Source organism: Carcharhinus amblyrhynchos, chromosome 26, assembly GCF_965287045.1.
Source record: "Carcharhinus amblyrhynchos chromosome 26, sCarAmb.v2.hapA, whole genome shotgun sequence".
NCBI lineage: Eukaryota > Metazoa > Chordata > Chondrichthyes > Carcharhiniformes > Carcharhinidae > Carcharhinus > Carcharhinus amblyrhynchos.
The window spans coordinates 42,099,071-42,364,386 of NC_137349.1; the positions used below are offsets into that span (position 1 = coordinate 42,099,071).

At 43.7% G+C, this 265,316-nt stretch overlaps 3 protein-coding genes across 7 annotated transcripts in view; 1 reads left to right on the forward strand and 2 right to left on the reverse strand.

Moving 5' to 3' along the window:
• The window catches only part of LOC145358868 (scaffold attachment factor B1-like), a 77,460-nt gene extending 33,859 nt beyond the window's left edge, over positions 1-43,601 (reverse strand). For 2 of the 4 annotated variants that reach the window (XM_080213219.1, XM_080213218.1), the window contains exons 1-13: positions 43,396-43,601; positions 42,009-42,096; positions 41,599-41,660; positions 28,331-28,453; positions 27,449-27,505; positions 24,149-24,176; positions 21,524-21,971; positions 20,982-21,028; positions 13,029-13,129; positions 10,592-10,741; positions 9,388-9,506; positions 6,960-7,084; positions 661-704 (exon numbers count right to left, since the gene is read on the reverse strand). In XM_080213219.1, the coding sequence (XP_080069345.1) occupies positions 661-704; positions 6,960-7,084; positions 9,388-9,506; positions 10,592-10,741; positions 13,029-13,129; positions 20,982-21,028; positions 21,524-21,971; positions 24,149-24,176; positions 27,449-27,505; positions 28,331-28,453; positions 41,599-41,660; positions 42,009-42,096; positions 43,396-43,548 (1,545 nt within the window). In that variant the 5' untranslated portion in view covers positions 43,549-43,601. The remainder of the gene's footprint in view (positions 1-660; positions 705-6,959; positions 7,085-9,387; positions 9,507-10,591; positions 10,742-13,028; positions 13,130-20,981; positions 21,029-21,523; positions 21,972-24,148; positions 24,177-27,448; positions 27,506-28,330; positions 28,454-41,598; positions 41,661-42,008; positions 42,097-43,395) is intronic. The other 2 variants (XM_080213220.1, XM_080213221.1) reach the window with 2 other exon arrangements.
• Positions 43,602-56,039: 12,438 nt separating this feature from the next.
• Positions 56,040-173,016, forward strand: LOC145358877 (DNA-binding protein RFX2-like). Of its 2 annotated transcripts, none has more exons than XM_080213238.1 (17): positions 56,040-56,134; positions 85,736-85,860; positions 98,533-98,621; positions 121,884-122,160; positions 127,017-127,091; positions 130,598-130,785; positions 131,329-131,448; positions 132,278-132,402; positions 132,913-133,031; positions 141,038-141,150; positions 152,678-152,829; positions 153,603-153,700; positions 155,647-155,796; positions 162,342-162,550; positions 165,273-165,426; positions 166,738-166,780; positions 168,185-173,016. In XM_080213238.1, exons 2-17 carry the CDS (start codon positions 85,744-85,746, stop codon positions 168,328-168,330), a joined length of 2,175 nt encoding a protein of 724 aa, XP_080069364.1. In that variant the 5' UTR covers positions 56,040-56,134; positions 85,736-85,743; the 3' UTR covers positions 168,331-173,016. The 2 variants fall into 2 exon arrangements, with proteins under 2 accessions (XP_080069364.1, XP_080069365.1); XM_080213239.1 differs by having other exon boundaries at positions 130,598-130,779.
• A 6,918-nt stretch (positions 173,017-179,934) lies between these two features.
• On the reverse strand, positions 179,935-232,570 carry LOC145358690 (low-density lipoprotein receptor-like). The gene is made up of 13 exons (XM_080212913.1): positions 232,438-232,570; positions 229,772-230,146; positions 218,989-219,108; positions 212,735-212,860; positions 210,868-211,042; positions 207,422-207,640; positions 205,332-205,450; positions 201,559-201,698; positions 200,069-200,210; positions 193,407-193,541; positions 186,611-186,751; positions 185,246-185,399; positions 179,935-183,464 (listed from the first exon to the last, which is right to left on the reverse strand). Exons 1-13 carry the CDS (start codon positions 232,568-232,570, stop codon positions 183,452-183,454), a joined length of 1,992 nt encoding a protein of 663 aa, XP_080069039.1. The 3' UTR covers positions 179,935-183,451.
• Positions 232,571-265,316: the final 32,746 nt, after the last annotated feature.

Consider the following 265,316-nt stretch of genomic DNA (forward strand, 5'->3'; position numbering starts at 1 on the left):
ATTTAGGACTGAGCTGAGGAGGAACTTCTTCACCCAAAGGGCTGCGAATCTGTGGAATTCCCTGCTCAGTGAAGCAACTGAAGCTACCTCACTGAATGTTTTTATGGCAAAGATAGATTTTTGAACATTAAAGATATTAAGAATTATGACGAGCGGGCAGGTAGGTGTAGCTGAGTCCACAAAAGATCTGCCATAATATTACTGAATGGTGCAGGAGGCTCGATGGGTCAAATGGCCTACTCTTGCTCCTGGTTCGTATACAAGATGTAAGGGATATTAGTTTTGAGTCTTCATAACAGAACTTTTTTTTTGAAAAGTCAATCAAAATCAAACCATAGTGATTTTTTTTTAAATACTGACTTTTGGGCAAAGAATCAAAAACAGAGTGAGCCACACAGGGCTTGACCTGGGAAACCCTGGTTCCAAAGACGACACTTTAATTGGTCAGTTCAAAACAAGGTGTTTTAATTGCTGACACTACTCAAAGCATCAACGTGATGGTTCTCAACACTTCAAATCAGGAACTCCAGTGACAGGGAAGTACATTTCTCACTCCTTTCAGCAGCTGCACACTACAATCCAGACCAGTAACAAAGGCCCTTTGCATTCAGCTGCTGTAACTGTAAAACCAGAGTGCTTTCACACAGCTCAGAAACTTACCCTCCTCCTTTCTCCACTTCTCCTCCTCATTGAGCCTCGACTTCCTAGAAAAAAATCAGAAGGGAAAGCAGTCATTTAAAATTCATTAAAAGCACAGCTTTTCATGCCACACAAATCTTGACCCATTATATCTGTTGGACCTAGGTGATGGGCTGCAAATTAAACAGCCTCAAAATAATTTGACTTTTGTTAGAAATGCAAGTTAGTCAGCCTGGAGGGTGGAATACAGTGATGTTCCCCAGAGCTCAGAATTCAGATTTTTTTTTTTACGTACACATTAATGGCTTGGACTTGGATAAACAGAACATAACTCAAGTTTACACATGATAGAATATGTAGAAATATAGCAAACAATGAAGACTTGAACGGACATCGAGGCACTGGCAATCTAGTAAAATGGGCAGAAATAGGTGGTGAAATTTAACAAGAGAAGCATGAAGTTTAGTAGGAAGAATGGACAGGCTATACAAAACAAATGGTAAATTTTAAAAGGGGATGCAGGAAGACAGACGTGGGGGTTCACAAGCACTAATCTTTGAAGGTTGACTTTGAGGCTCAAAAAATATGGGATTCTTGGCTTTCTTTACTAAGAATATTAAACAAAGTAAAGATGTTATGCTTCTTTAATAATATCCCCCAAACCTGAAACCTCTTTCATTCAATTAGAAGCACAATGGCAATAGACACACAGTAAAACCTTTTCTGACAATATCTCATTGTTAGTTCGGGACCAAAGCAAAGGTATCATAATGTGTCTTCTATATATATTATGCGAAGGTATTGTTTATTAACCACATATACAATCATAATGGAATTTTAACAAATATTGTAATTTTGAAATGTAGTTTTGAAGGTATTTGGTCAAAAACAATTGCCCCATAGCGTAATGGGAAAAAGTGAAATCAGACAGACCACATTCGCTGGTAACAACAGGACACAGGATTATTAGAGTAAAGTCCTTGCAGCTGGAGAATTGCTGAGATTATCAATGAACAGAAGTGTTCAAGTGCTAATTGCAATGAATGGAAGTATTCAGCTTTTGCTGAAAAAGGTATGGCCAGCCAGACAGGGAAAGTGACTACTTACCAATTCTCATGGTCTGACACCAGCCTGATGTACGCAAGCAAGTTGTTGTTAAGTGATAGATCCAATTAGCCAATAAATTCCTAATTATGCCAGGAGCAGAATGCCAAAGTAAATGTGTATTAATGTAATTGGACCATCCAGTCAGTATGACAGATTGGGCAGCGAATATACAAACCTTCAAAAATGGTATATTCTTTGTGCTCATACAATGTAACTTTAGAGAGAAGTTTGAATCCTTCCTGCATCTCTTCCCAATACATATTGGTCAAATAAAAACACATCTTTCAATCAGGACAGTGAGTTTGACAGTCTTGCAATACATAGCCTCAAAAGGAAATCCCTGTCAACACTTATCAATTAGGTACACAACAATGGGCTGATGGCTGGGATCCTATGAATAGGAGATCACTCACACCCTTGAGCCTGCCCTGCCATTCACTGTGATTAGGACTGATCTGTATGTTAACTTAATTTACCTAGCTTAAATCTGAAAACTTTAAATTCCTTGACCAAAATCTAACAATGTGTGTTTAAATTTCCAATTGACCTAGTTATTCCGGATGTTGGTGAGATCACATTTTGAATATTGTGTTCAGTCCTGGTCACCTCATTGTAAGAAGGATGTGGAAGCATTGGAGAGAGTGCAGAGGAGATTTACCAGGATGCTGCCTGGTTTGGAGGGTAGGTCTTATGAGGAAAGGTTGAGGGAGCTGGGGCTTTTCTCTTTGGAGCGGAAGAGAAAGAGAGGCAACTTAATAGAGGTTTATAAAATAATGAGAGGGACTGATAGAGTGGACATGCAGAGACTATTTCCTCTGGTGGATGTAGTTGTTACTAGGGGCAAAGCTATAAGGTTCATGGTAGGAGATATAGGAGGGATGTCCGAGGTAGATTCCTCACAGAGTGGTTGGAGTGTGGAATGCACTGCCTGCTGTAATAGTGGAGTCGGACACTTCAGGAACTTTCAAGTGGTTATTGGATAGGCACATGGAGCACTCCAGCATTACAGGGGGTGGGATAGCTTGATCTTGGGATTGGACAGAGTTTGGCACAACACTGAGGGCCGAAGGGCCTATACTGTGCTGTAATGTTCTATGTTATTGCAGCTGTATGAAAAATGGTTTCTAACATCATCGTGAAATAGCCCCAGCTCAAATTTCAAGATTAAGCTAAAATGATTGGGATTTTCCACCAGAGAAATTAGTTTCTCTGAATTGTCCAATCAAACAATTTTATCTTAAAACCTCAACAAGACCACCCCTTGATTTTCTATATTCAAAAGAAATATAACCCTGCTCGTAATTCAACCCTTTTAGCTCAAACATTGGTCAAACATGTTATTTCAACTTATACCATAACAAAAGTTCAGCTACAAGATCAGATTTTATCTTTACCAACAATGGAGAAAACCCATTTGGCCTTCCTGCAGGAACTGGATGATTATATTTAGGGCACCCATTACTTTGGCTGCAGGAACAACACAGAATTTGTTCTCTGCTGAATTTCTCCCTAATTACAAATAGTAATTGGGGAGAAAAAAATTGGGGCAGTGCGGTAGCACAATGGTCAGCACTGGTGCTTCACAGCGCCAGGCACCCAAGTTCAATTCGCAGCTGGGGTCACTATATGTGTGGAGTTTGCATGTTCTCCCTATGTCTGTGTGGGTTTCCTTCAGGTGCTCCAGCTTCCTCCCACAACCTGAAAAATTTGGTCAGGTGGATTCGCCATGCTAAATTCCCCCTCAGTGTACTTGAACAGGCACTGGAGTCTGGCAATGAGGGGATTTTCACAGCAACTTCATTGCAGTGTTAAGGTAAATCTACTTGTGACTAATAAAGTTTACTTTACTGGATGGCTACCTACTTTTCCCCACTATTGGAAAATGTACACCCATGTGCACTTCGCCACTGGTATTAGTTTACAGACTTAGGCAGGCTACTCAATTAGCTAACCCACTTTATTTCAGCTTCTCACTTTATCCAAATTGCTGCTCTCAACTTAACTAATAAAGCAGATATCAATGGGATCAACTAACACAACATAGTAGAATCACCTAAAAGGTACAACTCAGGAAACTGGTAGAATCCCCTCTTGTTTGAATGCATGCAACTCCAAGAACATGCAGAAGCTCAAGATCAGGTTGATTGGCCATGCTAAAATTGCCCCTTCGTGTCCTGAGATGTGTAGGTTAGAGGGATTAGTGGATAAACATATGGGGATATGGGGGTAGGGCCTGTTTGGAATTGTGGTCAGTGCAGACTCGATGGGCCAAATGGCCTCTTTCTGCACTGTAGGGTTTCTATGATACTTCTATGACCAAAACAGTGATCTTGAACAATACTTCATCCTCTTACGCTGTGCTAACACTGGCATACTATTGCTGCAGTGCGATCAGATGACAGCATGTACTGCAGCAACTTGCCAAACCCCTTACACAACACGCTTGAAACCAGCAAACCCCAGCAATTTAGGCAAGCAGCAATTGCTTAAGAAACTCACTACCTCCACTTCACACACAATTGTCATGTGGCATGTTAGTGATACTCCTTCTTCATAGCTGGGTCAAACGCTTGGAATTCTGTTATTTCACGTTAACTGGGTTTAATTGTATATTACTGACATACAAATCAGGAGTCGGCACTCCACCTCTTGAGCCTGCTTCATCATTCAATAAGAATCAATTTTACATTCTCACCTATCCCAGGTAACTTCTCACTCCTTGCATATCAAGGATCCATCGACCTCTGCATTAAATTATTCAAAGATTCTGCTTCTTCCGTCTTTTGAGGAAGCATTCCAAAGACTCATGATCATCTGAGAGAAAATATTTCTTCTCATCCCCACCTTTAATGGCTGACACCTTATTTTTATATAGTGACCCCTTGTTCTAGAATCTCCCACAGCAGGAAAATATTCTTTTCACATCGTGGCCGGAATTTTACTGGCACGCAGAATGGCATTCTCCATTGGCCTCGGGCAGGATCTTACCAGCTTTGGGTGGGTGAGTCAGTAAAATTCCAGCACCTGTCTCAATCAGGTTACCTTTTACTTTTCTAAATTCCAGATATAGATGGTGGGCACTAACCGCTGCTCCTATAAAAAGGCAAGGCTTGGGTAAGGGAATGCATTTTGTAATATGCTTCTCTACAAATAAATGCTTGTAAAAATATGTCAAGATTGGCTTAATTTCTATCATTCACCACCCAGCTTTCTGGAATGTAACACTCCTGAGCTAACAGCACTGCAAGAGCATTCTCCAAAAACAATTCATGAAGCTTCACCACCACCTTCTCAAGGACACCTACAGATCGCCAATAAATATTTCCCTTCCTGCCACAGTCACATCCTGAAAATGAAAAAAGGCTAGGTACAGAGAAAACTCAAATGGGTTACTCTAATTGTACCACTGTGGTACTTCCATTCCCTGTCCTGACCCTCTCTTTCATGTTATGTGAAGTTACAGACTTGTTAAACTTTGGCCTCGTTTGCAGTCTGGATTTCTATGCATTTATTACGAAGGATAAAAATAATTGCATTGAGGCACCAAACCACAGCAAAGACATGCTAGTCTGATACCTTGAAAACCTCAGACAAAAGATGAAATTACAATTACTGCATTCATTAAACTGGCTAATATTCGCTTGAATTTAGACTGTCAAGGGGTGATCCAACCAAGATACTTAGTACTGAAGGATTCAATAGACAGGTAAAGAACAATTTTCTTTAACGGGTAAATCCAGAATATGAGGGCATAATTCTAAAATTAGAGCTCAATCACTTAGGTCATTCTCACATCAGAACAGACTATTTCACATGAAGTGTAGCACATATCTGAAAATGTCCTACCCTGATTAAAAAAACTGTAGTTGCTGCGGCTCAGTGGAAATTGAAGTCAAAGATAGCTAAGGGTTTGATTTGCTAAGAGGATCAGGGTCCTTGTGCATGAGTCGCAAAAACCCAGCTTGCAGGTGCAGCAGGTGGTCAGGAAGGTGAATGGGATGCTGGCCTTCATAGCGAGGGGGATTGAATATAAAAGTAGGGAGGTCTTGCTGCAGCTGTATAGGGCACTGGTGAGGCCGCAGCTGGAGTACTGTGTGCAGTTTTGGGCGCCGCACCTGCGCAAAGATATTTTGGCCTTGGAGGGAGTGCAGAGGAGGTTTACTAGGCTGATACCGGAGTTGAGGGGGTTGAACTATGAGGAGAGGCTGAATAAACTAGGCTTGTACTCATTGGAGTTTAGAAGAATGAGGGGAGATCTCATTGAGACGTATAAGATGATGAATGGGATGGATAGGATAGAGGTGGAGAGACTCTTCCCACTGAAAAAAGACAGTAGGACTAGGGGGCACAGCCTCAAGATAAAGGGGGGGCGTTTTAAAACGGAGTTGAGGAGGAACTTCTTCAAAGGGTGGTGAATCTCTGGAATTCTCTACCCATTGAAGTGGTGGAGGCTGCCTCGCTAAATATTTTCAAGAAGCGGGTTGATGGGTTTTTGATAAGAGAGGGGATTAAGGGTTATGGGGAGAGGGCCGGAAAGTGGAACTGAGCCACGACAGATCAGCCATGATCTTATTGAATGGCGGGGCAGGCTCGAAGGGCCAGATGGCCTACTCCTGCTCCTATTTCTTATGTTCTTATGTTATGTACCAAAGTAAAGAAATGGAGTTAAGCTGAAGTTCAGCCATCAACGGGTGGCACGGTAACACAGTGGTTAGCGCTGCTGCTTCACAACTCCAGGGATCTGAGTTTGATTCCCGGCTTGAGTCACTGTCTATGGGGTTTGCACATTCTCCCTGCACTGTGTGGGCTTCCTCCGGGTGCTCCAGTTACCTCCCACAGTCCAATGATGTGCGGGTTAGGTTGAGTGCCCATGCTAAATCGCCCCTTCGTGTGCCGGGATGCATAGGTTAGAGGGATTAGCAGGTAAATATGTAGGGATATGGTGGGAACACGGTCGGTGCAGAACTCGATGGGCCAATGGCCTCTTTCTGCACTGTGCGGTTTCTATGATTCTAACAACTGGGTGGTGGTCGTTGAATGACAAGAGGGGCCAAGTGGCCTACTCTGGTTTTTGCATTTCATTAATGACTTTCATAGGCAGTAGAGAGCTTAATCAATGAGTTTCAACTTCAATTAGAGTAAGCAGTAATGTGCCAACCCAATGCACTGCCAATCTAACTCGCCACGTGCTTATTTTCCTCAGCCTCCCGTACTTGAGTGTGATCTGTATCTGCCATCATCCTTTTCTCTCCTTCTGTCTTTCCTCTCGTCCTCCTCCAGTTTTTTGGAGCCTCCTCGGTTGTCATTTCTATCATCCCTTTTTCCATTGACAGAAGACCTGAAATGGAACGGAATTGTTTAAACAAGTCTCATTGACAGATATTTCAGATACTTTCTCTTAGTCAATGCATCATGTAAAGACTGAGGGTAAAATATTTCAGATGCAATATTGAGCTTATTTATTATTGAGTGGCAGAATAGCATTGACTGAAAGTTTTAGAGTAAAATGTGCAAGATACTTAACAGGAACTTTATCAAACAAAATTTAACAAACTAAATAAGGAGCCAGTAGGACAAGTGAGTACAAAGTTGGGTTTTAAAGGCATCTTAAAGAAGGAAAGAGAAGAGGGAGGCGGAGAAGATTAGGGAGAGAACTCCAGTTTACTATTCAGATAACTAAAAGTACAATTGCCAACCATGAAGTGATAAAGATCAATGTTTCACTAAATGCCAGAAATGGAGGTACGCACAACTATCAACAGTTAATAGAAGGCTACAGGCAGGGAGATGCAAGACCATGGAACAGTTTGAAAACTAAGATGAAATTTTAACATAGAGGCCAGAGGGACCCATTATAGGTCAGCAAGGTAGTGATGAATGCACAGGAGATCACAATAAAACTTCCCTATCTGTTACATATTTGTTCTGAAGAGTCCCTGGATAGCAACAAGGCTCAGAATCACACGTTAACTCCTTTTCTCACTCGCCATAGTTAAAACTGTTATTAATGATACTTTACACCTGCTAGGATCGGCTGGCTCAAAATTGGGCTTTAAACCTCGGATCTCACCTGTCTGTAAGCAGAGTCACTCACTGGATAAGTTAGCTGTCACTTCTGAGAGATCCTGTATTGTGGGTTTTCTGGGCTGAGGCAGAGAAGTATAATTCCTGGCATGCCCAGAAGTTCAACAGTGCAAGTGTGGAGAGTGGCAGGCCACATATCTTCCACTGCAGCTTTTCCTCACAGCTGCGTGGGATTAGTTTGAAGTGTTTTGGTTGCTGGAAACTTCCAGCTGAGAACCTGTTTCAAATCATATTTAGTTCCGATGGCAGTCAGAGGCGATCCGCCTCTAGGCCCTACCTCAGAACAGAAGTTGCAGGGCTCGACCTTCCTGACAGTAGTGTACGAGTGCGAAGAATGGCATGAAAACGGTGGTCATGGGCTGGAGTACATGAGCCCACATGACACAGAATCAGGAGCAAAAGAGAAGGAAGGTCAGCTCCATGTAGCTGAAGTCCGCTCCATGCTGCTGAGAGCACTAAGGCTCTCAGGCTGCAGGTGACACACTTGCTTGTTGCAACAGGGGAGGTTAGAAAACTCAGCGGCAGATCTGTGAAACTGGCTACTGGGGCAAAGGAAAGGCCAGAAACAGTGGCATCATGCTCAAGTAGCCAGAGAGCAAGAATAGTGCTGGTTAACATATGCTGGGTGCAACCTTGGGAATCTAGTGGTCACAGTGTTGGAAAAGTAACTGAGAAACTGGGAGATGAGCAGATGTAGGGCAGCCCAAGTTTGAGCAACTGTTGAGGAAAATCATTAGCCGTGTTGTTGAAAGGGAGCTGAAATCCCTTGTCTGGAGGAACGGAGTTTAAAAAATTTCACGGCTCAGTGATTGCTGATGTCAGGGTAGGTTCTTGAGAAATTCACGGGATGTGTTTTTGGTTGTGTCTGCCATTTAATGTGCAGTTGGTGTGTTCGACCACAGCATGCCTATTAATTATAGGCATGGCATGTTTGAGTATTAAACAGATAGCATTATCTGCACTTTGCTGGCTTGTGTAGTGTAAAACCTTCTACCTTTGGTTAAAACTGAAATCTTGGGGCTTTATTCTCTAAGTAGCTGGGATTTCAAATTTTGTCCACTTGACAACAAAAGTTATTGGTCCCTAGGTGGATTCAAAGAATCATAGCATCTTACAGCGCTGGAAGAGGCCATTTGACCCATCAAGTCTGCACCAACAACAATCTCACTCAGGCTCTGTCCCTAGAACCCCACGCATTACCCTGAAACTAAGGGGCAATTTAGCACGGTCAGTTCACCTAACCCGCACATCTTCGGACTGTGAAAGGAAACCGGAGCGGCCGGAGGAAAACCACGGAGAATGGGGAGAATGTGCAGACTCCACACAGACAATCACCCAAGCTGGGAATCGAACCCAGGTACCTGGCGCAGAGAGGCTACAGTTGTAACCAGTGTCACCATGCCGCCAAAGCAAAGGATTTGAAGGAAAATTATTGCTTATTTGACATGCAATGGTCCTAGTGAATGCACAAATGATTAAAAAAATGCGAGGAACAACCATCTAAAGCTCAAATCTGCTTGGTCAAATCAGAGACTAGCCTTCAGTAGAAGCACTTACTTGTCTCTAGATTGATCTCCATCAGTCACACTTCTTCGGCTGGAACTCTGTTTGGAGACCTTCTTCGCATTCCCTGCTTTCTGCTCTGTGCGCTTCTTACAGCCAGGTTCACTTTTGGCCTGAACACACAAACAGCACACTGCATTTTTATGGAACAGCAGTTGTAGCTGGTTGTTCATCACGCATCACAGCCATGAATTCCATCTCCATGCGGAACCAACACCTCTCCAAATAAAATTATAAATCCAACATATTAATTGGCTCCCATATGTATACACAACTTTGCTTCCATCTACCTCCCTCTGCCCATGTTACTCAGCATTTGGCTGTTCCTGTGATGCCTGTGACATTCACTACATTCATTCAGGAAAATATCAGGTAATCTGTGCAAGAATACAACAGGTGACTGGGAATGCCATTCATTTTTGGAAAAACTGTGAGAAAACAAAGTTTGGAATGCCTGCTTTCACCACTTAAGAAATTTTGTTGAACCCCTAAGTTCTTATGCATTTCAATACATTTAAGGCTGTTGATGCTTTTAAAATGTTTATTCCTATGGTTTATTACGTTTGCAGAAAAAACACTGTCTTTTTTTAAAATCACATGAATCTAAATTTAAAAAAACTTAGTCTCCACACATTTCTTCAAAATGAAGAAAAAAAATTGTCCACCTTGCACCATCTTAACTCTTCAAACAATGGACATTCTCAGACAAACTTAAAGCTGAATTTCTTGATTATTCCATCCCAATTAGCTGAACACGTAGATGTTTCCTTACTTAAACAGAGAAGCTCCACTCGGTGATCTGATGTATGAGAATTTACTTTTGTTTCACAAAGATCGTAAGTGCGAGGAGGCCATTCAGTGCCTCCAGCCAGCTCTGCCATTCAATAAGATCATGGCTGATTTGATTGTGGCCTAAACTCCACTTGATTAAAAATCTGTCTAACCCAGTCTTAAATACATTTCTTTCACCCTCCAGCTTAATATCAAGACGTACATTTTGCCTGGTGTTTATCACCTGATTTTGAGTCAATTTGAACTGGTATGTGAAGAATGCTGGAGTAAATTAGATGTTGAGGCATCAAATGATGGCAAGAAACCAACAGCAAACAACATCATCTACAGATGCACACAGCATTCAGCAAATTAAAAACCTTGGCATGCTTGCTCACAGTTCCTATTAGTACTTCTATGCGCTCACCATTTCTACAGTGATGGTTTGTCCATTTAGTTCAGACTGATTCAGGGAGTTGATGCTTTCTGCTGCCTCCTCAGATGTCAACATGGTTATGAATCCATAGCAGCGTGCACCAGGATTACGAGCATCGGTTACCACTTTGGCACAAATAACCTGTAAGAATTATCAAGGGCAGGACAGACTGGTTATGGAAATATTGTTACATTGTCATTTTTGGCTGGTTAAACATTTACTTGCAAGTCAATATTTTATAGAAGGTAGATAGTCAAGTTCTTAAAACAGCTGGACACATCCAACATTAATAGGTACAGGTGTAATCTCACTTTAAAGAGCAGAGATTGAAGTTTGACAAATTTATATTACAGCCTGTCAAAGTTTGCTTTCATTTTTAAATTGCTAATGGCTAGTTTCCATGTTGAGATGTTTATGACAATATGCTCATGCACAGTAAACATATCCTTTCCAATCTTGTTGTCCTCAACAGCAACATTCCTCTCTATTCACCAACTTTAACACGACTAATTAGATGCATTTTATTATATCTCTAAGAAACAATTCAGAGTAGTCATACACAAGCAATCCCATCAGTCTTTTACCAATAATATTCATTCAGCTTTCTTCAGGTTGCTTGCCATCTTCATCCCTCTTTTTGTACAATCAGTAACTAAATCTGACCTCTTCTGTCCTTTCAATGCAGCAATGGAAAAAAAATGATTCCCATTCCTGGTCTTAGAAGCACTGGTTTCAATTGGAGCTCCTAAATTTGCCTCCCCCGTAATCTTTTCTCAGCCAAAGCCCAAATCCATCCAACAGTTGAAGTCTGGTTCAAAATCCTCGAGCTCTTCGCATACTCCTGATTGCAAACCTAAAAAGAATCTTCTTTCGCCTTCAATATATTTCCATCAGAACCGTGTCAGCTTTATCAGTGTTATCACATTCTCCATCCAAGCTTTGGTTTCACCTCTCCACATTCTCAATGATAAAGAGCCAGGAATAATTGCATAGTCTCCTATACTATGTCATTTTCTCAACTCTTCCAAATTATGAGATGCCTGCCCTTCAATTATCTTCTTACAATTTTAAAGCTATGCTGTCTAATAAAGCCAGAAGCTTGATCTCACCTGCTTGCTATGTTTTTGATTTCACTCCAATACTTGTGTTGCAAAGGTGCCCCATATAATGGGCCTTCCCCCCCCTTCAACAATATTTAATGAATAAATTTCAAGGGATGATATTTAGTGTTTTGGTCTCACTAAGCTTCAAAACATGTCACAGATCTACAATGTTCATAAATAAGCTGTTAACTTTTTAAACTCCACTGTGGTTCACACAACAGTGGTCATGAAACAATCACTGCTTTGCATTACTCCTTGGCAGTTAACATGTTGCAATCACCAGCCTACACAGGATTCAAATCTTGGAATGGATTGGAACACTGATATTACAAAGAACATTAAAGGAGTCAAGGTAGATTCAACAACAATTCAAAAACTGTGCTGATTCAACTCGAGTCACATTATAAAATAACAGACTTTACATTTAAGCTATTAGTGGACATATATTGTGTAGCCACAATGACACCCTCTTCTTTTGGATCTCATGTGGGCATTTCAGCTCCGATGAAGTGTTAAAATGATATTGGATGATATTATGCATTTGCCTGATACAATTGATAGTACTCATGCTTCAGGTGGGTTTGGGTTTAATCCTTACTGAAGGGCCCGAGCACATGATAGGCTGACAATTTGGTGCTGCACCAAAAGTACTGCGCAACTGCAAGCACACGGCAAATACTTGTTCGGGAGGGGGAGAGAGAGAGAGAGAGAGAGAGAGAGAGAGAGAGAGAGAAAGAGAAAAGCAGAGAGAAATGTCCCACGGGCAAGGAGTTCTGGGTCCTGGTCAACATTCCTCCCTCAACTAATACCACCAGCTGACCAATTTATTATGCATCTGTTTATGTCACTTGCTATTTGGTTCCTACATGCTGATGTAATATTAATAATGGCAATTTAAAAAGTGTATCTATTGGTTGTAAACCATCTTGAACTATCTTAAAAATGTGGTATAATAGGCACAGCCTCAAGATAAAGGGGGGGTCGTTTTAGAACGGAGTTGAGGAGGAACTTCTTCACTCAAAGGGTGGTGAATCTCTGGAATTCTCTACCCGTTGAAGTGGTGGAGGCTGCCTCGCTAAATATTTTCAAGAAGCGGGTTGATGGGTTTTTGATAAGAGAGGGGATTAAGGGTTATGGGGAGAGGGCCGGAAGGTGGAACTGAGCCACGACAGATCAGCCATGATCTTATTGAATGGCGGGGCAGGCTCCAAGGGCCAGATGGCCTACTCCTGCTCCTATTTCTTATGTTCTTATTATGTTCTTATAACTACAAGCTCCGATATATTACCTCCCCCAACAATAACAACATGAAAACTCATTCTCACCTTGCCAAATTTACTGAAGAGGTTCTTCAAGTCAATTGCTCTGGTAGCTGAGGACAGGCCACTCACCCAAAGATTCTTGCCTGGAGTGTCCAAAGTTCTTCCTAAATCACAGGAAAATTCTCATTTGTAATTATCTTCCAATCGATGCATGGAGAAAACTGCACAACTTGTCGCCTGCTCCCTCCAACTACAACAATTTCCATACCGTAAGTGACAACAGAGGGAGAGAAACTGCTACAATTTTAAACATCCACACAAATATACGGAAACCTGGGGGTTGCATTCTGTGCTCTACTTGCTTCCAGCATGCAGTACCTCTGTCCAGTGTTTCAAATGTTGTGAGATTCAGCAGTGTGGGGAGAATGGAAGCACAAACCCAGACTTAAAAGAAATTTGTCCATGAAATTCTCAGCGTAATCTTTGTAGTTCAGGATGGAATCACTTCTAAAACTGCGCTGGGGTTAAGCAGTGAGCAGACTTTTAAGAAATTGAAAAAAAGACTGTGGTGAGAAATGTGTATAGGTTTCCACACAGCAGTGGTGAAGTTGCAGAATAATTAATGCAGTGATTAGACAAGCATGTCGTCACAGTAGAGCAGTTTTAATGGGGGGATTTCAATTTACATAAAAGCAGCAGAAATGGTCTGAAAGATAGAAAATTTCTCCAGAATGTTCAGGTTCATCTTCTGCAACATTTTATTCTAGAACAAATCAAGGGTCAGGACATAGCAGCTTTACTATTGAGCAGTCAGATTTAGTTAACAGTCTAATAGTGCTTAAATATTCAACTTATTCTTGACTGCTGTTAGATAAATGTGGGAGAAATACCATGCAGGTACGAAAATACTAGATTTGGCTAAAGCAGATTCCAATAGATTGGAAACAGAAACTGTTCACAGTGAACTGGACAAATCTGTCTATGAAAGAAACAATGAATGAGAGGTGTTCAAAGGACGACAATGTAATACAGAATCAATTTGGAACCGGAGCTACACATGCCAAAACAAAATGACCTGAGATTAGTAAGACTAAAGCCATAGTTAGATCACACCTGGCAAACTGTCTTCTATGACCAAGCTAGTTCTATATCCATCCAGCACAGAGTTATGGTGGAAGAGTTTTTCAGAATGGAGATCTATAGTTAGTAGTGTTCCATACAGATTGGTGCTGGGACCTCTGTTGTTTGTGGCATATATGAATGATCTGGAAGAAAATGTGGGTGGTCTGATTGGTAAGTTTGCAGATGATACAAAGACTGGTGGAGTTGCTGATACTGCTGGGGATTGTCAGAAGATAGATCAGAATATTTGGGCACAGAAGTGACAGATGGAGTTTAATCCAGACAAATACAAGCTGATGTATTTCCCTGTGTCTGGGGAGAGATACAAAAGTGTCCAGAGGGGCAATTTTTTCACACATAGGGTGGTGTCTGGAACAAGCTGCCAGAGGTAGAAGAGGAGGCGGGTACAATTTTATCTTTTAAGAAGTATTTAGATAGTTACATGGGTGCAATGGATATAGAGGGATATGGGCAATTAGCTAAGGGGTTTTAAAATGTGGGATTAGCTTAGGGGTTTTAAAGCAAAAAGGGCAGAATGGACAAGTTGGGCTGAAGGGCCTGTATCCATGCTGTAAACCTCTATGACTCTATTTTGGACAATCAAATTTAGGTGTCGTGGTAGAATCTTTAGGAACATTAACATACAGAGGGATCTGGGTGTGCAAGTCCACAGTTCCCTAAAAGTGGCCAGGGTGATTAAGAAGGCATATAGTATCAGTCTAGGCAGAGTACAAGAGTCGGGAAATCATGTTGCGACTATGCGAAACCTTGGTTAGGTCGCATTTGGAGTACTGCGCGTAGTTCTGGTTGTTACACAACAAATGGACATGGATGCTTTGGAAAGAGTACAAAGATGGTTCACCAAGATGCTCAAGGGTGTTGACTATGAGCAGAGGTTGAATAAACCAGGATTATTTTCACTGGAAAGATGGGGGCAGAGAGGAGACCTGATAGAGGTCTACAAAATTAGGACAGGCATAGACAGGGTGATTAGTCAAAGTATTTTTCCCAGGGTAGAAGTGTCAATTACAAGTGGGCACAGGTTCAAGACGAGAGGGGGAAATTTAAAGAGGTGTGCAGGGAAAGTATTTTCACACATATAGTGGTGGGTGCTATCAGAAGCAGGCACATTAGCAATATTTAAGAGACATCTGGATGGGTACATGAATAGGAAGGAAAAAGGGGGATACGGACCAAGTAAGGGCAGAAGGTGTTTTTTAAAGTTTAGCTAGGGCATCACGATCGGCGCGGGCTTGGAGGGCTGAAGGGCCTCTTCACGTGCTGTCCTTTTCTTTGTTCTCAGTTCAGGCATACCTTGGGAAGAATATACTGGCCTCAGATGAAGTGCAATCCATATTAACAAGAATAACTGGTTTCCAAGGACTAAATTGTGAGGAACATTATACAAAGGTTTGCAATCCCTCGAACTGAGAAGGTTAATGGATAATTTGATCTCAATTTCGAAAATATTCTGGGAATTGAAGGTAAATAGGTATGATTTTCCCTGATTGAGAAATCTAGGACTGGGGGGAAAGGATTGACTCAGGTCTCTCAGGAGTGAAACTAGGTAATGTTTCTACAAGCAAATAGTAGTAAACATTCAGAATCTGCACTGGGCAGCTAAATCTGGACCAATTGTTAAATTCTGAATCATGGAATAGTTACAGTAGAGGAGGCCATTCTGCCATCAGGCCGGCACCAGCTTTCTGCAAAAGTAATTTAGCTAGTCCCACTGAATCCTATAACTTTTTTACGTTAAATATATAGATCCAATTCCCTTTTGAAAGCCATGTTTGAAACTGCTTACATCACACCCTCAGGCAGTACATTATTCTACTCATTTGCTGCGTAAAGCTTTTTCCTCATGTTGCCTTTGGTTCTTTTGCTAATCAGCTGAAATCTGTATCCTCTGGTGTTTCAACCCTCTGCCAGGAAGAACCAATTTTCTCTATCCACTCTGGCTGGACAAGTTTGGATTTCAAACACCTCTATTCAATCTTTCATGCTTCCTTTCTCTAAGGGGAATAATATCAGCTTCTCCCATATATCCACATAACTGTAGACTCTCATTCCTAATATCATTCTCAAGTCTTCTCTGAATTCCCTACAAAGTACGTCCGCCCTGAAGTTTGGTGCTCAGATTTGGACATGGCCATTGAAACTGAACAAGAGTTTTATAAAGATTCATTATAACTTCCTTGCTTTCACATGCAATGTCTCTGGTTATAAAATCCAATTTTAGAGAAGGAGGTAGAGGGGGGGAGGGGTAGGCATTATTAGTCAAGGATTGTATCACGGTGTCAGAGAGGAAGTTTGATGAGGACTTGTCTGTTGAGGTAGTATGGGTGGAGATTAGAAATAGGAGAGGAGAGGTCACCCTGTTGGGAGTCTTTTATAGACCTCCTAAAAGTTCTAGAGAGGTTGAGGAAAGGATTGCGGAGACGATCCTGGATAGGAGTGAAAGTAATAGGGTAATTGTTATGGGGGACTTTAACTTTACTAATATTGATTGGAATAGCTATAGCTCTAGCTCATTAGAGGGGTCAGTTTTTGTACAAAGCGTGCAGGAAGGTTTTTTGACTCAGTATGTTGATAGGCCAACTAGAGGTGAGGCTATATTGGATTTGGTGCTGGGAAATGAGCCAGACCAGGTGCTAGACTTGGAAGTTGGTGTGCATTTTGGTGATAGTAACCACAATTCGGTTACGTTCACCTTAGTGATGGAAAGGGATAGGCATGAACCTCGGGTCAGTAGTTTTAGCTGAGGGAAGGGTAATTATGAGGCTATTAGGAGAGAATTAGGAAGCATAGGTTGGACTAGGAGACTACAGGGTCTCGGAACGTCCGAAATGTGGAGTTTTTTCAAGGAGCAGCTACTGCGAGTCCTTGATATGTATGTCCCTGTCAGGCAAGGAGGAATTGGTCGAGCTAGGGAACCGTGGTGCACTAGGAAAGTTGATTCGCTGGTTAAAAAGAAAAAGGAGGCTTATGTCCGGATGAGACTTGAGGGCTCAGGTAGTGCACTAGAAAGCTTTAGATTGGCTAGGAGGGAGTTAAAGAGTGAGTTAAGAAGGGCTAAAAGAGGGCATGAGAAGACTTTGGCTGATAGGATTCAGGAGAATCCTAAGGCGTTCTATAGATATGTTAAGAACAGAAGGTTGGTTAGGGCAAGATTAGGGCCAGTTAGAGACAGCAGTGGGAATTTATGTGTGGAACCGGAAGAGATTGGAGAGGCATTGAACCAATATTTCTCTTCGGTGTTCACGCAGGGGGACATAAATGTAGCTGTGGAGAACACTGGGTTACAGAGTTGTAAACTGGATAGTATTGTAGTTGATAAGGAGGATGTGCTAGATATTCTTGAGGGTTTGAAAATAGATAAGTCCCCTGGGCCGGACGGGATTTACCCTAGGATTCTCTGGGAGGCAAGGGAGGCGATTGCAGAGCCTCTGGCTCTGATCTTCAGGTCGTCGTTGGTCACTGGTATAGTGCCAGAAGATTGGACGATAGCGAATGTTGTCCCATTGTTTAAGAAGGGGAACAGAGACTTCCCCGGGAATTATAGACCGGTGAGTCTTACTTCTGTTGTGGGCAAGGTTTTAGAAAAAATTATTAGGGATAGGAATTATAGTTATTTGGAGAGTAATGAATTGATTGGAGATAGTCAGCATGGTTTTGTGGAGGGTAGGTCGTGCCTTACTAACCTTATTGAGTTTTTTGAGAAAGTGACCAAAGAGGTGGATGGGGGTAAGGCAGTTGACATGGTATATATGGACTTTAGTAAGGCGTTTGATAAGGTTCACCATGGAAGGCTTCTGCAGAAAATGCAGATGTATGGGATTGAGGGTGATTTAGGAAATTGGATCAGGAATTGGCTGGCGGATAGGAGACAGAGGGTGGTGGTTGATGGTAAATATTCATCATGGAGTTCAGTTACGAGTGGTGTGCCTCAGGGATCTGTTTTGGGGCCACTGCTGTTTGTAATTTTTATAAATGATCTGGCTGAGGGTATAGTTGGGTGGATTAGTAAATTTGCTGATGACACCAAAGTCGGAGGTGTGGTGAGGAAGGGTGTCTTAGTTTACAGGGAGACTTGGACAAGTTGCAGAGCTGGGCCGAGAGGTGGCGGATGGAGTTTAATGCGGAAAAGTGTGAGGTAATTCACTTTGGCAGGAATAACGGATGTGTACAGTATAGGGCTAACGGTAGGACTCTGAATAGTGTGGATGAACAGAGGGATCTAGCTGTATGTGTACATAGATCCCTGAAAGTTGGGAATCAAGTAGATAGGGTTGTTAGGAAGGCATACGGTGTCTTGGTGTTTATTGGTAGGGGGATTGAATTTAGGAGCCGCAGCGTCATGTTGCAACTGTACAAAACTCTGGTGCGTCCGCACTTGGAGTATTGCGTGCAGTTCTGGTCCCCACATTATAGGAAGGATGTGGAGGCTTTGGAGAGGGTGCAGAGGAGGTTTACCAGGATGTTGCCTGGTATGGAGGGGAGGTCCTATGAGGAGAGACTGAGGGATTTGAGGTTGTTTTCGTTAGAAAGAAGGCGGCTACGAGGGGACCTTATTGAAACATATAAGATGATTAGAGGTTTAGATAGGGTGGACAGTGATAGCCTTTTTCCTCGGATGGAGAAAGCTAGCACGAGGGGGCATAGCTTTAAATTAAGGGGTGGTAGTTATAGGATGGATGTCAGGGGTAGGTTCTTTACCCAGAGGGTGGTGAGGGATTGGAATGCCCTGCCTGCTGCAGTTGTAAATGCGCCTAGTTTGGGGGCGTTTAAGAGATCCGTGGATAGGTTTATGGATGGAAAGGGTTTGGTTTAGGTTAGAGGGTCATTGCTTTTTAACTGGTCGACGCAACATCGTGGGCCGAAGGGCCTGTTCTGCGCTGTAACGTTCTATGTTCTAATTTGCCATACATCTTTTTAATCACAACAAAAGCTGCCCTATCACCTTCAACAATGTGTGTTCAGGTACGTTCTCCCCACCCCATTCACCCCAGTTTCTTTATTCCTACATTCTCTTTAGAGTAGTTTCTTGCCTCTGCTCAGTCTTCCAACCGAAAAGTATCACTTCAAATTTTTTGGATTTAATTTCATCTGCCACATGACTGCCCACTCCACCAGCCTCTGTGTGCTAGAAGTGAGCACATAGCCATGGCAAGTGAGCGTGCAGAAAAAGACCATTCAGCTCATTAAATATTCACCGAATCTCTGACAGTATCTAACCCATGCCCTTTCCCCCTACTCCTGTAACCCCACACATTTACCATGGCCAATCCACCTAACCTGCACAATTCTGGATTTTTGGAGGAAACTGGAGCATTTGAAGGAAACCCAAACAGACACAGGGAAAATATGCAGACTCCACACAGACAGTTACCCAAGGCTGGAATCAAACCTGGGATCCAGGCAGTGTGAGGCAGCAATGCTAACTACTGTGTCACACCTTATCTCAGTAAGGATATTATTGCCAGGGGGAGTACACAAAGGTTTAGCAAACTTATTCTGGGGGTGGCGAGGCTGTTTCATGAAAAGAGATTGGGCAAACTGTGCTTGTATTCTCTAGAATTTCAAAGGATGAGAGGTGATCTCACTGAAACATGCAAAATACTTAAAGGAATATACAACAGGATAGATGCAGGCAAGATGTTTCCCTTGGTTGCAGAGTCTCAAACCAGGGGGCACAAATTCAAAGTAAGGAGATGCCACATAGGACTGAGATGAGAATTTTTTTTTTTACACAGAGCCGTTAAGTCTTTGGCATTCTCTACCCCAGGGGGCTGTGGAAGCTCAGCCATTGAGTATGTTTAGGAAAAAAAACATAGAAAAAACTATAGCACAAACAGGCCCTTCAGCCCAAAAGTTTAAGGTAGAGATTAATAGCTTTCTGATTTACAGTAATGTAAAGGGTTTGAGGATAAGGTATTTAAGTGTCCAATGATTGCACTGAATGGTCGACTCTTATTTCTTTAGAACATAGAGCATAAGAAAAACTACAGTACAAACAGGCCCTTCGGCCCACAGGTTGCGCGAATGATATCCCTACCTACTAGGCTTACCTATAACCCTCAATCCTATTAAATCCCATGTATTCATCCAGAAGTCTCTTAAAAGACCCTACTGAATTTGCCTCCACCACCATTGATGGCAGCCGATTCCACTCACCCACCACCCTCTGAGTGAAAAACTTAGGCCTGATAGCTCCTCTGTATCTACTCCCCAGTATCTTAAACCGGTATCCTCTCGTAGCAACCATTCCAGCCCTGGGAAAAAGCCTCTGAGAATCCACCCAATCTATACCTCTCAACACGTTATACACCTCTATCAGGTCACCTCTCATCCTTTGTCTAAGGAGAAAAGACCGAGCTCCCTCAACCTATTCTCATAAAGCATGCCACCCAATCCAGGCAACATCCTTGTAAATCTCCTCTGCACCCTTTCAATAGCTTCCACATCTCTCCTGTAATGAGGCGACCAGAACTGAGCACAGTACTCCAAGAGAGATGACTAGGGTCTTATAAAGCTGCAACATTTGTTCCTAATGCTAAGAAAATGTCACTTTATACATCAAATTGTTAATCACAATTACACTCCAAATTACAAAAAAAAGGAAAAAGCTGATGAGGTTCGAGCGATACTCTCTTGGACTCTGTTGAATCGTGTTGCCTCCTGCCTGTAACATCTTCATTGTGGTTAAACTAATCTTTTGAGGTTAGGGTTAGCAACTAACTAATTGCAAAAATTTTGAGTTGTCATTGTTACTATTTCTTCTGTATTCTGACGTACTTTTTTTCTTTTCTGGCTGCTGAATAGTTTATGAATTATGAAGCATGGGTTGAGGGTGGACAAGCTAACATGGATTGTGTGTAGTCTACACCTTACCTTTCTCTTGACTTGTTGCAGTCTTCGAATCTTTTGCATCCTCTAAGCTAAAGACAAGAATGTGGATTTTGTTAGACATTTAAATACTAATTAAACAGTTTCAAGACAGACATCAAGCACCAACATTTCTATCCAGCTAAGTTCTCCAATACCTACCCATTATTACAGCTACCATCAGCTGTACAACACTGTAAATGAAACAGTTACAAATATGTTGTTTGCGGAAGGGAATATCAGTGATGCTTTAGACCCAACTACAATCTGATCTGTTTAAGAAATGCCTCAATTATATTTTGATATCAGTGAAGCGTGTGTACAAGAGCAAAATCTCCATTTGTTAAGCAGTCTTGCAGGTTGGAGGAGAGTGCAAAGAATAAACAAAAGCAGCCTCTAATGGTAGAGGGAAAAGATAGGAGCTTTTAGAAAAAAAATGAAATCAGGTTTAAAATTACCACCACTGCGCAGGACAGTTCATGAGACAAGTTTACTGGAATCATCTTAGCATGAATGAAAATCTTGTCTAAAACTAAGAAACAACAAACCTCTTCTGATCACTGCCCTCTACAATCGAAGGTTCTTTCTTAGCTGCTTTGTCAGAACCTTCATCTTCTGCTTTCATTGAACTGTCTTTACATTCCTCAGCTCCAGACTCTGGTTCTGTCTCAATCTTTTCTACTTCATACTCCTGCTGGCAAATTTCCATCTTGTTCATTTTTTCAGTTGTATCCATCTTCTCAGTGTCCACCTTTTCCTTGGTAGGCTGCTTACAGTCAGTCTCCATCTTGGGTCCGTCCACATGCATTGAGTTATCCACGTCCAACGTATTGTCCTCCACTTGAACCTTGGTTAGAGTGCTATTTTCCTCTTCTTTCTGGTAGGCATCCATATCAATCATATATTGCATCAATAGCTGTGGATCTTCAGGGGGCTTCTCCTCTGTAGGAACTGAACTACAAGTTTCCCCCGAATTCTCAGCTACATTCTCCTTTTCTATGGGATTAATGGAATAGAATAGCACAAGGTTTAATTACAACATATATAGCAAGTATACATGTGGAGCTAATATGTTGCCCTACCCTTGAATCCATTGGGAGATTGGAAAACTGAGGGAACATAAAAGATAGAGAAGGTTCTAATGTAATAGTTATTACTTTCTTAGTTATTCACCCATGTCACAAAGCGACAAGATAATTGCTCCAGATGTTAACAGGAGCACTTCAAATGGTCAGAACTAAAAACATTTATTCAATTCCTGTAAACTAAATGGAATGCCTGGATTGAGGACCCAGAGATTCAACATTTTAACTCCTCAAATACCCTACAACTAACACAACATACAGGACGGCACTACACAAATGTGGTCGACCAGTCCCAACTCTTCAGTTCTTCGATGTAAATTCATGTTTGTGCACACGCAGACACAAAACTCAAACATTTCTTTATAATTTCAAACCACTTCATTTCCACAACAAACTCCTTGCCGATAGATTAATTAATTTTTGTACTGTTTTACAAAATTTAAGACAGTATTACCCATTCTGTAAGGTTTCTGTAGTTTGGTATACTTACACATGCTACCAACTCTGTAATTGAAAGCACAATTGGTAAAGTGTTGAAATAACTTTGAAACTTAGGTACAGTCTGGCTAAACCATGCAGTTTGATCATTCCCCCCCCCCGCCCTTATCTTGCCACACAGAGTCATGTCAGAGTCACTGGTCACAAGATTTCTTAACCAGCTAATTTTTGGTTTAGTTTTTTTGATCACCCGGCTCCCAGTTTTGATCACTTCTGAGTAACATAAGACAATGGAAGCTTTGATGTCGGAAGAAGCCAAAATTTGGCTCTGCAGGAGCACTCTTTTTCCCCCAAGTCAGGAAGTTCTGAATTGAATCCCCATGCCAGAGCTTGAGCACATAAACCACACTGAAATTCCAGTTTTGTACAGAGGGACAGATGCATTGTCAGAGGTGACATTAAACCGTGTTTCCTTCTGTCATCTCAGATGGATCAGGTATCGTGGGTCACTATTCATCAAACATCATTAAAACAAATTATCTAATGACTTCTTTCATACTTCTTTGTGCGGAAATTGACTGCTGCATTTTCTACAAAACAATAGCAACCATTGTCAACAGTCCATCACTGGGGCTCTGAGATGTCGTGGGACAACCTGAGTTTGTGAAAAGTGCTATGTAAATAAAATCTCCCTTTCAGCCCTAAAAAACTGTGTTGAACTAATAATGAACATCTCTGCTCATCTTTTATCAAGTACATTTTCATACAGCGCAACCAGCAATGAATATCTAAAAGTGAAGGTTCTTCTTGAAACGTTAGTGATTAAAATAGCCTGTTTAACTCGAATACCAAGCCATAGTAAAGAGCAATAAGTCATCCTTGCAGTCTCAAAACGTCAATTCAACATTGCCAATATTGTCACGTAAGGACACTCAAATACGTCCCTTCAATTTTCTCTCCTGGCTATTTTTACAGAGTCTTTTGCTTCTTCCTTGTCACTAATTAACTGAATGGAGCAGACCAAGGTTAAAGTTAAATCAAAGTTCTCTCTACTCTCCCCTGCACAGAATTTGCTCGAATGAGCATCAAAACAGCCGAAACAATTTACTCAAGGCAGCCAGATAGCAACTCTGACTGTGTAAATAATGGGGCAATGACACAAAATCCAAGTCTGGCTGTATTTACAAGGAATATGCAACAACGCACCAAACACTTTCCTTCTGGGCTAGATAGTGAAAGGCAATTCTGCAGTGAGAATCAAATTGAAGTAACACACACACACATTAAATTGGACTTATCTATATTTTCTGCTTTCTTAAGTAATAACTGCAGTTTCACGCTCACTGACAATTAAAATCTCACTTTTTGAATTGATAAAACCAATACTTCGCCAACTGTTGCTGAAGGCTGAAAAACTTGCATTAAATGGCCTGAAAGCATCAGCGAGATCAACTATGCAATAAGGCGGCTGCATAATTTTCCAAATAAATAGATCACCTCAGTTTTCCATTCTTCCTGCAGCTGTTTTTCTTCAAGTGACCAGTACTACAAAATTCTCTTACACTCGCTACTGACTATGCTTTGAGAGAAAAAAGGGCAAATGGGAGAGATGCAGTGTTTAGTAAGAAAGTTCAAGATCTTCAACAATACCTGATTTTTCTAGTATTACTTTACTTTCCTAAAAAGAGAGAAATATAAATGTATTAGAAATAGTAGCATTATATGCAGCATCCATTCACTATATGACACATACAAATTCTCAAATATAAGTAGGCCAATTGGCCTCTCGAGCCTCCTCTATCATTCCATAAGATAATGGCTGATTTGATTGTGTGCTCACCTCCACATTCTGTTTACCACCCACCCCAACCCCTCCAGTAACCTTTGGCTCCCTAGTTAAGAATCTTCCTTCAGCCTTAAAAATATTCACTGAACTCGTCTCCACCGCTCTCTGGGGAAGAGAGTTCCAAAAACAACAAAAACATTTTTCCAATAAGCCATCCTGGATGCAACCATGCATGGAAGCATAAACAGTGGTGCCCAAGCCATCAATTAACCCATGAACAAATGTGGGACAGCATATTTTCAAATCTTTAAAAAAAAGCTTGCAGATGTGGCCTTGCTTTTTTCTTATTTTTCTTATGGGATTTAGAGGCTTGCCACTAAGTAGCTGGTTTCCCACCTAGCAGCAAAGCTGAAACATACATGACATATGTTACACTTCAACTTCCAAAATCCAGTTTTCATCGAAAGTAAAAAGGATTTGGCGCAGCAATGCAACGTCAGGCACGCAAAACATGATGACAATGACTGCCCGATGAGATAAAATACAGGCATACATTCAAACTGACGCTTTGGAAGACCTCTACAGGACCTTAGCTTGGAATATTATTTTAACTGTTCTTAAGGGTAAAGATATTAGAACTTCAACAATTCAAAGCTGGTCTTTACTCCAAAGGAATGGAGTAGGAAAATAGGGCAGCCTTGCTAAAACAAGGCATGAGTTAGACCACAGCTGGAATACTGTGAACAGTTTTGGTCCCCTTACCCAAAGAAAGATATACTGACAATGTCGATAAATTTCACCAGGTGGTTCCTAGGTATGGAGGCATTACATGAGGAAAGGTCAAATGGGTTGGGTCTGTACTCATTGGAGTTTAGAAGAATGAGAGGTGACCTTATCTAGACATATAGGCTTCGAAGGGGGCTTGACAGCATAGATGCTGACAAGTTGTTTCCACTTGTGGGAGAGTCCAGGACCACAGAGCATAACCTCAGAGAGACTGTCCATTTAAGACAGAGATGAAGAGGAATTTCTTCTCTCAGAAGGTGGTGAATCTGTGGAATTCTTTACCACAGGGTAGAGGCTGGGATGTTAAATATGTTCAAGGCTGTGATGGACAAACTTTCAATCAATAAGGCAATCAAGGGTTATGGTGATAAGACAGAAAAGTGGAGTTGAGGGTGATCAAATCAGATCAGGCATGATCTCACTGAATGGCATTGAAGATTTGATGGGTTGAAGGGTCTACTTCTGCTCCTATGTCTTATGGGCTTATTCAGCGATGATAATGCTTTGAATGTCATGGGGAGGCAGTTAAATTCTCTCTTCAGAGAAATCATTATAGAGTCATAGAAACAGAAGTGATCACAGAATCCCTACTGTGTAGGAGGAGGCCATTTGGCCCACTGAATCAGCACTGACCACAATTGCACCCAGGGTCTATCCCCATAACCCCACTTACTTACCCTAATTCCCCCACACTATGGGGCCAATACACTGCACCAGCACGTCTTTGAGACGCGAAAGGAAACCAGAGCACCCAGAGGAGACCCATGCAGACGTGGGGAGAATGTGCAAACTCCACACAGTCACTTATTGGACAGATGGATATTGCTTGTCATGAATTTCACGTGCTGTACTGCGATATTACTTGCCACTGATAAGTATAAGCTTGCATGTTACCAAGATCTTGCTGCACACAGACAGACACTGCTTCAGTACAAGGAGTCACAAATGTTACTCAACACTATGCAATCATCAACAAACATTCCCACTTCAGACTTGCTTATGAAAGGAGGTCATTTATACACAGCTGAATACGGTTGAGGCAAAGACACCACCCTGAGGAACTCCTGCAGAAATGTTCTGGGGCTGAAATGTTTGACTTCCAAACCACAACGAGCGGTACAGTGGTTAGCACTGCTGTCTCACAGCGCCAGGGATCTGGGTTCGATTCCCAGCTTGGGTGGGTGACTGTGTGGAGTCTGCACGTTCTACCTGTGTTTGCGTGGATTTCTTTCGAGTGCCCCCCACAGTGCAAAAATGCGTGGTTCAGGCTGATTGGCCATGCTAAATTGACTCTAGTTTCAGGGATATTAGCAGGGTAAATATGTGGGGCTAGGGGAATAGGATGGGACTGTTGTCGGAGCAGGCTTGATGGGCCAAATGCCCTCTTTCTGTACTGTAGGGACTCTATGATTCTATATGAACCATTTTCCTCGGTGTTAGGTATGGCTTCAACCAGTAAAAGCTTTATCCCGATTCCCACAGACCTGCAATTTTGCTAAAGTTTAACGACAACAAATATAGTCAAATGTTGCCTTGATTTTGCAGGCTGCTGCTCTCACTTCCTGAGTCAGCTTACAATTGGGCCAAGGCTGCAATCCGGGCTGGAGCCAAGTGGCCCTGGTGGATCCCAGCCCCATTAGCTGATGGTACAAAGATCATAGATGAAGGGGGGAATACAAGGAAAATCATTTATACACAGCGAGTGGTAATGACCTGGAACTCAGTGCCCACGAGGGTTGCGGAAGTAGAAACAATTAATGAATTAAAAAGTACATTTAATAGGTACTTGCATGAAATAAACTTGCAAAGTACTGGAATTGAGCAGGTAAGTAGCATTGACTGGATTGGTCAATGGAGAGGCAGCAAGAGTTTGATGGGTTGAATGGTTGCTTCTGTGCTATAAATGACTGATCATTGATGAACAGACTATTTCCAAATACTATCTGATAGCACCATCAGAGACATCTTTCATCACTCTGATGATGACAACTGATTAGCAGTAATTGGTTAGATTAGATTTGTCCTGCTTTCTGTGTACAGTGCATACCTGGGCAATTTTCCACAGTCAGGTAGTTGTCAGTACTGTAGCTGGGTGACAATTAAGAGTTTCAAGACTGTGACAGATAGATTTGTTAGGTAAGGGTATCTGGGGATAGGGAGAAAAGGCAGTTAAACGGAACAGTGGCACGAGTAGCTGTAAAAGTGAATAGAAACAGGCACAAGGGACTTGTGTTCCTTTGCTTGTAAAACTAGTTTTAATATGAACGATGTTGTTCCAAACAATGTAACTAAAACAATTAATTCAATCTAAATCATCTTTCATCCAATCATTCCTCAAAGATTTTATGTAAAATTGTTTGAATGAAGTTCTGTCTTACTTGAGTAACCTGCATTGGCTCCTCCTCCACTGAGTTTTCTGTAGTCCTTTTCAGTTCCTCAACCAGAAAACATTCACATTAGCCTAAACAACAATGCCACACAGTCTGCAAGATCAACTGCAGTTCAAATCACACTTTACAACTCAAGTCACTGCTTTCCCTCTCCCTTCCTTTATCCAAAGGTAGACTTAATGCCTGGTCTTGACTGAAAATATTAAGAATCTGAACATCCCACAGTGGGTGGAGGGTTCAAAGTATATAAAGGACAATCAGATCATAACCAACCTGCCTGCCACCAGTTTTACTGGAGGCAAGTGACCAAACCATCAGTAGGTGGCAGATCATTCACTAAAATAGTCTAAAATGGAGGCATAATTTATTTTTTTTTAGGAACTCCAAGCTAGGTTTCATGGGCCTCAGGAACACACCCCCTCCCCCCAGAAAAAGGACATGAAGGGAAGGCAGCAGTGAGAGTTTCATTCAATAAATGCCTTCATATCAATGCTTGTAGGCCAGAAGAAACAGAAGGCTTCCCACAACCTTCAAGCAACCTTGTTTACCACCCTGAACACCCCACCTCATTCAAACCCTCCCTTTTCCCATATGTTCATCCACTCCTCTACCTCCAAAATGATATCCGATAGCTCCTGATCATAATACTGGGCTTGCCTCAAATCCACTCCCTCCATTGCTTTCCAGCCCAACACCTTGTCAATCTGACAAGCTAGCTCACTGTTGAGTGGGATATACTGTTTATAATACTTAGAAAAGGTCATGCTCAATTGGATTGTTTATCAGCAAATCCTTCCCCTCCTACACTTTGGAGGTACTATAGGTGTTATTGGTTTCACTAGAAATTGTAGCCATTCATAAATAGCTTACTTTTTTAACTGAAGTCAAGTTTGGAATTGGCTTGAGACCCTTATCCACGTCATTATCTGCAGTTTCAGAAATCCCCATTTCTTCTGAATCCTGTACCTGGTCAGCAAATGCTTCAATATCCTCCTATGGTGAAGGGAAAATAATTAAGCCTAGAACTATGCACCAATGGCCATGTTGCAACCACAAAATCCAGCAGCATTTGGTTGTGGGGTGCAGATTTTTACAAATTGTCTACAATTTGTTAGTGCTTTAGTCACTTGAGTATGTGTAAAGGCTACAAGGGAACAAATAAAGAGACGGCCGCACTATCTGCTCTCAAGTCACCACAATATGAAGTTCAGGGCAATGCAGCTGCTTCCTGAAAACACATTGTGTGCGTCCCTTTCTCAGATACTAATAAATAAAGAGACTTCCACTAACATAACTGGGCTCGTAACCATAACTAACTTGTCTCCACCCACCCCATCACAGCTTTCCATGGTTCATCAGCTTGTAGCCATATGTAGATGCATTAACAATGTCTGAGGTGTTCAGAATGTTGAATCCGTGAGATGATCTGTGACTGCCACTAACCTGATCACCTAATTGTCGGAGACTGAACAAGGCTGCTTATAAACCTGATGTCACATTTGACCCCTATCACAAACCCACACCATCAAGACGACTGCCTATTGATTCATAATATTTAGGAGGGCTGTCAAAGTGGAAAAGGAGGCAGAGTAGCATTGTTGATAATAGATGAGCTCAGTACATTTGGGGGAACCTTAGGTTAGAAGATCAAGATGCAGAAGCAGCTTGGAAGCATACAAACAGCAAACATAGGACATCAAACTGTGGCAGCAATGTAAGGCACAGTATAAATCAGTAAATTAGGACTGCTCCCAACAAGGGTAATACAGCAATCATGAATGGCTTCAATTTACATTCAGATTGAGTAAATGTAATTGTCACTTGGAGGATGAATTCTTGAAATGTAAACAAGGCAGTTTCTTAAAACAGCATGCTTTATGAAAACAGAAAATTATTTTGGATCTGTATCGTGTAATGAAAAAGGCCAAATTAATTATCTTGTTGTAAAGGAGTCTCTAAAAAAAGTGACGTAATATAATTGAATTTTATGTTATAGTTTGAAAGTGATGTCGTTCAATCCAAAATTAGGGTCTTTAAATCTCAAGAAGGAAAACTATAGATATGAGGGACATGTTGGCTGTGGTAGATTGGGAAACTACGTTAAAAGATGTGATTTTAGACAGACAACAGCTAGCATTTGAAGAATTAATACATGGTTTACAACAAGTTTGCATTCCTTTGAAGTACAGAAAGCCAGCAGGAAAGTTGATCAAACCATGGCTAACAAGAGAAGTTAAAGATTCTATTACATCAAAGGAAGAGGCCTATAAAATTGTCAAAAAGCTAAGGTGAGGATTGGGAATTTGAGGACAAAGAAAGTGATAAAGAAAGAGAAAATAGAATATGAAAGAAAATTAGCAAATCTAAAAAGATGGTAAAAGCTTTGAGAGATATGTATAAAGGAAAACATAAAGATGAATGTCAGAATTAATGACAGGAAGCTAGGAAAAAGGCAGATGCAAAAACCTCCCATGAATCCAGGAGAACCAAAGGACTAGCAAGAATTGAAGAACTGAGAGTAATTAATATTAATAAAGTGGTAGTGCTGAAGAAATTAATGGGACTGAAAGTTGATAAATCTCAAGCATCACTGTCCTGGACTCTCAAGCCCTCGCCTTTAATGTATATCAAAACTAACAATTGTCCTCATACTGAGCTCTGGGAAATATTGTACACCTCCTCTGGTCTGTAAAACAAACCACTCAGCTGTTGCATCCATTACTGCTACGGCCCCTTTTAACCTATGGGCTTGGAATATGCTAGAAGCCTGATACGATGTAGTTTATCAATTGCCTTTTGAAAATTCATACACACAAGAAACATACTACCCTTGTTCAAATATGCCTTGCCCTCGACAAATCGATACTGCCACTCTTTATTGTTCATCTTGTCCAAGTGGCTGTCAATTTTCTCTTGGATTATTGCTTCCCCACCTTCCACATTAAAGTAGCTGGCCTGTAATTGAAAATTTTACCTCTCATCTCTTTTTTTGAGCAAGTGAAATAGCTGTTTCTATGGAAGGAGAGAGGTATATGATATTCCCCAACCTTCACTACATACGTCATTACTGATCTGGAAAAAGGAGTCCAATGCAAGGTTTCCAAATTTGCTGATGAAATGAAGCTTGTAGTGAGGATGCAGCAATTCTCCAATTTGAGGTGCTAGAAATTTCTTCTGAGCGTGGTGAATTTCTGGAATTCTCTATCCCAAGGGTAGTGGAGGCTAGATCATTAGAAATACTTAAAGCAGAGATGGATAAATATTTGATAGATTGAGGAGAGATCTATGGGGAAATGGCACAGAAAAGGACTCTAGGCCGATAAAGATCAGCCATGATCTTGGGGTCCGGGTCCATAGGACTCTTAAATTGGCCTTACAGGTGGAGGATGTGGTCAAGAAGGCGTATGGTGTACTAGCCTTCATTAATCGAGGGATTGCGGTTAGGAGTTGGGAGATAATGCTGCAACTTTATAAGACTTTTGTCAGACCCCACTTGGAGTACTGTGCGCAGTTCTGGTCGCCTCACTACAAGGAGGATGTGGAAGCTATTGAAAGGGTGCAGAGGAGGTTTACAAGGATGTTGCCTGGATTGGGTGGCATGCCTTGTGAAGATAGGTTGAGGGAGCTCTGTCTTTTCTCCCTGGAGAGACAAAGGATGAGAGGTGACCCGATAGAGGTTTATAAGATGTTGAGAGGTATAGATAGGGTGGATTCTCACAGGGTATTTCCCAGGGGTGATATGGTCACTACGAGAGGACACAGGTTTAAGGTGCTGGGGAGCAGGTACAGAGGAGATGTTAGGGGTAAGTTTTTCACTCAGAGGGTGGTGGGCGAGTGGAATTGACTGCCGTCGGTGGTGGTGGAGGCGAACTTGTTGGGGTCTTTTAAGGGACTTCTGGATGAGTACATGGGATTTAATGGGATTGAGGGTTATAGATAGGCCTGGTAGGTATGGATATAACCAGCACAACTTGTGGGCCGAAGGGCCTGTTTGTGCTGTAGTGTTCTACGTTCTATGATCCTATTGAATGGCAGGGCAGGTTTGAAGAGCCTACTCCTGCTTCTGTTTCTAACATTCACACTGGGATCACTGGACATAATTGCTAAATTTGATAAAGAAAGAAAACCTGGAAGCTTCTCAGGCAGTGAGGAAGACTGGAATAGATGAGATATGAAGTCCAGTACCAATTGGAGGGCATGGAGGCAGCAATGCTATGATGCATTATTATACTCCTTTTCACAGACTGCAGGACAGTGGGCATTATTGAATGTAATGAAGGTTTCCAAAGGCTTTGCTGCTATTCAGCAGAACAGTCTAGTGTTGCTAGAAATACAAGAAATTTAAATTTAGTAGCTTTTGAGTACAAGGATTGTGGATGGTGCTGCCAAGACCAGCCTTTACTGCACATCCCTAACTACCCTAAAAGAGGTGGTGTGCCACCTCCTTGAATCACTGTAGCCGATGTGATGTGCGTACAGATCCACAGTTCTGTTAAGAGGGAGCGCTGGGATTTTGACCTAATAACAGTGAAGGTACAACAATATGTCAGGATGATGCACAGCTTTGTGGCGCCAAACCACAGAGTTCCCAGCCTCTGACCCACTGTTGTAGCCACAGTATTTATATAGCTAGTCCAGTTAAATTGCTGGTCCATGGTAGATGCCAAATTATTGATGGTGGGTGTAATGCTCTGTGAATGTCACAGAGAGGTGGTTAAATTCTCTAGGAGATGGTCATTGCCTCGCACTTGAGTGAATATTACTTGCCACTTACAGTCTACGTGTTCTAGGTCCTGCTGCATGCGGGCACAGCCTGTTGCAGCCAGGAAAGGAACTGAGCACAACTGTCAGCAAATATCCCCACGTCTGACCATATCTTGGGAGAGGTCATTAATGAAGCAGTCGCTTGAGAAATTCTTGAATTGATGTCCTTCAAGAACCACAACCATCTTCCTAGTTATAACTTTGATCAACGGAGAGCTCAACATTCTCATTGACTTCATTTTTCCTGGGGCTCCTTGGTGCTATACTGGCTCAAATATTGATGTCAAGGCCAGTCACTCACCTCCAGTTCAGCACTTTTGTCTGTTCAGCTCTGGCAGAATCCAAACAGAGTGTTGAAGTTTATTGCCAAGTGCCAGTTGGAAGGTATCACTGACAGTGCTACCATCACTTCGTTGAAGATTGAGAATAGGCTGATGGAGCAATAATTAGATTTGCCCTGTTTTTGTGGAAGGGCACGTCTGCGCAACTTCCCACATTGTCAAGATGATGCTAGTGTGGTAGCTGTACTTTTTTTATATTTTGCTTTTATGTGGGGTGCCCATTGGCTTGGCCAGCATGTATTGCACACCCCTAACTGCCCTTGATGTGGTGGTGGCAGTTACACCCAGTGCTGTTCGGGAGGGAGTTCCAGGATTTTGACCCAGTGACAGTGAAGGAACAGGTATATACTCTCAAATCAGGATGGTGAGTGACCTGGAGGTGCTGATGCTCCTAGATATCTGTTGTCTTTGTCCTCCTAGATGGTAATGGTTTTGGGTTTGGAAGATGCTGTCTAAGGTACCTTGAAGAGTTCCTGCTGTGTATCGTGTGGATGGTACACACTGCTGCCACTGTGCATCGTTGCTGGAGAGATTGAATGTTCATGGAAAGGATAGCAATCAAACCGGATGCTTTGTCTTGGACAGTGTCAAGCTTCCTGAGTGTTGTTGGAACTGAATCAACCAGGCAAGAGAAGAGTATTCCATCACATTGCTGACTTGTGTCTTGTAGATGGTGGAGGGGCTTTGGGGAGTCAGGTGAGTTGCTTGCTGCAAGATTTCAGTCTCTGACTTATTCTTCTGGTCACAGCAATTATATGGTTAGTTCAGTTCAGTTTCTGGTCAGTGATAGAACATAGAACATTACAGCGCAGTACCGCCCCTTCAGCCCTTGATGTTGCACCGACCTGTGAAACCAATCTAAAGCCCATCTAACCTACACTATTCCAATATCATCCATACGTTTATCCATTGACCATTTAAATGCCCTTAACGTTGGCAAGTCCACCGCTGTTACAGGCAGGGCATTCCACGTCCTTACCATTCTCTGAGTAAAGAACCTACCTCTAACATCTTGTCCTATATCTATCACCCCTCAATTTAAAGCTATGTCCTCCTCAATGCTAGCCATCTCCATCTGAGGAAAAAGGCTCTCGCTGTCCACCCTATATAATCCTCTGATCATCTTGTATGCCTCTAAGTCACCTCTTAACCTTTTAACGAAAACAGCCTGAAGTCCCTTAGCCTTTCCTCAGATCTTCCCACCATACCAGCAACATTCTGCAAATCTCCTCTACATCTTTTCCAATGCTTCCACATCCTTCCTATAATATGGCGACCAGAACTGTATGCAACATTCCAAGTGTGGCTGCACCAGAGTTTTGTACAGCTGCAACATGACCTCATGGCTCCGAAACTCAATCCTTCTACCAATAAAAGCTAACACACCGTACACCTGCTTAACAACCCTATCTACTGGGTGCCAACTTTCAGAGATCAATGCACATGGACACCGAGATCTCTCTGCTCATCCACATTACCAAGTAACTTACATTAGCCCAGTACTCTTCCTGTCACTCCTTCCAAAGTGAATCACTTCACACTTTTCCACATTAAACTCCATTTGCCACCTCTCAGCCCAGCTCTGCAGCTTATCTATGTGCCTCTGTAACCTGCAACATCCTTCTACACTGTCCACAACTCCACCGAATTTAGCGTCATCCTTAAATTTACTAATCCATCCTTCTATGCCCTCATCCACATCATTTATAAACATGATAAACAGCAGTGGCCCCAAAACAGATTCTTGCGGTACACCACTAGTAAATGAAGTCCAGGATGAGCATTTCCCATCAACCACCACCCTCTGTCTTCTTTCAGCTAGCCAATTTCTGATCCAAACTGCTAAATCACCCTCAGTCCCATGCCTCAGTATCTTCTGCAACAGCTTACTGTGGAGAACCTTATCAAATGCTTTACTGAAATCCATATACACATCAACTGCTTTGGTCACCTCCTCAAAGAACTACGACCTACTCTTCACAAAACCGTGTTGAATAACCCTAATCAAATTATTCCTTTCTAGATGGTTATAAGTTCTTTCCAAAACTTTGCCCATAACAGAAGGCTCACTGGTCTATAATTACCAGGGTTGTCTCTACTCTCTTTGAACAAGGAACATTTGCTATCCTCCAGACTTCTGACACTATTCCTGCAGACAATGATAACCTAAAGGTCAGAGCCAAAGGCTCTGCAACCTCCTCCATAGCCTCCCAGAGAATCCTAGGATAAATCCTATCCAGCCCAGGGAACTTACCTATTTTCACACTTTCCAGAATTGCTAATACCTCTCGCTTATGAACCTCGATCCCGTCTAGTCTAATAGCCCATATCTCAGTATTCTATTCGACAACATTGTCTTTTTCCTGTGTGAATACTGATGAAAAATATTCATTTAGCGCCTTTCCTCTCTCTTCGGACTCCACGCACAACTTCCCACTACTGTCCTTGACTGGCCCTAATCTTACTCTAGTCATTCTTTTATTCCTGACATGCCTATAGATAATTTTCGGGTTTTCCTTGATCCTACCTGCCAAACACTTCTCATGTCCCCACCTGGCTCTTCTTAGTTCTCTCTTTAGGTCCTTCCTGGTTAACTTGTAACTCTCAAGTGCCCTAACTGGGCCTTCACATCTCATCTTCACATAAGTCTCCTTCTTCCTCTTCACAAGCTATTCAATTTCTTTAGTAAACCATGATCCCCTTGCTCAACCACTTCCTCCCTGCCTGACAGGTACACACTCATCAAGGACATCAGTAGCCATTCCTTGAACAAGCTCCACATTTCAATTGTGCCCATCCCTGCAGTTTCCTATGCATCCTAAATCTCCCTTAATCGCATCATAATTTCCTTTCCCCCAGCTATAACTCTTGCCCTGCAGTATACACCTGTCCCTTTCCATCGCTAATGTAAACATAACCAAATTGTGGTCACTATCACCGAAGTGTTTCCTTACCTCCAAATCTAACACCTGGCCTGGTTCATTACTCAGTACCAAATCCAATGTCGCCTCACCTTTTGTTGGCTTATCTACATACTGTGACAGGAAACATCCTGCACACATTGGACAAAAACTGACCCACCTGAAGTACTCAAACTATAGCTTTTCCAGTCAATATTTGTAAAGTATCCCCCATAATAACTACCCTGTTACTTTCGCTCCTATCCAGAATCATCTTTACAAGCCTTTCCTCTACATCTCTGGAACTTTTCAGAGGCCTATCGAAAACTCCCAGAGTGGCCTCTCCTTTCCTGTTTCTAACCTCAGCCCATACTACCTCAGTAGACGAGTCCTCAAACGTCTTTTGTGCCACTGTAATACTGTCCTTGACTAACAATGCCACACCTCCCCCTCTTTTATCACCTTCCCTGATCTTACTGAAACATCTAAACCCTGGAACCTGCAACAACCATTCCTATCCCTACTCTATCCATGTCTCCGAAATGGCCACAACATCAAAGTCCCAGGTACCAACCCACCTTATTCCGAATGCTCCTGGCGTTGAAGTAGACACACTTTGAACCACCTTCCTGCCTGCCAGTACACTCCTGCAACCCTGAAACCTCATTCATGACCTCACTGCTCTCAACCTCCTGTACGCTGGAGCTACAATTCAGGTTCCCAACCCCTGCTGAATTAGTTTAAACCCTCCCAAACAGTATTAGCAAATCCCCCCCCCGTTTAGGTGTAGACTCTCTCGTTTGTAGACGTCCCACCTACTCCAGAATGACCTCCAATTATTCAGGTAACTGAATCTCTCCCTCATGCACCATCCCTATAGCCATGTGTTGAACTGCTCTCTCTCCCTATTCCTCTCCTCACTAGCACGTAGAATAACTCCGTTTGTTCCAGCTCTAAGCTTCCACTCTAACTCCCTGAATTTCTGCCTGACATCCCCATCCCTTTTCCTACCTATGCCTTTGGTGCCGGTCCCCTTCTCCCTTAAGGATCCCGAAAACACGATCCTAGACATCCGAGATAATCCCCAGGATGTTGATAATAGGGAATTCAGCAATGGTAACCTTAAGGGGCAATAATTAGCTTCTCTCTTGTTGGAGGTAATCATTGCTCATTACTTGTGTGGCACAAATAATACTTCAATGTTATTGGAACAACTTGGTTAGGGGAATAGCTAGCTCTGCACCAAAGTCTTTAGTACCACATCTGTGTTTTGTCAGAGCATATAACCTCACAGCTGAAGGCACTGGGTGCTATCACATGGAATTAATCAAAATGTCTGAAGGCTGGCAGTTGTGATGCTGGGAACCTCAGGAGCAGCTACAGAGGAATCATCCGCTTGGAGCTTTTGGCTGAAGAGCTGAAAATGCTTCAGCTTTATCTTTTGCACTTAAGCACTGGGTTTTTCCATCATTAAGGATAGGGACATTTATGGAGTCTGCTCCTCTTGTTGAGTTGACTGTTGTCATCAGTCACAACTGGATGTGGCAGGATTGGAGAGCTTTGATCTAATCCACTGGTGGCATGTGTAGCAGCTTCGGCAGGTTGGCATTTCATTTTTCCGTTTGACAGGCACTGCTCCTGGCATGCTTTCCTGTATTTCTCATCAGGGAATGTCTTTCATGACTTCTATTGTAAGATCGGCTTCTTGCATAATTCCTGAAATTCGACCAGTCCTCTCACTTATGGTCATGACTGAGCGTGGACATGCCTGGCCATGAGGTCAGATTGTGGTTAAATAGAATTCAACTGCCACTAATGGCCAACAGCACATCATGAATGTTCAATTGAGGTGCTAGATGTGTTTTGAATATATTTCTTTAGTATAGGAGTAACATCATGCATGATTGAGGGTATTCTTAGTGTGAAGACTCTACAAGCACTGAGGTGGACACTCCCAATGTGACAGGTAGATTGGGGAAGGCAATTTCGATTTCCCTACCTAGCTTTCATTTCCAGAGTCAGAAAAGTGAAAGAAAAACTGAGCTACCCCCCACTTATCTGTGATAGGTTTTTCCCTTCTGATTAAATTGCCACTTACTGCTGGCCCAGCCTGGTTGACACATCCTTGAGGACTCAGCCAGTTCAGGTATTGGTGGAGCTCTCAAACCACTCTTGCTGATGGACAGTGCAGCCCCCATCAGAGCACATTCTGTCCTCTTGCTATAGCTGGTTTTCTCCCAAGTGGTATTCAATATGAAATAGCAGTATTTCATCAGTTGAGGGAAGTGGTAAGCAGTAGGAGGCTTTCCTAACAAATTTTGACCTAATGCCTCAAAACATCATGGGATCCACAGTCAATGTTGAGATCTCCCGAAATACTAACTCCCACTACATAACCTTACACCGCCACCTCTGATGCATCTGTTCTGTTGTGGATCAGATCAGATTAGATTTCTGATCAGAACTTTCCACACACCTGATGAAGGAATAGCGTTTCTGAAAGCTTGTGGGTTTACTGTCAAATAAACTGGTTGGACTTCAACCTGGTGTTGTGAGACATCTTACTTAGACATGTCTGTGATATCACAGACATGTTCTGTAACAGAGCATGTTTTAAAAAATGCATTGATGAGGTGTAGGTACGCCCAACCATAGTGCCTCAAAAAAAATCAAATAAGCATAACAAAAACATTAAAGCTTGAATGTCTGTTTTGGAAATATGATGTAAAACATTGTAACATACTGCTACTAATTTTCAGTTGTGAAGCTATACACAGCTCCAGAAAGAGATAAATCTGTTTTCTTGAAAGCCACTGACACGGATTATGTAGTAAAATGTACATTCTGCCCTGAGTTAAGGTTAAGTGTGGGAGTTCAGGAAAATGGAGGAGGTGGTTTTGTTGTGTATTGTTTTCTTTACAGTATCCACGGTTCTGTGGGGGCTGGTGCAGGCAAAGGCAGGTGAGCTGTGGCACCTCAGGAATGGTGAACATGTCTGTGATATCACAGATAAGTGGGGGGTAGCTCAGTTTTTCTTTCACTTTTCTGACTCTGGAAATGAAAGCTAGGTAGGGAAATCGAAATTGCAGAAAGTAAAATTAGTGCTATAAGTAAAATCAAATTGAAATTCTAAATTAAGTAAATACCAATCAAGCGTTTTAAATTTTATCAGTGGTCAGGGACAGGTGGATATGACTGTGAGTGAGGCAGGTAGAGAGATCCAAGATATAACAGCAATTTAGGAGCCTCAGTTTCAGTGCAACAGGCCTGAGATTCTTGCTCCATGTGGACGAAAACAGACTGCAGGGAGGATGAGCAAACTAACCACAGCACCGTGGTTCAGGAAGCTGTTCAAGTGAGGGAGAAATGACAAATATAGTTGGAGCCAGGGATAGCATTGTCAGAGCAAAAGACACTTTTCTGTAGCCAGGACTGAGAGACTTGAAGGCTGTATTTCCTGCCCAGTGCCAGCGTTCAGGACATCTGCTCTGAACAGGAGGGGAACTTGCGGTGGAAGGGGAAGAATCCCATAGTCAAGGTCCATGCAGGTACGAACAGCACAGGCAGAATGAGGTTCTATGTTTCAGGATTTAGGTTCTAAACTGAGGAACGAAACTCCAAGGTTATAATCTCTGGGTTATTACCTGAGCTGGGTGAAGTGTACGTAAAATTAGAGAGATGAATACATGGCTCAAAGAGAGAGAAGTGGCTTTCAGCTTGTGGGACACAGGCATCAGTACTGGGTAAAGAGGGATTGTACCATTGGGATGGCCTACATCTGAATTGTGCTGGAGCCAGTGTTCTTGTGGGCTGTATACTCAGGGAAGTAGAGGGGGCTATAAATTAAATAATGGGAGTGAGGGTTCAGTTGCATGGAAAATTAGGATTGCAAAGTTAAAGATGTTAGGTTTGCAGCTTAGTCATGAGTCTGAGTGTCAACAGAACACAAAAGATTGCAACAGATCATATGAAAGTCATATTGCACCAAAAACTCATACAAAAAAAAGAAATTGGGGTGACATGGGGGCATAGTGGTTAGCACTGCTGCCTCACAGCACCAGGAACCCAGGTTCAATTCCTGGCTTGGGTCACTGTCTGTGTGGAGTTTGCATGTTCTCCCCATGTCTTTGTGGGTTTCCTCTGGGTGCTCCGTTTTCCTCCCACAGTCTGAAAGACAATGCTGGTTAGATGTACTGACCCCAACAGGTACTGGGGTGTGGCAACTAGGGGAATTTCATACTAACTTCATTGCAGTGTTAATGTAAGCCTTACTCTTAACTTATAAATAAGCTTTAAATTGGATGATAAAATAAACCTAAAGACTTTGCATCTGAATGCACACAGAAAACATTTGGAATAAAATTAATGTGTTAACAGCACAAATAGAAACAAATGGGCATGATTGAACGGTGAGTTCTGACATGTGGTTGCAGGGAAATCTGATTTGGGAATTGAACGTTCAAGGGCACTCTATTTCGGAAAAACGGGTAGGAAGGAAAAGGAGGTGGCGTAGCTTCGTTAGTTAAGAAAGAGATGTAGTGAGAAATGATATAAGCACTGGAGTCCAAGGCGTAGAACCAGTCTGGGTAGAAGTAAGGAATAGCAAGGTAAAGAAGTCTCTGGTGGGAGTAATCCACAGGTCTCCAAACAGTATGAAAGGTATGGCTATAATCATGGGTGATTTTAACACCCACATCAACTGGAGTAATCAAATTGGCAAGGGTAGCCTCGAGGGAGAGTTCACTGAATGTATAAGATCTTTTTTGGAGCAACATGTGGAACCAACCAGGGAGCATGCTATTCTAGATTTGCTATTATATAATGATGTAGGACAAATAATTAAGGATAACCTCATCATTAAGGATCTTCTAAGGAAGAGTGATCAGAATGTGCTGGAATTTCAAATTCAGTTTGAGGGCGAGAAACTGGAGTCCCACACTAGCATTCTGGAGTTAAACAAAGGAAATTACAGAGACATAAGGGCAGATTTTGCCCTAGTGGACTGGGCAGGAAGACTACAAGGTAGGACAGTTGATGAACAGTGGCGGATATTCAAGTCCTACTAAAATATATTCCATAGAGGAGAAAAGTTGGATTCAGGGATAGCAGGTACCATAGCCAAGTCTGCAACTGACATTAAAATGAGAAAATGAAATGAGAAATTTACAAATGGATATGGATAGGTTAAGCAAATAGGACAAAATCTGGCAGTTGGAGTTTAACATGGAATAAGTGTGAGATTATCCACTTTGGTCAGAAAAAACACAAAGGCAAATATCATCCAAATGGAGAGAAACTTCGGAGTGCTTGGGCGCAGAGGGATCTTAGTGTTCTTGTGCATGAATCATAGAAAACTAGAGTGCAGCTGCAACAGGTATACAAGGTGTGTATAAGATAAGGGGGATTGACAAAACAGATATGGAGAAGATGTTTCCTCTTGGAAGGCAATCTAGAACAAGAAGTCATAGATTTAGGGGTAGCAGATTTAAAACAGAAATGAGACACTACTTCTCTGAAAAGGGTTGTGAGCCTGTGGAACTCACTACCCCAGGCTATGGTGGATGTCGCGACATTGAGCAAGTTTAAGGAAGAGGTAGGCAGATTTTTAATTAGTAATAAGTTTGAAGCGCTATGGTGAACAGACAGGAAATTGAAGCTGAGCCTAAGATGAGATCAGCCATGATCATATTCAATGGTAGAGCAGGTTCGAGGGGCTAACTTGTCTACTCCTGCTCTGAGTTCTTACGTGGCCAATTTTTAAAGTTGGTCTTTTCTGCTCAAGTAGAGGTCAGAACTGTGACAAAGGCAGGAGAAATTTTAATTAAACATTTGAAGATGTGTTCAAAAAGATAGCTGTGGAAATAGAATGTGTAACATGCAGTTAGTTAGCTGTGAATATTGCTATGAAACTCCCTTGCACATCAAAAATCTATCTCATCCAGTCTTGATAATATTCAAATGACCCATCTTTCACTGGTCTCAGGTCGAGAATTCATGAAAGACCCTGGAGAAAAAGTCCCTCCTCATCCCAGTCATAAATGAGTGACCCTTATTTTGAACAGTCCTCAGAAGCAGAAATATCCTCTCGGGTGTTACTCTGGCAAGTCCTCTCAAAATTGTGCACTTCACTTACCTGCTTTCCACCAAAATCGTCTTCTGGACAGTCTTCAGTCTCGCACTCCTCAATTCTGCATCCTGAAGAACAAACATGTCAAACACATGGAAATGGCATTTTAATTTTCCAGGAGCAATCATGTCTTGTGGACAGATTGATGAAGTGCATTAAGGCTGCTGACAGTTGGGCATAAATGCAACCCATACTGATTCTAGCTAACCTCTTCACCCAACTGCAAGGGTACCAAGGCTGGCCAAAGGAGGGAGTGGAACTGTCAAACTCTTCTCAATTTACAGGGAACATCAACTGATATCAACAGGGTCATTAAAAACACCCCACTTCCTAATTGCAGTCCAATAAGCTGGCATAAAAACATACTCAAGTACAAATTTTAATATCTGCATCTTGGAAGTGTATTTTTGTCCCACCTTTTGCCATTTTCTTGGATGCTCTGCTGATTGGGGTCTCTGGGGTGACTGGAATTTCATCAGGATTTCCTCCTTCCTCTTGTATGACCTGAAGACAGGATTCAAATCATTAGCACAGGGCAAAAATCAAAATTTTTTTATATGCTGCCATCACTCCTTCACCCCCCCCCCTCCCCTCACCTGCTACCTGCCCCCTCCCCTATACCCCCAGCACCACCCTCACCAACCCTTCTTCCCTTCCCACCACCCTTTCCCTGCCCCTCCTTCTACCCTGCTCACTCCCCTCCTTCACCTGTCCTTCTCCCTAACACCCTTGTCCCCCTTCTTGAGTACCCACTTCCCCCCTGCCAGGGTACCTCCTCCCACCTCAGCTCCTCCCTGCACCCAACACCCAAGCACCCCCTTCGAAACTGCCTCACCGGCCAAACCTCCCACCTCCTCCAAAAACCCATCACTCCCACAACATACCCCCATCCTGCCCACCCCCCCATCCTTCCGCCAATCCCATCAACACCCCCACCACGATCCCCTTCAAATGTCCCACACACCTGCTCCCCTCTACCACACCATTCCCTCCAAACCATCCCACCACCCCCCAGCTAAACATCCCCCCCCAACTCCCTCGCCATGTCCCACCCCCCACCCCTACCTCACCCTATCACCACCCCTATTCTCTCAATCCCACCACCATCCTAACTCCCCAACTCCCAATCCCCTCACCACCCGTATCTATCCCATCACCCACACATCCCCAGCCCCCACGACCTCTACCCCCCTCTAACTCCCCCCACCACACATACCTCCAACCAACCTCCCCACCACCCCATACCCAACCCACTCACTACCCCAATACCCCCCCACCCCATACCCAACCCACTCACTACCCCAATACCCCCCCACCCCATACCCAACCCACTCACTACCCCAATACCCCCCCACCCCATACCCAACCCACTCACTACCCCAATACCCCCCCACCCCATACCCAACCCACTCACTACCCCAATACCCCCCCACCCCATACCCAACCCACTCACTACCCCAATACCCCCCCCACCCCATACCCAACCCACTCACTACCCCAATACCCCCCCCACCCCCACTAACCCCTGTACCCCCAACACCTTCACTAACCCCAACACCCTCACCCCCCAATCTCCCCACACAATCTCCCCTCACCCTCACCCCTGGCACCCCCCACTTCACACCCCCCCCCTTCACCCCCGCCCCTCGCACACCCCCCACACTCCCAGCACCACTCCCCCTCATCCCCACTCCTAGCACCTTACGCTAATCCCCACCCTGACCCCTGTCACTCCTCACCCCGGCCCCCACCCCTGGCACCACTACCCCTGACCTCCCCCTCACCCCCAATCCCCTTCCTCACCTGCCGGAGCCGCTCTATTAGGGCGCTTTTGTTGCCATTCGTGTCCAGATTTCTCTTTTTCAGCTCCGCCTTCAAATCCACCACCCTAAGCTCGGTGACCTTGCGCAAACCAGCCTCAACAATAGACACCCCATCTCCGCTCTCATCCGCCATTGCAGCCGACCCACTGACAAACAGCGGCTTCAAAATGGCGCCCGGCTCCTGTCCTCCCGGCCGCTACTGCGCAGGCGCTTCGGCCGGTTCAGCGCCGCTACTGCGCAGGCGCTTCGGCCGATTCCAGCACCGCCACCGCGCAGGCGCCCCGCCCGGCTCCGCACTACCACTGCGCAGGCGCTTCGGCCGGTTCAGCGACCCCCACCGCGCAGGCGCCCCGACCGGCTCCGCACCACCATTGCGCAGGCGTCAAGCTGCCGGCACTGGGTGGCTCTGAGGCATTGTCCTCTTGCCTTGTGCACTCTGATCAATGGCAGCTCCTTGACTCATATCACACTCCAAGGATTTCCTTCATCCTCTTTACTTTCCTCTCCTGTTTTTAATCTTTCCCAGTAAGAAGTCTGACAACACCAGGTTTAAGTCCAACCAATTTATTTGATAGTAAACTTAAACCTGGTGTTGTGAGACTTCTTACTGCGTTTACCCCAGTCCATCACCAGCATCTCCACATCATGACATTTAATCTTTCCTCCATAAAGTCTCATATAAGTTTCTTTCCTCTTAAAAGTGCCCCTGTCCAGAGGCCCTTTCCCTAATTATGTTCAGCCAATCTCTGTAGCTCACTCACTCTCCACAGCATTCTGATACCAGATGATTAAAGATCATTAAACATCTTTGTGATTGTGGAAGGAAACTGGAGGAAATCCACACAGACACAAGGAGAATGCGTGTAAAAAATATTTTGCCTTTAAAACTTCTCCCTTTTACTTTAAACCTATTTCCCATTGTAATTAATATTTCTACTCTGGGAAAAAGACTCTAACTGTCCATTTTACCCAAGCCTCATAAATTTTTAAATAAGCTCAGTCTCCAACGTTCAAGTGAAGACAAACCAAGTTTGTCCAATCTCTCCTCATAGCTAATACCGTCCAGACCAAGCAACATCCTAAAGTTAAAGTTTATTTATTATGTCACAAGTAGGTTTACATTAACACTGCAATGAAGTTACTATAAAATCCCCTAGTTGCCACACTCCAGCATTTGTTTCGGGACATTGAGGGAGAATTTAGCATGGCCAGTGCACCTAACCAGCACGTCTTTCAGTCTATGGAAGGAAACCAGACCACCCGGAGGAAACACATGAGACACAGAGAGAACGTGCAAATTCCGTACAGACAGTGACCCAAGTGGGATATCGAACCCAGATCCTTGGTGCAATGAGGCAGCACTGCTAACCACCGTGGCACCATGCTGCCCTTGTGCCACCATGCTGCCCTCCTAATAAACCTTCTCTGTACCCTCTCCAAAGCCTCTTTCTGGTAGTGTGGTGACCAGAATAAGAACATAAGAACATAAGAAATAGGAGCAGGAGTAGGCCATCTAGCCCTTCGAGCCTGCCCCGCCATTCAATAAGATCATGGCTGATCTGTCGTGCCTCAGTTCCACATTCCTGCCCTCTCCCCATAACCCTTAATCCCCTCGCTTATCAAAAACCCATCAACCCGCATCTTAAAAATATTTAGCGAGGCAGCCTCCACCACTTCAACGGGCAGAGAATTCCAGAGATTCACCACCCTTTGAGTGAAGAAGTTCTTCCTCAACTCCGTTCTAAACCGCACCCCCCTTTATCTTGAGGCTGTGCCCCCTAGTCCTACTTGTCCTTTCTGAGCGGGAAGAGTCTCTCCACCTCTATCCTATCCATCCCATTCATCATCTTATACGTCTCAATGAGATCTCCCCTCATTCTTCTAACGAGTACAAGCCTAGTTTATTCAGCCTCTCCTCATAGCTCAACCCCCTCAACTCCGGTATCAGCCTAGTAAACCTCCTCTGCACTCCCTCCAAGGCCAAAATATCCTTGCGCAAGTGCGGCGACCAAAACTGCACACAGTACTCCAGCTGCGGCCTCACCAATGCCCTATACAGCTCAGCAAGACCTCCCTACTTTTATATTCAATCCCCCTCGCTATGAAGGCCAGCATCCCATTAGCCTTCCTGACCACCTGCTGGTACGCAATAGTACGCAATATTCCAAATGTGGCTGAACTAACTTGGATGACTTGCCAATTTTTATACTCGATGCCCCAACCAATGAAGGCAAGCCTGTTATATGTCTCCTTGACCACCTTATCCACTTGTGTTGTCATTTTCAGGGAACTGTGCACCTGTACAGCTAGATCGCTCTAACACTTCAAAAAGTTCTGCCAATTACTGTATCCTTCTTTCCTGCATTAGACCTTCCAAAATGCATCACCTCGCATTTGTCCAGATTGAATTCCTTCTGCCCAAGTCTCCAGTCCATGTTTCCTCTAGCAATCTTCCTCACTATCTGCAAATCCCCCAGCTATTCTGTCATCCATAAAGATTCTAATCAGACCACCGAAACCCATATCAGACTCTTATTTATCAATTACAGCTCAGCCTTCAACACCATTTTTCCCTCGAAACTCATCTCCAAGCTCCGTGGTCTGGGCCTCGGCACCTCCCTCTGCGACTGGATCTGAACTTCCTAACTCACAGACCACAATCAGTAAGGATCGGCAACAACACCTCCTCCACAATCATCCTCAACACCGGCGCCCCACAAGATTGTGTTCTCAGTCCTCTACTATACTCCTTATACATCTCTGACTGCGTGGCCAAATTCCTTCCAATTTGACTTTCAAGTTTGCTGATGACACCACTATAGTGAGTCGGATCTCAAACAATGACAAGGCAGAGTGCAGGAATGAGATAGAGAATCTGGTGAACTGGTGTGGAAACAATAATCTCTTCTTCAATGTCAACAAAATGAAGGAGATTGTCATCGACTTCAGGAAGCGTAAAGGAGAAAATGCCCCTGTCTACATCAGATTAGAAAGGGTTGAGAGCTTCAAGTTTTTAGGTGTCCGGATCACCAGCAACCTGTCCTGGTCCCCCCCCATGCCAACACTATAGTTCAGAAAACCCACCAATGTCTCTACTTTCTCAGAAGACAAAGGAAATTTGTCATGTTGGCTACGACTCTCATCAACTTTGACAGATGCACCATAGAAAGCATTCTTTCTGATTGTATCACAGCTTGGTATGGGTTCCTGCTCTGCCCAAGAATGCAAGGAACAACAAAAGGTCGTGAATGTAGCCCAATCCAACACACAAACCACCCTCCCATCCACTGATTCTGTCTACACTTCCCACTGCCTCAGCAAAGCAGCCAGCATAATTAAGGACACCACACACACTCCGGACATTCTCTCTTCCATCTTCTTCCGTCGGAAAAAAGGTACAAAAGTCTGAGGTCACGTTCCATTGACACAAAACAGTTTCTTCCCAGCTGCCATCAAACTTTTGAATGGACCTACCTCGCATTAAATTGATCTTTCTCTATACCCTAGCTATGACTGTAACACTACATTCTGCACTCACTTGTTTCCTTCTTTATGAACGGTCTGCTTTGTATAGCAGGCAAGAAACAATACTTTTCACAGTTGCTAATACATGTGACAATAATAAATCAAATCAAAATCAAAATACATTCTCCTCCACATCATTTATACATAAATTACCAACAATAGGGATCCCAGCACTGATCCTTGTGGAACACCACTTGTCACTGATCTCCAATCAGAAAAACACCTTTCCACTGCAACTCTCTGTCTTCTATGGTCAAGATGTGGAGATTCCGGCATCGGACTGGGGTAAACGCGGTAAGAAGTCTCACAACATCAGGTTAAAGTCCAACAGGTTTATTTGGTAGCAAACGCCACTAGCTTTCGGAGCACTGCTCCTTCATCAGGCGAGAGAACTTTGTCAACTTTGTCACCTGACAAAGGAGCAGCGCTCCGAAAGCTAGTTGGACTTTAACCTGATGTTGTGAGACTTCTTACTGTGTTCTATGGCCAAGCTATAGAATCTATCTTACCAGCTCACCACGGATTCCACGTGACTTTACCTTTTGTATCAGCTGCCATGAGGGACCTTGTGAAAGACAACATCCACCATCCGGTCTTCATCAATCATCTTTGGCACCTCCTCAAAAAACTCAATGAAGTTTGTGAGGCATGGCCTCCCCCACAGCCTATTGCTGATAAGTCCATATTTTTCCAAATGTGCATCAATCCTGTTCTTTGGGTTTTCGAGTGCATTAATCACAAAAAGCTCGCAGACAGGTCCAACAAATAGTTAAGGAGTCAAATGGCACTTTGGCCTTTATTGCAAAGGGGTTGGAGTTTAAAAATAGGGAGGTTTTGTCGCAATTGTACAGGGTGTTAGTGAGGCCTCACCTGGAATACTATGTACAGTTTTTGTCCCCTTACCTTAGAAAGGGTACAGTAACATTGGAGACAGTCCAAAGGAGATTCCCCAGGCTAATTCCTGGGATGAAAGGGTGATCCTATCAAAAGAGACTAAATAGTCTGGGTCAGTATTCCTTGAGGTTTAGAAGAATGAGGGGTGACCTTATTCAAACATATAAGATCCTGAGCAGATTTGACAGGATAGATGGTGAGATGTTTTCACCAGTGGGAAAATCTCAAACAAGGGGACATAGCTACAAGATAAAGGGCCGTTCGTTTAAAACTGAGGTGCATGGAAATTTCTTCTCCCAGAGGATGGAGAGTCACTGGAATTCTCTGTCCCAAATGGTGATGAAGGCTGAATAATTAGAAGTATTTAAAGTGGACATGGATAAATATTTGATAGATCAAGGAAGAGAGCTATGGGGAACTTTGATTTGATTTATTATTGTCACATGCATTAGCATACAGTGAAAAGTATTTTTTCTTGCACACTGTACAGACAAAGCATACCGATCATAGAGAAGGAAACAAGACAGTGCAGAATGTAGTGTTACAATCAGAGCTAGGGTGTAGAGAAAGATCAACTTAATGCAAGGTAAGTCTACTCAAAAGTCTGACAGCAGCAGGGAGGAAGCTGTTCTTGAGTCAGTTGGTACATGACCTCAGACTTTTGTATCTTTTCCCCGACAGAAGAAGATAGAAGAGAGAATGTCCGGGATGTGTGGGCTGCTTTGCTGAGGCAGAGGGAAGTGTAGACAGAGTCAATGGATGGGAGGCTGGTTTGTGTGATGGATTGGGCTACATTCATGGCCTTTTATCGTTCCTTGCAGTCTTGGGCAGGGCAGGAGCCCATACCAAGCTGTGATACAAACAGAATGAATGCTTTCTATGGTGCATCTGTAAAAGTTGGTGAAAGTTGTAGCTGACATGCCAAATTTCCTTAGTCTCCTGAGAAAGTAGAGGCATTGGTGGGCTTTCTTAACTTTAGTGTCGGCATGGGGGGACCAGGACAGGTTGTTGGTGAACTGGACACCTAAAAACTTGAAGCTCTCGTCCCTTTCTATTCATCCACATTGATGTAGACAGGGGCACGTTCTCCTTTATGCTTCCTGAAGTCGATGACAATCTCCTTCGTTTTGTTGACATTGAGGGAAATTGCACAGAAAAGGAGTTGAGGCCAACATAGATCAACTATGATCGTATTGAATAGCTGGGCAGGCTTGAAGCGCCGGGTGGCCGATTCCTGCTTCTTTCTCTTGTGTTCTTGTGTTCTAAGAATCTTCTCCAATAATTTCCCTACCACTGACATAAGGCTCACTGACCTGTAATTTCCCAAATTATCCCCATTACCCTTCTTAGAAACAAAGGAACAACACTGGCCATTCTCCAGTCCTCTGGCACGTCTTCTATGACTAAAGAGGATATAAAGATTTCAATTATGGCTCAGCAATTTCCTCCCTTGCCTCCCTCAGTATTGTGGGATAGGTCCCAATAGGTCCTGGAGACTTGTCTACCTTAATGGTTTTCAAAGCACCCAATAACCTCTCCCTTTTTTATATTGACATGCCCTACAGTATCAACATACCCCTCTCTAGGCTCAACATCCACCATGTCCTTCTCCTTCGTGAATACCTACGCAATATATTCATTAAGGACCTCAGCCACTTCCTCCGTCTCCACACATAAATTCCCTCCGCTGTCCTTGAGTGACCTACCCTTTCCCTAGCTACCCTCCTGCTCCTTATATACTTATAAAACACTTTGGGCTTTTCTTTAATCCTAATTGCCAAGGAAATTTCATTGCCCTTTTAGCCCTCCTAACTCCTTGTTTCAGTTCCCTCCTATTCTCTTTATATTCTTCGAGGGCTCTGTCTGTCTTCAGTTGTCAGTGGGAAGCTTTCAAAAGTGTGTTAACCAGGGTTCAAGGTAAGCACATTCGTTTTTAAGTGAAGGACAAGGTTGGTAGAAATAGAGAATCTTGGATGACTTGGACATTGAGGCGGTGGTCAAGGAAAAGAAGGAGGCATATAACATGCATTGACAGCTGGGATCAAGTGGATTCTTTGAAGAGTATGGAGGAGTAGAGTTAAGAGAGAAATCAGGAGGGCAAAAAGGGGGCATGAGATTGTTTGAGCAGATAAAGCAAAGGAGATTCCAAAGAGATTCAACAAGTATATAAAGGGCAAAAGAGTATCAAGGGAGACAGTAGGACCTCTTAAGGATCAACAAGGACGTCTGTGTGTGTGTGTGTGTGTGTGTGTGTGTGTGTGTGTGTGTGTATCATGATGTAGGACTTGAACAGCAGGTTAGGTGTAAAGATTCGCATTCTAATCAGTAATCTCTGAACTGTCTGTGCTTTATATGCTCTGTCCGAGGCCAGAACTCTCCATTCACCTGACGAAGAGGGAGTCCCCTCGAAAGCTTGCGAGTTTACTATCAAATAAATCGGTTGGACTAAAACCTGGTGTTGTCAGACTTTTTACTGTGTGTGGATCCACAAGAGATGGCTGAGATCCTAAATAAATATTTCTCATCAGTATTTACTGTTGAAAAGACTATGGATGTTAGGGAACTTGGGAAAATAAATACTGATGTCTTGAGGAGTGTACATATTACAGAGAAGGAGGTGCTGGAAGTCTTAAAGTGCATCAAGGTAGATAAATCCCCAGGACCTGATGAAGTGTATCAGGGAGGCTGAAGTATATGTGGGAAGTATATGTGGGAGGCTAGGAAAATGCGGGTCCCCTAGCCAAGATATCTGAATCATCGACAGCCACACAGGTGAGGTGCTGAAGATTGAACATAGAACATAGAACATAGAACATTACAGCGCGGAACAGGCCCTTCGGCCCACAATGTTGCGCCGACCAGTCTTATTTTTAAAAAAAAACATTGACTCACTAATCTAAACCAATCCCTTTTCGTCCATAAACCTATCCATCTGAAGGATGGCAAATGTTATACCTTTCTTTAACAAGGGCTGCAGGAAACACAGGCTGGTGAGCCTAACGTCTGTAGTGGGTAAGCTGTTAGAAGATATTCTGACAGACAGGGTCTACAGGCATTTAGAGGCAAAGGCTGATTAGGGAAAGTTAGCATGGCTTCGTGAGTGGAAAATCATGTCTCATGAATTTGATTGAGTTTTTTGTAGGGGTAGCAAGAAGGTAGATGAGGGCAGTGCAGTTGATGTTGTCTACATGGGCTTTAGAACATAGAACATAGAACACTACAGCACAAACAGGCCCTTCGGCCCACGAGTTGCGCCGATCACATCAACACCTATCTATAACCCCCAATCCCATAAAACCCCATATACTCATCCAGAAGTCTTTTAAAAGACCCCAGCGAGTTCACCTCCACCACAACTGACGGCAGCCGATTCCATTCACTCACCACCCTCGGAGTGAAAAACTTACCCCTAACATCACTTCTGTACTTTCCTCCCCGCACCTTAAACCTGTGTCCTCTCGTAGCGACCATTTCAACCCGGGGAAATAGCCTCTGAGAATCCACCCTATCTATTCCTCTCAACATTTTGTAAACCTCTATCAGATCGCCTCTCAACCTACGTCTCTCCAGGGAAAAGAGACCCAGCTCCCTCAACCTAACTTCATAAGGCATGCCTCCCAGTCCAGGCAACATCCTTGTAAATCTCCTCTGTACCCTCTCAATCGCTTCTACGTCTTTCCTATAGTGAGGAGACCAGAACTGCGCACAGTACTCCAAATGAGGCCTGACAAGGGTCTTATAAAGTTGCAGCATTACCTCCCGACTCCTAAACTCAATCCCTCGATTTATGAAGGCCAGTACACCATACGCCTTCTTGACCACCTCTTCCACCTGCGAGGCCAATTTAAGAGTCCTGTGGACCCGGACCCCAAGATCCTTCTGCTCCTCAACACTACCAAGACTCCTGCCCTTGATAGTGTACTCGTTCATCCCGTTGGTTCTGCCAAAATGGATGACTACGCATTTATCCGCGTTGAAGTCCATCTGCCACTTCTCCGCCCAGTCCTGCATCCTACTTATGTCCTGCTGCAACTTTTGCCATCCTTCCAGACCATCCACAACACCACCGACCTTCGTGTCATCAGCGAACTTACTTACCCATCCTTCCACTTCCTTATCCAGGTCATTTATGAAAATGACAAACAGCAAGGGTCCCAGAACAGATCCCTGGGGCACTCCACTGGTGACTGACCTCCATTCAGAAAAAGACCCATCCACAACCACTCTCTGCCTTCTGCAGGCAAGCCAGTTCTTGATCCACAAGGCCAAAGGCCCTCGGATCCCATGCCCTCTCACCTTCTCAAGAAGTCTTGCATGGGAGACCTTATCAAACGCCTTGCTGAAGTCCATGTACACCACGTCCACGGCACTTCCTTCGTCAATGTGTTCAGTCACATTATCGAAGAATTTTAGCAAAGCTTTTGACAAGGTACTGCATGGTAGATTGTTGCATAGGGCTAAAACATACGGAATCCAGTGTGAGGTGGCCAATTGGATGCAAAATTGATAACAGAAGATGGTTGTAGAGGATTATTTTTCCACCTGGAGGTCTGTGACCAGCAGTGTGCCTCAGGGATTGCTGGTCAGTCCACTGTTATTTATCATTTATATTAATGATTTGGATGAGAATTTAAGAGGCATGGTTAGTACGTTTGCAGGTGACCCCAAGATTGGTGGCATTTGGTAGATCGAACCAGGATAGGACTTACTTAGTTAATGGTCGGGCGTTGGGAAGAGTTACAGAACAAAGAGATCTAGGGGTACATGTTCATAACTCATTGAAAGCGGAGTCACAGGTGGACAGAGTGGTGAAGAAGGCAGTAATCATGCTTGGCTTCATTGGTCAGAACATTGAATACAGGAGTTCAGATATCTTGTTGAAGTTGTACAAGACATTAGTAAGGCCACACTTGGAATACTGTGTTCAGTTCTGGTTACCCTATTATAGAAAGGATATTATTAAACTAGAAAGAGTGGAGAAGAGATTTAATAGGATGTTACCAGGACTTGATGGTTTGAATTATAAGGAGAGGCTGGAGAGACTGGGACTATTTTCCCTGGGGCATAGGGATGATCTTATAGAGGTCGATAAAATAATGAGAGGCATAGATCAGCTAGATAGTCAACATCCTTTCCCAAAAGTAGGGGAGTCTGAAATTAGGGGGCGTAAGTTTAAGATGAGAGGAGAGAGATACGAAAGGGGTCCAGAGGGGCAACTTTCACTCACAGGGTGGTGAGTGGAACGAGGTATAGTAGAGGCCTTTCAAAAAGCATTTAGACAGTTACATGGCTAAGATGGGTATAGAGGAATCTGGGCCAAATGCGGGCAACTGGGGCTAGCTTAATAGTAAAAAAAACTGGGCACACAGAGAAGTTGGGCCAAAGGACCTGTTCCCATGCTATAAACCTCTATTACTCAGTTTTCTAAACTGGAAGTCTCCTTTTCCTTTTTGATTAAGCTCACAATTCCCCTCGTCTTCCAAAGTTCCTGAATCTTGCCATTCCTGTCCTTCATTTTCACAGGATTAGGGTCCTGAACTCGAATCAACGGACCTTTAAAACATTCCTACATGACAAATGTGGATTTATCCTCAAACAATTGCTCCAAATCTACATTCCCCAACTCTTGTCTAATTTTGTTGTAGTTAGCCTTCCCAAAGTTTAGTTCTTTCACCCAAGGACTACGTTTATCCTTACCCATAAGTAAATTAAAACTTACAGAATTATGATCACTGTTCCCCAAATGCTCCCCCGCTGAAACTTCAATTATCTGGTTGCGCTGATTCCCCAATTTCAGGTCTAGTACGGCTCCTTTCCTGGCTGGATTATTTACATATTGTTTCAAGAAACCCAGCTAACAAATTCTCCCCCATCGAATTCCCTGGAACTAAGGGAGTCCCAGTCAATATAGGGGAAGTTAAAATCACACACCATAACAACCCTGTTGCTTTTACATTTTCCCATAATCTGTCAACATATCTGTCCCTCTATATCCTGCTGGCTATCGGGAGGCCAATAGTACAACCGCATTAACATGATTGCTCCTTTCCTATTCCTGAACTCTACCTTTCTGGCCTAAATGACAATATTGATCTGCTTTATTACAATCTCGTGTATTAATATACAGTGAAAAGTATTCTTTCTGCTCCTTCCTGCTGCTGTCAGGCTTTTGAATGGACTTTCCTTGCATTAAGTTGATCTTTCACTACACCCTAGCTATGACTGTAACACTACAATCTGCATTCTCTCCTTTCCTTCTCTATGAACGGTATGCTTTGCCTGTATAGTGCGCGAGAAACAATACTTTTCACTGAATATTAATACATGTGACAATAATAAATCAAATCCAATCCAATCTAATCTGACCTAATTCTTGCCCCTTAGATCCTCCAGGAGGAAACTGTTGCACCTGTAGGAAGCCCATGCAGACACGAGAAGATTGTGCAGGCTCCACACAGACAGTCACCCTAGGCTGGATTTGAACCTGCATTCCTGCCATGTGTGGCAGCTATGCTAACCACTATGCCACCCACTTTGTTGAATGCCTTTTTCAAATAAACCTATTTTGGTACTTTATTAAATGCCTTTTGAAGAACTAAGTATCCATCTGCTGTACTACCTTCCTCAAATCCTCTGTTCCATTATCAAAGGTCTCTATCAGCTTACTCAGATATCACTTTTTTTTACAAGTTCAGGCAGCCTGTCTCTTCTAAACCCATGCTTTTCTAGGTCATTAATTATTCCTTGGACAATTATACCTTGTAGTTTTCTCATTACAAACAAACTGGTCTCCAGTTACCAGGTTTGTTTTTGAGAAAAGTTGTAACATTTGCCCTTGGGACCACTTCCATATCCTGGTAGGATTGAAAGATTATGGTCAATCTATCTCCACTTTTGCTTTCCTTAGCAACCTCAGAGAACAACCACAGCCTTGCCAACTTAACCTTGTAACTAATACTGGAGCCAAGCATCTTCTGATTATTTAATAAGTTTCACAACACCAGGTTAAAGTCCAACAGTCTTTACTGTAAAGAATTGATTACCTGTAAAGATTCACATTCCAACCATTATCTTGTGACTACGTCTTTGCCTTTATATGCCGTGTTCGTGAAACCTACCTCTCCACTCACCTGATGAAGGAGTAAAGCTCCAAAAGTTCGTGATTCCAAATAAATGTGCTGGACTTTAACCTAGTGTTGGGAGACTTCTTACAGTGCCCACCCTGGTCTAACACCAGCATCTCCACATCATGGCTTCTAATTACGAAGCTCAAGTTCCCAGATGCTTCAGTTACCACTCTCAATATGTCCTGCCATCTTCAAAGAGTGATGCACATGCCTCCAACCCTGCACTGTCTTCAGAATTCTCTCATTAAGTCCATTTTGTCTCCCCAGTAACTTATGTCAAAAAGAATCACCTCGCACTTTTTTGTTAAATTCCATCTGCCTATTCTGCTAGTCTATCTGTGATCTGTGCAGGCCATTAATGGCAACTTCACCATTTGCTACTCCTCCAAGTTTGATACCATCAGCAAATTGTGAATTTTTCTTTTGTCTTCCAAGATCCAAGGAAGGGACATACAGCGTTCCTAGCGCTGCCCCTTGGTGAACACAGTGGCTCCAGTCCAAATTAACCATCCACCACACTGCTTTCTGTCATTCAGTCGATTTCTGTATTTCCACCTCCAGGATGCTGACCCTCTTGTTCTGTACGTGGGGGTTTTGTTAACCAGTCTGCTGTGTGGTAACTAGTCAAAGGCTTTGATGAAACCCATTGAGACATCATGCAGCAGAGCCACACACTCAATCAAATGGACAACCAGCCTTGCCAGTGTGATCAGAGGGAACCACCTCACCACACCAGAATTGATGATGGGAGAAGTTTGTAGTGAAGTGAACACCATTCCCCACAAATAGACAGTGTGAGATGTTTCAATGGGAACTGCTCCACCCACCCGGAAATCCTCACACAGGCATGTTGAGTGACACTGATTTCAGCCTATAGGAATGCGTTGCTAGGACGATGACGTGAGCAAGCAGCCAATCAGCATCCAGAGCCAGTTCACGGAAGCGGGCTGACGTTGAGTGATTGGCATCTCAATTCACCAATGGTAACCCACGTCGTGTGGCTGACGTAGGACGTATAGCCAATGGTCGGACACGCCGCAACGCGGGGGCGGGTTTAGCGGGCCGTTGATGACGCGGGCAGAGATCGGTAGCAACTGTTGCCTTGAGAATAAACGCCATAGTCACGGTAGCCGTGGAGACTGTTACCCACCAACAGCTCGGGCCCGCAGCAAGGTGAGCACCGCTTCCCGGGGAGCCTGAGGCCTGCGCCGCCTCCCGGGCCAGGGCCGCCTCCTTAGCCTCCTGTCTCCCGGAGCCATGTGCGGCCCCACGCTCTGTTTACCGCCTCCACCGCAAAATGGCGGGTTCAGCCGGAGCGGCCCTTGGGCCCCGGGCAGGGAGGGAGCCGGGGAGGGAGGAGGAGGAGGAGGAGGGCCCCGGGCTGGGCGGTGGGGCACCGCCGTGCGGGTAGGAACTCTGGGTCTGGGCACTGAGGTCCCGGGGTCTCATCGGGCGCTCTGCTTGGTATACCCGGAGCGGGAGGCCGGCTCGCCCTGTAACCCCCACTCCCGGGGATGGGTATGGAGGGAGGCCGCAACCCGGTGCTGTCAGTTAGAGCGGGTTAATGCGGGCCGGGGGGAGTGTTGTCCCTTTGACTGGAGGCAGGCTGAGTTGAGGGGAAGAGCGGCAGGGCTGGTGGATGGTTTGGTTGAGGGGCAAGCTGGTGGATGGTTGGACTTGGGGGCAGAGTGGCAGGGCTGGTGGATGGTTGGGTTGAGGGGCAAGCTGGTGGATGGTTGGACTTGGGGGCAGAGTGGCAGGGCTGGTGGATGGTTGGGTTGAGCACCAGGCTGGCATGGCCTGGAGCTGTGATGATGGAGTGACATTTTGAGTGGTTGATGCTCTGTCCAGACTGAGTGATGGGTTTAGGTCTTCATGCCAGCCCCTTTATCTCTACTGGCTGACTTGTGGATAGTTGCTTCATGTTTTCAATTATAACGTGAGAAAGGGGTCTTAACAAGTCCTGAATTAATCTTAGCGACTGGTTGTATTTGTCCAGAGGTTTCTGTAGGACCTGTTTCCCTTTTGTCTCTTGCTTTGCTTGTGTTTTTTAGAGTTGCTATGTTTTCTTTGGTTTATGCAAAGTCCAACAGGTGCTGTAAAAGTCTTTTTTTTAATAAAACTAGTGAATCTACCAGGGTATTGTCAAGTTAACTCTGTATTGTGAGAATATTATTATCTTACACAATACTGTGTCAGACGCAATCAACTGCCATGTTTTAGAGAGTGCGGAAAAAGGTGGGATGTGGTGAAGGAAGGTTTGGGTAGATGAGGGAGCGGGGGGTGGACAGGGAGTGTTTGTTTTGTCAGGACTACATTTGGAGGATCTGGGGAGTCAGGGTGTCAGTAATAATTATTCAGGCTTTGGAAGCAACTTAGCTCTTTCTAACTTTTCTGGGTAGCTATTCTGTGAAGAGTCAAAATCATCTAAAGTCTCTAATTTAAGTCAAAGTTTTGGATGGTTCTCGTTGCAGGGTAATACACAGAAAATCCCTTGTTTCTGGATCTCTGTCGGGTTCCCCAGTTTAATTTCTAAGGTATAATGTGGAAAAATATGAAGTTTGCTTTGGGAGGGAGAATAGAGCAGCAGAACATTATTGAAGTTGAGAGAGCTCAAAGAACTCTGGCATCAAACAATCTGGGTGTCCTGGCATATGAATCACAAAAGGTTAGAATGTAGGTGCAGCAAATGATTAGGAAAGTAAATTGAATGTTGTGGTTTGTTGCAAGGGAATGGAGTATAAGAGCAGGGATGTTTTGTTACTGTCGTATAAGCCCTGTTAGTGAGACACTAAAGAGTACTGTGTATGGTTTTGTTCTCATTTAAGAAAGGATATAAATGCATTATTTCAGAAAAGGTTGACTGGACTGATTCTTGGTTGGGTGGGAGTGTTTTCTCTTATGAGGGAGGATCGAACAGGTTGGGGCCTCATCCATTGCAGTTTGGAAGATTACGTGACCTGCTTGAAACACACAAAATCCTAAGGGGATTTGACAGGATGGATGACGAGAGGATGTTTCTCCCTGTGGGAAGTATTAGAACTGGGGGATGCAGCTTAAAAATAAATGGTATCCCATTTAAGACATGGATGAGAAGATTTTTTTCTCAGGGGCTTGTGCCTATCGAACTCTCCCCCGGTGATTGGTGGCGGCAGGGTGTTTGAATATTTTTAAGGCTGAGGTAGATAGATTCTTAACTGACAAGGGTGTCAAACATTATCAGGTGTAGTTGGGAATGTGAAGTTGAGACCACAATCAGATCAGTCATGATCTTATTGAATGGTGGAGTAGACTAGAGGGGTTGAATGGCCTCCCTGCTCCTAATTTGTATGTTTGTAGGACAGACAGGAGTATGGGGTTGGGATTGTTTGACAGCAAAGCCACTGAATTTTGCGCAATTATGGGAACTTAGTGTGCAAAATTCTGAATCTAGTAAATGCTTCTTGTCGGTTTCAAAACAGTTGCCTTGGTTGAAAAGATGACGGTCTCAGTTTCTGCACTCGTGTTGGTGATGGGTTTCTATGATGCAAAGCAAAATTCCATCCTTCTACAATTGCAAAAATTCAAGCTGATTGCAAGGTTAAGTAGTGTAGACTGGCATTGTCTTTTTTGCCAGATGTTTGATGAATTTGCCTGCAATTTTATTGCCAAACAACATATCTCAGCCATTCGTTGTTTAATTAAGTTGGCCTTGGGATTCATTGCTACCAGATTTGTAATTGTGCTGAGATTTTTCAGAGCTTCTATGAATTACTTCATCAGGGTCTGTTAAAGTCAAGCAGTTTGATGGGCTGGTAGCAAACACAATCTTACAGTTGTCGCTGCTTCTGGTTTGTGATTTGTACTGGCCCTGCGGTGTCCAAATATTTCAGTGTCTTTACCCAAGGAGCAGAAAAGATTAGAACAAGAGATGCTTACTATTTAACACGTTTGAGTATCTTTTTGAAATGTACTGGGTGAAGCTACAGGCTGCAGCCGGAGAGCATCTTTGCTGGGAACCTGACTTGAGAATTGCAGTCACAGGAACAATTCTTCTTTGTCTAAAGTCAAAAGGTGGGACAATATAGTTGGGCAATGTACAAATCTGCGAATGAAACATCAAAGCCTAAGTTCTTGTGCCTAACCATGTCAGAGAATGTATAGATTTAATTGCAAGAAAGAAATGAAGGCAAAGTTTGTGTGTGCCTGTTGCTGTACAGCCCAGATCATTTTTGATGGCAGTCTAAAGCTCTTGAACCCACGTAATGTGGAAACATACTGGTACATTGAGTGGCCAATCACTCCCAGGGTCTGAGTACTGACTGTTGAATGCTGATGACTGGGTTCACACAGAGCCCTGGCATATGTGAACAGTCGGGTTTTTTTGAATCTTTTGATTTAATCATTTCGAGCTGAAACTATTAATATGCATCCTAAACTTGCATTCATATTCTATTAATGTACCATAGTTGTTGCCTCCCAGGATAGAAAGACATTTCCACTTGCCACCCATGTTATGAATTCAGAATACCAGATATAATTATACTCAACTCCCAGGGCTCAAAAGTAGGCAACTATTTGAAACTTCAGCCAAACTTTTATATCTCTAATTCAGGTTTGAGATTGACTTGCTGTTTACAGACTTTCCTTTTAATGTAACTTCACATGGGTTTTATTCTTGGATGTCTCGTCTTGCCAGCTTTTAAAATTGAGAACCCAGGATTGTGAGGTTTGATTGTTGGCAGCAAGTGTGTATCTTAATCTTGTCCTTTTTATATTTGTATGTATTTTGAAATTATGTAAAAATATTAATGGTTTTCTAGATTAAGTATTTGTTTTTATTGGTATCATTGGTTGGGAGTACTATAGTAATTTTAAAAAAATCGTTAATGGGATATGGGTGTCGCCAGCTGATTCAGCATTTATTGCCCATTCCCAATTGTCTTAGAACAAGGAGCCCATGCACCCCAGACATTCTCTTTTCCAACTTCTTCCGTTAGGCAAAAAGATACAAAAGTCTGCAGTCAGGTACCAACCGACTCAATAGCTTCTTCCCTGCTGCCATCAGACATTTGAATGGACTTGCCTTGTATTAAGTTGATCTTTCCATAGACCCTAGCTATGATTGTAATACTACCTTCTGCACTCTCTCCTTTCCTTCTCTGTATGGCATGCTTTGTCTGTGTAGCACATAAGAAACAATACTTTTCACTGTATATTAATATACGTGACAATAAATCAAATTAAATCAAACTGTCTTGCTTGGCCATTTTAAAGGGCATTGCGACCCTCTGCTGTGGGCCTAGAGTCACGTGTAGGCTGGGCCGTGTATCAGAGCCCTTTTCTGTACAGAACTTTCCACACACCTGATGAATGAACAGCGTTTCCGAAAGCTTCTGGGTTTACTATCAAATAAACTGGTTGGACTTTAACCTTATGTTGTGAGACTTCTTACTGTGTTTATCCCAGTCCACTGCTGGCATCTCCACATCGTGGTTCAAAAAGGCAGCTCACTACTGCCTTGAGGCAAATTAGGCATTGGATGATAAATGCTGTTACCCCTACATTCTGTGAAAGAAAAAAAATCATTATTTCAGTCTTGCACCTTGACTCCTATTGTTCAATGTTATAACACTGTCACTCAGAACTCTGTATTGACCCCAGATTATGCACATTGTCTTTTCAGTTGAATGTACATTACTATTGCATGGCCTTTCTCCCAAAATCTATTATTGTATATTTCTCCACTTTAAATTGTGCGTTTTATCTGTTTGTCCATTTCTGCTATCTGGACTTTGACAAGAGCCAAATCATTGGCAGCTGGTTTGCTTTTGACTGAGAAGTCTGAGCCCAATTCCAAAATGGAAATCACAATTGAGGCCGACAATTGTGCAACAGACCACATTTGGGCACTTCATGTCACTATATTATAACAGGGATTTAGAGGCACTGGAGAGAGTATGTAAAGATTTGAGGATGATGCAGATATGCGATAAAAATCAGGAAAGGATTAATAGGCTTTGAAATGAAGATGGAGAGGTGACCGAATGGGAGTTTTGAAAATTCTGGAAGGTATTGATGGATAGAGGGAGGATGTTTCCTCTTGTGGGGCAGAACATAGAGGCCATCAGTGTAAGATAGTCACCAAGAAATCCATTAGAAAATTTAAGAAACTTCTTAACCCAAAGTGTGGTGATATTGTGAAACTCATTATCAAGGAAAGATTGAAGTATATAGTATTGATGTATTTCAGGGGAATCGCCATGCATGTGAAAGAGAAGAGTGGTTATAATGGTATATTAAAATTTGGAGAGATGTAGTTTAGCATGTAGCACTGGCAAGGACCACATCATGAGGACTGGTTAGGCCAAGTAACCTGTGTGTTGGATCCGAGCTTTTCTTTTTACTTTGCTGTCTTCCTCATTGTCAAACCTACTTTTATGTCTTCAGCAATCTTGCGATTATGTTTCTCATCCATTTACCAAGAACAAAAGTGCACCTAGCACTAACCCTTGGGATTCATCACTTGCAACCTCCCTCTAATCTAAGTGACTGTTTACTTTAGCAGCATGGCTGACTGATAGAAAGCGACATTTAGTCTTAAAGCTTCCTAACACATCTCCCATATAACACCTTGAATCCCTTCTGAAAATTGTTGTATGCTGTATACACTTTATTCCACTGTTGGCAGAATAAAGGGAACTTTTATCTAACTTCCAAAATCCTTCCTTTTATTGCGGATACCATTGTGATATACCCAGACGATACAGCAGTACTGAACACAATCTAGTTCGAATGTTTATTCCTCTGCACAACATTACCCTTGCAACTTTTCATTTATCCTCTTTTGTTGCTGCAATGAAATTATTATTTTTAGTGGAGTGTTTTTACCAGAGGAAGGGTTGGGATCACCGTGCATACTGGATTGAGTTGCAAATACTGGCTCATTTGTTGTTTACGTTTGCACTATTTAAAAAAAAAACTTTTCACCCAAGGGTGTTGGGAGTCTGGAATGCTCAAAGGGTGAGCCATAGAATCCCTGCAGTCCATCAAGTCAGCACCAACATTCTGAAAGCTCACCTTACCCAGCCCCTACCTAATGCCTGTAACACTGCGCATTTAGCACGGCTAATCCACCCTCATCTTGGGACTGAGGGAGGAAAACGGAACACCCAAAGGAAACCCACGCAGACATGGGGTGAATGTGCAGTCTCTGCGCACACACACTGACTCAAGGCTGTAATCGAATCCAGGTCCCTTGTGCTGTGAGGCAGCAATGCTAACCACTGTGCTGCTGTAATTGTAGAAAATGGTATAATCAATACTGTGTGCATTGCCCCTTCCTTTCATTGTTTGAAGCAAGCATTCACAGCCTTGGCTAAGTTCAAACCTAGCATCTTGAGCTAGTTTCGCATCTTATTTTATCCATGTATGTACTGATTTGTGTAACCAGTCAATCTAGGGTTGAGTGTTGACTGTGTACGACTCTCGCAGGTAGTCTTGCTGTGAGTAGTGTTGACAATTCCTACAGTCTTGCATATAAGTGAGCTGCTGTCTCCTACAGTCTAATATTTTGCCTTGTAATGTACTAGTAATATTTTTCAGCAAATGCCCAATTGACTTGTTTCACATTCGAACAGATTTTGTAACAGACTAATTTTTCTTTGGGCTGGGTAAGTGGTATGTTTCAGTATATAGCTGTACCTTTTAAATATTTTTACTGTGCATAACGATTACTTTTTATTAAAATCATATAATGTTAGTAGGCAAATGATTTTCAGATCCTCTGCAATGCAAGCAAGTAAAAACTTCATTCCTATATTAAATTCAGGAGACATGCCAGTTGCTGTTTATTCCTTTACCTTTCTGTTTCTTTGAGATGTGACTGATAGCATCGTGTTTCTAGAATCTTCAAAACTCTTAAATTCAATGTCTGACAATCTCAAGATTAAACTTTCCTTGTAATGCTTGCGTTTTACAGGGACTACAATATAACTACCTCACTCTGGAAAGCAACTTTGGATGTCTCCTTAGCTGAAAAACATAACAGCTTATATGACTGGTTCCACATCACAATACTTCATTGCAGTGTTAATATAAGCCTCCTTGTGACACCAGTAAATAAACGTAATTCTCTGCCAATGGAAACACAGATCCTTGCACGATGTAAATGCTAGTTAATTTTGAATTCTGGGCACTGCATTTTAGGCATGATGTCAAGGGCTTGCAGAGATTTGCTGAGGTGGAAAGAATTCTTTGCTCTCAGTTGTTTAAACTTTAGAATTCTCTTCCCCTGACAACAATGGAGGCTGGCTATTGAATCTTTCTCAGGTGGTGTTAGATTTTTGATTGACAATGGAGTCAAAGGATATAAGGAGTAGGCAGGAAAGTAAGAGCTGAGGCCACACTGGATCAACCATGCTATTATCAAATGTTGGAGCAAATTAATGGCTGAATGGCTCGCTCGTTATTTGTATGCTTGTAGCAGGAATGATTAAACGGCAAGATGTGACAGATATGTTACAAATCATGAAAGGTTTTGGTAGCGTAAATAAGGAGAAACTTTCTTGTGGCAAAGTAGTTGAGAATCAGAGGGGACAGATTTAAGGTGATTGGCAAAAGAACAAGTGGTGACATGAAGCCATTTTCTTATTTTTGTGAGTGGTCATCTAGAATTTACTTCCTAAAAGGTTGGTGAAATTGAGCCTTGGAGTGAGGATAGAGGAGATTTTAGCAGTGTCATTGAGGAGCAGGCATGATTCTGTCAGTGGCATTTTGCATATTCATCAGATGTACAGTCTGAAACTCAGCTCTGCAAAATGTTTCATCGTTTGCTCATCAATGTGAAATTGGTTTTGAGGCAATTGAAGAAATAGTCATGTTGGTGAAGAGTTGTCAAGGTGACGACAGTTGAGTGGATCAGGGAACCAAATCTTGGAGCAAATGGATTTGAGTCTTGTGCGTATTTGGGGCAATCTTCAGTTCTACTCTCATCACAATGGTCTTGATGCTATATATTGAATTATTTAAAGTTTTGGTGGAGATGATGGAAGGACTGAGGGAATGCACTAATTCAAAGGAGATGATTTGGCTTTTTCTTGTTTAGAATCATTGCCACTCAAGTGCAAGGTAATGTTACCCAGTACACATCAACTGAAATCTGGCTGTTGTCCAGATCCTGCTTTAGGCTGACATGGGTTGTTTCTTTACTGAAAGAGTGTAAACTAGTTGATTTTAAGCAGTGGAAAGATCAGAGGAGAGAAGTGGATTTAGAGGTGAGGTTTAGGGAAGAAATTTTAGATAGCCGAAGGACCAGTTGAAGGAATCCTTTTCATTGAGGCAGGTTGAGGGTTCAAAGATCTCGACCAATTGTGTTTCCTCAAAAATCAACAGTGAAAATGCATTTCAGAAGGTAAGTTATTGACCCGCTGTCCTGAAGGTGTGAAATGTGCAATGCATATGGAAACAGTTTGTCCAAACTGTGTTGCACTTGATGAACCACCTTTTGGTGTGTGGTGAATATCAGAGTCGTTGTCTTCGTGTAGAAAACATGGTAGCTCGGTTTTGGTGCAGCAAAGTCTCGGACAGTAATTGATGTTTGAGATAAATATTGACCAGAATAACTCTCTTCTCTTCTTTGAACTATTGTCAGGTTCTTTTACCCGCAAGGAAAGATGTGACCTTGGTTTAATATCTTATTTGAAATACAGGACAGTGGAAGCCTTGTCAGTACTGCAGTAAAGTGTCAGCCTTGATTTTATTCATATGCTCAAGTCCTGGAGTGGACTTGAACACAGAACCTTCTGATTCAGGCAAGAATGCTACCAACTGAGCCACGGCTGACATTAGAATGGAATGTTATTATCCCCTACCGTGAGCTTTTTCCAGCTCTGCTTCCACTGATTGTTTTTCAGTTCATTGCATGGAGCAACAAAGAGCGGTCTCCCCTTTGAGGAATGTCTAGCTGTTCCCTGAAAGCTGTGAATACCGGAGACTATGGTCATTTTAATCAGTACCCTTGTGTTGCTTCACCAAAAAGGCTAATGTGTAAATGTGATGAATTTTATTTTTACTTGTACTGATGTAGTCATCTCTCTTTACACCCTTCATTTGATTAATGTGGTATAAAAGGTTGCTGTACTTCAGTGTACAGGTTGCATGTTCTGACTTGTTTCTAAGAGTTGCTGCCCGGTTCAATTCTAAGAATTTAACATGCAGCTAAACATGATTAGCTTTTGTGATGCAAAGGTGAAAGGAGATTTCTGCTCCTTTGCAGCTCTGCATGGGGCCTACAACCTGCCCCATAACATTCCACCCATTCAGTGTTGGATTTTGAACAAGTAAGGTGATTACGGCATTCTCTTTCTTTGCTCCTCTCTGTTTAGCAGAGTCCTATTCTTTGTTTACTTAATCTGACTGAACCTCATTCGTGAGTTGGACAAGTTGACCACTTAATCTTTCAGTTATTGACAGTTTGGACAATATTATTATTTAAAATTGATTCACTAATTCAAACAGTTTCTTGCCCCACCCCAGTGTTCAGTGAGCACATGTGGGATGTTTACTAGGCCTGTCTTTTGTCTGAAGGTTGATACCACATGCCAAGGTGCAGAAATTTAAAATAAACTATTCTTGTTGAAATGACCAGGTGACTTCAAGTTTGATTCTATGATGTGATGCGTTGAGCAGTCTGAATTGCTATTTAAGGTCAGTTTTAATTTGAGTCAAGTCAACTTTTCATTGAGTGTGGGCAACAAACCTACCCCTCTTAGTATCCTGTATTTCATTTATCCTTGTCTAGACAAATTATGGTAGCTTTAGTTATTCCCTTCATGCATTGCTGCTTGTAGTGGAAGTACGGAAAGAGACTTCCCAATGAGATCTGTTCTGAAACATACTTTTATGTTGATGTCTACCTTGTGAACTGTTTGTCTTTGAGTTTACCCACAGATCTAGATTGCCAGTTTAATGTTCAAGGTAAGCTCCATGTGTTTAAAGTTGAACCTTTAAATAGGAGCTTTTCGGGATCATTCCAGCTTTTTACTTGGCAGTGTTGGTGGGCTGCTTTTATTAATTAGCTCCTGATTATGCATGGAATGAAAATGTAAAATAGACAATCCAATGGCAACGTTCATAATTCAAATCTTCTTTCCATGCAAGTTCAATAATTGGGGTCTTTTCAAAGAGTTTGCTATTTATTGTTGCTCTATATTCTCTTTTCCACTACTCCAGCTGTCAAAGGGGCTTTCAACCATAGGGTCCATACAATTCTGTTCCCAGACAATGTTTGCAGACATGTCTGTGTGTGAACACACACTTTCTGACAGGGATCATGGGATGGTGACCAGAAAGCAACTGATCTCTCTAACAGTGTAGCTAGCATCACTTATATTAACAAATGATCAATTAGGTTTTAAGAAGAAATTCATAATCATTTCAAGCTCATCATTTAAATTTCAGCATTTTTATAAAGCTCAGGAGTAACCCCAGTTTTGATTAGACCATTGAGAACTTGATAAGTTAGACAGATGTACCAAGGAGAGTTACAGAACAAAGAGATCTGTGGGTACAGGTTCATAGCTCCTTGAAAGTGGAGTCACAGGTGGACAGAGTGGGAAGAAGGCATTCGGCATGCTTGGTTTCATTAGTCAGAACATTGAATACAGGAGTTGGGATGTCTTGTTGAAGTTGTACAAGACATTGATAAGGCCACACTTGGAATATTGTGTACAGTTCTGGTCACCCTATTATAGGAAGGATATTATTAAACTAGAAAGAGTGCAGCAAAGGTTTACTAGCATGCTACTGGGACTTGATGGTTTGAGTTATGAGGAGAGGCTGGATAGACTGGGACTTTTTTTTTTGAAGCGTACAAGGCTGAGGGGTGATCTTATAGAAGCCTACAAAATAATGAGGGGCATAAATCAGCTAGAAAGTCAATATTTTTTCCCAAAGATAGGGAGTCTAAAACTAGAGGACATAGGTTTAAAGTGAGAGGGGGAGAGATACACAAGTGTCCAGAAGGGCAATTGTTTCACACAGTGGTGAGAGTGCCTGGAACAAGATGCCAGAGGTGGTAGTAGAGGCAGGTATAATTTAATCTTTTAAAAAGCATTTACGGTTATACGGGTAAGATGATTATAGAGGGCTATGGGCCAAATGTGGGCAACTGGGACTAGTTTAGGGGTTTTAAAAAGGGCAGCATGGACAAGTTGGGCTGAAGGGCCTGTTTAGAACATAGAAAAACTACAGCACAAACAGGCCCTTTGGCCCACGAGTTGCGCCAATCATATCCCTACCTACTAGGCTTACCTATAACCCTCAATAAGTCCCATTTACTCTTCCAGAAGTCTCTTAAAAGACCTTATTGAATTTGTCTCCACCACCACCGATGGCAGCCGATTCCACTCACCCACCACCCTCTGAGTGAAAGCTGTTTCCATGCTGTAAACTTCTATCTCTCTAAGTAAGAAGGCTAATGGAATGTTATCCTTCATTGTGAGAAGAATTGAACATAAAAACAAGGATGATATGCTTAAATTATACAGGGCTTTAATGAGACCACATCTTGGATACACAATGTGCAGATTTGATCTCATTTAAGGGAGGATGTACATATGTTGGAGGTGGTTCAGAGGACATTAACTAGACTGATACCTGTGATAAGCAGGTGGCCTTGTGAAGATAGGTTACATTAAGAAGTCTCACAACAGCAGGTTGAAGTCCAACAGGTTTATTTAGAATCACAAGCTTTTGGAACACTGCTCCTTCATCAAGTGAGCACTCTGAAATCTCGTGATTCTGGATAAACTGGTTGGACTTTAACGTGGTGTTGTGAGACTTCTTACTGTACCCACTCCTGTCCAATGCTGGCATCTCCACATTGAAGATAGGTTAGAAAGATTGAGCTTGTTCCCATTGTAGTTTAGAAGACTGAGGGGGTGACTTGATTGAGGTATATATGATATTGATGGGGTCGATGTGGAAACGGTATTTCCTCTTAAGGGACACTGTTACAAAATTAGGAGTTGTTCCTTCCGGACAGATTAGTTTTTTTTTGAGGGTTGTGTGACTTTGGAACTCTGTCTCCAGAAGGCTGTGGAGTGGGGGGGAATCATTGAATATTTTTAAGGCCGAGGTTGATGGATCCTTGCAAGCAAGGAAATCAAAAGTTACTGGACATAGATGGGAATGTCAAAGTCAGCACAAACAGATCAGCCATTATTAAATGGCAGAGCAGGGCCGAGTGGCTGACTTCTACTCCTAATTCAAATGTTTATACGTTCACTGAGTAACAGAACACTAGCCTAAGATGTACGTTTGTTGTAGCTGCCACTATCCTCTGATGCTGCCACTATCATCTAATTCTACCTCTATTGTAACAGGTGTTGGAGTGTAATTTTAAACAGGTTGAATCTCATTAAAATAGCAGAGAGGGAACCAAATACAGGTCGAGTGTCCATTATCCAAAATCTTTGGGGCTGATCACATTTCAGATAATTTTGGATACAGCATAGAGAACAGGGCCTACTTGCATTACAAATAAGCTTGGGACAATCTAAAGTAAATAAAATGGCTAGGAAAGTAAGATGTATTAATGAATAATACAGTGTACCTAGAGCAAGTTCTCACTTGTGGTCTGATCCACAATTTTGTTTCTTGGAGAGGGTTCGTATGTTGATTATATTGACAAAAACCTAGACTTCTCGTGCTAAAAGTTAGATGTGGCTGGCAAGGTTTGCGTCAGCCTGGGTCAGGGACTTGCTGCACTAAAGGTTGATGGGTTTTAAAAAGACAGTGCAATTTTTGAATGTCTTTGGGTTTCTGATTTATGGATGAAGGATATGTGACGTTTATTAACATATTGGGCAGTTGTGGTTATTTTTAAAAATTTCTCTATTTATATAATATCAACCCAAATACTACTTTATCCAGTGGTATTCATTTAATGTCTTCAACATGAATGCTTTGTGCTACTTTGAAATTATTTTATGCCAGACTTTGCCAGAATTTCCAAGCTTCAAGCGATATGTAGATCTGCAAGGTAGTTGACAAAATGCAAACAGAGCATTGTTCTAATAAAGTGGATTTGAAAATCATCAACTTCTTTCTCATCTCATCTTCCCCCGCCCCAAACTACCACAACATCACTGTGACAGGAATGAAACACTGGTTGCTAGGTTATACGATATATTCCTACTTCAAACAAATATGTTGGTAAAGTACAAGATCGAAACAAGCCTCAACAAACAAATGGATTAGTTTGGAAATAAGAAGTCTCACTGGAAGTACAGACTGCCTTTCGTAGGCTTTCTATCTAGTATTTTATTTAATTGCAATAAGTATTACCAAAACACGTATTGTCAAATATATTGGGAGTCTTATCATCCTTACGACCAGGTTCAGTATGAGACCTGGACATTTATAAGGATGAACTATTTTAAAAGTGCTGAGCTTAATTTTTGTAGGCAGATTGGAAGCTTCTCACTTTTCTTTAAAGTGAGCGAGTAAAGAATGAAGAAATCCTCGTGTATATTAGACATAATTGGTGAAATATTAGTGGGTATTTAGTTAATGAGGAGTAGAGGAAGGATTTAGGGTATAGCATTGTTTGGCTTTCAGAGTATTCATCAAGTTGCCTGGCAACTAGCTCCTGGAAACACGAGTGGACGAGGTCTCCCATGGCAACTGCCGTGATTTAGCAAACAATGTGAGCTAGCACAAACACAGTCAACCACTTGGCTTGATTTTAATTGAACATCTGTATGTGTTTTTCTGTGATTAAATGGTGTTTGTTACACATGCCCATGATAGATGTGCGAAGGTAACCCCCCATTAGAATCCGTAGTAAGGTACGGATAAGTATTCAACCAAATAAAGGTGCCTAGAGTGGTAAATAAACACCAGATTTTCAGAATGTGCAAGGCTGGTACTTGTTGCTTTGGTGTACTGGAACTGGATCGAAATATTAAACGTCTGCAACAACCATACTTCATCCCTGACCGCCAAGAACACTTGCACACTTTCTCATGTCATGCACTTTAGACGTGAGGGGCAGCACGGGTGGCACAGTGGTTGGTACTGCTGTCTCAGTGCCAGGGACCTGGGTTCGATTCCTGGCTTGGGTCACTGTCTGTGTGGAGTCTGCATGTTCTCCCTGTGTCCAAAAGATGTGCAGGTTCAATGCGTTGACCATGCTAAATTCTGTCTCAGCGTTCCCTGAACAAGCAGCAGAGTCTGGTAATGAGATTTGCACAGTAACTTCATTGCAACGTTAGCGTAAGCCTACTTATGACATTAATAAATAAACTTAAAACACTTTATTGACTGCCAGCTCTGGGTGTGAGACTGCTGGATGTAGAGACACACATTTTAGTATTTGAAGGGCCAGGTTCAGATTGAACTGTGTGAGGTGAGGGGCTATGATTGATCTCAGTTTCTCAGTATAGCAGGGGCTGTGAATGGTCAGATCTGTCAATGTTATTGCTCCTAATACCTTACGCTGTTGATGTTAACAGAGGATAGAGTGAGGCTGAGCTTTGATGTCCTTCACCGTTGAATATTCAAACTTGATGAAGGCCTGGATCTTCTATCAGTCGTGATGTGGAGATGCCAGCGTTGGACTGGGGTAAACACAGTAAGAAGTCTCTCAACACCAGGTTAAAGTCCAACAAGTTTACCACTCAACCTTCCACTCATCTGACGAAGGAACAGCGTTCTGAAAGCTTGTGGGTTTACTATCAAACTTGTTGGACTTTAACCTGGTGTTCTTAGACTTCTTACTCTTCTATCAGTGACATGTAGAATTGACTTTGAGATGCTACATAACAGACTTGTGAGCAAAGGCAGAATATGTGAAATGAAAGGGAGAGTAGCAGCATGGATGCAAAATTGGCAGCGTGACGGGAAGTAGTGTTTTTTTAATATACGTGAGGGAGGCCTGTAATAGAGTTCCCCAAAGGTTAAGTGTTAGAACCCTTGTCACTACACAATGTAAGAGCTCATGATGCAAGAACATAAGAAATAGGAGCAGGAGTAGGCCATCTAGCCCTTTGAGCCTGCCCCGCCATTCGATAAGATCATGGCTGATCTGTCGTGGCTCAGTTCCACTTTCCCGCCCTCTCCCCATAACCCTTAATTCCCTCGCTTATCAAAAACCCATCAACCCGCGTCTTAAAAATATTTAGCGAGGCAGCCTCCACCACTTCAACGGGCAGAGAATTCCAGAGATTCACCACCCTTTGAGTGAAGAAGTTCCTCCTCAACTCTGTTCTAAACCCCCCCCCCCCCCTTAACCTGAGGCTGTGCCCCCTAGTCCTACTGTCCTTTCTGAGCGGGAAGAGTCTCTCCACCTCTATCCTATCCATCCCATTCATCATCTTGTACGTCTCAATGAGATCTCCCCTCATTCTTCTAAACTCTAATGAGTACAAGCCTAGTTTATTCAGCCTCTCCTCATAGTTCAACCCCCTCAACTCCGGAATCAGCCTAGTAAACCTCCTCTGCACTCCCTCCAAGGCCAAAATATCCTTGCGTAAGTGCGGCGACCAAAACCGCACACAGTACTCCAGCTGCGGCCTCACCAGTGCCCTGTACAGCCGCAGCAAGAGCTCCCTACTTTTATATTCAATCCCCCTCGCTATGAAGGCCAGCATCCTATTAGCCTTCCTGACCACCTGCTGCACCTGCAGGCTGGGTTTTTGCGACTCATGCACAAGGACCCCGAGGTCCCTCTGCACCGTCGCCTGCTGCAGTTTTTCGCCACGTAAGTAATAGTCCTTCCTACCATTATTCCTACCAAAGTGGACCACCTCGCACTTGCCAACATTAAATTCCATTTGTCAGTTCCTGGCCCATTCACCCAGCCTATCTAGATCCTTCTGCAGACTCTCCACACCCTCCGCGCAATTTGCTGTTCCACCAATCTTGGTGTCATCAGCAAATTTCGACACCATACACTCAGTTCCCTCCTCCAGATCATCTATATAAATGGTAAATAGCTGAGGCCCCAGCACCGACCCCTGGGGCACTCCACTAGTCACCAACCGCCAATCTAAATAGCACCCATTGACCCCCACTCTCTGCCTCCTATTTGACAACCAATCCTCTATCCACGCCAACTCCATGCCCCCTTACCTTCTGCAATAATCTCTTGTGAGGTACCTTGTCAAACGCCTTCTGAAAATCAAGAAAGACCACATCCACCGGCTCTCCTCTATCCACCGCCCTAGACACATCCTCATAGAACTCCAATAAATTTGTCAGACACGACTTCCCCTTAACGAAACCGTGCTGCGTCTGCTCTATCAAGCAGTTCCCTTCAAGATGCCTCACTATTTCCTCCTTGATGACGGATTCTAACATTTTACCTACAACAGACGTTAAACTAACCGGCCTATAATTCCCTGCCTTTTGCCTGCCACCCTTCTTAAACAACGGCGTAACATTCGCCGTTTTCCAATCTTCCGGCACTTCCCCGGAATCCAGCAACGTTTGGAAAATAACCACCAAGGCATCCACTATCACCTCCGCCATTTCTTTCAGAACCCTTGGATGCATTCCATCCGGTCCTGGGGACTTGTCCACAATCAGTCCCTCCAGTCTGTCGAGCACTGCCTCTCTAGTAACAATAATGTCATTGAGACCCTCCTGTCCTACCATCTTTCCATCGCTAACACCCGGCAAATTATTCACGTCCTCCTCCGTGAAGACCAAAACAAAGAAGTTATTCAAGCCCTCAGCCATTTCCCCATCCCCTACCACTAAGTCCCCCCTCTCATCCTCTAAGGGTCCAACGTTCACCCTAGCCAGCCACTTTTTATATATTTATAAAAACTCTTGCTATCCTTTTTTATATTAAGCGCTAGCCCAGCTTCATAGTTTATTCTACCCTTCTTTATCAACTTCTTTGTCAATCTTTGTTGACTTTTAAACCTCTCCCAATCCTCTTCTCGCCCACTACTCTTAGCTACTCTAAACGCCTCCGCTTTTAATTTAACACTTTCCTTCACCTCCTTCGTTATCCACGGCTTATTACCTCTCCTCCTACAGTCCTTTTTAACCATCGGAATAAATTTCTGCTGAGCACCAAGAAAGATCTCCTTAAAGATCCTCCACTGCTCCTCAGCAGACCTACCTTCCAACGCGCTCCCCCAGTCAACATGATGTAGGGGAAGTATATTAGCAGGCATAAAGGATTGGTTAGCTAACTGGAAACAGAATATGCAGAAATGGGTCATTTTTGGGTTGGCATGATGTAACAAATAGACGCTATAGAAATCAGTTCAGGGGTCTTAACTAGCAGTGCTAGCATATAGAGGAATGATACAGCAGCTTGCCTTTATCTTCAGCAAGTTTATTCTACATAAAGCTCAGTAGAGAAACTCCTTATGGTTCCCTCACGTCAACTGTTCCAGCTGTGTCCATTATTCTCTTATGGAAGTTGAGCAAATAATCATAGAACATAGAACATAGAACACTACAGCACAAACAGGCCCTTCGGCCCACAAGTTGCGCCGACCACATCACCTACCAACCTACAGACCTATCTATAACCCTCAATCTCATTAAACCCCATATACTCATCCAGAAGTCTTTTAAAAGACCCCAGCGAGTTCGCCTCCACCACCACTGACGGCAGCCGATTCCATTCACTCACCACCCTCTGAGTGAAAAACTTACCCCTAACATCACTTCTGAACCTCCCTCCCCGCACCTTAAATCTGTGTCCTCTCGTAGCGACCATTTCAAACCGGGGAAATAGCCTCTGAGAGTCCACCCTATCTATCCCTCTCAACATTTTGTAAACTTCTATCAGGTCGCCTCTCAACCTTCGTCTCTCCAGGGAAAAGAGTCCCAGCTCCCTCAACCTAACTTCATAAGGCATGCCTCCCAGTCCAGGCAACATCCTTGTAAATCTCCTCTGCACCCTTTCAATAGCTTCTACATCTTTCCTATAGTGAGGCGACCAGAACTGCGCACAATACTCCAAATGAGGCCTGACAAGGGTCTTATAAAGTTCCAGCATTACCTCCCGACTCCTAAACTCAATCCCTCGATTAATGAAGGCCAGTACACCATACGCCTTCTTGACCACCTCCTCCACCTGCGAGGCCGATTTAAGAGTCCTGTGGACCCGGACCCCAAGATCCTTCTGCTCCTCAACACTACTCAGACTTCTGCCCTTAATAGTGTACTCGTTCATCCCGTTGGTTCTGCCAAAATGGACGACAACACATTTATCCGCGTTGAAGTCCATCTGCCACTTCTCCGCCCAGTCCTGCATCCTATCTATGTCCTGCTGCAACTTTTGCCATCCTTCCAGATCATCCACAACACCACCGACCTTCGTGTCATCAGCGAACTTACTTACCCATCCCTCCACTTCCTCATCCAGGTCATTTATGAAAATGACAAACAACAAGGGTCCCAGAACAGATCCTTGAGGCACTCCGCTGGTGACTGACCTCCATTCAGAAAAAGCCCCATCCACAACCACTCTCTGCCTTCTGCAGGCAAGCCAGTTCTGGATCCACAAGGCCAAAGGCCCTTGGATCCCATGCCCTCTCACCTTCTCAAGAAGTCTTGCATGGGGGACCTTATCAAACGCCTTGCTGAAGTCCATGTACACTACGTCCACGGCACTTCCTTCGTCAATGTGTTCAGTCACATTATCGAAGAACTCAACTAGGCTTGTAAGGCACGACCTGCCCTTGACAAATCCATGCTGACTATTCCTGATCATGTCAAACCTCTCCAAATGTTCGTAAATCTTGTCCCTCAGAAGCCTCTCCATCAGCTTACCAACCACTGAGGTCAGACTCACCGGTCGGTAATTTCCCGGGCTATCTCTGTTCCCTTTCTTAAAAATAGGAACTACATCCGCAATCCTCCAATCCTCTGGAACCTCTCCCGTCTCCATTGACGACGCAAAGATCATCGCCAGGGGTTCTGCAATCTCTTCCCTCGCCTCCCACAGTATCCTGGGGTACATCCCATCTGGTCCCGGCGACTTATCTACCTTGATAGAATTCAAAAGTTCCAACACATCCTCCTCCTTAATATTCACGTACTCAATCCTTTCCATCTGCTGCAAATCCATAACAAAATCTCCCAGATCGGCTTCCACCGTGAATACTGAGGCGAAGTACTCGTTAAGCACCTCCGCCATTTCTTCTGGTTCCACACAAACCTTTCCCCCCTCACCTTTTATCGGTCCTATCCCTTCTCTTCTCATCCTTTTACCTTTCACATATTTATAGAAGGCCTTGGGATTCTCCTTAATCTTACCCGCCAAGGTCTTCTCATGACCCCTTCTGGCTCTCCTAATTTCCCTTTTAAGTTCCCTCCTACAGTCCTTATACTCCTCAAGATCTTTAACATCTCCTAATTCCCTGAACCTCTTGTACACCTTCCTTTTCTTCCTGACTAGGTTCAACACATCCTTTGTGCACCACGGTTCCCTCGACCCACCAAAACCCCCTCGTCTCATCGGAACGTTGTCATTCAGAGCTCCAGACACACATTCCTTGAATATCTGCCACCTTCCTTCGGTACTTTTCCCTAAGAACGCCTCCTTCCAGTTTATTTGTCCAAGTAACTTCCTGACTTCTTCGTATCTCCCCTTACCCCAGACAAACACCTTCCTAGCCTGCCTGATCCTATCTCGTTCCAACGCAGTTGTGAAGGAGATAGAATTATGGTCACCATATCCAAGATGCTCTCCTACCGAAAGATCCGTCACCTGCCCTGGTTCATTCGCCAGTACCAGGTCAAGTACAGCCTCTCCCCTCGTAGGCTTGTCCACATACTGCGTCAGGAAACCCTCCTGAACACACCTAACAAACTCCTCCCCATCTATACCCCTTACCCTAGGGATATTCCAGTCGATGTTTGGGAAATTGAAGTCTCCCATCACGACAACTCTGTTATTAAAACATCTCTCCAGAATCTGTTTCCCTATTTGCACTTCAACTTCCCTGTCACTATTGGGCGGCCTATAGATTACACCCAGCAAAGTTTTTGACCCTTTGCTGTTCCTAACTTCCACCCACAGAGATTCTGTAGACAATCCCTCCACGACATCCTCTTTCTCTGTAGCCATGACACTATCCCTGATCAACAGTGCCACGCCACCACCCCTTCTGCCACCCTCCCTGTCCTTCCTGAAGCACCTGAAGCCTGGCACCTGAAGTACCCAGTCCTGTCCCTGAGACATCCAAGTCTCCGTAATGGCCACCACATCACAATCCCAAACAGCTATCCACGCCCTAAGCTCATCTACCTTATTCACTATACTCCTTGCATTAAAATATATACACTTCAGCCCCTCAGTCTGGGCATTTCCCATCTCCACCACCTGTCTAACCTCCCTCGCATACTGCCTGCGGTCCTCCCCTACCTGGGAGCGAACCTCCTCCGTCCCAGTTTCCCCAACACAGTTCCCTCCCCCCATCCTTTCTAGTTTAAAGTCCCCCCGGTAGCCTTAGCCAGTCTTCCCGCCAAGATACTAGTCCCCCTGGTATTTAAGTGCCACCCGTCCCTACTATAGAGGTCCCACCTACCCCTAAAGAGGTCCCAGTGATCTAGGAACCGAAATCCCTGCCCTCTACACCAGTCCCTCAGCCACGCATTCACCCTCCACCTCATTTCATTTCTTCCCTCATTCTCCCTTGGCACAGGCAGCAATCCTGAGATTACTACCTTCACTTTTCTCTTCCTCAGCTGCCTACCCAGTTCCCTATAGTCCTTTTTCACAAGTGCCTCCCTCTTCTTACCTACATCAGTAGTACCTATATGTACTACTACCTCCGGTTCCTCACCCTCCCCTTTCAGGATGTCTGGGACCCGCCCAGAGACATCCTGGATCCCAGCCCCAGGGAGACAAACCACCATCCGCGACTCCCTTCTACGTCCACAAAAACGCCTGTCTGCGCCCCTCACTGTGGAGTCCCCTATTAATACTACCTTTCTGCTTCCTGCCTTTTAACAACAGAATTAGATTAATGTAATTGCCAAAGCGCACGCTTGCTGGGGCATTGACAAGATTCGTGATCTATAGAAAAAACTTGGAATGAAGGGACTTAACCGTATGGTTGCTAAATTTGCTCATGACACAAAGGTGGCTAGAACAATGTGCTGTAAAGAGGAAATGAGTCTACAGAAGAACATAGATTATGAACGGACAAAACATTTGATAAATGGAGTATAACGTGAAAAGATGTGAATTTTTCCATTTTGGCAGGAAGACTAGGAAAGCCTATCTAAATTGTGAAAGGTTGCAGAGCTGAGGTACAGAGAGATCTGGTTGACCTTGTGTATATGTCAATGTGTACAGCTTTTGTCTCCTTCATTTAATGAACATTTCTTGGTTCCAGGAAGGAGTTGAGGTAAAGGTTGAACAGGTTGGGCCTCTATCCATTGGAGTTTAGAAGAATTAAGTGGTCTTACTGAAATGTCAAGCTCCCTGAGGATCTTTAGCAAGAGTGGATGCTGAATAGATATTTTTTCTTATGGGAGGGACTAAACTTGGGGAATGTGGTTTAAAAATAAAGTCTCCAATTTATGATTTTGAGAAATTGAGTATTTTGTGAGCTTGTGGAATTCTGTTCCTCACTATGGTGGAGACAAGGCATTGAATATTTTTGAGGCAACATGACATTTTTGATTAACAAGGGAGTTGAAGGTTATGGGAGGGGTGGTAGGCAGGAAGAAAGTGGATTAGCCATGGTCTTATCGAATGTCAGAGCAGCTGCATAGAACTGAATGGCTAGTTCTTGCTCCTAATTTTTGTTTGTATGACCCTTGCTCTTCCTGGTATATCTTTTACATTGTTTAAATGTATATATTAATGATCTAGACCTTAGTGTATAGAGCAATTTTAAAATCTGTGATTGATGCAAAACTTCAAAGTGTTATGAACTCTGAGGGTGATGGTTTTGAACCTGAAAAGGGTGTAGATGGCTGGGTGGAATGGGCAGACAAGTAGCAGATGAAATTTAATGCAGAGAAATGTGCAGTGATTAATTTTGATTGAACTCAGAGACAAGATAGAATGATGGGTATATTGACGTACCAGATTTCAAATTGTGACTTCTTAGATGTCCTCTGGATGTCTGCACTGAGGAGGTATTTGTATAACTTGGAACTGTTTGTGTGTCCTCTGCCAACTCTATTGTAAGGACGATCCTGAAAAACCTCTATAACTGGTCCTGAGACTTGCAGGTCTTGTTTTGAATGTTTTAGATATGCTGCATTGCCCAGCCTTCTGGCACCTTTTTGTCTCTACCTTTCAGTCTGCTCCAACAAAATAGTTAGCCATTGAAAAGGGGGAAAGAGACCCTGGCCAGAACTCTGCCACTTTGCCTGCCATGGAATTGGCGCAGGTGAGGGTGTGACGAACAAAATCTCTGATCTTGGGTGAGAATTTTTGGTCTCACCTGAGTGAGGCCATAAAATCCCACCCACTATTTCTGAATGGAGGAGTGAGAGAGATGTGATTCTGGCAGATTTTAACTGCAGAAGGTCATAGGAGCTTCTACTGTGATCAGCCAGTTCATTGACATATCTTTGCATATTTACACTACAGTCCACATAATTATTACAATGATAGAGATCAGTTTGGGTGCAAAAGTTGAAACTGAGTTAAAATTGACTTCAGAGTAAGGATAATTTTCACCTGAGTTGAATGAGTACAGGGCCAAATTCTCCCTTGAGCTGCTTCAGGTTCACAATCAGCAGCAAGTGTGGAAAAGGAACAGCACGTGGAGGAGCAGTGGGAATGTGAGCTGAGGTGCATGGGACTGAGTACAGCAGTGGTAGTATTTGTGGGGGATCCAGGGAGGGTGACTATGGGGAGGGTCGGGGGACAATCTCTTTTAAAAGATGCTGTTGTGTTCTATTGGCCCAATGAATTGACATCTTTTCAAATGGATTCTTAACCATTTGACAGGTCATTGTACTGTATTTTGTGATCAATGGTTGTCTTGATAACTTATTTTGCAGCTGTGGGCATATTAGGTCTTTCAAAAAATTAGACTTCATGCACCTGAGGAATCTTTTAGCGTATTCTCTTGGCCTTGATGTCTGAGGGGCCTGATGGGGCACCTTAGCACTGAACTGCATCCTGAACCAGCACAGTGCACAAACTTGTGTTTGTGTAATTGTGTAATCAAGATTTCATGTTCGTTAACATTTTGAGAAGCAGCTAATGATCCACTTCAGCCATCAGCTTAAAAAGCTGGCTGTCAGGATGTCTGTGTCTCTGCTTGTTTTCTTTCTTTCACTGGTATTGAAGGTCATTGATACAGACTAGATATTTGGAATACAAAGACTTTAAATCTAGGGGATTCATAAATCATAGAAGAATCATAAATTCCCTACAATGCAGAAGGAGTGCAAAAATTCAGCCCATCAAACCTATACTGACCCAGGCCCTATTCTCACAACCCTACTGTTTACCCAGCTACTGACACTCAACCATCTTTAGAGTGTGGGAGGAAACCGGACCACCCGAAGGAAATCTGCGCAGGTGTGGGGAGAATGTGCAAATTCCATACAGACATCCAAGACTAGAATCGAACTCGGGGCCCTGGCTCTGAGAGGCAGCAGTGCTATCCACTGTGTTGAAGGAGAACTGAAAGTTGATGGAAGTAACTTTTCTTCTTGTAATTGGTTGCAATAAACTTTAGGCAGAACTGTTTTAACGTGAGCTGAATTTATATTTTAGAATTATGTTGTATCCTGAAGAAGATAAAACAAGCTGCTGAATCCAACTTTCCTATTTTTCTCAAAGGAAATTTTTGAATAAGTGATTTTGTTTTAGGACTTGCGTAATTTGTAATTTGTTTTTGACAGGAGATTTGTTTCCAGTTTGAAATCATTAACTGGTTTTATTGAGTGTTCCTGTCACTGTATTAGAATTGCCAACGTTTGAAACAAGTGTTGTTGTACAAAAGTAGATAAGTAGAAGTTCATCTTTTCTTCTCCACTGAGATCTTCCTATTTGGAGCTTTACTGCAGGATACCGTTGTGGTGCGTGATGCTGATCACTGTTTTGCTGTTTAATTGTGTTCTAGCTTTTTTAACATGTATCTAGTTGAAGCTGGAGTAGCACTGATGTGCTACTGGAAACCATCTAGTGCCTGAGAGCACAGATTTCAGCTCCACATCCTTGGTCTTGAGGATCACTTTTTTGAACTGTAATCATGTTTGTAATCTTTATTAATGATCTGGATGAGGGTATAGTTGGGTGGATTAGTAAGTTTGCTGATGACACCAAAGTCGGAGGTGTGGTAGATTGTGAGGAAGGGTGTCGAAGTTTGCAGGGTGACTTGGACAGGTTGCAGAGCTGGGCCGCGAGGTGGCGGATGGAGTTTAATGCGGAGAAGTGTGAGGTAATCCATTTCGGTAGGAATAACAGATGTGTTGAGTATAGGGCTAACGGGAGGACTTTGAATAGAGTGGAGGAGCAGAGGGATCTAGGTGTATGTGTACATAGATCCCTGAAAGTTGGGAATCAAGTAGATAGGGTTGTTAAGAAGGCATACGGTGTCTTGGCGTTTATTGGTAGGGGGATTGAATTTAGGAGTCGCAGCGTCATGTTGCAACTGTACACAACTCTGGTGCGGCCGCACTTGGAGTACTGTGTGCAGTTCTGGTCCCCGCATTACAGGAAGGATGTGGAGGCTTTGGAGAGGGTGCAGAGGAGGTTTACCAGGATGTTGCCTGGTATGCAGGGGAGGTCCTATGAGGAGAGACTGAGGGATTTGGGGTTGTTTTCACTGGAAAGAAGGCGGCTAAGAGGGGATCTTATAGAAACATATAAGATGATTAGAGGTTTAGATAGGGTGGATGGTGATAGCCTGTTTCCTCGGATGGAGAAAGCTAGCACGAGGGGGCATGGCTTTAATTTAAGGGGGGGTAGTTATAGGACGGATGTCAGGGGCAGGTTCTTTACCCAGAGGGTGGTGAGGGACTGGAATGCCCTGCCTGCTGCAGTTGTAAATGCGCCTAGTTTGGGGGCGTTTAAGAGATTGGTGGATAGGTTTATGGACGAAAAGGGATTGGTTTAGATTAGTGGGTCAATGTTTTTTTTAAAAATAAGACTGGTCGGCGCAACATTGTGGGCCGAAGGGCCTGTTCCGCGCTGTAATGTTCTATGTTCTATGTTTTAATTTTAAATTTCCAACTTTTATATAAAGAAAATTATCTTTTCTCAATTCAAAGCCAGCACAGACTTAATGATGCTGGTACTCAGTCCTTTAATACATTTATTTTGCATTTCTTAGCTATGCAAGTAGTTTTGTTTCCATGTTTGGAATATCTAACTCTTCCAGGACACACCATTTTTGGCTTTGAAAGTAGAATATTAATAGATACCAAAATGCACAAGGTGGAGGCTTTTCTGGAGACAACTAGATTCTCCTAGGATATCAATCTCCCCTTAAGTATTCAACCTTTTTTTTCCTATAATTTCACCATTTGCAATAGTTGCAAATTGGATTTATATGTATTTAGTATTTTCATGTACCTTGGATTTTTTTTCCTTCCAACAAATTGAAGAGCTGTTGAGTCCTATTAAGTTATGTCCCATTGCACTAAGCACAAACTCAGCTTTTATTAAGGACTCCTGAATTATAATTTACCTAGAGGACACAACCTACACTCGAAGTTGGAGGTTTGCAAATGGCCAATTGCGTACTCTGAGACTAACTCCATGATCTAGATTCTCCAGCCAGGGGAGAGCTCTCCTCAGCACCCACCTTGTTAGACCCATTAAGAATAATATATGCTTCACCTACATCACCTCTTATTCTTTTGAAGTACAGGGAATGAGGGGCCTAGTCTCCTTGATCTGCCAGGCCAAATATCTCATCCCTCAAACTAGTGTAGTGAACATTTATTGCATTCTCTCTAGGGCAAGTATGTCTTTGGGTAAGGCTTAATCTGGTAATTTGTAAACTTGGTAGAATTAGATAAATGTTCAACTGGTGTTGTTAGTAATGCTTATACTACTTTTTCTGTGGGGGTTGTTGTGTCTTAAGGGAGTGTATATTTCTAGTAAATTATGCATTTATTCTTAAATGCCAGTCGTTGTTGCTCTATCGTTTCGTTCAACATAGTTTCCGAGCTACCTTGCCCCTCGTGGCTACATATTTTGTTTCAATTTAGGTTTAAGACCTTGGTTTTGGACTTCACTAAATGTTCAAACATGACAATTGTTTGATATTCTGATCACTTTGTCCTAATGGCCCCTTTACTGCAAAGTTATTAAGCCTTTCTCATTTCACGATTTCTCATTTAGATCCAAAGTAGTCTGTTTCCTAGTTGGTTCCTTGGCTATTTCATGAACTTATTCTCCACTTTATTACTACAAATGTGGTTTGCTCAGTCTATCTGAAGGTTGAAGTCCTCCATGCTTACTATATTACCCTTTAATTTATGCACCTCTAACTTTCTGATTTATACGCTCCCCTACACTATTACTGTCTAGGGGGTATTTGTAGCCATCTTTCACCACCCCCTGTATTTTTTTTGTTCCTCACTTTTCGTGACTTCACCTAAAACTGGTTTCCTCAGCTTAGATCCTTTTTTCCTACTGTCTTTATCCTGTCCTTTGTTATCGAGGCCAGACGCCACAGCTTTCCTTGGTTCTCTTTTTCTGTTTTGCTGATCTCTTTTATAAGTCCAGGATTCTTAAATTTAGTACCTAATTTTGCTCACCCTCTTATTCCTGTTGCACCAAAGCATTTCTATCAATAATTCGTTTATCTATTTTTATTGCAAATGCTTCTTGTTCAAATGTTATGCCTTTGGGTTTGGCTTTTGAATTTTTTTTTCCTGACATCACCATGGTAAATACTCTTTGCTTTGTTGCCCTTGCACTTGTTGTCCCTTCTTGATAACTCTGCTCTTTGGCATCTCCCTTGTTGGTAAATTTTCCCTCTGCTGAATTCTCTATCTCCTCTTTAACTGGACACAATTTAAGAAACAGCAGCTAAAGGGAAAAGCTCCCTTTTCCCCCAGTGGCCCCGTGCAACCCTTTACCTTAACCTTTCAGTGTATTTATTCCTATGAAAATTGATGTGTGGCTTGGCTAACAACCGAGAGGTTATTAATTTTGAGATTTAGCTTTTTAATTTGGACTTTGTTCCCCAAATTGTCCTTGAAGGTAGTGATGAGCCACTTTATTGAGCTACTGCAGACCATAAGGTGTAGGTGCACTCATAGTTTGGGAAGGAGTTCCAGGATTTTGACCTGGTGATCATGAAGGAACGGTTCCAAGTCAGGATGGTGAGTGAATTGGAGGGGAACCTGGAGCTGGTGGAGTTCCCATGTGTCTGCTGCTCTTGTCCTTCTGGGTAGTTGAGATCATGGGTTTGGAAGGATCTTTGAGTTGTTGCAGTGGTGTTGCTTTGTGTCTTTTGATGGAGGAGGTGAATGTTTAACAAAGTGGTTGGAGTGCTGATGAAATGGGATTTTTTTGCTCTGGATGGTGCTGAGATTTGTGTTGGTAGAACTCCCGTCATCTCAGAAAAAGAGTATTCCATCGCACTCTTGACTTGTGCCGTGTAGATGGTGGACAGACTTTAGGGAGTCAGGTGGTGAGTTACTCGCTGCAGGATTCCCAGCCTCTGATCTGTTCTTGTAGCTGGTATTTATATGCCAGTCCAATTCAATTTCTGATCAATGGTAACCCCAGGATATTGACCATGTCATTGAATGTCATGGGGGAGATGGTTAGATTTTCTCCTATTGGAGATAGTCATTTCTGGTACTTGTGCAGTGCCAATGTTAATTGTCACTTGACAACATTCAGGCTTGAGTTAATCAGATTGTACTGCACTTGGACATTGCTTCATTATCTGAGGAGTCATGGATGGTATGAACATTGTGCAATAATCTGCAAACATCCCCACTTCTGATCTTGTGATGGAGGAAAGGTAATTTAAGCAGCTCAGGTGATTGGACTGAGGACATTACCCTGAGGAACTTCAGCAACCATGTACTGAGACTGAGATGATTGACCTTCAACCATCTTCGTTTGTGCTAGGTATCACTCAAGTCAGTGGAGAGTTTTCCTCCTTCATAAGTCCTTAAGATATAGGAGCAGGGTTAGGCCATTCGGCTCATCGAGTCTGCTCTGCCATTCGGTCTTAGCTAATATGCTCCTCATCCCCGTTTTCCTGCCTTCTCCCTATAACCCTTCAACCCATTACTAATTAAAAATCAGTCTAACTCAAATTTACTCACTGCCCCAGCATCCACCACACTTTGGGATAACAAATTCCACAGATTCACAACCCTTTGGGAGAAATAGTTTCTCCTTAACTAAATTTGCTACCCTTATTCTAAGACTATGACCTCTTGTCCTAGAATGTCCCACAAGAGGAAGCATCTGCTTCATGTCTTCATTATCCATACCTTTTATCATCGATGCCTCAATTTGATCCCCCCCATTCTTCTAAATTCCACAGAGTATAGGCCCAAACTTTTGAAAATCTCTTATGACAAACCCCTCATCTTTAGAGTCAATTTAGCAAACCTCCTCTGAACTGCCTCCAATGCCATTACATCTTTCCTCAAATAAGGGGACTAAAACTGTACACAATATTCCCAGGTGCAGCCTCACCAATGCTTTGTATAGTTGCAACAATACTTCCCTTTTATATTCTATTCCTTTAGCTACAAATACCAACATTCCATTTGCTTTCTTTATTATCTGCTGTACCTACATGCTAGTTTTCTGTGACTCATGAACAAGGGCACCCAGATGCCTCTGTGTCAGAGTACTCTGAAGTCTCTCCCTATTTGGATAAGTTGCCTTCCCATTTTTCTGACCAAATGCATGACCTTTCACTGCTCCATCTGTTCTTTTGGCCCACTCTCCTAACCTAACTATTTGCTGAATTCTTATTTCTTCATTGCAACTTACTATCCCACCTATTTTTGTCATCCACAAAATTGGCTATAGACCCTTCTATCCCTATATCCAAGTTGCTAATATAGATTGTAAATAGCTGGGGCCCAAGGACTGAACCCTGTGACACCCCCACTAGTTACTTTTTGCCATTTGGGGAAGAAAAATTGATCCTGACTCTGTCTTCTGTCCATCTGCCAGTCACCTATCCAAGCTAATAAGTTACCCTTAATCCCACATGACCTAACCTCTTGATTCCCATTGATTCCAGTTCTGCTAAAGTGCCTTGATGCCACCTTTGGTTGAACGCTACCTTGATGTGAGGACAGTTTCACTCTCATCACCCTTTGCGTTTGTCCATGTTTGGACCAAGGCTGTAATCTGGTCAGGAGTTGAATGATCCTGGTGGACTCCAAGCTGAACATCAGTGAACAGGTTAATTGCTGAGTAAGTGCTGTTGATAGCAAATAGGCCTGTGTTTCAGATCCTATGGTAATTACTGGAGTGAGTGGAATGGAATTCTGTGTTTCCTGGCCAATATTTATCCCTCAACCAATGGAACAAAACAGATTTTCTGTTTGTTTCTTTGATTGCTGTGTCCCTTTTTCCTGCAAATTATCTTGAGTTTCTTGATCTTAAACATTCCAACTACACTTGCAAGTGATTTTATGGTATCCTAAGATTGTGAAGAAAAGCTGTTATTTCATTTTCAAGCTTTGTAACTGGCTTGGTTGTTCTGAATTATAAATCATGATGAAAGCATGTTCAATGTTTTGACCACAGTTCTCAGCAGTTTTGTACCACTGCTTTGTGGATGGTCTGTTTACAATATCTGCAACACTTTCCAGACTAACAGCTTGTTTGTCTTTTTGTAGAAACTAGCATGCAGAGTTCAGAGGGTTCTTCCGACTCGGCATCGACTGTGACCCTGCGGACATCCGCTGCCGGTCCACCATCTGTGCAGGCTGCTGTGGTACAGCAAGTGGCAGCTCCACAACAGGTGTGTATCAAGAACAGTGAATAACCAATACCGTATGTGGAAATAGTATGTAGGAAGACAGAACTGTCCAGTTCCAGAAATGCTATTGCTTCTCAACTACCAGTCCATAATTATCTATTTATTTATCCTTTGAATCTTTTCCTCCAATCTGGCTTCCTACACAGTGTTAATTGTGTAAATGCAGCTTGTGTCTGCAGGTGGTGAGGCAAGGGGCAGGGAAATCCATGGGATAATTGTGCACATGCCAGAGGACACTTGCTGTCATTGATGTGGTTGTTGTCGAGTTAGGCATGATACATTTGTAATATTGCACTTTGTAAATCTCAAACTGAATATAGAGCAACTCCTTCAGCAGCTGGCTGGAAGTATTTTGACACTATATAATGGAGTGGTTGCCTATTGGTGAAGATTGGGAACAATTTTTTTCAGAGAAGCTTACAATTCAAGCAGCTTTAGCTGAAGACTGGCTGAAAGCAAATATAAATTGTCAGATTCTCATTACCCATGGATTGTTCTCAGACTGAATCTTAGGACAAGTGGAGACATGAACACAGGTTATGTCCCCACCAAGGAGTGAAAGATGTTTCCCTGGTATTGTCACTTCTGAACAAAAGTACAATTTTGAAGCAAAATATTTTATATTTTGTAATCAGTTGGGTAGAACAAAGAACAGTACAGCACAGGAACAGGCCCTTTGGCCCCCTAAGCCTGCGCCAATCGTGACGTCTGCCTAAAATAAAACTATATACGCTTTCGGAGTCCTCTCATTCCCATTCTATCATGTCCTTTAAATGCCACTACCGTACCTGCTCCCACCACCTCCCCGGGCAGTGAATTCCACACACCTTAAACCTCTGTCCCCTTGTACTTTCCTACTCAAGGAAAGAGTATCTGACTATCCACTCTGTCCATGTCACTCATAATCTTGTATATCTCTACCAGGTCACACTCAATCCCTGTTGTTCCAGTGAGAACAAACCGAGTTTATCTAACCTCTCCTCGTAACTAATACACTACAGATCTGGCAACATCCTAGTAAACCTCTTGCGTACCCTCTCCAAAGCATCCACATCCTTCTGGTAGTGTGGTGACCAGAATTGTACACAATATTCCAAATGAGGCCTAAGGTTCTGTACAGTTGCAGCATGACCTGCCAATTTTTATACTCGTTGCTATGACCGATGAAGGCAAGCATGCTTTCTTGGCTACCTTATCCACCTGCATTGCCACTTTCAATGATCGATAGACATGTACGCCCAGATCTCTCTGCTTGTCAATACTCCTAAGGGTTCTACTATTTACTGTATAATTCCTACATGCATTGCCTCACACTTGTCCAGATTAAACTGCCATTTCTCTGCCCAAGTTTCCAACCAGTCGATGTCTTGCTATATCCTCTGACAGTCCTCTTCACTATCCATGACTTCACCAATTTGTCATCTAAGAACTTACTGAACAGACCAGCTATATTTTCCTTCGAATCGTTTACATATACTACGAACAACAAAGGTCCCAGAACTGATGCCTGTGGAACACCGCTACTACTAAAATCCATGCATACAACATCACCTGCTCTACCTTCATCTACACACTTAGTTACCTCCTCAAAGAATTCAATCAAATTTGTGAGACAGGACTTGCCCCTCACGAAACTGTTCTGACTATCCCGGATTAAATTGCATCTTTCCAAATGGTCATAAATCCTATCTCTCAGGACCCTTTCCATTAACTTACCGACCACTGAAGTAAGACTAACTGGCCTATAATTACCAGGGTCATTCCTATTTCCTTTCTTGAAGAGAGGAACAATATTCACTATTTCTGGTTTAGTTCTTGCATTGAAATTGTAGGATTATGCTACTGCATTGCTTACCAACAGCCTCTGAGCCTTAACTGGAGTTCAGGTCTCAGTAAGAGACCTCCTTTAGGAGCTAATATCTGCTGCCTTGAAAAATTTTTGGGGAAGCTATTATTTCCAGCAGCCTTGATGGCACAAATGGAGATTCTGCAGCGTCACAAAGGATGTTGGACTCTGTGGATTTAGAGATGGACACAGGCATCAGTACAAAGGACGAGTTTTGGACGTGAATGAGAATGAAAACACTTAAGAAATCTGGATACCATAGCAATCTACAGGATTGGGGCAGCAATAGGAAGAAAATGAACCCCTGGAATGCCCGGGGAACAGTCCAAAGTGGAACAGCGGGCTTCTTGAACTGATGCGTGACACAAATTTGGCAGCTGAAGATGCCAGTGATGAGTCTGAAGGAATTGTTGTCGTCACTCCTGCACAGGAAGCCTTAATCTGGTGGTGTGGGAGTCTAATGCGTATTGCAGTGCGTGGTTTTAGATAGTGGTTGTACCCTAATGATGTGCAGAACAGATTGACTAAAATGTTACCTAGATTCAGGCAGTAGTGAGAATTGATAAAAGCAAATTATGGCAGATGCTTGAATCTGAAACCAAAAGAGAAAATGCTGGAAAATCTCAGCAGGTCTGGCAGCATCTGTAAGGAGAGAAAAGAGCTGATGTTTTAAGTCCAGGTGATCCATTGTTAAAGCTTTGACAAAGGGTCATTTGGACTGAAAGTCAGCTCTTTTCTCCCCTTACAGATGCTGCCAGATCTGCTGAGATTTTCCAGCATTTTCTCTTTTTTGGAGTGAGAATTGATGCTGGGTCGAGGAGTATGGAAGTTTTGCTTGTTCTAGTTTGGGGGTGGTAGCATTTGAGGCCATAAATAATTGGGCATTCCTTACAACTTAACTTTAGTAAGCTGCTATTAATACAGATGCAGTGTCTGGTGAGATACCTTTACTATTAACTCAACTTTCCATGAAAAGGCACAAATGAAGCTGAATATGGAGTGTAAGAAAGCAATTGTTTTTGGTTAAACTGCAAATCCGCTGAGTTTCTAATCAGAATATTATTGGATCCCACCAACGAACCTAGCATTTTAAATCTGAGTTAGAGAAGTAATAATGGGAGCAGGTAATATTCAAAGGGAGAAACACATTGTCTTAAAGTTGCAGAAACCATTTGTTCGCCCTTCAAAGATTATAACTTTAATGTAATAGTTGCCATGGATCTAATGCAGAAATATTTGAATTTTGCTTTTATGGACATGGCAACCAGATTTAGTCTTTCAACAGTAATACATGGGAAGGCTCCAATGTTGATTGTTGAAGTCATGAAGATATGGAAAGGGACTGGACTTGGGATATTGACTAAATTTCTAATTGATGATGGCTAAATTTCTCATTGATAATGGAGGATCCAGTGAATGGACTATTATGGGATGTACTGACAAATTTAAATATTGGTTAAATGTTCAAGATGATAGCCAGGAGTTGATGTCCATGGGCTGGTAGTATGGGCTAAAAGAATGGAAAATAAGAAAGCAAAGTGTGTGATCTAGCAGCAAGTCTGAGAGTGACTTATGCATTGGAAAATAATCTCTTACCAAAGAAGGAGTCTCTGACCAGGCAAGAGAAGGTCTTGCAATCGCTGCCTTGAAAGACATTGCACTGGAATTGTTCCTACTTCAATGAGGAATGCAGGAGCACATGCCAGGAGCAGCATACCCACAAACGAAGTGCCAACTCAGTGAAGTTATAAGGCAGGGCCATCTGAGGGCTAAACAAAAGCACCATGCAATAGTCAGAAGAAGGCATTCACAATCAGTGGAATAGATGAAAACTCTGTGAATGATGGCAGACAGTTATGGGACAAGGAGTCTCTTACAAACACCTCCATCCTCAATAGTTGGGAAGCCCAGCGCATCAGTGCAAAGACAAAACTGAATTATTTGCAACTGCTCTCAACCAGAAAATCTATCTCTATCCCCTTCTGAGGTCCTCAGCATTGCTGATCCTGGTCTTCAGCCAATCCAGTTCACTGAGCTATGGAGAAACAGCTGTATGATACAGCCCTGACAACATTCTGGCAGTAGTTGACATGTTGTGCCACTGAGCTGTGCTCCTAGCCAAGCCATTTCACTATAGCTACAACATGGCATCTATCTATCTGACCATTGTGGAAAATTGCCCAGCTATTTCCTGTCCACAAAAAGATCTGACGTATTTCACTGGCCATTTCTTTGTATATCAGTATGAATTCTCTCTCGGATTGGTGTCTTGCTTTGCTCCAACTTCCATGTCTATTAGTGGCAGCATCAACTGAAACTTCCAGTTCTCTGAAACTTCCCACTTGGCCTGCTACAACTTCAGTTTCATGTTCGGGAAACTATCAGTGGCCTCAACGTAGCAGGTATTCGAAATGGAATCTCTTCTACCTCTTTGATGTAACTTCACACTTAGAATCATTCAATAGCTCCACTATTTCTCCTGCTTACTGTGGGTATTTTAACTATTGAAAATAAAACCCTAGATCTACACCACTTGTCTTTCTGTCATCACTTCTTCACCACCTACTCTTTCATGTCAGCATTTTTCATTTTCTGTGCTTGAATCTGTGCTAATGAATGTGTAAACCCAGCACTCTGCACATTACAGCCACTGGCTTCCCTCAATTCTTCCAACATATTTCCTGAAATTTTGTTCTTTTTCTTTCTCTACATAATTGAAGTTTCTAATCACTGAAATGCGTTTAACCTAAATAAATCTTCAAATTACACATTTAGCAATGCTGCAATCACTGCTGTCATTTCATGCTTTCACTAAAACATCAAAGTTCAAATATTTTCTCCGAGCCTGGGCTTGAGTTGCTTTTTTTTGCCTAGGGTGCTTGGGTGCATTGAGATTGTGCTGCCTAAGCATGATCTAATCCCCCAGGTTTTAGCAGCAACACAAGGCAGCTGAATTAAGAACTTTTTCTTGAGCAATGCTGTTTAAATTTAGTCATTCAAAATTATTTGATTTAAACTCAAAGACAATCTTAAACAGTTATACTGAGATAAAAACTCAGATAAACTTATACTGAGATAAAAACTTCCTTGTTTCATTGTTCTGTTTGCATGCCTGTTACATCCTTTATGCGTTTGAAAAAGTAAATGGGGTGGGGGAAATGTTTGGTTTTTGATGTTTGTATGTTTTGTGATCATGACCCTGCCCCCACCATCTTAGTTCCTGTACCCCTTTTTAAAAATTGTTTTCCTATTGCTTCCTTCCCCCCACCCCATTCTTCCACTGCAAATGCAATACTTCACGTCCCCTGCATTAAATTTCATTTGCCATGTGCTTGCCTATTCCACTATGTTTGCTACAATTCAGTTTATCATCTGTAAGTTTGAAACTTTTGGCCCTACATCTAAATCATTTAATATTTCAATCAAAGACAACTCTGACCTGTGGTGAATCCCAATTTGTGCTTCGTCCCAGTCTGAAACACAACTGATCATTACTTTCAGACAATTTAGATCTATGCTTCAACCTCCCTGTTCATCCCAGGGGCTTCTGTTTTCTGCTTCCATCTATTATGTGGTACTTTTTCAAATGCCTTTTGACGGTTTAATTCTCTACCTATACCATACATGGACAATGGAATTCCAGAATTTTGATCCAGTAACAGGGATATTTTTTGCAAAATCAGGATAGTGATTGGTTAGGAGGGGAACTTCGAGGTTCGGTGTTCCCAGGTATTTGCTGCCCTTGTCCTAGATGGCAGTGGTTGTCACTGTTTAAGGAACTTTGAGTTCCTGCAGTGTATCCCATAAGATCCTGCATACTGCTGTCACTGTTCATTGGTGGTGGAGGGAGTGAATTTGTGGAAAGGATGCCAATCAAATGGGTTGCTTTGTCTTGGGTGGTGTTGAGCTTCTTGAATGTTATTGGAACTGTACTCATGCAGGTAAGTGGAGAGTATTCCATCACATCCTGACTTGTGCCTTTATATACATGGTGGACAAGTGTTGGAGTCAGGAGGTCAGTTACTCACGGCAGGATTGCGAGCCTCTGACCTGCTCTTGTAGCTGCAATGTTTATATGATAGTCCAGTTCCGTTTCTGGTTGCTGGTAACCCCCAGGATGTTGGTGGTGGCAGATGCTGAGCCACTGATCTGATTGTATTTGCAGGTGTCACACAATTGCAAAATGCTCTTTTAATTAAGGGAAATACTTTGCCAAGCTTCTCAATAGTTTATGACTCTGCAAGGACTTGGTGGAAGATAATAACGGTGACTGTTCAAATATGGAACATTTTGAATCAAATTTACGTTCTGGTTGAAAACCTCAGCAAAAATGGGGAAAACTATCATAGTGCATAGTCCATGTTTGTTTTGTATGTAATCTCTGGTGTCTTTCATTTTTGTGTGGAGGCGTTTTGTCTATTTGTACTTGCAGCTGATATGCCAGATGACATTTACAAAGATTAACACAGGTTAGTTTATTACTGTTAGCTTTTATTAAGAAGGAACCCGTTGTCAATTACCTAGGAAACTGTCTAATATAGATTAGGAAGGACTGAGTTAAGGGCTGATTTGGAAATTTCACTACTAAAAGGTAAAAGATTGTTTGCAATAATGTGTATTGGGATAAAATTCTCAATGCATTGTGCATGTCTGATGTATTATTATTGTTTATTACTTGCAATAGAGGTTTCTGTTTCTCTTAAGCCATTATTAGATAGCCCTCCATATGATAGTGGCTGAGAATATTTGACAATTTAAAACAGTAGCACTCAAGTTTTAAGTAACAAACATTCTCATGCGAGATTCTGAAAGTTCACAAGCCTGTGAAATTTAAAAAATGAGTTTATAAAAGGAATTTCTTTATCTTGGAGTAAGTCATTGCGTTGCTTCATGCTGTGGTTAGGCGACTTGTTACATTAAAGTCAGTATGTTATGTTCTTTTCATTTGATGTATTGGTAATGTCAATGATACCACAATGATTTGTAGGATTGAATGCGGATAGAAGTTTCCATATTCCAAAAGGTGAAATCATATGCTTTATGTTCTTGTATATCACTTTATCCATTGTGAATCTAAAAAAGGGTGTATTCTACAGAATTAACCAACCTAAAAAATTAATCTCAATCCTGATCATCCAGCAGTAACCTTTAGCACTCTTGGGCTAATGTGTTGTTTCCCTGGAGAGTTTTAACAGTACAATCTTGTATGAAATATTAACAGGGCTATCTCTGGAATTTTTTGTATGGTTTGGGAGTGCTTTCTCACATGAAAAAGAGTAATCAGCATATTTCTGGGACTTGAGATTCTGAATTTGCTGCTGGACTCGGAGAGGGGAGAGGATGTTTACCAAGGAGTGAGGAGGAGAAATATTTGAGATGCAGCATGATTTCATAGATTCTATACAATGTTGAGAGAGGGAAATGTTGATGTTAGCAGGCGTTCTGACTTGAACTGAGTGCAGAATCAACCGAGCCCCCCCCTCAATAAATGTGTGCGCTCAGTGTAGCATGTAGCCCTTGAGGCAGGTTTGGGTCTTGGAGCACTTGGAGAGAGAAACGTAGTTAGTGTTGAGTCCAAATGATTCCCATTCAGACTAGCTCTGAAAAGTCATATTAGTCTTGAAATGTTAACTGTTTCTTGCTCACGGATACCGCCAACATTTTATTCCACATTTCCATGTCTGTGTATTTTGTTTTCCATAGAATCCCTACAGTGCTGAAGGAAGCCATTTGGCCCACTAAGACTGTGCCAAATCTCTGAAAGAGTGGCTTATCCAGACCCACCTGTCCTAACCCTGTAATTCATCATTTACCGTCGCCAATCCACCTAAGCAGCACGTCTTGGAGTGTGGGAGGAAACCCACGCAGACACAAGGAGAACCAAAGTTAAGCTCAGAAAGAGGCTATAACAGCCCATCTTGTCCATGCCAGCCCAAGGACATTTAGGTGTCCTTTCTAATCCCACCTTCCTACACCTGATCCTGTAGATTACAGCACTTAAGGTGCAGATCCAGGTAACTTTTTAAAAAGATTTTGGGGCCTTCACCACCAACTCGGGCAGTGAATTCCAGACAGTACCCTTGACGGAAACAAGTTCTTCCACATGTTCCCTCTACAGCTTCTGACACTTATGTTGAATCTATATTTCTGATTCTAGAATTGTTCTACCAAGGGAAACAATTTTATTTAAGCTAGAATTGAACTCGGGTTGCTGGCGATGTGAAGCACCAGTGCTAACCACTGTGCAATCTTGCTGATCATTTTAGGTTTAATCCTTGCTCTGATTATTTTTATTTTATTTAGTTATGGGATGTGGGTGTCACCGGCTAGGTCAGCATTTATTGCCCATCCTTAGTTGCCATTGAGAAAGTGGTGATGAGCTCCTGCCTTGAATTACTGCAGTCCATGTGATGTAAGTACACTCACTGTGCTATTAGGGAGGGTGTTCCAAGATTTTGACCCAACGACAGTAGAGGAATGGAGATATATTTCCAAGTCAGGATGGTAAGTGGCTTGGAGGGGAATTTGCAGGTGGTGATGTTCCCATGTATCTGCTGCCCTTGTCCCTCTAGCCAGTAGAGGTCATGGGTTTGAAAGGTGCTGTCTAAGGAGCCTTGGTGAGTTTCTAACGTGTACCTAATTAAACCAAAGCAACAGTGTAAGGATATTGTAATTGGCTGCGGAGACCTATTCTTGATTTTGAGCCAGTGTACCTTGTTGGAAACTGCAAATATCTTCAGAAGATTTTTTTCCCCCCTTTTATCTGAATAGCCTGTTGACTGGGTTCACACATGAGAAGCAACCACGTATGTAAGTATTTGGGGACCTATCAATATTTGTGGGATAGTTTCCCAACACGAGTCATGGCTGGGGGAGAGGAATGGGAAAAAATTGATATTTAAATAAATAAACTGGAGGCTATAAGGTCGCAATGGTCTAGAAGGATAAGATGATTTGTGATTGTGCTGGCCTTTCAATATAGGGAATGTCTGTTCAGAACCCTCCCTGTTGGAGTGACATATTCTGAACGCTCAAGAGGCCATAATTAGAGGAATGCAGGCTTTTTAGAAGACTGTAGCACTGGAAGGGGTGAGAGCTAGGGATGGTCCAAGCCATTGAGCGATTTGAAAATAAGGGTGTGAGACTGGGATTCCAGTCGGTGAGTATGGGAGTCATAGGGAGTGCGACTTGGTGCGCGTTCGGACTCTGGCAGCAGACTTTGGATGATCTGGAGTCTACAGAAGGCAGAATGTGGGAGAGCAGCCAAGAGAGCATTGGAATAATCAAGCCTTGAAGAAAGGATTGAGGGTTTTGGCAGCTGATGAGGGCTAAGTTGAGACATTTTACGGAGGCAGAAATATTCAGTCTTGGTGATCATGGACAGTATGATTTTGGAAGCTTATCTCTGGGTCAGATATGACCAAGGTTGTGAACAGATTTGCTTAAATCTCAGACTTGCGGTGGTCAGGACCGAGGGAACAGAATTTGGAGCAGAGACTGAAAATAATGGCTTCAGACTTCTCAATATTTAATTGGAGGCAATTTCTGCTCTCAGCACTCTGATAAACAGCAACGAGTTCAGAGGTGGTGGTGAGGGTGAGCTGGGTCTTGTCAGCATACATCTGAAAACTGACACTGCACCTTTGGAGAATGAGAAATAGGAGTTGGGGTGGGGGGGTGGAATCCTCTGGGCACACCAGAGAACATGGCTCTGGAACGGGAAGAGGAACCATTTACAAATGATTCCCTGGCAAGTTAGGCCAATAAGAATGGAACCACGTGAGAATCATTGCACCCAGCTTCTGTGAAGGTGTAGAGGGGGATGGTGTAGTCAATTTGGACCATAAGCTACGGACACGTCAAGAAGAACCAGCAGGTATACTCAAACGTGGTTGGTTCGTAACTGTTTTCTGATGTAGCCTAGCAAGCCAGTCAAGAGCAGCTAAGAATAAAGAATAAATATCAGCCTTGTCAGCAATGCTTGTAGTCAGGAAATGAGAGAGGAGATTTAAAGACTCTTCTCAGTAGAGGGTGTAGAATATGGAACAACATTCCAGTAACAGTTGTTGTGCTGATTAACCTTTTTGAAATGAAAAGTATATGTGAATGAAATAGAATTTTAGCATGCACATATAGCAAGCAAGTGTCATTTTGGCCTTTATTGAAAGGGGATTGGGGTACAAGAATAAGGAAACCTTGCTCACCATTATAAATTGGTTTGAGTCCACATCTGGAGTATTTGCCAATTTTGTCTCCTTAAAGAAGGATATACTTGCATTGGAGACAGTGCAATTAGCACAGTGGTTAGCACTGCTGCTTCACAGCTCCAGGGATCAGAGTTCGATTCTTGGCTCGTGTCACTGTCTGTGTGGAGTTTGCACATTCTCCCCGTGTCTACATGGGTTTCGTCTGGGTGCTCTGTTTTCCTCCCACGGTCCAAAGATGTGCAGTTAGGTTGATTGGCCATGCTTAAAAAAAAATGCCCCTTAGTGTCCTGAGATGTGTGGGTTAGAGGAATTAGTGGGTATAATATGTCGGAATATGGGGGTAGGGCCTGAGTGGGATTGTGTTCGGTGCAGACTCAATGGGCCGAAGGGCCTCTTTCTGCACTGTCGGATTCTGATATTCTATGATACAATAAATGTTGACCAGATTTGTGCCTGCGGAGTCAGTGGCATAGTAATATTGTCACTGGACTAGTGATGTTGACCCAGGTTTGATTACCACCGTGGCAGATGATGAAATTTGAGTTCAATAAAAATCTGGAATTAAATATATTATGACCATGAAACCATTGTCAATTGTCCATAGAATAGAATCCCAAGTCTCACTGAATCTCAGAACATCTTACCCCAGCCCAATCCCACCCTGTCACCATAACCCAGCGTATTCACTATGACTAATCCACATGACCTGCACATCTTTCGGGCTGTGGAAGGAAACTGGAGGAGACATGGGGAGAATGTGCAAACTCCACACAGACAGTGACCCGAGGCCAGAATTGAACCCAGGTCCTTGGTGCTGTGACACAGCAGTGCTAACCACTGTGCCACTGCATCGCCCCTGTTGAAGCACATGATCAGCCATGACCATATTGAATGGCAGAGCAGGTTCGAGGGGCCGTATAGTCTACTCTGAATTATTATGCTGTTTGGATAAGTGAAAAATGTTGGCATGTTTCTTGGAATGTGCGATTTGTGTGTGACTTGTGGTAGCAGGGAAGAAGCTGTTCTTGAGTTGGTTGATATGAGATTTCAGACTTTTGTCTTTTTCCCAACAGAAGAGAGTATGTGTGGGGTCCTTAATTATGCTGGCTGCTTTTCTGAGGCAGCAGGAAGTGTAAACAGCATCAATGGATGGGAGACTGGTTTGAGTGATGGACTGGGTTTGTTCACAACCCTTTAATTTCTTGCCATCTTGGACAGAGCAGGAGCCATACCCAGCTGCAATACAGCCAGAAAGGATGCTTTCTATGGTGCATCTGTAAAAGTTGGTGAGGGTCGTAGTGGACATGCCAAATTTCTTTTATAACGAATTAGGAAAATTTACAAGTGTTAAATGTATTTGTGAATTTTCCCCAACAGAAGCATTAGTCCATTTTAAAATACATAAATTAAAAGTTCAGCTGAAATCGCAGGAAGAACTTTCAGATTCCTGAAATGTTCCAAGGCATTCTTTTCAGGACTGGGATCTGTATAGGTAGCAGATGGCTTTAATTTGTATGCTTGATTCCTCCTGTGGTAATTTGTTTAACTTGTAACTGAAGGATTGTGGGCACCACAACAGCTCAGTGACTATCACTGCTAGCTGTGCAGATACATGGATTTGGGCCGGTGTCTGTGGGAGTTTGCGCATTCTCCCTGTGGTTGCGTGGGTTTCCTCCAGGTGCTCCGGTTTCCTCCCACACACCAAAGATGTGCTCTTAAGCTGATTGGTGTAACAAATTGTCCCTAAATTATTCTCCCCTGAATCTGGTTTCCAATGGGGGTACCATATGCATATACACAGGTCAAGGTAGGTATAGGAAAATGCTTTAAGTTGGCAGCGCGGGCTCGTTGGGCCGAAGGGCCTGTTTCCCGTGCTGTTTTGTTCTTTGTTCTTTAAATTAGGCATATTCATGGTGGGTTGAGAAATGAGAAGCAAGATGCCCATGAAGACCTCTCTTCGTTTTGAAACAAAACCTAACAACAAGCAGATGTAACACACCCTCCCCCTAGACTGGGAATTATTGGTACAAAATAATTCTTTAAAAAAACTCCTTTAAACATGACCCAACAAATAACATGGAAAATTTGACCTTGCAACCTCCACAAATAATTGAAGGAGACAGTAGTTAACTTTCCTCTTTGCCCACAGTGGCTGGTAGTCCAGGCAACAGGTTCTGCTCAAAGGAGACCAGGTACAGCAACTTCAGGTTCATAGAGTGCAGCAGGTAAGAAAGGGCAATAAACCTGAAGGAGGCAGCTGTGTGACACAATCTAATCCTCTCCCAACCATCACATTATCTTGACTTCTTTCCCATGACTTTTAGTGCAGTCCCAAAGGAATCCAAGTTGCTCAAGGGTGCAAGACTGTCTACATGTTAATGATTTCTGCTCTGTCCAGTACCACGGTTAGGGAAGAGAATGATTTCATGGTTATCTGGTGTTTCCTGGCACTCTACTGTTCTTTAGTTGAGACCTGGAAAACCTTTGGGAATTTGATGAAAAGGATGGGAAAGAGGCTGAAAAGTAGCTTGACTGAAAACCTTTTTGAGTGTTGCAAGATTTCAACCTAGGTTTGGTTAATATTTTCTGTATTTGTTTTAGGTCCAACAGGTGCAGTCGGTCCAACATGTTTATCCATCACAAGTTCAATATGTGGAGGGAGGGGATGCAGTCTATGCCAATGGCACCATGTAAGTGATCAAATTTGATCGACCCTTTTGGGTCCATTCATTCGTTTGACTAGATGACAGGACAGCACTGATATGAGTTTCAAAATGGTTTTCTTTTATTGAACAGAATTTTAACATGACAAGAAGTGAAAAGGAAAAGCGAACTTGGAGACTGGCTCCTCAGCCAGCCTCTGTAGTGAACTTAAGCACACTGAACAGATCTCAAATACACTAAAACCCAAACTATATTTCAACTGTTGTCTCATTATTGGAAATGTTTTTCGCAGTCTGTCTACGACTTAGAAAAACAATCCTTGCAGCCGCTATTATGCTGTTGTTTGCCTGCATTGTGTACCCTTCAGGAATGCAGTCAATTTTTGGCTAACCGTTAGCCTTCTGATTCTACGTGTACACAAGTCAGCAGTCAATTCTTAAGCTTAGCAGAGTTAGTTGCACAGGCAGAAAAATCTTTGCATAGATTGAAGCAAACAGGGCAAAATATACATAGGATCTCTCAACCCTACTGTGTCACCATTAGCGTGTGACTTGGCAGCTGTTTTCATCTCCATTCTCTGCCCCTCTCCACATCCTTTAATACCACTTTTTCAAATAATAGGTTTTTCTGTTTTAACTCCTCAGTTAACTTTGTCCCTGGAGTCACATTCTGTGATACAAAGAACAACCCAGCACGGGAAACAGGCGCTTCGGCCCAACGAGCCCGCGCCGCCGCATCACCCTACACCTATTCTACCCTGCGTGTCTACGAATGGAACCCCTAACTTAGCCAGATTCAGGGGAGAATAGTGTCAATTTGGTAAAACCAATCAGCCTAAGAGCACATCTTTGGGGTGTGGGAGGAAACCGGAGCGCCCGGAGGAAACCCACGCAACCACAGGGAGAATGCACAAACTCCCACAGACACAGGCCCAAATCCAAGTATCTGCACAGCTAGCAGTGCTAGTCACCGAGCTGTTGCGGCGCCCGTCTACCGGTCCAGGATCAAGCACACACCGACACGAAGTACTAGGCCACACCCGGAACCTCCAAGAGCAGTCCATGCACGACCCACCGTGTGCATGCCCCTCGTTTGACACGAGGTGGACCTCCACCTGCGGAATAAAAAGACAAAAACGTTAATCTTACAAGTCTGCTTTTCCGGTGTCTCCCAAGGTTCTAACCTGATTTAATAGCCCCTACCATAACCCTCCATCCTCGTTTCACTCATGTGTCTATCTAACTGAACCTTAAACGAGTCCAATGTTCCTGCCTCCACCACCCTACTCGGTAGCGCGTTCCATACCCCCACAACTCTCTGCGTAAAGAACCTTCCTCTCACTTCCAAATTATACCTCTCCCCCCTCACCCTTAAATCATGACCTCTCGTATTTGTACCCAGTCTAGGGAGCAGTCTCTCACTATTAACTCTATCTATTCCCTTCAGTATCTTATATACCTCTATCATGTCCCCCCTCAATCTCCGTCTTTCCAAGGAGAATAGTCCCAGTTTCTCCAACCTTTCCTCGTAACCCAGCCCCTCCATGCCAGGCAACATCCTAATAAACCTCCTCTGCACCCTTTCCAGAGACTCCACGTCCTTCCGGTAGTAAGGTGACCAGAACTGGACGCAGCACTCCAAATGCGGTCTAACCAACATTCTATACAACTGAAGCATTAGTGATGTGAGCTGTTCCTCCTGAATTAACTTTTGGTGGTGGTGGTGGGGGGGGGAGAATGGCTTAGTGATATTATCGCTACATTGTTAATCCAAACCATCAGCTAGTGTCCTAGGGTCTTGGATTTGAATTCCACCACAGCAGATGGTGGAATTTGAATTAATAATAAAACAAAATCTGGAATTAAGGATCTTCTGATGACCATGAAACCCCAGTCAATTATTGGAAAACCCATTAGGTCCACTAATGTCCTTTAGCAAAGGAAATCTGTCATCCTTGCTGTGTCTGGCCTACATGTGCCTCCAGACCTGTGGCAATGTGGTTGATATTCAACCCTTCAAGGGCAACAAGGAATGGGCAATAAATGCAGGCCAGCCAGCGATGTCCATGTCCCATGAATGAATTAAAAAAAAAAGTTTTGAACCTCTTTAGGTCAAATTCTAAGATGGTGTCTCTTTTGTTCTGTTCTCATGTACTATGGGAAGGAGTTCTTCCCTGTTTCCTTCATTTAAAAGTCCAATCTGATCACCCCATAACCTTTACATCTCCAGGGAGTAGAGTCCAAATTCACCCAAAATAAAAGCGCAGTGCTGCTTATCTCAGCAGGTCAAGTGGTATTTATTTTCAGGTGAGTGACTTTAGTTAAAATTGGAAAAGTTAGAAACGTGACAAGTTTTTAAGTGAGTACACAGCAAGAGAAGGAGGACTGAGAAAATTGAAGGGGAAGGTCTGTGATGGAGTGGAAGACGGAAGATTGAGACAAAATGAATTAGTGACCGGACAAAAGCAAAAGGTGGATTTGGAGGCCGTATGAATGAGAGAGAACTGAACCATCAACTCCTGTCTGGGGGGATTTGAAAAAAATCAGTGTACAGGATATGATCTGAAATTGTTGAACTCATAGAACATAGAAAAATACAGCACAAACAGGCTGTTTGGCCCACAAGTTGCACCGATCATATCGTTACCTACTAGGCTTACTTATAACTCTCAATCCTATTAAATCCCATGTACTAATCCAGAAGTCTCTTAAAAGACCCTATCGAATTTGCCTCCACCATCACCGATAGCAGCCTATTCCACTCACTCACCACCCTCTGAAAAACTTACCCCTGGTGTCTCCTCTGTACCTACTTCTCATCACCTTAAACCTGTGTCTTCTTGTAGCAACCATTTCAGCCCTGGGAAAAAGCCTCTGAGAATCCACCCGATTAATACCTCTCAACATCTTATAAACCTCTTTTAGGTCACCTCTCATCCTTCATCTCTCCAAGGAGACAAGACCAAGCTCCCTCAACCTATCCTCATAAGGCATGCCACCCAATCCAGGCAACATCGTTGTAAATCTCCTCTGCACCCTTTCAGTAGCTTCCACATCTCTCCTGTAATGGGGTGACCAGAACTGAGCAGAGAACTCCGTGGGGTCTGACCAAGGTCTTGTACAGCTGCAGCATTATCTCCTGACTACTAACTCAATCCCTCGATTGAATGCCAGTACACCATATGCCTTCTTAACCACATCCTCTAGCTGCGAGGCTGATTTAAGAGTTCTATGGACATGGACCCCAAGGTCCTTCTGATCCTCTACACTGCTAACCCTTGATATTATACTTCTTCATCCCATTTGACCTGCCAAAATGGACCACCACGTTTATCTGGGTTGAAGTCCATCTGCCACTCAATCCAGATCCTGCCAAGGATTTAATTAGAAATGTGCTGCTGTTCCTCAAACTTGCTTTAAACTTCATTGGAACAGCATATGAGGCTGAGGGCAGAGTTCAGGTGTTAATGTGTCTATGGGTTTTCAAAAGGTATTTGATACAGTGCCTCAATCGATCTGTGAGCAAAATTCTAGCTCATGGGATAAAAAGGAAAGAAGGCACTTGGATAAGAAATTGGCTGAGTGACAGGAAAGAGAAGTGACAGATGGTTGTGACTTGAAGGTTTATAGTGGAGTTTCCCAGGGGTCTTTGCTCTTCCCCATGTGTTAATGACTTAGATGGTGGTGTTTAAGGCATGATTTCAAAATTTGCAGAGGATATGAAGATTGGAAATGTCAACACTCATGAGAATAGCCTTGAACTTCAAAAAGACATAGGACATGTTGGTAGATTAGGCAAACAAATGGCAGATGAAGCGAAATGAGGTGATTCATTTTAGCAGGAAGAATATGGAGAGAGTTTGAAATAAATGGCGGAACGAAGTACAGGAACAGAGGGATCCTGTTGTGTATGTACATCATTGAAGTTGACAGGGCATGTTGAGAGAGCAGTGAACAAAGCATATAGATTTTACTAATAGATGCTTTAAGTACAAGACTAAGGCAGTCATGTTGAACTTATATAAGGCGCTAGTTAGGTCTCATCTCGAGCATCTGCTTCTGGGCACCATACTTGAAGGATGTGAAAGCATTGGAGAGAATATAGAGGAGATTCACAAGTGTGATTCCAGGGATAAAGAGCTGGAACTATGTGGATGGATTGGAGGGGTAGACATAAGTTGAAAGAGGGATGAAGTCCTGCCGCAAAAATTTAGGGCGCTAGATAGTAGATGGAAAGCAGGACCTCAAAGGTTGTAATCTGAATTACTTCTGGTGCCATGTGCAAGTGAGGATAGAGTAGATGAACGTATGGCTGAAAAATTGGTGCAGGAGGGGGAGGGCTTTAGTTTCCTGGATCACCAGCTCTTGTTTCTGGGGATGATAGGACCTGTACAAGTTGGGACAGGTTGCACCTGAACTGGAATGGGAGGTACAGTGGTATGTAAAACACAGACAAATGTACAAGATAAAGTTAAGAATGAAAAAAGAAATATGTTAAGGCACAATATAGCAAGGCTGGATGTCTCCTCAATTGAGATCATATGGGTGAAACCTTACAAAAAAAGGGGCAGTCACATTGCTGGGAGTATACCATAGACCAGTGGTTCCCTACCTTTCCACTAATGTGGCACAGTTGAACACGACAGACAATTCCCTGGCATGCCCACTTTTTTTTTCAACGGAATCAATTGCTCATAAATTTGGGGGCGGCGGGGGGGTGGGGTTAGTGTGCACCACAATGCAGCAATCCACTGCACATGAAGTGCCTCCTCATTCTACAGTTAGTCATCCTGTGTGCTCAGTTTAAATCAGCATTCAGAACTGAACTTCAGTTTGATTTAAAGTGTTCTATTCAGCGCTACAGTAATTCCAATTAAAATGCTATTGGGTATTAGACATAAAGATATTACCAATCAATGCCAGCCAGAAAACGAAAAACATTGTTGCACTGCAATATATCTGTTGCCCACACAACCTTCTTATACTTACCAAGTTAAATGTCAAATCTAAATACCCCAGTTAGTTTATTGCAATGCATTGTACATGCTTGTAATTGCAAAACCTGAATTTAATTTCACAGTCCTTAACAAGACATCATTAATTTGTTCTCCTTTAACAACACATTTGTATTGACATCTTTTTGTCTTACACTGTTACATATGCCTACTATGGGCCAAACGATAGCAATATATTTAATATTAGATAATAACTACATACCTTACAAATTGCTCGAGTGGGGGATGGTGTCAACATCAAGTTTTATTGTCGCTATTAGATTGAAATTTTTTTGTCAATTTATGATGCCTAAATGTAACACTCAATCAAGGTTATACCACACACTATCTTAATCATGACCTTAGTTCTCTGCTCCATGGAGGTAGACTGAGACTGTAATATTCAGCAGATATTTGATATGGAGTGCTGCACGCCTAAAATTAACATGAGAGAACTTGCATCAGGCAGTGCAAGACATAAATAATTAACATCATGCAGAGGGGAAATGAGGCTCCGAGAAGGTCCAAACTTGTCTTATTGTTTAGTTTTTCCTGTGGTATCCTGGAATTAATAATAACAGGTGAAGATTCCCAAGAAGGAGAGGGACAGTCACAGCTTCTTGCTGGGTATTTCCTGCATTTGGTCACCTCGCCCAATGTCATTTTCTGGTAACCAGTGATCCAGCATGTGGCAAGCATCTGACAATGCAAGCACACCTTGGAACCAGCTTCATAGCAACAAACTTAGCCCTCAACTCTCCCTCACCCTCTCCCACCAAGTCTAAACACAGACTCCGCAGCCCTAATGCAAACTGTAGCCGTTGCACCCTTTCGACAGTTAGATATGCCTGTCTATGGCGAGAAATAACTGGTGTCCCCAGTTGAATGGGTCCTGCAGTTGGGGCTTGTCGAATGGGTGGCTTGATGCAAGGGCATGGGAGTGCTGTGGCCATGGCACACTTACACCCTTCTCACTGCAAACCAGTTTGGCCTGGCACAGTGGTTGGAAAGTACTGCTGTAGGCCTGCAAACAGTAATGGAGAGATAGAGATATGTAGACAATTCTTAGAAGTGTAAAAAGAACAGGGTAATAATAAGGGATTTCAACTCTCCAATAAAATTGGGATAGTCAAAGTGTGAAAGGATACAAGGGGGCAGAATTATGACTGTGCATCCAGGAGAGAGTCCCACGGTTGCTGCTGGGCTCGACTTCATTAAATGCTTCTTTTATAGTGCTTCTGGACCCATCTCTGGCGTTTCTACAGTAAAGTGAAGTTGAGATGGCCATTGTCATGTTGTAAAAAGTCTCACAACACCAGGTTAAAGTCCAACAGGTTTATTTGGTAGCACAAGCCACTAGCTTTTGGCATGCTGCTCCATCAGGCCTCCTGTTGGTGCCAGTTGGTGAGATTTTGCAAACCCAGTCAGGTTGTGGGGGTGGCAGATAGTGTGACATGAACCCAGTATCCTGGTTGAGGCTGTCCTCGCGTGTGGAACTTGGCTATTAGTCTCTGCTTGGCTACTCAGTGTTGTCATGTGTCTTGAAGGCGGCCTTGGAGAACACTTACCCAAAGACCTGATGAAGGAACAGCGTGCTGAAAGCTAGTGGCTTGTGCTAACAAATAAACCTGTTGAACTTTAACCTGGTGTTGTGAGATTTCTTACTGTGTTTACCCCAGTCCAACACTGGCATCTCCACATCATTGTCATGTCAGCAGCTCTTAGAAGAAAAAAAAGTCTAAAGATGGTGAGGGAGTCAAAGATTCCAGAGGGAGAAAAGTTCCATTGTGCAGGTTGGTGTTCATCCAGTTTTTAGTACTTATTTTCATCATTCTGGTGAGTTGTTACTGGAATTGTTAATGGCCTGCTCAAATTTTCCCAAATCAGATACCCAAAACTGAACACAGTATTCCCGACCAGGATTCTGTGTGATTGCAATGATGTTTTTCCTGTTATTTGAACCACTGATCCCCGGTTTAATGCCTCACCTGAATGCTGCTTCTCACCAGTATATATCATCTATACTTGTTCAGTGCTGGCATAGGATTTCAACTGAATCGTCTAACTCGAATATTACCAACTGGGCCAAGATAACATGTAATCATCTTGCATCAACTGATAGAGGTATGGAGAGTTAATGATGAATGAAATGTGGTCGAAAGAACCCGACATGGACGAGGTTGGGGTTGAAAATTGACTTGATATTATAATCAGAATCCTAAAATGAATTTTTTCAAGGCAATCAAAGAAGCAGCAACATGGTCCACTTATTAATTCTTCAGATGGCAAAATCAGTCACACCCCAGAACGATGGAACTAAAACATTTGATATAGGAACCAATTCTGGTTTCTGATTGGTCCTTTTATTCATTTTCATTCTAGCGAAAGTAAATGACTTGCGGCCTCTGATTGCCCCACCACCCTGCAGCAACATGTGCTGCTGAATACAAAGGCAGAGATTGTCCCCTCCTGTTCTCAGCAGTCTGAGATTTGTACCTTTCTTTCATTTTAATGTTGTCAAAAATCAAAGCTGAGAATAGAAGTGGAAAATCTGAGTCAAAAGTTATCAGTGATTAAATATGCCTTTTCAGCAGTTTAGGAGAAAAAGAATCGTGGATTGTACATTGCATTTTTCAATAACTCCTGTGTGTATGTAGGTCCTTTTACGCTTCCTTGACTTGTTGTGGGTTACCCATAAAAAATCCAATATCCTCCTGAATTTTCATTTTCACTTGCCCTATGGCCCTAAATAATTATGTCCAGAGCAATGAAGATTACTGTTGCTACAAGTTAATGCCTATATTTTATCGGATCTTTGTTTTGAAGTATTAACATTATACTTGATTTTATTTCAAATTTGGGCCTGATAGTCTAGTTATTCTCTTGGGTTTAAAGCCATCAACAGACCCCATAAATGGACTTTACATACTACAGTCCTTACAGTCAGAACTTGCCATTCCTGTTGAATAGCTGATCATATAGTAGTGAGCCAGGTATTCTGACTGTGCAATCCCTTGTGTGTTACTGGAAGCTGTAATCTTGCAAATGTTTGATCTGTCTTTTGTGTGGATTGGTACTGTGTCCCTAGTGAGATGAAGCCAACATTTAACTACCAATGTTAATTTCATATGTAATAAACAATCATAACTTTCAATTCATAATATTCCTCAATAATGCACACTAATTGACAAACTAAATTCTCTTTAATCCATGAATGTAATCCCTGAGATTAGTCTATTCTAAATTTGAACATGAGAACTGGAATTGTGTCTGATCTGTAACTCCTCTTTTTCCACTGGTTTGTTTTTAACTATAGACTTGTCTTGACACGAGGCAAGAAGCCTGACCTTTAACTTGCTACAATCTGTCAGGGATTGGCTGGTTCAGCTGTTAATCAAACAGTTAACAGCCACCTTGGTGTGGGCTCCCTGGCTCCGGCTGGCTGACATCCATTGGCTCTGTTATGAGTAATTCTGATAAACGGGTTTGCCGACTTTCCATCTGGGCAATATATCACATGACCTTCCATGCTTTGCCTCAAGTAGGCAAGGCACACCTGACTTTATTGGACCTCTGTCTCGGAATTCAGTCTCCAAACAAAGCACCCTTTTTAAATTGGACTGGATTGAAATCTGAGCTGTTGTTCTGCCTTTCCTCGGATGTTCAGTTATGATTGGCTGGTTGCACTTCTTCAATCCCTTTGACATGCATTATCTATACTTCCCTCAATAAAGAGTCTAATCTCTGATGACCAATCTGCTGCTGCTCTGTGCACCTTCTGTGCTCAAACAACAGATGGAGACTTCTGCCTGAAATCACATTCCGAGCAATCCTCAGGTGGGACAAACCCTGCACCCAGAATCAATTGAATTCATAAGACTATCCCATTTCTGTTACCCTGAACTAATTTCTGAATGAAACTTCTTTTCACTGCTTATGAGCCATCACTGAATTCAAGAAAGCAGTTAAATCAATGTGCCCAGTCTGAAGGATTGTTTCCATTGGCAAGACCATACTTTCCACCATGCAAGACACGACCAGTACTTTGTGTAATCTTGAAGCTAGTGACTTACCAGCTTCTTAGTACAGCATTACTTGCCCATTAGTCTGGAGTTAGTGTACGACCATCTGGCACAAGCTACCGCTAAAGGTTGGCTTTTTAAAATAAAATTATCAAGCAGAAACAGGTAACTGGATCAGTTTACTGTTAACTGTTACAAAAGATGCTCTCTTGATTTCCTGGCTCTCTGTAGCGTTTGCATTTACTTTGACAAGTTAAGTCAATTTGAGAAGCTCTCCCATTGCATCACTTAAGTGATTGTAGGGCTTTTACCTCCAATGGTCCACCTCAGTACCATGTGAAGAACTTCCATTATGTTTAAATACTTGTCTTAATTGCAAGTAATTTTTTCCATATCCCTGGAGTGTAGGATGCTTTAGGGGTGATCTTATAGAGGCCTATAAAATAATGAGGGGCATAGATCAGCTAGATAGTCATACCTTTTCTCAGAGGTAGGGGAGTCTAAAACTAGAGGGCGTAGGTTTAAGGAGAGAGATACAAAACTGTCCAGAGGGGCAATTTTTTCACATAGGGTGATGAGGGTGTCTGGAACAAGCTGCCAGAGGTAGTGATAGAGGTGGGTACAATTTTATCTTTTAAAAAGCATTTACAGTTACATGGGTAAGAGAGGGATATGTGCCAGATGTGGGCAATCGGGACCAACTTAATGGTTAAAAACTGAGCGACGTGGATAAGTTGGGCTGAAGTGCCTGTTTCCATGCTGTAAACCTCTCTGATTCTATGTTTTGCACCTCTAAGATTGCCTAATTGTGCAATTGCTTTCATGGCTTAAGTCCACGTTTTCCCAATATTTCTTCACAACTCAGACTGTTGGCAAAAGGTATTAGCCCTGTGGATTTTCTGTACTACCTCCAATGTTTGAATGCCTCTTTTGTGTTTCAGCGGCCAAATAGGACACCATGTCCTGTAGTCTGACTAGAGCACTGCTGTTTGATCTCTACTTTATTTTCTTTTGGCCATATAGTTTAACATTTATTGCCTTGGCTGATGGTCAGTTTCTCGCTCTCTCTCTCTCTCTCTCTCTCCATTAGGTGGACATGTTACCGATCATGTCCAGTAAGGCTCCAGAGTTTCTTTAAGTTGCTTCTTCTGCTTTTTTTGTTGCTGTGCTTAGCGTGTCCTGTATCTGTATTTTTCCTTCCTATCTGCAGTGTTTTACAATCATCTACATAAAGCACCATTTACCATTGTTCTGCTCAGTCAGTTATTTTGTCATTCTGAAATTTAAATGCCTTGCTATTATTCTACTGTCCATCTTGCTTGGTATTGTCTACATGTTTGACCAAATTGGATTGATTACAAGGAACCACAGCAATGATGTTAACTAGGGACAGCCATCCCCCAGCTTTAATCCCTGGCATCATAACTTGCAACTTCTAGGTGTTAGCTGTGGCTCAGTGGTAGTATTTTTCTGAGTCAGAAGGACATGGCTTCAAGCTCCATGCCAAAGAATTGTGCACCTAATACTGACACTGCAGCAATGAGGGTATGTTGCTCTGTTGGAAGTTGTGCTGTTTGGCTGAGGAGTTAAAGCAGGTCCTATCTGCCCTCAGGTGCCTATGAAAGATAGCATATCAATTATTTATTGAGCAACACCACCAAAATACCTTGTCATGGAAACACCTGGTCAGGTACCTTGGGATTTTGGTGTATACATGGGCTGCTTTGTTTCCTTTACGTTGTAACAGCGGCTACACTTTAAAGATACTTTGGCTACAAAACACTTGGACATCCTGAAGTAATGAAAAGCTCTGTATAAACATCTTGTATTTTGTTAGTTATTTTGTTCCTTCCATCTTCACCACCCCTTCCTAACATTCCTTGAATGGAAGAAAACAGGTATATATTAAGTCACTTTATCATCTACTTCCAAGATTTTCCCTGAATCACTATAGCTGTATAGGCACGGTGGCATAGTGAATAGCACACTGTGCCTCACAGCGACAGGCACCTGGGCCCACCTCCTGGCTTGGGTCACTGTCTGAGTGGAGTCTGCACATTCTGTCCATGTCTGTGTGTGTTTCCTCCAACAGTCTAGAAGATGTGCTGGTTAGGTGCATTGACAATGCTAAAATTCTTCCTCGGTGTACCCAAACAGGTGCCTGAGTGTGACTACTAGGAGATTTTCACAGTAACTTCATTGCAGTGTTAATGTAAGCCTACTTGTGACACGAATGAATAAACTTAAGCTTTTGAGTTTAACTGAGTCTTCTGTTTGAAAATGCTTTTTGGATGTAGAAATAGAAGGATTTCCTAAATTCCACTTGTGATATCAGTCCCTCAAAGAAATGACAATTATTTAGGAAAATAAGAACATGAATAGGAGGAGGCGTAGACCATTCAACCCCTCTAGAGAACTTCACGTCAATTGGTCATGGTTGATCTCTACTTTCCTGCCTTCCCCCATAACCTTTTGATTCATTTGTCCATTGAAAACTCTGGTTATCACCTACATAACTCCTGAGTAATGTGTCACTGATTCTGTTACTTCTTATAGTTGCTTCACTCGTGTAATGTAGTCTCTTGTTGCCTTTTGTCTGTTTCATTTGGCTTAATTGAATGTTAGCCCATTTCAAATCTACAGATTGGTTCCTAGTTTCCGATGGCTCCACTATAATGATCATCGCCTGATAATCTTTCCAGTCTCTTGGTTTGCTGCAATAAACTTTGGGCTTCATTTAATTCAGCAATTCATTTTGCCTGGATTATCTGTTTGGGGAGGGAAGGTTTGTGTAGATTGAGGTAGTGTTGTGAAGTTGAGTTTGTGAAGTTGGAATTTAATGTCGGTAAAGATTTTTTTAAATTCTAAAAAAGGCTAGAGGGGTTTGGGTGGCCCCTTTAAAAGCTGGTGTTTTTGTCAATGCTTGGAGGTTTAAAATGCACAGTACATAGGGATTCCGAGCTGAAACATTTTATCAAAGGCCAATAGCAATGCCTGCATCTGTTTCGTGTCAACAATGGCAGAATAGTGACTATTACAGAATTGCCTCCCAGCTGCACCCTCCATCCGAGTGCTTATTGAAAGATGCTAAGGGTGCATGTTAGTTGCCTGTTTACCCATGGGGGAGTAAGAAGGGGTTCAAACACACAGTTGGTACTAGCCCAGAGATTGAAGAAAGTCTGATTTTTTTTTTCTGATATGGTTCCCTATAAGGTCACCTGAGAAGATATGAGTGGCCTCCTGAAAGTGATGTTTTGAAGCCACCTGCCACTTCAGTACTGTTCCCTCATTAAGTACCATCTTGTCAGACTATTGGACCATTACTTTGTCTCCAGGTAATTTAGGAATGTTCTCCTCTGCCAATTTCATCCCATTCTTGTATTGTTGCTGACTAATTACCTGTCTCTTGAGAGAATGCAAATGAGTTATTAGGTCCCTCGTACACATCAATTCTGAACTCTGCTGGTGATAGGTTATGTAGAATTTGTTTTATCCCTAACATTCTATAAATTCAAGACTGTGAAATGAGTTCTCTGATCTAAATCTATCTGAAGTGGCATCCCCACCAAGGTATTATTTGCCAATGTTAAGGATACAGTTTTAGCAGTGGCATCCTTGCATGGAAATGCTTTTTGGTAATGGTCCTGTGCAATCTATCTGTAAATTCTCCCATAGTACTTTAGATCTTGGCTGATTACCTATTTTTGCTTTATAGTGGTGCCCAAGTTCTACTTGAGCACACTAAATACATCACTGATAGAATTTTGCTGTCATTTCTCCCTGCCACACGATCGAACCTATACATCCTTGGATTGTGGGAGGAAACCGGAATACCTATGGGAAGCCCACGCAGACATGGGGAGAATATGCAACTGTCAACCAACGTCAGAATCGAGCCCGAGTCCCTGGCAGTGAGAGTTAGGTTGCGTAAGGACTTGGTGTGTGCCAGTAGTACGCCAGATTACCTGCCAATCTGTTTGCTGACATGAATACCTAGTACTGGATCAGCAGTACAAGTCTAATGTTTCAAATTTCAAGTTTACCTTCGATTTATCTTGAGTTCAGTAACACACATTACGCTCATTAAATGGCTGCTGGAGCCCTCTGCTTTGAGAATGCACAGTGCTACCTGCTGTCTAAGTTAATATTGCAATCTTAAGTGTAATGACCTGATTCCCTTCCGTATTGCATACAGAACTTTCATTCAGGTGAAAACACAATTGACAAACTCTACAATAAAAAGCTGCCTCAATATTTGGTGTGGTCGTAGATGAACAAATTAACAGTCAACCTTATTAACTTCTCTTCAGTTTATTTTGCACGTGTAATATAAACCACATTACTCACAGCAACTTTGTTTTCCTTCTTAGCTCTGTTTAGAGTTTGGTGATTTCCCTTTTTGCTTAACTCGATTGGTTAGTTTTCCTGTATCCATCCTATCTTTGTGTATGGAATGGGCACTTCAGTTCACGAATAAACACGTTTCCCTTAATTTCAGCAAACATCACAACAATTTTGAACCTGTGAGACCCATTTTTCTAAATAAAATCTCAATGTGATAATTGCTTTAGCAGCTTTTTTTAAGCTGTACGTTTTCACTTTAGTTCCTGACCTCTTTCAGATAATGAAAGCGTTTGCTCAGGCTGCAATTCCTCTACAACTTTCCTGTGGAAGCCTATCATAGGTTTTACCTCCTACTTGAATGTGTCTACTTCAAACTGGCATTTGGGCTGTTGGCCAACTCCATTATAACAGATTACTTTCCTTACCTCAACTTTTGTGCTTGGCCCTGGGTTTTATTCCCTCAGGCATGTTCAATTGCATCACTGGTATCCAGATTGTTGGGAGACGATCTGGTATGATGGATACCAGCCTCCATAGGAAGTACCTAAGAAGTTTCAATTTCTGATGGGTAATTTCCCTGCTTCCCCACAGCCCTCCAAAAATGTCTGAGTCAGACTTCAAATAATTCCAATGTACTTACCTGAGTAGTTATCTAGAAAATGTAAAACCTAATCTAACTCCTGGGTAAGTACAGAGCTGGCTGTCCAATCACTCAACGCTAGCCAACGCCTCCCCCTCAACCCCTCCTGCCAACCTACCCATTTACAGATGCCATACAACTACTAGTGCCATGAAAAGGAGGCATTTTTTGTCTTCTCTAATGCCACAGTGCTGCAATGAGGTTCTTTGATAGAGACTTGCTCCATATTTCTGGAGAAGCTGAGGGATTCTACTGGAATAGCAGTCCAAATATAATTTCTGCTTCCTGACTTATATTTTATTAAAAATTTTCAAAACATGTCAACAATGTCAAAACACCCTTTTAAACCTGGATTGAACCCGAATCTGGAGATACAAAGCATTATACTTTCAATAGGATCTTGCCATTTGTGTTTCAGTCCATGACAAGTTAGTTATGTGGTCTATTTACTAATGGATGTGATGCAGATTTTCACTTGAATCCACCTTATACCCCTTCCTTAACTACAGCTCAGTCTTCAACACCATTATTCCTCCAAGACTCATTTCCAAACTTTGTAGCCTAGGGTTCGGCTCCTCCCTCTGCGACTGGTTCCTGAACTTGCTCACCTGCATACTGTAGGCAGTAAGGACAGGCGATACCACTCCTCCATGATCATCCTCAACACCAGTGCCCCACAATGCTGTGTCCATAACCCTTTACTATTCTCCTTATGCTGTGTGGCCAAATTCCATTCAAACTCCATTTTCAGGTTTGCTGATGACACCACCATTGTAGGTCGGATCTCAAACAATGATGAGATAAAGTACAGAAAAGAAAGAGAGAGAATCTGTTGAATTTGTGCGACGTCAACAAAATGAAAGAGATTGTCATTGACTTCAGTCAGCATAGTTGAGTACGTGCCTCTGTCTACATCACTGGGGATAAAGTAGATGTAGTCGAAAGCTTCAAGATTTTAGGTGTCCAGATCACCAACAACCTGTCCTGATCCATCCACGCCAATGCTATAGTTAAGAAAGCCCACCAACACCTCTACTTTCTCAGGAGACTAAGGAAATTTGGCATGTCCACTACAGCTCTCTCCAAACGTTACAGATGCACCATAGAAAGCATTCTTTCTGGTTGTATCACAGCTTGGTATGGCTCCTGCTCTGTCCAAAATTGCAAGAAAGTACAAATGGTCGTGAATGAAGCCCAGTCTATCACTCAAGCCAGCCTCCCATCCAGTGACACTTCCCGCTGCCTCGGAAAAGCAGCCAGCATAATTAAGGACCCCATGCACTTCCACCTTCTTTTATTGGAAAAAAGATACAAAAGTCTGAGGCCACGTACCGACCAATTCGAATAGCTTCTTCCCTGCTGCCATTAGACTTTTGAATGGACCTACCTTGCATTAAATTGATCTTTCTCTACACCCTAGCTATGACTGTAACACTATGTTCTGCACTCTCTCATTTCCTTCTCTATGATCAGTATGTTTTGTATGCATACCAATAAATGTGATAATAAATCAAATCAGAAACAATTAAACTCATTAAATTGCTGTGTGATTTGTAGAGCCTTCATTAAAGTTTTACTCTTCAAGTCCAAGCTGATCTTAAAGGTTTGAGCTTTGCCTATATTTTAAATCACATTATCACTTAGGGCGGCATGGTGGCACAGTGATTAGCACTGTTGCATCATAGTTCCAGGGACCTGGGTTCGATTCCCGGCTTGGGTCACTGTCTATGGAGTTTGCACATTCTCCCTGTGTCTGCATGGGTTTCCTCCCACGGTCCAAAAATGTGGAGGCTAGGTGCATTGGTCATGCTAAATTGCCCCCTAGTCTCTCAGAATGTGTAGGTTAGAGGGGTTAGCAGGATTAATGTGTGGGGTTACGGGGATAAGGCCTAGGTGGGATTGTTGTCAGTGCAGACTCGATGGGCTGAATGGTTGCCTTCTGCACTGTATGGTTTCTATGATCTGGACATTAATAACAGTTAAGGTAGAAGGTAATTTCAGACCATCCTGTTCCAATTAAAGTGTTTCTGCTTTTACAAAGATCAAAGAAAGGAAACAAAAAAGGGAAAGGACAGAGGAGAGGGCCTGGTTAGTGATGCCCACATTCTGTGGAAGAATTTGTAAGAAAGCTCATTCTTGCTGTCAGTTGCACAGCAGTGAGAGCATGATTTCCACTCTGGTACCTGGCTGGTTCCAGTTGGCCATGCTGGAACACAATGCTAAATATTCAGTGTCAACCATTCACGATGCAATTCCTCACCAGAGGATGGTTGGTTTGAAGAAAAGTTGGATATAAATTAACTCCCTTGCTTCAATAAATCAGTACTGATGTAACGGAATGAGTAACTTTTAAAAAACGAAAACATTCTAATAGCCTCAATCAGGGTAAAATGTCAGCAAGTACCTTTGTTCTTGATTTTACAGCAGTGGCACTGTAATAAAGCTGCCAGTGTTCACCGTGATCACTGAATACAATGCTTGTATTACCAGAATAGAGATTTCCTCATGCATTCGCAAGCTCCTGCTATTAAATGGTGCTATATTCTCTGTTCCCACAATTTTTCCAAATGCTTTCCGAAAAGTAACATAATTACACAGCACATAGAACACTACAGCACAGTACAGGCCCTTTGGCCCTGACAGGTGTCAGGTAGAAAATACAGTTGGGAACCAAAAAGAAAACAGAAGGTTCAGAGGGGATTGAAAAGGCTCAAGGATTGAGAAGCAAAGAGGGATTATGAGAAAAGACTGGCAGTCAACAAAGGGGAATCCCAAATTCTTCTATAGGCACATAAATAGTAAAAGGAGGAATAGGAGCGATTGGGGACATAAAAGGGAATTTAGATAGGGAGGCTAAAAGCACAGCTGAGGAACTAAATGAATACTTTGCATCTGTCTTTACCAAGGAGACAGGTACTGCCCAAGCCTTCTTGACAGATGAGAAAACTGCCAAGAAGGGTTCAGAATTGATAAGGAGAAAGTGTTGAATAGACTGTCAGGACTGAAAGTTAACGAGTCACTGGAACTGGGTGAGATGCATCAAGGCTATTGAAGGAAGTGAGGATGGAAAGTGAGGTGTGCTGGCCGTACTCTTCCAGTCTTCTCTAGACTCAGGGAAGATGTCAGAGGAAAGGAGAATTGTAAATATTGCACCCTTGTTCCAAAACAGGGCAGCCAGTTTAACATAAGTGGTGAGCAAGCATCTAGAAACAAATTTCAGGATAGAATTCGTCACATGAAAAAATGTGGGCTGATTACAAAGAGGCAGCATGGATTTCTAAAGGTGAAATTGTGTTTAACTAACTTGCTGGAGTTGTTCAAGGGGATAACAGAACGGGTCAATGCAAGTAATGCTGTTGTGGTGGTGTACGTGGACTTTCAGAAGGTATTTGGTCTAGTCCCTCACAGCAGACTTATGAGAAAAGTTATAGCTCACGATATATAAGGGGTAATAGCAACATGGATACAAAATTGGCTGAATGATAGGAAGCAGAGAGTAACGACCAATGGATATTTTTCAGACGGGAGGACGGTTTGTAATGGAGTTCCCCAGGGATTGGCATTGGGACTCTTGCTTTTCCTGATATATATTAATGACCTAGATCTTGGTGTCAGGGGACAATTTTAAAGCTTGTGGATGACACAAAACTTGGAAGTAAACTAAACTGTGAGGAGGACAGTATAGAACTTCAAAAGGACACAGACAAGGTTATGGACTGGGCAGATAGGTGGCAGATGAAGTTCAATGTGGAGAAGTGTGAGGTGGTGCATTTTGATGGGAAGAACGTGGAGGACACAGTGTAAAATAAAGGGTAAAATTCGTAAAGAGGGTTCAGCAGCAGAGGGACCTGGGTGTATATGTGCAGAGATCATTGAAGGTGGCAGGCCAGGTGGAGAGAGCAGTCAGTAAAGCATATAGTATTCTGGGCTTTATTAACAGAATACAAGAGCAAGGAGGTTGTGCTGAACTTATACAAGATACTAGTTAGACCCCAGCTGGAACGTTCTGTCCAATTCTGGGTGCCACACTATAGAAAGAATGTGAATGCATTAGAGAGTGTAGAAGAGGTTTACAAGAGTGGTTCCAGGAATGAGAAACTTCAGTATGAGGGTAGATTAGAGATGTTGGGACCATTCTCCTTGGAGAGAAAAATGCTATTAGGAGATTTGATAGAGATGTTCAAAATCATGAGGGGGGCTAGAGAAAGTAGATAGGGAGAAACTGTTTCCACTCTTAAAATGATCAAGAATGAGAAGGCTCAGATTTAAGGTGATTTACAAAAGAAGCAAATGTGATGTGAAAAAAAACTTCACAGTGAGTGGCTCAGGTCTGGAATGCACTACCTGGTGGAGGCAGGTTCTATTGAAGTATTCCAAAAAACATGGTTTCTATTCAGATAATCATCTAACAGGCAATCATCTAATGTGCATAGGTATGGGGAAAAGACAGGGGAATGGCACTAAGTCATGATGCTCTTTTGGAGAGCTGGTACAGGCATGATGGGCTGAATGTACACCTCCTGCATTATAAAAATTCTGATTTTTCACATCATTCCCAATACAGGATAATGCCCAAAGGAAGTTTGAACTTACTGGACAATGATCCTGCAGTCCTTAGCTGGGAACATCTGGGGAAGAGGTGCTGCCCTGGAGCTCAGACGTTACAGCCCAAAGCATGTATTTGTTTAACATGCATTGGTAATTGTTCAGTGCCTCATGTCCATTGCACTGTTTAGTCTTATAAACATGTCAGGGGCTTGGCAGGCTTCCTCTCCACCTACGAACAGAGGCTAATAAAGAAATAAAAACATAATCTTGTTGAAGAGAGGGACATGGGCTAGAGTTTTACCACCTTTTCTGCCCCGTTGGTCTTGGGCAAGATTTGTGAAACTTGCCTGAGCGAGGCTGTAAAATCCCATCCATGTTGTTGAAGCTTTTTGTAGTACGCTCATCAGGACAAATACAAGAATGTCACATTTCAAACAGTCTTAACTGGGAGAAAATGGTGTTGATTTGTTGGCAAGATGATCTGATCAATGAGGCTTCGCCATGGAGTAAGTAGTGGGAAATTAAAGCTCCTGGTTAATTCACAAAAGACAGACTAAGACTTGAACATATTCCTTTTGTTTGCAAAGAATGGGTCCTTGTGTATGAATATACGCCATTTCTAACCAGTGACGATCTTAAATTGGTTGTTGGTGCCATTATTAGTATGCTCGGGATTGCTTAGCAACTGCTGCCCAATTGGGAATCACATCTAATAGCAGACAGTTAGTTTTGGTTTTGCAAACACGGACTTGTTGGGTAAATTCTGTACATTGTCTGTACCCAGTCTGTTCATTGAGAACAATCAAAGGAACATGTGGTTTGATTCGGTTAGTCAATATGTTGGCACATCCAATGTACGTGCCTGACTGGCACTGAAATTCATGTGTTTCCCAATTGTGTGTTGGACAGAATATCTTTTTGGATTGATGGCAGCATGTTGTAGGTAGAAAATAAACACTCGCACAGCCACTAACTGCATTGTAGCAGCATTGTAACAGCTTGCTTAACCTGTTCACATTTTTGACATACCTTTAAGTGGAAACACAAAGAACCAGGCTCATTGAAAACTGCAAAAGTAATGGATAGGGGAAGCGATGGACTAGTCTATTAAGTCTACTAGCCTGGACTATTAATCCAGAAATTCAGATAATGTTCTGGGAACCCATGTTTGTGTCCTGCCATGGTATATGGTGGAATTTGAATTCAATAAAAAAAATCTGGAATTAAGAATCTATTGATGATCATGAAACCATTATTTATTGTCAGAAAAACCCATTTTGTTCATTAATGTCCTTTAGGGAAGGAAATCTGCCATCCTTACCTGGTCTGGCCTACATGTGACTCCAGAGCCACAGCAATGTGGTTGACTTTCAACCGCCCTCTGAAATGGCCTAGCAAGTCGCTCAGTTCGAGGGCAACTAGGGATGGGTAATAAATGCTGACGCAGCCAGCAATGCCCACGTCCCACAAATAAAAAAAAAATCAGATCTTTTTTAAGAATAGAGAGCAGAGGAAGAAAGTGCAATCAGGCTGAGAGGGAAATATTGTCAAAGGGAGTAACAGTCAGCCTGTCCATTTACACGATTGTTATCTATGGATCAGCCTGGCGAATTCCTATACGTAAGATAAACCATTGGACAGAAGAGAAAATCTAAACCAAGATCTTATAAACATACCGGTTAGAAGCAGGAGTAGCCCATTCAGCCCCTCGAGCCTGCTCTGACATTCAACAAGAGTTTATCTGATTGTGGCCTCAACTCCTCTTTCCTGTGTATCAGTTACACCCTTCACTCTCTTGTCAACTAAGAACCTATGTAACTTGACCTTAAAAAGATTCAATGATCCAGCCCCCACTTCTCTCTGGAGAAGAGTTCCACAGAGCGGTGACTCTCTGAGAGAAAATGTTTCTCTTCATCTCATAGAAACATAGAACAGTACAGCACAATACAGGCCCTTCGGCCATTGATGTTGTGCTGAGCTATGTCCAAACCCAAGATCAAGCTATCCCACTCTCTCTCATTCTGGTGTGCTCCATGTGCCTATCCAGTAACCACTTGAAAGTTCCTAAAGTGTCCGACTCCACTATCACAGCAGGCAGTGCATTCCACACCCCAACCACTCTGAGTAAAGAATCTAACTCGGACATCCCTCCTATATCTCCCACCACGAACCTTAAAATTAAGCCCCCAGTAACAACTACGTCCACCGGAGGAAATAGTCTCAGCACGTCCACTCTATCTATCCCCCTCATCAGCTTATAAACCTCTATTAAATCGCCTCTCATCCTCCTCCACTCTAAAGAGTAAAACCCCAGCTCCCTCAACCTTTCCTCATAAGACCTACCCTCCAAACCTGCTAAATCTCCTCTGCGCATTCTCTCCAATGCTTCCACATCCTCCTTACAGTGAGGTGACCAGAACTGCATACAATATTCCAAATGTGGTCTCACCAAGGTCCGGGGGACTTATCGACCCTCAGGTTTTTCAGAATTGCTAATACATCTTCCCTCAGAACATCTACCTCATTCATCCTATCACCTTATATCACGCACTCATCTTCAAAAACATGGCCCCTCCTTAGTGAACACTGAAGAAAAGTATTCATTCAATGCCTCGCCTATCTCTTCAGACTCCATGCACAAGTTCCCACTACTATCCTTGACTGGCCCTAACCTCACTCTGGTCATTTTTTTATTTCCCACATATTTCTCACATCTCCCTCTTGAAGAGCTCTTATTTTTACTGGTTGTAGTATCTTCCTAGAAAAAACATCCACTCAGCATCAACTCTGTCAGGATCTTGTATACTTAAATAAGTCCATCTCTCATTCTTCCAAACTCTAATGGATACAGGCCCAGCCTATCTTTTCATTAGCAATCAGTGTTTTAGACATCATCCCATATTTGGTTAGAGACATATCCCTTTCTCTCCTAAGGAATGTGATTATTCCTGCCGTGTCCCAGGATAGGGATCCTCTAAGATATCATCATTCAATATATACAAGGACAGGTGTCTAGATGGATTAAGAACTGGCTTCGTAATAGGAGACAGTGAGTAGTAGTGGAAGGGTCCTTTTCTAGCTGGAGGTCTGTAACTAGTGGTGTGCTGCAGGGCTCAGTACTGGGACCTTTGTTATTTGTAATATACATAAATGGCTTGGAAGAGGGAGTATGTGGTGTGATCAAGTTTGCAGATGATACGAAGATGGCTGGACTTGCCGATAGTGAGGAGCAGTGTCAGGCAATACAGCGGGATATAGATAGGCTGGTGTATTGGGCAGAGAAATGGCAGATGGAATTTAATCCAGATAAATGCGAGGTGATGCATTTCGGAAGAAAGAATGTAGGGGGGAGTTGCATGATAAATGGTAGGCCTATTAAGAGGATAGAAACGCAGAGGGACCTGGGGGTGCAAGTACACAAGTCCTTGAAGGTGGCAGTACAGGTGGAGAAGGTGACGAAGAAGGCCTATGGTATGCATGCCTTTATAGGGAGGGGTGTAGAATATAAAAGCTGGCGTCTAATGTCACCGTTGTTTAGAACGTTGGTTCGCCTGCATTTGGAGTACTGCGTCCAGTTCTGGTCGCCTTACTACCGGAAGGACGTGGAGACCCTGGAGAGAGTGCAGAGGAGGTTTACCAGGATGCTGCCTGGTATGGAAGGACTGAGCTACAAGGAAAGATTGGGCAAATTGGGGCTGTTCTCCTTAGGAAGGCAGAGGATGAGGGGAGATCTAATAGAGGTGTATAAGATTATGAAGGGTATAGATAAAGTGAACAGTGGTAAGCTTTTTCCTAGGTTGGATACAATAATTACGAGGGGCCACGGACTTAGGGTGAGGGGGGCCGAGGTATAATTCGGATGTTAGAGGGAGGTTTTTCACACAGAGAGTGGTGGGGGCCTGGAATGCACTGCCAAATAAGGTTGCGGAGGCAGGCACGCCGGGGTTGTTTAAGGCTTACTTAGACAGGCACATGAGCGGACTAGAGATGGAAGGATACAGGAGACTTTTCTAAATAAAGATCAAGGGCTTTGGGACGTCCCTGGGAATCAATTGATTCCTATGGACCTGCCAAAATATTTCATGGCTCACTTGCTTTATTTCTGCACTTCTGGGGATTCCGTAAATGTCTAAGTTTTGTATGTTTATTGACGTCTTTTCTTTTACTTCACAGGTGATTCGGTCCGCCTTGTTGACCAACAAGGGGCATACACGCGGTGGGTTGTGCGATGGCTGCTCTTGGATATTGCTTCGAGAGTTGCCTAGTGCTTCATGTCGTTAGTGTATGCTTAAACTGGACCATCTAACGGGCAACATGACAATTCTGTGACTATCACTGTTTGCTGTGCAGATACATGGATTTGGGTCAGTGTCTGTGGGAGTTTGCACATTCTCCCCGTGATTGCGTGGGTTTTCTCCAGGTGCTCCGGTTTCCTCCCACATCCCAGAAAATGTGCTCTTAGGCTGATTGGTGCAACAAATTGTCCCTAAGTTAGTCTTCCCTCAATCTTCCCCAATAGGTGTAGACAAAGGTCATGGGTAGAGGAGGGCACTCATAATGTTAAAGTGGCGGCGCGGGCTCATTGGGCCGAAGGGACTGTTTCCCGTGCTGTGTTGTTCTTTGTTCTTTATTCATTGCTTTCCAATAGTGCCACTGATTGAACACACATCCCAGACCCAGTGCTCCTCTCCTGCTGACAGTAGGTTTTCTAAATTCTGCTTTGTTTTCTGTTCTTTTTCAGACGTGCAGCATACTCTTACCCAGAAACACAACTCTATGCACAGAATCCTGGAGCCTCGTACTTTGAGTCGCCGGGAAATGCAGTCCAAGTGACCACAGTAGTATCGTCACCCACTGTGGTGCCATCTCACAGTATGGTGGGAACGGTTGGCATTGCAATGGAAGTAGGAGGTGGTCAGATCATCTCGAGTAGTGGTGGAACTTATCTCATCCACGGAGGGACAATGGACAACTCCAGACATCCACTCTCTCACGCCACACGTCCATCACCCGGAACTGTGAGGAAATTAACATTGTTCAAGTGACCATGAATTGCTTTGTACTCCTCTCCTATTCTCCCGCTTTAGCCAGGAAAGACAGACGTGGGGACCAGGCTGCAGATTCAACTCTTCCACCCGGGTTCTGATTAAACCCAGCCCCCCCGGGTACTGATTAAACCCAGCCCCCCGGGCACTGATTAAACCCAGCCCCCCGGGTACTGATTAAACCCAGCCTCCCGGGTTCTGATTAAACCCAGCCCCCCGGGTTCTGATTAAACCCAGCCCCCCGGGTACTGATTAAACCCAGCCTCCCGGGTTCTGATTAAACCCAGCCCCCCGGGTACTGATTAAACCCAGCCCCCCGGGTTCTGATTAAACCCAGCCCCCCGGGTTCTGATTAAACCCAGCCCCCCGGGTTCTGATTAAACCCAGCCCCCCGGGTTCTGATTAAACCCAGCCCCCCGGGTACTGATTAAACCCAGCCCCCCGGGTACTGATTAAACCCAGCCCCCCGGGTTCTGATTAAACCCAGCCCCCCGGGTTCTGATTAAACCCAGCCCCCCGGGTTCTGATTAAACCCAGCTCCCCGGGTTCTGATTAAACCCAGCCCCCCGGGTTCTGATTAAACCCAGCCCCCCGGGTTCTGATTAAACCCAGCCCCCCGGGTACTGATTAAACCCAGCCCCCCGGGTACGGATTAAACCCAGCCCCCCCGGGTACTGATTAAACCCAGCCCCCCGGGTACTGATTAAACCCAGCCACCCCGGTTTCTGATTAAACCCAGCCACCCCGGTTTCTGATTAAACCCAGCCCCCCGGGTACTGATTAAACCCAGCCCCCCGGGTACTGATTAAACCCAGCCCCCCGGGCACTGATTAAACCCAGCCTCCTGGATACTGATTAAACCCAGCCCCCCCGGATACTGATTAAACCCAGCCCCCCCGGGTACTGATTAAACCCAGTCCCCCGGGTACTGATTAAACCCAGCCACCTGGCAGTACTGTCTAGTTTTCTTTCAGGGTAACTTTACTGCTGATCTGGATCAGATGACTGAAGCTTGATGAATGAATTTGAGTGAATTTTGCTAACCAGTTGTCACAATGATAATCATCAGGTAGTTGGGTTAATGATCCAGAGGGGTGGCATTCTGAATAAATCAATCTATTATAATTACAGACCTTCAAAGTGATTGCATTGTAGGTACAGCACACAATTAGCCCATGCTGATGATATCCCTAGGGTAAGGGGTTTGGATGGAGAGGAGTTTGTTAGGTGTGCTCAGGAGTGTTTCCTGACACAGTACGTGGATAAGCCTATGAGAGGAGAGGCTGTACTCGACAAAGAAAGAACAAAGGAGAACAAAAACAGTCCGGGAAACAGGCCCTTCGGCCCAACGAGCCCGCGCCACCATCTCAACGCCACCAGTCACCCTCTCCACCCACGACCCCTGTCTGATGTTTTATGGCATTCCACATTGAGGGAAACTGATTTAGGGACAATTTATTACTGCCAATCAGCCTAAGAGCACATCTTTGGGATATGGGAGGAAACCGGAGCACCCCAGAGAAAACCCACGCAAGCACGGGGAGAATGCGCAAACTCCCACAGACACCGGCCCAAATCCATGTGTCTGCACAGCAATCAGTGATAGTCACTGAGCTGTCGTCTTGCCCAGTATCTGGTCCAGTTTAGGCACACACTAATGACATGAAGCACTAGGCCAATCTCGAACAACCAAGAGCAGCCCAAGTACGACCCATCGCGTGTATGCCCCTCGTTGGACACAAGGCAGACCGACTTAAAACCTGTGAATGAAAAGGAAAAAAAACATTATTATTGTATCATATCCATTTACCTTACCAGGGACGCCCCAATGCTAATGACCCTTATTTAAAACAATCTCCTGTATCCACCCATCTCCAACCCACTCATGTGCCTGTCTAAGTTACTCTTAAATGACTCTAGCGTGTTTGCCTCCACCACCTTACTTGGCAGAGCATTCCATACCCCCACTACCCTCTGTGTGGAAAAACCTCCCTCTAATATCTGTGTTATACCTCTCCCCCCTCACCTTAAGTCCATGACGCAACTTGTGGGCCGAAGGGTCTGTTTGTGCTGTAGTGTACTATGTTCTATGTTTATGCTTCACTTTAGCCTCTTCCCATCCTTCCTCATCTCAATAAGTCACGACAACCCGCTATTCTCTACCGCTCATTTACTGGTCTAGCTTCCCCTTAAACACTCTGCTTCAACTGCTACCTCTAGTCGTTGAGTTCCACATTCTCACCACTTTCTGGGTAAAGAAGTTTCTTTGAATCTTATTTAATTTCCAATTTCTCACTGATGGCCTCTATCACAGAATCACATGACTCTTTTGGTGCAGAAAGAGGCTATTTGGCCCATCATGTCTGCACTCGCTCTTCGAATGAGCACTTTGATTTAATGTCATTCCCCTACCTTTAGCCCATACCCTTGCACATTATTTCCATTCGATTAATAATTTAATGTCCCCTTGAATGCCTCGATTGAACCTGTTTCCACTACACTTTCAAGCAGTGCATTCCAGACCTGAACCACTGCTGTGTAAAAGGTTTTTCTCATATTTGCTTCTTTTGAAATCACTTTAAATCTGTGCTCTAGCTTGCCTCTCTTACATTGCATTTGATTCAACCTTTGAAGTGTTATTTTGTGTTAATGAAATCCTTTGGTCATTGGTGTCTCCATTTCACCTTAACCTTTCTCATTTTCTTGACTTTCCTTCAGTTTCCTACACTGCACTTGATATTTTTTGTAACTCCTTGAGATTTGTTATTAGCTTCTTTTTAGGTGTTGGCTGTTCAGAGGGTGGCACGGTGGCACAATGGTTAGTACTGCTGCCTCACAGTGCCAGGGACCCAGGGTGATTCTGGCTTCGGGTGATTGTGTGGAGTTTGCACATTCTCCCCATGCCTGCGTGGGTTTCCTCCAGCTGCTCTGGTTTTATCCCACGTTACAAAGATGTGTGGATCAGGTTGATTGGCCATGCTAAATTTCCCCTTAGTATCAGGGCAACTGGAGAGTAAATACAAGGGGTTGGAAAGGATTGTTGTTGATGCAGGCTTGATGGGCCAAATGGCCTCCTTCTGCACTGTAGGGATTCTATGATTTGATATCTAATAAATATCAGAGCAGCGATGAAAGCAATCTAATAAAAATCAGCCAAGAAGGCTATTTCTTGACTAGTCTCAACAACATCCTCAAGGCCTTTGCAAGAAACTTCATTCATAAACAAAATGACTAACAAAAATAATTCATACACAGATTGAAATTAAGAATTAGCCAACTGGAAGGAAACAGAAATAGTAAAGGAAACCAAACCATAAATAGGGAATGGATGGACTGAGGGAGGAGCTGGGATCTCTCCTGTTTCAGGTGTGCCTTACAGATGTGTAATCAATCTCAATGAAAGGTTGATATATTTAGAGATTGTAACAAGTTAGGGAATGGTGTTACCTCAAGGTGTTGTAGAGAATGTACACCACACAAACAGGCCATTCAGTTAATCTGTACCACAATCAAATTCAGAGCAAAATGAAAAGAAAGTATGCTCAGTAGGGCTTGGTAAATGAAGTTCATTGCAGGCAAATTTATTGGAAGTGAAAATCGAGACGTACTTCATGAATTTGCTAAGTGGAAAATTGAGGGAGCTTTGGAGTGTTAACTCATCACTCACCATGTCCGAGAACTTAAAGAGAGCAATAAACAAAGAAACACGGAAGTAAAATATTGTAGATCTGAAATAAAAACACAAACTGGTGAAAATGCTGGGCAGACCTAGCAGTATCTGTGTCGAGAGAACATCATTAATGTTTCATTAATGTTTCAGGTTGGTGATCTTTCTCCAAAAGTCAAAGAAAGCTAGCCATATCCCTTAAACAATTGTGAGTTATTGAACTTGTGATAAAATCTGTATAAATTTGGTCTAATCCTCTACTGTGCAAGTATCACATTTATCATTTCATTTCCTAATTTTAGTTTGGCGTAGTTGGTCACAGTCTGTGTGAATCAGAAGACTGTGTATTAAGACTCGTATGAGAGTGTGAGACCCTGATACTTTAATATCCACCTCTGTAAGCTAACATGGGTTTAAAGATCTCGTGCTGCTACTCAGGATAGGGAGCTATCCTGATGTTGTAGTACTTGTGAACAAATCCTTCTATTTCAAGAGCAGCAAACGGAAAGTCTAAAGTTATGTTCCTTGTTGCAGCTTGGATGTAATGTTGCATTTTTAGAAAGCTGTTTTAGAATCATAGAATCGCTACAGTGCAGAAGGAGGCCATTTGGCCCATCGAATCTGCACTGACCACAATCCCACCCAGTCTCCACTCCCGTAATGCCACATATTTACCCTGCTCATCCCCCTGACACTAGGGTCAATTCCCCATGTTCAATCAACCTAACCTGCATATCTTTGGACTGTGGGAGCAAACTGGAGCATCTGGAGGAAACCCATGCAGACACAGGGAGAATGTACAAATTCCACACACACAGTCATCTGAGGCTGGAATTGAACCTGTGTCTCTGGCACTGTGAGGCAGCAGTGCTAACCAGCGTGCCACCACGCAGGTTACCCACTTCTCACAACTGGGAAACCGAAGGTTACAGCATGGATAAACTTTGAAAAACAAATTAGGAGCTGGAATAATTTTAATAAATGCATATATCAATATTTAGTTGTACATTTTTAATTTTGAAATTTGCAAGTTATGCTAATTCTGGACACTAAATGGTTGTGTCATTTATACATCTTACTCCTTTCACATATTTGTTAGTCACAGTGATAAATAAATTAGCTGCTTTATGGTGCTTTAATCTCATACACTCTAATCTGATAGATTGAAATGGCAATCGAGAACCTCCAGAAATCTGAAGGGATCACGGCCCATAAAAGTACCCTGTTGAACAGCCATGTGAGTATCTACATTTACTAAAGCTTTCCCACCCAGTGAAGCTTCAGAATTTTGAAATTATTAGCACTTTCGATATTGAAATGTTACATCAAGAATGATTGTAAAGAGTTAAGAGAAAAGACTGGAGGTCAATGGGATAACTGATAATAACTGTCTTACCTACTAAATATTGTTCACATGCTCCTTTACTTCATTTAGTGTAACTCTCCAGGAAAGGAGGCTCTGGTTTTCTCATTCACCTGTTAATTATGAAGTAGCCTACACTGAAAATAAAGAGCAGAGTGGTCAGTGTTTGTAATTTGTATAAACAGTATAACTCACACTATGACAGGGCAAGTGTTTCTATACCAGTGCTAGAGGTTCTGCAAATGACATGAACTCCCTGTGCTGGGAATGGTAATGTCGGCCAGGGTTCCGGCAACTTCTGTTTGTGTAGGTAGCCAATAAGGATTAAGTCAGATCCTGCTAGTCTGCTCCTCATTAGCATCCTCTCTGCAGACACTCATTATCTTGAAACAAGTGGAAAACACTGCCATAAAAACATACCCTAGCATGGAAGCAACATCTTCGCAAAAAGAGCTGAAGGATTTGGAGACAGACAAATGGTAATTTAAAATGTATATATTTTTGATCCACTGATAGTATGGTTTGGGTTAAAGTACATTAAACTCTTCAGTTTGATTCACAGCATTGACAGACAGCCTGGCAACCATTAATACTGAAGCAGTCATTTTTTTTTAATCTGCTCATTTATGCAGGGCCTACAGCTGAGAGGTCAGCACTAAATGACGCCAAGCAAGACAGTTCTCAAATATACTTTTGGCTTATGTGGTCAGACAGCCTGTGTTAAGCAGAATCAGGTTATTGGAGCAGCACCTTCAGAGTTTTCTGGATTTTTGCAATGTGGGTGGTTAACATAGTTGACAAGTGTCTCCTCATTTGCTCCTATAAGGCTTCCTTTCTACATTGTTTGTAATCCAAATAGTTCAGGTTCTGAAGGTTTCTACACAATGTGGAAGGCATGGACAGGAATGAACATCCCCCCTGGTGAGGGGCAAATGATTGTCTCCTGTAGATTGGCTGGCCAATATAAAGGGGACGATCTTACGTTTCATCCCGCCGGGCAATGGGCGGGGTGAGCTGGCAAGATCGAGAGCCGAGAAATCAGATTTGTGCCCGATTTCTTCCCTCTCACGATCTTACCAGCACCAGATATCCAGCATGATCAATCTCACACCCATTTCCGGCAAGAGGCTAAATAATTTATTTAAGTTCAATTTGCTTTTAATTTAACTATCGTTTAGGCTCACTCGCCTGTGTAGCCTCGCCGAGTGTTGTCAGACTTTTTACTGTAGCCTCGCCGGGACAGGTTCTCTCTGGTGAGAATCACAGCTGGTCCCCAGCAACGTGGACCAGTCATGATGGCATCGACGATAGAACCAGAGGCCATTGCGCACCCACCCCACCCCCAAAGGTCGAGGGCAAGGGCTGGGTGCTACTAGGGCAGTGCCAGCCTGGCATCCTGGCACTGCTGTCAGGCTGGGGGCTGGGGGAGGTGATGGGGAGGGTGCTGGGCCGAGGTTGGCTGCAGCAGCAGGGACCTGAGAGGTGTCTCAGATATGTCAGGAATCTGCTGTTTGCCATTGAGCATATGCAGTTACAGAGTCCTGTACATGCGCAATAACGTCCTCTGCTGCTACAGCAGACCTGCTGGCAATTGAAGTCCCGCTCCTTTCCCCCACAGGCAAGGAATGGTTTAGCCCTTTTTACCTGCACTCAGTGAATAAGATATTTGATTTGAACTTGCCCAAAAAATGGGACTGAAACTCTCCCGTTTTCACATCCGTCCTGGACTGACAAATATTTTTGATAAGGTCAACTCCAAAGTCTGCTTATTTACTTAATTGCCATTGATCCAGGCCCCCCCACCAAGCTCTGCCCATTGAAGCCATGACTTGACCAAATCATCTTACAAAATGCACATGGGAATCGGATGATCTCTCTGTGCTTTCTATCCCACCTTGCACTGCAATAGTATTGACTCTGAAACCACGGATCCAGATACATCTGCTGCCCTTGTTCTTCCGGTTGGTAAAAAGTTGTGCATTTGGAGGAGGCTGACTATTTGCTGGAGGGCATTTGTATGTAGTTTATTATGCTGCAGGTTTGCACTGGTGGTGGAAGCAGTGAATGTTTAAGATGGTGAATGAAGGGACAGTCAAAGTGGCATGCTTTGTCCTGAATTGCATTGATCTTTCCGAGTGCTGTTGGAGCTGCACTCATCCAGGCAAGTGAAGAATATTTCATCACACTCCTGAGTTGTGCCTTGTAGATGGTGGACAGGCTTTGGGGAGTCAGGAGGTGAGTTACTAACCACAGGATTCCCAGCCTTTGACCTTGTAGCTCTTGTAGCCACAGTATTTATATGGTTAGTCCAGTTCAGTTTCTGGGTAATGGTAACCCCAGAGTGTTTATAGTGGGGGATTCAGTGATAGTAATGCGATTGAATGTTAGGGGGAGATGGTTTGGTTCTCTCTTATTGGAGATAGTTGTTACCTGGCATGAATGTTACTTGCCACTTATCTGCTCAAGCCTGAATATTGTCCAGGTTTTATAAGAACATAACATAAGAAATAGGAGCAGGAGTAGGCCATCTAGCCCTTCGAGCCTGCCCCACCATTCAATAAGATCATGGCTACATATGGACCTGGACTGCTCCAGTATCTGAGGAGTTGTGAATGCTAGTGAACACTGCACATTTACAATCCTCGTGGAGACTACTAATGTAAGAAGAATTAACTTCTCAGACAATCCCAATGGAAGAAACAAATGGTCAAGATTTCACTAAAAAATCCTGATTGTAACAGCCAAACCAAATATCAACAAAAATTTAACATGAATAACGGGCAAATTGTATTCAATAGGAGCTATAAGTTACACTTTAAATAGCCGATACAACAAAATTAAATCCCTCAGATATCTTACTTAGAGATATTTCAGTACTTCCAGCACGTACTTGGCACCCATGCAGCCCAAGTTTGTTTCATAATTCTATCTTTCCCCAGTAGAGTTCACCCACTCTGTCACAGTGGATAGCCTCTGACAACAACCAGGAATTCCAATTAAAATACTCCTCCCAGAAGCCTAGATTTTAGCTTTTAATTCAGTCTCAAAAAATTGCAGGCTTTAAAACCATTTCACCACCTCAATCATGGGCAAACAGTCACACATCTGACCTTATGATGGAGGGGAGGTCATAGATGAAACAGCTGTAGATGATAGGGTCTAAATGCTACCCTGAGGAATTAACCTGCAGCTTTTGACTTTGAGACTTTGAATCAGATTCCTTGTGTGGTGTTTCCTTTGCAATTGTTTGTTATTTAACTTTTCGCCGACTTATCAGAAATTTCAGTTCTCACATATTAATTTAGTGAACTGACGAGTAAACGAAGCAGTTTAACTGTGTTCAGTATGGATGGGTGACACACTGTCTCTATTCAACACAGCTTCAGTGGCTCCTCGATAACTATGAAACTGCTGAGGGAGTTAGCCTCCCCCGGAGTTCCCTCTACAACCATTACCTACGGCACTGTCAAGAACAGAAGCTCGATCCCGTCAATGCAGCTTCTTTTGGCAAACTGATTCGTTCTGTGTTCATGGGGCTGAGGACCAGAAGACTGGGAACAAGGTCAGGGTAAAAAAAAGTTTGCTCGTCAATATAAATGCACATTAGAAATAGTTTTGTTTTAACATGGCCTGCAGTGAAACTTATCCCATGGCAACATTGTTGAGGCCAGAGTTGCTTTAGTGCTCCGGACCTAATAAACAGCAAGCGCCAGACTTGAGTGCAAGTAATATAGATATTTTTGATTTCCATTGACATCTTAGTTTGAACATTAGCCTTGAAGGAGTGTGCTAATACTTCACAGAACTTAAAACTTGAAGTCACTATTTATGCCACGGCACAGCAGGTTGGCTGAAATTTTGGACACAAAAATTAATTGGCTGTGCTTAATTGGGAATATTGCAAACTTATTTGTCAAAAACTTATTTGGTTTAAAACCAGTATTTCTACTGCAATGACATATTCGATGCATATTTACAGAATGAAAATTAATCTTTTGTATATTTTCCACTTATTTGAAATAGTCATTGCAATATTTTAGTTGTTCACAGTGGCATTCACTGTTTATTCCTTCAGCCATCTTTAGGTTTATATAATTTTCCTGTGTTTCAGGGGAAATTCGAAGTATCATTACTATGGGATTCGTCTAAAGCCAGATTCACCGTTGAACCGTTTACAAGAGGATATGCAGTACATGGCAATGCGGCAACAACCAGTGCATCAGAAACAGAGGTATAATCCTCACATCCCACCACCTTACACACACACACACGTACACGTACACATAACACATACAATATACACATGAACACACACAGATATATACACACACACATACCAATATATACACACATTCACAGATATACATACGCACACACACACATACAAATATACACATAAACACATACAGCTGGGTGGCACAAGTGGTTAGCACTGCTCCCTCACAGCTCCAGGGACCTGGATTTGATTCCCGGCTCAGGTCCCTGTCTGTGTGGAGTTTGCACATTCTCCCCGTGCCTGTGTGAGTTTCCTCTGGATAGTCTGGTTTCCTCCCACAGTCCAAAGATTAGGGTTAGGTTGATTGACCATGATAAAATTGCCCCTTAGTTTCCTGAGATGCCTAAGTTAGAGGGATTAGTGAATAAAATATGTAGGGATATGGTGGTGGTAGTGCCTGAGTGGGATTGTGGTCAGTACTGACTTGATGGGTCAAATGGCCTCTTTCTGCACTGCAGGGTTCTATGATTCTATGACTCTGAATATTAGTCAGTACTGATTGACTGAACCCATATCTTATATGTTTGAAATGGTGTTAACCTCTTTCAGTAGTTCAGTTGTAAAGAATCAAATCAATCTTTCTTTTGATGGTCATTTTATAGACTTAAAAATGTCTGAGAAACAGCTTGGCTTGGCAATGTTTATAATTGTAAATGGCTTTTTATGTAATAAATCTTATAGCTTTAATTATTTTCATTTTAATTGGCCATTTCAGCTAAAGTGTACCTTTATCTTGTACCTTCATATAGTTTCCTTTTTGTAAGTTTGCTGCTTTTCTCTTTAGGTTTAAACCTATGCAGAAGTTGGATGGTGTAGGAGACAATATGCCTGGAAATGGACAACACGCAGCTCCAACAACCCCGGAGCAATCTGTAGCTGCACAAAGCCAGCACCACCAGCAATTTCTTGGTCAGTCAATTAATCTTATACTGTTAGTTTCAGAGGGACCTAATCCTCTCCAGGTTATCAGGAACCTCATTTTAACTGTGTCAGGTTTCCAACATCATAGAAACACTACAGAGTGCTCTACCATTATGCGGTTCTGCTTATCCTTGTCACTCCAGTTCTTTCCTCATGTAATTGGCTTTCACCAGCTGTTTTTCCACCTCTCTCTGGCTTACCTTTATTGCTTGACATGCATTAGCATTGGTTTAAATTTTTTGGATATAATCACAGATTCAAACCTAAACTGAAATGTGTCGAAAGGTTTGTGATATGCTCAAGGGTCAATGATATTTTGAGCTAAAAAGCATCACGTAATGTGTATCTTGTAGCAAACTTGACACACTGCTGACCAGTCCGGCTGAGTATGGCACCTGCAGGGCCAGTGCAGATACCACTAGGATTGAAGTGATTGTGCATGTGTAAAACATACTTGTATGTCTCTAAACATTTTAAAATTATTGTTGTTCACAATAGATATGTCTCGTGCACTGCCAGAGTTTATTGATGCAGAGATTGGTAGCTGTCCTTTGCCAGAGGATATCACACTGAATGAAGTGAAGACATTACAGACATTGTACAGAGAGCACTGTGAGGTGAGATGTACTGAGTGATGGGAGGTTGGGGTGAATGGTTCAGGAGAGGTGGCTGCTTCAAATCAAGCCCTACATCACCTTGCCTTTCTTGGATCCGTACTGTGCTTCTTATATTGTGTTCTTGTACTGCCTAATTCCCTGTCTTCTCAGGGATACTGGGTTCTGCTGAATCTTGTATTTATTTATGCCTTATCATGTGGAGAATCCTTTCCTTGGCACAGCTTAGTGAAAAAAATGTATCTCTCCATGTTGCTCAGCTTGAACAAACCCTGTAGTTTGAAGTTCATTACTGGTGGATCCCACTAATGAAGGGATATTTTTATTGTTTGGCAATCACAGGAAGATCGAGCCTTTCTAATATCTCTAATATATCAATTTCTTGCATAAGAACATAAGAAGTAGGAGCAGGAGTAGGCCATCTAGCCCTCCGAGCCTGTCCCACCATTCAATAAGATCATGGCTGATCTGAAGCGGCTCAGTTCCACTTTCCCGCTTTCGCCCCATAATCCTTAATTCCCTCATCTGCCAAAAACCTATCTACCCGTGTCTTATATATTTAGTGAGGTAGCCTCCACCACTTCAACGGGCAGAGAATTCCAGAGATTCACCACCCTTTGAGTGAAGAAGTTCCCCCTCAACTCTGTTCTAAACTGCCCCCCCCTTACCTTGAGGCTGTGCCCTCTAGTCCTGCTGTCCTTTCTGAGTGGGAAGAATCTCTCTACCTCTACCTTATCCATCCCTTTATAAGATCTCTATAAGATCCCTCCTCATCCTTCTAAACTCCAACGAGTACACACCCAGTCTATTTAGTCTCTCTTCATAGTCTAACCCCCTCATCTCCGGTATCAGCCTAGTGAACCTTCTCTGCACTCCCTCCAAGGCCAAAATATCCTTGCGCAAGTGCGGCGACCAAAACCGCACACAGTACTCCAGCTGCGGCCTCACCAGTGCCCTGTACAGTTGCAGCAAGCCCTCCCTGCTTTTATATTCTAACCCCCTCGCTATAAAGGCCAGCATCCCATTCGTCTTCTTGATCACCTGATGCACCTGCAGACTGGGTTTTTGCGACTCATGCACAAGGACCCCCAGGTCCCTCTGCACCGTAACATGCTGCAGCTTTTCACCCTTTAAATAGTAATCCCTCCTACTATTATTCCTTTATGCCCATCTAGTGTTCATATCCCATCTAGTGGCCATATATTATGCCCATCTAGTGTTTCAATTACTTCTCTTTTACTATGATTTTTACAGCATCTGCTTCCTTGGTGAAGGCAGATGCAAAGTATTCATTTAGTAGCTAAGCCATACCCTCTGCTTTCATGAGTAGATTTATTTTTGGTCCCTAATTGGCTTCAAATCTCCTTAATAGCATTTTAGTATGTATATGTCTAAATAAGACAGCTGGATTGCCTTACATGTTAGCTGCCCATTTCTTCTCACACTCTCTCTCGCTCCAATTTCCTTTTACACTTAACTTCTGATTCTCAGCTTGCTTCTCATTTGTATTATGAACTTGACATCTGTCATACATCATCTTTTTTTGTTTCAGTTTACTCTATCTCTGTTTCTGTCATCTGGGAGTTCTGGCTTTATTTTTCCCCTTTATGTGAATGTAATCAACTATACCAGAGCTATCTCCTCTTTAAAGGCAGCCCAGTGTTCTGCTACAAGTTTGCCTGCTAATCTTTGACTCCAAGTTACCCAGGCAAGATTGATTTCTCACTCCACTGAAATTAGCCTTCCTTCAATTTTGTATTTTCACTCTGAATTTTTTTTTAAATAATTAATCCAAACCACTCTTCATTGAAAGTTATCACCAACTGTCACTGATTACAACTACTGTCCATTTGACCCACTTCATTCCCAAAAACTAGACTCAGCAATATGTCCTTCATCATTACAAAAGGAAAATGTTACAAAGACTTGAAATCAGAAATAAAAGCAGAATATGTGGGAAATACTGCACGTGTCAGGCAGTATCTGTGGATAAAGAAACAGTTAACATTTTGATTTGATGTATTATTGTCACACGTATTAACATACAGTGAAAAGTATTGTTTCTTGCGCGCTATACAGACCAAACATACCATTCATAGAGAAGAAAAAGGAGTACAGAATGTAATGTTACTGTCATAGGGTGTTGAGAAAGATCAATTTAATGCAAGGTAAGTCCATTCAAAAGTCTGACAGCAGCAGGGAAGAAGCTGTTCTTGAGTGGGTTGGTACGTGACTTCAGACTTTTGTATCTTTTTCCCGAAGGAAGAAGGTGAAAGAGAGAATGTTCGGGGTGCGTGGGGTCCTTAATTACGCTGGCTGCTTTTCCAAGGCAGCGGGATGTATAGACAGCGTCAATGGATAGGAAGCTGGTTTGCGTGATGGATTGGGTTACATTCACGACCTATTTTACTTTTTTGCGGTCTTGGGCAGAGCAGGAGCCATACCAAGTTGTGATACAACCAGAAAGAATGCTTTCTATGGTTCATCTATCAAAGCTGGTGAAAGTCATGGCTGACATACCAAATTTCCTTAGTCTTCTGAGAAATTAGAGATATTGGTGGGCTTTCTTAACGATAGTGTCGGCATGGGAGGACCAGGACAAGTCGTTGTTGATCTGGCCTTTCTACTTTGTTCTCGTTGATGTAGACAGGGACATATCCTCTACTACACTTCCTGAAGCCGATGACTATCTCCTTCGTTTTGTTGATGTTGAGGGAGAGATTATTGTTGATTTCAGGTCAATGACCTTTTATGAAAACTGTTCTGTGTTCTGAGGAAGAACCATTGACCTGAAACGTTAACTCTACTTTCCTCTCTCTCCATAGATGCTGCCTGACCTGCTGGATATTTCCAGGATTTCTGCTTCTTATGCCTTCTTCCTCTTTAGGCTGAAAAAAATACAAGTTTAGAAAATTCTCCTGAATGCTTTGAAAACTCATCTCCCTCTTTGCCCTTTACACTATTATTATCCAGTCTGTGTTAGGATAATTGAAATCCTCCTTTACTTCTATTTGGTTTTACATCTCAGTGTAATTTTCCTGAAACTCTGTTCCTCAAGATCTTTTCTGCTGGTTGAAGGCCTATAAAATAAATTGAGTATTGGAATGGTTTTCTGTTGTCTCTTAAAGTCATATTTCTGAAGAAGCCAAGTGAGCAATCTGATCAGTCTTTGCACTGTGTGGTACGCAATGTAATATTCTGCACTATCTTCAAAAAACCACAAATTACATATTATGATTATGAGAGACTGCAGAGGGACAGATGTGACATTAGGTAGCAAATGCAATGTAAATCCACGCGCAGTAACCCATTCTGAAAGTAAGATTGGGAAAAGTAAAGTGGTAATGTGTTATTGTGGAAAATGAAAGCTCATGGTGTAGAGGTAAGATATTAGTATAGATAGAATCATAAAATCATACTGTGCAGAAGAGGCTCTTTGGCCCATCGAGTCTGCACTGACACATGAGAAGCACCTGACCTCCCACCTAATCCCATTTACCAGCACATGACCCATAGCCCTGAATGTTATGACGTGCCAAGTGCTCATCCATATACTTTTTATCTGGATGTGAGACACCACCATCCTCGCAGGCAACGCATCCCAGACCGTCACCACCCTCTAGGTAAAAAGGTTTTTCCTCACATCTTTCCTAAGCCTCCTGCCCCTCACCTTGAACCAATGTCCTCTACTGATTTGACCTTCCAACTAAGGGGAATGGCTGGTTCTTACCAACTCTGTCTATGTCCCTCATGAGCTTATACATCTTGATCAGGGCACCCTCAGTCTTCTCTGCTCCAATGAAAAGAATCCAAGGCTATCCAACCTCTCTTTATAATTTAAATGTTCCATCCCAGGCAGCATCCTCGTGAATCGCCTCTGCATTCCCTGTAGTGCAATCTCATCCTTCCTATAATGTGGCGATCAGAACTGCACACAGTACTCCAACTGTGGCCTCACCAAAGTTCTTTGCAACTCCAACATGATTTCCTTGCTTTTGTAAGCTATGCCTCAATTGATAAAGGCAAGTGTCCCATATGCCTTTTGCACCGCCCTACTAATATGTCCTTCCGTTTTCAAAGATCTATAAACAAACATGCCAAGGTCCCTTTGTTCCACAGAACTTCCTAGTGTCATGCTGTTTATTGAATATTTCCTTGTCAAATCATTTCCTTCCAAAGTGTATCACCTCACACTTTCCAGGGTTAAATTCCATCTGCCACTTATCTGTCCATTTGACCATTCCGTCCAAATCTTCTTGTAGTCCAAGGCACTCAACCTCACTGTTAAGCAGCCAGCCAATCTTTGTGTCATCCGCAAACTTATTAATCCTACCCCACATGGTCATCCATGTCATTTACATAAATGACAAATAATAGAGGATACAACACAGACCCCCTGTGGTACGCCACTGGACACTGGCTTCCAGTCACTAAAGCAGCCTTCTGTCTTCACCCTCTGTCTCCCACAACTGAGCCAATTTTGAATCCACTTTATCAAATTACCCTGTACCCCATGTGCATTTACTTTCTTTACAAATCTCCCATGTGGGACCTTCCCAAAGGCTTTGCTGAAATCTGTGTAAACTACATCGACTGCACTACCCTAATCTACACACCTGGTCACCTCCTCAAATAATTCAGTCAAATTTGTTAGGCGTGACCCCCATCTGATGAAGCCTCGCTGATTATTCTTAATCAAGCCTTGCTCTCCAAGGCGAGATAGATTCTCTCCTTCAGATTTTTTCCAAAAGTTTTCCCTAACATTGATGTGAGACTCATTGATCTGTAGTTCCCTGGCTTATCTCTACAAAGTCTGACAACACCAGGTTTTAGTCCAACCGATTTATTTGATAGTAAACTCACAAGCTTTCGAGGGGACTCCCTCTTCGTCAGGTGAACATTCACCTGACGGAGAGGGAGTCCCCTCGAAAGCTAGTGAGTTTACTATCAAATAAATCGGTTGGACTAAAACCTAGTGTTGTCAGACTTTTTACTGTGTTTACCCCAGTCCAACGCCGGCACATCCACATCATTATCTCAACAACCCTTCTTAAATAGCGGAACCTCACTATTTTCCAGTCCTCTGGCACCTCCCTGATGGCATCTCCGCATCATGACTAACATCGACACCGCAGACTGCCAGCTTCAAGTGGAGAGGATCTCCAAGAAGATCATGCATATTGACACAGACATCAAATTTCTACATGGCATTTCCACATCATGACCTCCCCGATGGCAGAGAGGAATTGAGAATTTGAATCAGAGTAATCTCCTCCCTTGCTTTTCACAGCAGCCTGGGACACAATTCCGACCTGAAGATTTGTCCGCATTTAAGCCTGCCAACACCTCCAATACCTCGTCATTCCCTATGTCAATTTGCACAAGAACCTTGCAATCTCTCTCCCTGAGTTCCATTCCTTCATCCTCATTTTCTTGGGTGAAGACGCATGTGAAGTATTCATTCAACACTCTACCCATGTCCACTGGCTCCACCTACAGATTGCCCTCTTGGTCCCTAATGGACCCTATTCTGTCCTTGGTTACCCTCTTCCCATTGATATACTTATAGAATAACTTGGGATTTTCCCTACTTTTACCAGCCAGAGCTTTCTTATATCTGCTCTTTGTTTCCCTAATTGCTTTATTAAGCAAGATTTCTTAGAAGATTGGCTAGCTAACAGTAAACAGAAAGTAGACATAAATGGATAATTTTCTGTTTGGCAAAATATAATGAGTAAAATGCCACAGATAGCAGTACCGAGACCTCAAATGTTTCCAATTTATATCATGATTTGAGTGAAATGACTGAAGCTGTGGTTGCTAAATATACTGATGACACAAAGATAGGAAAGCAAGTTCTAAAGATGACATAAGAAGGTTACACAGGGCTATGGGTAGGTTAAGTAAGTGAGCAAAGATCAGGCAAATGGAGTATAATGTGGGAAAATGTGAAATTGTCAATTTTGGCAGGAAGAATAAAAAAGAAGCTTATTATCTAAATGGTAAGAGATTGCAGAGCTCAAAGATGCAGAGGGATCTGGGTGTTCAAGTGCATGAATCACAAAAGATTAGTATACAAGTACAGCAAGTAATTAGGACAGCGAGTAGGATGTTATTGTTTATTGAGGGGGGAATTGAATGCAATGTAGGGAGGTTATGTTGTAGTTCTATAGGAAATTGGTGGGACTACATCTGGAGTACTGTGTACAGTCATGATCTCCTTATTTGAGGAATCATGTGGATGTGTTGGAAACAGTTCAGAGAAGGTTTACCAGACTGATAACTGGAATGGGCAATTGTGTTATATGGAAAGGTTAGACAAGCGAGGCTTGTATCCACTGGAGTTTAGAAGAGTAAGAGGTGACTTGATTGAAATGTATAAAATCCTGAGGGCTTGAGAGGGTGGATGTGGAGAGGATGTTTCCTCTTGTGGGAGAATCTAAAACCAGGGGGTCACTGTTTAAAAATAAGCAATCAACCATTTAGGACAGAGATGAGAATTTTTTTTCTGAGGGTGGTGAGTCCTTGGAACTGTCTTCCTGACAGGGTGACGGAAGCAGTCTTTGAATATGTTTAAGAGAGGTGCATAGATTATTGCCAGAGAAGCAGGTGAAAGGCTACTGGGGGTTGGTAGGAATGTGGAGGTGAGGTTAAAATCAGCTCAGCTATGATATACTGAGTGGTGGAGCAGGTTCAGGAGGCTGAGTGGCCTACTCCTGCCCTGAACTCCTATGTTTATATATATTGCAACTGAAGGGCAAGGTGTATGGAGATACTCACGCAAGTCATCAAATCTGACAGTACAACCATTTAAAGCCATAAAAAAAGACAAATGAAGTCTCTCAATTTATATTTAGAGGCAGAATATAAAATCAAGGGAGCAGTGTTCAATTTCTACTCAACCACAAACTAAAGTTGCTGCCTCCATTTTACTAAATTAGTAACTGAGTTACTGACCCAATTGCAGCCTTTTGACATCTAATTTATGATCAGTCCTTCCTGGTTTTCATTGATGGCATATCTCCAGCTTTGCCTCCATCTTCAACCTTAGATTTTCACCTTGTACAATGTTAAAGATAAATTCTTCTTCCAGTGACAACTTGGGTAATCTTTTTTGATTTTGATAGAGCAATAAGCTGATGATCATAATGAAAGTATTCATATTAACATTTGTGGCTATTTTGTGTGCAACAAGTTAGTTTGATCATCATCGGTAAACATTAGCTCTTAGCTCAAGAAGGCGTATAGTAGGCTTACCTTCTTCAGTCAGGGCACAGAGTATAAAAATTAGCAAGTCATGTTACAGCTGTATAGAACTTCAGTTAGGCCACATTTGGAATATTAGGTACAGTTCTTGTTGCCACACTACCAGAAGAATATGGAATATTTGGAGAGGATTCAGAAAAGGCTTACCAGGAGATTGCCTGGTTTGGAGGGTATTAGTTATAAGGCGAGATTGGACAAACTTGGTTTGTTTCCACTTGAATGTCAGAGGCTGAGGGGAAACCTGATAGAAATTTACAAAATTGTGAGAGGCATGGATAGAACGGATAGTCGGAATCTTTCCCTGGGTAGGAATGTCAATTATAGGAGATAGGTGAAAGGTGGGAAGTTTAAAGGAGATGTGAGAGGCAAGTTTTTTTACACAGAGGGTGGTAAGTGCCTGGAATGCGCTGCCATGGGAGGCGATAGAAGCAGATACATAGCAATGTTTGAGAGGCATCTTGACAGATGCATGAATAGGCAGGGAATAGAGGGATACAGACCACATAGAGGCAAAAGATCTTTAGGAAGGCATCATGTGTCAGCGTAGGCTTGGTGGACTGAAGGGCCTGTTCCTGTACTGTACTATTCTTTGCTCAGTGCATTGTTAGCAATCTCAATAATTATTGTTAAGCAGCAGTACCTGTTTTCTGAAAATACGTTTCAGTAGCTTGCAATGCCTTTTCTGATATGTAGTTTTAATTACCTATCCCACCCCATCTAACAAACGATGGCTTCTCTTACAGGCAATGTTGGATGTTGTAATAAATCTTCAGTTTCATTACATTGAAAAACTTTGGCAGACTTTTTGGCATTCGACTCCTTCGCCAAGTGATGGTGCTTCTGTCACTTCAGTAAGGTAAGAATATCACAAAACTTTGTGACAATCCATTGACTGTTTGAGTAAACTAAAAGGGCTGGTCCTTTTAACTGTGATTTCTGACATAGATACATCTGTCCAGGAGACTATATTGTCAAATCTTCATTTACTACCTAGAATTAGCCACTCATTCTGGTCACCACATCATCAGAAGGACGTGGAAGCTTTGATGAGAGTGCAAAGAAGGCTCACCAGAATATTGCCTGGTCTCGAGAGTGTTGACGAGAGGTTGAGTAAACTAGGATTGTTTTCACTGGAAAGACAGAGGCCGAAGGGAGATCTGATAGAGGTCTGCAAAATTGTGACAGGCACAGGGTGGATAATCAGGCTTTTTCCTGGGGTGAAAGTGTCCATTACAAGGGGGCACAGGTTCAAGGTGAGAGGGGGAAAGTTTATGGGAGATGTGCGGAGGAAGTTTTCCACACAGAGAGAGGTGGGTACCTGGGACATGTTGCCAGAGGATATGGTGGAAGTAGCAACATGTAAGAGGCATCTGAATGGATACATGAATAGGGAGAAAATAGAGGAATACGGACCAAGTTAGGGCAAAGGTTTTTTTTCAGTTAGGGCGTCATTTTCGGCACAGGCTTAGAGGACCAAAGGGCCTGTTACTGTGCTGTACTTTTCTTGTTCTTCGTAATTTTAATGGTTGAAATGTTATGAAGCAGCTTGATTTGGCATTGCGCTGAGGCAGGAAGGCAAGGGATGGTGCTAATGTGCTGTGTAACTGGGAGGAGGGGTTGCTGCACCAGACTGTTGCTTGCTTTTTTTGGAAGGTGAGGACAATGTCTTGGGGCCATTTCCTTGTTGCCCTGCTTTGTGCACAGATAGTGTTGAATTGTTATGATGTTCAAGAATTTTAAGTATATCACCCCTGCTTGTACTTGCTCAGAGCCCAGTGGTGCTGTAAGGAATGGCAGGACCTTTGAGGGCAGCATAGTGGTACAATGATGGTTAGCTCTTTTGCCTCACAGCGCGAGGGACCTGGGTTTCATTCCGGCCTTGGGTGATTGTGTGAAATGTGCACATTCTCCCCATGTCTGCATGGGTTTCCTCTTGGTGCTCTGGTTTCTTCCCACAGTCTAAAGATGTGCGGGTGGATTAGCCCGGGTAAATGCATGAGGTTAGGAGGACAGGGAGGTTTGAGTTTTGTGTGTGTGTGTGTGTGTGTGTGTGTGTGTGTGTGTGTGTGTGTGTGTGTGTTGGGGGGGGTGAACTGTGATGACGTGGGAACGTTGGGTAAAAGGCTGTTTCTGAGAGTCGGTGCAGACTCGATTGATTGGATGGTTTCCTTCTGTACTGTAGGGATCCTGTGGAACTGCTACTTCTAATGGGAGAGTATTTGCAGAAGGCTGAGACATAAGTGGTTGATTTAAAACTTTCATTTAGGTTTCAGTTGCTGTGCCTGGTTGTCTGTTATGCTGAGACACAGTTCTGGCTGGAATTACACAATGTGTGGCTGCTTAGAATGGAGTCCTATGAGAGATTTAGAATTTTCACCTTTTGAGGAATTAATTGATTCTAAATACTAGGGGTGGAATTTTCCCATCAAGTCTGCGGTGTCATGATCAATGTGGGAATTTGGAGTGAGTCAAAAATTGGAAATCTGCCATCAGGAAAACCGTTCAAATTTTCTGCTTACTGCTTCCACAGCGGGTCGGATTTCCTGTTATCTGTGGTGGCAACGCCATTTGCATTCATTACCATCTTCTGAATGCTCATTAACAACACTCCCATACACCATCAAACTAGTGTGAGAAACATTTGGATATAAGCAGTGTCTGACTGACTGACGGCTCTCTTTTCACTCACAACTTAAAACTGATGCATCATTTGGAGCCTCCCTGCAACAGCACTGCTCTAGGTTCTCAACAAACCCAGTGAGGCCACACTGATGGGGGGGTGCATATCATCTCTCCTCACTGACTTCCTCTGGTATTCAGGAAGGAGTTCCTTGGGAAATCAGACAGGGAAAGCACCCAGACAGAGCAACCAAAGTGGGGAACGGGGGGAAGGAGATCAGAGAGGGTAATGGGCTGGGGGGATGGAGGGGTTGAGGTGAGCGAGGGGAGAAGACATGGGAGATGGTGAGCAAAGGTGGATGGGGGTGATTGGGGGGACGCATGGGAGACAGTGGGCTCTGGGGAGGACAGAACTGATGACAGGCTGAGGCATTTGGGAAGGTGGAGGTAGAGAGGAGAGTGTGGGAAGCTGGAACCCAACATCAACTACAAGGATGCAGACACTGTGGAGAGTCCCACTGGGAGACATGGAAGAGGCAGAGCACTTCTTGGAGTATGAAGAAAAGGAACATAGAACATTACAGCGTAGAACAGGCCCTTCGGTCCACGATGTTGCGCCGACCAGTTAAAAAAAAACAACAACGACCCACTAACCTAAACCAATCCCTTTTCGTCCATAAACCTATCCATAGATCTCTTAAACGCCCCCAAACTAGGCGCATTTACAACTGCAGCAGGCCGGGCATTCCAATCCCTCACCACCCGCTGGGTAAAGAACCTACCCCTGACATCCGTCCTGTAGCTACCCCCCCTTAATTTAAAGCCATGCCCCCTCGTGCTAGCTTTCTCCATCCGAGGAAAAAGGCTATCACTATCCACCCTATCTAAACCTCTAATCATCATCTTATATGTTTCAATAAGATCCCCTCTTAGCCGCCTTCTTTCCAATGAAAACAACCCTAAATCCCTCAGTCTCTCCTCATAGGATCTCCCCACCATACCAGGCAACATCCTAGTAAACCTCCTCTGCACCCTCTCCAAAGCCTCCACATCCTTCTTGTAATGTGGGGACCAGAACTGCACACAGTACTCCAAGTGCGGCCGCACCAGAGTAGTGTACAGTTGCAACATGACGCTGCGACTCCTAAATTCAATCCCCCTACCAATAAACGCCAAGACAGCGTACGCCTTCTTAACAACCTTATCTACTTGATTCCCAAAAGGAATCAATTCCCAAAAGGAGGGCCAGGTATCTGAAGAGGGAGAAGAAGGTCATTTTCCACAGGCCAATTTCATTGAGGAAGCTCGAAGAATGCCTGTGCCATTTTAATTATCACTCGATTATAGGCGGAGTAAGCTGCCAGCAATAGGAGAAAGCCATATTCCTCTTTAGTGCCATTGTCACAAACATGGCTGACGTTATCTGTGAGGGTGTTCCAACCTGGAATGCCAGCTTGTGGTGGTGTATAATTTTGTTTACGGGAATGGCATTAGGAGTCAAATGCAAGACATAGTAAGAACCAGCCCAGTCATAGTATAACACTTATTAAAGACTATTTATTACAATAAAGAAATAAGAAGGGGGAAATCACTTTGATAGGGTTGTACTATAGTCCACCAAATAGTCAGCAGGAAATTGAGGAGCAAATATGTAAGGAGATTACAGAGAGCTCCAAGAAAAATAGGGTGGTAATAGTCAGAGATTTTAATTTTCCCAACATTGGCTGGGACAACCATAGTATTAGAGGATTGGATGGAGAGAAATTTGTTGAGTGTATTCAAGAGGAATTTCTCATTCAGTATGTGGATGGCCTGACTAGAGAGGGGGCAAAACTTGACCTCCTCTTGGGAAATAAGGAAGGGCAGGTGACGGAAGTGTTAGTGAGGGATCACTTTGGGAGCAGTGACCATAATTCCATTAGTTTTAAGATAGCTATGGAGAGTGATAGGTCTGGCCCAAAAGTTAAAATTCTAAATTGGGGCAAGGCCAATTTTGATGGTATCAGGCAGGAACTTTCAAAAGTCAATTGGGGGAATCTGTGGGAAGGCAAAGGGACATCTGGTAAAGGGCATGCTTTCAGAAGTGTGTTAACCAGGGTTTAGGGTAAACACATTCCTCTTAGAGTGAAGGGCAAGGCTGGCAAAAGTCAGGAACCCTGGGTGACTTAGGATATTGAGGCCCTGGTCAAGAAGAAGAAAGAGGCATATGATGTGCATAGGTAGCTGGGATCAAGTGGATCCCTTGAAGCGTATAGGGGGTGTTGGCGTAGAGTTAAGAGAGAAATCAGGAGGGCAAAAAGGGGACATGAAATTGTTTTGGCAAAGGAGAATCCAAAGAGCTTCTACAAATACATAAAAGGCAAAAGAGTAACACGGGAGAGAGTAGGGCCTCATAAGGATCAACAAGGTCATCTATGTGCAGATCCACAAGAGATGAGTGACATAACATAAGAACATAAGAAATAGGAGCAGGAGTGGGCCATCTAGCCCTTCGAGCCTGCCCCGCCATTCAATAAGATCATGGCTGATCTGTCGTGTCTCAGTTCCACTTTCCCACCATCTCCCCATAACCCTTAATCCCCTTGCCTATCAAAAACCTATCAACCCGCGTCTTAAAAATATTTAGCGAGGCAGCCTCCACCACTTCAACGGGCAGAGAATTCCAGAGATTCACCACCCTTTGAGTGAAGAAGTTCCTCCTCAACTCCGTTCTAAACTACCCCCCCTTTATCTTGGGCTGTGCCCTCTAGTCCTACTGTGCTTTCTGAGCGGGAAGAGCCTCTCCACCTCTATCCTATCCATCCCATTCATCATCTTATATGTCTCAATGAGATCTCCCCTCATTCTTCTAAACTCTAACAAGTACAAGCCTAGTTTATTCAGCCTCTCCTCATAGTTCAACCCCCTCAACTCTAGTATCAGCCTAGTAAACCTCCTCTGCACTCCCTCCAAGGCCAAAATATCCTTGCGTAAGTACGGCAACCAAAACTGCACACAGTACTCCAGCTGCGGCCTCACCAGTCCCCTGTTCAGTTGCAGCAAGACCTCCCTACTTTTATATTCAATCCCCCTCGCTATGAAGGCCAGCATCCCATTTGCCTTCCTGACCACCCGCTGCACCTGCAGGCTGGGTTTTTGCGACTCATGCACAAGGACCCCGAGGTCCCTCTGCACCGTTGCATGCTGCAGCTTTTCGCCATGTAAGTAATAGTCCTTCCTACCATTATTCCTACCAAAGTGGACAACTTCACACTTGCTAACATTAAATTCCACTTGCCAGTTCCTGGCCCATTCGCCCAGCCTATCTAGATCCTTCTGCAGACTTTCCACACCCTCTGACAATTTGCCGTTCCACCAATCTTGGTGTCATCAGCAAATTTCGACACCATACACTCGGTTCCCTCCTCCAGATCATCTATATAAGTGGTAAATAGCTGAGCCCCAGCACCGATCCCTGGGGCACTCCACTAGTCACCAACCACCAATCGTAAATGAATATTTCTCATCAGTATTAACTGTTGTGAAAAGCATGGATGTTAGGAAACTTGGGGGAATAAATAGTGATGTCTTGAAGAGTGTACATATTACAGAGAATGAGGTGCTGGAAGCCTTAAAGCGCAACAAGGTAGATAAATCTGCGGGACCTAATGAGGTATATCCCAGGACATTGTGGGAGGCTAGGGAGGAAATTGCGGGTCCCCTAGGTGAGATATTTGAATCATCGATAGTCACGGGTGAGGTGCCTGAAGATTGGAGAGTGGTAAATGCTGTGCCTTTGTTTAAAAAGGGCGGCAGGGAAAAGCCTGGGAGCTACAGGCCAGTGAGCCTCACATCTATGGTGGGTAAATTGTTGGAAGGTACTTTGAGAGAAGGATCTACAGGCATTTAGAGAGGCAAGGACTGATTAGGGACAGTCAGCATCGCTTTATGAGTGGAAAATCATGTCTCACAAATTTAATAGAGTTTTTTGAAGGGGTAACCAAGAAGGTAGATGAGGGCAGCGCAGTTGATGTTGTCTATGTGGACTTTAGCAAGGCCTTTGACAAGGTACCGCATGGTAGGTTGTTGCATAAAGTTAAATCTCACGGGATCCAGGGTGAGGTATCTAAATGGATACAAAATTGTCTTCTTGACAGAAACCAGAGGATGGTTGTAGAGAGTTGTTTTTCAAACTGGAGGCCTGTGACCAGCGGTGTGCCTCAGGGATCAGTGCTGGGCCCACTGTTATTTGTCATTTAATGATTTGGATGAGAATATCGGAGCCATGGTTAGTAAGTTTGCAGATGACACCAAGATTGGTTGCATAGTGGACAGTGAAGAAAGTTATCTCCAGTTGCAACGGGATCTTGATCAGTTGGGCCAGTGGGCTGACGAATGGCAGACGGAGTTTAATTTAGACAAATGTGAGGTGATGCATTTTGGTAGATTGAACCAGGGCAGGAATTACTCAGTTAATAGTAGGGTGTTGGGGAGAGTTCCAGAACAAACAGAAGTAAGGGTCCACATTCATAGCTCCTTGAAAGTGGAGTCACAGGTGGACAGAGTGGCGAAGAAGGCATTCGGCATGCTTGATTTCATCGGCCAGAACATTGAATATAAGAGTTGAAATGTCTTGTTGAAGTCATACAAGACATTGGTATGGCCACACTTGGAATACTGTGTGCAATTCTGGTCACCCTATTGTAGAAAGGATATTATTAAACTAGAAAGAGTGCAGAAAAGATTTACTAGGATGCTACCAGGACTTGATGGATTGAGTTATAAGGAGAGGCTGAATAGACTGGGACTTTTTTCTCTGGAGTGTAGGAGGCTGAGGGTGACTTTGTAGAGGTCTATAAAATAATAAGGGGCATATCAAGGTAGATAGTCAATATCTTTTCCCAAAGGTAGGAGAGTCTAAAACTAGAGGGGATAGGTTTAAGGTGAGAGAGGAGAAATACAAAAGTGTCCAGAGGGGCAATTTTTTCACACAGAGGGTGGTCAGTATCTGGAACAAGCTGCCAGAGTTAGTAGTAGAGGTGGGTACAATTTTATCTTTTAAAAAGCATTTAGATAGTTCATGGGTACAATGAGTATAGAGGGATATGGGCCAAATGTGGGCAATTGGGATTAGCTTGGGAGTTAAAAGAAAAGGCGGCATGGACAAGTTGGGTCGAAGAGCCTGTTTCAATGCAGAAAACCTCTATGACTCTATGACTATGACACGTGAAGAGGATTATTATGTATAGGAACTACTAAATATGCCCACACAGTTTATGTAGAAATTACCCTTTTTGATCTCAACTACATTTTTTGAACTTCCCTTTTCCCAAGCAACATCCAATTCAATAGATCTATAAATAAAGGCAGCTTATAGTTACCGCACTGTATACGGTTGAGGAGCTATTCTGGGGAACATCTCTTTGTTCAGTGAAGAGAGGGTTTTAACTGCCCCCACAAAGGTTTCTTCACTCTTGCTTCTGGTCTGCTTGCTGGAACCGGCTTACAGACTGCTAGATAGAAATTGCATTTCTGCTTCCAAAGAACAAAGAAAATTACAACACAGGAACAGGCCCTTCGACCCTCTACGCCTGTACCGACCGTGCTGCCCGACTGAATTAAAACCCCCTACTCTTCCAGGGATTATATCCCCCTTTCCATCCTATTCACGTATTTGTTAAGATGGTAGTGACTGTTAAAAGTCACTATCATATCTGCTTCCACTACCTCCCCTGGCAGCAAGTTCCAGGCACCCGTCACTCTCTGTGTGAAACAACTTGCCTCATACATCTTAAACCTTGCCCCAGCACCTTAAACCTGTGCCCTCTAGTAATTGACTCTTCCACCCTGGGAAGAAGCTTCTGATTATCCACTCTGTCCATGCCTCTCATAATCTTGTAGACTTCTATCAGGTCACCCCTCAACCTCTATTGTTCCAATGAGAACAAACCTAGTATCTCCAACCTCTCCTCACAGCTAATGCCCTCCATACCAGACAACATTCATGTCGTCCTTGGCTTCAGGTATAGTGCCGGAAAACTGGAGGATAGCAAATGTTGTCCCCTTGTTCAAGAAGGGGAGTAGAGACCATCCTGGGAATTATAGACCGGTGAGCCTTACTTCTGTTGTGGGCAAAGTTTCGGAAAGAATTATAAGGGATCGGATTTATAATCATCTAGAGGGAAATAAATTGATTAGGGATAGTCAACACGGTTTTGTGAAGGGTAGGTCATGCCTCACAAACCTTATCAAGTTTTTTGAAAAGGTGACCAAAGAGGTGGACAAGGGTAAGGCAGTTGACGTGGTGGATATGGATTTTAGTAAAGCGTTTGATAAGGTTCCCCATGGTAGGCTATTGCAGAAAATGCAGATGCATGGGATTGTGGGTGATTTAGCAGTTTGGATCAGGAATTGGCTAGCTGATAGAAGACAGAGGGCGGTGGTTGATGGGAAATATTCAACCTGGAGTTCAGTTACAAGTGGTGTACCTCAAGGATCTGTTTTGGGGCCACTGCTGTTTGTCATTTTTATAAATGACCTAGATGAGAGTGTAGAAGGATGGGTTAGTAAATTTGCTGACGACACCAAAGTTGGAGGAGTTGTAGACAGTGAGGATGGATGTTACAGTTTGCAGAGGGACATAGATAAGCTGCAGAGCTGGGCCGAGAGGTGGCAAATGGAGTTTAATACAGAAAACTGTGAGGTGATTCACTTTGGTAAGAATAACAGGAGTACAGAATATAGGGCTAATGGAAGGACTCTTAGTAGTGTTGACGAGCAGAGAGATGTCGGTGTGCATGTGCATAGCTCCCTGAAAGTTGGCACCCAGGTTGTCAAGAAGGCGTACGGTGTGTTAGCTTTTATTGGTAGAGGGATTGAATTTTGGAGCCATGAGGTCATGTTGCAACTGTACAAAACTCTGGTATGGCCGCACTTGGAGTATTGCATACAGTTCTGGTCGCCGCATTATAAGAAAGATGTGGAGGCATTGGAAAGGGTGCAGAGGAGGTTTACCAGGATGTTGCCTGGTATGGTGGGAAGGTCTTATGAGGAAAGGCTGAGGGACTTGAGGTTATTTTCATTAGAGAGAAGAAGGTTACGAGGTGACCTGATTGAGGCATACAAGGTGATCAAAGGATTGGATAGGATGGACAGTGAGAGCCTTTGGCTTCGGATGGTGATGGCTAACACAAGGGGACATAGCTTTAGATTAAGGAGTGGTAATTATAGGACAGGTATCAGAGGTAGGTTCTTTACTCAGAGGGTAGTAAGGGCGTGGAATGCCCTGCCTGCAGCAGTTGTGGACTCGCCAACTTTAAGGGCATTCACATGGTCAGTGGATAGGCAAATGCACAACAATGGAATAGTTTAGGTTAGAGGGTCATTAGATTGGTTCCACTGGTCGGCGCAACATCGAGGGCTGAAGGGCCTGTACTGCGCTGTAATGTTCTATGTTCTACATCCTGGTAAATCTTTTCTGTACCCTGTCCAAAGCCTCCACATCCTTCTGGTAGTGTGGTGACCAGAATTGAACATTATATTCCAAGTGCGGCCTAACTAAGACTCTAAAGTTGCAACATGACTTGCCAATTTTTAAACTCAATGCTTCAGTCAGTGAAGGCAAGTATGCCCTGTATGCCTTCTTGACTACCTTCTCCACTCGCATTTCAGTGAACTGCATACCTGTACACCCAGATCCCCCTGCCTATCAATATTCTATGAAAACCTTCCATGAAAGGTTGGCAATTATATTACTTTCCCATTTGATGGTTCTCTCTGTATATTTGCCATTTATCCCCTCAGCTCTGTAAGTTCTAAAAGATTAACATATGGATGCCTCCCCTGAATGGTCCAGTCATCTAGCTAAGGTGGCATTATACATGCAAAGGGTTTACACTATTCTGGGATTGCACTCACATCAGCATTGATTTTTTTCACCAATACTTTCCCACCACCACCATTATACCATTGTGCTGCACGATCTCCATCCTCATCCTTTTCTGGTGAGGACTCATCACACTTGTTCTGGTCTGTCTAAAACTGCTAATCTTGTTACTGGGATACTCGCATTCTGTGAAATGCTGGTGGTTTCTAAATGGTTAATTTTATAAAATCATAAATCATAAAATTGAGAAATCATAATTTTGTCACATTCTTGCTTGCTATGAGACTCAGTTATGACAGCCATGCGATTACACTGAAAGGGATTTACAACCAGTCACATCACTGGCAAGATCCACATTCCAACTTGCACCTTCAACCCTCATGATGGACTAGGCTATGATCTGTGAAAAGGTCAGCACTGAACCCTGGGAAGTGAAAACCGACTCAACACCGCCAATTCTGTCCCGAAGAACTTATTGCAGCTGTGGCCACCTTAATCAGAAACTGCATCTGACAGCAAAATAGTTGCATGGTTGTGGATATCATCATCTCGTGAAGCCTTGTGTTTTGCCACTGAGGAGACACAATGGCAGCTATCCCTTCAGACTACTGAGGAGCCCTCACACAATACTGTCTCCCAGCGACATCCGTTACAAGTTCATGAGTAAGCAGAATACAGACAGTGTATTCTGACATTCACATGAATGTCAGAAAGTGACAACTCATGGAGGACTCATCCGTACTTGGTCGCTGGGAGAAGCTAATTTCGCCTTCCCCATAGGAATGATCCCTGTCCTCAGCCACTTGCGGCAGCATCCTCAAATTTGGACAGCTCTGTGTGCTGGCCATCCCTCCTCCCATCTTAGGGCTTGGACCACATGAAGACAAAAGAAAGAAATGTGATGAGAAGAGATGGAGCAAAGGCTGGGAAACATGCAAACCTCCCATGTGCGGTGAGCCCACCCCAGACACTCACCTGATGAAGGAGCAGCACTCTGAAAGCTCGTGATATCAAATAAACCTGTTGGAGTTTAACCCGGTGCTGTGAGACTTGTTACTGTCCCCAGAAAAGGCTGAGGATGGAGATTGTGCAGCATTATGGTATAATGGTGGTGGTGGGAAAGTATTGGTGAAAAATTCAGTGCTGATAAGTGAGCCCTGCCTACTGTTGTGTGCAATCCTGGGAGGGTGTAACCTTTGCATGCATATTACCATGATGATAGTGTGAGATTGGAGTGAGCTGGAAGTGACTCACCCTGGTGCAGCGGATTAGATCATTCATCCTTTTCCTGTTCTGGATGGGGCAGTTACCAGCCAAGCTGATTTGACTTGCCACTGCCTCCCAGGCTAGAGAAGTGAGGCTGGTGTGCTTCCTGGAGCTATCCTTTGATAAAGCACATCCTGGTGTTTGCGTACTCCTTGTATCAAAGCCTGGAGAATGTGCTAACATTCTTCTGTTGTGTGGATATCTCTACGGGTCTCCTGAATGACAGCTGGGGCTAAAGAGAGTGAAATGTGGTGTATTTAAATATGATGCTTGACCTTGGACCCCATTTGGTAACAGCGGGCCGAACAAATCCATTCCCAACCCAACGTGTGATTCGGAGACACACTTGCCTGAGCTTATTAGGCGCGATTTCCCAGTTCTCTGTCCAACAGGGAACATGCTGCAGAAACCACCTCCTGCAGCACTTAGTTTCAAAAACAGGACATTTAGCCCAAGCTGTCTAATGCCCAATTTGGCTATTGGTTCCTCTTAATGGGTAAAAGGCGTATCATAGATGCTAAATACCACATGGATCTGCTGCAGTGTGGAATAACTGGCTCCAGCTCAGTCTGCAATATACTGTTACATTTCCATTAGTTGTGCAGTTGCTTTGCATTTCTTGTTTTTTGTGCAGTGAGGAAGAGAGTGAGGCCGTTTTCCCCAAAGAGAAACTCATCAACCTGTGTAAATTTGAACCCATCATTAAATGGATGAGGAACTGTGATCACGTACTTTACCAGGCACTAGTGGAAATTCTAATCCCGGATGTACTGCGACCTGTCCCCAGTGAGTAGCTTGTGATTATTGCTGTTTGCTATTGTACTTCTATATTCAAACCCTTGCAGCTGCCCCAAGTGAGTTAGAGGTTTTTTACAATTATTTCTCTGAATGTGCACAGCACCTGACAACACTGACATTTGTTACCACCTCTAGTTTCTCTGAACTGAGTGGCTTTCTGAGCACTTCAGAGTATAGTTAAGAGTCAGCTACATTGTTGTCGGACAGCAGTCACTAATGAATGCAGGTTTCCTTTCCTAAAGGACGTTCATTAATAAGCCAGCTGGATTTTTCTGACAACTTGTCTCCTTCCTGGTTATTTACCAGCACCAGATTTTTATAGTTCATAAGTTAATACAATATAGGAGCAGAATTAGGCCATTTGGCCCATTGGGTGCGCTCCGCCATTCAATCACGGCTGATATACTTCTGATCCCCATTTTCCTGCCTTCTCCGCATAACCCTTCAACCCATTACCAATTAAAAATCCGTCTTACTCCTCCCTAAATTTACTCACTGTCCCAGCATCCACCGCAGTTTGGGGTAGCGAATTCCACAGATTCACAACCCTTTGGGAGTAGTAATTTCTCCTCAACTCTGCTTTAAATTTGCTACCCCTTATCCTAAGACTATGACATCTCGTCTTAGCGTGCCCCAACAGCGGAGCATTTGCTTTATCCATACCTTTCATCTTGCATACCTCAATTTGATCTCTCCTCATTCTTCTAAATCAAAATATTCAACTCTATTGGATAGGCCATTAATTTTTCATCTTCCTTCAGGTGCCTTGACCCAAGCTATTCGGAATTTTGCCAAGAGTTTGGAGGCATGGTTGATGAGTGCAATGAATGGCTTCCCTCAGCAGATGGTTCGGACCAAGGTAAGACTGGATGTGATCATCTTTATTCAATACTTCTGCCCTTCAAACTGCCCTCAACAAGTTTGCCCTGTTAGATTTGTTTTCATAGAATGAAACCAAATGTAATTTTTGTTTTTCTTTTAGAGGGTTTTGGTTTTGAAATATTCAAGACCATATGTCCCTGTTTTTTTTCTAACTAATTCTGCTTTTACGAACTTTTTTTTTCTGTGGGAAAACAAGGGGAAGTGCCAAGGTTATGGACAAAGTTGGGAAGAGTAGGGTGAGGTAGGTCAGGATGCAATTGTTGGCAGATTAAGTTGAGAAAGATTGAGTAAAAAATCTTATGGGCTCATTCAATAATGACAGCTTCATAGAGGATAGCACAATGTTTGGTATTCTGCAGAGGAATCACTAAATTCATATGATTATACCCGTCCTGTTTGTCACATTTCAAAACTTTTAGCTGTTTGCCCTTGGAAGAATTTAAGTATATTTTCATTGAGTTCAATTTATGTTGCAAAGAATAAATCCATAGAATCATCATTGCTGGAGTTGCGGATTTGAATTCCAGTGCAGTAACTGGGGCGGCACGGTAGCACAGTGGTTAGCAGTGCTGCCTCACAGCACCAGGGACCTGGGTTCAAATCTGGCCTCAGGTCACTGTCTGTGTGGAGTCTGCACATTCTCCCTGTGGTTGGGTGGGTTTCCTCTGGGTTGCTCTGGTTTCCTCCCATCGGAATTAGGTTAGGTGCATCGGCCATGCTAAATTCTCCCTCAGTGTACCCAAACAGGCGCCAGAATGTGGCGACTAGGGGATTTTGACAGTAACTTCATTGCATTGTTAGTATAAGCCTACTTGTGACACTAATAAATGAAAAAAAAAATTCAGATTACTAATAATTATGGCAGTTCAGTAAAAACCCCAGTATACCCCAGTCACATGAGGTGTTGGAGCAGCCCTGCTTGTTTGACCTCAGCAGGAGTCCGTGTCGAGGAGGGTGGACCATTCTTTTTGATTGGCAGTTTGGGTTAGTCCCTGGACACCAACCTGGTGAATGGTTGGTGGTCAGGCTGCTGGCTTCTTGCCTAACACAGGAAAATGCACTGATGGTTTTCTTTGGTAAAGAGGCCAGCCCGCAAGGCCTTAAATACGGGCCAGACAAAGAGTTTACTGATGCAAGGAGTGCATAAAGATCACTAACATGGCATGTTTTGTTATTGTCATGTTACAAAGGAATGTCAGAAAAGTAAGTTAATAAGTGAGATTTATTGTAAATTTTCTACTCAATGTTTGTAAAATCTCTCAGCTTGTTAATGTATGTTGGGTTTTGTCTCACTCATATTTATTAGATAACTTTTGAAAGATTGAAGGAGTGTATTTCATTGTTATAGCTTCAGGCACACTCTAATGAATATCTGTTGGGCAGTAATGGTAAAGCACTGATCAGGAAGAACACATGGACCATGTACTTAGACCAGTGATTCCAAACCTAAGAGATTATCTGAAAAAAAAAATCTGTGGCACCCGTTAGATGAATCAAAGCAATTGATGGTGAGGATGAAATTATTTGAATATCTGGTTATTTATTTTGGGGCCGGAAGTTTTACCAATGCATTCAAATCTTTTTTTTAAATAATAGTGATTCAAAAAATGTATTCACCTTCAATGCAATTGGTGTGTAGCTGAAGCTGTTTAACACATTGGCAATGACTGAGGAAGCAAATAATCAGGATTAAACCATCAACTCATTGTATCTGGAATGTACACCAATCGCATTCATTATCCCAGCTTGTTAAAACCTCACTGTGCCCTCACTGGAGGTTAATTTAGTTGACTTGGAACTTTTATTTGACCAGCTGATGAAATGGTGAGGATTTTATGAAGTGGGTGTTTGGAGGTTGGGTTGTGATGTTCGGTGTGTAGTAGTTTGTCCACTAACTGAGTGCTGTATTGTGCTTTTTTAAAGGTGGGAGTAGTTAGTGCCTTTGCCCAAACATTGCGCCGATACACCTCCCTGAATCACCTCGCACAGGCTGCCAGAGCTGTGCTACAGAACACATCACAGATCAACCAGATGCTCAGTGACCTCAACCGTGTGGACTTTGCCAATGTGCAGGTGAGACCTCCCAGCTAGACTGTTAATCTGCTGCATCTTTTCATCAAATTCTCTCTCACCTGAGGAGAGCAGGAGAGCAATAGTAATCGGGGACGGGATGGTTAGAGGGACAGATAGGAGGTTTTGTGGCAGCAAAAGAGACTCACGGATGGTATGTTGCTTCCCGGGTGCAAGAGTCCGTGATGTCTCGGACCGTGTTTTCAAGATCCTTAAGGGGAAGGGGGATCCGTCGCAGGTCACGGTGCACATCGGTACCAATGATATAGGTAGAATAAGGGATGGGGATTTAAAACAGGAATTTAGGGAGCTAGGTTGAAAGCTGAGAGCCAGGACAAAGCATGTTGTCATCTCTGGTTTGTTGCCAGTGCCACGTGCTAGTGAGTTAAGGAACAGAGAGAGAGTGCAGATTAACATGTAGCTGCAGGGATGGTGTAGGAGAGAGGGTTTCATTTATACGGATAATTGGAGCACATTCTGGGGAAGGTGGGAGCTGTACAAACAGGATGGTTTGCACCTGAACCAGAGGGGCAGTAATATCCTGGGAGGGAAATTTGCTATGGCTCTTCGGGGGAATTTAAACTAATTTGTCGGGGGGGTGGGAAAGTGAGATGTAGTCCAAAAGCCGGTACTGAGGAAGGTCGCAGGAGTGTACAGGCAGACAGGATGGTGGGTTGAAGTGTATCTACTTCAATGCAAGGAGCTTCAGGAATAAAGTAGGTGAACTTGGAGCGTGGATTGGTACTTGGGACTATGATGTTGTGGCCATTACGGAGACACGGTTAGAACAGGGACAGGAATGGTTGTTGGCAATTCCGGGGTATAGATGTTTCAGTAAGAGTAGGGAAGGCAGTAAAAGAGGCGGAGGAGTAGCATTGTTAATCAAGGATAGTTTAACAGCTGCTGAAAGGCATTTCGAGGGGGATCTGCCCACTGAGGTAATATGGGCTGAAGTTAGAAATAGGAAAGGATCGGTCACGTTGTTAGGAGTTTTCTATAGGCCCCCAAATAGTAATAGGGATGTGGAGGAGGAAATGGCAGATTATGGATAGGTGTGGAGGTCACAGGGTAGTTATCATGGGCAACTTTAACTTTCCAAATATTGATTGGAACCTTTATAGGTCGAATAGTTCGGATGGGGCAGTTTTTGTACAGTGAGTGCAGGAGAGTTTCCTGACACAATATGTGGATAAGCCGACAAGCGATGGGGCCACATTGGACTTGGTACTGGGTAATGAACCGGGCCAGGTGTTAGATTTGTTTGTGGGGGAGCACTTTGGTGATAGTGACCACAGTTCAGTGTCCTTCATTATTGCAATGGAGATGGATAGGGTCACATGGCAGGGCAAGGTTTATAATTGGGGCCGGGGTAATTATCATGTGATTAGGCAAGAATTAGGGAGCATAAGATGGGAACAGAAGCTGTCAGGTATGGGCACAAACGAAAAGTGGAGCTTGTTCAAGGAAAAATACTGTGTGTCCTTGATAGGTATGTCTCTGTCAGGCGGGGAGGAAATGGCTGAGTGAGGGAACCATGGTTCACAAAGGAGGTTGAATGTCTTGTTAAGAGGAAAAAGGAAGCATATGTAAGGATAAGAAAACAAGGTTCAGTTGGGTCGCTCGAAGGTTACAAGGTAGATGGGAATGAGTTAAAGAAAGGACTTAGGAGAGCTAGGAGGGGGCATGAGAAGTCCTTGGTGGGTCGGATAAAAGAAAACCCCAAGGCGTTTTACTCTTATGTGAGAAATAAAAGAATGTCTAGGGTGAGGTTAGGGCCAGTCAAGGATAGTAGTGGGAACTTGTGCATGGAGTCAGAAGAGATAGGTGAGGCATTGAATGAATACTTTTCTTCAGTGTTCACTAAGGAGAGGCCATGTTTTTGAGGATGTGTGTGTGATACAGGCTGATAGGATCAAGGAGGTAGATGTTCTGAGGGAAGATGTATTAGCAATTTTGAAAAACCTGAGGATCGATAAGTCCCCTTGGCCAGATGGGATACATCCTAGGATACTTTGGGAGGCAAGGGATGAGATTGCGGAGCCTTTAGATTTGATCTTTGGGTCCTCACTGTCCATGGGGATTGTGCCAGAGGATTGGAGAGTGACGAATGTTGTTCCTCTCTTCAAGAAAGGAAATAGGAATGACCCTGGTAATTATAGACCAGTTAGTCTTACTTTGGTGGTCGGTAAGTTAGTGGAAAGGGTCCTGAGAGATAGGATTTATGACCATTTGGAAAGATGCAGTTTAATCTGGGATAGTCAGCACGGTTTTGTGAGGGATAAGTCCTGTCTGTCAAATTTGGTTGAATTCTTTGAGGAGGTAACTAAGTGTGTAGATGAAGGTAGAGCAGTTGATGTTGTATACATGGATTTTGATAAGGCATTTGATAAGGTTCCCCATGGTAGGCTCATGAAGAAGATAAGGAGGCGTGGGATAGAAGGAAATTTGGCCGATTGGATAAGTAACTGGCTGTCTCATAGAAGACAGAGGGTGGCAGTGGAAGGAAGATTTTCAGACTGAAGGCCAGTTACCAGCGGTGTACCACAGGGATCAGTGCTGGGTCCTCTGCTATTTGTGATTTTTATCAATGGCTTGGAAAAGGAGGGCTTGAAGGGTGGGTTAGTAAACTTGCTAATGACACCAAGATTGATGGAGTAGTGGATGAGGTGGAGGGCTCTTGCAGGTTGCAAAGAGATGTTGATAGGATACAGAGCTGGGCCGAAAATGGACAGATGGAGCTTAACCCTGATAAGTGTGAGGTAATTCATTTTGGTAGGACAAACTTGAATGCGGATAGCAGGGTCAACGGCAGGGTTCTGAGGAATGTGGAGGAACAGCGAGATCTTGGGGTTCACATCCACAGATCTCTGAAGGTTGCCACTCAAGTGGATAGAGCCGTGAAGAAGGCTTATAGTGTGTTAGTGTTTATTAACAGGGGGTTTGAGTTTAAGAGCTGTGGGGTTATGCTGCAACTATACCGGACCTTGGTGAGACCACATTTGGAATATTGTGTGCAGTTCTGGTCACCTCACTATAAGAAGGATGTGGAAGCATTGGAGAGAGTGCAGAGGAGATTTGCCAAGAGGCTGCCTGGTTTAGAGGGTAAGTCTTATGAGGAAAGATTGAAGGAGCTGGGGCTTTTTTCTTTAGAGCGGAGGAGGATGAGAGGCGACTTATTAGAGGTATATAAGATGATGAGGGGGTTAGATAGAGTGGACGTGCAGAGACTATTTCCTCGGGTGGATGTAGCTGTTATTAGGGGGCATAACTATAAGGTTCATGGTGGGAGATATAGGAGGGATGTCCGAGGTAGATTCTTCACTCAGAGTGTGGTTGGGGTGTGGAATGCACTGCCTGCTGTGATAGTGGAGTCGGGCACTTTAGGAACTTTCAAACGGTTATTGGATAGGCACATGGAGCACACCAGAATGATAGGGAGTGGGATAGCTTGATCTTGGGTTTGGACATAGCTCGGCACAACATTGAGGACCAAAGGGCCTGTACTGCGCTGTACTGTTCTGTGTTCTCACCTTCAACACCGTCAGAAATAGCCATGGATTTCCTAGGAATTGAGGCAATCTATTCAATAACTTTCTCCAAGCTGTTTTGCTTTTTCTGACCCCCTCTCTCATGTTTTCATTTTTTTTATTTCGCTTCATCTTGCCTGCCTTCCTATCATCAATTCAAGCACGATCTACTCAGAGCCCCTCCTCATCCAACTCTTGACTGCCTCAATTTCTTTGTTGACACTCCCACTTAATACTCCTGTTGCACAAGAACCATCCCCCTTTCTTTCAAAATTTCTGTATTCACCCTCATTCATCCTCAAAAAGAGGGCTCCCTTTTGTTAAACCTGGTTGATAAGGACTTTATTCTCTGGAGCGTAGAAGAATGAGGGGAGATTTGATAGAGGTGTATAAGATTTTGATGGGTATAGATAGAGTGAATGCAAGCAGGCATTTTCCACTGAGGCTAGAGGAGAAAAAAACCAGAGGGCATGGGTTAAGGGTGAAAGGAGAAAAGTTTAAAGGGAATATTAGGGGGGGCTTCTTCATGCAGAGAGTGGTGGGAGTGGAATGAGCTGCCAGATAAAGTGGTAAATTCGGGGTCACTTCTAACATTTAAGAAAAACTTGGATGGGTTGATGGATGAGAGGGGTGTGGAGAGATATGGTCCGAGTGTGGGCCAGTGGGACTAGGCAAAAAAATGGTTCGGCACAGACAAGAACGGCCAAAAGGCCTGTTTCTGAGCTGTAATTTTCTCTGGTTCTGTGGTTCTATAAAGGGCGGTGTGCGCAAGGTGGTCCTCAGTGTGCAGAGACTTTGTGAAGATACCACTGCCTTAGGCCGGTGTTGTTCCTGATTCGCTCTACACCGCCCTACAAGGCAGACTGGTTCCTGCCTCCATCTCCATGCCTAACTGGTCTTCATAGACAGATCTGTGATTCTGGACCCCTGGACCCTCCTCTGTCACTGAATCAGATCAGTAGTGTCCCTGGGGTTGAGGGAGGCCCCCCTCCTGCCTGGTGCCACACACCAGTGCCCATCTGGACAGCACCATACTGTGGGACTCGTGCATCAACTGCAAGAAAAGTCTGATGTTTGATCAGGGGGTGGGGGACAAGGTGAGACCAGGATAGGGCAGGCATTGGCTGACAAAGACAAGTGGGGCAAAGTGTAAGGAGAGCTGTGCAAAGCTTGGGGGGATGTAGCGGAAGGTGAGGGCTTACAATGACAGGCAGAGGGGCAAGGAGATGGATAAAGAGGATGAACAATGGAAGGCAGAGGGAAGACCAAGGGGAAGGAAGCTAGATCCCAACAAGGCTGCATGAATCATTGCCAAACAAGGGGGTCAAAGGGATAGCACAAGTGTTATTGGAAGGGAGGCACGTAGAGTTTGGGTGTCCATTAGTGTGGCACATTACAAGTTGTTCACACAAACACGAAACAGATCAGGGCTGCAGTGCTTTGTGAAGGTTACTGTTATCCATTGTCCTGTTTGGAGTCACAGAGTGCAGACATTCCTGCTTTGAAATGGAAAAGATTCACAGAAAGCAGGCAGTTTAGGGGCTGCATGGACTCTGGTCTGAGATAGGAGACAATGCTTGAGGGCAGTGGGCGCGCAGCAGGGGCATTCATTGGAGAGCCCGCTGTAACCTAGCTGCTGGGAAGGGCAAGGACTTTGTGCACCACAGAAAAAATGCACGGCCTAGAGTGCAAGACTGCCCTGCAATGGCAGGCTCTATACTGGGTCACAGAGGATATGGTTATGGACACAGGGCATCTGCAGCCTGTAGATATGGAACACTTAGTACAGGAGGATTTAAAGTTCAGAAAGGTTTTGATAGAATGGATATAATTCTATGGATATTTGATAGAATGGATAAAATGGATAATGGAGAATGCTTCCTCTTAGTGTAACTACAGACCATAATAAATGATAGTCATCAAGAAATCCAATAGAAAATTCAGAAGAAACTTCTTTGCCCAAAGAGTGATGAGAATATGGGACTCACTATCACAGAGAGCAGCTGAAATTAATAAGATAGATACTTCTTAAGGGGAATAGGGAGAAGGGAACAGAGGGTCACAGTGGCGGATTTAGATAGGAAAAGATGAGAGGAAACTCAACTGGAGCATAAACACCGGCATGAATTGGTTGGGCCGAACAGCCTGTTTTGTGCTATCTGTGACAAAGAACAAAGAACAACACAGCCCGGGAAACAGGCCCTTCGGCCCAATAAGCCCACGCTGCCATTTTAATATTGTGAGTCCCCTCTCCACCCATGACCCTTGTCTATGCTTATGGTATTCCACATTGAGGGGAACTAATTTAGGGACAATTTATTACACCAATCAGCCTAACAGCACATCTTTGAGGTGTGGGAGGAAACCGGAGCACCCGGAGAAAACTCACGCAAGCACGGGGAGAATGTGCAAACTCCCACAGACACCGGCCCAAATCCATGTATCTGTACAGCAAACAGTGACAGTCACTGAGCTGTCGTGTTGCCCGTCAGATGGCCCAGTTTAAGCGTACACTAACGACATGAAGTACTAGGCCACTCTCGAACATCCAAGAGCAGCCGTCGCACGACCCATTGCATGTATGCCCCTTGTTGGACAACAAGGCGGACCAAAGCACCTATGGATTAAAAGAGAAAAACATCAATACCATGCACATCCTTATACAAACATTCAAGGGAATCCCCAGAAGCTCAAAAGTAACCATAACTTGGTTATGAGAAAAAGTGAACAGTTTAAAGGCAATGATGCTGGATTGGAATAGGGCAATGTTCAGAGTGAAAACTGGGCAGAAAGCCCAGTTAGTAAACTGGCTGATAGAGCAGCAATGGAATTCTTTAAATATCTGATAGATTCTTGTATATTCCTATAAATTAACAAAGCTTGCATCAAAGTTTGGAATTACATTGATAGAGAAACTTGCATTTAAAAGAAATGCATGAGGTCCAACAATTTTATATATCTATTAAGCAGGTGCCAGCTTTAACCAAGGCTGATGATCATTGTTTGATTTTGTTGTAACAGGAGCAAGCATCCTGGGTTTGTCAGTGTGAGGAGGGAATGGTGCAACGACTGGAACAGGATTTTAAGATGACTCTACAACAGCAGAGCTCCCTTGATGAGTGGGCGTCCTGGCTTGATAACGTAGTGAATCAGGTTCTGAAACCACATGAAGGCAGCCCCAGCTTCCCAAAGGCCGCACGCCAATTCCTGCTCAAATGGTCTTTCTACAGGTTGGTAAAGGGACAGCTCCATCCCTCTGAGCTCTCTACATTAAACTCATTGGACAAGAGGGAAATTGCAAATGATCCTGGATAATATTTGCAATTAGGCTGAACCATGACAGATGAAAACCCATATTAATAAATGCTATACATTGGAAGGGAAAGATAGCAGGCAGGCTTGAGAGTATCAGACTTGCTGGGGAAGAATCAGCAGGAGGTCTGGGAGGTGGATAGTGTTTAGTCAGGAAACTCAGCGCAATGTAGCAGTTAAGGGAGTTGGTAGAATATGGAGTCATGTTTCAGGTCAGAAGACTGAGCCAGGCAGCATACTGAAGCTACATGCTGCTCTGGTAAGGTTGTACCTTGAGGCCTGTCATCAACGCAGAAAGATATCAAAACAGTGGAAGAGTAGAGAAGAGCTACTGGGCAGTGCCCTAGGTGTGGAGTTATGAGGGAATGGTAGGGCAACTTTTTAGATCCAAAGGAGCCAAACAAAGAGCACTCTAATGGAATTGATCATTTTGTTTTTTATGTTAAAATGGAATTGAAATAATTAACGATGAGTATTACAAATGACTAAATGACAAAAGGCTGAAGCTATAAAGCCCTTCTTCACATCATGACCAATACCTGAAACGTTCTTCAGCAAGAGTGAAGATAAAATTCAATCATTTAAGAAGCAATCAGACACTGAGGGGATTGGACAAATTGTAGGATGGTCAGATGAGTTAGATGGGCTGAAAGGCCTCTCTTGGGTACTTAGTGACACGAAATGATTCAATGATGCTGGAATGGAAATAATGTTGTTAATATTCAGGAGAGGGTTGTGATCTTGAAATTCAGCTTGATTGCTTCAAAGCAGTGCTCTGGAATGGAGGCACATGTGTGTTTGAGTGGTTCGCTGAAAGTACACCCTTCTAATATCAGCCAAAGTCCTTATATACAAACAAAACGAGTGAATTGCTAAGCATCTGCTTCTAACAGTTCAACCTCAGAAATTGCAGAACCCCATTGGAACTATGAAAATGTGATACGAGGTTTTATAGAACTTTTATAGAGCCAAGAGGCGGGATTTTTCCATTCTGTCCATGTGGAGGGCAGGTACAGCAGATCTAATGGAGACCAAAAATTCAGAAAGCAATTAGCAATGACACAGCTATTTTTGGACAGTTATGCAACTCCCGTCTCCCAGTCTCTGCTGTGTCTTTATTATGTTCACAGTAACCAGCCTCCTCCACCATTCAATATGATCATACTAATTCTCTATCTCAACACCATTCTCCCGCACTCTCTCCATGTCCCTGGATGCTTTTATAGACTAGAGATCTACTTCCTTCTTAAATATATTCAGTGGCCTCCACAGCTTTCTGTGGTAGAGAATTCCACAGGTTCACCACTGTCTGAGTGAAGAAATTTCTCATCTCAGTCCTAAATAACCTATGTGATATCCTGAGACTGTGATCCCTTTTTCTAGAACCTCCAGACAGAGGAAACAACATCCCTATATCCAGTCTGTCCATCCCTGTCAGAATTTTATACATTTCAATGAGATCATCTCTCATTCTTCTAAGTTCCAGTGACTGCAGGCCCAGTCGACCCAGTCACTTATAGGATAATTCTGACATCCCTGGGATCAATATGGCAAACCTTCACTGCACTCCTTCTGAGACCAAACCTGCACACAATACTCCAGCTATGGTCTCACCAAAGCCATGTATAACTGCAGTAAGACATCCTTGCTGCTGTTCTCAAGTCCTCTAGCAATGTAAAGTTTATTTATTAGTCACAAGTAAGGCTTACATTAACACTGCATTGAAGGTAACGTGAAATTCCCCTCGTTGCCACACTCCGGCGCCTGTTCGGGTCAATGCACCTATCCAGGTGAACGTCGATATACCATTTGCTTTTTGAACTACTTGCTGTAGCTGATGCTTGCTTTTCGTGGTTGATGTACATCAACATTTCCCAATCTATCATCCTTTAAATAACACTCTGCCATTTTTTTTCTCTGTTTGAAACAGGATAATATCCCATTTATCCACATGATACTGCATCTGCCATGTATCTGCCCATTCACTCAACTTGTCTAAATCATCTTGATGCCATTTAACATCCTCCACGGTGGCACAGTGGTTCACGCTGCTGCCCCACAGTGCCAGGCACCTGGGTCCTGACTGTGACACTACATTCTGCACTCTCTCTTTCCTTCCCTATGTACGGTATGCTTTGTATAGTGCGCAAGAAACACCATTTTTCACTGTATACCAATATAAGTGACAATAATAAATCAAATCAATTCCGCCTTTCGGTCACTGTCTGTGTTGAGTCTGTACGTTCTCCCTGTGTCTGCGTGGGTTTCCTCTGGGTGCTCCAGCTTCCTCCCACAGAAGATATGTGGGTTAGGTGGATTGGCCATGATAAATTCCCCTTAGTGTCCAGGGGGACTATAGCAGGATAAATAGCTTGGGCTATAAGGATAGGGCCTGAGTGGGATTGTTGTTGGTGCAGGCTTGATGGGCCGAATGGCTTCCTTCTGCACGGTAGGGATTCTATGATTCAATGAAAAGGAGGAGGAGTGAATAAATTTCTAGCATCCAATGTAAACTATCCTCTTGATTTTATTTATAATGGTAGTTTCAAAATGTTCATCCTTCTTCCACCTGAACAGATCTCCTGCATTCTGTTATTTGTTGGTGTTTTTTAAGTTGCTGAAGTGATGCTTTCATTTTAGTTCCATGGTTATTCGTGACCTGACTTTGCGAAGTGCAGCCAGCTTCGGTTCGTTTCATCTTATCCGATTGCTTTATGACGAATACATGTTTTATCTGGTGGAACATCGTGTAGCCCTAGCGACAGGCGAGACTCCTATAGCAGTGATGGGAGAGGTATGTAAGAATCAGTAATATTTATTTAATCAAGTGTGTTTTATTGAGGATGGAAAATTGTATAGTGTTACAGGGAAAGGGCAGAATACAGTGAATTACTCTTTCAGAGAGACAGCACAGACATAATGGACCAAATGGCCTCCTGGGCTTTAATCGTTCTAGGCACACAGTTTTTCAGTTTATTTGGGGAATAGTTATGAAAAAATGTTTCATTTGTTTTTACGTAATGTATAGAAATCTAAAATGTTCCCTAAAACCATAAAGTAAATTGGCAGCAAAAGTCAAAGAAGTTGTAGCATTGTAATCAGGTGTGGAGGTGACCACAGCATTGAAAAGGGTTTCAGTGATGGACGGACTGAGGCAGGGGACAACGCCCGAGTTGTTAAATAGAACATAGAACATTACAGCGCAGAACAGGCCCTTCGGCCCACGATGTTGCGCCGACCAGTTACAAAAACAATGACCCACTAGCCTATACCAATCCCTTTTCGTCCATAAACCTATCCATAGATCTCTTAAACGCCCCCAAACTAGGCGCATTTACAACTGCAGCAGGCAGGGCATTCCAATCCCTCACCACCCGTTTAATGGGTTTAAACAGTCTTAGTTTTCACAGTTTTCTCTTCCTTCTCTTCTGGTCCTTCGTCTTGCAGTCTCTCCGCCTCCGTGCGCCTCTCCTCCGCCATTTTAATGACCAGAGAGGCACATCCCGGGGGTGGGAGGTGACGGGTTGGGAGATGGAGAGGTGGGGTTGGGAGAAGATGAGTTGGGAGTTTGAGGGGAGGATGGCACTGGGATGGGGGGGGGAACCTGAGGATGGGATTGGTATGAGTGGGGGAGGGAGAACTGCAGGTGGAAATTGACCCCATCTCAAACATCATGTTGTCTTTAATGAAGACAAGGCATGGTGCAAGGACAGGACTTGGGAGAAGTAAAGACGTTAAAACAAAGGCAGTGTTTTTATCTGTATTTTCTGAAGGACGGTTTTGGTGACAGGGGCATAATATCTGTGGGAATTGACATCCTCACATTCCTACACTCCGGACCTGCTATTGAGGGATATCCTGCCCCTTGTGCACAAAGTTCCCAGGTCAAGGATTGACTTGTTGAGTCACACAAAGAGCAGTGGCATGTCCTGTTCAAACGCCTTCCTCAAATCATGGGACATCTAACAGCAGCATGTCGTTAAATTGTTTGGGAGCTATTGCTCAGTTTAAGTTGAAAGGCAAAAGTATGAAGCATTCTGCAAGAGACCTGAATCTGGAGCAGGTTGACAGAGAGTTCTGATATCATTTGTTCTGTTTCTTCTAGTTTGGTGATCTCAGTTCTATATCCCCTCTACAAATGGAGAAAGGTAAGAAGCTGCCTGGGATCTCCCTGCACATCCTGTTTTCATGATAGTAGATCTGTAACAATTTATTTAACCTGAAGCTCTGAAATAAAGGCAAGTGTTAAATGTTCATTCAAAAATGTATTGTAACCTTCAGATTTATGCTTTTACCCAAATGTATCAGTTATTTGTGGATAATTGATGGAGGTTCATTTTAATAGTTTACCTGAAGTAGCCCTACTGTATAAACACATAAAGGAAGCTGGGTAGAAAGAGAATTTAATAACTATGTGAGGGAAAAAAAATGGTTTTCAAAGTCATAGCCTAGCGTCATCCAACGCAGGAAAGGTGCTTCAACCCATCGAGTCTGCACTGACAATAACTACCATGAAAGCCACGCGAATCCCATTTTCCTGCACTTGTCCCTTGAATAGAAACATAGAGCAGTACAACACAGTACAGGCCCTTCAGCCTTCAATGTTATTCTGAGCTATGTCCAAACCCAAGATCTAGCTATCCCACTCCCTATCATTCTGGTGTGCTCCATGTGCCTATCCAATAACCGCTTGAAAGTTCCTAAAGTGTCTGACTCCACTATCACAGCAGGCAGCGCATTCCACACCCCAACCACTCTGAGTAAAGAATCTACCTCAGACAACACTTCTATATCTCCCACCACGAACCTTAAAGTTAAGCCCCCTAGTAACAGCTACATCCACCCGAGGAAATAGTCTCTGCACGTCCACTCTATCTATCCCCCTCTCATCCTCCTCCTCTCTAAAGAGAAAAGCCCCAGCTCCTTCGATCTTTCCTCATAAGACGTACTCTCCAAACCAGGCAGCATCCTGGTAAATCTCCTCTGCACTCTCTCCAATGCTTCCACATCCTTCTTATAGTGAGGTGACCAGAACTGAACACAATATCCCAAATGTGGTCTCACCAAGGTCCGGTATAGTTGCAGCATAACCCCACGGCTCTTAAACTCAAACCCCCTGTTAATAAACGCTAACACACTATAAACCTTCTTCACAGCTCTATCCACATGAGTGGCAACCTTCAGAGATCTGTGGATATGAACCCCAAGATTTCCCTGTTGCTCCACATTTCTCAGAACCCTGCCGTTGATCCTGTAATCCACATTCAAGTTTGTCTGACCAAAATGAATCACCTCGCGCTTATCAGGGTTAAACTCCATCTGCCACTTTTCGGCCCAGCTCTGCATCCTATCCATGTCTCTTTGCAGCCTACAAGAGCCCTCCACCTCATCCACTACTCCACCAATCTTGGTGTCATCAGCGAATGATTTGATGTTTGATTAATGTGCTAATTTGATCATTTCTGGCCACATTGCTGATCAGGGATGGAATTTACAATCCAAAATCTAACTTTGGCAGTTTGTAACTCTGCTTTAAATGAATTTTTGAACAGATGACGGGAGTGGGATGGAAAGTGAGGTGGATACTGATTCGAGAGGAGTGAGTGAGCCACCTGTCAAACGGGAGCGTGTGGACCTTAACCATTCCCTTCAGGAGCTGGACGTCTCTGCGCATCAGGAACTGATGAATTCAATATAATCTGATTGGACTGAAACATTTGAAACCTCCAGTGAAACACTGTTCTAGGACAGTGGGTCAGAAAGACTAGCCCAACCTCCAGACAATGGCTGGAGACCACAGAAACTAAATGTACAGGGTTCCCAGATTAGTCCCGTGTATCACATCTCCAGCCCTCAGTAGCTGTCTGCAATGGTAGATGATGTGACTGACAAGTCATCAGGGCAGTGACGATCGCAGGACGAACAGCCAAACGAGTCCTTGTCCACTGGAATTAAATAGCTGGAGCTGCTTAGTGGGCAGAGTCCAAAACAAGTAGTTTGCTGTGACCATTAACACAGACAAAAATGGTTTAGGTTTTTTACAACTCTATTTCACAGTTATGCTTTATTTGTTATTGCAGAACTAGTGATGGGAAAGGCAAAGGCAGTTAGGAACTAATTTGAGTACAGCAGAAAACTCGGTGTTCTATTTTTGTAAATACAAGAAAAGGTTTACTTTTTTAATTGTTTATGTATCTTCCCCACTCCACTGCAATCCAGAGGCTGACAATAACACTGCAGTCTTTCTTCAGATGTGCTCTCTGTGTTCCTTTTGTCCAAAAAATGAATCTGCATGCGTAGGGAGGTGCCCATGGAGTGTGGCTGACTCCCTGAGAATCAGACTCCTGTCAGTACAGGGCACAGCACACCAGCAGGAGAACTCCTCTGCTGCCCCTGTGCTGACTAGCTGCAGGTAGAAGATTAGTCGGCAGAGGGTGAAATCTCGCTCTTTGAGCAGTTCACTTCCTTCAGCTGGGAGACAGGCAAAGTGTAGCTACAGTTTCAGCTACTTCTGCTTAGCAATGAGCATGGAGTCTGAGCTGGATTAACCTAGCAGTTTTCTCAATTGCCTTCAATCTTAGACACTTTGGTTCTTTCTGACTTACCAGCTCCAGCAAACTTTTCTCAGCATGCTGTTACTTACTGGGGAAAATTGCCTTATTTGACCCATTTCCTGGTTAACAATGAGCCTAGCTAATCAATACATTAGCTAGTGACGAGTTAAATGCATGCCTTTATTGAGGTATGATTCCATTTCGTGCATCAGGGATACCAGTACATGCATTACACTGTGCCTTAGGGAAAATACTGGGATATTCAATGAAATGTGCCTGCAATGGTCTGAGACCCAGAGACTGTGAACTAACTTTTCAAACCTGACACACACACCTATTTTTATTACTGATGGTTCAGTAACATCAAACATATTTCTTACAATTAGAATCACTAAATATACAAAGGAACCGAAGACAAGTACCTTGTACGCTTATCCCTCCAATTGTGTGTCTTATATTGCAATTTTAAAAAATTATTTGATACAGTCCTTAAATGGAAGGGAAATTGGAGTTGAGGCCAGAGCAGATTCTGGTGTATTTGCTCTTAAACAGGCCGTTCTGTTATTGATTTTTGATCATTAACCTGTCTGACGGCAATTGAGACCAGATATGATAATGTCACGGGGACTCGGGAAGAGGGCACAGCTTTTGTGTGGCTTTTTGTGTTCAAGTTTTCTGTTGAGTACACAGCTCCTCATCCAGCCATCATTTTTACTGATTGCGATTGAATCAATTTCACAAAACCCAACCATCTGACTGGGGCAGTTGACCCAATTTACATACAGTGCTCCCTTCGAATGGGTGGGAAAACTAAGTTTTGTAGTCCTGTGGTCTGGGTTTTCTGACTTTTTCCTGTCTCCGTTTCCCAGGTGGATTAGTTCCGAGATGCCCCATTCTCCCTGTGGGGAGCTGTGTTTATGGATTGGTGCAGCTTGGGAAAGTTAGGCTTCATGGTTGGGGATGTGTGGGCCACACATATAGGATGCTGAATTAACCTTATAGTCACAAGTGCACTTTTAGTTTATTATAGTTGTTGAACATTGAGCTTCTTACACATGAGTTTTTGTGAAGCTGCAAATAAAGACTTTCTTGTACATTTCTCTGCTGTCCAAGGGAGACATTTTACAGGAGAGGTGTTGGTGCATCACGGCTTAGTGTCTTATTGTTGTAATCATGAGATCACATGGAAAACTGGCAACTTTTAATGCTTTGAAATGACCAGGTTTGTGTCCAATCTTGTCATTTGATCTGCCTGCAGACGTGTATGTTGGTGCACATTCTGTCACTGTTTCAGCCGCTGCCTCTCACCAATGGGCAGTGTTGCCACTTACACCTGAAATTTCAAACCAGAATCATGGAGTTTAGTCTCACCATATGAAACTTCTCAAAACTTTGATCCACCATTCATGCACAGTTCTGAACTTAGTCATGAGGTTTTAACAAATGTTCTGGAAAGCCATTGGAGATTGTAAACTGATGGTTATTCTGTCTGCGTAACTGACTGATTGTGTTAAATGCAATGAATAAAACCTTTTACCTTTCTTCTAAATCCATAAATGTACAAGGATACATCCAGATCTGAGGTTTCACATCGACTCTTAAGATGGAGGTGAACTACATTAGTATATTTGAGGTGAAAAGCTATCAGAATGGTCTGTTCCATTTATAGAGGGGAGGGTTTAACATGTGCATTGTGGTGGTTTAACAGGAATCTGCTGCTCTAAGTGGATATTCACATGAACGTCTGGCCCAGAAGTTTTGTTTTAAACCAAAATTTATCTTTAAATGTCCGATGTTTCGAATCAATTCTCTACAGCTCAGGCTGACAAAAGATGAATTCGCTGTCATTTTCCAGGGAATTGTTTTGTGTCATCACTTTTGCTTCAGTTTAAAAAAAGCTGTTTGAAAAATACACTGATGTAAATTTTTTAGATGTATTCTCTTTTTTGGTAAAACCAAGTGCTCCCAAAATAGGCACTCGTTCTTTGTTTTTTTTTACCTCCCTTTGCCGAGGCGAAGGATTTCTGTGTTGTAAACTTCTACTTTGTGTAGTGCACAGTTTTGCAATAGAGCAAAAAATACCCAAACCAGTTGGCAAGGGGTTACTTTGCAAAGGTTAAAAGTTGCAGGATCTTGATCATTATGTGATAAGTGCACAATATTTTTGAAAACAGTGATTCATGTGGCATGTTTCTTGGTTCAGTGCACTCAGCTTTTCTGGCCATTCTGGTTTTCTGGAGACATAGGAACAGGTGGAGACTATTCAACCCCTCCATCGTACTAAATTAGATCATTGCTGACTGACCGTGTCTTAATTCCATTTACCCTCCTTGGTTCTTTATACCCTTTGTACATTGTCCAACAAAGACCTACCAACCTGTTAATGCTTTGAGCGTTGTGCAATAAAAAAAACACCTGGGGTTACTTCAGCACTGCACACTGCTGACTTCTGCATCAATATAAATGTAGCCACAGTAACCTGTGCAGTCCACATTCCTGCTGATGTGCAGTAATTCTCACTGCCACCTTGTGGGCCTGTCCCTTTCTTTATGTGATGACCGGCACATAGTTTGTTAGCCCAAGGCTGCTGCTGCTGCTGGGAGGCTGTGTGTGGTTTCACACTTGAACTTGGGGCTTCACGCAGCTGACTGACACTTTGGCCTGCCCCAGGTATTACAGCTAATATTGCAGCATTTCTCTGTAACTTTCTACAGTCAGACCTGTGGACAGAAGCTGATTTAAAGGTTAGACTGCAGCAGAATTACCGGCAGGTAACTGAAGGGATGTAACTTTACTGTGAGATTCAAACCAGTGCTGGGCGTTATGTAGTTTCATTCTGATCAATGTTTTAGTCCAGCTACAGATAACACATTAACCTCACCTACTGCGGGACGGAGCTGCAGTACCAACTGCAAACTGTCTGCAGCTTGTTCTTGATGGGCTTCAGTCAGACAAATTAACTGGGTCATTTCCTCTACTTCAGTATCCAGCACTCAGGCTGAGACCTTCCACAGTCACTGTGCTGAAAAGCCTGAGTGATCTTTACTGCTTATGCAGAATGACACATCAGACTGTTCTTCCCAGTTGATTAGTTCCATTCATTTTATTACAGTGCTCTGGAAACTTTTTCAGATGTTAAGCAACTGAAATGTGACCGAAAATCATTCTATTTCAAACATTTAAAGAAAGGGATGGGGAGCAAACATTTCTGGGACACCACAGCTTGTTACAACACCAAGCCTCAGGATTGTGCATAAGCCCACAGGTGCCCTTCTCACTGGACCTTGCCTCATTAATTTATCACTGAAACATGCACATTGCACAGCTGGAGATAGCATTAGGGTAAATCTTTACTCCCTGTAGCAGTGTGTCTTTGTTATAAACTCAAAGCCAACATGAATATTGTTGTATTTATGCAGCACCTCTCCTGCCTCGGAATGAACTGATTCATTGTTGAATTATCAAAGCAAGTAAACCTGAGTTTTGTCAACTGGTCAATTGGGGTGCCTGAATTAGTTTTAACTCCTGTGTTCTGCATTGTCTCATTGGGATTGGGGTTGTTTTAAGATGTATAGATTCTCCTGTTTGCATATTCTTTGTATTTTAATTTGTAAAACTAGGAATTGATTCCACAGGTCTGTTTTTATTCTTTTCATGTAGTTTATCATATGAAGTGACCTTGGTCAGTCTAACTTACAAGATGAAACTGGTTAGGGTTATCTGTAATATGTGTATAAATTGATGTAAAAAATGAAATTCTAACATTTTGTGCATTGTGATTATTATTGTTGGTTTAAAGCTTTCCTGAGATTTGGTACAAATAGAATCGCCTAAAGAAACTTTCTGGAGTTTTTGTGTGTTGTCATTTATAAATTCTGCTTCTGATACTTTGCTTTCCAATGTTCCTACATTGTTCTTTTTGTTTGAATAATTAACCACTTGACAAAAAGCAATTGATTTAGCAGCAACTCTTAATAATTGCATATCTAATGTCAGTGGTTTGAGAGTTGCCAGGGGGATGTAGAACTCTTTCTCTCCTACCCTGAGACATCACCTTGCACAGCTTCCAGTCAGGCTCCATATCCATAGAACCCTACAGTGCAGAAAGAGGCCCTTCGACCCATCGAGTGCACCAAACACAATGCCACCCAGGTCCTACCCCCATATCCCCAAATCATATCTGCTAATCCCTCTAACCTACGCATCCCTGGACACTAAGGGGCAATTTCTTAGCATAGCCAATCAACCTAACCGGCACATCCAAACCACATCCGTTCAATGTTCAATCCCCAGACTCTCCTGTGGATCCCAAATCTTTCATCATCAAGAGTTTGCCTTCACCGTTTAACATTGAATCTTACCATTACAGGGTCACGAAGGGGCAAACCCCGAAAGCTTGCGAGTTTACTATCAAATAAATCGGTTGGACTTAAACCTGGTGTTGTCGGACATTTTACTGTGTTTACCCCAGTCCAATGCTGGCATCTCCACATCGTGGTCCAGAGCCACAGCAATGTGGTTGACTCTCAAATAGCTGAACGAGACAGTTGTATTCAATCAGATCGGATAAAAAAAATCAAACCAGTCGGATCACTCGACATTGGCCAAGGAACCAGAAATGACGGCAGCAAACCCAGCCCCATGAACCCTCAAAAGTTTAAACAAATATCTGGGCACTTGTGTCAAAATTGAGAAAGCTGTCTCACTAACTAGTCAAGCAACAATCTTACTTAGTTATACTCATGGAATCATTGCTGGGATTCTCTGGTCTCCTTGTGGTATTTCTCTCTGTGGTGGGAGACAGGATGCTGTTGGCTGGCGGTGGAACCTTCTGGCTTTGCTGCTGTCACTGGGATTTCTCATCAATCCCACCCCACGCTGCTGGCAGAAGCCACAGGGTTGAAACAGAAGACCCCACCCCATATTTTACAATGTCCTACGCAGCACCATCACCAGCCCTGAATATGTTCTGTCCCAACAGGAGTGCCAAGTGGGTGATCCATCTTGGCCTCCTCCTGAGGTCCCCAGCATTACAGATGTCAGTCTTCCTCAAATATGATTCACTCCACTTGATTATAGACATAGCTGAAGGTACTGGATACAGGGTAGAGGTGGAGAGATTCTTCCCACTCAGAAAGGACAGTAGGACTAGGGGGCACAGCCTCAAGATAAGGGGGGGGGGGCAGTTGAGAACAGAGTTGAGGAGGAACTTCTTCACTCAAAGGGTGATGAATCTCTGGAATTCTCTGCCCGTTGAAGTGGTGGGGGCTGCCTCGCTAAATATTTTTAAGACGCGGGTAGATAGGTTTTTGGTAGGCAAGGGAATTAAAGGTTATGGGGAGAAAGCGGGAAAGTGGAACTGATCCACTTCAGATCAGCCATGATCTTATTGAATGGCGGGGCAGGCTCGAGGGGCTAGATGGCCTACTCCTGTTCCTATTTCTTATGTTCTTCAGAATCAGCACAAAAACAGATATGCTAATGTGGATGCTACATTTCCAATATTTTAAACCCGCTGGTCAGATACAGAAAGACATCTGGTTTCCAACTCCCATACAGCAGCTTCCAGAGAAAGATCCACCCCCAAACAGCAGAACTTCAAATGAAGAGATCCATTTTCTAGCAGACCTCAGTCTCCAAATCAAGAGACAGAGACACAGAGATAATTACCTCTCAAAGATTCCAAGCAGCAACTGACCTGATTTTTGTGTGTGGAATCATAAAGTCATAGAGGTTTATAGAATGGAAACAAACCCCTCAGCCCAACTTGTCCATACTGCCCAGTGTTTACCATTGAAATAGTCACAATTGCCCATGTTTGGCCCATATCCCTCTATACCAATATTACCCATGTAACTGTCTAAATGCTTTTTAAAAGACAGAATTGTTTTTGGAGGTTCCACTGAGATTGCAAACCCTTGGCGTGTCTACACCAGAAGGAAGGTGGTGCCTCTCTGACCAAGGGCTTGGAGACTGGACTTTTGGGCATTGAGCCAACTTGGCCAGGACAATATCCTGTGTAGACATGACCAGGGTAAGCACAATGTGAGGGTTTGAGTCCCTTGAGGGTACAGCTAAGGATTGGGGGTTGGACATTTTTCTGAGTTGGCGTCCCTGGAGAACCGTGGTCCTGGTTTGAGTGATTCCCTAATTCCAAATCCATTCAGATGGTTTTGCTGTTATATCTGATAGCTCTGAGCCAGATCATCTCCCATTGCTCGAATTGTGTTTTAATCCTTTGTTAGCCTTTTCATTAGTCCTGACTGTCTTGTCTGTGTTGGTTTTTTGTCTGTGTGTAACTGTATCTGAGGCCAGCTAGCAGGATAGAACAGATCCCCTGTTTGATCCTGGGAAATTTATTACAGAAGGTTCGTGAGCTTCTTCCCAAAGGGAACACTGAGTGTGTGAGTGTGTGTGTGCACCATGGGCAAGAGAGTGAATCACATTCTGAAATGGGTGACGTGGAGACAGGTTAAGAAATCTTTTCAGAGCCTTTAATAGAGACCACTGGGAGAGTTTGGGATGTTTGTTAAAGAGTAGAGGAACAGGTAAGAGAGAGAGATAGTCTGTGTATTTCCAGTGGCGAATGGATGCAGAAACGATTGGATGAGTCAATGAAAAGAGGTTTAGAGAATGTTAGAAGGTCTGAGGAACTAAGGAATTGTTAGCGAGATGTTAAAACCAAGATTTTGGTTCCACAGCTTCTCACAACAACAAAAAAAGTCCCTTCCTACTGAACAGGATGATGAAGATTGCTCACCCCCTGAATCCTCCTTCAGCAATTCACAGTCGAGTCCAACGGAGGCCACACAAACCACGCCCCCCCCCACCCACCTCCACATGGGTCAACACCCCCGCCCATGTTCCTGACAGCGGGGATCCCCCCCCCCCAGTACCGGTGAGACAGTTGCCCCCTCGCTGCCTTTCCTGGACCCCTGGGGAACAGCCTGAGTTTTATTTTCTCCAGACTGTATTTTAATAACCAGGATTCTAAATATTCATGGGTAGAGGATACACAGCAGGTACAGGATCCTGATAAGGATGGATTATGTAGAGAAGTTTCCCTCAGTGTTTATGAATTGTTTGGGTATTTCTCAAAACACTGCGATTCCTGTACCGAGGGTTGCATCCTGATCTGGGGAATGATTTGTGTTGAGTGGGAGGGAAGGACCTACCAGAGCTTCTCCAGCACTCTGAACCCTTCAATAACAGAAGCCAAAATGGAGAAGTTACAGAGAATGTGTTACAGAGGTGGAGGCCAGGGGCTGGGGATAAGCTGGTCAAGTACTCTCCATTCACCTGACGAAGAGGAAAACCTCGAAAGCTTGTGGGTTTACTAACAAATAAACCTGTTGGACTTTAACCTGGTGTTGTCAGACTTCTTACTGTGTTTACCCCAGTCCAACACCAGCGTCTCCACATCAAGGCAGCCACACCAGTGCCTGTTTCCCCTGCGGTTTCCGGGGATGTCGGTCCTGGGACTGTATCCAGATATCTTCAGCCGTGCCACTCCAGTTTCCCCGACCTCCTGCACCCCCAACAACTCCCTATACCAGGCATTTATAAATGTCAATATGTGACTGCTGCTTAAATTATTGTCAAATTTACTGGTATAATTTGCTGTGTAATATGATAGCATTTTTTGCTTGTTTTGATTTTCTTGGCCTTGCTGTGCTGTTATCAGTACCCAGTACCATTTGGAATATAATTTCCATTCGCCGGCTGCCTTTATTCTTGCAACAATAACTCTGTAGGGTTTATGGAACTGTAATTTAATACAGCTGGTAATTAATTTTGTTGATTAATTTAATTCTCGCAGTTGATGTTTGTAATTTTATCTTTTTCATGTGTGAAGAAATGTTCATAAGTGTTGTTACATTAAAGACCATAGCTTAATGATTTACTGTAAGGAAAAATCTGCAGTCATCTGGGGGAGGGAGTCACGTGGAATCGTTGTGGGTGGAGATAAGGAACAGTAAGGGGAGGGAGACACTGGTGGGTGTGGTCTACAGGCCCCCAAATAATAACTTAGAGGTGGGGCGGGCTATAAACAAGCAGATAAATGATGCGTGCAGGAATGGAGCGGCGATATTGATTGGTTGACCCATGTTGGACGCGGTGGGCTTGAGGAAGAGTTCTTGGAATGCTGCCGGGATAGTTTCCTCGAACAGTGTGTGACGGAACCAACGAGGGAGCGAGCTATCTTAGATCTGGTGTTGTGTAACAAGGCAGGAAGAATTAGGGATCTTGTTGTGAGGGATCCTCTTGGGACAAGTGATCATTGTATGGTTGAGTTTTTGATGCAGATGGAGGATGAGAAAGTAGGATCCCGGACCTGTGTCCTCTGTTTGAACAGAGGGGAGTACGATAGGATGAGAGAGGAATTGGCAAATGTAGATTGGGGGCACAGATTGGTTGGTAGGACGGCTGAGGAACAGTGGAGGATCTTTAAGGAGATCTTTCTTGGTGCTCAGCAGAAATATATTCCAATGGTAAAGAAGGAATGTAGGAGAAGGGATAATCAGCCGTGGTTATCGAAGGAAATAAAGGAGAGTATTAAATTAAAAGCTGATGCGTTCAGAGTGGCTAAAAGTAGTGGGCGATTAGAAGATTGGGAAAAATTTAAAAACAAAGAATGACTAAGAAGTTGATAAAGAAAGGAAGGATAGACTATGAAGCTAAACTAGCACTGAATATAAAAAAGGACAGTAAGAGTTTTTACAAATATATAAAGAGGAGGATGCTGGCTAGGGTGAATGTTGGACCCTTAGAGGATGAGAGGGGGGATTTAGTGGTGGGAGGTGAGGAAATGGCTGAGGCCTTAAATAAGTTTTTTGCCTCGGTCTTCACGGAGGAGGACATGAATAGTTTGCCGGATATTAAAGATAGAAGGAGTTGAGGGCCTGAATGCGATTACTGTCACTAGAGAGGTAGTGCTTGATAGACTAATGGGACTGATGGTGGACAAGTCCCCAGGATCGGATGGAATGCATCCCAGGGTTCTGAAAGAAATGGCAAAGGTGATAGTGGATGCCTTAGTGATTATTTACCAAAATTCGCTGGATTCCAGGGAAGTGCCGGAAGATTGGAAAACGGCTAATGTTACGCCGCTGTTTAAAAAAGGTAGCAGACAAAAGGCAGGGAATTATAGGCCAGTTAGTTTCACGACTGTAGTTGGTAAAATGCTTGAATTGGTCAAAGAAGAAATAGCGAGACACCTGGAAAAGTCCTCCCGTTAGCCCTATACTCGACACATCTGTTATTCCTACCAAAGTGAATTACCTCACACTTCTCCGCATTAAACTCCCCATAACCCTTAATTCCCTTGCCTACCAAAAACCTATCTACCCGTGACTTAAATATATTTAGCGAGGCAGCCGCCACCACTTCAACGGGCAGAGAATTCCAGAGATTCACCACCCTTTGAGTGAAGAAGTTCCTCCTCAACCCTGATCTAAACTGCACCCCCCTTATCTTGAGGCTGTGCGCTCTAGTCGTGCTGTCCTTTCTGAGATGATTAGATGAGTTCTGATGGTAACTTCCAATGCCCACAACTGGTTTCATATATGTTGACTGATTCAGGAACCATTGTGTTTAGCTCAATGTAAACATCTTCTCATATTCATTTTTAGGTGACACTGTCTTTATACGCCCCATTTGTGAACTGAAATCCCACTCACCCAATGAAGGGGCAGCACTTCGAAAGCTAGTGGCTTCTGCTAACAAATAAACCTGTTGGACTTTAACCTGGTGTTGTGAGACTCTTAGTGTTTACCCCAGTCCAAAGCCGGCATCTCCACATCATGACTATTGAGAGAAAATTCAGCCAATGTTTCAAATCTGGGTGTTCTTCTTCAGAGCTGTCTTCAGAGAGACAGAGGCCGGGGAAGCCTGGGGAGAGGGAGGGAGGGGATTAACATTGGAATTGGGCAGGATACATGTTGGGGCCCAACTGAGGTTAATGCCAGAATCTGAGAGGGCAGAGGGTAAAATGTCAGAATCCAGGGTGGTAAATTAACCCTCAGGGTTAATGTCGGAATGTGGAGGGGGGGGGGGGCGGTAAATGTCAGGAGACTCGGGGTTAGTGTCAGAATCTAGTTCAGTCTGGACAAGAGGTTAATGTCTGGAATGCTCTGGTCTAAAGTGAATTGCATCATTATCTGATGATGGAGGACTACAGGGAGAAAACTAGCATTGCCACAGCAGGCTGAATGGCCTCTGCTGTAACTACTCTATAATTCTTTCAATGGAAAGAAAATGGAACTGATGCAGATGGAACAGAGACGTAGACACATTATAGACTAATGTTACAATAGTGGATGCTTCCAGACATTGTACATCATCCGAGTGGTGATTCAGGAAGCAATCTGAGATTGTCTAACAAGGGAAGCAGCAGTGTCCAAGTTTCCAGATCAAAATGAATTGGGAAATAGCAATTCCAATCTGTTACAGTCAGCATCAGAACAAACAGAAAATTGGACTCAAGTTCAGTGGGATAAATAGTGTCTTTCCCACAGCAACTTTTCATGTACTCCAGAATGTTGGTTTGTAGATTCCCAGAAAGCTTAGGCTAAATGATTTAAACTGGGCAAGATCACAACTCACAGCAGGGTGGTGGAGGCGGCTGAACCAGTCAGGGTGGATCGAGACGACCGAATCAGGATTGAACCTACGTGAAAAGTTACAATTAACACCATAGCAAACCCACCCCTCTCAGACACAGCAAAGAAAGGTGCATAAAGTTCAATTTAATCCAATGTTACATTGGGATTTTAATTCATTACTGACAGAAATCAATGTTTAATTCAATTATTAAAGAACAAATCAGTTAACAGCACCAGTGGCAACTATTAAGTCAATTAACAATTCAAGTAATGAAAAGGCTGGACCATATTTTCACTTTTCATCACAACACATTGAATTCAATCTTCCTGCATTCCTGCCAAAGACAGAAGCTGAGATGTAATGGTCATTGAGCAGTGCATGAAGGAGATAACTCACAACAATCTCCTTGATTCAAATCAACATCTACTATCTCACTAGATTCAGTGAACAATTTAAGTGCAATTCTGGAACAGATTCATGTACGTATGCAGCAAACAGTTTCTTTTTATACAACAGTGTAATTAGCTTATCAAATGTATTCTCTGGAGCTGATGGGTGGCTGACATGTAGCCAAAGATTAGATCCTATGTCAGTTTTGCTCTGAGGTTAAACTGCAGGAGGCAGAGTGGAAAAGAATTTGGGGAGTGAATTTACTCTTAAAGTTGGCCATGTGGATTAGTCACCTGTTTATTTATCAGCAACCTCTGCGGGAAATCAGACACTGCTCTATAAAGGGCAGTAAGTTTAAAATTATGGCTGATGAGGACATGAGGGTAGATGGATGGAAAGGTGGATGGATGATAGAGAGAGAGAGATTAGGCCTGAAGGACAAGTCAGTGACTAATGGTGATTTTGGTGGATCAGATAGTCTGGTTGTGTCAGTAGACACATGACAAAGTGGAGTGTGACTGGTTTGTATACATTTTAAACATTACATTTAAAGAAAAAACCCGCCAGTTTTATTTGGTGTTGCCGATATCAAGATGAGGGGATTGACCAGAACTCAACAGCCAGTTGCTGGCAGAAGCTAAAATTCAACCCAAGCAAAGTGACACTGTTTTCTATCGGCAGCTGGGAACGGGAGGGATGGCCACGATCGGCAGCTGGGAACGGGAGGGATGGCTGGGATCAGTTTCTGGGAATATGTGCAATGTCTGGAATCAGTTGCTCTCGGTATGGGAATCGCAGGCACGAGCCTGTATGTATTTTATTAGCAGTTTGATGTCAGTGCAGACCACCAGCATGTACGACACAGAAACCCTTTTCTAACCAGCAATAAATGAACCGTACAATTGATGCCACAATTACATCCAGTTCTACAAAATTATCCACAACTGGGGGAAAAATAAAATCAGAAATATTCCTGGCAAAGACAATCCTTTTCCACAAATTATTGATTGAAAATAATTGCTTACTTTGTGAAGTCTGATTGAAGCAGGAACAAAGATGCCAGTCATTTATAGTGATGTAAAGAGACAAATAATTCTGCTACAGGAGCTGACACATCCTGCTTTTTACATCACTGACCTATCATGTCTGGTGTTCAGGAAATAAATAATGACAAAACAAAAGATGAACACTGAATGTAAGTAACCAGCGTTTTATGTTGGCGAAGTCTGTGCTGGAAATAGTTCCTGCGGCTTTATTAAGAGTCTGCTATTTACACAGTGGCAAGAACAGAGATAAACTTTATTCCAGGGCAGATATAGAGGGGGACGTCCCAGCTGATTTTAGTGCAATTCCTACCCTAGACAAGGGCAATGAGTCAGTCATACAGACAGCAGCAGCAACCCAGCCAAAGGACATCTTGATGCTTCTGGTGATGTTGCTTTCCTGTTTATGGAGTAGGAATTAGGCCCAGTGACAGAATACAGCCAGTCCATTGATGAACCATACTGAGCAAATTAAATGTGTATAATATACTTTCAGGGAAATCTGAGAACAAATGGCAAATGGACTCAGGCAAAATGTAACAACTGATAGTTTAGCACAGCTTGCAATTTGTAAATTCTTACCAAACACACAAAAAATCTTGGAAAAAATATTTTAAAATGGTAAAGAATGAAGTTAGCTTATTAAAACCCTTTCAAGTCTATTCAATTTACAGTTTTAAAAACAGTGCTGGTTTGTTACATAGCAAAAAAAGCAGGTTAAATGTTTCAGACGTCTCTGCAATGCTGAAAACCAGCAAAACAAGGAGGTGAGAAAAACATGTACGCCAGTCAGAGGAAATCGAGACTGGCCTCCAGAAAGAGACATCCTTCAATGATGTTGAAGAACCATCTAAATTCCCCAACTTCCTGAGATCAACTCTTCCATATTAGAACTAACTCCCACTTCTAAACAAGTGCAAGTTAATCTTTTAACCCTTCACTTTTTAACATCACTGTTCACCCTACAGGTGCTGACTGACTTTGCTTGGCTGTTTCAGAATTCCACATTTCTGTACGATATTTCACGCCATCTTTCTAAACCCCACCCGAGTCAGAATGAAGTGTCAACACCTCTGCAGCAATACTGTGACACTTTCCCCTTTCTAACCCAGGTGTCAGCTAAGCCTGTCCACTGTAGTGAAGATCCTGGTCCTGTGGATTATACCGAGTATTCATTCTGCTTACATTGAAACTGAACTCCTTCACAGTGCTGAAATTCCATCACCTTCAAGTATAGAATTCAAACTTATTCTTGTCTTAAAGCAAACTTCTTTTTAGCATAATTAAAATAGTCTCAAATTGTTTGAAAATGGTCACGTTCACCATTACTTAATAATTCCAGCAAGGTTACAGAATTGAACACATCCTTGTTGAGTCATTTAAAATCACTAACAATCTGAAGCTGAAAGTACAGGAGCAGGGATGCCCCCAGACACATTGAGATATTCCTGTTAATGTGGAGGTCCTTTCTAACTTATTAATATTTTCACCTTGTAACAGAAAACTCCTTAGCAGCACTAGGCAAGTGGCAAATTAGGTTTCTAAAGCTTTAGCCTGGTTCACATTTGAACAAATTTCCCAGCTACTGAAGTTTTACCAAGTACCTGTCCCAGGATTTCAATCAATACCCTCCAAATCCTCACCAATAATCTGTGTAGTCACTAAACCATGTGAGGGAGGCATGTCTCACTCCGAATTCCACAAACACATTGGGAAATAAAGAGACAATATCTAGCTATAAACTAAACCCATGGCAACGTCCTTAAATTTCCAATTCATACCCAAGTTCTACAGCAAATGTCAACTTCAATATTAAGCTAATACCCGTAGCGAATTTTAACGGAGTTAATACTTTGGGAATGTGTCTAAGAAATCCCAAATCTCTCTAACGGCAGCAGTTTGTAGTTGGGTTAATAAGCTCTGTCAGCAGATGGAAGGTTTGTATGTGTTCAATGACAGTTCCTGGCTATGTCCCAGTGAAGTCATGGCCAGTGAGGTTATTGATGGAATATTGCTGAAATCATTTTTTGGACACATTTCCTTCGCATCAAAACAATACTTCCCACAAAATTTACAAATAAATACCAATGCCCTGAGCAATAAAATTAATAATTAACTGGATAAGGCTTCACAGTCATTTCACCAACAACATTAACCGCAGGAATCTCTGCTGCGATTGGAAATCCTGTTCTTGTAACGGACAATGTCGGACCTCTTCCTCTTCACACTATAGCAAAGACCTGGGAAAACAAATGAGTGTCAGGTGAAAATCAGCTGAATCAATAAGGAACCTTCACCAAGTATCAACATGGCACATCTGCAATACAATTCCACCACATCTAGTTTGTATCTCACAGGCTCACTGTTAATTGGTTATTATTCTCATCATTGAACTGGGTGCTGAGTCAGATCTAAAATCTGCTACCTTTCCACTGATCTCCAATTCAAAATCAAATCAGATTATTCTGGATTAACATAAACCACTATCTTCAAAATTTCTGCTTTAGCAGAATCTGCAAAATTCCCATTTGAACCTTTCAAGACTGACATTTCACTACAAACTGTCCCATCGCTATTCCAGTAACCCTGAAGGGTGAGGGATCCGAGTGAAAGACTGCCTCAGCAATATTGGAGAACTCCAACAAAACTGCACAACATAGGAAATCTCAGCTAATACTAGAGTGGGGATGGACTACATAAATGTCACAGAGATGAGAGTTGGAGCCATGTTATCCATAGTGACAAAAGCTGTACATTTGCAAAATCCCCAACTACAATTTCCCCAACATAAAACATTGAAGCTTTAACCAACTGAAGAGAGATCCCGTCACGGTCTGTGTCACAATGAGTCCTCTCAGTGATCATTAACTCTGGGCATAACGATTTGGTTCAAGTCAGTACGAGAACTCCTTTGGAACCATTTTATTTTTAAATGTGAGCAAGGCAGGGCTTGTCCTTTTGGAAGGGGCTCTACGTGTAGAAATAGGAGATCTTTACTGGCACACAATGTTATCAAAGGCAGGACAAGCTAGATCACACAACAGATCAGGCAGCACCAGGGCAGGTTCATATCTCAGTGCTTCTGCTGATCACTGCTTCAGATTTTGGGCGTTCGGTTTTTTGAAAAAAATCTTTTGCAAGTATTTAAAATAAATGGCACCACTGTTTCAGTCTCAATGTCACAGAAAGGGCACATGGTCCTCTATATCCTCATCCTCAGAAACACGTCAAGTCCCATCTGTTCTGCTTTTTCCTGGCTGCTATAAGGAAAAGGACAATCCATGTTGGATACATCCAGAAGCTCACCGGCCAGCAAGTAATTCCCAACACTGTTGATGCAAATTTGCTTAGTGCCAGTCCCCACTATTGCTCTCTCATCAATTCTCAGATCCCACAATCAACATTCCCAAACGGATAGGACAGCAGGATATTAGTCACTTCACTCAAAGTACAACACATCCTTTATCCGCTGGCAAGAGAACAGGGAGGAGATGTTTTCCCAGGCCTGTCAGGAACCCGGAGAGTTCACCCACTGTGGGTATCGCTCCTGCCTGGGTCAGAAGGTGGTCAGTTCATGACCAACTCACATTTGAACACAAACTCTGTGCTGACACCTCAGTGCAGTGCTCAGAGTGCTGCTCTGGCCAATGAGATGTTAGACCAGGTCTTTGCGGGGAGAATTGACAGGTACCTTTCTGACACTGCAACCGTGACATTTCAGAAGAGCTTCAGTGGATGGAACTCACTTCAGATACGAAGGACCCCAGACGTACAGGGTCATTTTAGAACAGTCCCGGCTTCTCCTGCAAAGTGTCTGTTGTCTCTGCAGTTACTCCACAGTATGATGTCTGAATTCAGACAGTCGCTATGGGAATTAGTGGGGTCACATGCCACTACTGAATAATTGTGATTGCAAGTCCCCTTTAATTTGCCTGGTTATATTCGGTTTATCTTGTAATGGATTCATGGTGCTGGATGCATTACTGCTATTGGAAATTAATACAGTTACAGTAAAACTTACTGCTGAGAAATGGTATCCATTCTCTGCCCATTACACATCATCGAATTCTCCGCATTGAGGTGGACTGGGGAATAGCAGCGGGAGGTTTTGACACGCCCGATTATCACTCTCCAATGCACGGAAGCACAGCACATTACAATACCAATCAGGACCACTGCAGACAGATAAAAAAAGACAAGACGTCAAAGAAGTGGAAGTGGTGGACACACTCGGCCCAGGTTTACGCAATCATTCTGTACAGAAATGTCTGCTGAGAACGTTATTCCCCTTCAGGTCTCTAACTCTAGGTTTACTTAACCTTCCTTCAAATTGTACTAAAATAAAAACAAGCACCTCCAAGTTTGACAAAGTCTACAATCATTGCAGGAAGAAAACTTTCCCAGCCCTCAAATCAGTTTATCAGAAGAACATAAGAAACAGGAGGCCATTCAGCCCCTTGAGCTCGCTCCACCCTTCAACAAGATCATGGCTGATCTGATTATGGCCCCAGCTCCATTTTTCTGCCTGTACCCCATAACTCTCGACTCTCTTGCAGATCAAAGGTCTGTCTAAAGGAGCTTCAAATATATTCAATGACTCCAGCTTCTCTGGAGAAAACTAGTAACCCTCAGGAAAAATTCCTCCATGTTATCATCTTAAATGGGAGACCACTTCTTTGGAAATTGTGCTCTCATTTCTAGATTCTCTCACAAGGGGAACATCCTCTCAGCATCCAGCCTGTCAGGCCTCCTCAGAATCCTATTAGACCCTGTGGCTGAAACTGTCCACATCCGTCACGGTATTATTGTCCATCTCTTAACCCCGTCCTGCCGGAAGTCTCGCCCATACCTCCGTTACCTACACACTCAGTCACTCCTGACTGCCCTCCCAGTATACAACTGTGCCTTATCCAAACCATGGCTCTCTGTACCCAATTCTAAACCAAGCTCAACACGCACAGCAGTTCCTAGAATCTAGACAGTGCAGGAGGCAGCCCTTTGAGTCTGCACCAATAACAATCCCATCCAGGCCCCATACCCACAACCCCACCTATTCACCCTAGACACCCTGACACAAAAGGGGCAATTTAGCATCGCTGGTCCACCTAACCTGCACACCTTTCGACTGTGGGTGGAAACCCAAACAGACACATGGAGAACGCACAGACTCTGCACAGACAGTGACCCAAGCTGGGAATCGAACCCGAGACCCTGGAGATGTGAGACAGCAGTGCTAACCACTGTGCCACCTCAAGTTCTAGACTTCGGTTTTGAAATGGGAATAATTTATCCTGATACATCACACAACTCCCTGAAATAGAAATTCTTCTTAGATTCTTAAACCTTGATCATGCTTCTTAATGGCAATTAACAAAAAGAAACCTACCTATCACAGCAATAATCGCCACGGATACAGCATCAAGATGGTTCTGATTTACTTCCTCCCGTGATGAAGCAGTTGAATGCACTCTCCCATGCAATGGAGTTGAATCCGCTCTCCCATGTGACGGAGTGCTGGGATTTGCTTCTAGAAATAAATGCCCAAAATCCATTTGTGAATGAAGTGTTTTGATGAAAAGTTGGAAAGACCGCAAGATAAATCAGAATGTGAACCTCGGCTCTTTAATCTAAGAGACAGGTTGGCTGTGGTAGACTGGAGAACCATATTAAAATGCACAACAGTAGACAGACAAAGGCTAGCATTTAAAGAATTAATACATGGTTTAAAACAAGTTTACATTAATTTAAACCACAAAAAGCTAGCAAGAAAAATGACTGAACCATGGCTAACACAAAGTTAAAGATTCTATTAGATCAAAGGGAGAACATAAGAAATAGGGGCAGGAGTAGGCCATCTAGCCCCTCGAGCCTGCCCCGCCATTCAATAAGATCATGGCTGATCTGATAGTGGTTCATTTCCACTTATTTGCCTGCTCCCCATAGCGCTTAATTCCATTGTTGGCCAGAAATCTATCTACCTGTGACTTAAACGCATTTAACGAGGTAGCCTCCACTGCTTCAATGGGCAGAGAATTCCAAAGATTCACAACCCTCTGGGAGAAGAAGTTCCTCCTCAACTCTGTTCTAAATTGACTCCTCCTTATTTTTTTGAAGCTGTGCCCTCTACTTCTTGTTTCCTTTCTAAGTGGAAATAATCTCTCTGCTTCTAGAACAAAGAACATAGAAAAACTACAGCACAAACAGGCCCAAGTTGCACTGATCATATCACTGCCTACTAGGCTTACCTATAAGCCTCAATTCTATTAAATCCCATGTACTCATCCAGAAGTCTTTTAAAAGACCCCATCAAATTTGCCTCCACCACCACCGACGGCAGCCGATTCCACTCACCCACCACCCTCTGAGTGAAAAACTTACCCCTGACATCTCCATCTACCCTGTCCAGCCCCTTCATTATCTTATATATCTATAAGATCTCCCCTCAGCCTTCTAAACTCCAATGAGTACAGACCCAATCTACTCAATCTCTCCTCACAAGCTAAACCCCTCATAGAACCATAGAAAATTACAGCACAGAAACAGGCTTTTTGTCCCTTCTTGTCTGTGCCAAACCATTTTTTGCCTAGTCCCACTGACCTGCACTTGAACCATATCCCTCCACACCCCTCTCATCCATGAGCCCATTTAAGTTTTCCTTAAATGTTAAAAGTGATCCCAAATTTACCACTTTATCCGGCAGCTCATTCCACACTCCCACCACTGTGTGAAGAAGCCCCCCTAATATTCCCTTTAAACTTTTCTCCTTTCACCCTTTACCCCATGCCCTCTGGTTTTTTTCTCCCCTAGCCTCAGTGGAAAAAGTCTGCTTGCATTCACTCTATCTATACCCATCAAAATCTTATACACCTCTATCAAATCTCCCCTCATTCTTCTACACTCCAGGGAATAAAGTCCTAACCTATTCAATGTCTCTCTGTAACTCAGCTTCTCAAGTCCCAGCAACATCCTTGTGAACCTTCTCTGCACTCCAGTCCCCATCCCCCTGCAAATCTAGTTTAAACGCTCCCCAAATAACACTAGCAAATCTCCCTGCAAGTATATTGGTCCCCTTGTAGTTTAGGTGTAACCCATCTCTCTTGTATAGGTTCCTCCTGCCCCAGAAGAGGTCCCAATGATCCAAGAATAGGAACCCCTGCCCCCTACCCCAGTTCCTCAGCCACACACTCATCCGCCCAAGCATCCTACTCTTACCCTCACTGGCATGTGGTACAGGTAGCAATCCTGAGAATACTACCCTCGGGGTCCTGCTTTTTAACTTCCGTCCAAGCTCTCTGTACTCTTTCTTTAGGACCTCCTCACTCTTCCTACCTGCGTCATTGGTAACGACATCTGGCTGATCACATTCCCACTTTAGAACATTGCACACACGATCAGAGGCATCCCTGACCTTGGCACCCGAGAGGCAACAAACCATGCGGGAGTCTCTATCCCAACCACAGAACCTCCTGTCCGTACCCCTGACCATTGAGTCCCCTATCACTGCTGCTCTCTTCTTCCTCCCACCCTTTTGCACTGCAGAACCAGACTCAAAGAACAACACAGCACGGGAAACAGGCCCTTCGGCCCAACGAGCCCGCGCCGCTATTTTAACATTATGAGTGCCCTCCTCTACCTATGACCTGGTCACCTTAATAGAACATAGAACATTACAGCGCAGAACGGGCCCTTCGGCCCACGATGTTGCGCCGACCAGTTAAAAAACAATGACCCACTAACCTAAACCAATCCCTTTTCGTCCATAAACCTATCCACGGATCTCTTAAACGCCCCCAAACTAGGCGCATTTACAACTGCAGCAGGCAGGGCATTCCAATCCCTCACCACCCTCTGGGTAAAGAACCTACCCCTGACATCCGTCCTATAACTACCCCCCCTTAATTTAAAGCCATGCCCCCTCGTGCTAGCTTTCTCCATCCGAGGAAAAAGGCTATCACTGTCCACCCTATCTAAACCTCTAATCATCTTATATGTTTCAATAAGATCCCCTCTTAGCCGCCTTCTTTCCAGCGAAAACAACCCCAAATCCCTCAGTCTCTCCTCACAGGACCTCCCCTCCATACCAGGCAACATCCTGGTAAACCTCCTCTGCACCCTCTCCAAAGCCTCCACATCCTTCCTGTAATGTGGAGACAAGAACTGCACACAGTACTCCAAGTGCAGCCGCACCAGAGTTGTGTACAGTTGCAACATGACGCTGCGACTCCTAAATTCAATCCCCCTACCAATAAACGCCAAGACACCGTATGCCTTCTTAACAACCCTATCTACTTGATTCCCAACTTTCAGGGATCTATGTACACATACACCTAGATCCCTCTGTTCATCCACACTATTCAAAGTCCTCCTTACTACTGGAAAGACGTGGAGACCCTGGAGAGAGTGCAGAGGAGGTTTACCAGGATGCTGCCTGGTATGGAAGGACTGGGTTATGAGGAAAGATTGGGTAAATTGGGGCTGTTTTCCTTAGAAAGACAGAGATTGAGGGGGGATCTAATAGAGGTGTGTAAGATAATGAAGGGTATAGATAGAGTAAACAGTGGCAGGCCTTTTCCTAGACTGGAGACGAATATCACGAGGTGCCACAGGCTTAGGGTGAAGTGGGGTGGAGAGGGGGGTGCATGGAGAGGAGGTGGTATAATTTATAATTTGGATGCTAGAGGGAGGTTTTTCACACAGAGGGCTGTGGGGGTATGGAATGCACTGCCAAGTAAGGTGGTGGAGGTAGGCACGCTGGACTTGTTTAAGGTGTACTGAGATAGACACGAGTGAAATAGGGATGGAGGGATATAGGAGACTGTTTTAAATGAGAATCGGAGCCTCGGGACGTTCCTCAAAATCAACTGTTACACGTGTTGATGTTTTTCTCTTTTACTCACAGGTGCGTCGGTCCACCTTGTTGTCTAGCAAGGGGCATACACGCGATGGGTCGTGCGTGGGCTGCTCTCGGATGTTTCAAGAGTAGCCTAGTACTTCGCGTCGTTTGTGTACGCTTAAACTGGACCAGCAGATGGGCACCACGACAGCTCAGTGACTATCGCTGTTTGCTGTGCAGATACATGGATTTGGGCCGGTGTCTGTGGGAGTTTGCCCATTCTCCCCGTGGTTGCATGGGTTTCCTCCGGGTGCTCCGGTTTCCTCCCACATCCCAAAGATGTGCTCTTAGGCTGACTGGTGTAACAAATTGTCCCTAAATTATTCTCCCCTCAATCTGGTTTCCAACGTGGGTGCCATAAGCATAGACATGGGTCATGGGTGGAAGAGGAAAAGCACAATGTTAAAATGGCGGCGCAGGCTCATTGGGCCGAAGGGCCTGTTTCCCGTGCTGTGTTGTTCTTTGTTCTTTGACCTTTGTCTACGCCTATTGGGGAAGATTAAGGGAAGACCAGTTTAGGGATAATCTGTTCCACCAATCAGCCTAAGAGTACGTTTTTGGGGTGTGGGAGGAAGCCAGAGCACCCGGAGAAAACCCACACAAGCACAGGGAGAATGCGAAAACTCCCACAGACACTGGCCCAAATCCATGTATCTGCACAGCAAACAGTGATAGTCACTGAGCTGTCGTGTTGCCCGTCATCTGGTCCAGTTTAAGCGTACACTAACGACTCAGTGTCAGAGTTCCGGCTGTCGCAGCTTGTCCCAGGTAAAGCATCCCCCACAACAGTATCCAATTCAGTATACCTGTTGTGGAGGGGAATGGCCACATGGGAACCCTGCTCTGCCTGTCCTTTCACATTTCCATTCCCTCTTCTTACAGTAACCCAATTTCCTGTGCTCTGCTGCTTAGGTGTAACTACCTCCCTAAAGCTATACTTCTATATACTTCTCATTCTCCCAAATTAGACAGAGGTCATCAAGCTCCTTCTCCAGTTCCCTAACACACTTTGCTAGCAGCTACAGCTGGGTGCATCTTTTGCAGGTGTTGTCGTCAGGGATACTGGAGGTCTCCCTGATCTCCCACATCCAGCAAGAGGAGCGTTCCAACACCTTGCCTGGCACTTTTTGTTTTTTTAAACTCTGGGGAGAAAATAAACTCTCTGAAAAAAAAACCTACTCTCGCCAAAGCCCTCCAGCCTTCAGTCTGCTCCCTCTCACTCCGCTGCCTGCTGTATAAAGTGGCCTGCTCTTTAAACCTCCCGCTCACCATATCCATACTTCTTGACCATTGGGGATCTCTGACCATCCATACCTCTGACCATCTCCGGAATCAAGCTGGTGAACATTCTCTGTACTCCCACCAAAGCCAATATATCCATTCGCAAATAAGGGGACCAAAACTGCACACAGTACTCTAATTGCAGCCTCACTAGCACCTTGTACAATTGCAGCAAGATCTCCCTGCTTTTATATTCCATCCCCGTCACAATAAAGGCCAGCATTCCATTCGCCTTCTTGATCACCTGCTGCACCTGCAGACTGGGTTTTTGCAATTCATGCACAAGGACCCCTAGGTCCCTCTGCACAGTAGCATGTTGTAATTTTTCACCATTTAAATAATAGTCATTTTACTATTATTCCTTTCAAAGTGGATAACCTCACACTTGTCAACGTTATACTCCATCTGCCAGATCCTCGCCCACTCAGCCTATCCAAATCTCTCTGCAGACTTTCCCCATCCTCCACGCAATTTACTTTCCCACTCATCTTTGTGTCATCCGCAAACTTCATTACCCTACACTCAGCCCCTTCCTCCAGATCGTCTATGTGTATGGCAAACAGTTGAGGCCCCAGCACCGATCCCTGCGGCACACCACTAGTCACCAACTACCAACCGGAAAAGCACCCATTTATTCCAACTCTCTGCTTCCTGTTAGATAGCCAATCCTCAATCCACGCTAACACTTTACCCCCAAACTCTATGTACCTTAATCTTATGCAGCAACATTTTGTGATGCACCTTATTGAACGAAGCCTATAAGGCTGTCAAAAAAATTAGTACGGCCGAAGCTTGAGAGCATTTTAAACTCAGCAAAGGAGAACCAAGAAACTGATGAAGAGAAAATAGAATATGAAAATAAATGAGCATGGAACATAACATCAGGCTATAAAAGCTTCTGGTATGTAAAAAGATTAACAAAGACAAGTGTGGGCCCATGACAGGCAGAGGCGTGAATATTCATAACGAGGAACAAGGAAGTGGCAGAAAACTAAACTAATATTTTGTTCTGGCCTCACGGAGGAAAATACAAAAAGACTCCCTGAAATAATCGAGAAGTCACTGGCTGACCAACATTTATTGCCCATCCCTAGTTGCCACTGGAGGGCACTCCCTTAAAAGCAAGAACATCTTTCCTCAGAAAAGGAGACTAAAACTGCACACAACACTCCAGGTGTGGCCTCACCAAGGCCCTGTATAATTGCCACAACACATCCCTGCTCCTGTACTTTCACAATGAAGACCAATATGCCATTTGCCTTCTTTACAGCCTGCTGCACCTGCATGCTTACCTAGTGACTGGTGCACAAGGACACCGAGGTCCCACTGCACGCTCCCCTCTCCCAACTTACAGCCATTCAGGTAGTAATCTGCCTTCTTGCTTTTGCTTCCAAAGTGAATAACCTCACACTTACCCAAATTATACTGCTTCTGCCATTGATTTGCCCACTCACCCAACCTGTCCAGATCATTCTGAAGGATCTTTGCATTGTCACAGTTCACCTCTCACCCAACTTGGTATCATCTGCAAATTTTGAGATGTTACATTTTGTTCCCTCATTCAAATCATTAATATATATTGTGAATATGTGGGGTCCCAGCATCGATCCATGTGCACCGTCTAGTTACTGCCTGCCAATTTGAAAAGTACCCATTAACTCTTTGTTTCCTCTCTCCTGGTCATCAGCAGGCTCTTAATTCCACATATTTCTTTTTGAATTCAAATTCCACTATCGGCCGTGGTGGGATTCGAACCCAGGTCCCCAGCACATTAGCTGAGTTTCTGGATTAATAACCTAGCGATAATACCACTAGGCCATCGTCTCCTCAGGTGAGGCCAGAATCAGGCTCAGTTGGGATGTGCCAGCTCACTGTCTGAGAAAGTAGCAGAAGTCTATCTGTACCCTGTGGGCTCCTGAGGCTCAGAAAAACGTTTACAATGACTTGTTCTTCCAAACTATTCCTGCTTAGCTTGGGCTCTGATTTAAAGTCATACTGTTCAGCTTACCTTGCTCACATGTATGTCCAGTCACATCAGGTATCATACCATCTGGGCACAGACAGGCATAGTGCTGGTCAGAGGAAGGAGCAGGCACACACAGGTACTCACAGGCAGCATCTTGTCCAACACACCAGTTCTCCACTGTTTCATAATCAATTAAATAAAAAATGTGACATTAGGAATGATTTCCATGTTCAGCAGCTGTACAGAAAGAGCAGCAGTATTAACACAATGTTATAGTGGAAACTTAAACTCTCTTTAGGGAGTTAGTGGTAGAGAAACTATTGGAGAAAGTTCTGAAGGGGAGCATCTATGTCCACTTAGAGAGGCAAAGCCTGATCAGGGATAGTCAGCATGGCTTTGTCAGAGGAAGGTCATGCCTATCAAATCTGATTGAGTTTTTTTCCTGAGGGGGTGACCAAGTTTGTAGATGAGGGTAGTGTAGTTTATATGGATTTCAGCAAAGCCTTTGACAAGGTCCCACATAGAATTTCTATGGTGCAGCAGGTGGCCATTCAGCCCATCAAGTCTGCACTGACCACAATCCCACCCAGGTCCTATTCCAGTAACCCCTCATATTTAACCTGCTAATCCCTCTGACCCTAGGGTCAATTTAGTATGGCCAATCAACCTAATCAGCAAATCTTTAGAACATGGGAGCACCCAGAGGAAATCCAGCCGGACAAGGGGAGAATGTGCAAACTCCACACAGATAGTGATCTGAGGCTGTAATTAAACCCAGGTCCCATTGCCACACAGGAGGACTGTAAAGAAGATAAATGCACATGGGATACAGGGTAAAGTGGATTCAAAATTAGCTCAGTTGTAGGAGGCAGAGGGTGATGACAGAAGGCTGCTTTAGTGACTGGAAGCCGGTGTCCAAAGGCGTACCACAGGGATCTGTGCCGAGTCCCTTATTATTCGTCATTTATATAAATGACAGATGACCATGTGGGGTAGGATTAGTGAGTTTGCAGATGACAAAGTTTGGCTGGGTGGTTAATAATGATGCGGAGAATACAGATGCATTGGTCAAATGGACAGATAGGGCGGTAGTTGGAATTTAAACCTGAAAAGTGTGAGGTGATACATGTGGGAAGGAGTAATTTGATAAGAAAGTACTCAGTGAAAGGTAGGTACTGAAGGACATGTTAGTAGAGTGGTGAAAAAGGGATATGGGACACTTGCCATTATCAATCGAGACATAGATTGCAAAAGCAGAGGGATCATGTAGAACTTTGGTGAGGCCACAGGTAGAACACTGTGTGCCGTTCTGGTCACCACATTATAGAAAGAATGTGATTCACTGAAGAGGGTGCGGAGAAGATTCACCAGGATGCTGTCTGGGATGGAGCGTTTATAAAGAGAGGTTGGGTAGGCTTGGGTTGTTTCCCTTGAGGCAGAGAAGGCTGAGGGTGCAACCTGATCGAGGTATACAAAATTGAGAGAGACGTGGACGGAGTGGATAAGGAGCAGTTGTCCCCCTTAGATGAAGGGTCAGTCACAAGTGGACCCGAGTTGAAGGTGAGGGGAAGGAAGCTTAGAGGGATGTGAAGGAAAACTTTCTTACCCAGAGGGTGGTGACGATCTGGATAGTGCACTGTGTGATTCTGTAAGGTGTGTTTTAACCTGCCAAGTCCTTCGTTTCCGACTGTCAACATTCTTTTCCTTTACACAGGAAAGGTTTCGCAAAGGATTACACTTGACAGGACGGTTGGTGCCAGGTATTAAATATTTAATCCAATAAAATATAATCTAACAATATTTCTGCCCCATGTAAATAGCATGGAACCCAGTTCTATTAAGTATTTTCTACAGAAGTAGAACAGAACCACAGTCAGGGTTCAGTGTAGGAAGGGGTGTTGTTCTGATATATGAAGAACAAGGCGCAATCAGAGAGAGAGAAAGAGGGAGAGAGAGCAGGAGACAGCAAGCCCCAGGAGCAGAGGTCAGAGTTATAGCAAAATTAATAGTCTGAACAAGACTGGGTTTTAAAAACAGGAAGAGTTTTTTTTAGGCCATGGATGAGCATCAAGACCTGTCGCTTGCAACTCTGTCAGAACTTCAAAGTATTTCTTTCTTTTCGATTTTGGGGATAGCAGGCAGAGGAACCGTCTCCACATGGAGTCACTGCGGAGCACTGTATGAGAATGAGAACTTCCTTTACCTGACATTGAAGAAGACAACCTCCCCAAAGGCTGAAAGAGTTCAAGATAGTAGATGATTGGCCATAAAGGAAAGGCAGAAAAGGAGTTTATGGTGTGCGCCATTCTCAAACCAGTACTCAGCATTGGAGACTGCTGGGAGTGAGAGCAGTCCAGACCATGGCATCACAGACAGCACAGGAGAGGAAAAGCAATGCAAAGAAATGCAGCTGTTAATGGAGACTTTATAGTTAGGCCAACAGGCAGACATTTCTGCAACAACCATTGAGAGTCCTGTATCTTGTCTCCCTGGTGCATGGGTAAAGGACATCACACAGAGGATGCAGAATACTCTGCAGGAGGGAAGGGAGTGAGCTAGAAGCTGTGATATACATCAGCCATTGTCCCCGAGTTAGAGGGTAACATCTATTCAGGATCGTGAGTTTCTACCATGGGTCTTCATGTGGTTGAACAGGCCAATTCTCCACCATAAATCTTTGGACACAAGAGTCAGGACATCCTGACTGTCGACAAAAAGGAATGAAACTGAACAGACCAACCATTATCGACCTAGGCACCAATATTGACAATGGCAAAATCAGCCCTGTCAATCCTGCAAAGTCCTCCTTGATAATATCTGGGGGCTTTGTGCCATAATTGGGAGAGTTGCCTCACAGACTAATCAAGCAACAGCCTGACAATCATACCTTACAGATAATGTCCCAGACACCAGCATCACCGTTCCTGGGTATGTCCCGTCCTACTGGCAAGTCAGACCCAGCAGAGGTGGTGGCACAGTGATATACAGTCAGAAGGGAGTTACCTTGGGAGTTCTCAACATTGACTCTGGACCCCATAAAGTCGCTTGGCACCAGGTCAAACATGGGAAAGGAAACCTCCTGCAAATTACCATATGCTGTCCTTTTTTGGCTGATGAATCATTATTCTTCCATGTTGAGCAACACATGAAGGAAGACTAAAGGTGGTAAGGGTGGGAGATTTCAATATCAAGGAGTGGCTCAATAACAGCATCACAGACCAAGCTGGCCGAGTCCTAAAGGACATAGCTGTTAGCCTGGGGCCGCGGCAGGCACAGGAATCAACAAGAGGGAAAACATCATCCTCACCAACCAGCCTGCAGCAGATGCATCTCCCCAGGACAGTACCCATTGGATACCCTTGCGGAGACAAACTCCCACCTTCACATTGAGGATACCCTCCACTTGTATTGTGTGGCACTACCACTGTGCTAAACGGGACAGATTTCAAACAGATCTAGTAACTCAAAACTGGGCATCACATTCTATAATCTCGTGGCCCGGCATATCCCCCACTCTCCCATTGCCACCAAGCCAGGGGATCAATCCTGGTTCATTGAAGAGTGCAGGAGGGGACATCAGGAGCAGCACCAGGTATACCTAAAAATGAGGTGCTAAGCTGGTAACACTAAACGTAGGACTACTTGCATACCAAATATCATAACCAGCAAGTGGTAGACAGAGCTAAATGATCCCACAACCAACAGATCAGATCTAAGCTTTGCGATCCAGTCGAGAATGATGGTGGACAATTAAACAACTCACTGGAGGAGGAGACTCCACAAATATCCCCATCCTTAATGGCGGAGGAGCCCAGCACATCAGTGTAAAAGGTAAGGCTGAAGTATTCGCAGCAATCTTTAGCCAGAAGTGCCAAGTGGATGATCCATCTCAGCCTTTTCCAGTGGTCCCCAGCATCTCAGATACCAGTCTCCAGCCAATTCAACACACTCCACGTGATATCAAGAAACAGTTAGAGGCATTGGATACTGCAAAGGCAATGGGCCCTGATAAATTCCGGCAACAGTTCTGGAGCACAAGTCCCCCAGCTAAGCCATTCCAGTACTGTTACAGCACTAGCATCTACCCGGCAACGTGGAAAATTGTCCAAGTATGTCCTATATACAAAATGATGTGGATGTGCCGGCGTTGGACTGGGGTAAACACAGTAAAAAGTCTGACAACACCAGATTTTAGTCCAACCGATTTATTTGATAGTAAACGCACAAGCTTTCGAGGTTTTCCTCTTCGTCAGGTGTTGTCAGACTTTTTACTATATACAAAAAGCAGGGCAAATCCAACCCAGCCAATTACCGCCCAGTTTACACTCAATCAAATGATTGAAGGGGTCATTAACAACGCTATCAACTTACTCAGCAGCAACCTGTTCACTGACGCCAGTTTGAGTTTTGTCAGAGTCACTCAGCTCATGATCTCATTACTGCCTTGGTTCAAACATGGACAAAAGAGCTGAACTCCAGAGGTGAATTGCTAATGAAACAAAGATAAATAGGAGAGCAAGTTGTGAGGAGGATGCAAAGAGTCTGTAAAGGGATTATAGGTAGTTTTAGTGAGTGGGGAAAATTTAGAAAATGGAGTACAAAGTGATGACAAAATGTGAGATTAATCTTTTGGCTGACAGACTAGAAAGGCAGGATATCATTTAAATGGAGAGACTACAGAAAGCTGCAGTATAGATGGATCTGGGTGTCGTTAGACAATATCACAAAAACATTAGCAAGCAGATACATTAAGTAATTGGGAAAAAAAATGGAGTGCTAGTCTTTATAGCAAGGGGATAGTGTATAATATAGTGAAGTCTTGCTACAACTATACAGTGCATAGGTAACAGTGCACTGAGAGTACTGTGTACAGTTTTGGTCTCCTTACTTAAGGAGGGATATTCTCCCATTGGAAGCAGTTTAGAGAAGATTCACTAGGCTGATTCCTTCTGAAGACAAGTTGAGCAGGTTAGGCCTACACTCATTGGAGCTTAGAAGAATGATTGCATTGAAACAAAGTTCTGAGGGGTTTGACAGGGTGGATGCTAGGAAGATGTTTCCTTTGTGAGTTAATCTAGAACTAGGGGGGGCATTAAAAATAATTTAATATGGAGATGAGGAATTTGTTTCCTCTTAGATGATTATTACTCATTGGAATTCACCTCCCAAAGAGCAGTGGGGGCCAAGTCACTGAAAATATTCAAGGCTGAGTTGGATAGATTTTTGATTGACAGGAGAGTTGAGGGCTATGGGGGAAAACAGGAAAGTGGAGTTAAGGCCACAAATCAGATAAGCCAAAGTCTTACTGAATGACAGAACAAAATGAACTACAGCCGCTTCCAATTCTTCAGATAGGGAGCTAGAGTGGCCCTTTTTACTTCATCCACAATCCTTGCAATACCAAGGTAGCAGAACTCAGTTTACAAATTAAACACACATTCATGTATGGATACTGTGGCATTGAGGAGCCAAGCTACTTCTTGAAAAGGGTTATTTTAAATCTTCTTAATACACCCAGGCACTGCCAGAGCTAACTGTAAAGAGTTAAATGATTCCTAAAACAAGATAATAGCTTACACATAAAGAACAACACAGCACGGGAAACAGGCCCTTTGGCCCAATGAGCCTGTGCTGCCATTTTAACATTGTGCTTTTCCTCTTCCACTCTTGACCCATGTCCATGCTTATGGCACCCACATTGGAAACCAGATTGAGGGGAGAATAATTTAGGGACAATAATTGAACGCAGTAAGAGAATTAAACACGTGACTATGATTCTAAAACATACACAATGATATCTTAAATGTATTTTAAGTATTATAACTTTGGCCAAAGCAAATTACTGAAAGGCATAATGGGAAAAGGGAATAGTTCAGAGCCAAAGACCTGGGATCCCTTTAGTTAGCAGAATTCATATCAGAATGTTTCTGGTGAGGGAACACACATTGCAACAATAATGAATAGGTTCAGTCACTGCCCAAACACAGAATAGATACACCCCTGGACGCAGGAACACATGTCTATCAATTCTGGCAGTGAGCCGGTGGGAACATCCGCACTGACCTTTATGGTAGCATCTAGCGTAGCCTGGCAACAGGAAAGTAGCTTTAGCTGAGAAGAGAGTTATTACCAATATCTAATGGACAAATGAAATGCCAGTATGCTAGCAGGTACAATGCAGTTGGCTGAGGTACTGACAGAGATTTGTCTTGATGTGTGTATATGAAACAAAATTAATTTTAAACTAATGAAGGGCAGGGAATCTGATAAAATATATAGCTTCCGTTTTTTACTGCTAACTTCAGAACTTGTCTGGATATTCGGTATCTGTAACCATCGAGATGGCTTCTCCCATTGATCACTGGTCTTTAATAAATTTTTATATCGTGACTTGGTTTCCTGAGTCTAATTGCCACCTTGTCGTAAACCCCATTAACAGCTCTTAAAGACACAGACGACTCTGATAGTTGAAATAATAGCTTGTATGCCAGGACACAGATACCACATTGACAGTGTTTACCAGATTTAACAGTTTAAAATAAATAACGCCGTCAATAACACAACATCTCTTTTGAAAGGTTAGCTTCATTCACACTTTCAAGAAATGTCGCAAATTATGAGACGGGGATCTTGTATCACATCAGCAAGCCACACTTAGCAAAAAAGAAAGCAACAAGCTGCTATGTTAAAGAGATGCTCCATACCTATAGGCTGCATCAGCTTGTGAAACACGACTAAGGCTCGTGGTTTGGGGAGATTTGATGCCAGAACTTTCACATCGGTTCCTGTAAATTTGTTGGCACTGTACACAGACTTGCCTTCCACATCAGACCAGTAGACACGATCCTGTGAGAAAATATTTAATCGTGTCAGATATTCACACAGAATTCAAGCTAACAGGAAGAGAAGTAAATGTGAATTTTTAGAGGCTCATTTAGGTTAACATAGAAAATAGGTGCAGGTCATTTGGCCATTCGAGCCTGCAACACCATTCAATATAATGGCCAATATCGCACCTTTACTATCCCACTCTCGCTTTCTCACCACACTCCTTGATCCCTTTAGCTCCAAGGGCCACATCCAGCTCCCTCTTGAACTAACAAACTGGCCTCAACAACTTTGTACGGTTGGGAATTCCACAGGTTCACAACTCTGAGTGAAGGAGTTCTTCCTTATCTCAGTGCTGAATGGCTTGCATAAACTGAAACTGCATGTAGAAGACCAGCTCCATGTCTGAGAGCAATGATTTCAAATACACATCGTCAACAGAAAATGTAAACCCCTACATAATTTACAGAAAGATCCATCCAAAACAGGTCACAATGATTATAACTGAAATGATTGTACAATGTTACAAAGAACAAAGAACAAAAACAGCCCGGGAAACAGGCCCTTCGGCCCAACGAGCCCACGCTGCCATTTTAACATTACCAGTCCCCCCCGCTCCACCCATGACCCTTATCTATTGTTTTATGGCCGTCCACATTGAGGGAAACTAATTTAGGGACAATTTATTCCTGCCAATCAGTCTAACAGCACATCTTTGGGGTGTGGGAGGAAACTGGAGCACCCGGTGAAAACCCACGCAAGCACGGGGAGAATGCCCAAACTCCCACAGACACCGGCCCAAATCCATGTGTCTGCACAGCAATCAGTGATAGTCACTGAGCTGTCGTCTTGCCCAATGTTACGATGAGACAATCCACGCAGTCTGCATTAATTTTCTTTCTCGGTTACACCCTATCTTTCAACATTCCTTTCAAGTAACTCTCTCATTCACTTTTATAACTCGTCTCGAGATGTTATAAATTGGAGAGAATTTACGAGGTAATTTTGTGGAGCTCAAATGGCACCAAAATGCAGCCAGAATCTGATCAGATAGTAGGACTGGTTCAAAGGGTTCAAAGCACTTCTGTTCTGATGTCCTTTCCATTAGTTTGCATCCTCAAAAACAGTTATTTAGGCCAATTGATGCTTAAAGTACTAACAGTGTAACCGTGATACCCATCCTCCTGCCCAAGACAAAAATCTGCAGCAAATCTCCTCCCCAAGACGGTCATACAAGCTCCAAGAGGCAGTTACCTTTGTAACCATGGATGTATAGCTGAAATAGTTCTCCATTAAACAATTCACAGAACATGTTGAATGTTGATTATTAGGTACAGAATCTGGGATTCTGAAAACTGATAATTACCTCAAACACTGCCAGCCCAAATGGATTGGCCAAGTACTTCTGAGAGTGAAAGACACTATGTTGATATTGTCCATTCAGATCAGTGTAAAAAAGTCCATGGAGGACAGAGTCCACCCAGTAAAGGCGTTTCTTAATATGGTCTGAAAATAAAGTATAGAAACTTTTAGCTTTATTAATACCTAGCAAAACAAAACATTTCCATTTCTTTTCCCTTCTTTATTCTTTAAGTTGCGACAGCCAGGTATCAATTCCATGTTAGCCCAGGCATCGAATTTCACAGATTATTTGCACTTATTGTGCTCTCTGATTCATGGCTCCCATGCTTTCTGGATTTTGTTTTAACATTCACATTTCAAACATACGTGTTAGGAAATAAAGTTTTAAATGCCTGTTGGATGCAGGTATTTGAGGGTGGCATGGTGGTTAGCACTGTGATCTCAGAGCACCAGAGACCCAGGTTCAATTCCGGCTTTCGGTGACTGTGTGGAGTTTGCACATTCTACCTGTGCCTGCGTGAGTTTCTTCTGGGTGCTCCGGTTTCCTCCCACAGTCCAAAGATGTGCAGGGTATGTGCATCGGTCACGCTAAATGTGTGGGTTTAATTGGGATAGGGTGAGGGAGAGAGCCTGAGCAAGATACTCTGCCAGTGTCTGTGCTAACTTGATGGTCAAATGGCCTCTTTCTGCGCAGTAAGGATTCTGTTCTAAGATTTAAGCAGAACTACCAGAAAGCTCCACATTTGGGAGTTTAGCCAATACGTATTGATTTCCCATTTACAAGAAATCACTTAAGTAAAAAGAATTTACAACCACCATTCCCAAATTTCAAGCTCCCTATACATAATAGTTGCCTGCACCATTTTAGAAAACAATAAAGGAATAAGTGGGACCAGATCAAATTTTGAGGCAAGGGAATGGATGTATGCTGTGAAGTTGAAAGCACAGTTCAAAGTGACAGGGCAAGTGGTCATTTCAGGGGCTGACACAGAGGAAATGGGGAAGTGGCTGGTGTGGTTTACACAGGATTAGAGAGACTACACAGTGGCAGTTCTGAGAGGGTGGACAGGAATATGAATTGGAGGCGGTTTTTTTTTGAGTGGGGGTGACAGGGGAGTGAAATCAGGAGAGAGGCAAGGCAGATCAAGACAAGAAGTGGATCAGTGTAGGGACCAAAGGGAGAGAATGCTTTGGTTAAAATATCAGGGAAGATGACGGAATGCAATAAATGTCAAAGTGAGCTGCTTAAAGAAGGAGGACAGACTAAAGTTTTCACAAATGTCCTTTAGGGAAGGAAATTTCTGATCTTTAAAAAAAGGGCAGCATGGTAGCACAGTGGGTTAGCACTGCTGCTTCACAGCTCCAGGGTCCTGGGTTCGATTCCCAGCGTGGGTCACTGTCTATGTGGAGTTTGCACATTCTCCTTGTGTCTGCGTGGGTCTCCTCCGGGTTCTCCGGTTTCCTCCCACAGTCCAAAGATGTGCGGGTTAGGTTGATTGGCCATGCTAAGAAATTGCCCCTTAGTATCCAGGGATGTGTACGTTTGAGGGCTTAGTGGGTATAATTTGTAGGGATATGGGGGTAGGGCCTGGGTGGGATCGTGTTCAGTGCAGACTTGATGGGCCGAAGGGCCTCTTTCTGCACTGTAGGGTTCTATGATTCTATGATAGAGTGTGGTTTGGTGGTAAAGGGCCTCATCACCGTTGTCTAAGTAACTATTTACAACCAGCTGGAGATCACTAAATGATAAGTCCAAAGAGGAAATAGGATCATAGAAATGGGAGTGGGCCAATCAGCCCCTCTAAAGCTTTGACCAAATCAGTTCAAATGCAAAATGATTAGTTCTGAAATTCACAAGATCTGATTAAACTTTCCAGTTTTTATTAATTGTAAAATTAGTGTCTATTCCATTCCTTAGATATGAATACTCTTGCTCACTATGAGTACGATGCAAAATAATAAGGCCATTAACAAGTCAGCTTTCATAGTGCATGTAGTTCAGGGGAATTATAAAGACACCAATGTATCAACGATATCAAAAGCTGTAAGAGGCTGTGGAAACCTCAGAATTTGCAATTCTAATAAAAGGCTCATTATTAGAGAATATCAGGTTATCAGGATTATCTAAGCAGCAATGGGAAAAGTTTCATGAATCTGTAATTTATTGCATCAATTAATCTAGTAACTGATTTGTACCTTCCTGTATTTAATAGTTTACCTCACTACTGAAGATGTGAGCACCATTGGCTTTCATTTTTTAGTTTTCTTTCTAATTATTTTGCAAACTCTATCACAGAACCATAGTATCCCTACAGTGCAGAAAGAGGCCATTCGGCCCATCAAGTCTGCACTGACTCTCCGAAAGAGCATCCCACCCAGGCCTTCTCCTCCCCTGTTGTCCTCTCAATCCTGAGCGTTTACCATGGCCAATCCAACTTACCTGCAGATCTTGGGACATTAAGGGGTAATTTAGCATGTGGATCTAAGCTACCACCTACCCGGAGGAAACTCATGCAGACATGGGAGAATGTGCAGACTCCAGACAGACAGACATCCAGGGCTGGGACTGAACCTGGGTCCCAGGTACAGATAAGGCAGCAGTGCTGACCACTGTGCTACCATGCTGTTCTAATTTGTGTCCTATCCATTGTCTTGAAATAACTCCCTGAACTTTACACATTACAGTAAAGAGAACAATATCCACTTATCCCACAAGATGGTGCAAAAAGCTTATACCAAGACCATCAGCTTCCTTCTTGAATTTTATCCAGTTGCAAAGTAAATTCCAGACCCAAACCATTTACAGAAGTTATCTACGTGAAAGTACACTCTCTGTAACTGGAAAGAATACGGGTTAAGTGAACTGCATTATATTTTGTAAAGTGAAGAACACAGTAAATGATAAAACCAGGAATAACAGTCTTTAACAGAGTGACAGGTTTTGATTTTATGAATTTTCCGACAGACACCACTCCATGAAGACCACACTGTAAACTCTTCAGAAACAGCACAACAAACATCGGCTGTGTTTCAATCGAGCCCCACAGTCAGAAGGCAAGTGGTTTAAATTTATTTTATTAATGTCACAAGTGGGCTTACATCAACACTGCAATGAAGTTGCTGTGAAAATCCCCTAGTCGCCACACTCTGGTGCCTGTTTGGGTACACTGAGGGAGAATTTAGCATGGCCAATCCACCTAACCAGCATCTATCAGACTGGGGGAGGAAACTGGAGTACCTGGAGGAAACCCACACAGACATGGAGAGAATATGCAGACTCCAGACAGTCACCCAAGCTGGGAATTGAACCTGGGTCCCTGGCACTGAGGCAGCAGTGCGAACCACTGTGCTACTGTTCACCATTTAAGTCCCTTTCTAAAGACTTGAGCATGTGTCTCAGCTGTTACTCCACTGAGGGAATGTGACAGAGATGTACTATCTTTTGGATGAGACATTAGTTGCAGGGACTCTGCCTGCTTTCTCAGGAGGATGTAAACGATCTCATGGCATTGTTTTAAAGAGCAGGGTTTCCTCTCTATTACCCTGGCCAATATCAATGCCTCAAACAACATCATTAAGACAGATTATTTGATCACCATCTCACAGCTGTTTGTTGAACCTTGGTGTGCACAAATTTGCTGCCACACCAATTTTACGGCAACAACTGCATTTCAAACTGTGTTCAATGTTGGTAAACTGTGGTCATTAAGGTGCTGTACAAATGCAAGTTCTTGCTCTCTTTGTAAAAGTACAGTGCGGGTTAGCACACAGCCTTACCCAATGCGATCCCAGTAGGTTTTTCAATGCCAATGTTGACCAATATTCTTCTGCCAGCTCCATTCAGTTCAGCCTTTTCAATTTTAGAAGGTTCTGCTATATCAGTCCAGTATAAGAAGCTGTGAGAGAGAGAACCTCAGCATAGTGAAACATAACCACAGGAACAGTGTGATCACACTTTAGTGAGTTCAATTTAAAACACGCAAAAGTCCAAGATTCATTCAGCTATTTGCAGTTGCGTAAGTGAGGCTGAAACCACACAACTAAGCAGCAATTATTTTAAAATCAAAATTATTGAAAAAAATAGAAGTACTTTCACCCTCTTAAATTAAACTACTGGGGAAACAATCTGGAAATATTTAAAATTAAAACACTCTTCTGAATTGCAATTGATATTAAAGCAACAAGGGAGAATTTTGAATGCATGTCAGGCTCCTGGCCATGGCATGTCACTGGATCAAAACTCTGCAGCAAAACTTTGAGTTTGAGTTTAACAGAAAGACTTATACTGGAGTAGGTCACTGCCCCCTTTTGAGCCTTTTCCACCATTCTACTAGATCATAGCTGATTTGCATAGCAACTCCATCCATCTATCATCCCTCTGTATCCCTTAATACCTTAACAAAAAAATCTATTAAAGTACAGTTAGAAATGTTTTCACATGCCTCTCCAGCAATTTGAGTGTTTCAGATTCCCACTAACCTTTGTGTGAAGAAGTTTCTATAGCACCCTAAATGAACAAGTTCTAATTTCAGTATTGTTCTGGAATCCTTCACCAGAGAAAATGTTTCTCTATCAACAAGGCAAGAAGCGGCACGGTGGCACAGTGGTTAGCGCTGCTGCTTCAGAGCGCCAGGGACCTGCATTCGATTCCTGGCTTGGGTCACTGTCTGTGTGGAGTCCGCACGTTCTCCTTGTATACGTGCGAGTTCCCTCCAGGTCTTCTGGTTTCCCCTCAGTCCAAAGATGTGCAGGTTAGGTGGATTGGTCATGCTAAATTGCCCCTTAGTTAGGGGGACTAGCAGGGTAAATGCTTGGTGTTACGGGGATAGGGGATTGTGGTCAATGGGCTGAATGGCCTCCTTCTGCACTGTAGGATTTATGATTCTGTGAAGGCGAGACTTACACATACAGGGAAAAACATCCATTTGTGCAAACAGAAAAGCATCAGTCAATAAAAAGTCGAGCAAAGATATAAAACTAAAGGCTGGGTAAAGGGACACCATCATCACGACCGGATAATAGATGATTAATTCTTCCATCATTCCCACATCCTGTCCAACTCAGTGGCTGACATGGTGGTTTCAATATTCATCTTAAAAACAAGGAAGAGTTTACACAAAATGAATAATAGAAACAAAAGGAACAGCAAAGGGATGGAAAGTAGTAAGAACTGCAAAAAGAAAAAGTTTGCAAGGGATAAAGGAAAACAGTTTTTAAATTTACATGTTAAGAGAAAGAGGATGGCGAACAGCAAGGTGAGTTTATGGGCAGATACAGGTAAAATTGAACAAGAAATATCATGTTTATAAAAATTATTACACTTGGGACTGGGAAGAGACCATTCAACCCCTTGAATTCATTCTGCTATTGAAACAGATTGTGCACGTATGCCAACATTTTAGATGTTCCACCGTTTTATAAAAATTATTTGTAAGCATCAAATTCCTAGCATTAGTAGGAATTTTAAATGACTGAATTATGTCTGCAAGCTCATGTTTAGTAACTAATAGTTCCACTACTCATCTGCCACTGAAATAAACTCTTCCCATAAAATTTATTTAATCCTTCAATCCAAACAAATCATTCAATTTAGGTTAAGTAGAGTCTGTAAAAAAAAAAAATTAAAAGTCCCCAAAGATTACAGCCAAGCTTCAGCAGAGTCAATTGAGCTGTTGACTGAGTTGAATGCTGAAATCAGAGAGTTTCTTTGTGAGCTCTTTCACCATTTTTAGTAATCACAGTCAGTTGGTGGGGCTTTGAAATTAAACACTTATTTGGAGTAACTAACTTTGTACACGGAGAGAACTTCCAGCAACCAAGTCGAAACTGGACGGCAAGTGGTGCTGACGAGAAGGCGTTAGACATACCCTGATTCAGGATCGACCACTATTTCTGCAGGTTCCAGGAGGTTCTCACTGAACAGTGTCTTCCTTTTCAGTCCATCCAGAGTAGCAAGAGATAAAGTCTTGGCTCCAGAGTCAGTCCAATAGATGTGGCTGTAGATCCAGTCCACAGCAATACCACCAGGGCTCTGCAGATCTCCCAAAATCTGTCTGATCTCATTTCTATTTTGATCTACTGACTTCCTGCAGGAGAAATGATAGTCAGTTAGCATGAATTACCTATTATAAAAATGAACACAGACAAAGCCACAATATATTTTCTACATCCTTTGCTCATTCCCAAGATAGTGTTTCTGTTTTTTGAAACCAGTTTTTCAGTTTGAGGGAACAGGCATAAGAAGAGAAGGTCATTCAGCACCTTCAGCTTTTTTAAAATTTATCTTTTCATGGGGAGTGGCAAGGCCAGAATTGCCTTAATTGCCCTTAAACAGATTGGCCTCAGAGGACAGATAAAAGTCAACCACATTGCTGAGAGTCTGGAGTCACATGTAGGCCAGACTTCCTCCTCCGAAGAACATTAGTGATATTATTATTATTATTATTATATTATATTATATTATATTATTAGTGATATTAGTGATATCTGTTTTGGGGCCACTGCTGTTTGTAATCTTTATTAATGATCTGGATGAGGGTATAGTTGGGTGGATTAGTAAGTTTGCTGATGACACCAAAGTCGGAGGTGTGGTAGATTGTGAGGAAGGGTGTCGAAGTTTGCAGGGTGACTTGGACAGGTTGCAGAGCTGGGCCGCGAGGTGGCGGATGGAGTTTAATGCGGAGAAGTGTGAGGTAATCCATTTCGGTAGGAATAACAGATGTGTTGAGTATAGGGCTAACGGGAGGACTTTGAATAGAGTGGAGGAGCAGAGGGATCTAGGTGTATGTGTTCATAGATCCCTGAAAGTTGGGAATCAAGTAGATAAGGTTGTTAAGAAGGCGTACGGTGTCTTGGCGTTTATTGGTAGGGGGATTGAATTTAGGAGTCGCAGCGTCATGTTGCAACTGTACACAACTCTGGTGCGGCCGCACTTGGAGTACTGTGTGCAGTTCTGGTCCCCACATTACAGGAAGGATGTGGAGGCTTTGGAGAGGGTGCAGAGGAGGTTTACCAGGATGTTGCCTGGTATGCAGGGGAGGTCCTATGAGGAGAGACTGAGGGATTTGGGGTTGTTTTCACTGGAAAGAAGGCGGCTAAGAGGGGATCTTATAGAAACATATAAGATGATTAGAGGTTTAGATAGGGTGGATGGTGATAGCCTGTTTCCTCGGATGGAGAAATCTAGCACGAGGGGGCATGGCTTTAAATTAAGGGGGGGTTGTTATAGGATGGATGTCAGGGGCAGGTTCTTTACCCAGAGGGTGGTGAGGGACTGGAATGCCCTGCCTGCTGCAGTTGTAAATGCGCCTAGTTTGGGGGCGTTTAAGAGATTGGTGGATAGGTTTATGGACGAAAAGGGATTGGTTTAGATTAGTGGGTCAATGTTTTTTTTAAAAAATAAGACTGGTCGGCGCAACATTGTGGGCCGAAGGGCCTGTTCTGCGCTGTAATGTTCTATGTTCTATTATCATGATGACCATTACTGAGACTAACTTTCAATTCTAAATTTACTTTTTATTATTAGTTTCACAAGTGGGTTTACATTAATACCGCAATGAAGTGACTGTGAAATTCCCTAGTCGCCACATTTTCAGGTATACCGAGGGAAAATTTAGCATGGCCAATGCACTCTCTTTTGGAGCCCAATGTCTTTTGGACTGTGGGAGGAAACCGGAGCACCCAGAGGAAACACAAGCAGACATGAGGAGAAGGTGCAAATTCCACACAGACAGTGATCCAAGCTGGAAATCAAATCCAGGTCCCTGGCACTGTGAGGCAGCAGTGTTAACCATCGTGTCACTGTGCTGCCAGAGATTTATTAATTGAATTAAATTCCACCAGCTGCTGTGGTGGGATTTGAACCCATGTCCCCAGAGCATTAGCCTGGGCCTCTGGATTAGTAGTCCAGTGACATTACCACTGTGCCACCGTCATCTCTGATCAGTTAGAGCATGGCTGATCTATATCTTAATTCAAATTATTCACGTTGGTTCCATTCCTTGGGGAATTTGGACTTTAATTTTTCAATTTTTGGCCGTTGCAGACACACTGACAGCAGTGGGGTGATGGGCACCAAGGAAAGCAAATTCAGTGCCACTGCCACTAAAGGGTTGGATAAATATGGACCAGTAGCCAATTGCTACAATCCCACTGGTCAAGAAATGGGTATATTCTCAAGAAGAAAGGGAAAAGGCAATGTCAGATCAAAAAATACCAGTGAGAGCTGAACTGAGTGAAAGCTGAATGTCTATGGCACATTGGGGTGCAAAATATAAAAAGCTGGGAAAGGTAAATTGATAGTTGAAAAGTTTTCAGGATGGTTTTGGAAGCAGGGAGAAGGTGCCAATATCCATTTAAACTTTGACAACAATCATGTCTGGACTAACTACCTTGATCAGGAATTATTCTAATAAGATTTGCAGTAAGAAACTATAACATCCAGTTTTAAGACAGTCTCCTAATTGCTAATTGATCAAAAAATCATTTTTTGATCAACAGTATAACAATCTATACATTATATTCATGTTATAATTGTAAGTGTACCTACCAGCGGTAGGTAAATATAGTGTGGGACTGTAAGGAGTTATTATAGGCATTTCTGATGGCAGAGGGCTTTTAAACTGGATTGTAAAACAGTCTTGAATACGCAACAAAAATTGGGAACTACAGGGATAGGCAACAGCTGTTTGAACTACCCAAAATAGTCAGCACACTTAACACAGCTTCAGGCCATTTGTAATTGATGCCGACAGTAATAGCAAACAGTGCCAATTTCCAGATAGACAGTAAATGGCTGTCCAGGATAAGTGGCAACTGGATCAGTGTGTTACTCAGATACTGCAACAACTCAGGTGCTGCATAAGCTCTTTATGCTGTCCTCAGTGCAGTGTAGGTAATGTGCAATAATCTGCAAATAACAGTCATTCTGTCAGTCACTGAAAGTGTAAAATATTTTCCTTCCACTTTTAGCTTTCCGCTTGGAAATGTGATCTGAGGGAAGGGAAATTCCCAAAATAGCTGCTAGTACAGTTCATTATGACCCTGTCACTATTCCTCCATCAGTTCAGCGATCCTTAGATTTTTACATGTTCTTCAAGTGTTCATTTGCCATCCCTCCATTCACTGGCTGGTTTTTGTGATTAATACAGTAAGAAGTCTGACAACACCAGGTTTAAGACCTGGTGGTTAAACACCAGGTCTTAAACCCGGTGTTGTCAGACTTCTTACTGTGTTTACCCCAGTCCAACACTGGCATCTCCACATCATGACTACTATCGTTTGTGACTAATGCCAGAGAAATCAGCCAGCTTACCTGAAGATTCCCCGACGTCCATCATCAGACCAATAGATTGTTGATGTGGAGATATCCACACTTAATGATCTTGCATTGGCCAAACTGTCAACAACAATCTCCAAGTTTTCTGTTTTATTCATGTTTATCCTCTTGATGCCACCGTGATTCATGACAATCATGAATGGCTCCTCTCCTAGTGGACAGGAAAGGGGAGAAATTGGGGCTCAGTATCCTGCATTAATCACTAGTTCTCCTACAGTCCATTTCATGCTTAACAGATTTTTGCCTGGCACCACCAGGTCCCCTCTCAGCAACTCCTCACAAAGCTATCGCTGAACCTCTATGTTCAGCATGGGAGATACCAACCTATATCACACGCCACACACAGACAGAGGAGGCCCTATCATCATGGAAGCAAGCGGGGGGAGGAACCCTTGGACTGGGGGGGGGGGGTGCGATAACCCTCACAAGATCTGTGGGGAATCACTAATTGATCTCCCTGTGGGGCGATCTCCGTCTGGGGTTCATTGAGTACGAGTTTCCCTCGTAACAGGAGTGGTTTGCCCAGCTGGAACTCATTAATTAAGCCTTTAATAAGGTAGGCCCAGGACTGGGCCTGCTGAACTACTTACAAACATAGAAAAACTACAGCACAAACAGGCGCTTCGGCCCACAAGTTGCGCCAAATGTGTTCCTACCAACTTGGCCTACCTATAACCCTCTAAGTTCCATGTATTTATCCAGAAGTCTCTTAAAAGACCCTATCGAATCCGCCTCCACCACCACTGCCAGCAGCCAATTCCAAGCACCTACCACTCTCCGAGTGGAAAAACTTACCCCTGACATCTCCTCTGTACCTACTCCCCAGCACACTAAACCTGTGTCCTCTTATGGCAACCATTTTAGCCCTAGGAAAAAGCCTCTGAGGATCCACCCGATCTATACCTCTCAACATCTTATACACCTGTTATCAGGTCACCCCTCATCCTTCGTCTCTCCAAGGAAAGACTGAGCTCTCTCCATCTATCCTCATAGGGCATGCCACCCAATCCAGGCAACATCCTTGTAAATCTAACTTGTGTTACAAGAAGACACGGACTAGTGTATGTACACAAAACCACTGTGTTCCTTTCCAGTCAGGCTTCCTGAGTTATTACAGATATGTACTATAATTGAGTTAAGGAAAAGATTAATCACGGCTCACAATAAAAAAAAAACAGCCTGTTTGGTGACATATCAAATATCCTTCCTTTTGGAAATATCTTTGATCACCTTAGCGAGAGAAAAAAGGCTGACCCCTCCCTCTCTAAAAATGTACAATATCAGACTCAGGATACACAGGTGGAGTGAAAAAGACCAGCCAGTCCACTGCACCTGCATTACACAGCCATGGGTACCTAACCATCCTGACTTACAACACTCTCCACCACAAGCCATGCAGTCTCGTGGGAGGCAAATGATCGATTATTCTGAAGACTAATTCGGTTTTCATTTAATCAGAATCAGATTTTTTTTTAAAAAATCCAGCTGACAGCTGAAGCTCTTGCAAAATTTTTCAAATAAATTTGATTGGTGGTCATAACTTATATCCAACTGCATAATACAGAATATTCCATAAACAAATAACCTATGATGGCTGACAAAACACAAACTGAAATAAGAGATCAGTCAGTAAATTGTTAGAGCTGCAATAAGGACTCCATAATTCTGTCCTCACTCCAGAGGTTACCTGACCAGCATTTCTTGTTTGTAAAGATCAAAGACTGAGCATCAAACCATTACCTGTTTCTAGTTTCTAAAGTCTCTGCCACACCTTACACTAGTTCCTTTTCCAAATGACAAGGGACCAAAGTTTTAAATAGTGCCATGTACAATAACAACCCACCTGTGGCTTGGCAAGTCCCAGTATGTGGATTCTTCTGATATCCCTGGTAACACACACACTTGTACGATCCATGAAAGTTAATACAGATTTGGTCACACAAATCAGAATTTCGACAATCATTCACATCTGAATAGGAACACAACAGATTTACTGAATTAAATGCCAATTAATAAATGCAACTCTAAGTTGTCTGTTGGTTTATATAATTACACATCTGCTTACATTGTTTCTGCAGGAGCACAGTTGTTTCTACAGTGAAGAGTCACAGCAGCATTAGCATGTTACACACACAAGGATCCAGAACAGCGTTGGTTCGCAGCGATGGTCAGCGACAGCACTTGACACTTTACCGGAGGATGGGGAATTGAGATTGCTCCCTTATGTTGCTTTGCATTGTTATTTTGACCCCAACACGAATACTCTTTTGCAAACACCAACTCATAGCTAACAAATATTACTGTGCTACAAAACCTAAAAATACACTGCTGCCAAAGCAGAAGAACCAGCTGAAATTCAAGTGCATTAATAAACGCAGCGAACAAGGATGACTGGTTACAGTTACCAAAGCTGTGGTAAGCTTTCTTTGAAAAGGCAAGTAGGTGCAGATAGTATAGAGATCATCCAAGTCAACCAGGAAAAGGGATTATAAAGACAAAAGACAAGTCAATTAGCTCCAAAACAGATGCAGCAAAAATGAAGAGTGGATATAGCTAAGGGTAGAAATTGAAAACAGTAAATATTTGATGCATTGCCATTTATGGAGACAGAAACAGTTGTGTGTATTTCAGTATTTTCTGTTTTATAACAACTTGTATTTGTATAGCACCTTCAATACAGTGAAGCACTTTAAAATGCTCCTCAGAATGATCACAAAATTTGGACTGAGCCATAGAAGGAAATAATAGGGACAAACTCTTGGTCAGAGATACTGTGGGTTTAAACACTGTCTTTAAGAAGAGGGTTAGAGGTGGAAAGGTTTAGAGAGGGAATTCCAGACTGAAGACCTTTTAAGGAACCAGGGAAGCCAGAAGTGCCAGATTAAAACCCAGGATACTCGAAAGCAGAACGGAAGAGATGCAGATATCTCAAGAGGATTAAGGAGCTGGAGGAGATTAGAAGTAAAAAAGGGACAAATCTTGGAGAAATTTTAAAAATAAAGAAGAATTTGAAGCAGTGCTACTTAACTGAGGGTTATGTAGCACATAGTTCAGCAAATAGAGGGTGGGAGTGACTGCGATTTTGTGCGAGTTAGGCCTGCAGTTTATAGATATACAGGGGGGGGGGGGGAAGAGAGAGAGAGAGAGAGAGAGAGAGAGAGAGAGAGAGAGAGAGAGAGAGAGAGAGAGAGAGGAGGAGCGAGTCAAGAGTGGTTGGAATAGTCCGAATTAGAGGCAACAACGACACAGTGCAGGATTTCAGCAGCGGAAAAGCAGAGGCAGCAGATGATGTTAGGAAGGTAGGAATCCTTAGGGATGGTGCAGATATAGTTAGAAGCTCATGGAATCATAGAATCCCTACAGAGCAGAAGGCGGCCATTGGCCCATCGAGTCTGCACTGACCACAATCCCCCACCCAGCCCCTATCCCCATAACTCTACCTATTAACCATACTAACCTCCTGATACTAAGGGACAATTTAGCATGGCAAATCAACCAAAGCCGCATATTTTTGGAGCGCGGGAGGAAACCGGAACACCCGGAGGAAATCAATGCAGACACGGAGAATGTGCAAACTCGTCTCAGAATTAAATATGATACCAAGGATGCAAATAGTCTGGTTCAGTCTCAGACAAGTGGCAGACAGAAGGATGAAGTTGGCAGCTAGGGAACAAAGTTAGTGGCAGAGATAGAAGACAAGGGTTTTGGTTTTTCCAATATTTCATTGGAGGAGTGTTCTGTTCATCAGGGGCTGAGACATGAGGTGGTGTGTTTTGAGTTGGGTGTCTTCAATATACACTGCTGTCAGAGTATGTTGCTAAAGGGCAGAATATAGGGGAGAAATAGGAGGAAACAAGGATGGATCCTCAAGCTAATAGTACTGTAGTCTTCACAAGTGATTCTCTGGCCATGAATGACAGAATTGTTACACAGATGGAGGACATTTGGCCCATTGTGTCTGCACTGGCTCTCTAGATGAGCATTTCACCTGCTGCCAGTCTCCTGCCTTCTCCCTATAACCCTGATGATTGCTTCTTTTCACATCATCAACTTATTCCGTCTTGAACGCTTCAAGACGTTCAAGAGGTGACCTGATTGAGGCATACAAAATGATCAAAGGATTGGATAGGGTGGACAGTGAGAGCCTTTTACCTTGGATGGTGATGGCTAACACAAGGGGACAAAGCTTTAAATTAAGGGGTGGTAATTATAGGACGGATGTCAGAGGTAGGTTCTTTACTCAGAGGGAAGTAAGGTCGTGGAATGCCCTGCCTGCAGCAGTTGTGGACTCGCCAACTTTAAGGTCGTTCAAATGGTCAGTGGATAGGCATATGGATAACATTGGAATAGTTTAGGTTAGAGGGTCATTAGATTGGTTCCACTGGTCGGCGCAACATCGAGGGCCGAAGGGCCTGTACTGCGCTGGAATGTTCTATGTTCAACTGAAGCTGCACTCTCTCAAGGACAGCATTCAAGACTCTCACCACTCACAGTACGAAAAACATTTTTCTCATATCAGTTTTGCTTTTTTTTTAAAAACCTATCACTTTAAATCTGTGCCCTCTCATTCATGATCCGTTTGAGTGGGAACAGTTTCTCCCCAGCTACTCTGTCCAGCCCCCTCATGATTTGAGCACTTCTATCAAATCTCCTCTCTGCCTTCTCTTCTCCAAGGAGAACAGTTCCAATCTGTCCTCATAAGTGAAGTTTCTCATCCCTGGAATGATTCTTGTAAACCTCTTCTGAACTCTCTCCACTGTATTCATATACTTCCTAAAATGCAATGCTCAAAACAACATGCTGTACTCCAGATGAACTGGTGTTTTATACCAGTTCAACATAATCTCCTCACTTAATTCGTTGTGGGCATCACTGGCTGGGGCAGCACTTATTGTCCATCCCTAATTGACCATGAAGGGGTAGTTAAGGGTCAACCACATTGCCATGGAATCACATGTACGAGACTAGGAAAGGATGGTAGGTTTCATTGCCTAAAGGATATTAGTGAACCAGATGGGTTATTACAACAATCGGCATTGGTTTCATGGTCATCCTTAGACTTTTAATTCCAGACTTTTATTGAATTTCACCATCTCCCGTAGTGGGAGTTGACTGGGGTAATGATTCAAGGCCAGTTGTGATTCGGGATCAATTTATGGAATGTGGGTGTAGCTGGCTGATCCTGCATTTACTGCCTGTCCCTAACTGCCTTCCATTTCAGAGACACCCACATTGGTGAGAGTCTGGAGTCACATGTAGACCAGACAAGGACGGCAGATTTCCTTCCCAAAGGGCATCTGTGAACTAAATGGGTTTTTGCAACAATTAACAATGGTTTCATGGCCATCATTAGATTCTTAATTCCAGATTTTTATTTAATTCAAATTTTACCAACTGCTGTGATGGGATTCAAACCCAGGTCCCCAGAGCCCCGGGTCTCTGGGTTGCTAGTGCAGTGATATTTCCATTGCGCCACTGCCTCCCTAATGGATCAAGGGCAGGTGCAAGTAAGCTGGAGTACTGCGTGCAGTTTTGGGCGCTGCACCTGCGCAAAGATATTTTGGCCTTGGAGGGAGTGCAGAGGAGGTTTACTAGGCTGATACCGGAGTTGAGGGGGTTGAGCTATGAGGAGAGGCTGAATAAACTGGGCTTGTACTCGTTAGAGTTTAGAAGAATGAGGGGAGATCTCATTGAGACGTATAAGATGATGAATGGGATGGATAGGATAGAGGTGGAGAGACTCTTCCCGCTCAAAAAAGACAGTAGGACTAGGGGGCACAGCCTCAAGATAAAAGGGGGGGGGGCGGTTTAGAACGGAGTTGAGGAGGAACTTCTTCACTCAAAGGGTGGTGAATCTCTGGAATTCTCTGCCCGTTGAAGTGGTGGAGGCTGCCTCGCTAAATATTTTTAAGATGCGGGTTGATGGGTTTTTGATAAGAGAGGGGATTAAGGGTTATGGGGAGAGGGCGGGAAAGTGGAACTGAGCCACGACAGATCAGCCATGATCTTATTGAATGGCGGGGCAGGCTCGAAGGGCTAGATGGCCTACTCCTGCTCCTATTTCTTATGTTCTTATGTTCTTAAATGTGGCTCAGATCAGATGCGATCTTATCAAATGGTGCAGCAGGCTCAAGAAGCTGAATACTCTCAATTCTTGTCTGTGTTCAGAAAGAAGATGATGTGGAGATGCCGGTGTTGGACTGGGGTAAAAACAGTAAGAAGTCTCACAACACCAGGTTAAAGTCCAACTGGTTTATTTAGTAGCAAACACCACTAGCTTTTGGAGCGCTGCTCCTTCATCAGGTGAGTAAAGGACAAAAGAAGCCGCTCTCTGAAAGCTAGTGGCGTTTGCTGCTAAATAAACTTCAGAAAGAGGAGCAGAAAAGGTGGGGATTAGTGGTTTTGTGATGTAGATTGTGAAAGATGGTCTGACAGATCATTGGGACAGAAGATGAAGACTGCAGCTTTGAATTGGTGAAGTGCAGTGAGACACTGGCCCAACAAGTTGCTGCACCAATCAACTGTCAGGTTAATATTGCAATTCTTATCACAGACCCTCACAGGTCTCTGGGCCAATCCAGAGCCATTTTGGCAAAGTTAAAACAATCTGGCTTTGCACGCTTTAATTCTTCTAAGCACTTATTTTCTTCCTTTCCCTCTTTCCTCTCATTTCCTGTTTATCCTGCTTGCAGTAGAACATAGAACATTACAGCGCAGAACAGGCCCTTCGGCCCACGATGTTGCGCCGACCAATTAAAAAGCAATGACCCTCTAACCTAAACCAATCCCTTTCCATCCATAAACCTATCCACGGATCTCTTAAACGCCCCCAAACTAGGCGCATTTACAACTGCAGCAGGCAGGGCATTCCAATCCCTCACCACCCTCTGGGTAAAGAACCTACCTCTGACATCCGTCCTATAACTACCACCCCTTAATTTAAAGCTATGCCCCCTCGTGCTAGCTTTCTCCATCCGAGGAAAAAGGCTATCACTATCCACCCTATCTAAACCTCTAATCATCTTATATGTTTCAATAAGGTCCCCTCTTAGCCACCTTCTTTCTAACGAAAACAACCCCAGATCTCTCAGTCTCTCCTCATAGGACCTCCCCTCCATACCAGGCAACATCCTGGTAAACCTCCTCTGCACCCTCTCCAAAGCCTCCACATCCTTCCTATAACGTGGGGACCAGAACGGCACACAATACTCCAAGTGCGGCCGCACCAGAGTTTTGTACAGTTGCAACATGACGCTGTGGCTCCTAAATTCAATCCCCCTACCAATAAACGCCAAGACACCGTATGCCTTCCTAACAACCCTATCTACTTGATTCCCAACTTTCAGGGATCTATGTACACATACACCTAGATCCCTCTGTTCATCCACACTATTCAGAGTCCTACCGTTAGCCCTATACTCTACACAGTGATCAAGCATAATAAAAACCTCAGCATTCGAGCTGCATGGTGGCACAGTGGTTAGCATTACTTCTTCACAGCGCCAGGAACCCGAATTCGAGTCCAGCCTCAGGTGACTGTAAGAGTGGTGTTTGCACGTTCTCCCCGTGTCTATACGGATTTCCTCCGTGTGCTCCAGTTTCCTCCCACACTCCCAAAGATGTTTGGTGGATTGGCCACGCTAAATTCTCTCTTATTGCCAGGGAGACTAGCAGGGTAAATACATAAGGCTATGGGGATAGAGCCCAAATGGGACTTTTGTCGGTGCAGACTTGATGGGCCAAATGGCCTCCTTCTCTATCTGATGGTGATTGTATGATCTATTGAGATGAAGTTCTAATATAACAGAACTAGTCAAAGCAATCTACAGTAATTAGTGCTCCAGGTTCTTTGATTTGATTTCCAATATTTCATTTACAGACAGCAATTTCCCAGTTTGTCCGGCATTTCTTGACAATTCGTCACCTGGTTTTAGGTTTTAATCTATTATCCAGTGGGACAGTGATTAGTTACACTTCCATTCTTCCTGTTGCCTCTCTTTGAGGTCAGCTAACATAAGCTTAATTGTTCTTCCTGCCTCAAAAAGTAAACGTCACATACCACTTAGAATATTATTAATTAGCTGTGGATAAACTCACCGTCACAAATGAAATGATTTATCAGCTCGAATCCATTTGGACAAGCACATTCATAACCTAAAGGCAGGTCCCAGCAATAATGAGAGCACTTCCCATTGTCCTCCAAACACTCGTTCCGATCTGCCACACAAAACATTTAACACAGTTACATTTGAGAGATCTTAGACTTGCAATGCTGATATAAGGTGGGCAATGCAATCGATTGTCCTTTATGAGATGCAGTGAAAGGGTTAGCATCTCTGTACGCTAACCAGGCTGTATGCTTACATCTGAAACATAGAACATAGAACACTACAGCACAAACAGGCCCTTCGGCCCACAAGTTGCACCGATCACATCTATACCTACCAAGCCATAGAACTATCTGTAACTCCCAATCCCATATACTCATCCAGAAGTCTTTTAAAAGACCCCAGAGAGTTCGCCTCTACCACCACCGACAGCAGCCGATTCCATTCACTCACCACCCTCTGAGTGAAAAACTTACCCCTAACATCTCCTCTGTACCTGCTTCCCAGCACCTTAAACCTGTGTCCTCTCGTAGCGACCATTTCAGCCCTGGGAAATACCCTCTGAGAATCCACCCTATCTATTCCTCTCAACATTTTATAAACCTCTATCAGGTCGCCTCTCAACCTTTGTCTCTCCAGGGAGGAGACCGAGCTCCCTCAACCTATCTTCATAAGGCATGCCTCCCAATCCAGGCAACATCCTTGTAAATCTCCTCTGCACCCTCTCAATAGCTTCCACATCCTTCCTGTAGTGAGGCGACCAGAACTGCGCACAGTACTCCAAGTGGGGTCTGACAAGGGTCCTATAAAGTTGCAGCATTACCTCCCAACTCCTAAACTCAATCCCTCGATTAATGAAGGCCAGTACACCATACGCCTTCTTGACCACATCCTCCACCTGCGAGGCCAATTCAAGAGTCCTATGGACCCGGACCCCAAGATCCTTCTGCTCTTCAACCCAGCTAAGACTCCTACCCTTGATACTGTACTCCCGCATCCCGTTGGTCCTGCCAAAATGGACGACTACACATTTATCCATGTTGAAGTCCATCTGCCACTTCTCCGCTCAGTCTTGCATCCTATCTATGTCCCGCTGCAACTTCTGACATCAAACATCTGACGTTTGCTTGAGTTAAGCTCAATGCTCTCTCCACCTCTTAATAACACCTTCCATTTGCAGCTCCATTCCTCATTGCTCCACTTGTGTTGTCAAAACCAGGGGTCCTTGCCCACAGTGCCACCAAGTTGCATCATTGTGGGACCTGGCTCAGGTGATTATCTGTATGGATTGTGCACGTTCTACCCCTGGTGTCTGCATGGGCTTCTGGTTTCTTCCTACACTCCAAAATTGTGTCACGGTGCCCTTCCTTTCAGGAACTCAATGTCCAGCTTTCTCACTGATTGTGTAGTCCCCAACCCCCTCCATTCCCTCTCCATATTGATGTTGCTGTATGCAAGGAATGCTATATCTAAGCACGCAAGTACTTGTTGTTAATGCCAGGATCATTGTGCCATTTAGACATAGGTTGAAATAAATAAGTATTAGTGTTAACCTTGCTTATCCCTTTGAAATGGAGTAAGCAGCTTGTTAGATCAGCTCATGACATTACTCATGCCAACCCAGGGCTTCCAGTCTCAATTGCTGCTCCAAATAGGTAAGAGGGACACAGAAATCCAGCACTGTCCTTTCAGTACACACATTCATGTGTAGGTACCAATCTACAACTGTAACTGGAGGTTTTCCAAGTGTGACTTCACAAGCAGGAAGAGGGGCAGAGGTGAAGAAAAGATGTCAAAATGGTTTATCAGTTGTAAACTATTTTTGGCAGGAGGTGGGCATAACGGAAGTTTAAGCCTCTCTGTGCCAGGTATCCTCCCCCTCTCCTCCCAACCACTTTCCTGACAGGTCAGCCTCCTGCTACCATATATCCTGTTCTAGCCCACTGCATGCCCAGTAGGGTTCAGATGGACACTGACAGAGACTGTGCAGGTCAGGGCCAAGTGAAAATTTCCTGGCTTTCACATGCACATGACTCTCAACCAAAGTTAAAAATCAGGGCACATGGCATGTCCAGACTACTCAACATTATTTGGGACATGGAAAGTCTGAAGCTGATTATTACTTTCAGGATCATATTCACGAGTTATCTGTCCTCAAGACAGTTGACATCACCTGTCTCCAGTTGCTGGAAGCTGAGATAAAGCTACTGAGCACTAATTTGGATATTTTTAGTTGTTCATGGTGTGATGATACTGTGTTGTGCTGTAGAATCATAAGGGTTTTACAGTATGGAAACAGGCCCTTCAGCCCAACTTGCCCATGCTGCCTTTTTTTGGCCCATACCCCTCTATACCCATCTTACCCATGTAACTGTCTAAATGCTTTTTAAAAGACAAAACTGTACCCATCTCTTCACTATCTCTGGCAGCTTGTTCCAGACACTCACAACCCTCTGAAAAAATTGCTCCTCTGAACCCTTTTGTATCTCTCCCCTTAAACTTATGCCCTCTAGTTTAAGACTCCCCTACTTTTGGGAAAAAAAATAGATATCTAGCTGATCTATGTTCCTCATTATTTTATAGACCTCTACATGATAACCCCGAAGCTTCCTACACTCCAGAGAAAAAGGTCCCAGTCTATCCAGCCTCTCCTTATAACTCAAACTATCAAGTCCCGGTATCAACCTAGTAATTCTTTTCTACATCTGTTCTAGTTTAATAATATCTTTTCTATAATAGGGCAGCCAGAACTGCACACATTATTCCAAGTGTTGGCTTACTAATGTCTTGTACAACTTCAACAAGATGTCCCAACTCCTGTATTCAATGTTCTGACCAATAAAACATGCTGAATGCCTTCTTCACCACGGTGTCCACTTGTGACTCCAATTTCAAGGAGCTACGAACCTGTCCCCCTAGATTTCTCTGTTCTATAATTCTCCCCAACGCCCTCCCATTAACTGAGTAAGTCCTACCAATATGCATCACCTTTCATTTATCTAAATTAAAATCCATTTGCCATTCAACAGCCCACTGGCCCAATTGATCAAGATCGCGTTGCAATTCCTAGATATCCACTATGCCACCAATCTTGGTGTCATCTGCAAACTTATTAACCATGCCTTCTAAATTCTTATCCAAATCATTAATATAAATGACAAATAACAGCAGGACCAGCACCAATCCCTGAGGCATACTGCTGGTCACAGGCCTCCAGTTTGAAAAACAACCCTCTATCTTCTGTCATGAAGCCAACTTTGTGTCCAATTGGCTACCTCACTCTGGACCTTGTGTGATTTAACCTTATGCAACAACCTATTATGCAGTACCTTGGCAAAGGCCTTGCTAAAGTCCATGGGAACAACATCAGCTGCACTGCCCTCATCTATCTTCTTGGTTACCCCTTCAAAAAACTCAACCAAGTTCATAAGATATGATTTTCTACCCAGAAAGCCATGCTGACTGTCCCAAATCAGTCCTCACCTCTCCAAGTGCCTGTAGTTCCAGTCTCTCAGAATAAGTTCAATGTTGCGAGGGTAAAAGCAAAAGAGAAAATGCTGGAAAATCTCAGCAGGTCTGGCAGCTTCCATAAGGAAAGAGCTGACGTTTCAAGTCCAGACAATCCTTTGTCAGAGTGTGAGGTGGGGATACTTTAAGAGGCACTGTTTTGTTACAAGAGTTGATTTATCTGGTAAACATGCAGCAGATGCGAGAATACAAGCTAATAATTTCTTTTAGCTAAGGAAGTGTTTGTAGAGTTAATGGACCTTTTGTTTAGTTAGGCTCTCCTGGGATTCTAGGGTAGGTATACAGGTCATGTAAGTTTTTGATTAGGTTGACTGACAGGGGCCTGATTAATGGGAGGTGCTAATCTTGCAGGATAGTCAGTCAGTTTCATTTTAAAATATAAGCAGTTGCTGTCTGGACAAGCAAAAAGAAAGCAGTGTCACTGTCTCTCTATCCAGATGGTTTTCTGAAAGCGTCAAGCCTGGTAACCTAAGCCAAAGCAAGTCTGTCTGTATTTACTAACTAATTTTAAAGATAGTTTTAAGTCTACGAGAAGCATTTTGCTTGTTTAGAACCTATTGATCGGTTAGCAGCTAAGAAGTGTATCTTGTCATGTTTAAGTGCTATTGAATTGTTGAAAGTTGAGCTAATTCTTGTGTTATAATTAAACTGTGTTACTAGATAATGTTTGTTTTGATAAAAGGTCCCTTGTTTGTCAGCAGAATCGTGCCTGGAATGAAACATCTTATCCTCACATTAATGCCCAAACAGAAAAATTTGGGTATCTGGTCTGGCTTCATTTATATGTTGGGTTTTCTGATTGGATACCCTAACAATGAGATGTGAGCATCACTGGCGACATTGATTATCCATTGTTATTTGTCCTTCAAAAAGGCAGCTCACCACCACCTTTTCAACTGCTGCACTCCATGTGATGTAATCATAGTACTGTTAGGGAGTTCCAGGATTTTGCCCAGTGATAGTGAAGGAACAGTGATATGTTTGTAAGTCAAAATGGTGAATGACTTGAAGGGGAATTTCCAAGTGGTGATATTCCCATGTGTCCAGTGCTCCTGTCCCTCTAGATGGTAGCTGTCATGGGTTTGGAAGATGTAAGGAGCCTTGGTGAGTTCCTGCAGTGCATCTTGCTGCACTGTGTGTCAGTGGTAAAGTGAATGTTTGTGAACAGAGTGCCAATCGGGGTGGGGGGGAGGGGGTGCTGTTTTGTCTAGGATGCTGTCAAGCTTCCTGAGTGTTGCGCTCTTCTGAGTAAGTGAAGAGTATTCCATTAAACTCCTGACTTGTGCCTTGTAGATGGTGGACAGGCTCTGGGCAGTCAGGTGGTGAGTTACTCAGCTTAGGATTCTTGGCCACTGACATGCACTTACAGACACAGTGGCAGTTTACCATTTTTGTTTAAATGCCTGGCAGATTTCATTAATGGAGACCAGAATCGGACTTTAAAAGGAGGTGTTTTCCAGACCGATCCAGATTGAACGATTGCAGTGGTAAAGGCAGGCCTGCAGCTCGTTAAGTGGATTAAAATACATGCAGAATTATTTAAATTGACGTCGCGCCTCTTTTGGGAGGGTTCCCAATCACAGCCATTTTTTGGCCTTGTAAAGTATGAACCGACGCAGGATCGGGTGCAGATCGCACTACTTACCTCAGGCCCGACTTTACCAAACTTCCATGTCTGAAAACAGGCACAATGCGATGGTAAAATACCATCCAATATGTATGTTATTACTCCAATAGAAGAACCAGAATGAGCCGTGTCACAGATGCAGTGTTAAGCCATGATCCACTGGAATGGCAGAGCAGGCTGGAGGAGTTGAATGGCCTACTCCTGTTCCCATGTACAAACTGACCCATCTAAACACAATAGTCTAACTGTTAACCCATATCCAGAGTCTGCTTCAGAGCATTCAGTCACTGCATAGCTGAACTGTGTACAGAAACCTGATGTCAGAAACAATTTTCCAAGTTCATTTCACAAGTACTTTCTTTCGTAAGGTGAAGGCTGGGAGGCAACCTAAACTCATGAACTGAAGGCAGAGAGAGGTTTTTCAAATTGGGTGGTGCTCAGAATGAGACGATATAAAGATAATTACCAACCCAGAAAGAATTTAGAAGAAACATACTTGTCACAATGTGGTTAAACATAGAACTTGCTGCCAAAAGGGTGATTGAGATGAACAGCAGGATAGTTTAAAAGAGAAGCTGGATAAGTACAAGGGCAATACAGGAAAAAGCGATACAGCCTTTTTTTGCACCAGTCCCACCCTTCAATGAGATTATGGCTGAGTTGCATTTTAACTCTATCCACCTGCCTGACTTCATATCCCTAAAAATCCTCAGCCTGCAAACTTTTATCGATTTCCAGTTTCAATTTATTAACTGACTTAGTAGCTACGTCATCTGATGATTTTTCTCCACAAAATGGATGGTAAGAGTTTGAAAGTGCCTTTTAACTTTTCTCCTGAACAGCCTTGGCTGATTTTAAAGTTCTCTCCCCTTGTCCCAAACTCACCCAGCAACAAAAAAAAAATCTCTACTCCTTTCAAAATTCAAAAAAAAATCTCAATCAAATCACCTCTTAGCTTTCTACAGCTTCCCCTTAAAATCTAATCCTTGGAACCAGGGGGATATTCTGGTGAATCATCACGGCAGTCCTTCCCAAGACTAACATGCATCCCAAGATCCTGTGCATAAGAGTTAGCACTGCTGCCTCACAGCACCAGGGACCTGGGTTCGATCCCAGCTTGGGTCACTGTGTGTGTGGAATCTGCATGTTCTCACCATGTCTGCGTGGGTTTCCTCCAGGTGCTCCAGTTTCCTCCCAGTCTGCAAGATGTGCTGGCTAGGTGCACTGGCCATGCTAAATTCTCCCTCAGTGTACCCGAACAGGAGTGTGGTGACTAGGAGTTTTTCATAGCAACTTCATGTGACATTAATAAATAAACTTTTAAACTGTAGAAAAATTTCCTCCCTTTTATATTTAGGTCTTTAAGTTAAAATCCCATTAGTCATTTTGATTATTTTCCCAACGACTACATTTTATTGACATGTATATGTGATCATACTAAACAGGAGCAGGAGTGGGCCATTTGGCCCCTCAAGCCTGTTCCACCATTCAATAAGATCATGGCTGATCTGTGTTTTCAATTCCACATTCCCATCTAACAATGATAAACTTTGATTCCCTTGCCTAACTAGAATCTATCTACCTCTGTCTTAAAAATATTCTGTGACTTGCTTCCCCTGCCTTAAGGCAGAGTTCTTACATCTCTGTCCTCTAAGGGCAATCCAAAATCTCTGAACCTTCAGCTCCGCAACATTGAAATTCTTACATCAAACACTTTCTCACCCAAGAGGAGGGCACTTCACTTACTCAAGTCAAAATCCGTTTGCCACAGTTCTGTCCACTCACTTAATCTACCAATGTACTTCGTATCTTAATGTTGCTCCCTCCTCTACACTGTACTACAATCACTGTCATCAGCAAACCTCGATATATTGTTTGAGTCATTAATGACTAAAATTAATACACGAGACCCCAGCATAAATCCTTATGGAACTTCCATCCAGTATGAATACATTGAGGTCATGATTTAAGGGTGAGGGGGGAAGAGGTATAATTTGGAAGTGAGAGGAAGGTTCTTTACGCAGAGAGTTGTGGGGGTATGGAACGCGCTACCGAGTAGGGTGGTGGAGGCAGGAACGTTGGACTCGTTTAAGGTTCAGTTAGATAGACACGAGTGAAACAAGGATGGAGGGTTATGGTAGGGGCTATTAAATAAGGTTAGAACCTCGGGAGACACCGGAAAAGCAGACTTGTAAGATTAACGTTTTTGTCTTTTTATTCTGCAGGTGGAGGTCCACCTCGTGTCAAACGAGGGGCATGCACACGGTGGGTCGTGCGTGGGCTGCTCTTGGAAGTTCCGGGAGTGGCCTAGTACTTCATGTCAGTGTGTGTGCTTGATCCTGGACCGGTAGACGGGCGCCGCAACAGCTCGGTGACTAGCACTGCTAGCTGCGCAGATACATGGATTTGGGCCTGTGTCTGTGGGAGTTTGTGCATTCTCCCTGTGGTTGCGTGGGTTTCCTCCGGGCGCTCCGGTTTCCTCCCACACCCCAAAGATGTGCTCTTAGGCTGATTGGTTTTACCAAATTGACACTATTCTCCCCTGAATCTGGCTAAGTTAGGGGTTCCATTCGTAGACACGCGGGGTAGAATAGGTGTAGGGTGATGCGGCGGCGCGGGCTCGTTGGGCCGAAGGGCCTGTTTCCCGTGCTGGGTTGTTCTTTGTATAACCATAATCCATACGATTTCTTTTGCTACCTAACCAGATCAACAAATCTATCTTCACTTAATAAGTTTTAATTTTAGCCAAGTCTCTTATGCAGAACATTACTGAATGTCTTCTGGAAATCCATATAAATTACATCCAGAGCCAGTCCCTGTCTATTGCTTTAGTAACTTCTACAAACAATTCAGTTTGTTAGATGTTTATAAATAAATATTGCTTCTCTGTTATCAGCTCATGTGTAGCAAACTGCAGTCACTGTTCTTAACTACAGATTCCAATAACCTGATCAGAACAAATGTTAGATCAAATCTCATCATTTGTTGGCTTTTCTCTGTCATTTTCAGGTTGGCAAATTGTGACCAGTGGAATGCTGTAAGAATCAGTGCTGGGGCCTTGACTGTTTCCAATCGATACAGAGTCATAGAAGTTTACAGGATGGAAACAGGCCCTTCGGCCCAGCTTGTCCATGCCGCCCTTTCTTTTTTAAAATCCCTAAGCTAATCCCAACTGCCCGCACATGGCCTCAATACCCATCTTATTCACGTAACTATCTAAATGCTTTTTAAAAGACAAAATTGTACCCACCTCTACTACTATCTCTGGCTTCTTGTTCCAGACACTCACCACCCTCTGCTTGAAAAAATTGCCCCTCCGGACACTTTTATATCTCTCCCTCTCACCTTAAACCTATGTCCTCTAGTTTTAGACTCCCCCATCTTTGGGAAAAGATATTGACTAGCTGATCTGTGCCCTTCATTATTTTATAGACCTCTACAAGATCAACCTTCAGCCTCCTACATTCCAGAGAAAAAAGTCCCAGTCTATTCAGCCTCTCCTTATAACTCAAACCATCAAGTCCCGGTAGCATCCTAGTAAATCTTTTCTGCACTCTTTCTAGTTTGATAATATCCTTTCTATAATAGGGTGACCAGAACTGTACACAGTATTCCAAGTGTGGCCTCACCAATGTCTTGTACAACTTCAACAAGACGTCCCAACTCCTGTATTCAATGTTCTGACCGATGAAACCAAGCACGCCAAATGCCTTCTTCACCACTCTGTCCACCTGTGACTCCACTTTCAAGGAGCTATGAACCTGTAGCCCTAGATCTCTTTGGTTTGTAACTCTCCCTAACACCCTACCATTAATTGAGTTGGTTCAATCTACCAAAGTGCATCACCTCGCATTTGTCTAAATTAAACTCCATCTGCCATTCATCAGCCCACTGACCCAATTGATCAAGATCCCATTGCAATTGCAGATAACTTTCTTCACTGCCCACTATGCCACCAATTTAGCGTCATCTGCAAACTTACCAACCATGCCCCCATATTCTCATCCAAATCATTAACATAAACGACAAATAACTGTGGGCCCAGCACTGATCCCTGAGGCACACCACTGGTCACAGGCCTCCAGTTTGAAAAACAACCCTCTACAACCACTCTCTGGCTTCTGTCAAGAACAGAAAGAAATCTCACAACACCATCTTAAACTCCAACAAATTTTACCCCAGTTTACCTCACCCTGGATCCCATGAGATTTAACCTTACGCAACAACCTACCATGCGGTACCTTGTCAAAGGTCTTGCTAAAGTCCATGTAGACAACATCAACTGCATTGCTCTTATCTACTTTCTTGGTTACCCTTCAAAAAACTATATCAATGGCTTCAATGGAGAGACCAACTATATTATGACTAATTTGCTGACGCTACAAAAATAAGTGGGAAGCGGGTTGTGAGGAAGACACTAATAAATCTGCAAACAGTTAAACAGGCTAAACTAATGGGCAAACATTTGGCAGATGAAGCATATTGTGGCAGGAAGAATAGAAATGCAGCATGTTATTTATATGGAGAAAGATTGCAGAATACTGCAGTACAGAGATCTGGGTGTCCTTGTACATGAGTCACAAAGTTAGCATGCAGAACTTTTCAACTGTTCTCCTAGTTTAAGATTTCCCCCACAAGGAGAAATATGTTCCCACATCTACTCTGTCAAACCCCCAGAATCATGTAGCTTCAATAAAATCGCCTCTCATACTAAGCTGGCAGGAGCGTCAGTCCAACTTATTGCACGAATCAGCCCAGTGAACCTTCTCTGAACCTCACATTTTCCCACAATGCTTTATCTGCCAAATTTTTGCCCAATGATTTAACCTATCCAATATCAATTTGCAGACATTTTTGTCTCTTCCTCACAACCTGCTTTCCCACTTATCTTTGTATCAGTAAGTATTTTGCAAGACAAATGGAAAGTTGGCTATTATTGTAAGGGAAATGGAGTATAAAAGTAGGGAGGCCTTGCTACAACAGGGAATTGATGAGACTAGAACTGCAGGACTGCAACACTGTACTTGCATTGGAAGCAGTTCACAGAAGGTTCACTGGGCTGACTTGTGCACCAAAAAGGTTGTCTTATAACTAAAGATTGGGCCTACACCCCTGTTAGTTTAGACAAGTGAGAGGTGATTTTATTGAAGCTGCATGATTCTGGGGTTTGACAGCAGATACTGGGAACATGTTTCCCCTTGTGGGGGAATCTTAAACTAGGGAGCACAATTTAAATACAAGAGGTCAGTCATTTAAGATCGCAATGAGAAGGAATTTCTTCTGCTAAGGATCTTAATCTTTGGAATTCCCTTCCCAAGAGCAGTGGAGGCCGGGTCTTTGAATATATTCCAATCTCAGTTAGACAGGTTTTTGATTATTAAGGGTTATGGGGCACAGGGAGGAAATGGAATTAAAGCCAAGATTAGATCAGCACGATCTTACTGAACAGCAAAGCAGGCTCAACTGGACAAATGTTTCTTCCTGTTGGCATTTCTTAAGATCTAATGTAGGGTGGGGAGGAGCATAAACACTGACATAGAAGAGTCTCTGGACCTGTTTGTGTGTTCTATGTAAAATAAACGATAAATTAAAGCCCTTCTCACAGCTCTGTACTTACTGCAATTGAGCTCATCACTACCATCACTGCAATCAGAATAGTTGTCACAAGCTGACTCAAGCTCGATGCACTGGCCTGATCCACATTGGAACTCCAATTCTCCACAGCTTCTAGGTTGCGCTGCTCTGTCCTCACACAAGTGATCAGATTCATCAGTTCCTGATGCACAGTCCTGGTTACCGTCACACAGCTGGCTTTTGGAGATGCAGATAGTGGAGTTGCTGCACTGAAATTCATGAAGTCCACATGCTGCTACAGAGCAGTTCTGCTCATCACTTTGATCATTGCAGTCATCTATTCCGTTACACAGCCTCGCCGCAGAAACACAACGTCCATTCAGACACAGGAATTCATTCTCACTACATCCTTCATAACCTGTAACATAACCACAGAAAGCAATAAAATCATACCACAGCAATAATACAAAATGCTGATATCATGTGGAGTTACTTCTGAAATAGAATTGCCTTTCTATCCTTCTTTCAAGTCAAAGATTTCTTGATCTTTTATATTTCATTAACAGCTATTTCAGGACTATTCACGGAGTGCGTCACTTATTCTGCTTTCTTGTGCGTGACACTTTCTCTCTTCCCACTCAAAGTTCAGATCCCCTCACCACTTCCCACTCTTCATTCATCCATCACATCCCTCTGATAGACCCCACATGCCATCAATTGCCAATGATTCACTTCCTCATACATTTCTCTCACAGACTTACTTATTTGCTTAACCCTAACACTAGACATTTCGCTTACCAAATCTACCTCTCCTCCCTCCCCATCAGCACATCTTAATATCCCTAACGCACACCATCCTCTGTCCATAATACCACACCTTTTCACCAGCCCACATTTACACTGACTGCCCACTGGAACCTCTCAGTGTCTACCCCGTCAGGCCCTCAGAGAACCCTGTATGTCTCACTTAAGATCACCTCTCATGCTTCTAAACTTCAACAAGTACAGGCCTAAGTTGATGTTATTCACTTTGGAAGCAAGAACAAGGTGGCATATCTGAATGTCTGTAAATTGGGAGAGAGGGGTGTGCAGCAAGATCCAGATGTCCTTGTGCACCAGTCACTGAAGGTAAGCATGCAGGTGCAGCAAGGCAGTAAATGGTATGCTGACCTTCATTGTGAGAGGTTTCATGTACAGGAGTACAGATATGTTGTTGTAATTATAGAGGGCCTTATCTGCAGTTTTGGTTTCTTTCTTTGAGGAAGGCTGTTCTTGCCCTTGAGGGATCACAGTGAAGGTTTACCAGGCTGATTCCAGGGATGGCGGGATATATCAGGTGAGATTGACCAGGTTAGGACTGTTTTCACTGAAGTTCAGATGAATGAGGGGGAAGCTCTTACAGAGACTTATAAAATTCTAACAGGACTAGACAGGGTAGAGCAAGAAGTCTCACAACACCAGGTTAAAGTCCAACAGGTTTATTTGGTTGCACTAGCTTTTGGAGTAACACTCCGAAAGTTCATGTTACCAAATAAACCTGTTGGACTTTAACCTAGCACTGAGAGATTTCTTACTGTGCCCATCACGGTCCAACGCCAGCATCTCCACATCTAGGCAGGGTAGATGCAGGGAGCATATTCCCAATGGTGGGTATGTCCAGAACCAGGGGTCAGTCAGAGGATTCAGGGTAGTCCATTTTGAGATGAACAGTAGAGGAGGCTTGAAGGACAAATGACCTCTCCCCCCCATAGCTCCTCCTTCCCTCATATCTCCTCCTCTTTCCCCGCCCCCCGCCATGCCCCCTCCCCACCCTGCAGTGCCTCCTCCTCCTCCTCCCCTCCGCCCTGCAGGGCCTGCCCTCCCCCCGGCATGCAGTGCCTCCCCTGCCCCCCTCCCCCCCCCCGGCATGCAGTGCCTCCCCTGCCCCCCTCCCCCCCCCCGGCATGCAGTGCCTCCCCTGCCCCCCTCCCCCCCCCCGGCATGCAGTGCCCCGCCCCGCCCCCCCCCCGGCATGCAGTGCCCCGCCCCGCCCCCCCCCCGGCATGCAGTGCCCCGCCCCGCCCCCCCCCCGGCGTGCAGTGCCCCCCCCCCCCCGGCGTGCAGTGCCCCGCCCCGCCCCCCCCCGGCGTGCAGTGCCCCGCCCCGCCCCCCCCCCGGCGTGCAGTGCCCCGCCCCGCGCCCCCCCCCGGCGTGCAGTGCCCCGCCCCGCCCCCCCCCCGGCGTGCAGTGCCCCGCCCCGCCCCCCCCCCGGCGTGCAGTGCCCCGCCCCGCCCCCCCCCCGGCGTGCAGTGCCCCGCCCCGCCCCCCCCCCCAGCCGTGCAGTGCCCCGCCCCGCCCCCCCCCCCCAGCCGTGCAGTGCCCCGCCCCGCCCCCCCCAGCCGTGCAGTGCCCCGCCCCCCCCAGCCGTGCAGTGCCCCGCCCCCCCCAGCCGTGCAGTGCCCCGCCCCCCCCAAGCCATGCAGTGCCCCGCCCCCCCCAAGCCATGCAGTGCCCCGCCCCCCCCCCCCCCCCAAGCCGTGCAGCGCCTCCCCTGCCCCCCGCCTTCCACCCCCGGTCCCGCGTCCTCCCTCCCCTGCCCCGCCCCCAGACTCGGCGCACGTGCGGTGTTGATTGACAGCGGCAGCAGCCACTCAGAGCGCGGTCTCCATGGTTACTGGTTGTGCGCAACCAATGGCCTGCAGGCTGTCTGCGGCCCAGGCTCTCACTCACCGAGCGCCGGGCCGGAGATACGCACCGCTGCGGCGGCGGCCAGCGGGAGGTCGAGGTCGAGGCCCAGGCCCAGGAGGATGCGGATCCCCGCTCCCACTGTCAGCAGGACGCTGCCCAGACTCCACATTGTCATTCGCGCCCTTCAACCGGCAAGCAGCGTGTTGGCGTCAACACGTCAGGAACGTCACGCAAGGCCATGGGTTGGACTCAATTTGAGCGGGAAAGGGGAGAAATAACCCTTGACCTTGACCCCGCCCCCTGACTACCGACCACGCCCCCTGACAACAAATAATGCCCCCGTGACTGCTAATCCCGCCCTCTGACTACCAACCCCGCCCCCCTGGCTGCTAATCCCGCCCTCTGACTACCAACACCGCCCTCCTGGCTGCTAATCCCGCCCTCTGACTACCAGCCCCGCCCCCCTGACTGCTAATCCCGCCCTCTGACTACCAACCCCGCCCCCCTGACTGCCGACCCCGCCCCCTGACTGCCAACCCTTCTCTCTGACCATCAGCCCCAATTCTAACCCCAATGGAATCCCCCTGCTCCAACCCCCATTCATCATCACACCCTCCCCTGACCTATTCACCCGCAATGCCCAACCCTAACCCTCTCACCCCTAACCTACTCCCTCCACCCTGACCCCTGCTCCCTCCCTTCACCCTGACTGACCCCCCCTCTCCCCTCCTCCCGCTAACCCCACTCCTACTCCATCTCTCACACTCAGCAGAAATATATTCTGGTGATAAGAAGAGGGATAACCAGCCGTGGTTATCGAAGGAAATAGAGAGTGTTAAACGCCGATGCATTCAGAGCGGCTAAAAATAGTGGGCGATTAGAAGATTGGGAAAGCTTTCAAAAACAACAAAGAATGACTAAGAAAGCGATAAAGAAAGGAAGCTAAACTAACTCTAAATATAAAAAATGATAGTAAAAATTTTTACAAACATATAAAGAAGAAGAGACTGGCTCGAGTGAATGTTGGACCCTTGGAGGATGAGAGGGGGGATTTAGTGGTGGGTGATGTGGAAATGGCTGAGGCTTTAAATAAGTTTTTTGTGTTGGTCTTCACGGAGGAGGACACAAATAGCTTACCAAATATTAAAGATAGAGGGATGGTAGGAGACCAGGTCCTTAATGCAATTACTGTCACTAGAGAGGTAGTGCTTGGTAGACTAACGGGACTCAAGGTAGACAAGTCCCCGGGACCGGATGGAACGCATCCCAGGGTTCTGAAAGAAATGGCAGAAGTAATAGCAGATGCATTAGTAATTATTTATCAAAATTCATTGAGGAAGTGCCGGCTGATTGGAAAACAGCTAATGTCACGCCACTGTTTAAAAAAAGTAGTAGACAAAAGGTGGGTAACTACAGACTGGTTAGCTTAATGCTAAACTCCATCATTAAAGAAGAAATAGCAGGACACCTAGAACTGTTCGATCAAGCAGACGCAGCATGGATTCATGAAGGGGAAGTCGTTTTGATGAATTTACTGGATTTTTATGAAGATGTGATTAGTGCGGTAGACAGAGGGGAACCGGTGGATGTGGTGTTTTTAGATTTCCAGAAGGCACTCGATAAGGTGCCTCACAAAAGGTTGCTGCAGAAGGTTAGGGCACACGGAGTTGGGGGTAAAGTGTTAGCGTGGATTGAGGATTGGCTATCTAACAGGAAGCAGAGAGTTGGAATAAATGGGTGCTTTTCTGGTTGGCAGTTGGTGACTAGTAGCGTGCCGCAGGGATCGGTGCTGGGGCCTCAACTGTTTACCATATACACAAACGATCTGGAGGAGGGGGCTGAGTGTAGGGTAACAAAGTTTGCTGATCACATGAAGATGAGTGGAAAAGCAAATTGCGTGAAGGATGCGGAAAGTCTGCAGAGAGACTTGGACAGGCTGAGTGAGTGGGCGAGGACCTGGCAGATGGAGTATAATGTTAGCAAATGTGAGGTTATCTACTTTGGAAGAAATAATAGTAGGATGGAATATTATTTAATTGGTGAAAAGTTGCAGCTTGCTACTGTGCAGAGGGACCTGGGGGTCCTTTTCACGAATCACAAAAACCCAGTCTGCAGGTGCAGCAGGTGATCAAGAAGGCGAATGGAATGCTGGCCTTTATAGCGAGGGGGATAGAATATAAAAGCAGGGAGGTCTCGCTGCAACTGTACAGGGCACTGGTGAGGCTGCAGCTGGAGTAGTGTGTGCAGTTTTGGTCCCCTTATTTGCGAAAGGATATATTGGCCTTGGAGGGAGTACAGAGAAGGTTCACCAGGCTGATACCAGAGATGACGGAGTTAGCTTGTGAGGAGAGATTGAGTAGATTGGGCCTGTACTCGTTGGAGTTGAGAAGGCTGAGGGAGGATCTTATAGAGACTTACAAGATAATGAAGGGGCTAGATAGGGTAGAGGTAGAGAGATTCTTTCCACTTAGAAAGGAAACCAGAACTAGAGGGCACAGCCTCAAAGTAAGTGGGGGGTGGGGTGCAGTTTAGAACAGAGTTGAGGATGAACTTCTTTTCCCAGAGGGTAGTGAATCTTTGGAATTCTCTGCCCATTGAAGCAGTGGAGGCTACCTCGTTGAATATGTTTAAGTCACGGATAGATAGATTTCTGATTGATTAGGGAATTAAGGGTTATGGGGAGAAAGCGGGTAAGTGGAACTGATCCACTTCAGATCAGCCATGATCTTATTGAATGGTGGGGCAGGCTCGAGGGGCTAGATGGCCTACTCCTGCTCCTATTTCTTATGTTCTTATGTTCTTACCCTCCCTCTGACTCCAACCCACTCACCCTCCCCAACCCAAATCCACTCACACCTTCCCCCTAATTCCAATCCATTCCCCTCCTCTCCTCAAGCAGTCCCTACACACAAAACCTAACCCACTCACTCCACTCCCCTAATTTGAACCCACTCACTCCCCTCCCCTAACCTATTCACCCCTAATCCACTCGCCTCTTCCCTTTCTCATTCACACCTCCTCCACCTTCCTCAGCTCTCGCACCCTCCCACAACAGCCATTGATTCCATTGCAGACAGTGCTTGGTAAACTGCTCCCCAATGACTATTGAACCAAACCATGACTAAAATCCCATTGAGACTGGAGCATAAAGCTTGGCGGAGAATCCAGGTGTTTGGGAGCGATGGAGCTCAGGTTTGTAAAGTTTCCAGCTTCCACAGCCTTCCCAGGCAGTGCATTCCAGATTCCCACCACCCTCTGAGCGAAAAAATGTTTTCTCAAATCCCCTCTGAATCTCCTAGCCCTTACCCTAAAACTATGCCCCCTTGTGCTTGACCCCCTCAACCAAGGGGTACAGTTACTCCCTATTTATCCTGCCCATACCCCTCATAATCTTACACACTTCAAACATGTCCCCCCTCAGCCTTCTCTGCTCTAAAGAAAGCAATCCAAGCCTATCCAATCTCTCCTTATAGCTTTGATCACCCCCTTATAGGAAGGATGTCATTGTGCTGGAGGAGCACAGAGGAGGTTCACCAGGAGTTTGCCTGGGATGGAGAGTGACTGGAGATGAATGCTCCATCCTGGTGAATCGCCTCTACACCCCCTCGAGTGCTATCAAAGCCCTCCTATAGTGAGGTGACCAGAACTGCACACAATACTCCAGCTGTGGCCTAACCAACTCTCTGTACAACTCCGGTATAACTTCCTTGTTCTTATACTCTTGCTTTTACCAGTCGTGGCACAGTACGTTCTTAACTATCCTATATGCCTTCTTAACTATCCTATTCACCTGTTCTGCTGCCTTCCGGGATCTGTGAATAAGCACCCCAAAATCCATCTGTTCCTTTGAGTTTCCTAATGTCCTGCCATTCATTAAATACTCCCTTTTCTTGCTACTTTTTACAAAGTGCATCACCTTGGATTAAATACCATCTGCCACTGCTATGCCCATTTGACCAGCCCATCTATATTTTCCTGTAACCTTTGACATTTTTCTTCGCTATTAACCAGCCTACCACTCTTGGTGTCATCTGCAAACTTGCTTAACATTCCCCCCACATTATCATCTATATCATCTATGTATATAATGAACAATAAGGGTCCCAGCACTGAACCTTGTGGTGTACCACTGGACACCAGTCTCCGATCATTCAAACAGTCTTCTACCACCATTCTTTGTGCCCTATTACTAAGCCAGTTTCAGATCCATCTCACCAAGTTTCCCTGAATTCCATGAGCTTCAATATTCCCAATCAGTGATCCATGACAAAAGCTTTGCTAAAATCCATTTAAACCACATCAGCTGCACTTTCCTCTTTCACATACTCGATTACATTTTCAATAAATCCTAACAAATTTGTTAGGTGTGAACTCCCGATGACAAAACCATGCTGACTATCCCTAATTAAGAACATAGAAACATAGAACAGTACAGGCCCTTCGGCCCTCGATGTTGTGCCGAGCTATGTCCAATCCCAAGATCAAGCTATCCCACTCCCTATCATTCTGGTGTGCTCCATGTGCCAATAAGAACATAAGAAATAGGAGCAGGAGTAGGCCATCTAGCCCTTCGAGCCTGCCCCGCCATTCAATAAGATCATGGCTGATCTGTCGTGGCTCAGTTCCACATTCCCGCCCTCTCCCCATAACCCTTAATCCCCTCGCTTATCAAAAACCCATCAACCCGCGTCTTAAAAATATTTAGCGAGGCAGCCTCCACCACTTCAACGGGCAGAGAATTCCAGAGATTCACCACCCTTTGAGTGAAGAAGTTCCTCCTCAACTCCGTTCTAAACCGCCCCCCCTTTATCTTGAGGCTGTGCCCTCTAGTCCTACTGTCCTTTCTGAGCGGGAAGAGTCTCTCCACCTCTATCCTATCCATCCCATTCATCATCTTATACGTCTCAATGAGATCTCCCCTCATTCTTCTAAACTCTAACGAGTACAAGCCTAGTTTATTCAGCCTCTCCTCATAGCTCAACCCCCTCAACTCCGGCATCAGCCTAGTAAACCTCCTCTGCACTCCCTCCAAGGCCAAAATATCCTTGCGTAAGTACGGCGACCAAAACTGCACACAGTACTCCAGCTGCGGCCTCACCAATGCCCTATACAGCCGCAGCAAGACCTCCCTACTTTTATATTCAATCCCCCTTGTGCTTGAAAGTTCCTAAAGTGTCCGACTCCACTATCACAGCAGGCAGTGCATTCCACACCCCAACCACTCTCTGAGTGAAGAATCTACCTCGGACATCCCTCCTATATCTCCCACCATCAACCTTATAGTTATGCCCCCTAATAACAGCTACGTCCACCTGAGGAAATAGTCTCTGCACGTCCACTCTATCAATCCCCCTCATCATCTTATATACCTCTATTAAGTTGCCTCTCATCCTCCTCCGCTCCAAAGAGAAAAGCCCCATCTCCCTCAACCTTTCCTCATAAGACCTACCCTCCAAACCAGGCAGCATCCTGGTAAATCTCCTCTGCACTCTTTCCAGTGCTCCCACATCCTTCTTATAGTGAGATGACCAGAATTGCACACATTATTCCAAATGCGGTCTCACCAAGTGCGGGTTTCCCCCGGGTGCTCCAGTTTTCTCCCATAGTCCAAAGATGTGCGGGTTAGGTCAATTGGCCATGCTAAAAATTGCCCCTTATAGTCGTGAGATTCGTAGGTTAGAGGGATTAGTGGGTAAGTATGTAGGGATATGGGGGGAGGGCCTGGGTGGGTTTATGGTCAGTGCAGACTTGATGGGCCAAATGGCCCCCTTCTGCACTGAAATCATAGGGTGTCTATGATTCCATGTATTGCAGCATAACCCCACGGCTCTTAAATTCAAACCCCCTGTTAATAAACGCTAACACACTGTAGGCCTTCTTCACGGCTCTATCCACTCGAGTGGCAACCTTCAGAGATCTGTGGATGTGAACCCCAAGATCGCTCTCTTTTCCTCTACATTCCTCAGAACCCTGCCGTTGACCCTGTAATCCACATTCAAATTTGTCCTACCAAAATGAATCACCTCGCACTTATCAGGGTTAAACTCCATCTGCCACTTTTCAGCCCAGCTCTGCATCCTATCAACGTCTCTTTGCAGCCTGTAAGAGCCCTCCACCTCATCCACTATTCCACCAATCTTGGTGTCATCAGCAAATTTACTAACCCACCCTTCAGCCTCCTCCTCCAAGTCATTGATAAAAATCACAAATAGCAGAGGACCCAGCACTGACCCCTGTGGTACACCACTGGTAACTGGCCTCCAGTCTGAAAATTTTCCATCCACCTCTGTCTTCTATGAGACAGCCAGTTACTTATCCAATCGGCCAAATTTCCCTCCATCCCACACCTCTTTACTTTCTTCATGAGCCGACCATGGGGAACCTTATCAAGTATAAGAACATAAGAAATAGGAGCAGGAGTAGGCCATCTAGCCCTTCGAGCCTGCCCCGCCATTCAATAAGATCATGGCTGATCTGTCGTGGCTCAGTTCCACATTCCCGCCCTCTCCCCATAACCCTTAATCCCCTTAGAACATATCCCCTTGTCTATCAAAAACCCATCAACCCACGTCTTAAAAATATTTAGCGAGGCAGCCTCCACCACCTCAACGGGCAGAGAATTCCAGAGATTCACCACCCTTTGAATGGAGAAGTTCCTCCTCAACTCCGTTCTAAACCGCCCCCCCCTTTATCTTGAGGCTGCGCCCCCTAGTCCTACTGTCCTTTCTGAGCGGAATGCTTTACTAAATGCCTTACTAAAATCCATGTATACGACATCAACTGCTCTACCTTCATCTACACACTTAGTTACCTCCTCAAAGAATTCAATCAAATTTGTGAGGCAAAACTTACCCCTCACGAAACCTTGCTGACTATCCCGGATTAAGCTGCATCTTTCCAAATGGTCATAAATCCTGTCCCTCAGGACCTTTTCCATTAACTTATCTACCACCAAAGTAAGACTAACTGGTCTATAATTACCAGGGTCATTCCTATTTCCTTTCTTGAAGAGAGGAACAACATTCGCCACTCCAATCCTCTGGCACTATCCCCATGTAAAAAGTCTGACAACACCAGGTTTTAGTCCAACCGCATCATGACTATCCCCATGGACAGTGAGGACCCAAAGGCTCTGTAGTCTCATCCCTTGCCTCCCAAAGTATCCTAGGATGTATCCCATCTGGCCGAGGGGACTTATCGATCCTCAGGTTTTTCAAAATTGCTAATGCACCTTCCCTCAGAACATCTATCTCCTCCATCCTATCAGCCTGTATCACACTCTCATCCTCAAAAACATGGCCCCTCTCTTTAGTGAACACTGAAGAAAAGTATTCATTCAACACCTCACCTATCTCCTCTGACTCCATGCACAAGTTCCCACTACTATCCTTGACCAACCATAACCTCACCCTAGACATTCTTTTATTTCTCACATAAGAGTAAAAAGCCTTGGGGTTTTCTTTTATCCGACCCACCAAGGACTTCTCATGCCCCCTCCTCGCTCTCCTAAGCCCTTTCTTTAACTCATTCCCATCTACCTTGTAACCCTCGAGCGACCCAACTGAACCTTGTTTTCTTATCCTTACATACGCTTCCTTTTTCCTCTTAACAAGACATTCAACCTCCTTTGTGAACCATGGTTCCCTCACTCAGCCATTTCCTCCCCGTCTGACAGGGACATACCTATCAAGGACACGCAGTATTTTTCCTTGAACAAGCTCCACTTTTCGTTTGTGCCCATACCTGACAGCTTCTGTTCCCATCTTATGCTCCCTAATTCTTGTCTAATCACATCATAATTACCCCGGCCCCAATTATAAACGTTGCCCTGCCGTGTGACCCTATCCATCTCCATTGCAATAATGAAGGACACTGAATTGTGGTCACTATCACCAAAGTGCTCCCCCACAAACAAATCTAACACTTGGCCCGGTTCATTACCCAGTACCAAGTCCAATGTGGCCCCACCTATTGTCAGCTTATCCACATACTGTGTCAGGAAACCCTCCTACAAAAACTGCCCCATCCGAACTATTCGACCTATAAAGGTTCCAGTCAATATTTGGAAAGTTAAAGTCACCCATGATAACTACCCTGTGACCTCCACACCTATCCATAATCTGCTTTGCCATTTCCTCCTCCACGTCTCTATTACTATTTGGGGGCCTATAGAAAACTCCTAACAACGTGACCGATCCTTTCCTATTTCTAACTTCAGCCCATATTACCTCAGTTGGCAGATTGCCCTCGAAATGCCTTTCAGCAGCTGTTAAACTATCCTTGATTAACAATGCTACTCCTCCACCTCTTTTACCACCTTCCCTACTCTTACTGAAACATCTATACCCCGGAACTGCCAACAACCATTCCTGTCCCTGTTCTAACCATGTCTCCGTAATGACCACAACATCATAGTCCCAAGTACCAATCCACACTCCAAGTTCACCTACTTTATTCCGGATGCTTCTTGTATTGAAGTAGACACACTTCAACCCACCTTCCTGTCTGCCTGTACACTCCTGCAACCTTGATATCCTCCATTTGGAACATACAAGATGATTAGAGGTTTAGATAGGGTGGACGGTGATAGCCTTTTTCCTCGGATAGAAAGCTAGCATGAGGGGGCATAGCTTTAAATTAAGGGGTGGTAGTTATAGGACGGATGTCAGGGGTAGGTTCTTTACCCAGAGGGTGGTGAGGGATTGGAATGCCCTGCCAGCTGCAGTTGTAAATGCGCCAAGTTTGGGGGCGTTTAAGAGATCTGTGGATAGGTTTATGGATGGAAAGGGAATGGTTTAGGTTAGAGGGTCATTGCTTTTTTCTTAATTGGTCGGCGCAACATCGTGGGCCGAAGGGCCTGTAATGTTCTATGTTTAACTTTCCAAATGGAGATAGGTTCTCCCCTTCAGAATTTTCTTGAATAGTTTCCATATCACTGATGCAAGACTTACCGATTTTAATTTCCTGATTCATCTCTACCCTCCTTGACCCCAAGATCCTTCTGTTCCTCAACACTGCTTAGACTCCTACCCTTGATATTGTATTCCTTCATCCCGTTGGTCCTGCCAAAATGGACCACTACACAGTTATCTGCGTTGAAGTCCATCTGCCACTTCTCCGCCCAGTCTTGCATCCTATCTATGTCATGCTGCAACTTCTGACATCCCTCCAGACCATCCACAACACCGCCAACCTTCATATCGTCGGCGAACTTACTAACCCATCCCTCCACTTCCTCATCCAGGTCATTTATGAAAATGACAAACAGCAAGGGTCCTAGAACAGATCCCTGGGGCACTCCACCGGTGACCGACCTCCATGCAGAAAAAGACCCATCCACAACCACTCTCTGCCTTCTGCAGGCATAGCGCTGCCTCGGAGAGTGGTGGAGTGCTGGATGAGTACTTGACACGTCATAACATTCAAAGCTATGGGCTGGTAAATGGGATTAGATGGGAAGTCATTTTTTGTGCTTAAGTGCAAACTTCTGTCCTCAGCTTACAACACACAGTCCAAGCTTGGGGGGGGGGGGCGGTCTTTTGGGTCAAGTCTTTTGGGTCAAACCAAGTAAACAAACTCAAATTACATTAGGGGACAAAGAAAAAGGGTGCAGCTCCCCAAAAGGAAGGGGGAACGGCCCGAACAGAAACAAAAAGTACAAAGGAAACTTAAGACACGTCAAATCAAAATGTGATTGTCGGGGTCTACAACGCACCTCAGCCCCTGCGGTGCCCAACTTAGCTCTGTGGCACCTCCTGTTGACTGTCAGTGAACAGTTCAGGACAGGCTGCAGATGGGTAAGGTGTAGAAGGAGCAATGGGTGAGTAGATAGTCAGAGCTACAAGGAATAGTGTAAAAAGAAACTTACAAGAGAGGGGTGGCACAGTGGTTAGCACTGCTACCTCACAGCACCAGGGACTGGGTTCGATTCCCGGCTTGGGTGACTGTGTGGAGTTTGCATGTTCTCCCCGTGCCCGCGTGGGTTTCCTCCCACAGTCCGAAAGATGTACTGGGAGTGCAAAATTCTCCTTCAGTGTACCTGAAACAGGTGCTGGACTGTGGCTATTAGGGGATTTTCACAGTAATTTCATTGCAGTGTGAATGTTAGCCTACTTGTGACTAATAAATAAACCAAACATCAAAATATGCAGTTATATTTGGGAAAAGAGAGTGGTCAGGAACGATGCCATCTGATAACGGTGCTGTTATCCATAGGAAGTCGTGGAGTTGGATAATTACTGGGTGTCAATATTTTACACCAAGGGACACATCAACATGCCAAGAATTTCCAGGAAACAAATCCCAAATAGGAAAAGGGAATCACTAAAATAAATGCGAGCAAAACAGTGAAGACCGACAGACCGACAGAATACTGGTCTGGATTGAGGCATTTCCATTGTTCGTTTGCTCGGGAAGTTTATACTTCACGGGAGATCTATAGATGATCCCCTGTGTCCTTCATGGTGAAAGGGGTTAAACTCATTGAATACAGTAAAGTTCTCCTGTGAGACTGACAAAGCTGCACAGCCATGGAAGCAATAAAAACAAGGGATAGGGGAGGATTTGGATAGAGCACAGGGACACTATTGTTGAGTCTGTGTCCCAGATAATAGTCAAGGACTGCAGACATGTTTTGATAGGCCACAATAAGGCATTGCACAGAATAACAGACAGTCAAGGACCACAGATGTGAGTATTAAATATGCATATGTGCCTTGTCAGTAACTGGATATTGTAATTGGACAATTGCTGTGAGTGGTTAACACTACCATGGGAAAGAAATAAGTAATCAGAACTATTAGTGGGGATTGGATATTGATTGCCTTTGAATGAATATACACTTTTGATTGGTGTATGTGAGTTACTTGCAACTGAGCCTGAAGGTATATTGCCATTGTATTCCCTTGCACAGGGAGCCTGGGCGACAGGCGTCCTTGCTATAAGCTCAGTTAAAGATCATAAATGTGAACTCCGAGTGTTACCTGGTCAGTTATGAGGTATGAGGTACACTATAGTCGAATAGCTGTGAAACTCCTGTAACAGTGATCCTCATAATATTGTCATTCATTTCTTCACTGTTTTGCTCGCATTTATTTTAGTGACCCCCTTTTCCTATTTGGGATTTGTTTCCTGGGAATTCTTGGCATGTTGATGTGTCCCTTGGTGTAAAATATTGACACCCAGTAATTATCCAACTCCATGATTTCCTATGGATAACAGCACCGTTATCAGATGGCATTGTTCCTGACCACTCTCTTTTCCCAAATATAACTGCATATTTTGATGTTTGGTTTATTTATTAGTCACAAGTAGGCTAACATTCACACTGCAATGAAATTACTGTGAAAATCCCCTAATAGCCACAGTCCAGCACCTGTTTCAGGTACACTGAAGGAGAATTTTGCACTCCCAGTACATCTTTTGGACTGTGGGAGGAAACCCATACAGACATGGGGAGAACATGCAAACTCCACACAAGCTGGGAATTGAACCCAGTCCCTGGCGCTGTGAGGCAGCAGTGCTAACCACTGTGCCAGCCCTCTCTTGTAAGTTTTACACTATTCCTTGTAGCTCTGACTATCTACTCACCCATTGCTCCCTCTATACCTTACCCATCTGCAGCCTGTCCTGCACTGTTCACTGACAGTCAACAGGAGGTGCCACAGAGCTAAGTCTGAACCATCAGAGCTGTTGAATGTCACGAACTTGGATTAAACCTATCTCCAGTTACTGTAAAATCATGGAAAATCAGCATGGCACAGGAGAAAGCCATTTAGTTTATCAGATGTAAGCTGATTAACAAATGCCAACAGTCAAAATGTAAAATTGAACCAGAGGTCTTTAGATATACAGTTTAATGCTGTCCCATCTGAGCTATTTTGGTTCCATCTGTGTTACCGTTACATTGGGCTTGAAGAGTGGCAATCTTAGTTGGATTGCTGTTCCGCGCCTCGTTTCCTTCCTGGAATTCCAGTCGATCCTTCCTCGCCTGACCTTCCACCTCAGGCTGGATCAGCCAGTGCACACGTGAGGCCTGTAGCTGAGGTTAGGAAACCAGACCCTGAAGTAAGCTTAAAAGTCCAGCCACTTTCAGACGTGGAGCTTTGAGAGATAAGTGGGTAGGATTGCGGGGGGGGTGTGGGGAAGGGGGGAGTCAGTTCATTGGGTAAGGTGGTCAGTTAGCGATGTGGACAGCGGGTGGGTCAGTTGGAGGGTGTCAGAGTCAGATGGTTGGATCAAAGAATCTCTACAGTGTAGAAGGAGGCCATTTGGCCCATCTGCTCTGCACTGACTGCAATCCCACCCAAACCCATAACTCTGTTGGGCAGCATGGTGGTACAGTGGTTAGCTCTGCTGCCTCACAGCGCCAGGGACCCGGGTTCGATTCCCAGCTTGGATCACTGTCTGTGTGGAGTTTGTACATTGTTTCTGTCTGTGTTTCCTTTGGGTGCTCCAGTTTCCTCCTACAGTCTGAAAGATGTGCTGATTGACCCAAACAGGCGCTGGAGTGTGATGACTAAGGGAATTTCACAGTAATTTCATTGCACTGTTAATATAAGCCTTACTTGTAACTAATGAATAAACTTTACTTTTTTAACCCCTTAGCTAGTCCCCCTGACACGAAGGGGCACTTTAGCACGGCCAATTCATTCCTCACCAGCACATTTTCGGACTGTGGGAGGAAACAGGAGCACCCAGAGAGATCCCACGGAGACATGGGGAGAATTTGCAAGCTCTACACAGACAGTGACCCGAGGCAGGAATTGAACCTGGGTCCTGGGACTGTGAGGAAGCAATGCTAACCTTTGTGCCAGCACACTGTCAATGGTTATTGGGGTAAATTTTTAAATCTTTATTTCTCAGTCATTTCTGACTTGTGCCATAATCTCTGGGCTCCAGGGTGTTGTAGTTGGTGGGGGTGGGGAGTGGGGGGTAGGGTGGTGGCAACTGGGGGGGCGGTGGTATCCCAATATCCACTGGGGGATCTCCCCCTAGAATCTCCAAGTAAGAACGATCCAGTATTTCCATTGGGCAATTCCCCCGCACTGGTTAATGGGGGGTGGGGACTCGGTCTGGGGGTGGATCCATTGGAGGGATCATCAGTGGGCAGGTCAGATGGTCAGGAGCTGCCCTTTAGTGAGAGGTGGGGTAGAGGGGTGCTCCACAGGGAGAAGTCTATTATTAGTATCATAACTGCTGTTACCCAGGACCTAGAAATGATTTGAATTCTTCTAACATCTCCTGGGTAACCATTCCACTAACACAGATAAGACCATCTGAAGTTGGTGATATTTCTTTCAGGTGGCTCCCAGTGCAGGACAATTGCCCAATGGATCTTTGTACTTCTCAGACCATTGCTGGACCATCCTTAACCGGAGATTCTAGACAGGAATCTCTGGGGCACCCCACTTCCCAGTTACAGCACCCTGGAGCCCAGAGGTTCTGGGCACAGGTCAGTGACAACTAGAAATGAGCGAGAACCAAAGGTTTAAAAACCTTCCCTCAAATAAATTACACGCAACTGTCAACACACAAACTCCAGGGCTGGTCTTCACCTCATTACAGAAGGAGCAATCTAACTTCCAAGCAAATTTCTCTTTCCCCACCCCTTCCATCATTTACCTACCCCAACTAATCACTGCCCCATACCATTCCCCATCTCCAATTCAATATCCTTCTGGATTTAACGCTTGGTGAGGGTGTAGGATTTCCCTTTCCCCCTGGGCACCAGCAGGGCCACAGATTCTGTGGGCCAATACAACATCCCAATTGGTGGAAGAAGAGTGAGAGAAACGCAAACTGGGGCGTTTCAGGGATTCAATTCCCGATATTGTCAACGGAGGTGCCTTTTCTTTTCAAAGTTTTCTCTAAGTGTCAGCAATGGCTCCGTGGGTAACACTCTCACTCTCGATCCACAATGTTCTGGATTGAAGTGACACTTTCCATCTGTCCAATGATTGTTAAAATGAGGCTCCCTCAGAGTGGTGGATCCACGGCACTGTTTCGAAGAAGAGGCGTAGTTATTCTTGGTAACCTGGCCAATATTTATCCCTCAATCAACATTACACAGAAAGGTATAATCTGATCATTATTGCACTGCTGTTTGTGAGAGATTAATGTGAACCAATTGGCTGTCTGTTTGTATTACTGCGGAAAGTATTTCATTGGCTGGAAAGCACCTGAGATGTCTAAGGGGAACAAACAAATGTTTTTTCTTTCAGCTTTTGTTTTCTAATTTTTGACGTTGAAAACACACACATCAAGGTCCACCAATTAGAGATGCATGTTATCAAGGGAAGGTACCTCTGAGGTGGTCCCCACATGGAGGGAGCCAGTTTGTGTGCGTCTCTGCCTCAGCCAGACCCTCCAGCTTTGTAATGCATTGGTAATGTGACCAATATCAACTTTTAAACCCTTCCAACACACGCCAGTGAGAGTGGGAGAGACGTGGTCAACCATGTGATGGAAGGAAATTGGAGCCTCTATCATCGCTGTTCGTTGCTCCAGAGTACGACATTCACGCTTGTCACCACAACAACTCGGACTCCCTGTAATTCCATTGAAGCCTTGTATGTATTATTTATTAGTGTCACAAGTGGGCTTACATTAACACTGCAATGAAGTTACTGTGAAAATCCCCGAGTCGCCACACTCCAGTGCCTGTTCGGGTACACTGAGGGAGAATTTAGCACGGCCAATGCACCCAACCAGTGCATCTTTCAGACTGTGGGAGGAAACTTGAGCACCTGGAGGAAACCCATGCAGATACTGGGAGAATGTGCAGACTCTGCCAGGAATTGAACCTTGCCTGTGAGGCAGCAATGCTAACCATTGGATGCTGTGCCAGCTGTTTGGCTCTTTTTAATATTTTTAGGATTGTGACTTTTGTTGCTATTTTTACTCAGCCGAGCTCAGTTGGACCGTGGACCGAGTGACCCCTTTCCGCACTGTGGATAGAGGCCAGCTTGTAGACACACTGTACTTGGATTTGCAGAAGGCATTTGGTAAGGTGCCCGGGAATAACGTTCTAACCTGGATGGAGGATTGGCTGACTAACACAAAACCAAGAGTGTGCCTTAATGGGCTTTTGTCTCATTGGCAGGATGTGACAAGTGGAGTCCCAAAGGGGACGGTGCTGGGGCCTCAACTCTTTACAATTTACATCAATGACTTCAAGGAGAGGAGTGAAAGTATGGCAGGAAAGAAAGTATGTTGTGAAGAAGACGTGCGTAGTGTGCAAATGGATATTGATAGGTTGAGGGAGTGGGTAAAAATCTGGCAGATGGTGTGTAATGTGGCAAAATGTAAAGTTTGGTAGGAAGAATAACAGAGTATTACATAAACAGAGAACAACTACAGAACTCCGAGGTGCAGAGGGATCTAGATATTCTCTCGTATGAGTCACAGAAAGTTAGTATTCAGGTACAGTGTGTAATTAAGAAGGCAAATGGAATGCTAGCCTTTATTATATGAGGAACTGAACATAAAGGAAGGATGTTATTCTTCGGTTATACAGAGTACTGTAAGGCCACATCTCAAACACTGTGTGCTGTTTTGGTTGCCTTATTTAGAATCGTACAGTGCAGGAGAGGCCCTTCGCCCCTTTGAGTCTGCACTGACACATCAGAAACAACTGAACTCTCACCTAATCCCATCTGCCAGCACTTGGCCAATAGTCTTTAAGGAAGGATACAGGTGTATTGGAGATGATTCAGAGAAGGTTTACTGGAATCAGCAGATTAGAGCCATTGAAAAGTTAGAACACAGATGGTGGCTTAGGGTGAGGGGGGAGAGGTATAACACGGATATTAGAGGGAGGTTTTTCACACAGAGGGTAGTGGGGGTATGGAATGCTCTGCCAAGCAAGCTGGTGGAGGCAAACACGCTGGATTTGTTTAAGAGTAACTTAGACAGGCACATGAGTGGGTTGGAGATGGGAGGATATAGGAGATTGTTTTAAATAAGGTTCATTAGCATTGGGACGTCCCTGGTAATGTTTAAGGATGTGGAATCGTACTAATGTTTTTCTCTTTTCATTCACAGGTTTTAAGTCGGTCCGCCTTGTTGTCCAATGAGGGGCATACACGCGATGGGTCGTACTGGGGCTGCTCTTGGATGTTCGAGATTGGCCTAATGCTTCATGTCGTTAGTATGTGCCTAAACTGGACCAGATGCTGGGCAACACAACAGCTCAGTGACTATCACTGATTGCTGTGCAGACACATAAGAACATAAGAACATAAGAAATAGGAGCAGGAGTAGGCCATCCAGCCCTTCGAGCCTGCCCCGCCATTCAATAAGATCATGGCTGATCTGTCGCTGCTCAGTTCCACTTTCCCGCCCTCTCCCCATAACCCTTAATCCCCATGGATTTGGGCCGGTGTCTGTGGGAGTTTGCGCATTCTCCCCGTGCTTGCGTGGGTTTTCTCCGGGTGCTCCGGTTTCCTCCCACACCCCAAAGATGTGCTCTTAGGCTGACTGGAGGTAATAAATTGTCCCTAAATTAGTTTCCCCTCAATGTGGAATGCCATAAGCATAGATAAGGGTCATGGGTGGAGGGGGGGACTGGTAATGTTAAAATGGCGGTGTGGGCTCGTTGGGCCGAAGGGCCTGTTTCCCGGGCTGTTTTTGGTCTTTGTTCTTTGAGGCTGTTCAGTTAATAGCAACGCTATCAAACTCTGGGTGATGGACATTGAAGTTCCTCACCCAGAGGATGTGCTGTTTGCTTGCTGCCCTTCCCTGCTTTTCTCCTGTGTGTACCCCATTGTACGCCAACCCTGACCTGTCAGGGCGACAGGGTATGCCTAAGAACGAGGGAAGAATCCGAGACATCAAAATTATACCTTACTGACCATGTCACACCATTACTTTGACTGGTCCGTGGATCAGGCTCCCTGACTTTGGTACAAATCCCCAGATGTTAATAAGGAGGGCTGCGCTGGGTGGTCTATTCAATTTCATTCTTATCCACTTTTTCCGCAGTGGTTTGATAGAATGGAGTGGCTTGTTTGGCTATTTCTGAATGCAATTATGAATCAACCACATTGCTGTGGCTCTGGAGTCACCTGTAGGCCAGACCGGTTAAGGACGGCAGATTTCCCTCCCTGAAGGATGTCAAAGAACAAAGAACAACCCAGCACGGGAAACAGGCCCCAACGAGCCCCCGCCGCCATCTTAACAAAGCATTTTCCTACACCTACCTTGACCCGTGTCTATGCTTATGGTTCCCCCATTGGAAACCAGATTCAGGGGAGAATAGTTTAGGGACAATTTGTTACACCAATCAGCCTAACAGCACATCTTTGGGGTGTGGGAGGAAACCGGAGCATCCGGAGAAAACCCACGCAAGCACGGGGAGAATGCGCAAACTCCCACAGACACCGGCCCAAATCCATGTATCTGCACAGCTAGCAGTGACAGTCACTGAGCTGTTGTGGTGCCCGTCTGCTGGTCCAGTTTTAAGCGCACACAACGACGCGAAGTACTAGGCCACTCTCGAAACATCCAAGAGCAGCCCACGCACGACCCACCGTGTGCATGCCCCTCGTTTGACAACAAGGTGGACCAGATGGATCTTTGTAACAATCCACTAGTTTCGTGTTGTCACCATTACCGAGATTAGCTTTTTATTCCCGATTGGTTAATTAATTGAATTTAAATTTCATCAGAAATTGTGAACTTTTGTTGAACTCGTGTTCCTGGCCATTATTCTGGGCCCCTGGATTACTCATCCAGTAAAATTATCACAATGCTGCTGTGCTTTGGGTTTTGGAGGCTTGGGAATGTGGAGCAACGTTAGACGTGCTGAATTCTTGTGAACTCAGTCACCATCACTGCTCTCCAGGATTGCAATGGGTTCACACTGGGTGATATATCCATAAACAGCACTCAGACAGCAGGGTGGCTTTGCCTCGCCATCCACTCTGCCCACTGAATAATCCACTGTGGGTCAGCAACACTGGCCTGGAATCCAGTGCTGTCAGCATGGGCTTGTTCCTGTAAAGTAGCCTGAGCCCCCAGCCCCTCCCACACATTGTAAACGAACACAGTTCCAGATCATTCCATTTCACCCATCAGCCGCTTGTTTTGTTCTCGTTAATGCCAGCTAAATCCGCGGTTCCCGCCAGCCAGCGGCACTAACAACACAAACAGCCTGTCACACTTGCTAATGTCTTCATGATTACTCCAGGAACGTGTGCCTAACAGATTATTCTCAGGTCAGTGTGTCTTACTTCCTCTGATTCCATTTGTCATTTACTTTGTCCTGATTCTGAGTATAATGTGTGTGGAGGTGTTCAACGTGCACTTGGAAGCAGAGAAATCAATTCCATCGGCAGGAAGGTTAGTAACAGGAGGCTGCAGACTGAAGAAAATTGTCAAAACATCCCAAGATGAGATGAGGGGAGAGTTTCTGACATTGTGACGTGTTCTGACCTGGAATGTACCCGCCAAAAGGCCAATGGAAGATGATTCAACAATAGTTTGTAAAGTGGATAGGATTAAAAACCTATTTCGCTTTGCAGAGACAATAAGTGGAGTAATTAGAAAACTCTTTCATAGAGCTAGCACAGATACAATGGGCCAAATCATAGAATCCCTACAGTGGAGAAGGAGGCCACTCAGCCCATCGTGTCTGCACTGACTACAATCCCACCCATACCCTATACCTGTAACCCCGCACATTTACCCTGTAATCCCGCTGACACCAGCAGCAATGTAGCGCGGCCAATCAATCTAACCCGCACGTCTTTGGAATTTGGGAGGAACCCAGAGCACCTGAGGGAAACCCACGCAGACATGGGGAGAACATGCCAACTCCACACAGACAGTAATCTGAGGCCGGAATTGAACCCGGATACCCGGCACTGTGAGGCAGCAGTGCTAACCATAATAAAATTCCAGATACTTATTAAATTCAAATTCCACGATATGCCACGATAAGATTCGAACCCAGATCCCTAGAGGATTACCCTGGGTCTCTGGATTATAGTCTAGCGACAATACCACAGCACCACTGTCTTCCTTGTTTGTAGATAAAAAGTGTAGCCGGATGAATATGGCAAATTGGAAGCTCGATGATTGAAACTTCTTTGACACGGAGAGTGCAGTGAATCCCTGACCTTCAGCACCAGACTACACATTCTCAGTCTCCACATAAAAACCAACGCCCTGTTTCACAACAGCCCCTGTCCAGTTTTAGGCTGGTGGTTTTCCAGCATCTGTTCCACTCTTCCCTGCCAGATACGAACGTGCAAATATGCAAAATAAGCCATTCGGCCACTCGAGCCTGCTCCACCGTGTGATAAGATCATGGCTGATCTGTTTCTGTCTTGAGTTCTACACTCCCAGCTACCCCACCTTCGATCCCTTTGCGTTACAAGATCGAGCGATGTTTGGATAAACCAGGCATGTGCCTTACAATTCAAGTTCACAAGTCTTAGATTTAAAAGGGAGTGTTGATGACATCTGGACCAAGGGAAGCACTGAGGGTGGGAGTGTTCTTGAGAGAATTGATGGAACTGTGTTGTGGCAAATGGAGGCTAAATTATCTAATCATCTATGTTTCAACTTTTAGACAAACAAGTGTGTTGCCACGCAAGTGTTTTCATGCTCTCATATCACAGCTATGTAACAGAAACTGTGAGTTTGTATAGAAAAAATGAAGAAATTTTCAGACCTTTTTATTGAACAGTCTAGAATGCTTGAAGTCCTGAATAATGATGTAACAAGACACACACTCCCTAAAATCACCCTTTACAAACTGACAGGACACGACACACCCTACATTCAGCTGAGTGTGGGAAGATGAACCTGTGTTTAATACCTGTACGGTATAGTCACTCCACTGAGTCATTGAATCGTAGAATAATACAGCGCAGGAGGCCATTCAGGCCATTGTGTCTGCTCTTTGAAAGAGTTATCTCTTTAGTCCCACTCCTTTACTCTTTCTCAATAACCTCCAACTGTTCCATTCCAAGTGTTTATCCAATTTCCATTTTAAAGTTACAATCGAATCTGCTTCCATGATCCTTTCAGACAGTGAATTCCAGATCACAACAACTTGATGCATAATTACTGGTTTGCTTATGTCATCTCAAGTCTTTTGCCACTGTACAACTTACAGTGAGGCCTCAGTGAAGGAAGAATGCCAAGGTTTTAGGGAGGCTGTAGAATAGATTTACTAGAATGTTCAGCAAGTCTAAAGCTCAATCACGGGACCACTTACAAAACTGGGGCTCTTTCCCTGGAGCAGCGAGGAGTTCTGAAAATCCTCCAGGATTTTTACCGAGAAACTGTTTCCAGTAAAAGAAGTGACACCAACCAAAGGGTAAAGAACTCAACAGATTGGATGGGAAGAAATCCAGAGGGTGGTGGGTGAGTGGAATCGGTTGCCATTGGTGATGGTGGAGGCAAATTCGATAGGGTCTTTTAAGAGACTTTTGGAAGAGTTCATGGGACTTAATAGGGATTGAGGGTTATAAGTAAGCCTAGTGGGTAGGGATATCATCGGTACAACTTGTGGGCCGAAGAGCCTGTTTGTGCTGTAGTTTTTCTATGTTCTATGTTCTAAATCCTCTATGGAACATCATTACGTCCAGACTGTTGAAACGTAGAGACTTTTATTGCACAGAGGGAGACTATTCAACCCCAATGTGTGTATCGGCCTCAACAAAACTATCCACTCTAACCCTACCCACCAGCTCTGGGTCCATTGCCTTATTGGTATCTGTAGCTTATGCTTAGATCCAAGTGTGTTTTTGAAAGGAGACAGAGGTTTTTGTCTCTTTCGAGGTTTGACCTCCAGAACCCTCTGCCTGAAAGGTAATTACTCCTCACCTTGAATCCTTCAACTTTCTGCCCCCAGTTATTGACCTCTCTGTTAAGTAAGTTAGAATTATAGAATCATTCAGTGAAGAAAAGGCTCTTCAGCCCATCGAGTCCACACCAACACATTAGAAACACTCCCACCTAATCCCACTTGGCCCATAGCCCTGAATGTTATGATGTTCCACAGAGGATTTCTTCCCATCCAATCTGTTGAGTTCTTTACCCTTTGGTTAGTGTCACTTCTTTTACTGGAAACAGTTTCTCGGTAAACATCCTGGAGGATTTTCAGAACTCCTCGCTGCTCCAAGGAGATTGCCCCAGTTTTGTTAGTGCCCCCCGATTGAACTTCCTTAGCCTTGCTGAACGTTCTAGTAAATCTATTCTACAGCCTCCCTAAAACCTTGGCATTCTTCCTTCACTGAGGCCTCACTGTAAGTTGTAATGGTTTAACATGGTTTCCTTGCTGTTGTACTGTACTTCTTTATTAATAAAGTTAAAGATGCTCTTCATTCATCTCAACTTGTTCTGCATCTTTGAAGATTTGTGTTCTCAAACTCTCAGGCTTCTCAGTTCCTGTACCCTCATTGCATATTCCCCTGTCAGTTTGTGTTTTATGGAATGCTGTACTATCTTTCTTTTTGTTTACTACATTCCTGAGTTAGAACATAGAACATTACAGGACAGTACAGGCCCTCCGGCCCTCAATGTTGTGCCGAGCTATGTCCAAACCCAAGATCAAGCTATCCCACTCCCTATCATTCTGGTGTGCTCCATGTGCCTATCCAATAACCGCTTGAAAGTTCCTAAAGTGTCCGACTCCACTATCACAGCAGGCAGTGCATTCCACACCCCAACCACTCTCTGAGTGAAGAATCTACCTCGAACATCCCTCCTATATCTCCCACCGTCAACCTTATAGCTATGCTCCCTAGTAACAGCCAATGCAGAGTTTCATGTCTGCTGTGAATTTGTCTGTCCAGGTTACAGAGAAAGGATAAATAAGACAGTCAGAGAGAATAGGTAGGGTGATCACAAGGACTTTAAATAGTGAATGGGGTGGAGGGAGGTAGGGGCAGGAAAGGTACTCTGAAATAATTCTAACATTAACAGACTGGAGTAGTGTAACAGCCAGAAATTCTATTTTGGACGCTGCAGGTAGAGGGAATGCTAAAGGGCAGGTTAGCTAGGAAGAGAAACTCAGTTTGTTCACATTGGAACGATGGAGGTTGAGGGGTGCCCTGATAGAGAGTTACAAGATTATGAGGGACACGGACAGAGTGGATAGTCAGAAGCTCTTTCCTAGGGTAGAAAAGTCAAGTACTAGGGGACATGGGTTTAAGATGCGTGGGGGCAAGTTTAGAGGAGGTGTGCGAGGCAAGGTTTTTAAACAGAGGGTGCTGAATGTCTGGAACACGCTGCCCGGGGAGGGGGTGGGAGCAGGTATGATAGCGGTGTTTAAGGGGCATCTAGACAAGTACATGAATAGGATGGGAATGGAAGGATACAGTTTGCACATTCTCCCCGTGTCTCTGTGAGTTTCCGTCCACAGTCCAAAGATATGCGGGTTAGGTGGAACGGCCATACTAAATTGCTCCTTAGTGTTAGGGGGACTGGCTAGGGTAAATGCATGGGGTTATGGACATTTGATTTGATTCATTATTGTCACATATATTAACATACAGCGAAAAGTATTGTTCCTTGCGGGCTATACAGACAAAACATACCGTTCGTAGAGAAGGAAACGAGAGAGTGCAGAATGTAACGTTACAGTCATAGCTAGGGTTTAGAGAAAGATCAACTTAATGCAAGATAAGTCCATTCAAAAGTCTTATAACAGCAAGGAAGAAGCTGTTCTTGAGTCGGTTGGTACGTAAATTCAGAGTTTTGTATCCTTTCCTTGATGGAAGAAGGTGGAAGAGAGAATGTCCGGGGGTGTATGGGGTTCTTAATTCTGCTGGCTGCTTTGCCAAGGCAACAAGGAGTGTAGGTAGAGTCAATGGACGGGAGGCTGGTTTGTGTGACAGATTGGGCTACATTCATGACCTTTTGTAGTTCCTTGCAGTCTTGGGCAGAGCAGGAGCCCATACCAAGCTGTGATACAACCAGAAAGAATGCTTTCTATGGTGCATCTGTAAAAGTTGGTGAGAGTTATAGCGGACATGCCAAATTTCCTTAGTCTTCTGAGAAAGTAGAGGCAATGGGGCCTGGGTGGGATCGTAGTTAGTGCAGATTTGATGGGCCGAATGTCATCCTTCTGCACTGTAAGATTCTATGATGCAGATTCCATAAGCCTATATGGTTTTAGTTTAAGCATGATCAGCACATGGAGGCTTGTTCCTGTGCTGTACTTTGCTTTTTGTTTATTCTTTGTTAGTGTGTGTCCCCCGGCCATTCTCCTATCCTGCCTACAGAGGGGCTGGTGCCGGGGAGGAGTGGAGAATGTAGTAGGAACCTGTTCCGATGACCACAGGGGATTGCCAATAACTCTCGCCGTGGGCCTTGTGGAGTATGAATTCTCTGAGTGAGCAAGCAGAGGCTCGCTCAACTGGAACAGAGCATCGAGAGTTTAAAACGTGCTGTCTCTAATCGGACCAAGCACTGTACGTCTCGGGGCTTTAACTAGTGTACCATAGCTACAGAAGCTGTGCTTTTATTTGCAGTGTAAATAAGGGGTGTTGGTGATGGAAGAGTGGCCTCGCTGAGATTATTACATTGACGAGGAGGAATAAAACGAGTTTTTTCTTCCCTCAATGCAACCTTCATGATCAAGACAAGTAATTCTTCTCCAGCATGAAAAATGCCTCTCTTCTGTAAACTGGAAAGCTGTGATGCAAATGTAGAGAATTGGACCCAATACACAGAGCGCATGCATTACTACTTCCAGTCATAAGAAATAGGAAATAGAAATAGGCGCAGGAGTAGGCCATCTAGCCCTTCGAGCCTGCCCCGCCATTCAATAAGATCATGGCTGATCTGTCGTGGCTCAGTTCCACATTCCCGCCCTCTCCCCATAACCCTTAATCCCCTCTCTTATCAAAAACCCATCAACCCGAGTCTTAAAAATATTTAGCGAGGCAGCCTCCACCACTTCAACGGGCAGAGAATTCCAGAGATTCACCACCCTTTGAGTGAAGAAGTTCCTCCTCAACTCCGTTCTAAACCGCTCCCCCTTTATCTTGAGGCTGTGCCCCCTAGTCCTACTATCCTTTCTGAGCAGGAAGAGTCTCTCCACCTCTATCCTATCCATCCCATTCATCATCTTATACGTCTCAATGAGATCTCCCCTCATTCTTCTAAACTCTAACGAGTACAAGCCTAGTTTATTCGGCCTCTCCTCATAGCTCAACCCCCTCAACTCCGGTATCAGCCTAGTAAACCTCCTCTGCACTCCCTCCAAGGCCAAAATATCCTTGCGTAAGTATGGCGTCCAAAACTGCACACAGTACTCCAGCTGCGGCCTCACCAATGTCCTATACAGCTGCAGCAAGACCTCCCTACTTTTATATTCAATCCCCCTCGCTATGAAGGCCAGCATCCCATTCGCCTTCCTGACCACCTGCTGCACCTGCAGGCTGGGTTTTTGCGACTCATGCACAAGGACCCCGAGGTCCCTCTGCACCGTCGCCTGCTGCAGTTTTTCTCCACGTAAGTGATAATCCTTCCTACCATTATTCCTACCAAAGTGGACCACCTCACACTTGCCAACATTAAATTCCATTTGCCAGTTCCTGGCCCATTCGCCCAGCCTATCTAGATCCTTCTGCAGACTCTCCACACCCTCCGCACAATTTGCCGTTCCTCCAATCTTGGTGTCATCAGCAAATTTCGACACCCTACACTCAGTTCCCTCCTCCAGATCATCTATATAAATGGTAAAGAGCTGAGGCCCCAGCACCGATCCCTGCTGACATTCCATTTGATAAAAAGGTCGACCTATCCAGATGCCCTGATTTAAAAATCTTTAATGAATTAGACTTTATAAGACACTACTATAACCCAAAACTTCAGCAATACCTTTTATATCTGACAGGGTAAACATCTGGGAAATCTGTCACCCGATTTTTGGCTAGGCTAAAAAAATTGGCAAAGCACTGTAAATTTGGGCCACCTCTGAATGACATAGAACAAAAGAACAACCCAGCACGGGAAACAGGCCCTTCGGCCCAACGAGCCCGCACCGCCATCTTAACAACGTATTTTTCCTACACCTCCCTTAACCCGTGTCTATGCGTATGGTTCCCCCATTGGAAACCAGATTCAGGGGAGAATAATTTAGAGACAATTTGTTACACCAGTCAGCCTAAGAGCACATCTTTGGGGTGTGGGAGGAAACCGGAGCACCCGGAGAAACCCACGCAAGCACGGGGAGAATGCGCAAACTCCCACAGACACCGGCCCAAATCCATGTGTCTGCACAGCAACCAGTGATAGTCACTGAGCTGTCGTGGTGCCCATCTGCTGGTCCAGTTTTAAGCACACACAACGTCGCGAAGTACTAGGCCATTCTGGAAACATCCAAGAGCAGCCCACGCACGACCCACCGTGTCAGATTTCCCAGAGGTTCACCCTGTCATATATAAACGGTATTGCTGAAGTTTCGGGTTATAGTAGTGTCTTATCAAGTCTAATTCATTAAAGATTTTTGACTCGGGGCATCTGGATAGGTCGACCTTTTTATCACATGGATTGTCAGGACTGGAAGTAGTAATGCATGCGCTCTGTGTATTGGGTCCAATTCTCTACATTTGCATCACAGCTTTCCAGTTTACAGAAGAGAGGCATTTTTCATGCTGGAGAAGAATTACTTGTCTTGATCATGAAGGTTGCATTGAGGGAAGAAAAAACTCGTTTTATTCCTCCTCGTCAATGTAATAATCTCAGCGAGGCCACTCTTCCATCACCAACACCCCTTATTTACACTGCAAATAAAAGCACAGCTTCTGTAGCTATGGTACACTAGTTAAAGCCCCGAGACGTACAGTGCTTGGTCCGATTAGAGACAGCACGTTTTAAACTCTCGATGCTCTGTTCCAGTTGAGCGAGCCTCTGCTTGCTCACTCAGAGAATTCATACTCCACAAGGCCCACGGCGAGAGTTATTGGCAATCCCCTGTGGTCATCGGAACAGGTTCCTACTACATTCTCCACTCCTCCCCGGCACCAGCCCCTCTGTAGGCAGGATAGGAGAATGGCCGGGGGACACACACTAACAAAGAATAAACAAAAAGCAAAGTACAGCACAGGAACAAGCCTCCATGTGCTGATCATGCTTAAACTAAAACCATATAGGCTTATGGAATCTGCATCATAGAATCTTACAGTGCAGAAGGATGACATTCGGCCCATCAAATCTGCACTAACTACAATCCCACCCAGGCCCCATCACCTCTACTTTCTCAGAAGACTAAGGAAATTTGGCATGTCCGCTATAACTCTCACCAACTTTTACAGATGCCCCATAGAAAGCATTCTTTCTGGTTGTATCACAGCTTGGTATGGGCTCCTGCTCTGCCCAAGACTGCAAGGAACTACAAAAGGTCATGAATGTAGCCCAATCTGTCACACAAACCAGCCTCCCATCCATTGACTCTACCTACACTCCTTGTTGCCTTGGCAAAGCAGCCAGCAGAATTAAGAACCCCATACACCTCCGGACATTCTCTCTTCCACCTTCTTCCATCAAGGAAAAGATACAAAAGTTTGAAGTTATCTACTGACCGACTCAAGAGCAGTTCCTTTCCTGCTGTTATAAGACTTTTGAATGGACTTATCTTGCATTAAGTTGATCTTTCTCTAAACCCTAGCTATGACTGTAACGTTACATTCTGCACTCTCTAGACAACAAGGTGGACATGTTGTGAGACAGGCTGGCATGTGGAATTAACAATGTGACAGCTCAAAAAAGATTATTGACAGAGCCCAACCTGGATCTAAATAAGACATTGAGATAGTTCTATCACTGGAGAATGCAGAGAAGCTCAGGGACCACAGAGGAGTCAGGCAGCAGTGTGCTCCAATTAGGTGGCGGGACCTCGGACTTTCCTCAACTGAGACCATTTGTGTAAGAAAAGTTTCACAGAATCCATTACAATGTTGGAGTCCAAGTCACATCACCAGGCATCAAGGGAAGGCAGTGACAGCCCTAAGGTGATAAGGGGACAATGTTCCAGAAGGTTGTAGATGCCAAACAATGGACTATTGCAAGTGCCGCAAATGACCACAACCGAGGCAGTTATAGGGATGGGCAAAGCAGGATGATGTTTAGAAAAGAGGTCAAGGCCATACCTTGCAGGTGTGCCCACGACAGGGAAGAAGGACAATGTGACTAATCTGTAGGACAGAGGTCACCTCAATAATGATGGCGTTGTTAATAAATAGCCACCCATTATCGGGAAGCAGGCCTATGATCGCTTCCAAACTGATATTCAGCTCCTGAGCTTAGAAGATGCAAAGGTCAGGCTGGACACCTAGGCAGGGGAATCATTACGGTGACCCCAGTCAGCCTAACTCCCAGTGTCATTGTAGGGGGCCAAGGACCCAGCCTCATGGGGAGAGATTGGCTGCAGGACCCCTGACTGAAATGGCTGGAGATCTTTAGACTGGGTGTGGGAGGACTGGGCAAAGTTACCAACAAACATCCTGAAGTTTTCCAAGAAGGAATTAGAATAAAGGCTGAGATCTACGTCGTCCCTGATGTTACCCATAAGCATTTTAGAGTGAGTGCAGTTCCAGACTCTCCGTTGGAAAAAGGAGAGTCAGAACTGGAATGTCTGGAAAAGTTGGGCATAATAAAACCTGCCCAGTCCACAGAGTGTGCAGAACCTGTTGTTCCTGTTCTTTAGCCGGATAACTCAGTTGGTCAGGTTTCTAAACCTGACAGATACCCCACGCCCTGGATTGAAGACCTGTACGTCAGGTTAACTGGTAGCCAAACATTCTCTAAGTTGGACATGAGCCATGCGTATCTTCAACTTTGAATTAGTCGTGCCTTCCTAGAAGTATGTGACAAAGGCCGATATGAGTACACTCGCCTATCCTTTGGCCCTCCCATCCGCATGCGCCAATTTTCAATGGGCCATGGAGAATATACTCCAAGGTAGCAGTGTATCTCGATGATGTCTTGGTCACAGGAACTTTGGAATGTGAATATCTAACAAACCTGGAAGCGGTCTTACAGTGAATCTCAGAGGTTGGGGTACACCTGGAAAGGGAAAAGTGTTTCTTCCAAGTCAGTGCCGTGGCCTTTGAGGTATTGGGTGGATGGCTAAGGCCTGGTGGAGGACAGGATGAGGGCCGTTATGGAGGCGCCAACTCCAGGGAACTCCACAGAATTGAAATTCTTCCTGAGGTTAACGAATTATTTTGGGAGATTTATTACTAATTTGACTTCTCTGCTGGCCCCCTCACATATCCCAATACGGAAACATCACAGGTGGTCTTGGGAGTGCCACAACTGGAGGTTCCTATTACAGGGTTGGGGTGGTACTGATACATTACTGGAGAGATGGAACTGAGAAGCCTATTGCATCGGCATCTAGGACCCTCTCGGACGCTGAGTGGAGGTAGTCCCAGATTGAGAAAGAGGAATTGGCAGCTTTCCTCAGTGTTAAAAATTCCATCAATACATCTACAGTAGACACTTCATCACAGTAACCAATCATAACTTATTGCTAGAACTCGTTACAGAAGACAAAGCAATAGCCCCCATTATCTCTACTCGGATAGAGCTGTGGGCCTTGTTACTGGCAGCTTATGAACACCCCCTAGTGCAGTGTCCTGGGACCCGGATAGCTAATATCTCTATACTGAGACATCTGCCATTGCTTCCAGCTGTGGAAGGGTCGTGACGTCCCTCAATTTTTTGGACATCTCGCTGATGTCTGTGAAGCAAAACGAGGCCTGGATGCAAAAAGACCCAAATCTGTCTAAATTCAAACATGGGGGGATTCAGAGGACAGCCCTCGGATGAAATGAACCCCTATCTGACGACGAAAGACAGACTCAGTGTTGAGGGTGGCTTCACCAGCAGAGAGAACGGGGCCCGTGTTTTATAAAGGACAAGTGCAGGGCAGAGATGTGAAGAAGCACGTGGAGCACCTCAGGAGTGCCAGTGCAGGCCTCGGTGCCAGCCACTGCCAGCATTGCGCTGTGACTTGAACCCAACCCTACACCTCCGGATGATGAGGACACGGATTCTGAGATGTAAGCAGAAGAGTCAGGCGCCCCAACTGAAGCAAGACCACAGGGAGAACCTGCTTACATCTCGATGTATAGGAGACATCATTGACAGCACCATGCTGCTGGAACCCTGGACTCTCCTGTGTCACTGCTTATAGCGCACAAGGAACAATATTTTTCACTGTATACTAATACATGTGACAATAATAAATCAAATCAGCTGGGATCAGTGAAACTGGGATCAGTGAAACTGGGATCAGTGAAACTGCGGCTAGTGTCTAATGGCTGAAACACAGGATTGCTTTCTCATCTTACATCGTTGGAAAACAGTTTTAAGCCTCCTGGGGAGATTTAGTCCTTGTGCCCACTGCAATCGAGAGCAGAAAACCCCAGGCTAGATTATCCGAAGACTTCTGCCTACATCCCAACTTGCTCCAAGTTCATTTGACCCAATATTTCCATATCTAGCTCAGTGTCATGTTTGTTTTGTAATGTTCCTATGAAGCAGCTGGGGATGTTTTAAGACACTACATCAATGCAAGTTGTTGTTGATAGATTTCTGTTAAGGGGTGGTGAGGGAAGGAAGTTGGCAGCCAATGTCTCATGTTGTGATAGAGGGTCTTGGTGGGTTAGATGACCCTGTTCCTTTGTCCCTATCTCATTAATATATATCAGAAGGAGCAGTGCTTCTAACACTGCTGTCCCTCTATCCGAAATAAACATGTTATCATTGTGATCTGCTTCCTGTCCCCCTGCCAGTTTCATATCCACACTGCCACTGTCCTTTAATCCCATGGGCTTTAATTTTGCTAACGAGTCTATCATGTAAAACCTCGTCAAAAGCTTTTTGAAAAACAACGCACATAACAGAGACCAAAATGTCCGTTAACTCTGTCCACTGCTCCAGCAAAGAACTTGATCACTGTAGTTAAACGTGATTTATTTTTGTCCGTGCTGCTGCCTAACGTTTAAGATCTTATCATTTTCCAACGAACCACTGTAGAGGATCGCCTTCAGCATGGCTGGAGGATGCGGGAAGGGCTGGAAAACCCCACCCAGAGAGTTGTAACAACTGTACAGGACAAACAGAGGCCATTAGTCCTGTCACCCCTCACTTAACCCTGAACCTTCACGTCCTTCCTGCAGTGAAGTGATCAGAACTGGACCCAGTACTCAAGTTGTGACCTTATCACAGCTTTATAAATGTTCAGCTTAATTTACCTGCTTTTATACTCAATCTTCTATCTCTATTTATGAAGCCCAAGATCCCACATGCTTTGCTAACTATTCGCTACAGAGTTGTGAGAAAGTTCACGGTATATAAGGGGTAATAGCGACATGGATACAAAATTGGCTGAATGATAGGAAGCAGAGAGTAACGACCAACGGATATTTTTCAGACGGGAGGACGGTTTGTAATGGAGTTCCCCAGGGATTGGCATTGGGACTCTTGCTTTTCCTGATATATATTAATGACCTAGATCTTGGTGTCAGGGGACAATTTTAAAGCTTGTGGATGACACAAAACTTGGAAGTAAACTAAACTGTGAGGAGGACAATATAGAACTTCAAAAGGACACAGACAAGGTTATGGACTGGGCAGATAGGTGGCAGATGAAGTTCAATGTGGAGAAGTGTGAGGTGGTGCATTTTGATGGGAAGAACGTGGAGGACACAGTATAAAATAAAGGGTAAAATTCGTAAAGAGGGTTCAGCAGCAGAGGGACCTGGGTGTATATGTGCAGAGATCATTGAAGGTGGCAGGCCAGGTGGAGAGAGCAGTCAGTAAAGCATAACAGGGTACAAGAACAAGGAGGTGAGGCTGAACTTGTACAAGACACTAGTTAGACCCCACTGGAATACTGTGCACAGTTTTGGGTGCCACGCTATAGAAAGGATGTGAACACATTGGAGAGCGTGCAGAAGAGGTTTATAAGAGTGGATCCAGGAATGAGAAACTTCAGTTATGAGGATAGATTGGAGAGGTTGGGACTGTTCTCCTTGGAGAGAAGGCGGCTAAGAGGAGATGTTCAAAATCATGAGGAGACTGGACAGAGCAGACAGGGAGAGAGGACCCCAACACCATTTGTGAAAAGATTGAGAATGAGAAGGCACAGATTGACAAAAGAAGCAAATGTGATGTGAGAGAAACTTCTTCACAGTGAGTGATTCGGTTCCAGAATGCACTGCTCGTTGGGCAGAGCAGGAGCCCAGACCAAGCTGTGATACAACCAGAAGGAGTGCTTTCTATGGGGCATCTGTAAAAGCTGGTGGGAGTTGTAGCAGACATGCCAAATTTCCTTAGTCTTCTGAGAAAGTAGAGGCATTGGTGGGGCTTTCTTAACTATAGTGTCGGCGTGGGGGGGGGACCCCAGTTTGTTTGTATTACTTTTTCCTTTGAAATGTCTTTATTTGGAAAAGGGTGGGACATTCCAGTGTTTTCAGAACACAGTGTAATCCACGTAGGAGCAGTTCAGACAGTCACTGAAGACAGAATTCACATCCTCATCCATGTTTGACGTGTGAAATAAAAAAAACATGTTTGATTTAAAATTCGGGGTTTTGATCCATCATAGTGACACCTTCGAATATCTGTGCACATGAAGCCCCAGGTCCCTCTGCAACTCCATTAGACCATAAGGTATAGTCGCAGAAGTAGGCCATTCGGCCCATTGAGTCTGCTGCACCATTCAGTGGATTCCTGACTGATCCGACATACTCCACTCTAATATTTTCCAGCGATAGAAGTTAAGCTAACTGGCCAATAGTTTTTTTGGCTCCCCCTGTTTTTGAATAATGGTGATACATTGGCTATTTCCCAATCCTCTGGGAGTTTTCCAGAATATGAGGATTCTTGGAAGATTATTACCATTTTACTAGGATGTTGCCTGGTATGGTGGGGAGGTCCTATGAGGAGAGACTGAGGGATTTAGGGTTGTTTTCGTTGGAAAGAAGGCAGCTAAGAGGGGATCTTATTGAAACATATAAGATGATTAGAGGTTTAGATAGGGTGGATAGTGATAGCCTTTTTCCTCGGATGGAGAAAGCTAGCACGAGGGGGCATGGCTTTAAATTAAGGGGGGGGTAGCTACAGGACGGATGTCAGGGGTAGGTTCTTTACCCAGCGGGTGGTGAGGGATTGGAATGCCCTGCCTGCTGCAGTTGTAAATGCGTCTAGTTTGGGGGCGTTTAAGAGATCTCTGGATAGGTTTATGGACGAAAAGGGATTGGTATAGGCTAGTGGGTCATTGTTTTTGTAACTGGTCGGCGCAACATCGTGGGCCGAAGGGCCTGTTCTGCACTGTAATGTTCTATGTTCTATGTTCTAGTGGATCCACTATCTCTGTAGCTACTTCCTTTGATATGCTAAGATGCAATCCATCAGATCTAGGGAACTTATTCACCTTTCACCCCATTAGTTTCACTAGTACTTTTCCTCCTCCACTTCTGCCCCTTGATTATTTAGTATTTTTGGGATGATATTGGTGCCTTCCATCACGAAGACAGACACAAAATATTTATTTAACTCCTCTGCCATTTCCTAGTTCCCCATTACTATTTCTCCAGTTTCATTCTCTAAGGGACCTATGTTCACTTTGGCCTCTCTCTTCCTTTTTATATATTTAAATAAGCTCTAACTGACTTTTTTTTATATTCCTTGCTAGTTTACTTTTTCCCTCTTTAGTTTTGTGGTCATCTTTTGTTGGTTCTTAAAACTTTCCCAATGCTCGGGTTTATCGCTACTCTTTGCCAGATGATATGTTTTTCCTTTCAGTTTAATACTATCCTTAATTTCCTTTGGTTAATCACTTAGATTCATCCCCTCCCTAGAATCCTTCGCTCTCACTGGGATATATCCTTGTTGTGAGTCCTGAACTAATTTATTATGCCATTGCTGATTATTGTCTTTCCCGC

Coding starts and splice junctions, on each gene's coding strand:
- LOC145358877 (XM_080213238.1), top strand. CDS start 85,744: ATGCAGAGTTCAGAGGGTTCTTCCGACTCGGCATCGACTGTGACCCTG. Junction 133,032..141,037: donor TGTACAGAGAGCACTGTGAG/GTGAGATGTACT, acceptor CTTCTCTTACAG/GCAATGTTGGATGTTGTAAT. Junction 166,781..168,184: donor CCCTCTACAAATGGAGAAAG/GTAAGAAGCTGC, acceptor ATTTTTGAACAG/ATGACGGGAGTGGGATGGAA.
- LOC145358690 (XM_080212913.1), bottom strand. CDS start 232,570: ATGACAATGTGGAGTCTGGGCAGCGTCCTGCTGACAGTGGGAGCGGGG. Junction 230,147..232,437: donor TATCTCCGGCCCGGCGCTCG/GTGAGTGAGAGC, acceptor GTTATGTTACAG/GTTATGAAGGATGTAGTGAG. Junction 207,641..210,867: donor GGACGTCGGGGAATCTTCAG/GTAAGCTGGCTG, acceptor TTTCTCCTGCAG/GAAGTCAGTAGATCAAAATA.